Raw genomic sequence first — 282,481 nt, forward strand, 5'->3', positions numbered from 1 at the left:
CTGTCAAGCCTCCACAAAGAGTCTCTGTGTAGCAGTGCTAGAAAGTCTTGACAGATGTCACTCTCCCCTCAGCTGATTTTCCTCTTAGTCTCCTCCTCCACAGTAAGTATCCATTTCGCCTGTACTGTATGGTTTCCACTCCATTTCCTGTCCTGTTTGGACACTGTGTGTTACTGACCCACCATTTTGGACAGGGTTCAAAGGGACGGTGTGTTTGTGTGTGTCCATATGTGTATGTGCTAAGATGGTGCGGGGAGTCTGTGTGTGGGGGGGGGGGGGGGGTGCGATGGGGGCTTGATACGGGAGCACGCATGCAGATCAAAGTGGGTTGAAAACAGTCTGTCATCCCACTAGGAAGCATCAACTCTCATAAATATTCACCAGAGGACATGTGTGTGTGTGCGTGTGTGTGTGTGTGTGTTGCTTGAAAGAGGCCCAGTCATTTACTACTTCACTAATCACTTATCTAAATGAAGTGTACATCATTTCCTGCCAATCATGTAACTTCCATGATCCCACAAAGTCTGGCTGACTGACATATTTATGTGTGCATGTCAGAGGCTGTGAAGATGTGGATCTTTACAGCTTGTAGACATACTGTTTATGTGCTCAGATACACAGGCAACCTGTTCAAATATTCAAAGGAAGTACGATAGGCAGAGAGCATGTATGCTTCATCACATGATTTAACACGTCTGTTGCTATGCCTTACAATGTGCCTTCATTGTAAGTATGTCATTTTAAGAGCATTGGAAAAGCTTTGGAGCAGAAGTGCAGCTAAGGGTGCGGGCAGCTTACGTCCTTCGATTATTGTAGCTGTTAGTATAATTCAAACAGGGATGTTATCCAATCCCATTCATATTTTTTTTTTCTTTGGGGGGGGGGGTCCCATCTGAGAGCATCAGATATATTATATACTAACACTTCTGTTAAATTCAACATGCATTTTTTGGTTCTGTGATTTGACATTATGGTCAGTATAATTATTATTTAATATTTCAAGGAGAGATTTTAATTTAAAACAAAGGCTATTTTTTGCTCCCTCCTAGTTGTAGTTCCAAAAAAACAACACCAAAATCAATCCATAAACAATAAAAGTATTCTGATTCCTTGTTTAGTTGTTTTTGTTTTTCATTGAAATCCTTGTATTTCCTGGTTATTTGAGTATATTTGTAATTTTCTGCTGTGTTTTGCCCTGTTTTGATTGTTTCCTGGTTTCCTTGTGTACCTGTGTGTTTTGCTTCCTCCTGTGTTTCCTGCCTTGTTGATTACCTGCCCCGCCCTGATTGCTTCCACCTGCGTGTTGTTAACCCTGTTTGTATTTGAGTCACTTGTCTCTTCATCTGTTTCGCCACCTGTCTTGTTCCTGTCTCGTTAACATGTGCTTCCTGTGTCTTCCTGGTGTTCTCTGTCCCATCGGTTTCAGTTATATTTTGGACTCTTGTTGGACTCTTTAGCCTTCTGTGTCTACATTTGGGTCCACCTGACCTCCAAACCTTAACAAAAAGGGGCTTAGCTTGGCACAGACACAATAGAAGCCTATTAGGTAAGTGAGTTATAAGGTAAATACAGTAAAGCAGGATGTACTGTTGATGGTTTCTTTGGGCTAATAAGAATAACCATTAAAGTGAGAGAAAGAAGTTGAGAGTAAAATCCAAGCAGCGAAAGGTGAAGGAAAAATCAATCATAGTCACTCTGGGGATCAGCACTCTGTCTTGCAGCACATGGTTGCCCAAGTAGGAAATCCAGCTGGTTGTGCATACAAACAGGCGCTCCTTCTCATCCAGATTTTCTTTGTCAACTCCTATGTTTGTCTCTGTTTTTCTTCCTGAGTGTAGTCACAGGGCTAAGGAACTGGATTAGATGTTAAACAGACAATTTTGAAGAGCTCTCTCTTTCCCCCCCCCCGTGTTTTCCTTCACTGAGATTAGTTTTAAATCTCCTACAGTCTCCGGTATCACAAACTCTCTATGATATGTTGATGCACTTTCCTTTTCAAGTAAGATTTGTTTTCCTGTCTCTAAGCTCGGTTGCAGCCTATCCTGGGTACACCTGCCTTGTTGTGTTTGTGTCACACTGTAAATAGGTTACACAACACGACACGCTTTGATTACGGAGCAACTCAAACTGGTCAGCACCTGAATGCTCAAAGTCACGGTGTTTGTATGGAACATCCAATATCTACTTTATAAATCATTCATTCTCCATTTTGAATTCTTGACTGTAATTTTTTTTTACTTACTAGTGCGATACAAATTCAGCATGAGGCCCCACCAAAACCTGGAGTGTCCTCTAGAAACTGTACATTATGGAAGTGAGATGAAGAAGCACCAGCCATACAGTGTTTTTATTATTGATGAGAATGCCCTTTAAGCACAATAGTCATCACAGAAGGTCTCAGCTCTGCAGTGGTTGATCTGCTCTTTTATCTGAGCGGCAGAGTTTCAACCTATCAGGACGAGAATTGCTGATGTGCAGTCAGCTGATAACAGCGCATCAACTACTCTGCAAGTAAACATTAATCTGACGTAATCTATTGGTTTTAAAATGCAAATGAAGGCTGATTACTGTGTAAATCATAACCATAATTATAACTCATATTTCACATTCTAATGACTATCAAAACTACTATCAAACACTGCATCCAAGAAGAGGCTAAAATGGGCCATTTCCCCTATAGTGAGTCTTTAATATAAAAAAAAAAACACAAACAAAGAATGGTTACATATATGTATATAGAACATGTGAATGGGGTCTCTTCACTAAACTAATTCTCCTTTCAGAAGCTGACAAATATTGCAACATATAACATTTATATATACTGTATATCTCACCACATTCCAAAGCAAGTAAACAACTTAATGACTGGAATATTTCAGCTCTGTACTTCATGCTTTTGATGTTAGCTGTTGTGAGATTATTATTTTTAGTTTTCCATTCTGCTTGTTATGTGTTATTTGATTTGTTCCATGTTTCTGCTTTTATGCTGCCTTTAGGTTTAAACATGAAGTTGACACGGTTGCAGTGTTGTCACAATTGTCTTGTATTATTTTAAAAAAAGGAAGCCTCCACTTCAACCTTTTGAAAGGACTTACATTAGTCTAAACGCAGATTGAAGAGAAGGATGAACCGGTTCATTGAAAACAAAAGAAGCCAATAAGCAGGAAACGGTTCATGTGAAAACTAATGGCTGCCATAACTCAGTGGTACCTTAACACTTCCCTTAAGACTCTGTATGTGTTTATGTATGCGTGTGTGTGTCACATTGATTTATCTGTTCTTTGATGACTTAAGCAGTGTCTGTGTTAAATGAGTCCATTTAATGGCCTTCTTTGTTAACAAGTACTGTAGGATTCTTTAGAGAGACATAAAAAAACGTTATACAGATGCAACCAGAAAGAATAGGAACATTTTACATGAATACAAAAGAGTAAGTATACAGAGATAATTGCAAACCTATATATAAATAGTTTTTGTGTGGTAGGAGTTGTGATACAAGCTTGAGCCTTGTGGGTTTCTCCTCTGTGGCTGTCCAGTGGAATCGCTCCTCTCCCTGCAAAAATGTACCCTCAGGCCACAATAGACAGGCTGTGTGTGTGTGTTTGTGTGCGAGTGCACTCTGCATGTATGTGTTCATGTACATGTCTTTGTCTGTGTGCCTGCACAGATATTTATGTGCAGTGTGTGTGTGTCAAGGACAGCTGTTCCTTCTGTTTCTTAGTAGGGCCTCAGGCAAATCCCCATCCAGCCTGTCCAAATGCTCCTTTCTTTAGGGGACAGCCATAAATCGTCACCATTCTTTGCCCTTAATAAATCCTTCCCAACGGCAATCAACACAATCTAAAACCTCTACTGCTCAACATTTCTGTTTGTTTAATTTCAGCGCTGGCAGCTTTCAAAGTGATGAATTTAACATACTCTGTGTGAATGCCCTCTCAACAGTATATGGGGGAAGTGTATGTGTGTGTGTGTAGATCGGCTCTGTGATGCTGCAGAATCAGGACACGGAGAAGAGGCAGGAATGTGTTTGCCAAGTATCGCTAATTATCACCACAATGAATCATATCTGGGGAACTTTTTTCTTTAATGAAAACAATAAAAGACAAACTAGGTCATTGGTGGGGTGAAAGCTGGGTTAAATTATAATAACACTTATAAATGTAAAAGCAAAGGAGGAAGGGGTGCAGCAGTATGTTTATCTGCCAAAACAAGAATTTTGGAGGTTTACTGTGGTTCACAGTGGAAACTGAACCCGTATCTTTCACACTCCTGTTTGGTCCTGTCTGTAACTCTTTTGCAGCATCAGTCTTTTAATTTGGAAGATGGTGGTCAGCATGTGTTCTGTTAATATATGTGACATATTATCGCATGTAGCATAAACAGAACCATTGTTCATGAGAATACGTGGCCTGGGACATGTGGTAAACTCAGATTTAAGAAACATTGTACTAAACCCCTTTAACTCCAATCAGTCTTGTGGGTTTCAGTTGAAAATGAAAATCCTGCTCTCGAGATGTATGTTCTTTTCTGTTTTGATATTTTCAGTTGTCATGGCAGAATAGATGTTCAAACACTGAGCAAACTCTCTGAGCCTTTTGATGTCCAGCTGAAAAAACCAGCAGCTAATAAAACACTGTTACGACAAGGTCCATTAGCTGTAGCAACATTGTCATTCTGGCCAAAATAAAAAAGCCAACATCTACATTTCAAAGACAAATGGACAAACTCCATTTGATAATGTAATGATACAGTGTCCTCTGGTTTGTAAAAGGGTTAAATCTATTTTTGGAGAAGGCTTTGTCAGCTTTTCTGGTGCTTAAAAGGTTTGACATCACTTATTGGCTGTTGTTATTTTAAATGTTTATTTTTTTCCCCAGTACCTCTGGCTTTCCTTTACTGGCCTGAGTGCCTTAGTGAACACTCTCCACCAGTCAAAGTCCTGGCTAAGCATTTTGACAGCATTTAGGGAAACTTTTCTTTCAGCTTACAGCGCCTTTTCAGTTATGCATCACACCCTCTGAGGTTTACCTTCATACTGCTATGCACACACATAAAACAGCAGAAGCTCATAAAGGAATAACAGCAATGATTTTACATACACAGTCTCTCTAATTCTGGAAATTAAAAAACACATGCAGTTGGATCTGTCTATTTCTCTAGAGGGCTGTAGTAAAAGCAGGAACCACCGGAGCTTATATGACTGATTCTTCTAATAACTGCTAGTGCATGCAGCTCCAATACCCTTCAATCTCTCTACGGAAGTATAATCAATATTTGTTTTTTATAGCAAGCTGATATTTTATGATGCTCATTCAAATCAAAGTAATCCAGTGTGTCCAATCAGTCTGCACTGCACAGCTGTCTCTTGATCAACGTAAACTGTAGTTTTAATACTGTGTTTGAGGTGCTCCACTGAGCTCGGGGTTCATGGCACAGACCATGTATTCCAGCTAAGTTTTATATATATATATATATATATATATATATTTATAAGTTTTCAATATTTCCTGCTTGATGACTTTTTTTTTTACCAAAGGCAGACACAGAAGTTGATCGTTTTTTAAAAATGCGTGGTTTTCTGGGACACAGCTCACAGTGTTCTCTCAAACACAGTTCACATTTCAAATGTCAGGCTAAAATAAAAAGCCACTATTATTCTTACTGTCCATTAGATGCCATTTGTGGGCAGAAATCATTTTATTTAGCATTATCAGTGACCTTCAGTGGTAGACGGTTTGCATTTGCTATTCAAAAAGGAAGAATGTCAAACCATTTTTCTGCTACCGTTCCAGCCTCCCAATGCCCTGAAAACATCATTTCTATACAGAACCATATGTCCAAACATGAAGCTATGACTATACAAGAGAATCTTCAAACCACATTTCCTTTTTCTTCAGTGTATGCATTGTGCACTGTACATACAGTAAATGTGACTGTTCAATCCCTTTGTGATAGGATGCATGTGCAGGCATTTAAAGGAAGGAACCCCCCATTTATCCATTGTGACTTAACACTGCAGGAATGCTTATTGGAGTTGCCTATGCAGCGAACACACGTGACCCCTATTGATTGGCAACATACTAAATACTCAAAAGATGTTTGCATTGTGCCCTGAGAAGGGACCTCAGCAGGAATCACATAGAGAGCTTTGAAATGTTCCTTCAGAAAGCTGGTAATCGGCCCGGAAAACACAGTTATCAGGACAGTAGCTTAACGGCAACAACAACAACAGGAGAAACACAATAAATAAAAAAAAAGTCCTGTGACATTTAGGTCGATCAGTCAGTAAGCCATATAAAGTACCTAGCTCAGCCTGTGAATTGTATTGTATTAGCTTCCCCTATAAACACACAGCATATGCTTTACAGCCTGCAGGCTCCTTTTCAGACATCGCTGTTGTCTTTCCAGCAGAGATCAGTGATGATCACAGAAATTGTTCTACATTCAGCAACAAAAACACGATGTTTGTGTTCATCAGTGCTCCATGTTTATTTATTTTACCAGGCTTATTTTTCAAATGCACCGCGGCTGCTTTGTGTTTGAAGGGAACATTCGAGAAATGTGCCGTGTCATCATATTCTATTCTAGAGTGCTGTTTGTTTGTTAATTATGTTGTAAGAGGCTTAAACTGTGTGCTGTGTGTATTTTTACTGAAATTACATGCACTCCCTGTGATGTGCCAGCACTTACACATTGTATGCCTGGCTGTGTGTGTGGCTGTGTGGCTGTGTGTGTGGGTGCATGTGGGTGTGTGGGTGTGTGTGTGTGTGTTTGGGGATCTTACATGAAATGCAAATCTATAGATCCTAATCGATGACTCTGTTCTTTAATGTGCAGTGTCTTTGAAGAATTCTTTGTGTGTCTTGGATGATGCATACTTAGCAAGTTAGACTTTAGCAGTCATTGATTATTTCCTGTCTATTGATTTGTATTTTTACAATGTATACACACATTCTATACATCACACACACACGGGAATGACCAAGAATCTGTCCAACAGAGGTAGTGAGATAATGAATGTGGCCACCGGGTGACCACATTTTTCTTGGCTTGGATTGCAAAACACACAATGAACTGCTAGTAGTAATGAAAGTGTAATGGTAAAGATTATATAGCTCTTTGAATGTTTCCACTGTGTGTGTGAGTTTCAATGATCACCTGTCTTCAAGGACACTACATAAGGCTCTCCTTAGCATTAAGAGCTGATTGTTTGAGCTTGTTAGAGATGACATTCTGCACCTGATGTACTGAACTTATCTGTGTGACCACATTTGACCCAGACATGACTAATCTTCTCAGCAAACGTGTAATGTGGCATATTGGTCTTTGTAATCCTTTGTTTTCATTTACTCTTTGGACATCCTCAGCCAGAGACTGGACTCCATCTTATGGGAGATCATAAATCTTAAAAAGACACCTCTTCTTGTGAAACTTTATTCATCTCATCATTTATACATCAAATATGAGAAACTTGCATAACAAAAGTCTCTGCTGTAGGCTGCTGTGTTAAAAAAAACATAATAGAGAACGAGCATATATAAATATATAGACATTTATTCTTTTACTGCTGAGATGTGGTTGCACATCTGTGTAACAAGGCTGTTTCTGAGATTGCACTGTGGGTGAGGTTAAAGGTCACCTGTCAGCGGTAACGTCACATTAACTGTATGATGTGGAGAATATGTGTGGCTGAAGGTCACTGTGTTTGTTTATTACACTGTGTTTACCTAATGAGGCATACTTACAATTCGTCATCCAAGAAAACTTCAAATTTATTCTTCATCATATTAATGCAGTCATGAATATAATTGAATATAAACTCAGTGTTTTAATAGTCATCACCATCGCTACTCCTTTCTTAATATTCACTCCTCGTAAATCCTCAGGGACAGCATTAGTAGCAGCAGATGTCCTGTGATTGTAATATCCAAGAATGTTTCAGAGATATCAGTGATCTTTGCCTTGCTGCCATGGTGATGCAATCCCAGGTGGCAGCAATTTGCAAAATGGCAACCCGACCGAAGTCAGCCCTTTTTCCCAGAGTCATGCATGTACTTTTTAAATACCAGTCTCTCTGTCAAGATGTCATGACTAACTGAATGCATTTCCTCTGTGACTCAGAGTTTCACCATCCTAAGCAGAGATTGCTGACCTCCAAGATTCATCGCCAGCCTCCATCACTTAACGAGCGTAGCGTGACCTAAACAATAGCTGCAGATGGAGGTTAGAATTCACAGAGGAACAAGTGGGAGGTGATTATTGATGGGTCCCACACAAGCTCTTTTAGTGGACACCTCCAGTTCAAAGTTCTGAAGAGGGCTCATTTTTAAAAAATCTATCTGAAATACTGCACATAGAGGAAAAGTGCAACACATCCTGCCCACACCACCTTCAAAACTCTATCTGAGCAACCCTCCTGGTAAAAGGTGGGTTATTCAAATATCAAGCTTCCCCATGCCATAATTAGAGCTTCATTATCTTAACACCAAGAGACACCAAGATGAGTTAGTGCCTTCTTTCCTTCCTCCTTGGGTAAAAAGAAGCTGTTTTACATGGTGCAACAGGTCAGTCAGGAGTCCACCTACATGGTGGAGAACAGACACTTCTGTGCACGGTTAGGAGACGACTGCTTTGAAAAATGAAGGGGTTGAAAAAGCAGGTAAGAGAAGCCAACAGTGTTAAACTAAAACTAAAATCAATGACCCTATATATTACATCTGCATTCAGGATTTAGATGTCATTACTTGTTACCACACGTGTGCTGATTTCATTTTCAACATGCATTCGTTTCATTAGCTCCACTGAACAGGAACTGGTGTTCCTCTAAAAGCCATGCCTGAGCAGCTCCTCGGTTAGTTACTGCAACCTGGCCTCCAACAATTTCATTTTTCTATACTGACTTGGGCTTCCTTTGACACATTGATGCTCAAAAGCAGGGAATTTGCATATCTGTTCAAGAAGTAGCTCTCATATCTCTCTCTCTCTCTCTCTCTCTCTCTCTCTCTCTCTCTCTCTCTCGCTCACTCTCTCTCTCTCTCCACACGATAATTTTCAGAAATTCAAGGTTTTATTAGATTCCTCCCCTGCAATTCAGCCTCACATGTGGTAATGCACATGCTCCACTTCACAAACTGCTACGACGGCTGCTCTGAGGGTGGGCAGCAACTGCTGTGGCTAGTCTGTGGGCAAAGGAATGCCAAAATAGCATGCAATGATAGAGTATTATATTTGAATAAAACCTGTAGAAAGCCTAACATTCACCATAGCCATAATTATACATGTATACAGAAATAATTCCCTTCAAAACACGGTGGCTTTGTGTTGTTATTGTTGAGGTGAACTGATTCATCATGATGATAAATGTACAGGCTACAGCAGAAATTAAAGAGGTCATAAAATATAACAGGATAACACCAATATTACCATATGGAAGTAATGAATATATATAACCTGGTAAGAATAATCTTCCTACTCATTACTGGCTGCCGACCTGAGAGCATTTACAGTTCCCTTTGTTATCTAAATACTCCTCTGTGCATTACAGAGTGTGAGAGGGACACACAGAAAGAGCATGCATGTGCAGCCAGGACAGGAGTGCAACTGCTCATGCCATAAATGTCGAGGGCAGGATATATGGGCTAGTTTTCTGAGGGTAATGGGAGGAGGGGCTGCTGGGACTAGAGCTGCCCAGGATGTTGCATCTCATCTGGGATGAAAAACAGCTCTCGCTCTGGGACTTGTGAAACCACTGCATTGCTCACCTTCCCATCTTATGAACAAGTAGTGTGTGTGTGTGTGTGTGTGTGTGTGTGTGTGTGTGTGTGCTTGGGACTGCTCTGTGAATGTGTTTGTGCATTTCCTCACAGGCTACAGTTCAGCCCCCTCTACGCAGGCATGAGCGGTGTAATAATTAAGGGAGGCCTGGCCCTCCAGCCCTGGTCAGTGTGTCTATTATCGGTGGAAGCTGTGAGTTATATCTGTGCCAGTGGACTAAGAATAAGCACTGATTTAATCATCTGAGAGACAATTAATCATTTCTGTGATTCATTAATTTTCACAGATGTTTGCAAAATTAGGTTTAAGAAAGTCTTCAAGAGGCGACATGTTGATCATCAAAGCACAAAAACAAGACCTACTAACAACAAGAACACACTCAAAGGAGTGTCCTTTCTTTTTGAGGTGAACAGCTGAGTCCTTTCCTGTGGAGGTGGCTCTCCTGGTTTTTCCCCGGCTTCTTGCTCTGGCCATGATGAACACGCTTTTAGTCAACAGCTTTAAATCGAAGCATAGTTCAAATGACCACATTAACCTATTCAAAGTTTCTGATTACCAGCCTCGTGAGCTCTTTACATGTCTACCCCCTGAAGTAATGCTATCATTTATTCAATTATTGTGCATGCTATAAAGCATGATAAACATCCAACTGAGCATACATCAGAATGAAGTCAAACTTTTTACAATACTAGCCACTAAACTCTTGAATATAATTTAAGAAGTCCCAGCACTCCCACAGAGCTGTCTCACTTATCTGGCTGATTAGATCTCTGCTCAAAGTTGAGTGAAGCTTAAGTGAGATGAAAATGAGGTCACCAAACTTCATCTACCAGTAAGAATGATACAGGTGTAATTTGTTTCACCCTAAGGTGCAACAAAGCAGAGCGAGAGAGAGATATCTATCAAACCCCAGCTCAGTCTGAAATCATTCCTCATTTATTTTGCCACTATACACCCATGTATAATGACGCATTTGATTCTGCACCATCGCCATTAGGAGTAATGTCATACTGCTGTAATGATTTTAATTCCTGCCTTCCAAAGCACTACAGGTCCCCTGAAAAGTATTTACTTAAGTCCCTGCAGGAAACAGATCTGACATGGATTTATTCACACAACAACTGAGAGTAATTATCAGATGATGATGTAAATTTTGGGCTATGAAAATTAGCCTTTTTTTTCATCACTGTCCCTGTCAAACATAAATACAGGAAGACGCTACCCTTTATAATTCAACTACTAGTACTGCTCTTATATCCTCTCTCCACCAGTTCAAACTGGGTATGACTCTGAAGTAGTGTCAGTGCTGCTTCAGAGTTCAACTTGCTGTGTTGCTACTATTAAGAACCGCTTTGCTTTTCCAAGGGGCTGGAGTGCCACTATGGAGCGACATCATTATGCAACAACACCTGGTTACGGCATTGAAAAACAGAGAAAGGGTTTAGGTCTCTCATTCAAACACTGGGTTTCTTCTTGAAATTTGTACTAGTTAATTCTGAACTTCTGTGAAAATGTGAATTTTCAGGGAAACTTCTAAACACAAGATGAATCTTCAATGAGGCTAGTATTTCAATTCGTGTGAATTGCTTTAAAAAAGGATTAGCTTTAAAGCAAATAGTAGTTTCAAAGAAAAAAATGTATACTATATATCACATTACATGTTTCATTTTTATTAAGTAAATGCTGAACCTGAGCTGTGAATCCTTTTGCCCTGGTTGTGTGTGTGTTTGTGTGCCTCTGTGTGACACGCAAGTAAAACACAATCTCATCTCTAGACTTCATGTCAAGGCCACAATGTGTCAGGTGTCACTTTACAGCACATAGATAATAAATCGATGCATAGTAACTGTAAACGTGTAGGAGCACACACTTACACGCAAAGTATTTTAATACTCACCAGAACAGAAGACATAAATGTGAATCTTGTGTCCACAGTTGTCAAATAAGACAATGAGAATAACTTAGAAACCTCACATGACCGTGGATGTTATTTTCTCTCCTTTTCTTCATCTTTTATCGTTTCTTCTTTCCCTTCAAGGCTGAACTCAAGCTACCTCAGAATCCTCCTGCAACACAAGGCCATGTGAGATTAACTGTGTGTGTGTCTGTGTGTGTGTGTGCTTTCTATAAATTCTCCACTCCCAGCTCTCCTCTCGTTAACTGACAAAAAAATCTGTTTATCTGCCCAGTATTATTTAAATAACATTTGTTTGCAGTCTTACAGTATATGGTTAACCATTTAGCATAACACTATTGACCTGATAAAAAAAAAATAAAACAATGTGCTCACAGTCCAATTTATCGGCAACAGAAACCAAATTCAGTCAGGGACAGGTCAATGAAGCAATGAGGACAGGCAGGGAGGCAGGAACAAAAACTGTGACAGCGTGGCGGGCAGCAGGTGTATCTAACATATATAGGTTTAAATGCTGAGAAAACTAATGAGGGAAAAGGTGTGTGAGTGTGTGGGAAAGGTCAGATCATTAAGACTGGAAGGAGCGTCCAGAAGCAACATGTGGATGGAGGGAGAATGGCAGAAAAAGACCAAACAGACAGGTGATAACTGTTCCCCATGTTTGACTGCTGTAAACACCAAGCTGTGCCTATATTTAGGTTCATCATATACTGTGTGAAATATGCATCCCCTGAGTACACATCTGTTGTTCTAATTAAAACAAGACATTTTCTTCATAGCAACCCAGTCCCATTCTGTGCATAATTGTGAGTACAACTGCTTTGAATGACGGCTTCTCCTCCATCAGAAAACTATAGTTGATACCACACAGGGGCCCATCTATAGGTGTCATGCAAGTGAGGACTTCTAGATGTTATACAGTAGTTGACAAAATGTTGAACTATAGAACCACAGCCTTTGCCTTTAGCTTGCACAAAACATGTCAGAGCTGCTATGATTACAGACATGATTGGTGGTGATGGAAAATGTCTGAGTAAGAGAAAGATTACAAGCATAAATGCTCTATTTATGTATGACTAGACCAGAAACCCTCACCTCAACCTTACAATATAGTGTAAAGTGAATGACGAAGGAAGAAAAATCTGCTCGGTGTTGCAGTTGTGCAATCAGTGGGTGAAATGTGATAAATTAAATTCCAGAGGCGCTCACAATGGGATCATCATTCATCACGCTATACAGATATATATATATGTATATAAGCTGGCTGGGCAGTGAGACTGGAGGACACTTTGAGGCAGACTGATAGAAGTTCAAAGAGAAAAGTAAAATGTTGGCTCATACTAAATAAATGCTAAAAGAGAGGGATTGAGAGCAGAGACAGAGAAAAGGTTAGATGGAAGAGACAACGGAGGTGAGGGAAGGACACCAAACACAGACTGCAAGTGATGTTAAGAAAGGCATTAAAAAAAAACAAATGTATGAACTAGTCTGTGATCTGGTAATCTTACACAAATGCTTTTATTCATTTCTCAGTGCCTCACATCACCTCTGTGATTAAAAGCATTCTTGAATTTGATGCCATCAAATGGCCTCTTTCCGTCCTTTGACCATGAATCACTCATCACAAGTAGGTGTTTTCATCAGGACAGCTTCATTTGTTTTGCACACACATATTTATTCAAGCGGACATTTTGGGCACATCAGTGAACAGTAGGCAGTAGGTGACACAATACAAACACATTTTTGATGTAACAGGCCAATTTTTGACAAACACACACATACAAGGGCCGCATCTGAAGATGATGGCACTCTTATTATATATTATGTATTATTATCATATTCTGCAGTTATTTCTTAAAGATGGCGCTTGATGGAAAGTCAGGATCCTCATTTCAACAGTTCATCCTGAAGAAAATGTACATGTCTGTACAAAACAATGTGTCTTGAACCTATTTTTTTATAATGATCAATGCTTCTGATGCCCCTGTACTGCACTATATACTGTAGCTAAACTCTGCAATAACATCCTTATTAGCTGAAGCCACATATACACATATATTATATAAACATAAATAATGTATGGTGTTCTCATGCTAGTGTCACTCGTGCTTCATTCATGCACCGTCTGAAGATAACTGGGCTGCAACACAAGCCTACACAAAACAAATGTATGCGTCGCACATAGTTCGATGAGCATCACAACACAGGCTTCATTAAACCAGCATTCAGTGCACAACTTCTGTCTTCATCAAAGCATATTTTCTCTCTCTTTGACACACAAACATAACACAAACCAATTCACCTTCATTAGTTGGTTACCAGCAACCCCCACAAAGTCAAAGAGACCATGTTGAAATGGAAAGCAATACACTGACATTGATCCAATTAAAATGAGACTCTGAGTTAGAAATTGTCATGTAAACATCAGCTTTTAATTAGCTTAACCTGAATAAGGTCAGTGCAATTCGAGACATGGACGTGTGTCACACTGTGTGCCTGAAGCCAAGAGCTGCTGAACAGAATTTCGCTGTGTCTTGCATAATGACAGTAAAAGATTCTTGATTCTTGGAGGATTCTATCATATTATAAAAGGGCGCTTCAGACATGTGTATGACTTTATTAAACTATGACTCAGACTTTTCATGGCATTTTGCGTCACAAACAGCAATCCAGCTGCTTGATGATGCACAAGCTATTACTGTACATGGATCTACTCTAATATGCATCCATATAAAGAACAGATCGAGATGAAATTTGTACAATCATCAGCCACAGCATGGAAAGACTTCCACAGTCCATGTAAATATAGTTAGTGACTGAGTTTCCACTGTCTGGCCCATTAGAGATCCCAGATGGTGAGATTTGTCCAAGATGACGTGTTGTATTTTCAGAGCCAGACTTTATATAGTAAATGGATAAAGGAGGTTATCAAAGCCAGAATGAAGGGCACAACTGCAGGGAAAAAGCCAGCTGCATAATAAAAGGTAAAGCAGTGCCCAATTTTTTCCCAATTCCCAATTTTTATATGCGTTTTGTCATTTGTTACAGGTCTCAAAACTGGTTTTAAGCTAATAAGGAAGTATGATATGATATGAGTTTAATATCTTGGATGTGAAATTCTTTCACTGTTTATGAGAATCTACAAGCCTACACGTTGTTTCTGATTTATTACACAAATGATGTTAGACTCACCAGGAATACATTTTAGAGCTATATACTGATAAAATTAAATTAAATCAATTTGTCTGGTGAACAGGTGGTAGTGGAGGAAGTTCTCAATTTCAGAGAATTCATTGAATCCCTCATTGAATAATTCAAAGATGTTTTATGAAAAAATATTCAGTTTGTGTTTCTTTTAATTTCATCAGTTTGTCTCATATGTGGTGTTTGGATGAAAAATTGATTAATTCAACTCCATCCAGTGCTTTAAAGTGGCAACACAGATTTTTTTTTTTAATTTCTGTGAAAATATTTTTTAAACTACTCCATTTAAACAGAGATTTTGGCTGTAGAACCCAAAGCAGCATGTGTAGCAGTCATCATTTAAATAAACAAACCTGCAATTTGAAACCATGCTCAGTCTTTTGAAAACCACTGAACTGATTTATTAAAAAACGCCACTGTGTCCCTCCAGTGAGGAAGTATTTGAAGCTGAGATCTGTGGGGATGCTTTTGATGCTCTGGTATTATAAAATGTTTATTAGTCTGTGGATCCCACCTGTTGGATTTGACTGTGATATTACACTGCTCGCTGAGCAGGTAAGGATGGATCAGCTCACTGATTTGAGTTTCTATTCATTTTTTTTTCCACAGCAGATTACTGTTTCTTGGCAAAAGCTATTTGGGTCATTTTTAATGTGATGCCAGAAACACAATTTAAAGAGACTGCAATAGTGGTATAATACAGCACAGCTCATTAGGTCATTTAGCACATTCACTGACATGACTGGATTGGATTAATGAGTGATCCACTGTCTGTGTAAAAAGTAGGCTAATTAATAAACTTTTCAATATACATTTGCAAAGGATTTCATCATCTTAACATAGCTTCATTAAAAGACTCAAAAACTAATTCTCCACACTATAGGGACAAGCCTGAAAACCAACACTTAATGGTCAGCACTGCACCAAACACAGACATGAGTCTGAAGTGGAAGAAACACTTCAATCCCATCCTCAGTGAACAGAGACCATCACTGCATCAAATTACAAGATCCAGAAATGTGTTCTGTAGTCCGGTTGATCATATTTGGAAAATAACTAATGAACTAATATTTATTAATGCCACTCGACAGTCCACTGGAATTTACATTACATTGTGACAATATGTTCATATTTTGTTTACAACCTGATCCATTGTCCCCACTGTGCCAGAAAACTATTCATATTCATATTAATCAACCTCACCTGAAAACCTAAAGAGGACTGTATTGAGCGTAACATCTTATAGCATTCACACAGAGATGCATACCTTATCGGGACACACAATTACACCTTACACTGAGCTGCGAGGTAGATGGTGATAATCTCAGACTGTGATGGCACTCACTGCCAGAGTAATTTTATGACTCACTTCCAATTTCCCAGCCCTCTGACTCTGCAAAAAAAGGAGGCAGCTACCAGTTTAAATGCCTCTGTTATCCCTTTTGTAATGTTTGAAATGTCCAATACTGTTTCAGCTGAAATATACTGGCACACAACAGAGAGAGGGGGAAAGACAGGCAGATAGATGGATGGATGGATGGATGGATGTAGATAGATAGATAGATAGATAGATAGATAGATAGATAGATAGATAGATAGATAGATAGATAGATAGATAGATAGATAGATAGATAGATAGATAGATAGATAGATAGATAGATAGATAGATAGAAACAGTCACTTTCATCATTCAGCTGTGTGAAAGCTGTACATCCCAGAGAAAAAGCAAAAGCAAAAATCCAACACGAAAGTGAATGTTTGATTGTATTTTTTGTGGTTTGTATACAGAACTTCTACAACACTGAAACCATCTTACAGCTACCAAGGGTAGCCTCAGACACTGAGAGAACAACACAAAACAACATGCACATCCCAGGCCAACATATTGGTCAAATTACACACATCATGCTTTATATGCTGCTGGTCTGACATGTGCATTGTTTCATAACACAGATTCAGTGGCTTGTCACAAAACCAATCTGTGGATAAAATGCTATCCAGCCACATGATGATGAGCTGCTAAAGATAGTGTTATGGTTCTTAAATTGGCCTTGACATTGCAGCCACACTCTCCTGTGGCCATGTTATGTCACTTTCTATTTTACTTAAAACCAAGCTTGAATTCTCAATAACTACATTCATTTAACACCTCATTGTCCCTCATGTGAGTCTGTGTGAGAAGACTGAATATACACTGTTGCAAAGCAGATGTGTAATATATTAAGTTTGTCATTACAAATAAACCCTGAGAGCCTGAATTTGATTGTCCTGCTACCACGAGCTAGCTGTCCAAGTTCAAGGTGAGATCTGCAGTCTGGGCCCCAGGAACGGCCCAAGCCTTTATGGGGCCCTAAGCAAAATTTCATACCACCACCTCAGCATCAGATGCTTCATCATTCTATAGGCTGCACTGAGTGTATAACATACCCACTATCATTACCATACCATCTCGTTTGTATTAATCAATGTTATTTTTTAAAATATAAAACATATATTTTATCATGGATTTTTGGTGCTCTCGGGGGCCCTAAGCGACCGCATACACTGCATATGCCTTGGACCGGCCCTGGTGGGCCCATTTCTGCATGTAAACATGATGCCTACAGCGTACAACAAGAAATAAATGTGTGAACAAACTATGAACAACACAATAGAGGCGCAGAGACTGCTAATGATGCCACTACTAAACACACTTTGCAATGCATGAGTTACTGCCTGGTCTGTTGGTTTGTTACTCACAGGAAGAGCTGATGTACAGTATGTTTGCTTTAAGATCTCAGTCACATCCAACGCAAACAAATGGAAGCCATGTGCAGAATAAGCAGCAATCCTCTGATTAAGTGTGATAATTTTAGAGTCCAAAATTTAATAAATGATGCCATTTCTGTACTTTAGCAGTGCAGATGATTGTTTAAATTCTGAGGTTCACCTCCTTGTCTCTACAGCTGAGATGCACTCGAGCTCTTCCTTTCATCTGAGTCAAACCCCTCATCCTCCCACAAGTTCTTTTTTAAACAAAGACCCAGACCAGCGACAGGCAGCCAGCAAAGCTCCTCTCCCTAAATTGCCATCAATTTATTCTTTGTTCTTACTTATCTGCTACACTACCACAACTCTGAAAAAAAACTTTTATCCCTTTCACAGCTATGTCTCTGTTCCATTCCAGTCTCCACCCTACAATTATAGTCCGATAAACCACACTTATTCATCCCACTGTTGGCCTGAAAGCAAATCAGTTTCTATTCAGTGGAGGGCCAGTTAAAACAGAATGTCTGTGTGTGTGTGTGTGTGTGTGTGTGTGTGGTGTGTGTGTGTGCGTGAGTGTGTGCGTGCGTGTGTGTGTGTGAGAGAGAGAGAGAGAGAGAGATGAAAATGACATAGGACATGTCAACAGCAGGTTTTTGCTTGTGTGTTGCCACCTAATCTCACGCATGATTAGGAGAGCAATAATGTGACTGTCGAAGCAGGTTACAAAAATGTGAGCTCTCCTCTCAGTAGGTGTCTGACTGTGTACTCTTCTCTGTGTGTGACAGCTTAAAAAATGTTTATTGAACCACTAAAAGTCACATCATAACCAGACCCTTTCTTTCTTTTCCCACCTATTGCTACTTCTGTCTTTGTGTTTTATATCATTGGACTGGATTATAAATCTATAAAGCCTTGACCTTCAGTCAGCATCCTCAATTTTCCATCTTTACCTCTTTTATCCCCTGTGGTCTCACTTCAATTTGTGTGCTTTCAAAAGAGGTTGATTACAGAGATGTCCACTGGTTGGATCAGTAAACAATGGACATGCTTACATGACAGAGGCTAATGGTGTCCTCTCAGTGTGCTTTTTTCCTCAAATTGCTTTTCTCCTTCTGGCTTCAGCCTCCTCTGTGCGTCTCCCACATCTCAAACCTCTCACAGTGACTTATTTCATTCTTTCATTCACTTCCTGCCTGCCCAGTCTGTGACTTTCTCCAGTGTGCTCTTTTTGGCTGTAAAAGGTACGGTGTGCTTTGATGAAAAAGAAAAAAAAACGAGGCAGCAGAGCAGAGAGCTTCTACAGTGAGCTCAGCTCAAAGTGTGTGTGTGTGTGTGTGCCCGTTAGAGACTAACAGCATGATAACAACTCAACTTCTGGAGTGCAGCACCCCCATGTGGTTGTGATTTGTATCCTGATTTTTTAAAATGCTTTTCACCTTTAGTATAATCACACAATTAGATATAAATATAGTTGTGAATATCACCTCAAATTAGATTATTGCTGCCAGAGGAGATTATGGTGCTGAGGAACTGCTTCTAGCCTTATTTAAAACAGTCAATAATACACAAATGCTTTCCTGAATGAATGATGCAATTAGATTTCTTTTGTATGACCAGAATATGAAAGTGTGTCAGTTAGTTACTACACCTTAACCTGAAATTCACATAGTTATTTAATTGCCTCAATAAAGATATTTACTGAAACTAACATTGGCACATGTGTTTCAAGAGCTTGAGGCAACTGGACTAGTTGGAGTTCCTTGAGGACGTTTCACTGCTCCTCCTAGCAGCCTTATCACTTCTGTTTGAACGAAAAATTACCTGCAACTGACAGAATTTTCATCAAACATCTGGTTCTTACATGTACATATGACCACAATAAAAGCTGCAGTGGAAAAACGAATGGAAGACATTGTAACACCCCAGCCTGTGGTGTAAATGATGAATCTCACGGAGCACAGTGGCACTACATTCAGCACACACACTTTAAGTGTTTGATATTTGTTTATATGCACAAGCCTCTATCGCTGGGATATGTGATCCTCCAGCATGTTGCTTGAGTTGTCCACAGCTACTGTTTTATTGCATTTATCATTATTATTTAATGCATGTTTTTTTTCTAACACTTTGATTTCTGGCCACCACTCTGTAGCAGCATATGAGCACATTTGTAACATCTGGTGTATGTAGTGAGGAGTGAAATAAATATTTTATTATCATAAAAACCTGGACGCTGCACGTGACACTGCTTCATGTTGAGTCCAGCTTTGTTGAAAGTTATTTCTCTAAAACACTTACAGCAGTGCATCTGTTTTATTATTTCCTTATCATATGTATATCTTTACATTAAAGGTAGGGTAAGAGATTTCATTCTGATGCACTTTTTGTTTAATTAGTGTAACTTCTATTTACAATCCGATAGTTCTTTAAAAAGAAGAATATTAATCACCTGTGGAAGCTATAAAACGCTAAAAACATCAGCCAATCCTCTGGGTGGACCCTGTGTGGAGTATTGGCTGGTTGTCACTCTCTTCCTGCTCTGCGCGCACCAGAGAGGTACGTGCATGATGGCCGAAGTCATAGACCGCAGCTCGTCTTCAAGTAATGCGCGTCCATGTGATTGGGAGGCGTGGCTTCAGGGTGAGCTCCGAGAGAAAGGGGCGTGTGTTTACTTTCGAAATCTGGCTGACTCTCCCTACCTTTAACAGTGTTCACTTTATGTGCAAACTGAAATAACTGTGACTGATCCCATCAGTTTTTACTGGCAGATCTTACTGGTGACAGAGCACTGCTGTCATCTCAGATGTGATTCACAGTGCTTCCTCATTAACAGCAGAACAATCATAATCTGATTAGTTGCTTGTTAATGGGCTGCTGCTATTAACATTATGTGCAGTGTTTGTGTAGGCTTTGGCAGGCTCATATGCGGATTCTTAACATATGACTGAACTGATTGCAGTCTGAATCAGAGCTGAATATGGGCTGTGTGAATGATTACCCCTTTGAACAGTGATGTAACAGCTGAATTTAGAAAAAAAACAGTCAGCAACTATGGACCTCTGAACTGAATCTTTGATCAGAAGAAAATCCACAGTCTTTGTTCTGTCTAAAATGACTTCTTAAATTTACCCAAAGCTACAGAAGACAGTAGATGAAGTAGACGTCATCTGTGTGGTTTTGTAGCCTAAAAAAACATCACAATCAGACTGATTCATCAAAGTGAACAGACACGACATCATACAGACTGGCATTGTCAGCATGTCAGCAAGAATATATCAATAAAGCCTATACTGATTATAACACCTGTAGCTACTCACTGTGTCAGGACTACAGTATGGAATTTTATTTTGAAAATATTGTTGTTTCCTGTTTTATTTTGGGACTTCTAACTTCCCTCTCATTTCAGGTGTCTTCTTCTCCTCATGTGTTCCCGCCCTCTGCTGATTGCCTGCCCCACCCTAATGTGTTTCACCTTTGTCTAATTGTCTTCCCTTCCCTGGTGTAGTCTGTGTCGCCACTCACTCCTCATTTCTCCGATTTCTGTGTATGACCAAACTTGTTTTGTTTTTGGATACCTGCCTTCGCCTTGCCTTTTTGCCAGTTTTTGGACAGTTCTTGTGGTTTTGACCTGGTTTGGAAATCAACCGAACTCTGTCTTATGCCCGGTTTACACTGTGCGATTTTGGGCTGTCGCAGACGAAAGATGAGCATCGTAGGAGAATCGTGGAGATATCTTTGGTCGTGGCTCTAAATTGGTGGTCTTAGGTCCCACTGTGAGACAGGTTCCATGATGGCCGTTGTCAGCGTCTTGTGACCAAAGACAAGCTGAGATAAAATTCTAGCGGTGTCAGAAATTTAGGATGACTGTCTCATAGTGTGACAGCTGCTACGACCGGTCACTTCGCATCCACGTCTTCCTCCTCCTGGCATGTTGACTTACGATGTAACCTGTGATCGCCTGCGATTCAGTAAATGGTCATCGTACAATGTGCATTCATCAAACTTGGCGATCGTACTAAAGTTTATTAGATTCACATCGCATAGTGTGTCATGCAATGGTCTTATAAGATAGCTAAAAATCGCAGTGTAGAAAGGCCATTAGTCTTACTCCTTTTGTACTGTCCCGTTATTGGACTGAACTGCTGTGTACTGAACCTCTGGCTTTAAGTTCAATTTTTTGAACTCAGATCTGCTTGTGTCGTGCTTTTGGGTCTTTCCAGGAGCCAAACATAACACACTGACATTTATGTGTACAGAACTTTAATCTAAGTTAAAAACAAAACACACAAAAACACAAAAAAAAAAGTTGGCTGGGCATGTTTATTTCAGCAGCACGTCACAGACTTGACATTCTGACACCGCACATGGCAGGGGAAACACAACAACACTGACACCTGACACCTTAAAGGTCATTCAGAAGTATTAGGCAATAAATCGTGATTCAGCCGCTGATGTTCAACACATTTCACTCTCTCTTCGACTCATTAACTGTATCTAATCACATCTATTTATTAACCTGAGTCATCATTTATCACTTTATGTAAGCATTTGCCACCACGCTGGGCTCTGCAGTACATTAATTTTTCAGTCACTAATAACTTTGAGATTCATCCTTGTGTTTGTTTCTTTTTTTCCTTTCATATCTCTGATTTTCTAATGATCGTCTCCACTGCTTGCTGTCATCTCATAAATATAAAATAATGTTATCGTCGTGCTCACAAGCTATTGCTTTCTTGGAACAGTTGGACTTATAGAAAGGCCGTACAGATCTCGGTTTAAATGCTTTTACTTAAAAAAAAAACACACACATTTGCAATATTTTTTGAGTGAGTCAAAAAATGTCATTCCACAGCTTTACTCCACCAAAGAAAACATTGTACTGACAAGCTGAAGCGTGTCCCCACTCCCCTTGATAAAAGCAAGAAAAGGAAAAATCTCCACATGTCTGTACTTTTTGAAATGTCATCTTTGCATTTCAATAGCGAAAACACCTCGCCCTTGCTTTCACTGAGAGGAAGACATTTTCCCTTGACATATTCATCTCACAATACAAAATGTAGATAATAATTGCAGGAACTTTTTTTTGGCTCAGGGGCAGCCGCACTCTGGACTGTCTGGAGTCACCCCCCCCCCCCCCCCCCCCCGCACAACGCATCAGGAAAATGCATAGGATAAAACTCAGAGATCCACAAATCTGCCCTCATGCCAGGAAATGTTTGTGGAACTTAATGGGTATATAAATGTAGAGTGTATGTATAGTGGTTGAGTAATGTAACCACCTTAACCACCTGTTCATGTGTTGTATTCAGGTATCCTCTTGGCTCCTGCTCTCAGTGATCCTAGAGAATACAGTGCAAAAAAAGTGTATTATTTTGTCCACATAAATATCAAATGCACCATGAAGTACGGTGCATTTCAGAAAATTCTGAATTATATGAGTACAAAGAAAACAACAAGAAAGAAAGACAGAAATAATGCATTATGGTAACATGGTGAGCATGAATATTACAAGGGAAGAGCTTTTAGAGGTCTGGACATGCTCAAAAACTCACTGATCTTGGCAGGCATATTTGTTCACCTGAAAATTTTGGAATTTGCTGACTTTTGAAATGTACATGAAAAAATGGCTCTCCTCTGGCTGGTGTGATGTCACCCCAACATGCACAAAAAGGCACTTTGACTTGATTTCTGACCATCCTGTGAAACATTTCATGTCCGACATAATCCAATTGATCTAACATTCACCATCATAGGACACCATAGGGAATAGAACTATGGCTGCTGTTGTTGTTTTTGTGATATGGTATTGTAAGTTTTGTTTTGTTGTTAGTTTTGCACTAAGGTCTGCAGGATTTGGAACCATACTCAAAATAAAAGTGGAAAATCACATGACAGGCTGATCAAACTTGAGTGGAAATCCCTTAAGACAAGTCAAAATTAGGCTCAGCAGTGTGTGTGGCCTCCTAACCCTAACCATAGAGCTGGTCTGGATCAACACAAGACGAGGCAACCTGTGTGGCTATAATTGGGACCCACAGAACTGACCTGAAAAACAATGCAGCAGTCAAAAAACATTCTCCATGCAGGATGAACTGGAGGAGCTGTGAGAAACCTGCCCGGCAATCAGCTGGTGCCACAGTGTGTTCATGCAGAAACTTCCAGAGGACGGATGTCAGGACTCCTTCAAATCTTCTCTGAAGAAATGTGCACATTGTTGAGTCCCTGGTCCTTCAGATGGAGGTTGTCCATCACCTTTTTACATCACTGAAGTAAACAGACAGTGAGAGTAGTATTTAAAGTGACTTTAGCAGAGTTGTCTTGTAGACTTTTAAACAGTTTTTGTCAGAGGCTGCATTGTGTTTCATCAAAATATGGATAAAACAAAACACACATCTTAACTACTACTGCCATACAAACCTGACACCTGTACAGAATTCAAATGAAACCTTGGTGGGCTGTGTCACGCTCAGTCTTAGTTGATCCTCAATTCTTTTTCAAGATCAAGAATTATTTTTAGGTTTTCAGGTTTATACATGTACAGTGCTTATCATCTCTAAGGTATTAGAAATGCTACATATACAGTGCATGAACATGTACAAAGGCAGTTCAGTCTAAAATGTGTACCACAGAAGGACAGCTAGGATGCGGTGCATAGATGAGGCAAGACTTTACCAGGAAGGCATCAGCAACTCTAGAGTGGGTCCCCAGTACATGACCTTCTAAAATGACAGTGATTTTCACCGGGAGGTACTGACATGTACTCATTGTTGTATCCCCAAACTCTGGCTCATCCTGACAGAAAGAAGAAGAAAACATAAACTAATCACATCTACTGAAACACAATGCATACAAAGAATGTGGCAAGAAAACACTGGTTGAATAATGAATGGGTTTAATACCTAATAACACTCAATTACTGGGAATAACTATATGTGTTCTGAAAAATCCTAAAACTTTGTTATGTAGATAGACAGGAAGGGAATGGAGAACATTGTTCACCTTGCGCTGACATCATGTCATTTCTGAAAGGATAAAAGCAGTGTAAATTCTTAGAATAATGTGCGTAACAATAATCCCTAATGTCAAACAACCACCCAACCACTGCAATATCTGAATATGCATTTACAAATAACAAGTCAACTTGAATGAGTGCAGTCAAAGCAGCGAAAACACAGACTATGGAGTGGACAAATTGTGGAATTCAAAAGCTTAGTTATCATTAAAATTAAGTCAACATTAAACCAGTAAAATCACCTGTTCATTGTGGCCATTGAGGATGTCAGCCACTGCATCTGTAGTCTTTTCCATTAACGCCTTCTCCCTAAATAAGGTCAAATGAAGGACATGATGATCCGGCTCACTGTGGAAAGATCTGAACACATACATTTAAAATGTTTTAATCTTAAATAAAAAAAATACTAATACTGTGAGCGCCAAAGAACGAGTCTTATGTGTTGTTTTGAGGTTTCTGCGTCGAGCTCTCTCGCTGCAGTGGGATGTTCAAACTTGTCATGGTTAGTAGAAGAAGTGTATGGAGCCCCTCTGGTGACATTGGATCCAAAATAATGCATGGCCATAATTCACAGTTTTCACACCATAGGGAATAGAGGCATTACAAAACTCTTTTAAAAGTGAAAAAAAAACTGGGGCACCGCTGCAGTTGACCCTTCACCATTACATAGGAAGTTACTGTATTACAGTTTTTTCTGATTGCTTAAGCACATTTCTGTAACTATTGGCTATTTGTGCAAAACTCTACACACAAATGAAAAAACCTTACACTAAATCAGCAAAACATTGTAGATCTCTTGCAAAAGCCAATACATCTTGCTTAACTCTTCAAACCTTTGTAAAAATGTTTTTTTTGTACCAAACAGTTAACACAAACCATCATATTACTAAGCACACAATGTGCCAACTACACACTGATGGTATTACAGTTTTTTTTTTACAGATTGCTTAAACACTAACAATGATTCTTATAGCACAATTTCTAAAACTATTAATAGTTATAGCAAAATCACTCACTGAGTTTGCAAAACTAAAAGCAAAAAAACTGCTTTACACTCAGTTTGCACTTTTGTAACACACAATTTGCAAATGTATAAATATAATCCACTTCACAGCACTCTTTTTGCTGAACTGTAAACACAACTCACTGCTTTACACACAACTTCCAAATGATCAACACACTCCTAGTAAAACTACACACATGTATGGCTAGTATTTACACTATTTTGCCAACTGTCTGGCTACACTGTCACATGTGAGAACTGTTTTACATCATTAGTTCACTTTGCAATCAGCATGAGCACTGTAAATAAGCCACAGGTAAGCTTCAGTGTGGAGAACAATGGAGGGAGAAGAAGACTGAGAAGAGTGAGAATTAGAGGAGGATGAGGACATGAGGAAGCAGGAGGAAGAGGAGGAGGACGAAGACTAGGAGGTGAATTTATGTAGGTGAATTTGTGTGGTACAAAAATACCATTTTTACAAAGGTTTGAAGAGTTAAGCAAGATGTATTGGCTTTTGCAAGAGATTTACAATGTTTTGCTGATTTGGTGTAAGGTTTTTTTATTTGTGTGTAGAGTTTTGCACAAATAGCCAATAGTTACAGAAATGTGCTTAAGCAATCAGAAAAAACTGTAATACAATGCACAGCATTGGTCTGTTGTGACCATACCATTCACAAATTTCATGATTCTTGCACACAATATGCAGTCAGTAAACACATTTCTACAATGCTTACATTTTCTTAACAAACAAGCTATACCCACCACCACCATAGATCATTTTTATCTTTTTTACAAATGTTAGCACATAACACACCACAATAAAAACAACAATATTCCAAACCATAGGTACAGTATAAAACCTCTACTTATCAGCTCAAAAACAACACATCAGCTCAAAAATAAGCTGAGAATTAACAAACAGTTCAATAATTTACACACAGCGGATTTATGATGGATAAATCTGGCCATCCACAGCTGATTGTAGACTGGATTGCAGAGGCAGGTGCTGAGGATTCTTCAATCAAATTGACACATAAAGGAGGACCTTGGGGAGTGATGTTTCTGGGAGTTACACATGTAAAGACAAACAAAGTAATGTCTGGACATGGAAGAGTAAGATGCCCAAGGAGAGGAGCAGGCCCAGTGAGAGGAGCAGGCCCTGTGTAAAGAGCAGTTGCAGTGAGAGGAGCAGGCCCAGTGAGAGGACAAGGTAGTGGTATGAATGCGTGGTGGTGGCATTCTAAGGGTACTAGTCGGTGATGAAATACGTGCAACTATCATTGATCATGTAATCAACCACGGCCTTTCACTAAGAGAGGCTGGTGAAAGAGTGCAACCCAATGTGAGGCTGTCCACGGTTGCCTCCATTATACGTATGTTTAAAGAACAGAACCGGTAAGTATTGCATTTTACATTGATTGTTTCTATTCTCACTTGACATGTCAATATGGCTATACAGTAATGCACATGCACTGTATTTTTCTGTCCCTCTAAAGAATGCAATGTCTTCCTCCTCTGGGGGTGGAGGAAAGCTCCTCAGTAATGATCAGGAGCTTGCTATTGTAGCAATGGTTGTAGCCAATAATGCAATAAAATTGCATGAAATTCAGACTAGAATTGTGGAGGACCATGGGATGTTTCACAATATCAATAGCATCAGCCTCACAACTATTGCAACTATTGCAATCCAAACACAGAGTACGGATGAAGCAGCTCTACAAAGTTCCCTTTGAAAGGAACTCTGGACAATATGGACATATTGTCGTCGGAGTTCCTTTCAAAGGGAACTTTGTAGAGCTGCTTCATCCGTACTCTGTGTTTGGACAATGCCCGGGCAATAGTTGTGAGGCTGATGCTATTGATAATGTGATATATACATATATATATATATATATATAGTTATAGTTATAGTTATAGTTATATAGTTATAGTGTATTATTGTCTAGTTCTACAGTAAGCTAACTGTAAGCTATAAAAGTAACCTATTTGCATAAACTTTGTTTCAGAGAGTTATGGAGTTGGAGGCCAATCACGCCCCTCACATATTCATCAACATAGGTGAGGCAGGGTTCAATCTGGCCAAAATGCGTCGGTAAAGACGGAATGTGATAGGAAAAAGGGCCACAGTTGAGGTGCCAGGAAAGACAGGGGCAAACATCACACTGTGTGCAGCATCTATGATCCAACATAGATGTCAGATTGGACCCTACAATACCGAGCATCTTATTGCCTTTCTGAATGACCTTCACCAGCACCTGGTTCCAGAGCAGGATCAGGAGGGAGAGAACAGGAGGCTCTTTATCATCACCTGTGACAATGTGGCTTTCCATCACTCTCAAGCCATCACAACATGGTTTGAAGTCCACCCAAGACTGGTCCGTCTCTTCCTTTCCCCCTACTCACCTTTTCTCAATCCCATAGAGGAGTTTTTTTCTGGGTGGAGGTGGAAAGTTTTTGACCATCAGCCACATGACCAGATGTCACTCCTTGATGCCATGGATGCTGGCTGCAGGGACATTGCAGTTGAAGACTGCCAAGCATGGATCTGTCATACCAAGCGGTTTTATCCCAGGTGTATCGCCTTGGATGACTAGATGTGATGTTGATGAAAACATGTGGCCTAACCCTGAAGATCGCAGAGATAACATGTAGAAAATCTTGTGCTTTATTTTGAGCCTGTTTTTTGTGTGTGTATATTCAGAACGCTTTTTTATGTTTCATTAATGTTTTGTTCACTCTAAGCAATAAAAATGTTCTGTTCCATCATAAATATTTCTGCTGTGTGTCCTGTTGTATACAGTAAAAAAGGGGATTTGTTTTTTACTGGATTGCTTTAGAATGTGAACATTACATGTGGACATACAGTTCCCAACCAAGACATGTAGTGTAAAAATGGTGGATTGCATGTTTTGCATGCAAATACCTGTAAAACTGAAACATCAAAGTCTATGCCGTTTTTGTTTTTTAAATTTTTATTAAGTTTTAAGAAATATATACAAATGAGGTTAGGTTGTGTTTTTGGTGTAGACTATCTCTGACATGCCATATAACAAATTAGCCTCTAATTCCAGTGTTTTTATCAGTCTTTGCATATTTCCAAAAATGTTCCCAAGGACGCGTCCTGTCCTCCATGTTGTCCTTTAGTCTACAAAGCATAGACTCATAGGATGCTGTCTCCACCATTGCATCCATCCAGTCCTTCAAACTGGGAGAGACTGCTGTTTTCCAGAGTCTTAGAATTACTCTTGAAGCTGTAACTAGGCCCACCATAATAACAGAAAATATTCCTTTTGATACTGTTGATAGTTGAGATCTGTCCCCTAGCAGACACATAACAGGAGTAAGGGGGATTTTTAAGCCAGACCACCCACTCAGGAAGTCCACCACTTTTACCCAGAATTGAGCCACCAATGTACACTCCCATATACAATGTAAAAAGTTCCCATTTCTGTTTTGCACTTCCAACACTTATTATTACAGTTTTTTCTGATTGCTTAAACACTAACAATGATTCTTATAGCACAATTTCTAAAACTATTAATAGTTTTAGCAAAATCACTCACTGAGTTTGCAAAACTAAAAGCAAAAAACTGCTTTACACTCAGTTTGCACTTTTGTAACACACAATTTGCAATTGTATAAATTTACAGTTTTTTCTGATTGCTTAAGCACATTTCTGTAACTACTGGCTATTTGTGCAAAACTCTACACACAAAGAGAGAGAGGGAGAGAAAATCAGTCTTGTCGTCTCTCTGGGTCCGGCCACAGAATTTCATCAACGTCGCATGCAATGTCTTCTAGTCCAAGGCACCGGGGAACATGTCTCCTGGAGTGCCGTATCCAGGCCTGACATGATGCCTGGTCCATATCCTCGCATGCCTCCTTCCAGATGCTGGATGTCTAGTAATTCTGTGGAGTAACAGTTTCAGTTTTACATGTACAGTATTGTTGTTTTTCTCTCCCTCTCTCTCTTTCAGTGAAATTGTATGTTTTCTTGTGCTTGTTTTGATGTGTGTGAATAAACATTCATACTTGAAATTTGAATCCCTGTGTGTTTATAGAACTATTTATGACAAAAGTTTGACCTCACATGGACATACCTTGTGCACAGAGAAAGCAAAAGCCAGATGTGTTTTCAGTTATTACCATCAGTGTGTAGTTGGCACATTGTGTGCTTAGTAATATGATGGTTTGTGTTAACTGTGTGGTACAAAAATACCATTTTTACAAAGGTTTGAAGAGTTAAGCAAGATGTATTAGCTTTTGCAAGAGATCTACAATGTTTTGCTGATTTGGTGTAAGGTTTTTTTATTTGTGTGTAGAGTTTTGCACAAATAGCCAATAGTTACAGAAATGTGCTTAAGCAATCAGAAAAAACTGTAATAGTTTTAGCAAAATCTCACTGAGTTTGCAAAACTAGTAGTTTTACTAGGAGTGTGTTGATCATTTGGAAATTGTGTGTAAAGCAGTGAGTTGTGTTTACAGTTCAGCAAAAACAGTGCTGTGAAGTGGATTATATTTATACAATTGCAAATTGTGTGTTACAAAAGTGCAAGTTGAGTGTAAAGCAGTTTTTTTGCTTTTAGTTTTGCAAACTCAGTGAGTGATTTTGCTATAACTATTAATAGTTTTAGAAATTGTGCTATAAGAATCATTGTTAGTGTTTAAGCAATCAGAAAAAAGTATCTGAAGAATGGCTAAGCGCTTGTTAGCGATTGAAAAAAAAAGTCAGAATTCTGAGAAAAAAGTCAGAATTCTGAGATTATAGTCAGAATACGTTTTTTTCTGTCATGACAATGAAAATCTATGACTCTTGAGGAGAGATTTGTAATTAGGTGAACAGCTTTACTCTAATAATAATACTTTATTATTATTTAAAACTTAACTTTATTTTAAAATGTACATTCATTTCTGCTAGGAGAAATCACTTGAAAACATGTTAAGTAAAATCTAAGGTATTCGACCAAACTTTTTCTAGTTCGTAAATACCACTCCAGATTTTTTTTCTCAGTGCACTTAGAACCCACACCGAGCAATATGTGGGTTCTAAGGAATCAAAGGACCATTTTTCAGAAAATAGTTTTTTTTCTAAACTATGATTCTTTGGGTTTGCTGCGTGTTTCGGCTGCCTACTGATTGTCAGCATGCTCATCAGGGCGAATGGCTGGATGTAGAGGAAACAGGGCTGATGAGGGAGGCAACCAGTTACTGCTTCCTTGTCGGTAAAGCTGAAGCCGAATACCACGTGTTTTTCACCTTGGAGGAAGGGAAGTGGGTTGTCTTCTCCTCTGCTTTTAGCACGGAGAAGTTAAGCACTACTTTGTTCTGTGGTGCATCCTTCTTGTAGTAACACAAGTCCCGTTTCATCTGACCTAGTTGCTGTTTGCACTTGCGAAGCTCCAGTTTTTGCTCTGCTGCCTCCTTGCCTCTCAGATAAGAAGCGGCTAACCGTTTCTCCTCTGAAAGCTTTCGCTTATTCTGCAGCAAGCAGTGCTGCACTCTTTGCAGTTCATGCACTACATTTGCATGTGTTTTCTTGTTGTGCTCCAGTTCAGAACGTAAGCGTTTGTTGGCACTTTCTAAGAGTTTGAGCTTTTCTTTCAGTTTATTTTTAGCCACATTAGCGTTGTTTAGTTCTGACTGAAGAGTTTTGTTTTCTGACTGAAGTCTGTTCTTGTATGTGACCTGAGATCTCCTCAGTTTATAAAGCTCCAATGCAAGGTCGTTCAACTCCTTTTGCATAGACTTTATGTCTTCATCCTTCTTCCTAATAGAGTACTTCAGTTCTTTGACTCTAAGATCATGTTTCTCATGTCTTTTCAATGCACACTCTAACCTGTTATTCTTTTTTTGCAGGTCAGTGATCGTGAGCAAATGTCCGTCAAGAGTTTTTTTTGCATGGATACACTTCTCCTCTGCTTCTGACAGCTGCACCTGCAGTTCACGTTTACTGATTTCAGCATTTTCCATGAAAAATTGCATATCATCTGTTTTCTCTTTCAAGAGTTTATTTATAGCTCCTATCACGATAGTGTCTATTGTTTTTCGCAGGCTTTTTAGCTGCAGCACCTCTTCTTTTTCAATGCTGTATTGCTGCTTAACAACTGACAATTCTGCAGAGCAAGTTTTAAGCTCTTTCCTCAAGGTCTTTGCTTCGTGCTTTCTCCTGCTGTATTGCTGCCTAATAATTGACAGTTCTGCCAAGCAACCTTCAAGCTCTTCCCTCAAGGTCTCATTCTCTTGCTCCCACTTGCTGTCTGCCGAGCAATTTTCAAGATCTTCCTGCAAGGCCTTATTCTCCTGCTCCATCGTACATAATGCAGACTTGGCCTCCGTGAGGTCCTTCCTCAGCTTGTCAATAAGCTCACCCTTGTCTTTTTCCTTAGCGAGCTTTTCTTTTAGATCTTTTAGCTGTTTCTGTAATTCCTTTTTGTCTTCTTCATTTTGCACCGTGGGCCGTTTTTCATTCCCGCTTGACTTCTTTTTATTATGGCAAGACATTGTGGCACTGTCTGTACACAAGATGCATCCAACAAGAATTGAGAAACTAACGATCTATGACATCATAACGTCTTTCTGACATCATAATGACATCATAACAGCATAGTGAGGAGATCGAAGAAGTGTGATGTGTCACATGACGTGTCTTCGTGGGTATCATGTGACGTCACACTGTGGTCGCGCCGCCATCATTAGGACCAGATTCCAACATGCCGTGTATCTGCTGCGCTGTGGGCTGTGACAATAACAAATCACAAAGAAATGGTTTAACCTTTTATAATATCCCCAAAAACCCTGAGCCTCGCCAGAAATAGATTGCTGCCATCAGGAGGATCACTGGACTCCAACGGAACACTCCAGACTGTGCAGTGAGCACTTTATTTCAGGCAAGTTAACGCTAACGCTAGGTAACACTAACTTGACATTAGCACCATTTTCAGTGTTTATAAATTGAAACATCATCTACGTCGCTGGCTAACGTTATGAACGCTATGTCCAGCGTTAGCATAATTAATTACAAATTGCTAATTAGGGCCCAAGCACCGAGTGGCGCGAATGATGTACCAAATTCTCTGGCTTTACATACAGTGCTGCGTTTATGTTTGTGACGAGAAAAAAAATAATAAAATAATAAATAATAAAATGTTGTTTTCTCTATAAATTATCTGCTTAATAAAATGTATTTATTGAGTTTTTCTGTTTTTTTCAGGTGCAGGTGAAACAGGACACAGTGGAGTGCACAGCGGTGATTCGTGTAGCTGCAGCGGCGCCGGAAGTGTTTGTCAAGCGGTTAAAAGCCAATTGACGAAGGCTAGCGAGTGTTAGCTGTCAGCCGGGTTCAGTCATTGTGAAGGGATGGAGGTAACACGCAAAAGTAAGTAGCCAGACAACTTTTGCACACTGGATTTTTACCACGCTTTATGCACCACCGTATCGCACAACAGAGTAGAGACATGTATGTATTTTAAATGGACACCAGAAATGAACCTTCTTCGGTGTTTGTGCCGCTAGCTAGTTAGCTAGCTTGCTAGGTAGCAGCATTGTATAGGTGTTTCACTGCTAGCTCGCTTCCCTCATTGCGCTAACATGCTGATGGTAATGCACATTTTTTGTTTTTTTTCCAGATTATAAAGAATGTTTACACACAGTGTACAGTGCGATAGAGGAGGCTGACTTCCTGGCCATCGATGGAGAGTTTTCAGGTAGCAGAGTTTTAGCAGAGATAAAAAAAAAATAGCGAGCTATGTGTTCGCGAATTGACATGTGTTTTGTGTTTGAAGGGATAAGCGACGGTCCTAATGTCAGTGCACTAACTAACGGGCTGGACACACCGGAGGAGCGGTACACAAAGCTTAAAAAGGTAAATGTACAACAATGAGGATCTTGTATTAGTGTTGCACATTTTCTACACCAGTTGTTCCACAGACCTGCAACACTTTCATCACACCCTGTGTATCATTTAACTCTTTTTCTGTCCAACAGCATTCCATGGACTTTCTCTTGTTCCAGTTTGGATTATGTACCTTCAAGTACGACCAGACCAAGTCAAAGTGAGTGAGATCTGCTTTATTAGTACAGATATAAATTTACCTTTGGACATAGCATTCATCAATTGGATGTTATCACATCAAAATAACAAGTACTACTGGTACCATCTTTGGACTTGAACAAGGCTGGATTGTAATTAGGCCTACAATCGGTCTGTGTGCTTACCGCAACATCAAACTACATATTGTTTAACATCGGAGGGTTCAGCTTTAGGACCATCTTGCTGCTCTGGTTATTAAAAAATATAACTTTGAGCTGTCATTTAGTCAGGTGTGTTCTGTAATGATGTACGTTTCTGTAGGTAGTACACCACTACACATACATTCGTGTGGTTTTATTCAGGTTATTTTGATTTACTCCCAGGAACTTGAGCAGGGTTAGACCTTCTCTCTTTATGTTCTGCAGGTACATCATAAAGCCCTTCAACTTCTATATATTCCCAAAACCGTTCAACAGGACATCCCCTGACATAAAGTTCATCTGTCAGGTAAATGATTCGTCTGGTTTGTTAAATTGCTTCTTTGTATATATATAAGTGACTTTGAAACTGCATAGTGATTTAGAAGGTAAAATGCATAGCTGTGAAATTTCTGATACACCTTTGTCCTTTCAGAGTTCCAGTATTGACTTTCTGGCCAGTCAAGGGTTTGACTTCAACAAGGTGTTTTGTGATGGTGAGTATAGGCCTTTACACATGAAGAATAAAATGTTTTGATTATTGCTGCATATTTTTCTATATTTACTGTTAGAAGTGAATTGCTTCTGCCTTAAACTTCCTTTCAGCAACAGTTTATTGACATAATGTTATTGACTTCAAAGGGATTCCATACTTAAATCAGGAGGAGGAAGCTCAGCTGAGGGAGCAGACTGAGGAGAGGAGGAATCAACATGCTAATGGTGTTGGAACACCATCATACATCTCTCCATCGTCCTCCAAAGGCCCTTCACATGTACCTGAGGAACATAAAGACTTTATCAACAAAGTAGTGTAAGTGATGCACGTGGAAAACATTTCTGTTGTGTGCACAGTACTAAAGCATTGTGTGTGGTACGAATGTGTATGAAGAAAGACAGAAGTTAAAGATGGCTGCTCCACTGGTTAGTCTCAGCAAGATAATGATGATTTCTGTTCCCCCTACAGAGAGAAGGTTGAGTCTCTCTTCAGTAACGATGAGAAGACTTTGGACTTGGAGCCATGCACTGGGTAATTTAACTTGCCTCTCAGAAGACCACATCTACCCTTACTTTGTGTTTACCATGCCCATCTTTTGTTTTTATTTGTCTTTATCAGGTTTCAGAGGAAGCTGATTTACCAGACATTGAACTGGAAGTAAGTGTCACTTAATTTATGATGTTTTCACCATTGTTGATTAGTTAAACATTAACATTTATATTGTTCTCACAGGTTTCCCAAGGGTCTTCATGTGGAAACCATGGAAACAGAAAAGGTAAGACTGTGTTTCATTTGAACCTCCTTGGTTCAAACCACCCGTTTTGTTTTTGTAGAATTATGGATGTGACTTCTGTTTCTGAGCAGAAGGAGAGATACATCCAGGTCAGTAAAGTTGATGATGAGGAGAGGAAGAGGAGGGAACAGCAGAAACTGGAGAAGGAGCAGGTGAGACTGGGTTTAAGATTAAATTGCAATGCTTAAAATGGTAGAGTTTGGTAGATTCACTTTAACAAATATTTACCAGAATATGTAAGTTATTGTTCTGACATCTAATGCTTTAGTTTCTTTGCCCAACAGGAGGAGCTAAATGACGCTGTGGGCTTCTCCAGGGTCATCCATGCCATGTCTAAATCGGTGAGTCATTTTTTTTGTCACTTTGTCATGTCTCTTAAAGTACTGCTTCTCCTAAGTGACATTTTACTAAGATTTTTTTAGGGGAGTGTGTACCCATTTAATCTTTTCCATCTGGCACACAGGGTAAACTTGTTGTTGGCCACAACATGCTCTTGGATGTGATGCACACTATCCACCAGTTCTACTGCCCTCTGCCAGAGGTAAGATATGAATATTTTAAAAATGCAATACACTTTGACAGTTAAATTCAACCCTTTTTTGCCTACTTAAAACGTGAGTTTGACGCTAAATCATCTGATCCATGCATTATTTATGGAAATCTGCTTTTCTCCAGGATCTTCAAGACTTTAAAGAGGTGACGATGTGTGTCTTTCCAAGGTATTTTATTTTTCCTAATTGTGATTCCATGTCTTCACAGTAAATGAATTCATTTTTTGATGCTCTATATATTTACTTACTTGCAGGCTCCTAGATACAAAGTTGATGGCTTCCACTCAACCATTTAAGGTAAAATGTGTACTTGACTGTAATAGCTGGTGTTAAAAACCATGATTTCATGGTCAGACACATCAACCTTTATTTGGTTTATACGTCTTCATCATCCTGTATCCTTCACATTGAGAGCGACTTCTCAAATTTATCTTGCATCAACATCTTTGACCAGCCAAGCTGATTATAATCTTAAGCAGGTTTTATTAAGTCTTTTATGTAATAAGGTATGATGCTGGCATGACGGTGCAACTTGATGTTGTTTGTATTCCAGGAGATGATTACTAATACTTCTCTGGCAGAGCTGGAGAAACAGCTGAAGGAGAGTCCCTTTAAGTCACCACAAGTCGGTGAGTAAAGACACAAGTGTTTATCTGATATAGAAAATCACTACAAAATCCTGCTTAGACTTGTTCTTCTCCATCAGAAACTGCTGAAGGGTTCCCCAGTTATGACACAGCACAGGAGCAGCTCCATGAGGCAGGCTATGATGCCTACATCACTGGCTTGTGTTTCATTTCTATGGCCAACTACCTGGGTAACATGCAGTCATCGGTCTTATTTACAAATGAAGAAACGTGTCTATACATGACGCCTTATCTTGGTCTGATTGGCATTTCCTTTGCAGGTTCTTTCTTGACTCCACCCAAAGCTTACATCTCAGCCCGTTCAAAACTGATTGAGCCATTCTTCAACAAGTAAGCAATGCTCCTAATTTTCTCCTTTTTTGATCTATTGCTAATGGTCTGTAGAAGAAATGCCTACACCTTCTGTTCTCTAGGCTTTTCCTGATGAGGATTATAGACATACCCTACCTCAACATCACAGGACCAGACTGTGAGTAAACAAACCTGAACATAAGATGGCTGCCTCTAACATCCAGTTGGCGCAGGTTCTGCTTGTTAGATTCCCAGGTTTCATGGAGGTTTATCTTAAGTGCTGAGTTTTTGGCAAAAGCAGTCAGTTGTATAATAAAATCTGTGGAAAAAAAATGGTCTATACAAAAGCTGTTCGAAGCTTATACTAGTAATCTGATACATATTCTGGTCTGGCACTCAGGTTTGGGATGCACTCATACTTCTGACATCCTGTTGGATCATGTTGTCAATTCCTTATTTAAGTTTTGTTGTCTAAGTGCTAAAATCTTCCCATGTTGGCTGCAGCTGCTAAGATTAGCTGCAGCTGCTCTGGGGGATTTGGCTCTCAGAAAGCAAACACAATACACTCTTATACTGAGGTTAGATGTGTTACCCTGGTCAGTTTTATATTTTGCAGGACAAATACTGTAGTGAAATAGGCACACATTTGACTTACCAATGTGTTTTTTAATAACAGTATAATGTATTTGGTACCCAACCCTAGTTATTTCTCATTGAATTTTATGCTTTTAGTGATTCTACATATTCCAAGAAGTCCTTTTGATTTATTGGAGAGTTGAGCTAAATTTGCCATTGCCACTCCCACCTCCAATTATATTGCCTATTTTTTTTTCTGTTTACACAGTGCAGCCCAAAAGAGACCATGTCCTGTATGTCACCTTCCCCAAAGAATGGAAGACTAGTGACCTCTACCAGCTCTTCAGTGCCTTTGGTAAGTCATTGTTGTTTTTTTTCTGCCTTCAAATAGGCACTACTCCTTGTTTATCACCTGCACTCTCCTTTTGTGGTCTACTCAGGAAACATCCAGGTTTCGTGGATAGACGACACATCCGCGTTTGTATCCTTAAGTCAAACAGACCAGGTACAAATAGGTGAGTCTGACACCCTAGCCGAACGTGCACAATGCGGCTGCATGATAAAGGTTGAACATTGGGAAATATCTCTTCTGAATATGCAGCTATGAACACCAGCCGCTATGCAGAGAGCTACAGGATCCAGACATATGCAGAGTACATCCAGGGTAAGCAGCAGGAGAAGGAGAAGCTTAGCCAGACGGCCAAAACCTGGGGAGAAGATGGCTGGGTGAAGTCTCACTACACCTCCACCACGACTACTGCTGGGTTTGGATATCCCAGGTATACCACGCTTTTTTAACAAAACTTTCTTCGGTTTTCCTAAGAATATAAGTTTACACAGATGTATTTTTATTCTGGTGTAGGATGAGAAAACGCAGCATCAGTCCCGTACAAGGGGACCAGGGAACCAAAGGGGCAGACGGCTGGAATCAATACTCGTACCAAGATGGCACAGGCAACAAGAAGATGAAAACTGATGGTGTGTAAATTCATGTGTGCATACCTTGTTGCTGCAGTGGCAGCATGCAGCAGGTTCCCTCTAGGAAAGAGTTAAGAGTGCCTGAGGGAGAGGGCAGAAGGCATTGTTAATAATCATCACAATGACAAGGTAAAGCTAAGCCAACCTGGGTAATTTGTTTAACATCTGTTTTTTATATTTTATTAATGCCCACCTGTTCCAGAACAGGTGGGTTAGATTCATTCAAAGCTGACAGACATGGCACGGATAAATTATGCTGGACATTTCAGTTGGAGAAGCACAAGTGCATGTACTTTTTGTGGTTCAAGATGAAAGTCAGTTAACCATTGATTACCATCAAATATCAAACACAGTATTTAATTATATATGCTGAATTTTGAACTTTATTGCCTGCTCTCTGTGAATCATACAGCAGATCTAATCGGGGGTGTATGTTTCCTTGGTACAGGTGAGCAGACAAACGCTGTTGAGAGCAAGACATCAGAGGGATGGTTAAAGACAACGTAAGTAATACACCACGTTCAGTCAGGCTGCCACTGTTGTCTGTGTTTGCTGTGATTGAACATCTTCAATGGTTGCTGTGTTCTGCAGGGATGCCTCAGATTCAGCTGGGTCAAGTCCAGTCCCTGATGAGAGAAGTCCTGAGGGCTCAGTTCCAGGCAATGATGCTGAGGGGACAGTCACATGGCAACAAGCTCCGGCAGCCCATGGGAGGAAAGGTCAAAAGAACAAGAAAAAGAAGTCTGAAGGTGTGTTTTTTCAGTATGAGCGTTAACCCTTGCATGTGATAATGAAACACGATCATCATATTGACACTAAAAACTGAAATGGCTAATTATTTAAAAACTGTATATATATAAAGTATTTTAATTGTTAATGTTCAGCCTGTATTGTTGAACTGCATAAGTGTATATACTTTAAATACTGCATAGTGAGAGCCTGTGTAAATTTAGTCAAAAACAACAAGAGGCTATTCTGCATGCCTGTAGCTAATCGGTAAACAAGAACCTCGACAAACACCTGGCAAGAAATCTGTCCAAATTCTTCATTAGTCAGTGTTTTTGGATGGGGCTTGGCACACCTCAGGAATAACTATTGCTTTGCTACAGCACAGGCTGTAATCGGCAGGTGCATTGTCCAGGTAAACAAGATGAAATAGTACTGGATTGAGGTTATCGCCAGCTTTCCTGTAATTTAGTACAAAATGGTGATCAGGTGAAATATGCCAGGTATTTATACCTTCATAGCTTTACACTGTCACACTAGTTTCACTTTACTGCTTCTTCTGAATATGTCCCTACCTGCTTTTGTACAGCGGCCGAGTCTACAACATCGCTGTTTGAAGTCCCGGAAGTCTGGTAGCGAGAGGTGAGGACTGGAGAGGCCGCTGTCCTGTACTCTGGGCACCTGCTCAGGGTCTCTTCTTCAGCACTTGGGGCACTCTCTCTCTTCAAGGCGGTGAAGCAGGCCCCTTAATTCACTCGCTCACTCAACAGCTGTGGATACTATATCCAAAGCTACCAGCCAAGCTACTTGACTGGACTATTGAAGGAGAGAACACAAGCCATAACAGCTGCCATATTTTGATCTTACACGAGAAGAGCAGGCAACTCTTCTTGTTACACACACAATTACGCCACTAGATCTTTAAAACCTAAACTACATGTCATTTATTCACATGTATTCAGACTGGAATCTTCCACCTCAGCCATGCTGTCTACTTTGAAATCATTCACCTCTACCCAGTCTTATATTTTTTGCGAGTTGTATGGGAGTTGTGCATGTGAGGGAGATGTATATTTTCTTTAGTCCTTGTATCCCAGTGACTCAGTTTGGTAAAATGCCACTCAACAGGTCCTGTAGTTTACAAAGCCAGGGTTATTTAGTATTTTAATGCAGTCAATTTTTTCCCGTTTTAAAAAAAAAAAAAAAATGTATGTTGTCAACATCTCCAATTTTATCAGACATATGTAAGCTTATCAATGATAATGTGATATTTATTATTGGTGGCAGTTTGACCCTTCATCAGAGGTGCTTGTTTTTTTTTTGTACAGAATTGTTTTCTTTACCTTTTTGTGTTTAATGTTTTGTGTGTCAACCTGCAACCATGTCAGAGTATGTAATGCTAAAGGTGTAAACGGTAAGACGAATACGTTTTTGTATAAGATAAAGTTTAAAAATCCTTAAATATTTCCTTTGAAAAGGAGAAAAAATTAAAGAATGTTTCTTACTAATCCGTTTCTGTATCTTCTGTTCTTAGACTGTTCTACTATAATGTAGTCGGTGGTCTTTGCACAGCCTAGGTCTGTAACGCAGTGTTTCCCAACCTTTTTTTTAACTACGGTCTCTGGGTTTATTAGTCCTTTTGTCCAACTATAGGATCAAGCACATTGTAATCTGGTGTAATCATCAAAACTGAGCTCCATAAACCTACATGATACATTTTAATGCAATATTTGCAGAATCACACTAAAAATCAGCATTTAAAGGAAAAACTGATTTTTACTGAGTTTTACTGGCACACTTTTTAAATGTATCCATAAAAATGATTTTCAATAACGTAGTTTGAATTACAAAACTAAAATCCATTGTCTATCACTTTACATGCATGCAATGGAAATTACTTCTCGGCTTGTATTGTGCAACATTCTGTAAGATTCATCATGAAATACCATGTTTTTCATCATTGTACACGAACAGGTGAGGAATATTGGTAGGAAAGGCACATGTGAGTTTGTAGTTCTTTTCATCTCTTGCCTTTAGATAAAGCAAACGTAAAGCTACGTTCTTTCTTATGGTGGCCTCGGTAAACATTTCACTGGTCTAAAGCAGCAACACAATATGATGTTCGTTTAGTAATGAAATATAAATACACTACAGTGGTATGGATGTGGATAATAATTCATCCATCAGCCAGATTGAATCCTCGTTTCTTGCTCTGAGTAACTTCTGGCTCCAAAAACACAAGATGGTGGCACAATGTGCTGAACTTGGTGGCTTGATGACATCACAGTGGACATGTACCCTTCTTTATAAAAGTCTGTAGTCAAAGTCCTCTTATGCATCAGTCACTCGTTGTTGCAGTGTGGCAGCTGGGACAAAGCAGGTAGGGAGAATACCTGGTGTCCTAAATACTGAGTTGGCAACTTTGTTTAAGACATATGGCAAATGCAACAACATAAATCATAGTAAGTCTGTATATTTACCCATTATTTCATCAGCAGGAAGGATGGAGGGTTTGTTAAACAAACTGTGTGACAAATAAATTATGGATCTCATTTAGTACACATGGTGACAAAGATTTAGACATTGTGAAACTGGCAAACATTTGGCTGGTGCAGGTGTCTTCAAGAGCCTTGCTTAACCTCCATAAGGCACAAACCAGGTTGGTGAGCATTTGCACTGGAGAAAAAAAAAGATAAGGTGGAAATGTTCAGTAATATTCAAACAGAGAGCTGATTGTGGACTGTAAGAGTCGTCACCTGGTGTGTCCAAGCAGCACGACCACAGACAAGGTGCCATCTGGAAGACATCTGAAGAGTTTCCTCAACCTGCGATCCAGCTTCTTCATCATGACATCCAATTTTTGATCCTGCACATGTTACATGTCAGTGTCTTCATCACATAGAAATACTCAAAAGAATTAGGTGAGTGTTTGTCCTCTAGTCTGTCTTGGATTAATCACATACACAAACTAGACTATTCCAATCAAGACATTGATCACATTTGTCAAAGCAAACATTACTTCTCTGGAATGCAGTGGCTTTATTTGAAAAGCAAAACACAGAACAACCATGACAGATGAGTCTGACGAGCCACACAAAGTAAAACACTGGGAAACTTTTTGTCTGGAAAAGATGTAAGACGTGACGACAGAGGCTGGCAGCTGCCAGAACAGTCACAGCTGAGATACTGAAGTATCTGTTGTGGTCTTTTTTTTTCCATCTTGCTGTTGTTTTGATATTGTCATAACTGTGTTATATATAAACTTCACTTCAAAACTTTTAAAAACATTTAAAAAATAAAGTAGAAAGTATATATTAAAATATTTAATATACAAGTCATACAGAAAATGTAGGCAATTTAGGCCTAAACATGGTATGATTGTTGACCATGTCTTACCTGAAAACCGTGGTGCATGTGTGTCATCTTTTGGTCCTCTGGTGTTTCTAAGTCAGCACTGACTGGTGTTGTCATGGCAACCCATGAAGGCAGATGGGGTGGCGTCAGGGATGGACAGATGAGGAAGTTCTGTCTGAACAAATCCTCAGCTGCACTGAGAGCAGCACGTTTTCCCTCTGAGCTCTTAAACTCTGTCGAATAAACACCCTCAAGTTAGAAATGTACGCAAACACTGAATGCACAAAAAGAGATAAATAACCTTTTACTTACCTATGCATGCATGTCTTGCACGTTTTTTAGATTTTGCTGACAAGATGACTCTCTCCATTGCACCAAAGTTACTGAATGTCTCTCTGACTGCCTCCTCAGACAGTTTAGATTTGGCAAACGGCTCCAAGCCTTTACTGTCCATTTCAGCTGGTAACACCCCGTTTGCTTTTTTAACAGGAGTGACATGTAAACATTCGACGTCTAAAATATGTCCATTAACCTTTCCAGGAAGTACTATGCTTTCAGCCACACTGGGGCTCAGTTTCACAGCATAGAGGCGACTGGCGTTGAGAGGGTCCGCCCTTAAAGCATCAAGGGTCAGATCCAAGTCGAGCATCGACTCATACACAGGCCTCTGCACCTAGAACGTGGGAAATGTGGGCATAACTGCAATGTAAAAGGAATTGTGTAACACAAAGACACGAAGACAAAGGAAAAAAGGAGAGGAGAGCTACTGCACCTTGATGGCCTGCCCATGCACGATAAGTCCGTTCAGAGTTTTTAAAGCCAGTAGTGCTCCTTCCAGTAGCTCAAATTCAACCTCTGCATGGACCTGGAAATTAAAATAGGAATAATAACTATGAACAATTTCACAACCCTGGTCATATAGGAAATGAAGCAATAATAATCACCACATCTCAAAGATAGAACACCGTAAAATTAAACATTTACATTCCTCCTGTGGCTTCTAGCTCTGTCTACCCATCACGATTGTTATAATGTGGGTATAAGTAGTTCATTAAAAGTCAAATAAAGGATTATAATAGAGGTGAGACATACCCTGACACCTGTGTTCAACATTTTGACTTTTCGAACCTGCCCAGAGCAACAAAACAGCTGGCTCACTTCTCTTTCAGAGAAACCTGCAGGGAATGGCCCAGCAAACACCACACACATATCTCGCAGATGTGCACAAACCTGCAGGAAAAAAAAATGTTCCCAGTTAATAGAACATTCAAATGATGCTGCAAGGTGACATTCTTGTCGGTAAACGCCTCACACTCTGATAGTGCTGCTCTGGATGAGAAGAGCACGTTCTCAGATGATCAGAGAAGGATGACATCTGGAGGACAGAGAAGAAAGGACACTTGGTCTGTTTCCTGAAGGAGGTCAGCACCTGAAGAACAAAGGACACCGTCCAGAAAGAGAGAGATGAGGACGAAGCAAAGAAAAGGGGACAACAGAAAGCCATCACTTTAAATTCAACAGTAACAATCATAATAAGATAATCTATCATAAAAGAGGCACATTTAGACCTTAATATATAAGGGATTGCAAATGTGTTACCCTGTAAACCCGCAGGCTGATACTTTTAAGGATCAGGTGATCATTTAATCAGGTTAAGTACACCAAATCCCTGACTTTTCACCTCTTTGTCAGAGCTGTGCCACTTCTGATTGGACAGATCCAGGGTGATGTCAGAACGCTTTCCTAAATAAGCCACTGACCGGCCAAGTGTGTGCAGCACGTCTGCAAACCTGCACAAGAAGAATGGAGAGTCTGATTCATGTAGCTCCAGCAGAGCGTACAAAGAGTTAAGTTTCACGCCATACACAACTGAATCTTTCCATAAGCAATTTAATAGGATTTTAATGCTTTCATTAAGCTTCTCATTTCAGATTTCATATTTATTAAACATCATAAAAACCTTTTTAATGTAGTTGAAATGAATCTGCAAGGCAGCTTAATCATAGAACGATGAGTAAAACACTTCAGATGAAAACAAATTAGACTTTCTGCCTGCAGAGATTATATTATTGTTACCCAGGAAACAAATAGCCCAGAAGAAAGTTAAGTTTTTCCAGCTTAGTGTGAACATAGTCTGAGATATTAAGGATGAAAACAGGTACAGAAATGAACAGCTACCTGTGACTAGATGTGGTCGCAGGTGTGTCTGTGGGTATGTCAGCGGACTCCTCCAATGTGTAACCCCACAGTTCCTCCAGATGAAGCTTTACAATCTGACAGTGAGCAAACACAGAAGAAATTACATGATCCACGTGTGCGTATGTGTGTCTTAGCCTGTATGTGTGTGTTGAAAAGTCATGTGCTACCTGAACAGGTCCTGTTTTGATAAAGTACTGAGCCAGCTGCAGGGCTGCCAAAGCATCCTCAGTAGGATTATGACCCTTCTTCTCTTCAGTTTGTATTTGTCTCCTGGGAGGCAAAAGTGGCAAATGAAATTATTACCGGTGGTGGGAGAAAGACAAGTGAGAGACACAATAGAAAAAAAAGAGAAAGAAAACAAGAACTCACTTCAGCACTATATCAGCCAAAACCTTCAGCTTGAACTTTTGTCCAAAGTCTCTCCTGTACAGCAGTGCGGTGTCAATTACATATGGGTGGATGAGCTGCAGGGAGGACACAGACACAACACAGGTCAGAACCTTAACTTTTATAAGGAACTCCATGTTTGAATAATGTCTCTGAAGAATAAAATATCTATCAAGAATATATTGAAAATGTAATAAAACTAGAAGCATGAACAGTAAATCAGAGAGAACAATGTATTTCATATGAGGATTCACTTTTTATGTGATAAAGGCTACGAATGATGCATCCATGTTACACCAAACAGACCTATATTAGGGTGAGCAGTTTGTCAAAGTCACTTACTTTCAGAGCCATGAGGTCATTGTTGATGGAATGGCCCACCAGGACTGCGTTGCCTGGTAACAGCATCCTGAGCTTGGCTTGGACATCCCGCAGAGTGGTTTTGACTGGTTGTAGCATTGTCGCAGTAATTCCAGAGAACCTTTTCAGTAGGCATCAAGGAACATTGCAATCGGAAATAGCATAGTAAATATGTGTAAAAATCCACTGTGTACATGTCTGTGAGATATAACCAGTTACAGTAAGACCATTACTGTACAAGAGGTTTTCTGCATATGTGTACTTTGTGAGGTAGTTGAAGATGCGGTTCTGAGGTTTCACCAGCTCGTCCAGCACACAATTTCCATCACTGTCCACCACAGAGACACGAGTCAATTCATACCCCTTTTCTGTCAGACACTGAAACACAACAGTAAAGATGCAGGGAAAATGTAATACCTCTGAACATGACCCCCAGTTTTATATTGGCACATTGTCATGCTAAAATAAAAATGTTTGAACAGAACTGCCACACCGAAGTGCAGAAGTGAAAAATCCTCACCATTTCACAGTCAAGCCCGTATAAAGGGCTACTGTCAGTCACACAGTCACTTTCTGAACACACATATTCTTCATAGCCGGGGATACCTGGAAAACAAAAGGTGGCAGACAGTCAGATATTTTCACACCCCAAACTGAAGCTCTCAAAGAGAACCCCAGGCGAGCACTCACTGAGAAAAGGTTTAGGAAAACAATGGCATATGAATGAGAGACATTTGGGAGCAAAGTGGCAGTAAAAAGCCTTAAAATGCAAATGTTTTCACGTCAGACACACAAAGAGCTGCATTTTTTATTGAATCTCCCCAGTGAGGCTTCTTTTTAATGCATTTTTTTCTCCTGGATAAAAAGACCCTTCTACTTATTCACAGTAAATAAAGGGTCCGCTCACCTTTGACAGGGTAATGTTTCTTGATCATCTCTTCCTGGGTGAGAATATATGCCGTCAGTCCTTTCCTTTGTGTTCCAAACTTGGAGATAACTGGGTGACTTTTCAGTGCTGCAGCAGTAAACAACAATGCAAAAAATACAATTAAGTACAAGAGCAAAACAACCTCTGCTAAGAGATGTAATGTAACTAGTATAAAAATGTGGTGAGATTTCATTATACTAATAAACACGTAAAATTATGACACCCATTTCTGTTTTCTGCTTACTTTTATGCAGTTCATTGTCTGGTTTGTGTACAGATAAACAATCCAGGTTAGGAACTTCACTGCTGAAGAGTTTAGATGCTATGTTGTCAGCTGATGGAGTGAAGGTGACTCTCTGTAAAAGTGAGATAAAAGAATCCACAACGCTGATGCTTTGATAGAATGTGTCTCATTATATTTCTGTCAGTAGAGTACATTTGTAGAGAAGATTGAAGCAAGGCGTCTGGACTTGTAGAGTTTTCTAGAAGACGTTTCGCTGCTCATCCAAGCAGCTTCATCAGTTCTAACTGTTTGGTGGGGAAACATGGTTTATATGTGGTTACAGACCTATGTGGGTGGGTCTGGGTAAAACTTTAAAAAACTTACAAACAATAGCACTAAATGTTTCCATACTTACCTGTGATGTTCTGGCTGACTGGGCCAGGTGTGTCTAACAACTGGCTAACGACTATGAAACTGCCGGAGGGGGACTGGTTGACAGCCCTTTGTTCTTACTGTGAGTATGTGTAAACTTCCTGGGAATGGATGGAATCACTGCATTGTATGTGGTAGAAAGATGATGTCTGAGGCCACCACCTCTGTTAAGGGAAGGTTTTTCCAGCTTAACATAGATGGCTTCCTTGACTCCTCTTTCATACCACCTTTCCTCCCTGTCTAAAATGTGAACGTTGTTGTTCTCTGATACTCCTGACACATATGGAATGGAGATGTTCTTTCTCCGCCTGGTGTTGTCCTTCTTCTTGTTGTTGGGGGGTCTTGTTTTTGTGGCTTTGATGAGTGCCCACTTCGGGTAGCCACATGTTTGCAGGGCCTTCCTGATGTGGTGTTGCTCCTTCTTCTTCCCCTCTGAGCTGGTGGGTACAGTTTGTGCTCTGTGCTGCAGGGTCCTGATGACTCCCAGTTTGTGTTCCAGTGGGTGGTGTGAATCAAACAACAGGTACTGGTCCGTGTGTGTGGGTTTCCTGTACACTTCCACATTGAGGCTCCTGTCCTCCTCAATATGTACTGTGCAGTCCAAGAAGGCCAGATTGTTGTCCTTGGTGTCCTCGCGAGTGAACTTGATGTTGTTATCCACTGCGTTGATGTGTTCTGTGAACCGTTCCACTTCGTTGGTCTTGATTTTGACCCAGGTGTCATCCACATATCTAAACCAGTGGGTGGGGGTGGTTCCAGGATAGGAACTCAGGGCTCTTCTCTCCACTTCTTCCATGTAGAGGTTGGCCACAATAGGAGACACAGGTGATCCCATCGCACAGCCGTGCTTCTGTCTGTAAAAGTTCCCATTGTACTGGAAATAAGTGGTGGTCAGGCAGAGGTCCAGTAGGTCACAGATGTGGTCTGGCGTTAGGTTGGTTCTCTCCTTGAGTGTGCCGTCTTGTGTGAGGCAAGTCCTTACCATCTCTGTGGCTTCTGATGTAGGGATGCAGGCGGAGCAACACCACATCAGGAAGGCCCTGCAAACATGTGGCTACCCGAAGTGGGCACTCATCAAAGCCACAAAAACAAGACCCCCCAACAACAAGAAGAAGGACAACACCAGACGGAGAAAGAACATCTCCATTCCATATGTGTCAGGAGTATCAGAGAAACTCCGCAGGATCTTCAACAACCATGACATCCCGGTCCATTTCAAACCCATGACAACACTGAGACAGAGACTGGTTCACCCGAAGGATAAGATTCCCAGGGAGAAACACAGCAATGTGATATATGCAGTCCAGTGCAGTGAGGAATGCTCTGATCTGTACATTGGAGAAACTAAACAACCACTCCACAGAAGAATGGCTCAGCACAGGAGAGCCACCTCCTCAGGACAAGACTCAGCTGTTCACCTCCACCTCAAAGACAAAGGACACTCCTTTGAGGACAACAACGTTCACATTTTAGACAGGGAGGAAAGGTGGTATGAAAGAGGAGTCAAGGAAGCCATCTATGTTAAGCTGGAAAAACCTTCCCTTAACAGAGGTGGTGGCCTCAGACATCATCTTTCTACCACATACAATGCAGTGATTCCATCCATTCCCAGGAAGTTTACACATACTCACAGTAAGAACAAAGGGCTGTCAACCAGTCCCCCTCCGGCAGTTTCATAGTCGTTAGCCAGTCGTTAGACACACCTGGCCCAGTCAGCCAGAACATCACAGGTAAGTATGGAAACATTTAGTGCTATTGTTTGTAAGTTTTTTAAAGTTTTACCCAGACCCACCCACATAGGTCTGTAACCACATATAAACCATGTTTCCCCACCAAACAGTTAGAACTGATGAAGCTGCTTGGATGAGCAGCGAAACGTCTTCTAGAAAACTCTACAAGTCCAGACGCCTTGCTTCAATCTTCTCTACGTATGATGACCTGGATGACTGAGAATCTTCATCAACAAGTAGAGTACATTCTTTGTGGCTACATACAGTGGAGTAGCTGGTCCTCAGGTGCTGTAGGGCCAGGTAGTGTTTGTAAAAGTGACTCTGCGTCAGGCCCTCCACGATCACAACATTCACACCCTTAATCTTTTTCTGATGGTGAAGACGGCACCAACTAATAGAAAGACAGGAGGAGAAGAAAGACTTTAGCTAAGTCTTTTATCAACATTATAGAGTAGAGGTGCACAGTATGAGTGAGTTCAGTGATTAAACTTCATATGATAATGGTACATTATTATAGAAGTTATAACCTGGGTTGTTTTATGCTGCCTGCTTTCCCCAGAGCAGCATAATGCAGCAGCTCTGTCAGCTCATTCAGTGTAATTGCTTGTTGAAGGTGGTCGAGCAGCACAGAGATTCTCTTAGGATGTCCACACAGCAGCTCTTCATCGCCTTCCTCTTCAATTTTTAGTCTTTTGGTGACATTGTGTGATGTGTGGTTGATGCTTTTTCTTTTCTTTGTGTTGCCTGGTACTGCTGCTGCTGCTGCTGATGACGATGATGATGAAGATGATGATGATGATGATGATGATGACTCCATGTTCAAGCTCATGCAACTATCAGGAGGAAAACAAGAGTTGAAATAGCATGTTCATGTACACTGTTCTTATGTTTGCTTTACTCGATCGCCTTCTTTGGGGAAATGGAATTGAATATCAAACAACAATATCTAATTGATATGTCAGTAAATTGGTCAGAACACTGTTGAGACATAATGGCATCAGTGTTTATAATGACTGACACTGACAAATAAAATAAATTAAGAGTTTTTAGTATAGGTAAGGCAGTGTTTTGTTCAACATGTACACCCCAAACGTATTTTTAAATGATTAGCTGCTGCTTAGTTGTGTGTGTCATGTCAGGAGAGAAGTCAAACAGGAAACACTCCTCGCTAGCTAACACATGGACAAATACAACATTTTGTACTTCAACAGTCCAATAAACGCATGAGAATAGTTACGAAGATAAAAATGTGTAAATACCAGATGTTATAGTTCCAGCTGAATCCAACATAGTGTGTTTCCACCAGTGATAGAGGTTAATAACACATGGCTAAAGCACTACGAAAGTGTGGTTACCATTCAGAGTCCTACGGATACTTCCTGTTGCCACCTTTAAAAATAAAAGGTTTGTATCAAATGTGAGGAGTCGCAGGAAAAATGCATAATTGAAAATGAACCTTAGAACACCCCGACATCTTATTATTGTAACTCATTCTAAAATATAGATGTTCTATATATGTGCTGTTTGTTATGACTTCTTGCGTTTAGCACTGTGGCTTAACACTTCTGGCCTTTATTTTGATAGGAAAAGGTAAACCGGAACAGTAGCGCGTTTTTCTACAATCTACTAGTTGTGTCTGAATTGATGACCTGCCTTGAAGACCCAAGTAATCGAGCTTAGAATGATAGATTTTGTGCGTTCAAAAAACAGCGCGATTTTGCTACGTTTTCAAATTAGAGTTTGCGGCATGAATATTTTATAGCCGTACCACCTATCCGTGAGGATAGTAACAAAAATATTACTTAATATTTTAAGCAGCAACGATGTCTACAAAGAAACTGGCAAAGTAAGTAAGTTTAGCATGGTAGCTAGCTGGTTAAAGAGCTAACCCAAACAACAAACAGCAGTAGACAAAGCTTACAGTACACGTCGAACAACGCTTTGTTTTTGGTATTTGTTTAGTGTTAATTGTATTTGTTGTGTTAATTTCGTTGAGTTTGTTGAATTATGATGTTGTAAAAGTTTATATATAAAACCCAAATAGGTGTGTTGTTGTTGGAATCGCCATAAATCTGACAAAACAACAGCTAAAAGTGAGCTCTAAAGCCAAATATTTATTGGACTTATTTTACAGTGACATTTACTTTCGGCTTAGATTCTGTCTAGAGTTTCATGAGTTGATTTCAGTTATTGTTGCAGAAGGGCTTTGCTTTGTTTCACCCATCGTAATTAGTTTGATTGCCATGGCAATCAAACTCTTGTTCTTCTACGTCTTTATTAGTTTGATTGCCGTTGCTAGGCAATCAAACTCTTGTTCTTCTACGTCTTTATTATTATTATTATTATTATTATTCTTCCGTACGTTTTTTGGCTCAGCATATCTTCAGAATGCATGGGCCGATTCAAACCATTCAAACATCAAAAGATTCAGCTCATGCAGGACATTCCCGGAAACCTTCAATAATAATTACAAATATTATAATATTAAAAATATTAAACATTTTCCACCCTCAAATTAACATTGGAGTCAATGGGAGAGCCCTTCAAACCATGCATTTTGCAAAATGCTACTGCTCCTACAAATATTAAGTTAGAGAAACCATTCGAGGCTTAAAATACTTCCAACGTCTTGGTCTTCAAAAGTTGTATTCAGAATTTGGAAGTTCAGCTCCGTCTTCAAATGATAGGGGATTAAAGATGAAGTGGTTTTTGAGGTCTCTTCTGAGTTTAACATTAGTGTGTATTGCGTGGAATGTTGGGAGCTAGAGTGGGTGAGTCATCGCTCAGAGTGCGGGAGGGAAAAAAATTAAACCAGTTTCTGCGTTTCTATCCTGCTGTCACGTCTGCACCTTTTATCTGACAGGGATAATTTGGCCACCAGTTCGAAGGAAAAATGGTCTGGGTTCTGTTGGTGTCGGTCTTAAAACTCAACACCAAACAGTTTTGCCTGTAGATCGAGCTGTTCGGGGAGAGTGCCGGTCATTCCTCCATTAAGACATAATGTAAAACCAAAAACAGAGAAGCAGAGCTGCCATATTTTCTAACTCGCCGCCATCTCCACATCTTCGACATCCCAGACATAAAAATCGTACCAGTTGTAGAGCAACTTCTTGGGATTCTGACGGTGTTCTTATTTTTCGTCTAAAGTCTTCGGTTTGGAGAATATGAGACGTTGTTCGGAGGGTGGTTTTACATAGGAAATGCATTAGGAGGGGGAAAGAGAGCTGCAGTTAGGGGCAGCTGATAAACATTCCGGTTGCCATGGATGCAGGCAGGCAGGCAGGGCCGTTACCATGGTGACAGACTGACTCACTAGAAGCATACAAAGCAGCCATATTTGTAGTCTTTATCAGACTTTAAGCATTATATCTGTCATATTGATCATCCTTCAGCTGTATACTACTTTTCCACATTCAAATCACACAGCCTGAGCTTCTTATAGTCTTATGGTATTATTCCACCCTCAGACCTTTCATATGGTATATTCACAGGCTATTCTTTAAGGTCGTGACTTCATACTGTTCTTGTCTTCAGCTGTTTCTCTTTCATATCTTCATAATATCAAAACATTTTCTACTTTTCCAGATAAGAGCTTCATCTTTCTAAATTCTTAACTGTGTTTCAGCAAATTAAGTTCAGATTGCAGATTCTCCAGCAATTCAGAGCAATCGTTCACATCAGCATTCAAAGCAATGCTTCAGCTGCGGCAATCAAACTTGCATTTTCTTCAGGAAATGCTTTTCTAGTTATTATTATTATTCTTCCGTACGTTTTTTGGCTCAGCATATCTTCAGAATGCATGGGCCGATTCAAACCATTCAAACATCAAAAGATTCAGCTCATTCAGGACATTCCCGGAAACCTTCAATAATAATTACAAATATTATAATATTAAAAATATTTAACATTTTCCACCCTCAAATTAACATTGGAGTCAATGGGAGAGCCCTTCAAACCATGCATTTTGCAAAATGCTACTGCTCCTACAAATATTAAGTTAGAGAAACCATTCGAGGCTTAAAATACTTCCAACGTCTTGGTCTTCAAAAGTTGTATTCAGAATTTGGAAGTTCAGCTCCGTCTTCAAATGACAGGGGATTAAAGATGAAGTGGTTTTTGAGGTCTCTTCTGAGTTTAACATTAGTGTGTATTGCGTGGAATGTTGGGAGCTAGAGTGGGTGAGTCATCGCTCAGAGTGCGGGAGGGAAAAAATTAAACCAGTTTCTGCGTTTCTATCCTGCTGTCACGTCTGCACCTTTTGTCTGACAGGGATAATTTGGCCACCAGTTCGAAGGAAAAATGGTCTGGGTTCTGTTGGTGTCGGTCTTAAAACTCAACACCAAACAGTTTTGCCTGTAGATCGAGCTGTTCGGGGAGAGTGCCGGTCATTCCTCCATTAAGACATAATGTAAAACCAAAAACAGAGAAGCAGAGCTGCCATATTTTCTAACTCGCCGCCATCTCCACATCTTCGACATCCCAGACATAAAAATCGTACCAGTTGTAGAGCAACTTCTTGGGATTCTGACGGTGTTCTTATTTTTCGTCTAAAGTCTTCGGTTTGGAGAATATGAGACGTTGTTCGGAGGGTGGTTTTACATAGGAAATGCATTAGGAGGGGGAAAGAGAGCTGCAGTTAGGGGCAGCTGATAAACATTCCGGTTGCCATGGATGCAGGCAGGCAGGCAGGCAGGCAGGGCTGTTACCATGGTGACATGCTGACACACTAGAAGCATACAAAGCAGCCATATTTGTAGTCTTTATCAGACTTTAAGCATTATATCTGTCATATTGATCATCCTTCAGCTGTATACTACTTTTCCACATTCAAATCACACAGCCTGAGCTTCTTATAGTCTTATGGTATTATTCCACCCTCAGACCTTTCATATGGTATATTCACAGGCTATTCTTTAAGGTCGTGACTTCATACTGTTCTTGTCTTCAGCTGTTTCTCTTTCATATCTTCATAATATTAAAACATTTTCTACTTTTCCAGATAAGAGCTTCATCTTTCTAAATTCTTAACTGTGTTTCAGCAAATTAAGTTCAGATTGCAGATTCTCCAGCAATTCAGAGCAATCGTTCACATCAGCATTCAAAGCAATGCTTCAGCTGCGGCAATCAAACTTGCATTTTCTTCAGGAAATGCTTTTCTAGTCTTAATCTTAAACTTAATACAGACATTCTCCCCTTTCCCTCCACAGAGAACTGGGATTATTGAGGCAGCGGAGTCAGCACTCTGGGTCAAAGAAATCTGTGATATCAAGTGAGTGTGATTGATTACACTGTGTGACTTCATGTTTATACTGTCCTTTGTACTACTGCCCCTTTCTCTTTCAGACCAAATATTTTCATTCTTGATTGTGATCGACTTTGAATCCACTTGCTGGAGAGAAAAAAACAACTACGGCCAGGAAATCAGTAAGTAACAAAGATTTTCTTTATTCTTATTTACTTTTTTACATGTATTGCTGTTAACTCCTGTCTGTCTTTTCTTGCCACCATGTAGTTGAGTTTCCTGCTGTTCTCCTGAACACATCAACAGGGGAAGTTGAGTCTGAATTTCACACTTACGTTCAACCCCAGGAGCACCCCATTCTGTCCCAGTTCTGCACTGAGCTGACTGGAATTACACAGGTGTCTGTACCTTTAAATATTGTACAAGTATATAAAGCATGCCATATGTATTGTTACTGGCTTTTTACATTATGACTAACAGCTTTATTCCTTTGTCTCACAGATGCAAGTTGAGGCAGGAATTCCACTACAGATCTGTCTTTCACGATTTACTCGCTGGCTTCAAAACCTTCAGCTTGAGAGGGGGGTGGTCTTCCCCAACAAACAGCAGAAAAGTTCTGGACCTTTGCCTTCTCAAAAACTTTGTACTTTCCTCACATGGTCAGGTAAAAGTTTTTTTGTATCTGTTCTGTTTTCAAGCTGAGTTAAAGGCATCAACTAAAATGTTGGAACTATTAAACTAGGATTTTTTTTAATCTGCTAAAGCAATTGAACATGTTTCAATCTGTTTTACATATTAGATTGGGATCTGGGAGTTTGTCTGCAGTATGAGTGCAAACGCAAGCAGCTTCATAAACCTGATGTTCTCAATAGCTGGATTGACCTAAGAAGTACATACAGGGTAAGCTGGCTTTTTATTATTAGTAGTAACATAGACAACAGGTGCCTGAGAGGGATTTGTAAAAACAAAAAAACAAAATCAATATTCATCTTCTTACTCTCATCTCTGTGCATATTGTCCATCAAACTCCTTTATTGTATTTCCAGCTCTTTTATGACAAGAAACCCAAGGGCCTGAATGGGGCACTTCAAGACCTGGGGATACAGTTTGCTGGGAGAGAACATTCTGGTACAAATACACAGAAGATTCTTTGGTTACAATAATCTAGTCCTATAGTACATATACAGATTCAATTTACAATGTATTTAATGCCCTTAATCTAACCCATCCTCCTTTTTCTTTACTTTTCCAAGGTTTGGATGATGCCAGAAATACAGCTCATCTGGCAGCAAGAATGATGAGAGATGGCTGTGTAATGAAGATCACCAGGAGTCTGGAGAGGGTGAGTGGCCGGCCGACAACGTACCTAATGAACCGCAGCCCCTAAAATACCAGCCTCTCTCATCTCCCTGAAGGCAGAATTTTAAGCATGATTTTCATGGATGAAGCGTGTTGGCGTGTATTTTTTTAAACTGTGTTGTTATTGCACATTTTCAAGCTTATTTAAACGAATAAACATGAGATTGGATTGAAACAAAAGTTCAACTGAAACATCTCTTTAAAAAATTAAATATGGGTTGTATTTCTTAGAGTTCAACATATCATTTATATTTCTTTTCTTCTCACAGACACCAGTAAAGTACAGACCAGTTTTGGGAAATTCTTCTGGTTCTGCAGGCAACAAGAAAGAAAAACACAACACCAATGAAAAAGAAAATTCTCTCACAACTGGTAAATTATCCAAAATTCCTCCCAATGCTTGTCAAAAAGGGACAAGTTTAGAGGACATAACTCAAAAGTTAGACACTAAGAAAACCTTAAGTTCAATTCAAGAACCCATTCATAGCCTGATCTCACCAAAGACTCTGCTGAATAGCACAACTCTGCCACTATGTGGCCCAAACAGGAGATCAGTTACAGCGGAGATAAATTTCACCTCACCACATAACAACAGCAACCTTGTGCTCTGTTCAACAACTGTGAGCTGCTTTTCAAATGTACAGCAGCCAAACCAGGTTCCAACAACCGAAGCGACGTCGGGACTCATGGATGGAGAGAAGGATGCCATACTTTTAGTGGAAACAGAGGAGAGATGTGGTTCTTACGATGACGTGGTGTTAGAGGGTGATGAGACTGATGAAGGATGCAGTGCTGAGTACCTATCAGAGTTTGACAGTGGATGTTATGAGTGGAAAAATGCAGATAAGTCTCATTCACCAGAAGGTCAGTGTACTTTGAAGTGGTGTGGAAGAGAAAAGGTGACTGCTGAAAACAAATCTAAACAACAAAAAGCTACTGATGTATCAACAGCATATAAATCTCCATTTTTGGCAAAATCCCACATTAACGTCTCTAATCATGTAAATGAAATGACAACAGGCTCGGATAGTTACTTTGCTGTTCCTAAAACAGTTACTAGAAGCAAATCAATTCTATCCAAAGCAGGACTTAAAGCCTCTCTACAGGCTGGAGAAACCAGCCAAACAAACACACTCTCTACCTTCAGGGCCAAGCCCTTTGTCCCAGCAACGACCTCCACCCCTAACGTGTTCTCCACCAGGCCCAAACCAGTCGTCACACAGCACACAAAACAAACTTCCTTTACCATCTACACTGAGCCGGCACACCAGGCTGCAGCTTGCTCCCGTCTTTCCTCACATAGATCTTTGTGCACACCCAGGAACATCCTCTCCTCTTTGTCAAACAACACACTCTCCTCATGTGCCAACCGTTCCTCATTTTCTATGGCAATGAAAGGAGCACAGAAGATCACCTCCCCACTGTGCGCATGTGGCCGTCGTGCTAAACGACAGGTTGTATCAAACGGTGGTCCGAACCACGGGCGAGGGTTTTACTGCTGTCCAGTCAGACGCTCAGGCAGCAGAGGCAGGATGGAGAAAGGATGTGAGTTCTTTAAGTGGGAGTCAGCTCTGATGAAGAGCAGTTCAGTGGCCACTCCTGCTGTCAAGTCCTCTATTTCACTCTGTCACACTAACTCCACTGTCCTCCATCGCCCACCCCACAGGTCATCACTTAGAAAGAGTTATTAACATGGTGAGAATCAACCACACCTTAGTCACATTAAAGATCGTTCCTGCATAAAGTATCCATGAAGTATTTTATTTTATGTGTTTAATGCAATATATTTAACATTTGTCTTTTTATGAGGTAAGAAGCAGTATAATCAAAGTATTTATTTAGTGTAAATGTTGAAATAATTTATCCCAGTGTCGTTAGCTTTATGCACGTCACATCATTGTAAACCATATACTATGAATTTTAATACTTAGTCTGTAATCATGAATAATCATTTAATGTGCTTTGGACATCAAATGAGATGTTTTGTATTAATAAAGAAATTAGTATTTGCTTTGTGTTTAATGTTTAATTATTATTATTATTATTATTATTTTTAGCTTTTGCGCGCAGCCGGAGACTTATGTCCCTCCTGACGCGCCGTACAGGACGACCAACAAACGTGCTATGTTGTGAGTGAGCCGTCCTTCCTCAAACCAGCTTCAGTTAGTTCCCCGGTGAACACATGCCAGTGAGGCGGTCTGCATCAGTCTGTGATTCCCACCAGCTTTTTACTTTGCAGCCGCTGCAGCTATAAAAGCTGAGAAAGCGTGTGTTAGCTTCGACTGTTGAGCTAACAGCTAATAAAACCGAAAGAGCGTTATCAAAACAAAAAGGTAGCCGGCTGCTAGTGAGCTTAAACTCGCGGTTTCGACTGTCTGTCTCCTTGGAAGTCTACTGGAAACATGTCAGCCGGGCAAAACGATTCGAGGAAACGGAGCAAGAAGCGCTATGCGGCCGGGCACAACAAGCGGTGGAAGGGTTCCCGGGAGCTGGAGGTGGGCATGCAGGGTATCCTCATCACATGCAACATGAACGAGAGAAAGTGCACAGCGGAGGCCTTCAATCTGCTCAATGAATACGCAGACAAGCTGTATGGGCCCGAGAAGGTAAGTCTGGAAACACATTTACAGTACAGCGGTAAGAACTTTGGTGCGCGTAGTTTTAACAGTGGATAGTTTTAGTGCATCTCAGTTTAGTCTAAACATTGCACATGTTTTGTATTATATGGAGGTAGCCAGAGCAGGAGGCTATTTTTTAAAATATTTCACATAATCAACTGCTTTAATTAATTTAAAACAGCTTCTACAAATGTGCCAGAATCATTTAGATGGAAATGAAAAGTTCATTTTACTGTTTTTAGTTTGCAGCTTTATTGATCTATTGCAGATCTATCAGTCCACATGTTTCACACCTCATTATAGTACTTTCAGCTTCTAGTTTAGTGGCTCGATATTATTCTACATTACTCTTTATAGTCTGCAAAATAATGTCAGATTACATCGGCTATGTAATAAAAACATGTCACTATCTCAGCTGCAAGATAATACTGAAGGCAGCAGTGAGGAAGAGGAGGCTGAAGAAGAAGATGTTGATGATGCGCTGAAGAAAGAAGTGGCACAGCTGCAAGCATCTGGAGCTAAACAGCAGAGGCGCTTCCAGGCTCTCGACAGCGGAGCGAACAATGTGATCTTCATCAGAACTCAGAATCTGGGTAGGAATCTTTCACCGAGTTGTTAATGTGATTGTGTGTTTTTTCGCCTCTTTGTGTATGATCATAGTTTCTTTCTTCTCCGATCTAGAATCGGACAAACTGGTTCATCACATCCTGTCTGATCTCCACACTACCAAGAAGAAAAAGTCACGTGTGATCCTTCGAATGCTCCCAGTGAGAAATGAATTGATGCAGTCAATATAACCATGTTTAATTAGTTTGATTGCTGTTGCTAGGCAATCAAACTATTGTTATTCACCCTCTTTCTTCTTCTTCTTCTTTTATTCTTCTGTAAGTTTTTTGGTGCAGCGTAGCTTCAGGATAGATTGACTGATTTCAGCCATTCAACTATCAAAATGTTCATCTCACAGAGGACATTCTGGGTCAACTTCAAGTTTCTTTCAAAAAATTATAGTTTTTTAAATATTAAGCAATTTCGGCCATTTTAGTCTTAAAACGCTCATTAGATGCTGCTCTATCAAACTTGTATTCAGAATTTTCTAATTCTGAATCGTTTCCGCACGCCAGGCTCTCAAAGTTGGAGTGGTTTTTGAGGTCTCCTCTGCTGTTACCATGGTGACAGGCTGACACAGAGGCATACAAAGCTCTGAATTGCTCTGATTCTCCAGCAATTCAGAGCAATCCTTCACATCAGCATTCAAAGCAATGCTTCAGCTGCAGCAATCAAACTTCAGGAAATGCCCTTTTCTAGTAGTATAATAGTCGATCAATTCAGCCTAATATTCAGATGACTGGAATAAAAGTTTTTCATGCGATCATCTGCAGTGTCTGATCCTTGTTTTTATCTCTGCCAGGTAACTGGGACATGCAAGGCCTTCCAGGAAGACATGGTAAAATACCTGACCACATTCCTGGAGCCATGGTTCAAAACCCCAAACTGTGCTACATACCAGATCGCTTTCAAGGCCCGCAACAGCAGCCACAACAAGAGAGATGAGATCATCAAATCTATTGCAGGTAGACTTGGTCAGCTGTTATATCATGTGTTTAATCCTTGCTGCATCCCCTCTAAAGAAAACTAACTCACCTGTTTGCTTTGACCAACAGGTCTTGTTGGGAAGCTGAACCCTAAAAACAAAGTGGATTTGACCAACCCTGAACTGACAATCATTGTGGAGGTCATCAAGGCCGTGTGCTGCATCAGTGTGCTAAAAGACTATACACTGTATAGAAAGTACAATGTTCAGGAGGTAGTGAAGGAAGACGCACCCAAGCCTGATGGGGCCGCCATAAAAACGGATACAAACATGGCCGACCAGACGAAGACAAACAATGCAGGGGAGGACGACAAAGAAGGAAAGAAAGATGAAGGAGGCGAGGACAAAAATGTGGCAGAAGACAAGCAGGAGGTTGATAATGGTGACGGTGGAGGGGAATAAGTTGTCAGTTGATGAGAAATGAGCTTAAATTACTTTGTATTGTAGTGTTTTTGTTTTAAATGGACTTATAACAATTTTGACAAGAGTCAAACAGGATCCTAACATAATTTAATGTCCGTTTGTTTTTACATAAACATATCTGGCATACATGTCCCTTTCAGATAAGACTCATTTTGAATTTACTGTAGATATCCACATCAATGCAGTGGACAGTTTTTTTATGCTGAATTTGATTTTTAATTCCATGGTGTCATTTTGCTTTTGACATTTTTACTCAAAGAAAAAGGGGAGTTTTGCTCAGGTTAACAAGTGGTGTCACATCTAGTGAGTGTGCTTTTTGTGATTGTTATTTCCTGAATTAAAGATCAGTGTGTGTTTGACTGCTTTCACCTATGTTGTTTTTTTGTCTTGCTTGTTACCTAACACCTGAAGGGTGTTTAAAGCTGCAGTTCTTTCTGTCTTCCACAAGGTGGAGTCAATGTTGTGTGACAAGTGTCAGGGCTGTGGCTCATTGATTAATTGATCAGAAAATGTTTAATATTGTAGCTTATAGCTGTCCAAATCTAAATTTCTGGACGTCTCAGATGTACATAGAATGATCATATTGGTTTAATAAATATAAACCAATGTAGAGGTGTAATGAACTGTGTGATGATGTATTGAGGAGGCAGAGTTACATGTATGTGAAGGCAGAAAGGTCATTTAACTACAGCAAGATAACCCATGATGTCAGCAGACTGCCCTGTCTGAGTGAGGTGAGTAATAACATAATAAAAATATCCATGATTATTATTTAATGCTAATTATGCTAACCATAAAGCTAGCGTGTTTTGTGAGCACGTAGGCTATGACCTTTTCCATATCTTAGCTTGTTAGCATGCTAACATTGGCTAATGTGCACAAAAGAGAAGGAGCGCTACTTAGCTTTCCTGCATTTTGCCCAAGTTTGCTTCAGTTTCCTTCACAGCTTTATGCCACAACATGTGTTCATATTTCTGTTGGGTCTCTCATAGTCTTGAAAGGTTAAAGGTCATGAACAGTTCTTTGGTTTGTCTTGTGCAAATCTTACCAAGATACCTTTTTGTGTTTATAGATTTAGGAGTAGACACGAATTCCAAAATACAGAGAACCCAGAAAACATGTCACTAAAGCCTCACTGCAGTGTGACAAGGACCCTGGAAACAAGCAGTGATGGTGATTAATTGTAATAAAGGACTTCAAGTTCAGGTCCTCTCTCTGCCACACACACACACACACACATACATTAACTGATTTGTGAATTCTCTTTCGCTCATTACATTTGCGATGAACTGCTGCTGTGACCCACCAGTCGTTATCTCCGAGTTAAACTCACAAATTGCATTGCCGCCAGCTCTCAGGTGCCTCCGTCGGCGAGACCTGGCTGACAAGCTTGTGTGGCTCTGATGGGAGGGTGAAGAATGTTTCCATTCTGCCAGTGTGTTATTTGTACAATACCAATTAGTCTACATAATGGCTAATGTACACTGAAGACTAATAACGACATGTCTGCTGTCAGACAAAATTATTATACTGGTGTATAGCCACAACATAATTCACATTTATGCAAAACCACATATTTTTTAAGAAGGTGATTAAAATCGAACATACACTGCAATCAGAATTAACAACATAATAAAAAAAAATCAAGAAACTGTGTACAGTCGTAAACAATTAGACACTGTGTGTTTTAATTGCCCTCAAGGCCGTGCCTAATTAAACCTCTATGGGTGCTAAAGCCCGCTGGTTTTCCAGCCAAAGGTATACAAGCATGTACACACTGTTCTGCCACCCAGGATTGTACACTCATTCAGGTTTAAATGTCACAGGCCTGTGAAACAATTACATCCACAAGCGCATGTGCACACAGTCCCCGGGGTCAGGATTAGCATCCACTGGTGTGGCTCCATATCTGACCTTTATGAGTGGCTAAGTAGCACTCTCCAGGGTCTCATTTGTCTCACTTTAACCCAACAATTGCCTCAACCCCCTCACAACTGTAGCATACTCTCTCTCTCACTGCAGAATGAACACACAGAGGCTCAGACTGCTGAGCTACAGACACCAGGTTTACTCTACCTTACTAACATGTGGATAAAATTCCAAGTAAAGTCCTGAAAATCAATCATAAATTGAGATTAGAATTCAAACCACAGGCAGGATTGGGCAGGTCCACACACCCTTAAACCTTTTTAAGGGTGTGTGTGTAGATTCATGTAGATTCATTGCCACACTGATAATAGGGACAAATAAATAAAATAGAATAGCAAATGTTAGACGCGACAGTCCTCCAACATTTGCTCTGAGGAGCTTTCTGGTCCGTCAGTCACAGTGCAGATTTACAACTTTGAGTTGTAATGAAGGCATGTACACCAAACAGAGCACATTTGTCTGACTGCTGCAGCAAAAAAAAAAAAAAAAAGCAATTAGGAGCGTCACCAAACTGGTGACTGGAGACCTATTGTGTAGTGTATGTTGTTTTCTCCATGCCCTGTAGGTATGTGTGAGTGTATAGTGTTTCCTGATGCCTTCTCTTTTGTCACAATCATGCATAGTTAATAGATGGATTCATTTAATTCTTTATTTATATCCATTGTTGCAATGATGGCAGTATGTTTTGGTGGACATCTTTTCCTCTGACAGATTGTGTGTCTGTGTGTGTGTGTGTGTGTGTGGCAGCCAGCTGTGTGAATTGGTGTTCGATAATGAGAAATGCTTATCAACCCTCTACAGCCTGTCTGCTCGCTGCCATTAGCTCTTATACCCCAACAATCCTACAGGTAGGCCAAGAGTGCTCGTATTGATTCTAAACATTCCCATTTGTCCCCACAGAACGGGCCCAATCAGCAGACGGATTTGGTTGATTGGGATTATGGGAAGTCATTTGTGCAGGAAATAAGTGGGTATTTTTGAGGAGTCTATTAATATTGGTAAATTTGTTTTCTAAATACCTGGGATGAAGTTGCTGCGTTGAATGTAAATGACTGTTATGTGGTTTGTATGTGGATGAGAGAAATAGGGCTTAGTTTAGTGGAAAAGCTGAGAAATAGTTTGTTTAGTTGGAACAGAGGGAACTACAAGATGGGGAAAAAATGGCAGAACAACATGTTTAGGTGCTGTTATTCTCCTCATCATGCTGCAACATTGAATGGCTTTTGCTGCAGAGAGGCGCATTTAAATGTAATTCTAACAAGAACCTTGACAATTAGTTAGACAGGGGAGGCTGTGTGGGGGCAAAGAGGCAGCAGGGCAGCATGCAGGGTAAATATGTGAATGGAGCCCAGGAGAAAATAGAACGACAGCAGACTAAGGAGTGGAGGCGGAACTTTGACATCAGCTGATTGACTCTAGAAACTTTTCTTTCTTTTCTTCTCACATTAATCGGTGCTTAAGAGGAAGTGGATCAAGGCCCTGTTCACAAATGAAGCTTGTATGAGTGAGCTTCCTCACAGAAAGGGCTCTGTTTATAACCACGACGCTGTAGAGCATCAACAAACATTGTATTCACTTATTACTGGGCTCACACTGGTTCAGTTTGCCTGGTTGTTCTGTGTGCTGCGAGATTTGTAATCACAAGTAACACAACATTCCATTCATTCGTACTGCAGCTGTGGGCCGGTTTTAGTTGTGACAATGGTCTGTGCTGATGATCTGATTGGATCAAGCTTCTGGCACACACACACACAGTGACAGATACACGAGTTCATACAATAGCCTGCAAAGTGACTGGTGACTTCCCAGATGGTTCTGCGTAACAAACCATTTGGCACTGAAGGTCAGCGCTCGCTAACAAACAACATTATACAAAATACACATTCTAAAATCAACATTTATTGTGTAACAACAATGCATTTACAGAGATTTTGTTAATGATATGTTAGAGAGAAGACGCCATTGGTTGACTAAAACTTTTTGTAATCATAAAAACAATATTTGCTTTTAAGTGAGGTATGCTTTGGCTACTATGACGACAAAACCCAACAACTACATTGAGTAAAGTCTAGACTTTTTATAGGATTTTAACTGAAAATTCAAATTATGCCACAAATGTTTATGATGCAGATAAATTAAAAAGCAAAAGTAAGTATTAAGATAAACAGAAATCAGCAAAATAATAGAACATTAAATAATAGTCATCGCCTCATACCGCAGATAAATCTGAACGTTTTTTGTAATTGATATTATTATAATAATAAAACAAAAAATAAACTGTGAATGTTTGACTTATGTAGTAAATATAAATGAAAACAGCAGCTTTGCAGCTTTTCTGTTGGTTGGACAATTTTTTATTTTTTACCTGCTTCAGAGTTTCTATAGCTTTCACTGGTGTAAGGTGATTTTCATGTAAATACAGTGTATACTGTATGTCACACATTTGTGGATGGAAGTAAAAAAAAAAAAAGCCGATTGGCTTCGTTCAGGTTGATGGTAGATCAAATGCTCCTCATTCTGTTGCTAATTATGTGTGTTTTTTAGAGGACTCAGATTGGATAACAGCTGCCACAGAGGACCGAGAGTGTGACAGTGAAACATGTATATGTGATTTTCAAGCAGATGACAGACACACAGAAGGGGCTTCTTAAGAGGACATACAACTTTAACAGGATTGGAAATGGTACTGACCAGCTGTAAGAGGTAAGAGAGAAAGCGCTGGGGATGAGAGTCCAACTGAGAGGAAGGAGGGGCGGCAACTGGAGGACGAGTGTTACTAGATCTGTCCAAGAAGGAATTAGCTGTCAGATAGCCACAAAGTTGACTAAGAACACGTTTGTGTTTGCTCTTAACAGCTTGGAGAAATGGATAAGGAAGGACTGGAAGAAAAGGAGTGAGCTTTGGGAATGAATGAAGCTGTTAAACACATCATCAAACGCTGCAGGCACAGCAGGGGGCCTCGGATACACCCGTCTGAGGGATGGGTGGTGTGAGCGTGTGCATGTGTGTATATAGTTTTGTATCGGCCTAATAAAACCACCCATCTGCAGGGAGAGGGGAGCTGTGGATGTGAGGAGCGGAGGGGGTTACAGCACTCTTTATGCTCCATATTTACACCCCTTTCAAATGCACAGACCGACAGATACACAGTCCAAGCCCAGAGGTTCTTTGATGCTTGTCGATACTGCTGCGTGATGATGTCATACGGCAGAGAGCAAGGGAGGGAGGCATGATCAAAGAACAGAGGGAGGGATGAAGACGCAGGAGAGCATATCCAAGACAACAACGGGACAAAGATGGCGACGGCATCTGCAATGGGACGTCCACTGGCGTCCAGACCTCCGAATCACCAAGAGGAACCCAGGCCGTGCAGCAAGCGTATTCACCTTCCTTATTCTAAGAGGATGACCACCAGCATGACACACTGGAACCACCAAGCCAACCTCAGCCATCACCACCGCCAGGCTAGCACGGTAAGCTCTCCGTCTACCTTAGCCTCTCCTCCGCTACATCAAACCCTCAACGCCCCGACGCCTGGCTACCAACACTCCATCCCAAGTATTTATCATGAGTTGCCATTCTTTCTAATAACACATTTTCTACCCATTTTGCCTCTTTTCTCAGCCCTTTCATCATGGTCTTTTGGCTGTTAATATAGGCCTCTCTTTGCCATCAAAGGCAGCACATCAATTGCCTTGACTCCCAAGTGTATGTGTGAGGGTGAAAGAGAGAAAGGGAGAGAGGAGGAAAAAAAAAACCAAGAACACCATGTATCAAAGATCAAGGCACGCTTTCATGCCTGGTTTTGGCCTTAGTTTGGTCTTGCTTTCCATCATCTATCCATCCTCTTTTCTCTTGCCGTTGTAAGGCTGCAGATGGTCTTTCGTACCCATCGACATACTCTCCCAACGCCCGGTCCAAATTCCACATTCGCTGAAAGATGAAATCAGACAAGAAAACAGACATTTTTTTTCTCATTTTCTTTGAAAATATTCTGTAGCTTGCAGGCTACCGGGCCACAGCTCTGCCCCAATGATGACAATACGTGAAACAATATTTGAATAAGCAGCAGGAGGGCAGCCTGCTAATCCACTGTGGCTAATCCAGCATTGGTGCAGGCCATATTGGTAGCTGCAGTATTCAACCCTATCACAATACACATCAGCGGGACGCCATGGCAGATATAGTGACACTCTTACTACAGGCATGACTGGGAAAGGCCAGCAGATGGATGGATAGGTGGATGGCTAAATAAATGATAGAGAGATACATGCATGGAAACTCTCCATGTTAAGGATCCTAACATTTAAGTTCATTAAAAGTACTACAGAGGAACATCAGATGTGTGTCATCCCTCTGTAACAATGTTCATGCTATCCAGCCTGACATACTGGTAACACCTACTCGCTATATAAATCATAATTAGAGGCTGTACACAGTCCTCCTCATGCTATGTTTTGGGGCTTTTTATTATAACCAAACAAGATGCTTGTCTCAATTAATTTTCCTAAAGAGCAGAGGTCTGATTCTTTTTCAAGAGATATATAATGAAGATTTCACTCTCTGTGAGCATCTAAATGGGTCTTTGTGCTAGGAGGCCCCCAAGAGATAAGCCTGTTTCTGACAGGCCTCCGTACAGACGCCCAAATCTGCTGTGGCAGCTGGAACAATGGGGACCCCTGAGCTGGACCAGCGCGCTGACAAAAAAGCTCTGTCGCAGTTACTCTAAGGGGGATGCCTACATTTAAGAGCTAATAATTAACTCTTACAGCTTTTTCTTTGTGAAAATTGACGAGTGAGAGTTATCAATTAATCACAGAAGGCGTGTCATCAATCATTCCTGTATTAGTGACATTGTAATTAATCAGTAACAGTTGGTGCTTCAGAACATGTAATTCTCTGCACATTAACCAAAGCACACAGAATACTAAGAATGAGTTTTTAAAAAAAAATAAGGGTGACAATCATAGCACTTAAGCGCCATGTGTGATGTTTGATTTTATAATCTGTAAGGGGTTAATTGATTCAATAATCAAATCCATTAGTCATAAAGATGGCTTCTTCGTCGTTTACAGTTACTTTGAGCATCAATTCAAATTTAGATAGATAGATAGATAGATAGATAGATAGATAGATAGATAGATAGATAGATAGATAGATAGATAGATAGATAGATAGATAGATGTTCTGTGCCCCCTTGAGTGATGACCTTTCTTCAACTCGGAGCTCAGACCTCTGCAACACTCGCACACGTACACACATACATAATGGAGGTTCATTATAGATTCATAAGTACCAACATGCCCCCAACCCCTCCTCACCAAGACATCATAAAGGTCAAGTTCATCTTTGTCAGTATTCTGTCTTTGTCTCTTCCCCTCTCTCCTCATTGTCTCTCGGGGCACTGCAGCAGCCATAACAACACCAGCCTGTTGCCACAGGAACCTGTATGCAGGTGCAGAGTTTGTGTAAATATGTGTGTGTGTTTGTGCGCTGACTGTTGAGGATACCAGGGGCCAAACTAATGTGAATACATTTCCATAAAGAAATGTGTTTGCCTTGGCTGTAAATGCTGCCAATCAAACATGCTGTAATCACTCCTGCTAACCCCCCACTTTATATTGTTGTTATTAACTAAAAGAAAATATGTGAGAGAGGGCTAATGCACTGGTGTTTGTTGTGCTTAATCAGCTCATCAGTTAATGTTATATTAATAATATTTAGGGCCTGAGCACGAAACGTGCGAGAGCTCTATTGTAATGCATGGAGTTATTATTCCCTATTCTCCTTTCGCCCGCTGAATCGCGATTTTGACCCCCTGAACGTGCTCGAAAACTCACCAAGTTTGGCAGAAAATTGTCCCCCCGACGAAAATCGCGACTTGACACTGTCGCCATGGCTGGGCGTGGCTGTATGGCTCTGCAGCGCCCCCTAAAGTGTTAAAATATTCACCGCAACTGCTACAGACATGACACTCGGTACACAGATGTAGCGCCTCGCGCCGAGAACAACAACCTCTTGGATGAAAAATCCCTGACGTACAGGAAGTCCGGCATTTTAAAAATCCACGCCATCTTCTATTTCGCACTCCCCGCACTTTTGCGAACTCCTCCTTGGGGAATTGCTCGATAGGGCTGAAAATTGGTGCGCTTGCCCTTAAGGGGTTAGGGACCAAAAGGGGACTTAAAGACTCAATTAAATGCGTGAGACCACTCATTGGTTTCATGCACTTACTGCATAAACACGGTTGTCGTATGCAATGACTCCTAGTCCACTACGCCGGCTGCTCATGGGAGAGATCAGGGTCCACTGGTTGGTCTCTGGGTTATAGCACTCTGCTGTTTGCAGGCACTCATTCCCATGATATCCACCACATATGTAGATCTGAATACAAAAAGGGGGAGTGGGGGGGGGGGCAATAAGAAATTGTCATTTTTGTTGGCTCAAACTGGCAGCAGTGTTTTGTAAACAAATCTTTCTGTTCTCTGTTATGTTCCATTGTGTTCCACCCACCATGTCGTGCTGTGCAATCTGGCATGGCTCCTCTGCTCATGCATGGGTGCAATTTCAAGCCACTGGTTGGTTTCTGGCTGGTAGAACTCAGCACTGCTGAAACTTGTGTGCCCATCATAGCCTCCCATGGCGTAGATGCACCCGTTCAGCACAGTCACATAACCGCAGCGATAGCACATCGGTGCCACCTCTTGCCATGTCTGTGTGCTCAGGTCAAACCTGGGCACATTGTTGACTATATACACCCGGGCAAAGCCACCAACACAGTAGACATACCCACCGAGGTAGGCTGCACCATGATAGGCGCGAGGACGTTCAGAAAGGTTTATGTACATCCAGTGATTTGCATGGACATCAAATGCCTCGATTACATTACTTAGATCCATGCCGCTGCTCAAGCCTCCAGTGGCCAATAGGATAGCAGAAGGCAGACGAGGCCGACCGAGGATTCTGTCTTTGCATTCGATGACCTCAGAGACCATTCTGGCACATCAAGTTGTCTGTCACCAGCTTATTGGAGCACATGACTCTGTATGTACTTTGTAGACATCATGCTCAGCCTGACCTACAACAATACAGAGAATAAAGAGGATATATGTGTATATATATATGTCAGAATGAATAAAAATACATAACAAATCATGCTATTAGCAACTGGAACAAACGAGGTCTTCATTCTCTTTGTTCTACATCGTGGCAGTCAGTCAGGATCAGTGGTGGAAAGTAACTATTTGTACTTCGTTACTGTACTTACGTACATTTTTATGTATTTATCTTTACTTACGTAAAACTAATAGTGCATACTTTATACTCCATTACATTTTGCAGCTGTTATCTGTACTTTCTACTCTACTAATTCAACATGATTATGAACATAATTCAACTGATCATGCTTGAGGTGATTTCTGAGACAAACATTTATTATGACTGGAAATGGCCTTTAAACTTCAGACAGATGTTTCTGTTTGCAGTGGGATGCTTGCTCTATTTTTCGAGGAAAGCGGGGAGGTAAAAGTTAAAAAAAGAAACCGTCAACTTTTTCTTTGATTTTTTTTCTGTGGTCTCCTTATCTCTGGGTATCCTCTGAAAGAAAAGGTCTTCCTGTGCATAGACCACAAAGTCACACCTGTCCAGAAATCAAGATTTCTGATCTGCCAAAAGTAAGGATGAGATTTCTTTAGTGTTTCTGTGCCATCATGGATCTTAATGTATGGGCAATCTACATAACTTGTCACATTTGGGCATTTAACCCTCTACAAGGCCGAACGCTGGCTGCCCCCATGGATCAAACACAACAACACACTTCCCTCTTGTATTTTTCCAAATAGAGAGTCAACCAGAGGTACATCATTCCATATTGCCATAGTTGTTATTAATGGAGCTGTATCACTTGGAAAATCGTGGTAGACCTCATCTTTGCAGAGTGTGGAAAGCTCAGGTAGAGGTGAGCTGACTCCCCTGTACAGGTTGCTCCTACGAAAAACACTCAACAAGTTTGAATGAACCACAGATAAAAAAAGACAAAAGATTATGAATAGTACATAGTAGTAATAGTAGAGGCCTTATTCTGTGAATAAACATTTTTGATTGATTGGAAGATAAAATGCATACAATATAAGATGAAAAAACATTTAGCCTTTCATTTAGCAGGTTATTGTTTCATTATCTTACTGACGTTATTAACTTATTCTTAACAATACTACTATTCTATTTAACAATACTAACCTGATGCCCTCTCCCACTCTTCTTTCTTTTGGTCCTGGACCATGTCATTTACCAGACCAGGTTTAACACCCTGCAATATTTATTTTTTACTTTAACCAATCTATTCAAATATTCATCACTAAAATCAAAAGATAGTGGAAAAAACTCACCAAATTTGGCACAAAATTGTCCCCCGACGAAAATCGCGACTTCACACTGTCGCTATTGGAGGGGCGTGGCCGCATGGCTCTGCAGCGCCCCCTAAAGTGTGAAAATATTCACTGCAACTGCTACAGACTTGCGCTCGGTACACTGATGTATCGCCTTGTGACAAGAAAAAAAGCCTCTTGGATGAAAATTCCACGACGTACATTTTGAAAAAAACCACACCATGTTCCAATTTACACTCCACACACTTTCGCGAACTCCTCCTGGGGGAATTGCTTGATATGGTTGAAAATTGGTGCACGTGCCCTAATGGGGTTAGGGACCAAAAGTTATCAAAAACGCCTTGGGAAATACTCTGACGGACCTGAGATTTTGTCACATGGTACTGAAGACATGGCTGAGCAAAAGTTATCAAAAACGCAGAACGATGTTACACCGTGTGGGCGGGGCATCGCCACAAAGGTGACCTTTCGCCACCATAGAGAAAGCTGCTGCGTTCCTTGATTTATTATTCCTATCTGCCTCTTACTCTATCATGACATCAGCCCCTGTGCACCTTTTTATATCACATTATCGTCATATGTGGGCGTGGCCACATGGCTCAGCAACGCCCCCCAGAATGAGATCTGACTCCCTGTTTGACCTACACACATGAAATTCGGTACACATATGTATCACCTCTAGACAAGAAAAAAAGTCTCTTGGACATATCCTCTAAAACACACAGGAAGTCAGCCATTTTGCATTTTTCACTCCCCGCACTTTTATGAACTCCTCCTAGGGGATTTGTCCAATCCACCTGAAAATTGGTCTGGTTACTCTTAAGGCATTAGGGACCAAAATTTATCAAAAACGCAGCACTTCGTCATACGGTCTGGCTGTGGCGCCACCACGAAGTTAACCCTTCGCCAACGCACAGGAAATAGATATTTCTGTGGCCTCATACTTCATCCTATGTGGATGTAACTTTTATGCTGAACATCTGACTCTGCACGCATTGATATGCTGATATGCTACAGTCACTGCGCCACCTACTGGCCGGAGGACCTGTCTTTTGTATATGTGTGTTTCGGTGTACTCTTCTGCCCTGCAGACCACTGCCCGTGTTGGTACCGGGGGAAGAGAGGACGTGGGACAATAGGAGGGCGGTGGCTGCCAGTCCCATGGACCGCAAGGAGTGCTAGGGCCCGTCATCACTGCTTGCAGCTTTAATGTTACTGTTAGTTCTCCTCTTCAGGTTGTCATGGAGATGCAGTCCATCAAGGAGTGTGCAGAAATGAAAACATGTTTCTGGACCTCACCTGAGCCACCAGACCCCACTCTCCTCCACATGGGACCAGAAGAATGATAGGCTGGCCGCAGGATTGCAGGTAAACACATCATTTGTTTAAAGGGCAGTCTTATCTATCTATAAATATTTTTAAGTAGGCTATAGGTCAAATTTACTCTTAATTACAAAGATTAGATTTTTGATATCTGTATAACTAATTGTATAACTAATTATTACAGTCTCCAACTGCACTTATGTATATAGCCTAACCTTTTTTGTCATAATAATAGTCTCTCTCTCTCTCTCTCTCTCTCTCTCTCTCGCTGGCAGCTCGGTGCTCCTTAATGACTGACTGACAGCCCGGCAGAGAGGAGGAGTGACGCTCCTCAGGATGCTCAGGTGGCGGCAGCGGCGTGCTCCCTCCTCCATCCAGTCCTATCCGTGTCAGTCACCCTGCCGGTGGCGATGGACTCATTGAAGTGAACACCTGTTTGGAGGCAAAGAAGTCTGAGAGGTGAGTCTCCCTGTTGCGTTGAAACGTGGGTTTATTCAGATTTCATTCAGACAGACAGGCTGGTCGCCTGGAGCAAAGTGAGCTGGACCTGGTCAGGCTGTCTGTAAACGATGCGCGTGTTTGCCCCGCATGTCTTTAAGACAAAGGGTTTCTTTGTGTATGTGCGTGAAGCTTGGTGGTTCAGTCAGCTCGTTGTAAATCGGGTAATAACTTTGACTTAGAGTCTGTTTAAAGGTTAGCGTTTGTATTGTAATTGCATTCATTTGGCACATTTTGTAATAATCCGTTTTCACCAGTAGGGGCGCTGATGGACCTATTTCGCTACCCTGACATAGAACTGAAGTAGATAGAAAGGACATGCTCCATAAACGTAGTTTCATAGGTTTGTGTAATGCAACATCAGTGGTGGACTGTAATATTAGCAGTACTGTACTTAAGTATAAGATTAATTATAATGATATGAATTATGACATTATAATGAAGAATGTTATATTGGCTCCAACCAGAAGATGGATGGATAGAAATATGTTATTTTATACCACTTTACCCTATACTGCCTTATTTTTTATGCAGTAAATTCATTCTACATTTTTGTATTTGTGTATTTTCACTTAAATATTTATTGACTTTATTATATTATTATTGACCTCCCTACATGCATGTCGTCATACTGTATAATGGTCTATAGGCAATAATAAGAGATCGGTCCTTTTAATGGGTACTCTTCTTTGATACACTTACCTGCACTTGCTGATAATACTAATATACATTTATTTAAGTATAATTTCTATACTGTACTTTTCTTACTACTCAATATTTTTACATTTGTGGTATTGCTACAGTACAGCTAAGTACTACAAAGTTAATTAATGTTACCCCACAACACTACTTTTATTTGTAATTTTGTAAAATAAGGATTGAAAAAATCACAGTTATAATTTTAAGGTTTAACAAAGTAGGTCAAATCTAACATCAGATGTGTAATGCATGTATCAGTGATTATAGTTTAACTGGATAATTTTCAATAATGTTAAGCTGGCAAATGCCATTAGCCTACAAAGTAACTGGCTTTACATAAAGTATTATTATAATGTTTATAGTAGTACGGTGATTTATTAAAGCACCAGATTTGTGTGTGTTTGTAAGTTCTGGTAGTGCCATCATTATTTTAGGTAAAAGATGTACCGTATAATTTTTCGCTTTGTGTTTGTCGTTTCTATATGTTGCACTTCTATATACGTACTACACTCCGCACGGAGTCGGCGTGCACGCACGTATTCTCTCGCTCTGTATTATTGCTCTGAAACCAGCCACCATGGGGAGTTAAGGGCAAGACGACGGGTTATTTTCGTTAATATTTAATGTCTGAAAGCTATCCATATGCTGCGTTTTGGAGCATACAGTTTGCGCCAGTATCCCCAATGCAGCGGATTACGGGGAACGGGCTTTCAGAGACGGTAGGACATACACTTTTGAGGAAAACACGGGACGTTAACGCACCTAGCTCAGCTAGCAAGCTAACCAAAACTAGCTAACACACCAAGCTAGCTGGCGCTGCAGCCAGTAGAGTGGAAAACGTGCCCTCGTTTTCTTGTTTCGTTTGATCTCAGATCGGCCAATTTGTTGAAGTTAATGAGTAAGAAAGTTTTCGTCTCTTCTTTCCAAATTTGCTTTCTAGGAGTAAAGAGTTTATGGTTGTGTTGAACTGTTTTTGCATGCAGGCCCGTCCTGTGTGGTTGTAGAGTTTATTTCTCCCATCCCCCACATCTTTGCAGGCCAAGATGAATGAGATTCTCACTTCAAAGCACTGGCACTGGTGGTGGCATTGCTACAAGGCTAGCTAGCTCTCTCAGCTTGTTAACATTTGTTGGTTATTTGCAAAACGACGTTAACCTACGCGAAGTGGGACATTTGACAGCAGTTAGCCCTAGCTGTAAAACAGACGACAGAAACTTGTTGATGAACTTCAGCTTGGAAATTAGCGTACACAGTATTGAGTTGTTTTTGGTTTGTCTAGACGCATTTTATTTGCCAAGTAGCTGCCGTAACGGACGCAACTAATAATACCTTTATTCTAAAGCGTGTTTATGAGCAAGCTTATATGTCCAGTTAGCATGTTCGCTGTAGTTATTGCGATAAGATTATTTTCATTCCTCAACACATATGTCGACCTGAGGCTTTGTTCTGATTTATTTCTGCTCATCACTAGCTTTTGTTTTTTTGTGTACTATATTTGTTTACTACATTACTATGTGCACTACATGTGATTAATGGTGGTGTGACAGTCATCTGTATCATCTCAGCTTCATTGTTTCTTTCCCTTTTCGTCAACTCCCACTGTTGTGACAATCTGTTTTTCTTCTCTGCATCCTAGGGTGAATTGTTTGCCGGCAAAATCTTTGCTAAAGGGGAAGATCTGACCTCTGCCTTGTGCAATCAGAGACATGAGTGTTGTCAGAGAATTACATGGGATTGGGTTCAGGGGTGGTGTTGTGGCCTCTCTGAACGGCCCGACCCACTTCACAGAGGATGCTCCTCGACCCCCAGTTCCTGGTGAGGAGGGATCTGATGTGGACCCTCCGGTCCAATCAGTTAACACCCGTCCAGCAACCCTTTCCCAAACCCTAGGCATTCCCCCATCATCCTTATCATCTAAAATGGGGGATTCATCATGTTACACACCTTCCTCATCATCTGCGACCCCACGTCGCCCTGACCTGGACCTGGGGTATGAACCAGAGGGCTCAGCTTCTCCAACCCCACCTTACCTGAAGTGGGCTGAGTCACTTCACTCTCTCCTAGATGACCAGGAAGGCATCCAGCTGTTCAGAAACTTCCTATGCCAGGAAGGGTGTGCAGACCTTCTTGACTTTTGGTTTGCCTGCTCGGGCTTCAGGAAGACCAGCCAGGAGAAGAAAGCAAAGCTGGCAAAGGCGATCTACAGGAAGTACATTGTAGATGGGAGTGGGATTGTCTCCAGGCAGATCAAAGCAGCCACTAAGAGCTTCATCAGAGACTGTGTGGGAAAGCCGCATCCAGATCCTGCCATGTTTGAACAGGTAATGACAACACTGATTTCTTGTTTGTGATGTTTTTTAGTATGAATGTTGGTATACACATGCCAGTGGGAAATGATATAGTTGTCTCACTTGTGGTTTGTCCCTTAACTTTGGCAGGCTCAGCCAAAGTAAAAGATCAAAGTTTTATTCGGTTAAGGTAAAGTTTATTTAAAGTAGGGTTGTGACTGCAGAGGATACAACACCGAAACTTAATCGTGTAGTTTGGCAAGATAATAAATGACACCTAAAAAGGCAGACATGAGACACGTTCTAGTGCTGAACTGTCTTCACAGTTTGAAGTGTTATACACACATTTTTTATATAAAGCCTTAATAGCTTAGTGAATTAGAGATTTGAGGAACTTGAAAGCCACATCTGCCTTATCACTTCTGCTGTGACGGGCCTTTTAGCAGTGCAGAGTGTCTTTGTTTAAGACCATGACAACCTGCATGGATACTTCATGAAGTATGTTGGTCAATGTAGAGATTTCATTGGTAAGTCTTTGATTTTTCTGAAGAAGTATAACCTCATTAATTGAAGGAGAATCACACTTGATCTCAGTTTGTGTGCTGCAGTTCTTGCAGTTTTGCATGTGATATTTGTCAGGAGCATTCAGTGTTGCTTCACTGACTGCAAAGATTTTTTTACTAAGGAGACACTTGTCTAGGTGGATCTAGGTTTCTGTGGTACAATGCAGTTATACTTCCTGAGTACCTTAAAGCCTGCGGTTGTAAAGTGCAGTTTAGATATCATAAAAATCAAGTTGAATTTTATGACGAAGGAAATGTGCAACACACGTCACTTGTGTCAAAGCTCAGATGTGTTTTATGTGTTTCTGCTTTGGTGATACACATCAGAGAACCAAATCAGGTTACGTTTTTGGTTTTTCATATTTGTTCCTGATGCTTTAAAAATACACAGGAGACTGCTATCAAAGGTTTACTGTGCTATTCACATCACCACTATAGAATACTGTTACACAGAGTGAGAGTGCTTAAATACCATAATTAACCACATGAAGCTTGTTTTAGTTTTCTTTGTGACCAAAGAAACCACCTTTCCACGCACTTGCTCTTGATTTATTTTCCTGCTGCTGAGTATTTATCTGAGTTGTCAGATCACCATTTTTTTTACAAAAAAAAAAAGAACACGGTGAAGGGAAATACTATAACACAAACCCTGTAAGACAGAAGTTTTTGTGATACCATGTTAAATGATGTACATTGACCCTAAGGGTGATTGTCAGTGTGGGTTTGACACACCTCTGGATTAAGTATAAAACATTTGTGTGTTTGTTTTGCTTCAGCAATGAATCCCTAATGTCTGGTGTGATATATTCAACAGTTAAGCAGATTCGAAGTTGTGTTCAGCCAGAGACAAGAAAACAGTTGAGATCCAAGGGCCGGGTCAAATCCTAGTAACCTTTTCAGCTTCGCTTTACGTTTAAAATAGTATATTGTTGATGAGTGAGTCAACTTGAAGGTTACTGTTGTACCACATATTTGACCCCTTGTGTGTGTTCCAGGCTCAGACAGAGATCCAGGCCATGATGGAGGAGAACACCTACCCTTTGTTCCTAAAGTCGGACCTGTACTTGGAGTATACAAGGACAGGAGGAGAGAGCCCTAAGCCTAATCCCAGTGATCAGAGCCCTTCATCAGGGCATGCAAAGTCTGTGCCCGGGTACTTACCTACTCTTGCTGAAGATGAGGAGTGGAGGTGAGATCATGCACAGTCCTTATATATCAGAATAAGCAGGGTGTCATAATTAAGGCCCTTGAAAGGTAGTGAAAGGTAGTGAAAGGTAACAAATTCACTTTGGCTTGGTAGTAAAATTTTTCATCACCACCTCCGTTTCCCATTTGTGCTAAATATTTGCGTTTATGTGTTTTAACTTCAGCTAATTAAAAAATATATAATATGAGTGAGTTGGAGTTGATAGCTTGTCAGTAACGCTGGCGACATACCTCAGCTGATCCGACATATTAGCAGAGCCTGTCCTATCTATTTTCGAGAGTGTGAGAAATGGGGAAATGTAAGTTTTTGCAAACTTGACTTGATGACCTGTCATTATAAGACTGGCTTAAGCGGGGGAATGAGCAGGAAGCATTTTGCAGTGTGTGCAAGAAAACTGTAAATCTAACCTGGATTGGCATTACCACCATCAAATCACACAGACAATTCACCAGAGGAGCAGCTTCCTGTTGTGTTGTTCTGTAATGTTACACGAAAATTTACGGCAAATTCAAACTTAAGGCCAGCTACATGCACAAGTATTGCACCACCTCAGCAGCACATCAGTGCCACTAGCACCACGACGGCTGCAGTTGACAGACAGAAGACCTTAAGCTTGTTACATACTCCACGAGAACAGGGAAATCTGTTTGTGTCCCTGAGATGGCAAAAACAAAGTTAGTTTCGACCCAATACACCTTATTTGTCTTATAAAAGATGTTTCTCTTCTTCTCCGTCTCTATCCTTATGAGTCGGGTCCTGCTCAAGGTTTCTTCCTGTTAAAAGGGAGTTTTTCCTTTCTACTGTTGCTCTTAAGGGGGTTTAGGCTCTGGGTCTCTGTAAACTGCCTTGATACAATTCTGATTGTAAAATGTGCTATCTAACTATATAAATACAATTGAACTGAACAAGGGTGGAAATGTGAACATGTTTGAAGCGGAGGAGGAAGATTTGTTGCTACTATTTGGGATTTGACGGTTTTGCTTGTTTGCCCAAATATCTGTTTGCCTGAAAGTAGGATTATAAGGAGCCGATAATGTTCAGGGACATGGGCATGTCCCTCATACAACCTACACACAAGGATTCAGGATTTAAAGCATTTATTGTCATTTGCACAGTAAGGAAACAGGCAGTGGTAGGAGAGGTGCCGAAGCTTGGTACTTAAGTTAAATACACTTACTCAGAAAAATATATACTTAAGTAAATGTAGAAGTGCTAGATCAACAATCCTACATAAATAAAAGTCTGAAGTACTAAAGGTACTCAAATTATTAAAAGTAAGTACTCACGCAGTTGAGCTGTCTAGGCGTTGCCATTTTGATAAAGAATGCAGATATAGCTCCTGGTAATACTTATGCCTCCACAGATGTCACTACTAGTAAATCCCTGCCAGCAACTTGCTCTTATATGTCCATGATATATATATTATTGAGTTCCATGGCAAAAGATTCTAGGCACTAGATTCACACAATGTAATGAGTAACTACAAACATTGTAGAAAATACAATAGCTGCAAAATGTAATTTAATAAAAGTATTAAGTATAGTAACTATTAGTTTTACTATTAAAATTTACTTAAGTACAGTTACGAAGAACAAATACTTAGTTACTTTCCACCATGGGAAACAGGTGTCCATGTACAGTAAAATTCTGACTTTGCTGTCCACACTGAATGCCATGAAAGATCAAAAGTATATTGATTTAACAAAATACGCAGTTATGAGGCCTCCCCAGGTTAGGTTGACCCCTGTGTGAGGGACCCCAGTGATGGTAGAGCACTGGTGTGTGGGGCACCCAGGAGCTGCTGAACAAATGTCATTGTTTTCTAAGGACGATGGCATGTATTTAAAAACGGATATAATTCTGATCTTAGGTGTGGAGGAGGAGGGGTGAGGGAGGAAGAGGAAGAGAAAGATGAGGAGTGTGGAGACACACCAGCTGGTAGGCTGACTCACAGCCTGCTGATGCAGACGGCACCACAGAGAGCGTCAACCAACAGGAGAAGGCAAGACAACAGGGAGTACAGGTGTGTGTGTTGTCTTGAATACATAAAGTGGGTCACTTTGTCTTTGTCATGTTGTAGATTTTGATATTTTTAAGTAAATTCTATGACTATGACTTAACACCTAATGATTCTCAGTTTATTACTACCCCAAGTAAAAGTACTCTTTAGCAACATAAATTGTGTTTATAAAGGTAATTTTTGCATGAACAAGTAAATCACAAGGTGTCAATTCTTCCTCAGACCCTGGAGAGAGCCCATTAACCCGTACTACGCAAACATGGGCTATGCTCGGGCTCCAGCAACCAGTGCCAATGACAGTGAGCAGCAGAGCATGTCGAGTGACGCAGACACACTGTCACTGACCGACAGCAGTGTGTAAGTACACGCAGTTGTTCACAGAATTATTTCAATTACTTCATTCATTTAATCTCACTCATTTAAAATGTTTTTTAAATTTTTACCTAGTAGACACCTTTTGAATTATGTAATGTATGATCTGTAATTGATTACCGTATGTCTTTGTGTGCTGCAGAGATGGTATTCCTCCATACAGATATCGGAAACAGCATCGTAAAGAGATGCATGAAAGTGCCAAAGCTAATGGACGTGTGCCCCTACCTCACATACCTGTAAGTGCAGACACCATTCTGTTAGTGTAAAATTAGCTTCTACAGCTGGATTCAAGTGCTGTATGTGCTCTTCTTTTATTTTTTGTTTCAAATTCTGGAAATTGTTCCATGTCATTCTTACATTTTTCATCTGAAATGTGTTATTTGAATATTCATTTAGAAATCAATTTTGACAGCATATGAGTGTAGGGATTTGCAGATGTGTAATGTTTGTGACTGTTTTCATACAGCGCACGTATCGCATGCCAAAGGACATCCACGTAGAGCCTGAGAGGTTTGCAGCAGAGCTCATCAGCAGGCTGGAGACAGTTCTCAGAGAGAGAGAGGCTCAGGAAAGACTTGAAGAGAGGCTGAAGAGAGTACGACTGGTGAGTGTACAATACTACTGTACATTTTCCCCATTATGTGATGTGCATCTGGTCCCATGTTCAGTCAAGAAAAAAAGTTGTCATGTTCAGAAATAAAATATTTTTTCTCATTTCTGTTTGATAGGAAGAAGAAGGGGACGATGCTGACATCTCCGTGACAACCTCCATGTCTTCTCATAACATACCACTCTCCCTCCCCTCATCGTTTCCACCTCTGTACGGTGCCCGATACTCAGAGACCACTGCTAACACGGCAACCGTTGCCACGTATGGCGGCCTGGTTGCTATTGAGGATTCCCATGACGACGACCCAGAGTCTATTTTGGATGAGCATGTACAGCGGGTGATGAAGACCCCAGGCTGTCAGTCACCAGGGGCAACCAACAGCACCTTAGGTGGAGGGGGTCGACACACTCCTCCCAAATCATCACGTTCACCTGATGGGGGCATTGGGCCACCTCACTATCCCCCACACCGAGGTGGAGGTCACAGTCTGGCTGCTGCTGGAGTCAAAGGTAAGAGGCTGTGGAGGGAATGGGATGAGTTTGTGTGATGGAGGGGAGATGGGCCAGCCAGATCCCAAACACACCAATAGTTTACAGTGTGCACTAAAACACACACTTATGACGTTTCTGAATTCTCTGCCTGGTTTCTGTCTCAGGTATGCATCATCACAAGCAACTGTACCACCACAGAGGAAGAGAAGGGCAGGAGGAAGCGGGCTGTCGATCTCAGCCTAACTTCATGTGGAACGGGGACCCAGCTAGCCAGTACACGGGGAGAAGTCGAAACTACGCTGATGGAGCAGGAGCCAGCACAATTGAGGGGATGGGTTACAGGTAAGCATTCATGTTGCTACTAGCTGCTTAAGCTGGTCTTATGGGGACCTCAACTGGACTGTGTATGTGTTTAATTTACAGTAGTAAAGGGAGCACGCTATCACGGCGAGGCGGTAAGAAGACATCAGAGACATCAGGCAAAAGTGAAGAGGGTGGGCGTGGCGAGACCCAGGTACCAATAGAGGAGCTGGAGAGGAATCAGAAGATCCTGCAGTGGATGATGGAAGGAGACAGACAAAGGAAGAGCTCTCATGGGTGAGTGGTGTTATGCATTATTATACATTTTTTAGTTTTTTTATGACAAAACTATTACTTATTATAGTCCACCCTCCAATCCTTGTGTTATTTTTTTCAGTGGCAGCACCAGTAGCTCCAGGAGGACGGGAACCAGCAGTGAATCACCGCGTCCAACTTCAGTGGAGCGACCTGGAGCTGTGCACCCTTGGGTGTCTGCCCAGCTGCGCAACAACCCCTCTTCAGTGTCCACCGCTATCCCTGGTTCATCGTCCACACAGGTCCAGCCGTCACACCCTTTCATCCAGGACCCAGCTATGCCCCCCAACCCAGCTCCCAACCCACTCACCCAGCTGGAGGAGGCTAGGAGGAGACTGGAGGAGGAGAGGAGGAGGAATGCTATACAGCAGGCCAAGCAGAGGTACGCGTTAGGTCACAGTCATTGTATTTAAATCACAGTGACCCCAGCTTTTACTTGCATTCATCCTTATTTGAGTGTTTTATCATATATTCTTTTTCTCTTTAAGGCATAAATCTGGAAAGCGGCAAGTGTGTGAGAACATGACTGTTGCTTACTACTTTTGTGGAGAGCCAATCCCATACCGAACATCAGTCAAAGGCCGCGTTGTGACTTTGGGCCAGTTCAAGGAGCTGCTTACCAAAAAGGGCCACTACAGGTAAGGATACGTGGTGACAATGTTTTAACAATGATGTAGACACATAGAGCACATAAATGACATTTGGCATCTTTATGTGCAGGTTCTACTTTAAGAAAGTCAGCGACGAGTTCGACTGCGGTGTGGTGTTTGAGGAGGTTCGTGATGATGACGCCATCTTGCCCATCTTCGAGGAGAAGATTGTCGGGAAGGTGGAGAAGGTTGACTGAGATCTGGGAACAGAGAAGATAAAAAGAGGAGATGGGAAGAAAACACTCAGGTTGGATACAAATTCACCTGCAAGAAAATGATCAGGAAGTAGAAAGATGGATAGAGGCAATGTGTGACAGAAGGGAGATTGTGCTGCATAGTTTAAGCTGGAGTATTAAAGGAGGAGGAGTAATTTTATGGGATGATAATCTGTCAATGCCTGGATCATACCCACATAAAGCAAAGAAGCTTGGCCAGATGCTACAAGAGTGGAGGAAAAGGACAAAATGATTTCACCCATTCTTTTCCTACTGTGTAAATTCATGGAGAGCTGATAAAAGACGATGTCTGACCAGTCTTCCACTTCTACTGCGATGGATGAAAAAGGGTGAGGGGACTGCTGGAAGGAGAGAGGATATAAGTAGTCTTCCACTTCTGTGCTGGGGGATGTCTGTCCTCCACAGACCATTACAATGCTGCTACATTACCACGGAAACTCTTCAATCGGTGCTCGGGACAGTCCAGAAAGCAGTTTTGTTCCTTTTCACAAGTCTAGCTGCCTTTTGCTGTCTCTGTTCCTCATCAGCTGGTGACAGGAGAGGACAGAAGATTCAGGGGAGTGGAACTTTTAGCCTGTTTCTCCTCTCGTTGACTTCGTAGCCTCAAAACAACTTGCTCACCCTCAAATCCTAGATGTCATGTAGTGATCACATTAACATGTTCAGACAACAGTTCTCTGCATAACTTGTTTACCAAAGCTACATATTTTTGATAAGACAAGTATCCTAGCTACTTGTTTTCATTTTATTTGATTTGTGTATGTACAAGGCAGGTACTATTACTTATTATTGCAGCCTAATTTCGTCATATCTCAACTTAATGTTGTATTATCGTGTATGTTTTGAAGCTAGTTCATTAGTCATTTCAGGGCAGCCATTTTGTTTGTTTTCTTTCCACTATACCACATTACTGCACCTCAGTTCTGTACTGTTTACCTGTGAGGGTGCAGTTCTGTTCTCCTGCAAGAGGGATTATAATTATACAATTATCTCACCATCAAATTCTTTATCAGATAGACCACAGTATGTTATTTTTAACAGGCCACACTGTCCCTTCGTGTTTATCAGAACGTTTTTCTGCCACATGAAAAGCCTGTGTACGTCACTCCGAGCTCAGTCGAGGTGCCTGCCCAGCCAGTGCCATTACGATCTAGGACGCTTATTCGAACAGTCCTAACTGTTGTAGAGGGTGTAAGCCTGCATCTGTCGTGTATGCCTGAACTCAGCCAAAGAAGAGCATATCGTGTGTCTCATGCCCGTGTGTGTGTGTGTGTCTGTGCAGTCCATGTGTTAGATGTATTTTTTCATCATCATCTGAAGGGAATCTTGAGTTTTTCCTACAGGTTCCCAGATATCGCAGTGTATCTTAAATACATAGTTTGACTAGTTCTTTAGTTATATCCACATAGTACATTTAAAGCTAAAGCCAGCAGCATGTTACTTTACTGTAAGGAGTGTAAACAGTTGGCCTGGGGTTGGTCTGAATTGAGACAAAGTAATCAAAGTAGGAGTCTGCTTAAATTATTTTAATATAATTATAGATTTCTTGTTTATTGGTTAAGAAGATATTATTTGATTAATCTTAGAATGTTGTGCCATTGCGCCTCTCTAAAGCCTAAGCTGGTTTTTAAAATTGTTCAAAACGTAAAGATGTCTGGTTTGGGAAAAAAAATCTATTATCTAGTATATCTGAAAAGCTTGACTCGGTATTTCTATTTGAGGAAATGGTTGTAAGACCATCATAGTTCTACCTATCAGTAAGGAAATATAAGGTCTGCTGGTTGACAGATTTATTTTTAGACTGTTTATATATTTTTATTGTTACTAAGCTAACCAGCTGCTGCTTTTAGCATTATATTTACTGTAATGAGCCGAGCCGATGGTTTTACATCATGTCACCTAAGCAAGTCAAACTAGTCATGTTTATATTCCCGTACTGCAGTGTAACCTTGCGGCCAGAATATCATACAGAGTGCAGTGCAGACAGCACTGATGACACACCAGCTATGTAAGCTGAATGTATTTTGCATTTTTTTTAATTCATTTCGCAACTCTTGCCATCTAAAAGAATGACTTCATTGACCATATTGTCTTCAGTGTCGGTCTCAAATCGTTGGCCCGATTGTGTTATCTATGCTGGTAGTTAATTGAATGTGTCGATAACAAAGAGGACTTGCAGGAATGTCGAACAGTCTGTCCTGGGTTCATCCAGGCGAGGGAAACGTAGGATCATTAAAAATATTTGTCCTTACTCCAACCCATTATGCCTTCAATATGAAATTTAAAGTTTAGATATGTATTTGTTTATAAAAAAATAATGTAATTTTAATATTCACCAAGCATGTTCTTTATAAGGAATGTTTTCCAGATGAGTTGAATTTATCTATTTTGTGTTAATGTTTATGTGCAAACTGCTACGGCCCTCTGATATATAGTGTCTGTTTTGTTTAGGAAGAACACCCAGGGACAGTTGAATGACAACATTTGTCAAGAGTTGTTTCTTGTGATTATGAATTGACAAAACAAACAACTGCATCTGTTGCGTTGTTGATTTGTGTGAAACACAGTGCCTTTATCGTGTTATCTTTCAAAATATGTTTATTGAACCAATCCATGTTTTTATTCTCCGTCAGTCAGTCCCATTGTATTTTTAGCTGCAGTCATGTTTTTTTTTCCTAACTTCTGTTCTGCTCAACCCCTCTGCTGTAAATATGTACATTATCATTTCATACTTGTCTTCAGACCTGCACCACATGTCCATGGTGTTTCCGTTTTTTTCAGAGGTAAACACCAAGATGTCACTGTGCTGGTTCCACTTGTACATTTCTTTTAAAAAGGTACTTCATAATAAAGATGTTGAATAAATCCTTCTTCTCCTTGGTTCAGACTAATCAGTCATGAATTAAAACAGCAGATGTTTGGACAGGTTTTACTAATAACCCAAATTAATGTGCACCAAGCTCTTCTGCAGCAAGTGAACTTCTACTTTGATTGACTGCATCACTGCATTTTTTTTCTTTCACAGTTGTAGCTAATGGTTAAAAATCTCATTCAACCATACAGTTTATAAATACATGCAGTGGTATATTAAATAGCTCAGGGAGGGCATGCAAGTGCTGCTGGTATGCTGCGGCAGCATTAATAATCCAATACACAGCAGTTTGATTTGTTGTGGTAAGGGGAGTACTGGTGTGTAATGGCTGTATGTCACAGTTTGGTTTAATCATAATTTTATGATTAAGAAAAAAATAAAATTTTAATATGATTAATAATTGAATTAAAATGTATGTACAGTGATGAATATTATTCATGAGCTGTGCTTGAAGTCCACCTTCTGGACAATGATGACAAATGACATCAAAACACCAGTTGAATAAACTGCTAATTCTTGAAGTTCACATACTTTTGCCACATGCATACTTAGCAGCAGATGACATGATAGTGTTGGCTGTAAGTGGCCAGCTGTTCAGATATCACCACAGCACTAACTGAGATGTGACTACATGAGTGTGTGAGCAGGTTTTTATCACATGTTTGTCTCTCTAGGCTGTGCTGAGTGTACCGCCATGTACATGTGGACATAAAAACATATGGATGCAATTTCCCCATTGTGGGACTAATAAAGGTTTCTTAATGTTAATCCTAATGCCTCGCATTAGGCTGTAAGCAACAGAAGGACGGTCTTCAGCTGCTGAAAGACATTGAGGTGATGAAACAGACTGAACATTTTAGTTTTGATTTCATAGTATTATTACAGACTAGCCTGCTCAGCCATTCTGGGATTTGGGATTTGCAGAGGGCACTAGAATGAACCACTCGTTGATTGGATACACATATAAACAAAGCATGTGATAGACAACCGGACTAGTATCAACAAAAACATCTGAAGGGCAATGTCGATGGTGCTATAAAGACTTGAAAATCCCAGGTGTTAATAGCAACTCTTCAGATATTTTTGAACAAGGCAAGAAGCAGATCATCACATAAAACCCACAATAGTTTAGATACACAGCTGTGGCTGCTGCAGTAGAGTTTCTATAGAGTGAAACTTGGCTGTGAAGGGATTCCAGAAAATGAACAAGTATGACTGGCCAAGCTAATAAAAGTCTCAGCTGCTTTAATCCTTAATTTCTGCGAAATATAGAAAACACCCAACATCTACATATATCCTATAATAAAAATACACATTTTGATTAGTGTAGGTCAGTCAAGTACCCTAGATGAGATAGATGAGCATATGTGCTGTATTTTAGAGGCCTTTCATTTATTTTTATTATAAAAGGTGAGAAAAAAGTGACATAATTTAATAATAATATAATATTGTGTCTAACACTTGGATTAGCATTCTGCTTGCATTAAGCTTTGTCAGCTTGCCTTTCACACAGAAGCAGTGCCTTTCTAATGTCCAAGCAACTCAATTAGCCACAGGTGAACTCTAATCAAAGTGCAGCAACATGTGAGCAAAGATCAAGACAAATGGGAATTTGTGTTCTTGTAAAGGGTCTGATCACTTACCGTATGTCAATGTGAGATTTCACTTCAAACTAATCTAAAATCTGATATTTCACTTTGTCATTATGGGGTACTAACTGTAGATTAATGTGGAAAACAGAATTTAAATGATTGTAGCATCAGGATGCAACATAACAAAAGGACACTTTCTGAATGCACTGTACACATGGAAACATCACTACACACTGCTCATTCATTGCTATAAATGAACATTTTCACAATATTCCAAGCTTTGAAACAGCAGCTACAGCTACAGCACAAAGAGCTGTGGTTTGTCTTAGAGAAGAAAAGCATGTTTGTGTAGAAAATCCTAAAGGTAAGCATAAGAACACGGAAGTTAGTAAAAATTAACTAGAAAAAGTCAAATATTTTATGTTTTATGCTTGTCACTACATTTGCAGCCTCGAGAGTCCAGGCCACTACAGGACGTGGGGAGAGGCGGACGGAGGGGGGCGCTAGAGCACCTTATATTTGGTTGTCGCCTGCAGCCAGAATAAGAAGAAGAAGAAAATGACAATAAGAAGGAGGGTGAGAGGTCAAACTATGACGCAAGTACACAGACAGTAGGAAGGCAGAATAAGTAACATGTTGTAAACAAGTTATTTTTTTCTCGTGTCTAGCACGAATATCTAAACCAAAACCACGTCGGCGCCAGCAAATACCTCCTTTACCATTCGTTGAATGTTCGAGCCTTCAACGGCCACACACCGCTAACTGCTAGCTAGCATGTTAGTTAGCTGACAGCGTTAGCTCCGGTGCTGTCGGAGGCGCGCTATGGATCCGCTAAGTATAGTAGTGGATGAAGTGGCTTTGGAGGGGCTGGACGGGATAACCATTCCCACACTGTGGATACGTCTTGAAAATAGACAGCCCGAGTTTCCCCTGAAGCTCGACGACTACACCAAGGAGTTTATCTGGAAGTCATTGGTCCACAACACCGACCTGAACTTTTACGAGCTGCCAAAGGAGAGAGAGGACCTGAGGCTGTTCGACAGGTGACTTTATCATAAAGAGCTTAAACCATGTTCTGGTTACTCCAATTTATAAAATCTGCTTCAACACTATGTGCGACGTTTAAATACAACAAATTATATGAATATAATAAGAAGTCTACCCTCATCTGACAGCATAGTGTTTTGGTTTCATGATTTTATCCTCATTACATGTTTCTGTTATCAAAAGGATCAGTAAATCTCACTCCATGGGATAATATGTGCGTCCCTTGGATTGCCTGCTGTAACATATTTTGTTCTTGTGCGCTTTCAGGTTTAAAGACATTGACCCAGACACCGGCATTGAAATAACACAGATTTCTTCAGACAAACAAAAAGACATCTACCCCATTCATACTATTCTAGAAAACAAGAATGGGATACAGGGTTCCTGTGCCCTCTTTAAAGAGAGGAAAGATGTCACAAAGCAAATTCGGTCCAAGTCTCTCACCCCGCTGGTCAATCTGGAGGTAGCCTTTGGAAGGTTTGTAGAGAACCCTTTTCAGTACATTAACAGAATCTCCATTTAGTGCATCTCTATGTTGCACCATGCTTCACCCCTTTCTGTCTGTTTTTGTGTCTACTACACAGATATGAACGGAAACTTGTCGTTGTGGCGTCCCAGCCGCTGCGATTTCACAGTTTGATTGGTAATGAGAGTGATCCTGATTTAAGACTCAGTGATGACTCTTACTGCGTGCTGGAAAGAGTTGGCCGAGCACGGTGGCAAGGAGAGCTACAAAGGGATCTGCACGGATCCGCTTTCAAGTAGGAGACATAAGCAAATTCACACGTTGACTCAGCTGCTGTTTACATGTTCACATCTACACTGTTGTGTTTGAACAGGGTAGATGCTCGAAAGTTCCACTATTTGAGGAAAGCACTTGTCCGACATCAACTGGTCACCATGCAGTCCCATGTGACACGACTGGCATCCGGACAGCAGCAACATTCCATCCTCCTCCTGCTCAAACGCTTCCATGTAAACAGGTCTGTGGATACATTTTAAACACTGCAAACGTTGTCACTGTTGACAATGTACAGTGCGCATCATGACAAAATAAGAAGGATTCTATAACCAAGTGTGTGAACTGTCTGTGGCGCTGGCCAAAATGTGTCTGTAGGGCTAAGTACAACAAGACTGAAGTCTTAATAGTAATGAAAACACTGCATTCACATGCAACATACTTTAGCAAATATGTATGTACAATGGCTGCCAATCAGAAGGCTGAATGGCTACTTATCATACTGAATTTAGAATGCAGGCAATTGAGGTGGAGAGTAGAAAGTTGTCATGACCTTAATAGCCATGTTAAATACTTTAGGTTTAAATACATTTACTGTTCACCAGAAGGAGTGCTGCAATCTGAACGGTCAGCCATGTTAACTGAGTTTGTCCTTTGCTGAGCTGAAGGTGATTTTGAAAGCATAATTTTGAAGGAGAAATCCAGCAATCGTTTACAAATCAGTAAGTTAATGACCCTTTGAGTTCCACTTTGTATGTTTTTATTTCATTTCCACCATTTGTGCTCTTTCAGGAGGAGTAAGTATGACATACTGATGGAGTACGTGTCCAACTTTCTCCAGCAGTTACCTGGTCAGTTTACCACTGTAGCCCTGCTCAAAGAACATCTTGTGAGTATCTATTTCTAGTTGGTTTTTGTGTGGGCATCTAGACGTTTGTTGCTATACACTTTGTTTTCCCTGCAGAATGTGACTGAAGGTACTTTTAAGCGAGTATTTAAATACATGCGAACGGCCAAGTTGGTTGAGTTTTGCCAATACCCTTTGGAGGACTTGGATCCCAGTGCAGGACCCTGTACCAACAAAAATGGTAATGTGCCACTGAAATAGCTATAAATGTGAGCATTATACAGTAACATGTGTGAGCCAAATAAGTACATCACAGCATGTATCATCAAAGCTGATGTTTTGTAAGCAGCGTGTTATTTGACTGCCCTTATTTAAAGTAATTAGTCTTGTTTCAGTTATTACATCCATCACTGTTTTCTAGGCCGTAAAGTGCAAGTGCGCTGTTTAAAACTGGTAAAGCCTTATTCAAAGAAGGGCATCAATGAGGAGGAGGAGGATGATGACGATGAAGATGAAGAAGATGACGCAGGAGTAAGTAGAAGAGCTTTTGCATCAGAGGGGCGAATCCTGGAGAAGGATGTCATCACACAGGCCTATCACATGGGTATGTTGGATCTCTGGGTCTTAAGAAAATCCAAACAGACTGTTGCATTAATGGTCGCCTTTGTTTTGTACAGTATTATCCTCTGGTACAAAGGGAATCCCGCAGAGAGCTATCTCATGTAGAATGAACGTCGGTAAACTAGAATCACGTATGCTCTGTCGAAGGATGGAGAAGGATGGTGTAATTAAGGTAAGGAAGTCTTCATGGCTGCACCCCCCCACGGGTAATTTATCTCCCTATCAATCTGTAAGTGCTGCTTGAAAATGCACTGCAGTGTTAGAATCCATTATGTGTGAGAGACCGGAGGCCTACTCACTGGTGTCTGTTTCTGTATCTATTTATTTGGGCCTCCCACCCACATATGACCTCTTATCACAGGCCAATCAGCACAAAGAAGATACTTCCTGTTTTGAAAACTGTGCTACATGCCAGATCTGATAAAACCTTGAAAGTTTGGTCCCACAGGAGGCTTGTGAATTTCTTTACATGGAAATGCTGCAACGTGTTTCTTTGATGAGCCACAAGCTACTGGCATTCAACAATTTAAAGAAAAGAGTTTTAATGAACACTACCTTCTGTTTTTAGCCCCCTCTAGTGTAGACATGCAATAATAATGTCTTGTATTCTTTTTGTCCTGCAGGGATTCATGGAGGATGAGGGTCGGCAGAGGACGACAAAGTTTATAAGCAACAGGTTTGTGTCTATAGGTGAAAAAAAGATTTTTTAAAGCACCACATTACATGAAATCCTGCTGTAATAAATCCTGTTTTGCCCTCTTGACAAGGTGTGTGGGTGAAAGTGATCGACTCCAACTTTTTGCTAAAGAGCAGGAACGGAAGAAGCTACTCTACTCTTCTGCACCACAGGCATCAAATGCTGAATCGACCTCGCCCAAAACACCAGCAACCTCCAAGTCAAAAAAACCCGCCACAACTCCTGCAAGCAAAAAGAAAAAGAAAGCAAATGGCACAGAAAACAAAGATGCAGAGGAAGCAGAGCAGGTCTGTGATAATAGAAAGGATGTAGGGAATGAAGAGTTAGACACAACAGGAGGTACTGAAAGTGGAAAGGCTGGAACAAGAACAACAGCAGAGACACAACCTGGAGATCCCATCACACGACATACACCCACTGAATGTAAGTCTTCATTAGAAAGTTGCCATGTCACAATAGACAAATTATGTATTCTACAATTACACATATAATTAAACAATAATTATTTTCTTTAAATATTGTAAATTATCATAATTTTTTATATAAACAGGCAGCACCTATTTATCACATAGTACTACTCAATCATTACTATTTCCAACTGTCTACTGGCAAATCACAGTGTCCCACGGCTTATAGCTTAAAAATGCTGCTAAGTTGTATTTTGCCTGTTATGGCTCCTTAATTAATAGTGTTCATGATACAGTACTCTTCACTTCACTTGTGATTTTTCTCCTCTTGTCAGCTCTGGTTGAGGGTGAGGAACAAGCCAGTCCTCAGAGTGAGGCTGTGAATGCAGCTGATAACACAGCAGACATCAACACTCTTAAAGATGTTTTACAGCTGCAGGTGGGTCACATCACATGATTTTAGTAGTTGAGTTTTCCTCTGTCTTGATTAGATTGCAGACAAACTAAGAGTAACATCTTTTTCCACCCTTTTCAGACATGCAAGGGGACCATGCAAAGGTCGCATGAGACATACCGCCTGCTGAGAAGGAAGAACATGATTGTGGAGGCCGTCCGGAACTTAAAAATCGTGGAGGGTCTTTTCCCGTCAGTTTGTTTTAAGTGTTATTAGTTAATATCAAGGAATTTATTTGAAATTTATTCTAAACATGCTGTGCCTCTATAGGCTGCAGAAGATGATCAATGACGAAGAGAAACAGGATGGCATCAGTTCAAAATGCTGCAAGAAGTCCATCTTGCGTCTCGTCAACGGCTTGTCTAGAGAAGGCTTGCTTAAGTTCTACACGACCACTGTCATACAGGATGGGATCACTAAAAAGGTACATGCACATTTCACACGTTGAGTCTGCCCTGCACCTGATGATGTACAGGCAACACATAATTAGATCCTCACTCACTGCCCAGCAATAGAGGACTTTGTAGAAGACTTATGTACCTAATAAATTCTGTCTAATTCTATCTCCCTCACATCGTTGCACTTGTAGGTGGAGTTGGTTGTTCATCCATCTGTTAAGCCCAACGATGACCTAGTCAGACAAGTCCTTGAGCAGATCCGCTTCAGAATCTCCAGCTCATACACAGTTATACGGTAAGCACACATTGAAAAATTGATCAACCGTTCAAGCAGTGTGTTGTTCGGTTCACAAAATGTATAATTCAGGTTGTTAATCTCTTTATCATAGTATAAGTTTACTAATATCACAACCTTTTCTCTGTGGTTAAGATATAAAGTGATCTGACTGACAGAAGGAGAAGTGCATTAGCCAGTTCTTTGTGCAGAACACTTGTGATATGTCCTCTGTCCAGCTGTCTCACAGTATTCTGTCCTTCAGTCGGCAGCATGCTGAAGAGAAAGCCAGACTAGAAAAACAGGCTGAGGAGCTGAACAAAGCTGAGGCTGACTTCAAGCCCACGACAGGTACAGTTTTGATTGTTTGAACTATCAGAAAACAGTGGGCTAGATGAATTAGATTATTTTTTAGATTTACAATCAATTAAGTATATGGCTCAGAAGAGGGAGGATGTATTCATTCATATTGAGTAAGGTCATCAATTTCATCATTTAAAATCATCTAAGACAAAAGCAATTTTGAGAAGCCAGTTTAAACTGTGTTTTGTCCTTGTCCTGTGTTTTTGTAGTGCGAGGATTGAGTAAGACTTTGGGCTTTCAACCTAAGATGCACCGACTGCGTGTTGTTCATACCTTCCTCTGGTACCTGATCTATGGTCACCCGCTCAGTCAGAACTCCACCGGCTCTGATTCAGCCTGTCAAACACCGCCTGACCTTATCAGCTCTGATCCTGATGCCAAACACTCAGAAATACAGGATCTGAAAGAAACCAAAAACTCAGTCAAGAAACAGTCATCTGACACCGCTGGCACCTGCTCTGCGGACAGGCAGACTGTAGACTCCACTGAATATAATTTGGATGAGGCATTCGGTGATGAAGGGGAGGAGGTGAAGGAAAAATCGGCACCTGACAAGTCTCACCCTGACCTGAAAGGTAGGAGAGGCCAAGGCAAATAACTGAAAGAAATATGCTGCTTTATTTTAATGGCAGTTTCCATAGATTCATAGGGGAAAGTATGGGCTAATTACCTAAAAACTGTGATTCTTTTTTTTTCTTGTCTCTAATAGCGTATTCTGATGAAGAATCATGGAAGAAGTTCATCCCTCCAGTCCGTGTACATAAGGATTACTACAGTGGCTGGGCGATGGTGGGTGACCTGCTCCTCTGCCTGCCTCTCTCCATCTATGTGCAGATCATACAGGTCAATTACAAGGTGAGTGCAAAGCTTTATTTAAAAAAAAAAGATTAGTGTCTGATTTTAGATTGTAATTTGAGCGTTTGGTCAACAATGTGCGTTCATAGGTGGATGGACTGGAGGAATATCTCAATGACCCTGTGAAGCAGCACCACCTTATTAGAACGCTGCCTGCAAGCATGAGGCGACAGCTGCTCTACAAAAGGTGACTTTCTGTCTCTCTTGATCGTAATGAAACTCATCATGACTGGAACTTTTATCATTTTTTTTGTTTTCTCAGGAAATACATCTTTAGTTTTCATGAGAACCTGCAGAAGTTGTTGTACATGGGTTTGCTGCAGTTTGGCCCAGCAGAAAAATTCAAGGAGAAAGACCAGGTACCGAGTAACCTTCATCAAATCAAGTCTGTCAATTCAGTTGTCATTATTTACTTCATTATTAAAAGCAGTATTCTGTCAATTTTGCACGTTCCTTGTTTTTCAGAAGTCCAGAACAGAATTTCACTAATTCTTTTTACAAATGTCTTTATGTTCTTTCTCCACCCACTGATCCAGCTCTTTGTATATCTGCGGCGTAAGTCCACGATTGTTGATACCACCAGCGCTGAGCCTCACTACTGGCTGGTCACAGAGTCTCCTGACAAACCATTTGACAGGCGCCAGTACACATTTAACAGTTCTGAGGATGTGGACAACTACTGGTTCGACCTGATGTGTGTCTGCCTCAACACGCCGCTGGGTACATACATGCACACTCTCACATCCACAGTCAAACAGCACTGGAGATCATAAGAAAAACTAAAAAAGGTCATTTGCTTCTTTTTTTAGGGGTGATTCGCAGTAAGAGGAATGTCACAGAGGAGGAATCTGCTCCATCATTTGTTCATGAACGTTACGTGTTTGTAGGAATGGCACACCTGCTGAAGTAAGTGTGTGACTAGGAGGACAATATCAGTGAGAAAATGTAATGTATATGTATATCTCTGTACACATACAAATGCTTACGTGCACAGGGGCAGTAGGGAAGTGCGTGATGATGGGTCGATACCAGGAGATGGTAAAGGAGCTGGAGGTCTGGACTCTGAATTCTTCGCTCATCTCAAACGTAACTGGTTGTGGACCAGTCACCTGCTTTCTGTTAAACGGGTACGTATGTGCAAACTGAGACAAAGATGAGATTAAATGTGCTCTGATGTATGTGCTTTCAGCATGTTATACTTGTGAATCTGTTTTTTTTTTATTAAGTGCCCAACTGGCTCAGAGTCACCAAAGACCAAACTCAGACTGAACAGCCTCCTGAGTAAAAATGCACTCAGGATTGCACTTAAAGGTTGGTGAGCCTTAAACACATCATGGTAAAATGTTTTTCTGGAGCTTTATTAAAACTTGACATTCTGTCGTAATATACAGGAGCTACAACTTCACCTCGTTATGTGACTGCCAAGCAAATGACAGCAGAAACTGTTGAGGTATGATTTTCAGCTTTGATTTTTTTACACACACTCGGCTGTCTCATTATTTACACATAGGACAGTCTAATAGCTAGAGGCTGTAAGTGTCTGCAAGCCTCCGGACAGTGACAGTAATTAGGCAGTTTTATGTTCTTGTGTTTGCACCAGGTGGGGATAGAACCTGCTTCCAGAAACCAGCAGGTAGTTGGAGGAAAGAAACAGAAGAGGAAGAAAAGCAAAAAGGATGTAGTCAAGGTCCCAAGGAAGAAGAGGAAAGGTACAATATGTGCATTTAAAAAAGTGCATGTGTCAGAAGGACAAAGATTGAAAGCTGAAAGCAGTTTGTATGCATTTGTTGATTTCTTTAGAGCCTAAGAAACGCACCCCTGCTCACGATGAGGCGGACCACAGGGCTTTGAAAATGATGACCAGACAGAGAGTGTACTGGTCTGTTCAGGAAGACTCACTGATGATGCTCTGCTGTGTGGCCTCACACCTGCTCAACAGCAAGGTACACAAGTACAAGAAGATTCTTTTTTAAGATGCTTTATGTCATTAAGCCAATAAAAAGCTTTACAATCACCAAGTGCAGTGTGTGATAGTTGTAAGATTCTAGACGACCTTCCAAGATTCACACTCAGCAAAATCCTATGTTTGTTGTGCGTGCGTGTGTGCTTGCAGTTGAAAAGGCCATTCATACCTTACTGTGTGGTGAGAGACATGCTCCATGCAGAGTTTGAGATATCGGTGGATAAAACCTCTGTTGCTGTTGGACGTCGCTCACGATACATCCTCAAAAATCCTCAGACTCTTCTGAACTACAGGTAGGTTTTAAAATAACACGAGCGTTCAAACACAGCTGCTCATGAGGGATTTACTTATTTGTTGCAGGATCTGTCTGGCCGAGGTGTACCAGGACAAAGCTCTGATGACACTGTTGGAGGAGAATAAACCGATTGATCCCGATAAACCAGCGGTGTGTTTGTGTTGTTGGTGGTGTTGTTTTTGTTGTCTAAAAACTGACTCTGATTTTGGAGAAAAATGTGTCTGTGATGTTTTAGGATTGTTCCAAAGCATTCTCAGAGTATACCCGGCTCCTCAGGCAGAAGTTTAGCTCAGTCATCAGCTGTCACGACCTGGTCATTCCTGACTCCAAACAGGAGCTCTTCTCACGGTAAGAACAGGAGCAGGTTTAATGTTTTGTCTTCAGACGAGCAGCTGAGCATAATGTAATGCTGTTTGTTTTTACAGGTTTAAGGTTTCTGCAATAGACAATGGAAGTTGGGTGTTAAACAAAGACACACTCACCTGGTAAGAATTTGGTTACACTCTAAAATGTTCTTCTGTTGAATGTTTTTATTTTTAATGTTTATTTATTTGTGTGTCCTCCACAGTACCGATGATATTCATACCATAGTGTTACACAACCTGTTCCAGAGCACTCTGGCCATGAACAACAGCCAGATGAAGTCCTCCAGATCATTTCAGGTACAGTCATTCCTATCTTTATTCTTCTCTCACAAAATCTTTGCTTTCAGTTCATTTAGTAAAGAATCTTTCAAGAGCAAAATCTAGTAGTTCACAGTAAAAAAAAACTGCCTCAAGGAGAGATTATTATAGGAAATAAATGAAGGCATTCCCTAAACAGGTAGATCTTGCACTGGTTCCCATTTTTCAGTAGAGGATCAGAAGTGCCAACAGACAAAAATTAATATAACACAGAAATAATAAACTGAATACCCAAATACATTTACTATCAATACACAGTATATGATGAATCAGCAAATTAGTAGTGGCACTATCATTATATTATTATATTATTCTATCATTATTTTAGTTTGACTTTATATTGTCTATTGTCATCTTCTACACACTTCTTGTGCAGTAGAGTTGTAGAGGAAAATATTCACTGAATATTCATTTTTCTTTTAGACGTTCCACATCTACAGCACCTATAACCAGGAGCTGCTCTGCCAAGTCTTCTTACAGTGCAGGAAGAGGCGTCTGATCAACCGCCGTCGTGTCCATCAGACAGTTGGGCCAAAGAAGAGCCGAGCACTGCCCATCCTGCCCATGTCGTACCAGCTATCCCAGTCCTACTACAGGTACATGCCCACCTGAGGAATGAGCGTAACTGTACTGATGGCAAATACTTTGACCACGCCTCTCCTCTGTTTGCTTTCTGACAGGTGTTTCTCGTGGCGTTTTCCTCACTCGCTGTGCACTGATTCATTCTGCTTCCTAAGAAGTCTCCTCAACAATGGAACAGGAGACGACAAGCCTCTCACTGCTTTTTACCATGAAACTGAAAACAGGACAGTGAATGGAGAATTAAGGCTGGAGAAAAAAACAGGATCCGACAGAAGAGAAACGCAATGTCAAAGAGAAGAAGATGGCCGAGCAGCGAGTGAAACAGAGGTACGACCAGATGAGGCAAACAGTGACTCCACAAAGGAAATAGACACCAGCCAAAATAAAATGAAACAAGAGGATAAGAAGGTGGAACCTGTCATGAGCAGTGAAATAACCGAGATGGATAGCAACTCGGATAACCAGAAAAAGCCGAAGGATTCCCTAATGTCTGCCTCTAATGAAGCAGCATCATGCGGGGAGCAGACCGCTGATCATCCACCACCAGAGGTGTCTGCCACATCTGACGCAGCACTGCAACAGAGCGCCCCAGAGTGTCCTCCAGATGTGTCAGACATGCTACAGTTCCCTCTAGATTCCCCAGGGGGTGCCTGTGTGCTGTCTCTCAGCCTGATGTCTCTGGGTCTGCTCAGTGTGCACATGTCCATACCTAAACAAATGGTGGTGGTGGACAGCAACCTGGTGGACAATGATGCGGTTAAGAGGTGAGGTTTCATTTGTGTACATGTGTAGTATGTCTTGGCACTGCTGTCCACAAATTATTCAGAGGTTATGATTAAATTGGGCAAAGAAACATTTTATACACTCTATTAAAACTATTATTTCGCAGTAAGGCTGCATACAGACACTAAAGGAATAATCTAAAAACAAATATGGCCGGTCCTTCACAGTATGGCAGCGCTGGAAGAAGAAGATGATGATGATGAAGTAGAGGAGTGTGAGGGGAAAAAAAAGCTACAAGTGAAAGCTCATCAAGCATCACACACCAACTACCTAATGATGCGAGGATACGTCTCTCCTGGCATAGGTAAGGGTGAAAATTGTTTTTTCTTTATTGAAACTAATAGTTGCAATGCAATTTCTAAATTCTTTGTTTGTTTTTCTAGTCAAAGTGCGCAACCTGAACACTAATGATAACATTGTGATGGAGTCGTGCATTACAAGATTGCAGCTGCGCACCACACCTGTTCACAGTGTGTTCACCATGCAGGGTAAGTGTGCATGTAAATTCAAGACTACATACAAACTCAGTCCAATCTCCTAAAAACAATTCTCATGTTCATTCTTCCTTTTTAGAGTCTCCACTGCTGGACCTGACCAAGTGTGGTCCATCCCTGCTGCCACCCATCCTCACCTCCTCCATCTGTACACCCTCAGCTGTGGAAGAGTGTAACAGCCGTTGTATTGAGCAGAGGGGATACACCCTTCAGGACATTGATGCTTGTGCTCGTCTCAGGCGAAGCTTAGATGAAGTTGGTGAGAATGGCGTTGATATACGTGACCTCCACAAGGTTCATGTAGACCTACAGGAGCCACAATCCGGACGCACCAGGACCCTGCAGCAGTATATGAAGGTAAAACCTAGATTCTCTAGAGCACACGTGTCAAACTCAAGGCCCGCGGGCCAAATCCGACCCGCACTACAATGTCCAAAACACATGTGATCCGGCCCAAATCTTTTTTGTAAATGTAAGATTTAAATTTTTCATATAACTTTAAACTACCCACAACGTTACGCTGAATAACACCACAGTAATATTAACAAAAATGATTTATTTTGTGCAGCAAAAATAACGGCAAAGATCAAAGGCAGGCGCTCCTACTCAGGCCTAGTAGGTGCGAGAGTGCAGCTCAGAGCTTTAATTGTTGTACGACTCTGAGCAATAAAGGTGTTTGGTGAACAGTTTCAAAGATAGACACAGCAGGATATTTTGGGGAGTTCTGTGGAAACGAACCTGCCTGGAGTGCAAAGAAAAAGGCATCCTAAAGGGAAATAATTTCAAGCGTGACTTCTCAACTAAACACAGAGAACAGAAGGATCAGAGAGGGAGAAACACAGCTGCAGAGGAGGCTAACATCATAGCAACAGATTTCTTCATACAGTCAGTTTCTTGGTGAGTACTAATAGTAGTCAGTGATAAGTGCAACTTCATAAGATAAGATAAGATAAGATAAAACTTTATTAATCCTGAAGGAAATTCTTGTGCCAGAGGTATCAAGTTACATTAAATGCAGTTAAGTACAGAGTATCAGAGTATAAGTGTCACTATAATCCAAAATAAGAGTACAGTACGCAGTATGAGCACAATATATGATACATGGATACAAATATGGAGATGTAAGGTGCTAAGTAAACATAAATATAGACCAGTGGAGGGAATGACAGTGATGCCTGACATGATTATCTAGCTCTTCTCCCTACAGAAAGGGGAGGAGTTATACAGTCTGATGGCCACTGGCAGGAAGGACCTCCTGTGGCGTTCTGTGCTGCTCCTCGGTAGTTCATCGGTTTATTTAAAGAAAGAGAGGGAAAGAGAGTCATGTGCATTTACTCGTCTGTGTGTGTCTGTGTGTGTCTGCATGTATTGGGGCGAACTTCACTCTGTGCGATAGAGGAAAAAGTCTTCCTGATCATCAAGTGTGCTCAAGTAACATTAAAAAGATCTTTACAGATCACAAGTTATTATCTGTGTTTTTTCGAGTGTCTTACTCTAATCTTTCCTCTTTTGGCTACAGGACTTACAAGAGGAAGGCCAGGTGGTACGAGTTGGTGGGTTGAGTGTCCGCTGGGTGCTCCTGAAACATGCCGATCCATGGCTCCTGACCCTAAACTCCAAGCAATGGCTGCAGGCACGCATTACACCTCAGAATGACCACAACCCCCTCTTCAAACGTCGGAGGTCCGGCAGAGGTATTCAAAAGGAGATAGAAGAACCACCGGCGAAAAAACTGGCTGTGGACAGAGAGCAGGCTGTTGAGGAAGGACTGTCAAGTAACATGATGGAGGAACATCAACAGCAGAAAGAAAATGCAGATGAAGAAGGGGGAGATAAGTCACTGAGCCTGGAAGAGGCGGGTGGAATGCAACCTGAGGGTGGAGGAGAGGAGGATGCAGGACAGGAAGAGATGGAAAGTGAGACAAAGTGGGATAACGATAGGAAACGGCAGGCCAAAGTGGACAGCGCAGATGATGAGAAAGATGAGGACTCTTGTCCTGCACCTGCAGGATCACCTCAGGATGAGTACGTGTCTCCTGTGATAGGCTGCTGCCCATCATTTGTTGCATCTGATTAACTATTTGTTTTCATCACCTGTCTCTAAACTCCACAGGGAAACCATACGTTTTATCAGCAGGCCATGGCGCTTTGTTGATGGCAAGCTGAACCGGCAGGTGTGTAAGGGCATGCTGGAGGCCATTCTTTACCACATCATGTCCCGGCCTGGACTCACGCAGCAGGCACTTGTGGAACATTACAAAGATCTGCTGCAGCCAATGGTAGTGATGGACCTCGCACAGGTGAATGGAGATACTCCCACATTTCAGTAGACTTTTGCTGCTGTGCTTAATAACTAATGATGACAATTTTAACCAAAATATGTCTTAAAAGATTATTCACAAATAGGTTTGCATTAATTCTGAATCATGATTCTGACCAGCTGATGAATTTAAGTCCTAAATGTCAGCTGCCTTAGCTCTGCGCTCTGTGTTTCAAGCTAGTTGCTTACTTGCTTTTCCTCATCCCCCTATCTCACTGTAATGATTCAATTATTGGACACTAAGGCTTATCTTGTTATAGCTGATAATATTTTGCCTCGTCTGTTCTACAGGCTCTTGTTGAAATGGGCTGTGTGACTGAGAAAACTCTAGTCAAAAGTCCCAAACCCTCGCTGTTCGCCCGCTCCACTCGCCAGATGAGAAGCGAGAGCAAAGTGAACGTTGAGGATCCAGACACGGTGTTTTACGAGCCCACCATCAGCTGCTGTGTGCGGCTCAGTCAGGTGCTACCCAATGAACGACACTGGAACTACTGCACACCGTGAAAGTGTTTATTGACCTCACATGGTGTCTACTGTTCTCACAGTAACATCTTACAGTTAATTTTTTTTGTGTTTCCTTTTTGTGTATGCTGTTATAAGTTATAAATAAAGTTTATAAAAAAGGAGGGGGAGTCAGGCAGCAGAGTCGTTGTAGTTTCTGTTAATGGGTCAGATGGTTTTATAATTACTTATGTTCAGTACCCTTTAATTTCCTCAAAGGTCAGAAACAGGAAGTGTGGAGGTGTGTCTCTTCAAGTTGCCTCTCTGTTCTTTTACACCTGTAAAAATATGTTGTGCTGCCTTCATCAGCTTTTAAACTTAAGATAGGGATACATGGAAGAGACTGAAAACAGTGCAGTACCCAGTAAGGACTAATGAATAAGAGTGATTTGTAGAGTGGTATGTGAGTCTCAGTGTATGCCTGGAAAACATGGGAACACTGAGGAAATCGTGATTACAATCCAGAGGAAGTTACGGAATGTGCAGCTCTTAGGTCCATTTCCACACAATTAAAAAGCTCATTCCTCCATCCTGGAGCACCCAACCCCTCACTCTTGTTACCAGTGTTAACCCCCTCTGCAGAATTTACAAGTGTAAGTGAAGCCACCCACATGACAACTAAAATAGTGATTATTGTCATAATCCTGTTTTATTCTTTAAAAAGTGAATGTGTTGGTTTGAACTGGGACCGCCCTGAGAGACAAAGCAACATCCTGAAAGTTCCATACTTTCAGTTTCACAACTGGAAAACTTTAAAGACAATGAAAACGGAGAGAGGATGTGTGGTGTGGAAACTGGCTGCACTGCCAACATTGTTCTGCTGCTATAGAACAGCAGAAGCAGGAACACCCATGTGCATTCACTCTGACCCCCTCTGGATTTCATGTTTAACCGGTCATCACCAGATTGTTGAGGAATTACCTGGAAATAATGTTTTTCCTTGTCCTGTTGTCAATTGTGTGCATCCACCACGTGTCCAGCACTGGTAAGTGTTCTCATCTCTAGTCTTACCATTGTGATAGTGTCTGTTAGACTGATTGGCAACTTTACATGTTAGAGTACATGTTTACTGCTCTTTGTTTACTCTGATTGTCATTAAGACCTTTACTTGTTGTCTTTTAAGTGTCAGTGACGCATGAAAATATCTTTTGATAGGTTGCATGTGATGCTTTAAATAAACATGCATGATGCTTCTTTTCTGTTTCTTTCAGAAACCTGTGTACACCTACCTGCATTCACTACATCCAGAGTGGTAGTAAAACATGGTGACCCAACCAATGCAACATGCATTGTGTGTCAGTATAACTGCCGCAATGTGTCTTACTCAGGTCTGGAAGTACCCATAGGAAATTATAGTCAAGAAGAAAACGAAGCCGTGTTGAGATGGAAAGCTGACACAGTGACTGAATGGGACTTATCATTCAAATGTTATTATGTGGATAACTATAATGTCCAGTGTAGTAACACCCTGCAGGTCACGGTCTATCGTAAGTTGAACATAAATAGCCTTGCTTGTGTTGAGTGTCATCGTTCTCTACATCTTTCTCCTCTTCCATCCCACAGAGCCTCCTACAAGTGTGTCCATCAGCTTTATAAATCAAACCGAGTCAGCGCCGGGATGTGAGCAGTACTCTCTGCAGTGCACTGTACAGGGCGTAGCTCCTGTTGAAAACCTAACTGTCACCTTCTACAGAGGACACACAGAACTGGGTCAACAAAAGTCTGACAGGAAACAGAAGAAACCAGCGACAGAGGTCTTCGATCTGACCATCAACACCACTAAAGAAGATGCTGGGGCTGATTACTGGTGTGAAGCCAGGCTAGAACTGGGACCCGAAGGACCACAGCCCCCTCCTGTCATGGCGTCAGGAAAACTCTCTGCCACATTCTACTGTGAGTTTGACATTCATTAAACACACCTCAGATTTGCATTGAGCCAAAGTTGATGCTCACTGATATTGAAATCTGTATGAACATCCCTTTCCAAGATCAAAATTCCACACTGTAAATATGAAGATTTTACCTGATTGTCACGCATTAACTCTTCGTAGGCTTGGAGAGTGACCCAACCACACTCCCACCCAATAACCCAACAACCCCACCCACTGCAACAACCACAGTGTCCACCACAACAAGGCCAGCAATGACGACAACGACGACTCCAACAACACCTCCAAAGATAACCACTGATCCAAACAGCAGCACCGGCAACACATCAGTTCACAGGTGCATCATGTGCTTCATGCTTTTGTTGTTTGCTCTGGTTTAATTTCAGGTAAACTATATATTTACCCTATGTGGCTCACACCTGTGGTCAGTACAACCAGTTAGCTCTGACAGGCTGTCACAATCATCACTTTATGTCATACTTATGTTTAACCATAAGACACAAGCAGTGTTTAAATAATGGCTGCTTTTCTGCATTACACAGAACATCAGTAAATGATGTCATTTAATGAAAGGAAGGTCATAAACCATTGCTTACTGTTGTATCAAATGCTTTGATAAAGTGGCACCAGAGAAAGTTAGTGCCAGTTTGTGTGCACCAGAAATCAAAGGTCTTAATATAAATAAATTCAAATAAAATCATGTACTTTAAATAAAAGGTGTTGAACTGCTTACTAATAAAACAAGAACAACAATTTCTAATAGTTAAAGATAACAAATAATCTTTAATCTTCATGCAGCTTCTTATAAAGCACTTTTGTTGAAAATAAAAGAGCTGTCTTTAGTCTGTCTTCTGCCGTCAGCATGTTTCAGTACCTTCTGCTGACATGCATTGGGTTTTTTTTCTTTCTTTCGTTTTCTTTGCATACACTCGGTTTTGCAGAACTGAGAATATATGAAGAAGAGGTGAGGAGCTGTTAATAGAACAGTAACAGAGGCGCTGGTGTGTTGGATTTCCTGTGCGACACCAGCCTGTTAAAAAACACCTTTTCTGTTTCGTTGTGTTGGTTCTGTTCATTCTTCATGTGTCTGTCTGTGGTAAGTAAAGATATTTTCTATTCATATTTTGTTAGGCTGATGTTTGATCAGTAACAAGAACATGTCTTACACAGGGAACACATTATACACATGCTTAAAGCTGTGACAAACCTATTTTGTTTTTAAATGCCCACAGTTATCAATGCAATTTTATTATTTAGTGTATTTTACAATCAGAATTCGAGGAGCTTTACAGCACTGGAAGGCAGAGCGTGTCAGGAAAAACTGTCTTTTAACAGGAAGAAACCTTGAGCAGGATCCGGCTCACAGGGAGAACCTTCCTGCTGATGGTAAAGGAATAGAAGAGAGAGGGGAGAAACAAACACAGTATGCATCATGTGTTACAGAGGACAAACATGGCAGCTTGTCAATGTTGGCAAGCAACAAAACTATTATGCTGGTATTACAGCTGATTGATTAATTGTGCTGATAGAACAAAGAAGAGGCTGGTGCAGGCAGAAAGCATTGGTTTAGTCAGGGGCCGGACTGGAGGTCTGAATGCAGGTCGAGAGAGAGGGAAGACAGGAAACACAGTTAATGACATGACTCCAGCGTGTCCCTCAGCAGCTTAGGCCTATAGCAGCTGAGCTAAGATAAAGACTAATAGCTAAGTGTTTGTCAGCCCTTTTCTCCCTGTGGCTATATCAACAAGTGTCTATAACTATATCAACAAGTGGCCCTACACTCTACAGTTTAGACTTGATATAAACAGGAAGGTCTGAAGTCTGAAGGAGGTGGTTTCTGCTTCCCAAGTGCATGAGGTTGGTTCCACAGCAGGGCTGCCTGAAAGGCTCGTCCTCCTTTCTACTTGTATGAAATCTGGGAACTACAAGTAAACCTGCACCTGCACTGTACCTGTTCTATTGGGAATATGTGGGACTACCAGGTCCTGCAGGAATAATGGACTTTGGGGGCTGAGGGCCTTGTATGTAAGGAGGAGAACTTGAAAGTTTATTCATGATTTTTCTGGAAGCCGATGGAGAGAAGCTAAAACAGGACAGCTGTGACTGTGTAAGCAGTCATAGAAATCTGGGAATTATCTTAGAAATTATATTAGTAAAAGGAAACATATTGATTAGAGACTGGAACAATGACCTGTGTGGTCTTATGATTGTGTTATTAGCCATCTTTAGTACTTGTTGATCTGACTTTGTCTAGTGCTATCCACATGATCAATGTAATCTCTCTGTTTGTTCAAATACACAGCTTCTCTCCCAGCTATTGTTGGCTGTCTGTAGTTCCCCTCTTCCTGTCTCCACAGAGCCTCTGGAAAATGTGTTCCTCAGCTTTGTAAATCATAAATGTGTGATGTTAGAATGTCAGAAGTACAGTGTGCAGTGCACCGTACGCTCCTGTTGCAATCCTGGCTGTCACCTTCTACAGAGGACAGGCAGCACTGGGTCAACAACAGTCTGACTGAAAACAAATAAACCAGAGACAGAGGTCTTTGATCTGGCCTGTAGATGCTGGAGCTGATCACTGGTGTGAAGCCAGGCTAGAACTGGGACCTGAAGGACCAGAGGCCGCTCCGGTCATGGCATCAGGAAAACTCTCTGCCACATTCTACTGTGAGTTTTTCCAGTAAACACACCTCAGATTTGAAAGTGCTGGCTCAAGTTTGGATCAATAAGATTTTCACCTTGTAAAGTGGTGTTCACAGGTTGTAGTTGTGAAATCACAATTTTATAGATCATACTTAACTCATTATTCTATTCTATTCTATTCTATTCTATTCTATTCTATTCTATTCTATTCTCACACCTTAACTGTGGAGTTTGCGCCAACCACACAGCTGCCAACAACCACCCATATACTAATAATGTAATGATAATGTTTTACCACTAGATGGTGCTAGACTCCGGTCATTTGTGGTTTTCTCTGGGAATTGCAGGACCCTGGAGGTACCGTAGTACTTTAGGGTAATTGTTGTAGTATAGTTGTTGTATTTAAATCTAATTACTTTTTTGTTGAACTGACACCAGTAAAAATGAGAATTGAACATTTGGATGAATCAACTTTTTAGCCCACAGATAATAATCAAGGCATTATTAGTGTGTAACTATTATTCTCCAAGCCCATTTCCTCTCATTAGAAGAGCTGAACAGTTTCCAGGTCCGACTGCAAATACGTTGCATCAAATAGTGGAAAAAAACATTTCCTCATCGAAGAACTGCTGAAACCTGAAATATTAAATATGAAAGCCTAGACAGCGTTAGTATGTTGGAATATAATATCAAACATGGGCAGGTTGGAACTAGCAAAAAAATGCAATCACAGCAGTAGACATGATAGAGACACTGGAAACTGTATTTGAAACAATCTAATAAAATCCATAAAGATCTAAGTGTTACTGGTGTTAGTGGGTTAGTAGAGACATCAGTGTTGCTCACACAGAAACATGGTGGTAAGCAGCCTTATGAGAGTCTAATAAACATACACATATTCTCTCCACATTAAAAAGAGAGCTCCATACGATTGATAGTTCTTTGATATAACCTCAGTGAAAACACATTAGAAAACCTGACATTACTTGCGGCGCTCGTGCTTGTTAAGTGTGGTAATAGTTTCCTGGAAATCCCCCTGAAGTTTCCACCTCAGCTCAGAGGCTGTGTCACTTTCACTTCTGTTCAGGTTACAGTTTACATGAAATGTGTTTGAGGGCATGGATATTGTTGTCATTGCAAATGCATGTCTAAGTTTAGACTCTCAACATTTTACTTTCATTTTTAATAATCCACCAAATGAAAGGTGATTTAAAGCCCATTTGGTTCTAACTAAGAGAGATACAAACTAATAAAATAACAGGTAGATTAGAGTCCTGACAGGTAACACTCGTTTGTTTCTGATGACTAAGTGTGAACCACAATGGTGGTATACACCCTTCTCTTCCTCCGAAGAACCAGTAGAGTTACTCAGGAAGTCTTGTTCCTAACCTCACAGGGTTCACTGCATTATTTGACTACAGTCAAATGACAAAGCAGCCTCTTTTCAAGAAGAAATCCATTCCCACCATCACTGTGGATGTTTCTGGTTTGAGAAATACATGACCCCTCTGGTCCAGACTGTAGAACATGGTTTTCTGTGCTTGGTCTTCTTGGTGTAACAGGCGGCTGCTCCTCTGTTCCACAGACTGACAGACCATTGAAATATCTTTTGCTTCTGATATGGGAGTCTGCTTACTCTGGCTACAGGCCCATGAATGAAGGCACAGACAAAAACATACCAAACAAAAACAGTCAGAGATCATTCTTTTTCTGGACCAGACTGTGAAGAAATGAAAGGAAAGTCTTTGCACTTGGAGCCACGCTGTAAAGCAGAGGAAGGGCCGCACAGGAAGGAGATACACAGGGCCATAAGAACTGGACTTGAACACGCTGTGTGTGTGTGTGTGTGTGTGTGTGTGTGTGTGTGTGTGTTATTCCTAAACAAATAATTAAGATTTTACACATGAGGTATAGCCTGCCACAATTTACAATTTTAAGTAGATTGCAAATCAAGGCTACTTTTTTTTCCATAGTGTGTGTGTGTGTGTGTGTGTGTGTGTGTGTGTGTGTGTGTGTGTGTGTGTGTGTGTGTGTCAGCAACAGGCGGGGCTGCAGTGCAGGGTATTTAAGGTGACTCGGGGTAGCCTATGTGTGTTCACACGTCCTCTGCTGGAAATTTCCCAAAATTATATATAGCCTAATTTATTGTGACATTTTTAGTAACAGGGGTCGCAGCAGTGCGCGGCGCAGCGCCACTGAAGGCAGCTTAGAAAATGGCAAAGGGCGGGTCCTCCGCTGGATATTTATTCTTCTTCTTCGTTTTACTTTCGGATTCAGACAGACCTCTCTCCACCAGCCTGGGAGCAGCGGGTTTTCTTGTTTCATCAGCGAACATTCATTCATAATCCGCCTGGAAGAGGAAATATGTCTTCTCTTTACATCTGTCTGGTTGTGTGTCTGTGGAGTTCTCTGCGCGGCTTCCATGTGTCCGCCAACTGCAGTGAGTGCTCCGTTATACCCGCCTCTCCTTGTTGAAACCGTTTCATCTCATACTAATCATTCGTTTGTGCCAGACTAATGTATAATGTGGCCTGTGATCGGATAAGTTATTGATTGATTGCTCTTCACAGTGTCGTGTAGACGGCTGCACACACTCTTCTCCTGAGTTCTGATTTGTTGTGAGCCTTTTACTTCAGCATGTTGGACCTGTGTACTTTTTTAGGGCTTTTTTTTTTAGAGTGGTGCATCTGTGGCACTTCAAGTGTGGCCCTGTGTGTGCTCACACAGTATCAGCAAGACACAATGAAAGGTCCACTAAAAATGAAAATAAAAGACCTGCTCCTGTGCCTGGGTGTGTTAGTGCTCTGTAGCACGGGGGCAGCAGGTCTATGGGGGTCTGAAACAGAGGTTTTTCTGTTGATTTTTTAGAAGGGTGCGGGCAGAAGACAAAGAATCTTCAAAGCAGTCTAGACCCAGATAGCAAGGGAATGTGGCCCACTTCTGGCATTGATACAGCACTGGTGGCCTTCCTCTGGCCCTGATGAAGTGGATGTGAAACTTTTGTGGCCCTCGTGTAAAATAAACGTGGCTCAAAATTCCCAAATTTAATGTGGGCCTCTTTTGGCTGAGATGTGTTTTCCTTTAAATTGTATTCTGTATGTGGCCCTAAAGTGGTATAAGTATTTGGCTCATTTTGGTGGGATGTGGCTATGGTCTGGCTCAGATGTGGCAAACGGATGTGGATCACCTTCACATTCCACACCATAAGTGGGCCTGATAAGAGCTCTGGAGTGAGCCAGATTTGGGCCCCACTAATTTTGCTATCTGGGGACTGTCCATTGAATTTTTATGATTCAATTCATTGAGTAAAAATAAAGGGCATGTTGAACATGTGATGACCTTTTTTTTTACAGTTGGGTCTCTCATTAGTTCGAAGAGCCCACCAAAGAGACTTAATCAAGTCAACCATTGTGGGCTTTCTTCAGCCAGATAGTTGTGAAAATTGGGCTCAGTTCTTTAGATTTGGTCCAGATTTGTTTCAACTATGAGTTTCTATTTCAGTCCACAATGTATTTATTATAGATCAATGCAGCAAGTGGGAAGTTATAATAACAGCTGTATGAGCAGAACGCATTAGGAATAAATATGTCTCTCTAACTTATTTTTAACATCAGTGCTGTTTTCTGTGCCCTGAAAAAGACGTCTCTTTATCTGTTGCTCTTTCACATTGTTTAAATATATATTTTTTTGTTTCTTACAGATGAAACCTGCACAGATAAACCTGTATTCACTCCACCTAGACTGGCGGTGATGTATGGAGATCCATTTTCTATGACATGCCAAGTGTGTAAGCAAGACTGCGACGAAGACTCTCCTTTAGGTGTGGAAACACCCATAGGAGTTAAAAAACAAAACGGAACCGAGGTACTATGGACGGTTGATAAAACCACTGAATGGGATATGAGGCCCAAGTGCTATTATGAGAATAACGATGGTGTCCAGTGTTGTACCACCGCATCTGTAATTGTCTACCGTAAGTAAGCTCAGGCTTTTGTTGCCATTGTAACAACTAAATTTAAAATTTGCATATACACCTTAATTTATGCTCTGCCAGCTGTTGGCGACTGCCTCTAACTTGCTCTGTCTGTATCTCTACATCTTCTTCCTGTCTCCACAGAGCCTCCAGTAAATGTCTCCATCAGATTTGTAAATCACAGCGGGCCGTTGTTGGCAGGACACCAGTACACTGTGCAGTGCACTGTACAGGACGTAGCTCCTGTAGGAAACCTGATTGTGACTTTCTACAGAGGAGAGACAGAACTGGGTCAACAACGCTCTGACATGAAACAGAAGAAACCTGTGACAGAGGTCTTAACGTGGACGATCTACGCCAGGGAAGAAGATGGGGAAGCCAGTTACTGGTGTAAAGCTAAGTTGGCTCTGGAATCTAAAGAACCGTTCGTGGATTCAGAGAATCTCATTACCACAGTCCACTGTGAGTCTCACCCACTGAATCATACATCTACGTGTTATGTTGCTGGATCCTTTCATCTGTTCCCTCTTCCATTCAGTATTTTTATATTGGCTGCCTCAGTGTGTTGCAGTTCCTCTCTGCTCTACAGACAATGATAGCCTATTTATTTATCATAGATTCAGACTCACAGGCTTAGTCTTTAGTTCTCTCGTATTAATGCTTTGTCCATGTCAAAATCTAAGATCTCTCTGTGCACTGTCTGGTCACCACCATTAGGAACTCAAGTTCTGAATATGGTGACACTGACTACTGTGAATTTTCCAAGTTGTGTAAAGGCATAGTCAGCTTTGTGTTTGCAAACTTCTGACGCACAGGAATTGTGATATGTAGTGGATCATAGATCATAGTGGCTAAACATGAGGTCAGTCTAAGTATTATAAGCTTAGTTACCCATATAATTATAGTTGTAATCATGATCATTGATACATTTGGATGCAGGTTCCATTTCAGTGTTGTATCTATTATAGGTAATGGCTGACACGTACCCAGATAGCCTAAGTGTAATTTCCTCTCACCTCTAGACATGTTTAGGTTGTCTGTTTGAAACAATTCAAACAGTTTTACGGTTTTACAAAACGTCCAATTTGTCACACGGATGCCCTCTTGAGTGCTTTGATAAACACTGTGACCTCACATTTGTCTCTTGTGAAAGTATCCCAAGAACACTTGTGAAGTGTCTTCAACTCATTCCACTTACATACATACGTTATAATTGAATGTTCTACACACTCTCTGATCAAAATATAGTAAACCTAAAAGTAAAAGTACAGCTGACTGTTTCAGGAAAGTAGGTGCTTTCCAATTTTCCAAATTGTTTCTCTTTTGCTGAAATGTTTATGTTTCACAGATGGACCGCAGGTGCCAACCAACACAAGAGTGATCAAAATCACAGAGGGAAGCCCCCTGTACCTGGACTGCTCAGCTAAGGGAAACCCCAGCCCTACATATGCCTGGATGGTCCCCCCCAAAGTCCACCCAGAGTCCTCCCATGACGGCGCTGATCTCACTATCCAAACTGTCAGTTTTGACCATGCAGGGGATTATAGCTGTAATGTCAGAAACACTGTGGGGAATGTCACTAGGACCTTCAGAGTGGAAGTGCAAGGTGAGTTTGTGTCATATCCAGTGCTCAGGCTTATGACATGATGACGTCAGTGGAAAGTTAGTCACTGACGAGCAGCAATAAGATGACGATACAAAGCCGAGGAGGAAGTTCACTGTGACTGTTTCCTTATTTTTAGTTTGTTCATATTTTCTGTTCCTCTTTTTTTTCCTGCAGTCAATCTCACCCCATACATCATCTCTGCCGTGGTTATAGCTGCTGTTCTGCTATTCGGTGGCCTGTTCATTGGACTGCTCATTTTCTACAGGCGCTACAAAATGGGACAATACAACCTGAAGGATGTATTTCGTTTACAGACACGGCATGTAGCCGTCCCGGTTGATGGGTAAATCTACTGAGAGGCGTGAAATGTGAATGAACAGTCTGGAGCTGCTGCTTTGACAATAGCTGCAGAGTTAAAGCCACAACGGAGCCAAGAATTGACCTGTACTTTCCTCTGAAACGCTGAATCGCTGGAACTGTGACTGTATGCCTGTCTCTGCTGACAATAAGGAACAAGATAAAGTGCCAAAAAACAAACAGAATTTTAGAAAGTAGGTCAAGTGACAGTTGGGTAACATAAGCAGAACAGAAGAAGTTACTTCCTTTAAAACAGAGAACTTAGAACTTACGTATCAACAGTACATAAGGTGCAGGTTTAACAGTGTGAAGGAGAGACGCAGCTTGGATTATTAACTGATTTCAAAATGTATTTATATTCACTTTGTGGACCGCATATGCACACCAATGTCTTTTTTCAGTTTTTTTCTACGTAGTCAAGGAAGTTCAGTCAATCAAAGTAAAGAACTGTCGCCTCACAGCACGAAGGTTCCCCTTTGTGTGTGGGGTTTGCACGCTCTACCTGTGTACTCCGGCTTCCTCCCACATTCTAAAGATGTGCTTGTTAGGTTGATTGGTCACTCTGAATTTGCCCTGCGATGGACTGGTGACCTGTCCAGAGTGTACCCCGATGGATCATGAAAGGCAGAGCCATCTACTGCTACATCTGCATTCAGAGCGTTGCTGAACCAGCTTGATTGGAACCGGACTAAACTTACGGCTGTACAGAGGAGGCTTAAACAGCTGATTTGGACACTGTAGGTTTTGTTAGGGAGTATTTTCAGCTGTTGGCAGCCGGCCCTCTGCACATGAGACTCACGCTTCACTAAAATGAACACTGTAGCCTCAGTTGGATATGCTGTGAATGATAGTTTTGAAAATGAACATCAGGTTCTCTGCAGGGTTCTTTGGGGCCCTGATGAGTGGCTTCTGGTTGTGTGTCATTATTGATTTCATGCTATTGTTATGTTACATCTTAGTATTTGAATACAATTGAAATGAATGAGCACATTCACAGAAAGGTTTATCTCTGTAGACAAAACACACATTTGTGAATATAAATCAACAATTGCTGTTGTTGCAGATGACAGGTTACATTATCCAGAGGACAACATTTTAAGCACTTGTGTTTGACATTAATATTTCCACTATTGCTTCTGCTGCTTCTTACATTTTCATTTTTGTCTGTATTTACTGGTGTACTATTTATATGAAGCCAAACACCCTGATGTGCTGATTCTCACACTAAAGGCCTTAGTGAACCACAGAAAGGTCGAGAAAGGCATCACCATAACCCACAGCTGGTAAATAAGCAACTGTGTCGTGTACGCGTTTGTAGTCGGTTACATTACGGTTTGTTAGCAGACTGAAAAAGGAGGAACTACAAGCAAGACCATTACATTATAAGCTCCACACTGGAACGTGTGTGTTTATTTTTAAAAAAGTGAATAAACAATGATTTGTATGTGAATGATTTGTATGTGTTTTTGAAGTGCCATTCTATAATATAGATTAGATCAGACTTACTGAGATTTAAAGCAGATTAAGACCACAGAAACGCTGCTAAACTCAGTATATATATATAGATATGTAATTATACCGTTGTTGTTTATGAGGTTCTTCTTCTCTAGTTTATTCAGGCTTCACCAGGCTCCACTGCAGAAGTGGTGTGCAGGGTGGAGTAAGTAAATACCTACTTTGATTTGTTTTTACTGCTCCTCTATTCATTCCCTTCACAGGAAGAAAGGCAGTGACTGGAATGAGCCAAAGAGGACAAGCAGGACGGTTTATCTTATTCTTGAATGCTGAAAATAAATAGATGAACACATTCCTCTCATAGCTGATGAAATCCAAACTGCACTGATATCCAAATATGCCCTCATTTCTTAGCTGCATGCTTTAGATCCTGCTGCTCCTTCACTCTTGTCTTTATAGGCAAGTAGTTAATTTAATGGTCTGTAAATGTAAATATTCCAGATGATTTTACTGTGCTGATGTTTAGTAGTTTTTATCCTTTTATAAAGGTTTATTTTTCAAACAAAAAGTTCACTAACCCCCTGGAGTCATGTGTATAATGGTCCGTTTTAGACAACTTTTGAATTTTATCTTTATATTTCAGCTTAAAAATGGTTCACCTTCTTTGTTTGTTGTTTGTTGTTGTTTGTTTGGTGTCATTCTTTTCAGTACAACCTCACAAGTGTGACTATGGTGTTATTTTTTCTTTTTAGCATACTGTGTTAACACACTGGGCCTAAAATCACACAAAAAATATAAAATCCGAGTGGGAAAAAGTTCGATTTTTTTGCTGTGCAAACCACAAACAGGTTTAAGAAGACTATAAGACCGGCAAAAAAGGATTAAAATGCAGTCTTTAAAGCCAGGGACTGACACGCCAGCAGAGATAAACTGCGGACCTCATTTCTTGTGAGACCCCCCAAAGTCATAACTGACTTTTCCTGTGGTGGTAGAATTACTGTGCGGCTGCTTCTGTGCGTGTTTAGTGTTATCATAGCCCCATCACTGATAACACTTCCCCAGGAAGCCCTTATTGGCCTGGTGCCTGGAACTCAGAGCCTCCTGGGTTCCTTATTGTGTAAAACAGTTCACACTTGCGATTATACAAGTGTGTGGGGCATGTTAACCCTTCATATAGGCGCCCATCAGTAAAGCGGGCTAAAGTCATAGTTGATTAAAATCCTACGCCAACAGTCCATCAATAAGATGTATGAGTTTTGTATTGACGGTGTTTTAATATTCATTAGAGTCGTAATTATTTTATGAGCTGGCTGTATATATGTAAGACACGTGCGCAGCCACAAAAACGTAAACATATGAACGCTCGCGCTCCATGATGACGTGCGTGATGGGCTTCACGGCGCGCGGTGCTGCAGACGTAAAGAGGATTTCTGTAAACTGCTTTCTGCTTCTAAGAGGATTAAAAAACAACACTTTGACTTGTTTCCTCTCTCCTCCGATGTTTTACCGGTTGCGCAGCGTCTCGACCGAACAACCCCAGCGTTTCTTTCTGTCGTAACCGTAACTGAAGTCGGTGAAGATGAGCAGCGGCGTCGACTACAGCTCCTGGGACCACATCTATGTGTCAGACGACGAAGATGTCACCAGTCCGTTTGTGGACACCGCCAGTTTATTCAGAATGAGACACCGGGTCAGCAGTGAGACTTGTGCTAGACGTGAAGTCTGGAGTCTTGTACCTGGTTAGTTTTACCTGTAGACGTGTTTTTTCCCCTCGTAGACAAACTAAAGGGGTCTACACAGAGTTTGTCCAGCAGCTGTTAGACCTAGCTTAGATGCTATAGACCAGAAACACACTGGCTCACATCTGACATAAAGAGGGAAACAACAAAAAATCAACCTACTGATCACATACTAAATACTAAAATCACAAAAATGAACACCAAAAATACCTCAAATATATTTTGTTGACTTTTTTGTGTCAAAGGGACTAGAGACATAAAGTATTTTATTTTTATTTTTTCTTCTTTTTTTTTCAAAACGGACACTAATTAATCTATAATGTATCACATGCATACTGTAGACCTTGGAGATGATAAATTACTTTTACCTCAAGGTCTGGCTCATTCCAGAGAAGTCTTCTGCTGTACTGACAGCTGCCAGCACTTATCTGACTCCATTCCCTTCAAAGACCATGATATGCATTTGAAACATTTGCTTTATTTTTATCTGTAATCTTGGGGACAGCCCTCATAAATGCATATATTGGCTGATCATTGTGTTTTTATTTCCACTCTTAAACGCAGAGGAGTGGAAATAAGATGAGTTCCCTGGACAAGCTCTGTTTGTTGACTCATGTAGCTGTAACATGTCTTGCAAAGTTCTAAAGTGAGTCATTGTCTGTCTGACATTCATCATTTTATTTCTCTTGCTCATTTCTGTTTTTCCCAGATTTTTATATTCTGACTCAAACTTGAAAAAGAATGTGTGGCTCAAATAGTTTGTATGTTAGGGACTGGCACAGCCAGGAACAAAAGGGTCAGGTTCACAGATTATTTTGCGAAGTTTGTCAATGTACAATTATGGGCACTTACATGTTAAAAAATTTGCAGTGTCCAGATACAATCATTAATTACACTTTTCTGGCTCTGCCACCAAAATGTATTCAGATCCTGTCATACTCACAGTACAGGGTACTTGTTTCATCTGATGTCATTATCAAGCATCTCCTTACTACCTGATCCTCTTGGCTCTCATATTCTTCTCACTCTTTTATTTGTGGTCAGTTCATTTTTTCCACCTGCTGCCATCTCTGTCTCATGTTTCTTTTTTATTCATCTTTTTGCCTCCATGCTGTCTGGGTCACCACAACAGACCCGGCTAGCGAGAACGACTGAGTTTGAGCAGCGAGGTGAAGATCTGGAAAATAACTTTGCAGAGTGCAAGAGGTTATTAGATGAAGCCCTGCAACGCCTTAAAGACCTAGAAAATGGACAGATGGAGGAGGAGGAAGATGAGAAGAGAGAAGCTGAGCTGAAGAAAGTCCAGGCTGAAGTGAAAAAACTGAAGAAAGATGAGGAGTCATTTAAGAAAATGATAGAAAAATACAGGAAAGAACAAAAGAAACAACCCTGGAATGTAGACACTATCAGCACAGAAGGGTTCAGCAAGGTAACATGGTGGTAACATCAGAGGATTTATCTGATGTATCAGTATTCTGATTCAGTTCTCCCCTTTGTTTTGGTTTCTAGAGTGTACTCAACATCAAGCCTGTGACAGAGGAAGAGACTGCAGAGGAAAAGGTGGAGAAGCACAAAACCTTTGTGGAGAAGTATGGAAATGAAATCAAACACTTTGGTAAGTTTTTGTTTCAATGGAACTTTCCACTGCTCCCAGTCCTTCTCCAGAGGTGCTGCTTTGTCATGGTGTTTACACTTTACACTTTTGTGTGATTGTAAACAGAAATGTCGAAGAGTTTCTGTTAACAATGAAACATCATAATACATTTATCAGGGATGCTGCGGCGGTGGGATGACAGTCAGAAGTATCTGTCAGACAACCCACATCTGGTGTGTGAAGAGACGGCCAATTGCCTTGTTGTCATCTGTATTGACTTTGAGATAGAGGAGGTGAGTGCTGTGTGAAGGGTTTGTATGTGTGTTCAGAAGCCATATAGAGCTAGTATTGAACTCATTATGTGCTTGTAGAAACACGCACTTATGGAGCAGGTAGCCCACCAAGCCATCGTCATGCAGTTCATCCTGGACCTGGCTCGGTCACTGAAGGTTGATCCAAGAGGCTGCTTCAGACAATTCTTCTCAAACATCAAGGTCTGTATAATGTAAAATGGCTTTTATGGTTTAGTGGGTTTTATGCAAATTAGAGACAAGCAAGGACAGGACATGGTAATCACTATAGTTACACCCGAAGCTTGAACTCTCACTGGAATTCCCCACATCCTCCTATGATAAGCATGATGTAATCATGAAACTGCTCACAGCGAAGTCATTCATGAGAAATATATCAGAAGTAAAAACAGCATGTTGCTGTGGATACAAACTTAATGTTCCTGTAACTGGTTCATGCTAAGGACAACGAGGCACTATATATTACTTGTATAACAGTTCAAATGCAGTTGGATGGGATGTTAGATGCTACATATTCACTATGACTGAACTATGACAGTAAAACCTATGCTTGGCTTACACACATGTGACTTGCACTTGAAGTTTATCTTAATGTAAATGTCATCCATCCACAGATGATTAATATTCTTTGTTTTAAAGTGAAACTGCCGAACTAATCGGTTGCTATCGGATTGTAAAGAGAAGTTACACTAATTAACAAAAAGTGCATCAGAATGAAATCTCCTACCCTACCTTTAAGGGTAGTGTTTTGATTCTGATGTTTTCATGTCAATGTCAGACTGCAGAGAAGCCATACCTAGATGCTTTCGACAAAGAGCTGGACTTGCTGAAGGAACGGGTCCGCAGTTGTGCGAAGATGCGCATGGAAAACGCAATGAAGGAGCTGGAAGAGGAAGAAAGGCAAAAGAGACTGGGCCCAGGAGGTTTAGACCCTGTAGAGGTCTATGAATCACTCCCAAAGGTATGACAGATGACTTACTTTTGGGTGAAGTCATTTTATTTTTTTTCAGTGGGGAGTCAAAATACTAACACGATGAAACATTGGACCAAATAATGATGACAAAAAGCACAATGAGTGGTTCATACAGAGTATTTCCCAAAAAATATGGTGTTTTTAGCCACCAAATATTTAAAGAGAAAAACCACTTCCTTTAACCCTGATGTTCCTTAAAATAATCTTGAGGCTTTTTTTAAGTTTCTAGGAATATTGTAGCAAATACTGTATTATTTGTTTTCTTAACACAGAAACTGAAACTATTTGTATTTTTTGGAATTTTCTTGAACTTCTAATTTCTATTTCACATGAGGTAATTTCCCAGCACAAAAGGGGAATCTATGGTTACAGTGGAGGGTTGAACACATGAATGCTGTGATCTTGCTACACAGCTGCTGGCTGGCTGTACACTTCAGCATAGCCTCTTCAATGTGCATTTCTCAGGTAGATAATTAACAAGTGTTTGTTGTCCTGCCCCCTGTCCTCTGGGGCTTTGAGAGAACACGGTCTTCATTACATCTAGTTTACACAGCACACCAAATTACACACTTTGTTTTGTTGTACAGGCTAAAGCTACAAGCTTCAAATGTCAATACTGATCAATACATACATGCTTGCATTAAGACACTTGCATTAGCCAGTGTCTTGATTAGAAAGATTAGAATCAGTAGTGTAAACAAAGCCTAAATTATTTATATATATATTTTCTTCACACTCTTCTACACAAATATTTTAAAGACACATTCATCATCAAAGCCAGGATATCGCAAGCATAAACTGGTGAAGAGAGAAAATTGTCCTGTCTGTAATAAGCCACAATATATGGTACTGTGTCTTCTTTTCTGTACTCGAACGTGTGAGGGCAGTATTTGGTGCAAAGAAATGCACTGTTTTCAGTGCAAATGTCAGATCCTTGTAAGGTTTAACGGTAATGTTTGCGGATACTTGATGTCAACGGTGTTGCTACAGTATTTGGATGATCAGGGAAGTCAGTATAAGTCAGCAGAAATGACTCTTGGCAGACATGAGCTCTCTGTGCAAGGTAAATAACATTATCTTCTGAGATTACACATACACAACTACTCTTTTAGTTACATTTTAAGTTGATGTTATTTGTATAATTAAATTAGGTTTAATAATTTGGATCATGTGAATCCATAAAATTGAAGAAGTTCAGTCATCACAATTAAAGCTTTAGTGACTCTCAGATTCTGCAAGTTGCAGTCAGCTTAGTAAGTTTATTGCACCATATCAGTGACTTGATTGTGTCTCCTAGGAAATACAGAGGAGTTTTGATGAGAAGAATATTCAGATGCTACAGGAAGCTATGAATAAGCTAGACGTTGAGGTGAGTGTGTCTCACTTTAAAATGAAAAAAATCCATAAATGTTAATTTAAAACAATGAGCTCAAAATGGCTTCAGTGTTTTTTTTATATTCACTCTGCCTTTAAATTGTTTTTCTCTACAGGAAGGAAAATACCACCTTAAAAGGTGCATTGATTCTGGGCTGTGGGTCCCTGAATCAGGGGAGGGTGAGGATGAAGATGATGAGAGTGAGGATAGTGATGAAGATTGAAAATAATTAATGAAATATAAAATCTTCCTAAAACATCCTTTTTGTTTTTTTAAGTAGGTTGTAGCAGCTCTGTTTGTAAAAGTCTAGTGGCATGAGTTTGCAGGTGTTTTGGAAACTACCTATAATGGCAAACAACACCTTTGGAAAAAATCTGTCATACTATGAAATCTATTGGCACAGAATCAAATCTGTCTGTATTATTGAATAACGTGGCAATATAGGCAATGTCAAAATGTAATTTAAACATTGCCTATATAAATATTTGAAAACATCTCAATTTGATGCAACCAAGACAACAACTTCAGAGGGTTAGATATGCTTTAGTTTGGTCCTTTTACACCAGCATCACTCATGAACCTTATGACAGATTACACAGCTACAAACATCATGAGATGTCAGAAGCATTGCCTCACACTGCTAAGTAATGAAAATCAGATGTATGTACAAATGTCACATTCTCAGAGGTCAGTTTTTCTGCCCAGCTGACTCTGCCCTCTGTGGTCAACAGCGCCACCTCATGTCTGGTTGTGGTAATGATTTAATCAAGATTGAAAATAATCAAGTCTACAGATATATTTGTCAAACTGCTGACATCTGTGAGTAAGTCAGACAGTTGTTTTTCAGTATTAATACAAAGTGTGACCTTGATAATTTCAGTAGAGTGGGGTATATGCATTAATCTTTTCTTGATCAATTGATTCTTTTATGAAGTTAAAAAGAAGTGTAAATCTTGTAGAGAATGATATAAACAATTTGTTACTTATAGATAGTTTACTTATTGATAAAAGATCAATCAGGATCATTTCAGCTCCTACATGATTGTAAAGATTTTGTTTGTTCACCTGAATGTTGGTCCATGTTCACCTTTGCCACTTGAAACATAAGCCATGTCAGAACATCTTACAGTTTTTGGAAATACTTTTCAATTAGTTTTACAGGTACGTTTTATTTTGTATTTGTCTTTGTGACTGTTTTATGTTGTGATTTAGTATTTCCTCAATAAACCTAGCATATTTTGTCTTATACAAACAGTTTTCCACTCTTTTCTCTGATTACTGGCTCCTTTCAGTGCCACACTTGTCTCTCCATCTCTCACTCTTTCACTTGCATAATTAATTGCTATGTTGCTCTCTCCCGGTCTCCCCTTCATAATTAATTTGTGGGTTTGATTTAGTGGTCTGTGCAGGATTTTTTTGTCAGGCAAAGCTTCTTTGTGCAGTCACTTTGTAAATAGGAAACGATCAGCGCAGGTCTGGGGCATAAATCAAATCCAGATAATGCCTATAAAAGCTGATGGGAGAGTAACACAATGTCGTCATAACTTCATGCACGACTGCCTCAGATTTGTTGGTCAGTTTAAAGTGTGTGGTATTGTATAAGTCCAAAATAGATTTAGAGGGTATTCTGCGGTTATTTTAAATCTGTCTCAAGAAGTTAAGACTGGCAAATTATGTCCTTAATCAATTAAATAATCAATCGTCTCCTCCTCCTTCTTTTCAAGCAGATTCGTTAATATCTCCTGCTTCCATTTCCAACAAAAAGGGTTTTCTTGTTCTTGTTTTTCTTTCAGATTTTTGCACCAAACAATGAATTACTGAATTAATAATTTTATCAGCTGATTAATCTAATAATTGAAATCTGCTTTCCAACTGTCAGAATCCATGCTTTAGGATTTCAAACGGATAAATATAACACATGTCCTTGATTGGTTGTAAAGGGAGGTAGCAAAGAGGAGAATGAAAGCGAGAAACAGGAGACATAAATGCGCATTGTGATTTTTATTTTTTTATTTTTTATGAGGTGTGTGTCTCAGTATAGAATCTGCTCTGTGTTTGACTGTGTATGATGAGAGAAATGATGCCTGACTATTAAAGCAGATGGTTGGTGTGTGGCTGCTAATAAGAGAAGAAAAAAGGCATTGCCAGGAAGAAAAAAAAAAGGCAGGGGTGCCGATGGAGAGAGGAGGAGCGGAGACTGTTGTATGGGATTAATGGACACACTGTGTGTCTGTGAGGGAGGGAGGGGAGATGGGCTTCTCCATGGAGGCTGTGGTGGTGGGAGGGGGTGGCTGGGGGAGACCACTGTGGCAGGGGAGAGGGAAAGGAAAGACGGGGAGGGAGGGAAGCTGGTAAAGCCGCGGATATTCATGAAAACGCCAAGTGTTTTTCTTCCCTCTCACTGTGGTGATACACCACTATGTCTGCAGAAAGACAGAGACAGCGGGGAAGAGAGAAGGGGAGGGAGACAAGTGAACCGAAGATTAAACCAGGCCCATCTTGCCATTGATCTTCAGACGATCAAGGTGAGTGTGTTTTTATTCTTACATCCTGCAGCCAGGCTTGAGTGTGTGTGCATGTGTTTCTGTCTGACACATACCGCTTGCACTGTGTGTATAGACAGGCATGATAGCAGGGCAGTCCTCATGTATGCATGGTTAAATGTGTGTGTGTGGTTTTTATATATTTATATTTGGGTGTTTTGTAACAGAACAGCAGGCTGGTATTTGAGCTGCATATTGATGCATTGCTGCTTGGTTTTTATAAGCTTCTTTATATGTAGTGAAGGTGGTACTGGTTGCAGCTGTGGTGTTTGTATGTGCTGAAATGTGCATATATATGTCACTGTGTCACTATGCATTTGTTGATTTCTTCAGACAGACCTGTTTGTTCCCTGCTGACTGTAGTGTGGAAGTCCTTTCGTTGAAAGGGTGTGTTCTTGGTGACCCTGGTAAAAGTCAGCTCCTCCACTATCTGTCTGTGCACCAGCTCAATCACAAAACACTCCGATATGCTGAATCTGTCCTATCCAATGGAATTAGGTCAGCTTGGACTGCTCGGAGTAATTATATAACATCAGAGAGCTTTGGTGTTGCAGTATCTGCTCAGAATTAGCCACTCTGTAGGTACAGCTCCTACATAGCCTCAACAGCCAAAATATTTCCTGACTAATCATTTCCTAGAAATTTAGCCTAAAAATTACAGTATTAATTAGTCATTTATTAGTTAAAATGTACTGTATCTACAAGGTGAGTACTGAGTATGTTGACAAAATGATCACTTCACTCAATGACTCATCAGGTGAATCTTTGTATGAAAACAGGACTGTGAGTTCTGAAACGAGGAAGGAATGATGACTCAAAGAGAAAATTAGCTGAAGGCATTCAGTTCTTGTTCATACTAACTCTTCATCTCTGTTTTCTTCACAGGGGAGACAAATTTGAAGATGGATCTGTCCAAATCTAAAAAGGATCTATGCACATTTTAGAGCTCTCAGATGAGGCAGATGAGGTCCCACTCAGCATCTCTTCAGCAGAATTTGGACCCATCGGGATCTGGAAAACTGACCTGAGACAGGAGAGACCTGATGAAGATTTCTCTACTCTCCTTTTGGATTTTGGATCTTTGAGTGATGGAAATGTACATTCATGTGGGATCTGGCTTATAACAGAAACGTCATGTAAATTCTCAAAAGTGGATAAGTATTTAGAAAACTTTTTGGTATCAGTGACATCATGCACTCTGACGCGGCTCGTTTGGCATAACAAAGACGACATGGAGTGACAAGTTGTTTCTATTTTTTTTTCTTTTTTCCACTTTTGGCTTTTAAAATTTACAGATTAAGGCAAAGGTCGTGTGCCTCCATTTCAACCTGGAGCCCTTGAGGGGCACATAAATGCTCCTTTACTAAATTGCAGCAGGACACTGATTTTGGCCACTTAAAGACGAAGGTGCTTGCTAGAGAGTGAGCAAGGTGGTTGGCTGGCAGAGTCAGCTCCAATGGGGGCCGGTTGTGACCCGGTCTGACCCTGGTTTAACATTGCAGTGACCTTTGACCTCTCCGGTCCTGGCTCTCCACCTGCTCTGCTGCCTGGGTTCCGGAACGCTCCGCCCTGGGGCCCAGAACGAGCCAATCAGGATGAAGAAGAGTCGCAGTGTGCTGTCGGTGACTGGGGAAGAGGTAAGAAGGACAAACGATCAGATAATCAAACTTGGTCTCTGTCAAAATGTAAACTGATACAAAGCAGAGACTAGATTGTGTGTGCGTGTTACTTGAATGCCCAACATGACACACAGACCCGGTGACTTTCACACATCCAGGCTCTTTTTGTTCTGGCCATCTCGGTCTGTGCACACAGTCATAAGTCTGGGTGGACAGTTTGTATCCTCCAGCCTACACTCACTTGCGAACCACTCAGTCCCAGTCCTCTATGCAAATGATCCCCAGCTAAATGAGTGCACTATGTAAATGAGCTATTTTCTTTTAAAGGTGATGTTTGGGCTGAAGGACATAACACCATGCATTATTCAGGCTCTCTGTTATTGATTATGCTAAGCATTGGGCCCATACATTTCTTTATGTGTGTGAGTGTGGATAGGAGCATCTTTCCACATCTGGGTCTGGACGACATCAAACGCAGCATGGAAGCAACACGGTACTGTTGCCTAGCAACTGCTACCATTCCCCCAGTGTTTTGTTGCTACGGTACTGCAGTGCAGATCAGCCTCTAAGAGCTCAGTCTGTAGAGGCCCTATCCCAGCCACACACAATCAGAGCCTACAACATGGACAGTCACACACACATGCTCACACATAAACGATTATATATTGTGTCTTTATTGTCTATGTTTCTGTGGGAATCAACACTGGTTGTTATATATTACTAGTGATTTATGTTTATAAAGGCAACAACATGGAAAAGAAGAAAAAAAGGATGCCTTTCTTGGTGCTCGTCCCTGTTTACCTCACCTGCCCCCTCTTGTCTCACAGGGAAATGACACAGACATAACAGGTGCTGGGGAGAAGGCGGAGTCATCTCGCTACAGTCGATCCTATACGTCCGGGGCCACGCTAGGGGCTGAGCTACGCCGAGGCAGGAGCAGGAGACTCTCACCTAGTCTCCAGGTATCGAAAGACAGCCTTGACACACTAATCTGCTTGGGGGTTGTGAATAGCCCCCACAGACACCCACCTTCCCTGTCTGTTAATCACATGCAAATTGTTACCTCAGATTTATAAGTAAAATGAAATAGGAGAATACTAAAGTTTTGCATGTTTTAGACGATTGACTGTAAATCATCTATACATTATATGACAGCTTAATTGTTTAAAATTGGTCTAACCATGTATCATACATGTAACTGTGATACATTAAGCATTAATTATTATATCTATGTTAGCTTTATATTATGCAACTACCCAAAGGCAAAAAGTGCTCTTTAGTCAGAAAAACAAAACTCATGAATTAACACATTGTCTTCAATGACGCATGCTAATGTTTTGTTCAGAACAGCACATAGATAGCCAATTGTTTACTAATTTGAATACCATAGCAGCCTCATAAGCCTCAGTGGTTGCAATCTTGGCTATATAGTGGAAGGGGAAGGTGAAAGAGTGAAAAAGATGGCAGAGGACGCTGTAACTGTGGACACTGTATGTGTATGTATGTGTCAATAAAGTGTCTCTAATGTACTAAAAGTTAGCACATTAGTACAGTAGATAGAAGCTGATTATACGTTTACATTAATAAAGTTGTTATCTATAATAATTCAGAACCTCAGAATGCATCAGCTACTGTTTGTTCAACAAATCAGCTCAAATATTGTCAATTTATTTATTTTAATAAACCACATTGCAGTAAAACTGGACACTTGTGGTTGTTGTCAGCTTGACTCTGCAGAACTATTTAAGGTGTGTTCTGCACTTGCAAATCAACTAGTGTCCACTGTCCTGTCTCTCTACAATCCTTACTAGGTACCCTGCTGGCTCCGCCCCCGAGATCGCACCCGTTCACCAGAGGTCATGAGCAATACGTCTCGTCCAACAACTCTTCCCCTCCGTATCCCACCACGCATCTCCATCACACAAGCAGACGCTGACAGGTTGACGCACAAACTTTCCTTTCTAATGGTTTCACCTTGCAGCATGCCTTATGGGATGTCTTTTCTAATCAACATCATTATGTTCCAGTTATGAAGCAGAAAATGGCGTGTCACCGGGTCACACGCCCCTGGGCTCCCAGAGTCCAAGCCTCACCTTGCACACCTCCTTCCCCCAGGGTCAGAGAAGAGAGTCGTTCCTCTACCGGTCCGATTCGGACTACGACATGTCGCCAAAGACAGTTTCTCGTAACTCCTCCATTGCCAGTGAAGGGTGAGACGCAGAGACATTTGTGGTTGTTTACATTCTTTGTTGGAAACTTGATTTTCTTATTCTGTTCTATTCTATTCTCTTTTATTCTATTCTATTAGGCACACAGCAGAAGACTTTATCGTCACGCCTTTTGCTCAAGTGAGTATGGATGATCATAAAAAAAGTTTCAAACTGTTCTTGTTCTGTCCAGTTCTTTATGCCATATGAATATTACATAACTGTGATAATGTGATGATTAGGTTCTGGCCAGTCTGCGGTCAGTACGGAGCAACTTCACCATCCTTGCCAATGTCTCTACACCAACAGTCAAGTTAGTAAAACCAAATGTTCTCTAATGTCTCATTAAAGCACATAAAACCAGACTTGGTTAAACAACAATCTGCACTTAAATATGAGCAAATATAAATATTGACAATGTGTGAAAATCTGCAGATTGACCCTTTATATAACATGTCTTCAGGAGGTCCCCTCTGGGTGGAGTGTGTGTCAGTCCCAGGGCAAATTTATCAGACCAGCAGTATCAACAGCTCGCCTTGGACACACTGGAGGAGCTGGACTGGTGTCTGGACCAGCTGGAGACCATTCAGACGCATCGCTCTGTCAGTGAAATGGCATCCAACAAGGTATGAAAACATCACTCCTTTCAACCACATCAGGAGGCTGATATTGGCTTATCTTATACGCCACTGTTGGTGTGGAGTCCACTATTTGAAATAAAAATTAAAGAACATTATTTAAAAGCAATAACTCTAAATGATTTTAAATTTAAATGATACATTCCTTAATTTAAGCATGCTTTTGTTTTAAGGTTGTCCCTTAGTTTCAGACAGATCCTGAGAGAAGAAATATCAGCTCAACTCAGACTGCCTGACTGTTTTGTTTTCATTCTGCCACAGTTTAAGAGAATGCTGAACAGAGAGCTGTCTCACCTGTCAGAGATGAGTCGCTCTGGGAACCAGGTGTCTGAATATATCTCCAGCACCTTCCTGGGTGAGTGGGGCCAGACTTGGATATCTGTCTGCATCACATTTACGACCTTTACCAAATAAAAACAATAAAATCCTTGTGTGTGTGTTTGCTTGTCAATCTGTAGACAAGCAGAACGAGGTGGAAATCCCGTCTCCGACCCTGAAAGACAAACCTATGAGTCATATCAGTGGAGTGAGGAAACTGTCTCACAGCTCCAGCCTCTCCAGCGCTTCCATGCCTCGCTTCGGTGTCAACACAGATCATGAGGATGAGCTTGCAAAGGTGTTGTTTTATTTCTTACATGTGATGTTACACAAATCAGTCCTTATTCAGACTTCAGTTGTACTGCGTCAATGTGTTTACTGCCTAGTGTAAGTAAACCCTGTTTCAGAAAGAGACTTGTTGCATTATAGCAGATATTTATGTGAGAGGAACAGCTAATGGGGTTGTTCCCTTTTGTCTGGTGTTTGTACTACACATACAGCCTGCCACTATGACCTGACTGAACAATCAAGGTTATTTTTAAGTGACATCAAAGGGGTCTGCTGTGTAATTGTTGTTTAAAAGGAACCAGGGACAAAAACTTCAACCATGTGCAGTACATAAACAGGGAGCCTGTTAGTGACATGACTTCAAACTATGAGTGGTTGTTTTTTGGCACCTTGAGGCAGTGCTAAAAATGTCAAATCAAGCATAAACATAGCATCATTTGCTGCCATGTCTCTGCCCTCCAGTCCCACTCTTCATTCTCCCTTTAGCTGTACTTGGATCTCCAGAAAATCCCGAGAGACTATCAGACTTTTCAACATGCTCATTTGTGTACAGTGTCCACTACGTCCATCATGTGCTGCAGGACAGTCAACATGCATTTATGTTAAAGGATATGTTGGTGATGAGACTGAACATAAACATATAGAGCTGCAGAGTTTGATCTCAGGGTTCACTCAGGCAGGTGACGTACAGGTATTATTACATGATTATTACATGATTTATAATGTTTATAATTCAATACATTTAATTAATTATCCAGCCCTACGTTAAATGCTTCTGGAGAACCTCTAAAATGTATCTGGAATGATTAACAATGGCAAAGTAATGGAAAAGTATTTAAGAGAGTATATAAGGGCTGTTAGGATTTATAAAATATTGATTCTTTTCTGACTTAATATTTCATATTATATTTTTGTGTGTGGCGATGAACCAGGAGCTGGAGGATCTAGACAAGTGGAGTTTTAACATATTCAGAGTAGCAGAATTCTCCAACAACAGACCCCTCAGCTGCATCATGTATACCATCTTCCAGGTAAGAACAGACTGTGCGTGGAATCATTGTCACCTGACATGTCAGCCTGTGTACATGGTGTTCTCCCTTTTGTGAAGCTGTGTCCCCTCTCTTCCTCACTGCTCAGGAGCGAGAGCTGTTGAAGACATTTCGTATCCCAGTCGACACCTTTGTCACTTACGTGATGACCCTGGAGGACCATTACCATGGAAACGTAGCGTACCACAACAGCCTCCATGCTGCAGATGTCACTCAGTCAACACATGTCCTCCTCTCCACACCTGCTCTTGATGTAAGTCACACACCTGTTGATTGATTGAAGGTTATTTATTTCTCAACATAAAAAATATGTAACTGTGTCTGCTTTCTCATACTGGCAGCAATGATTTAATATATGAATAAACTGCATAAAACTAGTCAAACAAGTACATTTCTCATAGTAAACAGACAAAGTCCTGTTTTGTTTTTGGATAAATAATATTGACGCTCTCCTAATTGTTTTTTTTTTCTCCTTTCAGGCTGTCTTTACTGACCTAGAGATCCTTGCTGCTCTGTTTGCTGCAGCTATCCATGATGTTGACCATCCTGGAGTTTCCAACCAGTTCCTCATTAACACCAGTGAGTCCACACACAAACATCTACACATAACTGTAACACACGTATTTTTCTTCATGCACCCTACTCTCTGCTCAGACTCCGAGTTGGCCCTCATGTATAATGATGAGTCAGTCCTGGAGAACCACCACCTTGCTGTTGGCTTCAAACTTCTGCACCAGGAAAACTGTGATATTTTTCAGAACCTCAACAAGCGACAGCGCCAAAGTCTTCGCAAGCTCGTCATTGACATGGTCAGGAACTTACCTACACAAAAACTATATACCTGTGATCAGATTTACTGGGGAATTAGTTTAGATGTTTCAGTTTATTTGTCTTCATATGGTGTGCATTTCAGAATAAGAGCTTTTACATTCTTACATTTAAGATTGCTCACTGAACAAGTTTTGTCAATTAAAACTTCAAAACCAAATCTAAGATATTATAGGTATGCAGCTTTTTAGAAGCAACATGGCAGCTAAAACTTCCACTTCTGTCTCTACAGTACATACACTTGGTTTCCTCTGAATTTACCTCAGTCCATTTGGATTTCCTCCAAACTCTAACTCAATTTACTGCCTTTTTTATTGTTCATTTCAGGGCAATGGTACAAGTGCTTTGGTTCTTAACAGAGATTGGGTCTTGGGGACTGTATAGTTAACAGTGTATAAGAGGGGAAGGAATTAAAATAGGTGTTGGACAGAGTTTTTTGGATCAGACCTTTCTAATCTGTCTCTGTCTGTCAGGTGTTGGCCACTGACATGTCCAAACACATGACTCTGCTGGCTGATTTGAAGACAATGGTGGAGACCAAAAAAGTGACAAGTTCTGGTGTGCTGCTCCTGGACCATTACACAGAACGAATACAGGTTAACTTCATTATCTGTGTCGCATCATTTCCTGTGTTTGGACATACAGAGAAAATGACAATCTTGTGTATATATGCATAGGTTCTGAGGAACATGGTGCACTGTGCAGACCTGAGCAACCCCACCAAGCCGTTACCGCTATACAGACAATGGACGGAGAGGATCATGGAGGAGTTCTTTCGACAGGGAGACAAAGAGAGAGAAAGAGGAATGGAGATTAGCGCCATGTGCGACAAACACACCGCATCCGTAGAGAAGAGTCAGGTAATTCTCTGGACCACTATGTCATTTTAAAGCAGTGCAGATGTTACCAAATTATCAAATAACAAAACAGATAATGAGCCCTGTTTGAGAAAGATCAAAAGCCTCTGCTAAAGGAAAAGTAGAACAAAATATTCCGTTAGCCTTAACGGCAGCTTTGCAATATTTCTGCTGATCTTCTAATACAGCTTCAGGTACAATTAAATGATTATCTATGTGGATCTTGTGTTTTTTAGGTGGGTTTCATTGACTACATTGTCCACCCACTGTGGGAGACATGGGCTGACTTGGTGCACCCAGATGCCCAGGAGCTTCTGGACACACTGGAGGAGAACCGGGAGTGGTACTTAAACACTATGCCCCAGTCTCCCTCGCCCCCTCCAGACAGACACCTCCAGCACGACCGCTTCCAGTTTGAACTCACCCTGGAGGACATGGAGCACAACAACCACAACCACATACACCTGAGGAACAGCAGCAGGAGCGGCAGGAAAGACATCTGTGATGAGAGCAACACAGACATAACACAGGACAGCCAGGCAGAGTGGAATGGAGAGGAGCAGAACCATGTAGGAAGTGAGAAAGATGACGAGGAAAACCACAACAGCGAACAGAATGGAATTCAGGATGAGGAAGAGGGGGAGCCTGGAGAAGGGGAGGGGGACGAAGCAGAGGAGGTGCAGGAACAAGAGCAGCAACAACAAGATGAGCAAGAAGAAAAAGAAGAAGAAGAAACTGAAAAAGTAGAGGAAACACATGATGTAACTGAAGATGAGGAAACAAGAGGAGAGGATGATGAGGTGCAGCATGAAGGAGAAGAAGAGCAGGAGGAGTGTGAAAAGGATGAGGAAGAAGGTGAGGGACATGAAGAAAATGAGGATGAAGATGGTCAGGAAAATGAGGAAGAGGCAGAAGGTGAAGAAAATGGAGAAAAAGAAGGAGAGATGGAGGATGAGGGAGAAACAGAGGAGACTGAGGCTGATAAAGAGGAAGAGGGCAACACAGAGGAAAAAGTGGAAGAAGAGGAGGCAGAGGAGGCAGAGGAGGAGGAGGGGGAGGAGGGAGAAGAGGAGGAAGGAAAGGGAGAAACAGAGGAGACTGTGGAGGAGGCAGAAGAGCAAGAAGAGTTGCCAAGGGAGGATGAGGATGAAGAGGAAGAGGAGAAAGAGGAAGAGGAGAGTTAGTATTGTGTAAGTTCAACAGGGTCAGAGAGGAAAAGGTTAGGAGAAAGGGCTCCAGCAGGCAGAAGTGTGACTGTGGAGGAAGATAAAAATCAGAAGATACCCCTCTTTCCAGATAATGTGCTCTTACCACTTTATCATGTGACCCTCTCAACACCAGTTTATGCTCAACTGCAGATGTCTTAATAAGCCAACAGAGGAATATTTACAGTACAGACACAAAAACAAAACCTCTGGATCTTCCCAAACTGCCAGGTTGTTGCAGTGAGCTGATAAGCCGGTAGTGACAGACAGTCTGCTTCATCTGGTGTCGGTACATCCATCACTGCCGTAGGGGATAGACTGGGGCATAACAGTAATAATAATAAAATGGTGGGAAGATGTTTTATCAACCTTTTGTAGCTCCTGAAAACTGAAATACATACATGCAAATAAGTGCGTGCCTGTGCTCCCGCTCTTATAGACTTCCCTCCATTGTCTCTCGGTCACCGTCTCTGTCTTGTTGGTGCAGAAGATAACGTCACACAGTGACCATTAACTCGAGCAACTTTTAAAAGAATGTCAACTTTCTCTGTTTGTCAGAAAAGAGAAAAAAAAATCATGCAAAAAAGTCTGGAAGGTGTAGTCTGTCGTCTTATATTTACTACAAACACTTTCCACCTGGATGCTGTGTAGACCTTTGGGCTCTGGTCTAGGAACAGTTTAACCTCCTCACATACTAACCTTAAAGCAACAATGCTGGATTTCTGAAACCATTTCTGAATAACATCTGGACTGTTTTCTCCAAGTGGGAACATTTGCAGTACAGCTCAGAAGGCTGATCTATTGTACGTGTCGATGTCGCTTCATGTTTAAAAAAACAAACAAAAAAAACAACCAAAACAAACAAACACCCAGTATTCAACCCATCTTGACAGGTTCACCTGAATCGTGCCAAACTGTCCCACGACCAGCACTGAGCAATCCGGCCTCCTAACAGGGTGGCTACTTGTCACAAAGCAATGAAACTGTGGGACCAGGCCAACGGGTGTGATGGTCTTCCACCAATCCCATTTTTTTGTTTGGTTTGGTTTTGTAAAAACTTATATTTGGCACTTTATCTAACACCCCTGTTACATATATGTACATAATAAACATGTATTTTAATCTGCTGATGTCATATAATAAATACAATTAATGAAGCTGATGTTTGTCATTTTTAATTTCAGGTGTAATTTTGCCTCTTAAATGTTCAGTCACATTTTGTCTAATATTGTTTAACCTGCCCATTTTAAATCGTGTTAGTTTTTTTCAGGTTTGGCTCAACAGAAGAAGGATGGTGGGGTCTGAGGTGCTCTTGTAAGTTTTCTGACATTTTATTCACTAAACAATGGATCTATAGAGGAATATATTCATTTATTAGTTGCTGTGGTAACAGAAAGAACTCATTTTTAGGCCTATTTATGCTCCTCACTTCAGGCTGCATCAGCTGAGCACTGAACTAAACACTATGCTCAATCTGTGTTAAAGCACTGGCTGGAAAACAAAGGAAATTCCTGTTTTTTCAATTATCACATTCTTCACACTAGTCTACATTTGAAGGAACAACAGCATATTAACTGAAATTACAGTAACTCAAATGCTGTGGTCTTGCAGCACTTTAATGAATGAATAAACACTTCAGTGATCTGTGCCCAATCCATAAAATAATATTTATTTAATCTGAATCTGCAAAATAACTGGTCGCTCAGCTAAACTGTAGTACATGTATCTCTTTTTCTTACAGCTGATCACTGGGAGGATATGACTGAACACATGTGGATCACTAAAACCACAAGTGAGTGTACTCATCTTTTTTTGTCCCTTTGGAACATACAGTCAACCTGGGCATCAAGGAAATGTGATTGATATACAGTATATCTGTTAACCAACTGATGGATCCATTTAGTGCAGTTGTAGCCATAAGAGGTCCTCATCATAATGCACAATGAATCTCTTCTGCCTGGTGTTCAATCGCAGGAAACGATACAGAAATTGTGACTTTGTTGATCGGTGTGAGACAGCTGTGTTTCTGAGACATTTGTGTGTGTATCTGGGATAAAATCTGTCTGAAAAAGTTACTCACATCCAAAATTTAAATATGATCTCAGTCTCTGAAAAGCTCAACAGCTCTTAGAAATACATTCACAATGGAAGTAAAGAATTTACTTAAGAGGTTACTATGGGTTGCACCGTTACGCTGCCCCCTGATGAAGAACCAGTTTGGGTTTAAAACCATTTTCCACTGTAATGAAATTAGAAAAGGTTTCTGTTAAAAGCAGTGTAATAAGAATCATTTCACAACCATGAGGCTTTGAGAGACAGACCACAGGCACATCTCGATCATTTATGAAACACAATGTACTTTTTAATTTAATATTGACACAGGACAGGCCACAGATGTGTCCCAGTTCAAACTTCAATGAAAGTTTTACTTTGCTGAAGTTCTGAATTCCTGAGTCTCGACTCATAAAGGCAACACAAAGCTTCACAGTTTCTAAGCCTGCTGATCAGGTAACATTGACGCGGTCATGTAAGAGTTAACTACAATCTCAAAAATTTGGCCACAAAGAGCTGTGATGCAGCACAACTTAGGAAAACAAGCATTTGATAAAAAGCACAGCCAAAACAGAGAAGATGCAATTAAAAAGAAAAAAAGACACGTTTAACTTAACAAAACAAATAATGCTTCTACTAACGTGTTGTTTATATTGTTGTGATTCATTTGCTGCTTTTACTCCTTCTACTTGAACATCTGTCCTTCATTTGATTTAAGCTGCAGTAGTCAATTCGTTTCTGGTCTTTATACAAATGAGCACTGTAATAATACAGTAGTACAATTATAAAACAGTATATTTGAAAAATAAACACATCACATCTCAAGGCACTTTGGATCATAAAGCAAATAAATAAAGATTTTCATAGACAGACATGTATCCATCAACATGAATCCAGTAAACATACAAGACTATCACTGTGAGCTAGGGAATATCACAAAAAGACAACAAGACATATCCAGCTCAATTGAACTGCCGACATTTGTATTATCATCATTCCTCCGTCCTGCTGCTGAGGAGGAGACAGGAATATTTATATAGCTAATCAGATCAACAGTTATCTGTGAGAGTTAAGTTTTAGGTCAATCATATCAGTTTATTTCTTTAAAATATGAACTGCTGTGTGTAAATAGAAAATCTGCTGCAGGTATTCACTGTTAAGTCTTCATAACTTTTAGTTGCTTTTTTTCTCTCTCCCTGAATTCATTTTACTCTCTCTGCCTTTAACGTCTCATTTTCAGGTTCACTGCAAGGGTTAAAATGAGAGAATCACATGTTTTTAGTGGCTAATCAAAGAGGTCCAGTCGGGGAAAGTGTCGATCTCTCCGGTCTCATTCAGCAGTTGGTCTCCATGTGTCAGTGTCAGCTTGTAGCGCAGACGGATGTTACGCTGAAGGAAACAGAGGTACATCACAAAGAGTCAAAATTTACTTCAGACAAATAAGAAGTACATTAAAAAATATGTTACATTAGGCCATGAAATGGAATGATTCTGTTTTACAAGTATGTCCATGTATGGACTGACCTTCTGAGGATTAGCCAACAAGAGGACCTGTGAAACAGCAGATGGAGGCAATAAAGGATTGTAAGGAGGTAGGTGAGTCCCTGAGGCAGGCTGAAGCTTCACGGACATGGCCTGCAAAACAGTTTTAAAAATCAGGATGAGCAGTGTGTTAAAATAAGAAGTCGACCCATACAGGAAGTAGTGGTAAAATGAGGGCTGTAGTGCAGCAGTGTAACCAGTCTGATGACCTGACTCCAGCAGGGGGCACCACTAACATTCAGATTCGGTTCTATGCCTAATTTCAAATAAATTTTCAACATGGCAATCCTACTCTTTTTACTCAACAATACCACAAATTGTGAGATAAAAAATACAAAAAGTCTTGCAGATTTTTAGCATCTGAAAACAGGTGCTGCTGAATAAGAGGAGATTATAGTCAATACACAATACCTGTGCAAGTTTTCAAATTCTTTCAACCGGTAGTTTTAAATCCATACATATTTATCTTAGTAAGGTACAAACGTGCTATGAATTTCCTGAATTTAAAGTTTAGAACAAAAAAGGATGTTGTTGCCACAAATGAGGCAGCAGTGAAGGAACCTTTGTTTCTCCTGAGAATCCTGGAGATGTGGGTTTCTACATTGTGAAGAAACTCACTGTCTTCATCACTGTCTTGTACAGGAGACACATCTTTCTGTATTGAAAACCAGGGACTCTGGTTAAGTTTTGTTTTTACCTTTGGAACAGCAGCTTGAAACACAAAGTCTTTGACAGTGAGGGCAGATGTGTTGACTGCAGACATGACAACCACAGCCACACCAGGATGACCGGGCAGACCGTCTCTGGCAAAATGGAGGGACACGTGGATACCGGCCCCATCATATAGTGTGATTGGCTCCAGCTGACCTGCCAGATGCAGTCAGACAAGATGTCCGTGAGCGAAAGTGAAAGATATGATATGAGAGATATGGTGTATAAAATGAAGCTGTGATGAGACATACTAAATTTGATGGTTTCCATTGGGACAAAGATGTTTTTCAGTAGTTGTGAGCTCTCTTCTAGTTTAACCGGAGACACTTCAGTGGTTTTTCTCTGTGACTTAGATGGTGATGCTGTGAACTGCTCATTCTGAGGGAGTGACCTGACAGGAGAACAAAGTCAGTTCAGTAATAATATCGACTAAAAAAAAAAAAGCACCATTATATTATTTACTGTTCTTACCACACATTTGTCCCATTGCAGGTTGCACTGCCTCCCCCACATCCCCGGGATCTCAGCACAATGCCTCGCCGTCCATTCTGCTCAGAATTGGTCGTCTGAACGTCCCCATTAAGCTAAAGGTAAACATACATTTTGTTAGACCTTTTGATAATACATCTTCAGGTCTTTATTTTCAGCCTTAGTTCAAGCCTTACCTGCATCAGTTCCTCATAATAGGACTTTGGCCTATCCTGAGTCTGCTTTGTGAGTACATCATCCAACTCTGTGACGACATAAAACACGTTACACTATGTAACATATTCATCAGTGTTGGACACAATAAACCAGAAATAGGTATGCATGCAGACCCACCTAATTCATTTAAGACCTGCTCAGCTTCGGAGAACTCTAGCCGAGAGGAGAAGAAGGGTGAGGAGGATTTGAATGCAGGCAGTGATTCAGCTTTTCTGTGAGTCTGTGGAGAGTCCAGTGCTGACAGGTCGATGAGGTGGTAGCTCTTAATCTCCCTGGGACTTGTAGGAGCTGAACAAAGGAGAGAAAACAGTGTGAAACAGAAAGAAGGGCAGACGAAGAGTCCACAAGGACTAAAAGGTGAACAACATGAACTGCACCTGTATTTTTCCTCGTCTCTTCGTCACTTGTGCTTTTTGCTCTTCCTCTGCCACACTGTCCTGCCCCCGTCTGTTCTTTGTAAGCATTCACCACGAGTGTTAGCCCATCGTTAGCCGCTAAAATCTGGGCCAGAGCAGCATCGTCGTCCATTGTGTCACTAGCTAGCCGGAACAGGCTAGGCCTCAGTCGGTCACAGCGCTCATACAGTGCCTACGAAGGAGCGAGAGATGATTAGATGTCGGATAGTTACTGTGAGGAGACACAAATCTGATATGGATGTTGCTCACAGAACTATCTGTAAATGAATGGTGCCCAGATAGTGTCCTGAACATCACTGTTGTGCTGTTACAAAGCAGCAGTAACAATCACAGGACGGACTTCCACTGCCTTCAAATACATTTATCTGACCGTCTGTTCAAAATACCTTGACGTCGTCACTGGGTTGTAAGGAAGTTCCACTGATCGTGTGTTGGTCCAGCAGGTCTTTGAGCTGCTTGGTGCAGCTCTCCACCTCCTTCAGAGTGGAATCACGCTTTAACACTTTCTCAGCCTTTTTTTGTTCCTTAAAAAAAACACACACATAAATGTATAATTTATGGCGAGCACACAGATATGACTGTAAGCAGCGTGATGCTCTGCTCACCTCTTGGATGGTGCTTTTAATGAGCCGGTTTGCAGTTTCCAGGTCTTCGGGACGGCCACTTTTCAATAACCTTTCCAACAGCTGATGACACAGAAACACATGCTGACAAGATGTAACTTAGCAGACATCCTGTTACACACACACACACAGACACACAGACTTACCTTAGCTTTGTCCTCCTCGTCAAAAACAGACTTTGTGGTTCTTTGTTGCGGGGGGGCCATTATGACTGTGTCTGGCAGTTTGGGATCTTTTTTCACAATACCTAAAAAAATAGAAAGAAACAGAAGATGATTTTAGAACGAAGACACAAGTGAATGCTGGTCCTTACTACATGTGTGTCTGTGCCCCCCCTCACCTTGTTTTTTCAGCATGTTGTAAGCTTCCTGAATCTTGGGTTCTTCTTTGAGCCACAGTGTCCAGCCGTAGAGGACTTCTGTCACTCTGTCCTTAACCCTTTGCGGAGTCCACGCCCCGAAGTACTGCTCACAGAGATCAACCAGAAAGGTGAACGCACATGACAGATGACTTTAATTTGCTTGAATTGGATTAGTGCACAAAGCAAAGACACAGCACAAAGGCTGGCTAACTCTGGCTTAGACAGATGTGCTGTAGCACCATGACATTTGCAGTGTAAAGTAAAGAGGAATTACTACCATGGACATGTTGTACGTGTGTGCTGTTTCTATGGTCTTAAACATACATTTAAAAATTTAGAAATTGCATTTATACATGTATGTTTAGAGTATTTTCACATCTCAGACACATGCCGACTCAATCTACTGGTGACACGGTGTCTCTGATGAGCGCTACCTTTGGTGTTAGGAGTTTGATGAGCTCATTGAGAAAGCGAAACTTGGCGGCCTCACTGTGAAACCTTTTGCCGCAGTTGTTCATACATGCCTCAAGGACCTGGAAAACACCAAAAGAAATTGTTACAAGCAGGAACTCTGAAAAATGTTTCTTTTTCAGTGTGACACAGATAGGAGAGAGAGAAAGAGAGATACTGTCACTCTGTGTCTGTGGTGAACCACCAGAACATGTCACATGACGCGAGGCACGTGGTCTTCCAGAAGCTTCGCCGAGTTACAGTGTAATAGATAAACAATGTCACAGTAGTTTCTATGCTGATTATATATCCCCATGTCGCTGTGTCTATGTGGTTATAGTTAGTTGCGGATGTTATTCACATGACCACACTCCCCCAGAGTTAAAACAGAGACATTGTTTCCAGTGAATGGGCTAAAGCTTTGATGATACTGTGAAATACAGAGCAGGAACGTTCAGTACAGGAGCACCTCCTAATGCGATACCAACGATAAAAGAGAAACCCCTTTCCAATTCAAACTGAGGGGGGACGAGCTTCCTGGTGTGGCCTGTAAAATATAACAGAACACACTGCATGCCATGCATCATCTGTGTCTTACTCACAGTGAGAGCCTGCAGAGCCTCTTTCTCCTTTGGCGACTGGATTTTATGAGCAAGAAGTCGAATGGCTACCTGTGGCCTGAAAGCAGATAATTGAGCTCTAAATCACATGAAAATACCTGAGTAGGCTGTGAACACACAGGCTGTGAACAACAGTGTTGGATATTGAGAAGAGGAAAGTGTCAAAGGGCAAAAGGTACTGCAGAGTTCTTACTACCTCTTGCATGATGCTGTAACTGACAAACTGTGATCGCAACATGGATGTGGAGCAAGTCTTTCTCAAACACCACAGTTGCACAGTTAAGAAGCCATTGGCCAATCATGTAGAGGAGACACATGCAGGCTGTGTGTGGATGTAGGTAAGAATGTTCTTACCCGTCTGTCTCTTGGTTGACAAGCTGGAAGAAGCCCTGAATGCAGTCCCATCTGTCCTCCTGATTATCTGGGTGTGTAGCCTGGTCTGAACGAACAAACCCAGAGAATAAACACCGATGTCAAAAAATAATATTTCATGAGGAAGAGAAAATACAAAAACATGGGAATTGCTGTCCATGATGTACCAGAGCAGGGAGACACTGTAATGCTGCATTCATATTGGGCATTGTGATATTTGTAAACCAGTTTGTTGTGGTTGTTTAATCTAGTTTCACAAATTCCTTCTAACTAGATGGTCTGTTTAGGCAGGATTTCTTGCATATTTTCTAAATGAAAGGCTCCACTCTTCCTCTGCTGTCGCTTTAGCGCCTGTTATTTAGAAATGGCACTCTCATCATGTTTAACCCTGCAGCTTCACTAAGTATTCATGGGAACTATCATCAATACTTGTTTGTATATAACAAAAAACATAATTTACAAACGAGAAGCAATTCGCCCCTGGAATAAGGAAGTATTTCTGACTCTGATCTCTAGAGAGGGGTAACTATGGAAACATTTCACAATACGCAGTAGAAGTGTGTGTTTCTTTAGATGTTTCTGAACAGAGCTGCTGAATAAATACTTCAGACATAAAATAAATGTTTTACTGACGTGCACGCGCACAGCAGGGACCCAATAATACGCAACTGTCCTCCAGGCGCGCGCACGGGCTGCACAACTTCCTGTTCTGAGACTTTCTGCAGAACGTCCAGACATGTTTGAAGTTAAACTGAATTTAAACCGCGACTCGCGTTTATTATCGTCTTACTGCAGTAACGACACGAGCGGACGGTCTGTATGTGACGTTATTGAACAGAGTATGACGCGGAGCTCGCGTCGCATATACGAGCACGCAGCTGAACGCAAACTTTATCTGCGCTGCGTGTTTACTTACTGAGCCACGACTCAAAAGTTGCCTCGCTGACACCGTTCGCCATCCCCGTCCGTAGCCTCCTGCCGCTCCAGAGGGAGTCCGTCCGTGTTGTGAGGTGTCAAACTGCCGCCTGTCTGCGGTGACATGTGACACTCACGCTCTGTCAGTCACACTGCTGACACACACACCACGTCACGCCCTCCCCCCTCTCTGCATCACTCTGGGGTCACCAGGTCAGGTCTGCAGCTTCTCTGATCATTTCACAGGAGTTTTCTAATCATCAATTAGCGTTTTTAACAGGATCAGCTACACAATGTATCATTAGAACACAGGAGTGATGGCTGCTGGAAAAGGACCTACACCCAGAGGTGTAGGAAGCATTGGGGGGGGGGGGGGGGGCACCTTCTGTGGGTGGGTGGTGAAAAAAGTACATTAGTATATTATAAAGTATAATATAATAATATGAAGTAGTTGCGATTTCCTGCTGATTTTAACAGGTTGTTAAACTATTTTACCTACAGAAGTAAACAATGACTATTTCAGATTCAACAAACACTCATTGATTTTAAAACACGCTGACATACAAAAACTAATTCCAAGTGAAACAACAGTTTTGTCAACCACACTGGTGGCACTACACTAACAGATGATACAAAGCCTCCATATCTGCCGCCTTCTCTCATTTACAGAGACAAAAAAACTGGCAAATCTCCCTCATGTCCACCTGATAGAGTTTTCCCGTCATCACTCACCTCAGCAATAGAACTTCCTCCACTGGCCCTACACGATGGCCCTGCCTCTGACTCACTCTCAGTACCAACCTCAAATATGGAGCAGAGAGCTGGAGATAGATTGTGCTTTACTTTTCAATTAACAACCAATATAAGTGAGCTTTAAAATATCATCAATGAAATAACATCAGCATGTTGATTTAACACAGTGGTCTTCTCATCATCTGAGTTTCAAAAAGTTGTTGGACCATGAACCAAACTCTGCTTAATGCAGATAATACTGAAACACTAAAAATACTAACTTTTTACTTCTGGCTTTTCTAACCAGAATAGTCATTTACCACATTAACAATGTCTAGACTGTAGTCTGATTACTTTAATGTTATCTGCATTGAAAAAAAATATTATTAATTAAAGCTGCAAGCAGCATAGCGGGCCCTTGCACACCTTGCGATCCGCGGGGCCATCGTTGTCTCCTCTCATTTCCAGAGACGTACAACAAACACATGTTTACAAGAGAAAGTCCTGAGTGGACACAGTGATTTTCAGCTCAATTGGATGAAGTATGTGAGGCGTGAAAACTTTTGTAGGAGAGTCAGAAATCACCAAAAATTACCACAAAATTAAAAATGGCGGTCTTCCTGTTGGGCTTGGAGGGTTTTTTTTACTATATTTGGACCAGGTCAGATCCCAGATGTGACATGTCACTTTTGGCTCAGTGAGGATTTCAAATGATCTTCAGGATGGATCCATAAAATCAATGGCTTAACTAAACTAATCTGATCTCCTGTTTTTCCCCAGTATTTATCTGCTTTTCACAGTCTAGTACACCATAAACTCCAAACTTTTTTTCCCATTTTAACTGCACAACATCTGTAAAGTTCGTTAAAACCGCTGAGTTTTTCTTGAGTAAAGCTCAAGTTAATTTGCATAAAAATTCTAAGGTACTTCCCATCCGCGGTGTGCACAGTGTCAGGTGGTCCTGCAAAGTGTTCCAGCACTGAACATCACACACACACGATTTGCATATAATTCAACTGTTTTATAAAATGTTTGTAATAATTCAAGTATGATTTTCTATCTCAGCAGCAACCATCAGTACATTTTAGGAGTCCCCTGTTGCTTCACAGGCAGCTGCTGTCCTCAAGCCCCCAGTGTGATGAATGTGAGGGGATGTGGCGATCAGTCCTTAACTCTTGTCCGAGAGGAGCAGAAGCTTCTGGAATCGAAGGCTGATCTCTTCAGGCCCCAGAGACACCATCATCTCCGCAACGCTGGGTCCTTGCTGCCCATCGGAGGAACAGAGGATCAGAAGGTCAGAGAAGTGACACAATCAAACCAGACGGTATTCTCTGTGAATCAGAACCCACTTCTTCTTTTATATATTCATGCACAGTTACATTAATGACTGAGGGACCTAGGAATCTGTAGTCATTACTATACTATATACTAGCCAGCTTAGCTTAGCTTAGTCACGCCATGGGTGGAAGTGAAAAGGAGAGCACATGCAGCCGTTTATGTGGTAACTGCAGCCACAAAGTGATTTGAACTGCTCAAGTGCAGGATGGAAAATGCAATTTAACAAACTAAATTGTAGAAATGAAAGTAAACTTTAAAATACAAGAAAAAGGTTTATAAGAGAATCTACATTATCTTGAAGTACTGCTTGGTGTTCCATGTTAATCTTTAACACACGCAGTCAGACGAAGAGAGAAGAGCCTGGATTTATTCTAACATTATACTTACTAGATTATTAATGAGGTAATTCAATCAAAACTAGGACCATTTTCTCACTGAATTTAGTGCATTCTGACTTTGAGACAGCCTCTGCAGGCCATGAGAGAGAATGCAGATTAATATTTAACACATAAAGGTGATTGTGTGCAAAACTACATTTCAAGACAAAAACCAGAACATATGCGTTTGTACGTTCAACCGAAAGACATCCTGCTGCTCACTGGAGTCATATATTGATGATGTATTTCCCCACATATTATTCTCCATGACCTAAGGCTAACTATCAGCAGACTTCTGAGGTTTGTTGTTGTTAGAAAATATTGACAGCAGCTGTTAGTCACACAAAGCTGATGATGTGCAAAGAGCTGCAGCTCAGACTTTTTTTTGATGGTTAGAAGATAAGCCACAGAACTGCTAAACCAACTTTACAAAGGGAAACTCAGTAGAACTAATATTACATTCAGATATGAAAAAACAACAGTGTATGACCCCTTTAGGTACCTGCAGGCCGCTGAGAGCCAGACGTAGCAGCTTCATTACTTCTCTGTATTTGGTGGCTTCAGCCTGCTTAGCCAGGGCCTTCAGGTCTTTGTTGAGTCGATCCACTGACAGCTCTTCACTTCGCTTGGCTAATAATCTAAACACACACAACACACAGGTTAATGATCGTGCTGCTGTTTTACTACAGTAAACATTATTAATGCTTCTTACTTTAGCACTAATGAAGCAATGTGCTGGGCCTCTGTGGTGAGTTCTGCCACCTGCTGGCTGGAGAAAGAAGGACGCACCCACAAGTAAGAGTAAACTGGGTTTACAAGCTCCTTCAGGAAGGAGATGTGACCCTGTTGAAAACATAGAGGAGATCATCAACAACTTTTACTCGAAGCTGTACTAGGCTGTGTGTACTGTGAACACACAGTTAAATGGATGTGCTTGTAAGTGTCCTGTTCTGGTTACCTTCCGTAGCTGTAGCACCCTCCTAATGTAATCCTCATGAAGAACTTCTTCGTCTTGGATCTCTGCAGCGTAGGCCTGCTGGATGTGACCCCGCAGATCGTTAATCAACAAACGGCACTGCTCCTCATCTTCAATTTGTTGTTGCAGGTGGATTCTGTCACATAATGGCACATGAGCGTCAGTATGTTATAATGATAAGTAGACAGAAGCTTTCTTTATGACTGCTAGTGCTGAGGATTCCCCACTGAATATTTTGGTTTGAGTGTAGCGATAGAAAACTAAAATAAACTGTGCTGTGTTCTCTCTCTTGTTGGGCTACTGTGTGGGCAAGCCCTTTACAACATTTGAAGCCAATTAGATCATTGTACAATCATCACCATGAATGAATGACAATGAATACAACGAGGTAGATAATGGTAGAATTTTGTCCTACCTGTTAAACTCTGGTAGCTTTTCTAAGTCCAACAAAGCAGAATGAGTTGTGATCCTTGAGGGATTAAACTCAGAAATCAGTTCATCTTTCCTCCTCCCCAGTCGATTGGCTACATAGAAAGAACAGCACATAATTATTTTTGTAATCCTCTTCAAACCCTTTCTCTCGTTTTACTTTGTAATGTTTCCTCCATCACTCACTGTTGAATCCAGACCCACAGTTGGTTGTGATGTCCAGCAGAGCCTCTGGCAGGACTCCGTCTCTCTGGAAGTTTTGGATGAATATGTCTCCCTGCCTCTTAGACAGCTTACTGCCATCTTTGTTCATCAGGAGGGGCAGATGTCCGAAGGTGGGCGGTTTCCATCCAAGAGCTTGGTACATGAGGAGGTGTTTTGAGGTGGAGATGAGCCACTCGGAGCCCCGCAGCACATGGCTGATCTTCATGTAATGATCATCTACAATGTTAGCAAGGTGATAAGTTGGAAAACCATCTGCTTTTATCACCACCGGGTCTCCCTCCACCTGAGGGATGAAGATGATGGGGATGAAAGGGCAGATGACACAATACATTCTACATGAGTCAAAGTCAACTTTTCGCTGCTAACATCAGGCCTCCGTGTAAACTACTCTGTAAGTGACCTCACTTTTGTTTCAAACAACATGTCTTCCTGAGAACAAAAACTGAATAATCCTCCCATCTACAATGGTTTGTCACTACTGTTTGTAGCATGAACCCAACTGAAAGACAGTAGAGTGACCACAAATCCGACCTGTGCCACCTCGTGTCGATTCCACCCAAAGATCAGATCCTGAAAAGGCTTGACGCCTTCCTCCAGACGAAACCTTATGACACGTGATGTCCCCTGAGCCAGCTTCTCCTGGACCTGGTCGGGCTGCAGGTGACGACACCTGTTGTCATACCTGGATAGACAAGGTCACACAATAAGTTTTCTTCCTACTCTAAATGATTATTTGGGGAAAAAACGTGTTCATGGATGTTTTTAGTTACCTTGGAATTTCCCCGGACCTTAAGGCCTCTTTTCTGAGCAACTCCAGTCTCTGAGAGCTGCAGAAACAGTAATAGGCGTGACCACTCTCTACTAGCTGCTGTGCTGTCTCATGGTAGAGGTCTAGTCTCTGAGACTGCAGGTATGGACCATGAGGGCCACCTCGTCGAGGGCTCTCATCAGGAGGTATACCTGGAGATAGTGATGTGTGACAATGTCAGCAGTCAAAAGCCAGAAGTCAGCTCTGACTTTTTCACTGAAGGTTAGCTGGTAGCTTTGTCACAACTTCTTCTTCGTCTTCTGCATCTATGGTCTGAGCGAACATATATTTAATAAATAATTAATTAAATTTGTATCATTGTCATTGTAGATTGCTTCTATGGCCAGTAGGTGGTGATATTACAAAAGCCTTTGCATTCAAAAAAATGTGTGTTTTTGTGCATTAGAATTATAAACGCAGCAGAAATAAGGGAAAAGAAAATCTAGATGTGATTACTCAGAGTTAACAGGCACAGCAGATGTTCATGCCAATGAAACAGTCAGTGTCTCTTACCTGCCCACTCCAGCATGTCCTCTATAGACTCTGCAGCTCCAGGTACCAGCCTGCTTTGATCAGTGTCTTCCAATCGCAGAATGAACACACCTCCATACTTCTTTGCAAAGATATAGTTATATAGGGCAGTGCGGAGACCTCCGAGGTGTAAGAAGCCTGCAGAGAGAATCAATAAACATGCTTAAATTAAACTCAAGCATACATGAAATGAATGGTTTTGAAAATGTATGTCTTTTTCACTTGACCATGTCATATCAGGGAAACAGCACAGATGCTATTGTTAACATAAACAGTACCCCAGTTCATTTAAAGTGTCAAAAAATCTGTGAGTGAGGCTGCAGACAGACCACCAGACACTAAAACTCAAGCAGATAAATGTCATTCAGATACTCCATTCTCTTTCTTGTTGTGCAATGTGAAAAGGCCTTCCATGAATGTTTGTGGTCAAAGAAACATTAATAAAAATTTTAATATGTTTCTGGTTCTGTCTGATCACAATTCTTATAACAAATCACCCTAACCCTAACTAAAACTTAGCGAGCTGCACATATCAATACAGATCTAAATGTTTTCATTACAAATAACTGTTATTAAAAGCCATATCTGGACACTGATATTTGCTTCCTCTCCGTCTGGTCGCTCTTACAGGATGTGTGTGTTGGTGAGGACCTTACCTGTCGGACTGGGGGCAAACCTGACCCTCACGTCACCCTGAACCGAGGAGCAGCATCTACTGACAGCGCCTTGCAGCGGAACCCTTCTTAACACGGAACCTCTCAGTGTCAGCAGCCTATACGAGTTTAACCACAGCGACATGACTGCAAAACGCGGCGCAACGTTAAATGAAGCGGAGACACACGTTTTACGGTGTCAAACCGGCGAAACGAACAACATCGTGGAGTTTAGCACTCGGCTAGCTGGGTGGCTAACCGGGAAGCGACAGGCTCGAAAAGACTGCGCGACAGGAGTACTAAAGCTGCATTTTGACAGCAAGACGTCAACACAAACTGCAACGACTACACAAATACACTTTCACATGTCTGAGTGCTCAGAGGCGTTTGTTTGGGTCAAATGTTGAGTAAACTTCTTCGTTGATACAAAACCGGAAACCGATTCGGGCGACACAAATGAGAGACTGCCACCCAGCGGAGGAGTGTGGTACTTCTGGACAACTATGGAAGGAAAAGCAGCTTTGGCAGGTAAGAAAATGAGGAAACCCACAAGATAGCTTAGCCCCATAAACAAAAACATGGTGTCACATGTCCTGCCTTAGTTTTACTGTCTATAGGTTCTACTTTGACAAGTATAAAAATGTAGCTAACTTTTCTTTATTTCATTTAACCTGTTGTAAACATCCAGAACATTAACTTTTGTGTGAAGTGTTTATATTTAGAGCCCCTGTAAAGCTAATACAAAACTGCATTTTAAGCTTAATGTTTTAGTAGAGGATGTTACAATACAGGACGATGAAGAGAAGGTACATTTAGTCTTTTATGTGCTAATGAAATGAAACTGAGAAGTGTCAAATGACCCCACATGGGACACAAAAAATGCAAAAAAAATCCAGACCTCAGAAAAACCTAGGTGACATGTTTAGCTTGAAGAGGCCTTTCACTGAAGTTCTAAGGCGAGGCGGTCGTGTCGTGACCACAGCAGGATTTTCTCTCCTCAACATCACTATGACTAGTGTTCCCATATAAGATTTATATTCACTGTTGCAGTCACCTGCTGTTTGCTCTGAATCAATTGCCCTCTGTAATACTGAATACTGATTGTTTTCAGCCTGAGATTAGCAAACCAGTTTGACTTGAAGGGCATGTGCATGTTTATGGTATGTGTGTGCGTCTGCAGGTGAATAACAAGTGTTTCCTGTTCCTAGAATAGCTTCTGTTCACAAATGTAACATTTACTGTATGCTGATTTTACAGCAGCTTCCTTCATCAGTATTTCTAATTAAATGACTGCTTATAAGAGAATTATCTTCTACTTTTGGCCAGTGGTCATAAGGTACATATGTGCCAGACCAGTTTGCCCTTATTTTGGTGCATTTAATGACGGTCCTGAGAGTGGTACGAACACAGAAACAGAAAAACAATGATCTCTGAGTTTAGCACCACAGACTGTCTGTCTCAGCTGTGGGGCTTATATATCCAAAAATGAATGAGATGTAACTTTATGCTTTGTGTCCTTTTCCTCTCCTCTAATGCTCTCTTTCACAAGCATTCATATACAACACAAAAGGTGAGGTTACACACACTACATTTACATAAAAGCACCAATTGCAGTCTATGCAACACACACCTGAGAAGAGGCAGAGCTTAGTTCTGCCCCCTTGTGTTGCCCAGAGGAGTCAGCCATCATTAGTGTCATAAGGCAACACACCCTTTACTGGTACATCTGTGTCTCAGGTGTCAGGACAGAGCGAGACGGTGTTTAACACCGGCACCTCAAGGACTCTAGCTACAAACAAGATTAGGTAAGAGCTTTGATTTCTTGCTCTTTCTGTCTTTGTTCTATATCTAAGCCAGTCACAGCAACTCAAAGAGAATACTATGAATTTTAACCCTTTTCTCCACATGTACGTGCTGTATATGGCTCGTTCTAGTGATTGATCTTGATCTAACTTCAGAGAAAATACACATGGACTGTGTTGTAAATTCAGTGGTTAGAGGAGAGAGATAAGGTTAAAATTTGAATTTGAATTAATGAGTTAAGGTAGAATATTCTCCTTTTTACTGTGTGAGAGTGTGTCTGTGGAAACAACACGCTGTTTGGGGATTTCAGCTGTGGGAATAATACGTTCTACCTCATTAAACTGAGGTAGCACACGCTCAGGTCCAAGAAGCAAAACACCCAGAAACTTCTGACAGAAATACCTGTAACATCTGTCTATCTGTTTAGGTTCTTTGCTCAAGTACAGCATTTACATTCTAAAACTCAGATTTGTTACCTAAAAAATATAGAAAGAATATTCAGAATTCACTAATGCTCTCAATAGGTTATGTTTGCATGGTATGCCTCACTGTGGAGCTAATTTTTGCATATTGTCTTTTATTATATCTTATATTAAGATGTGTATGTAAAAGTAAATGCACAGTAACAATTGACATTGACACATACATATAAAGGAGAAAAGCAAAATCTTTCTGTTGCATGTGTATTTGGTGATGTTTGGTTGATTATTAACTAACCCTGTAGGACAAATATCCTTCTCTTCTCCTCAATTCCCAGCTTTGAAATGGTAGATTAGTCACAAAGAATCAGAAGTGTTTGTCTTTAACCTGTCCGAGTCACGAATGTTTATAGGAGGAATAATGTTCAGCAAATACTAATAATGATACCAACTATTTATAATAACGCAATAGTGTATGTTACAATATGTGATGAGGAATCAATGGGCTGAACGTGGGAAAAATAGTGTGAGTGTGGTTGTTTAGTTATCATGGAAAACAGAAACAGACACTGCAGAAAGAACTCATCTAAATGACCACTGGCCATAAGGTAAATGTGTGTCGAGGGGATAATTACTGTACAAAATGTGATCTCAATCAGATGAAGTCTCATATTGACTCGATCGTGTCGTTCATCTCTCCAAGGCCAATATGTAGAGCTACAGAGAAAACAACCAGCCAGCAGCACTGACAGTGTAGCATGTGGGCTTGACTAGATTTGGAGTTAGGCCCTGTGCAGACCTGGTTTGCACTTTTGAGAGTTTCAAGAGACAGCTGTTAGAATGAATGAGTCCTGAGGGATCAGCTGCAAAGAATAAAAACATAAATAAATAAAAATAAATGAAATAAATAAAAATAATAAATGTCCAAAATAAAAAAAAACATGGCATGAGGACAATAAGGAAAATAATTATTGCATTATTGTTTTTCATTATTTAGACACTTCTCTTTAAGGTGAATGTAACTTTCGATTAGTCATAGTCAGTGACTTATTGGAAATAATTCTATATGACACATGGTCACTGTGATGGCCAAAAATATACGTGAAAACCAGTAAATGTGTAGCTTTTCACTTCTTCAAAGGCATCCATTTTTTATTTGATTATTAAGCGCCTGCTATAAGTACAAAGGCCGCTGTATATTCTTTGTTTGGGTAACATTTTGAAGTGTATGTTCAAGCCTAAGCGTCTTCTCTGTATGTTCATTGTTTGGAGATGAATGGTGTCAGGTTTCAGCATTCTTTCCACTGTTGCATCTATTGTCTCATCTCTTCATGCTGCTGTGTTAAAGGTCACTTATAGCAGTGACTGTATAATATCTGATGGTCACTCCCTAATTCCTTTCTGCCACCAAACACACAATGCATGAGAATGATACTGCAACAAAGGCCAGACTAAACATAATGAATAGACTAAAAAAACCTGCTTATGTAATAAATCAGGCTTTAGAAGCCCATGATTTGGTTTAAGTGGCCCACCTCAGCACATGTAATATTACAATGATGTCTTTTATTAGCCATCTAAAACACTGTTTGTTGGTGTTGAGTTCTGACTGTGCTGCCTGTTCTCTCATTCCCTCTCCAGTGATTTTCAGCACACAGGCATCGCTCCATGAGACCTGTCACATTATGAGACCATGCTGCCTTTTTCTCCTCATTTACCTACTGGGGAGCATCTTTGGTAAGATTGTGTCACAGTCAACAGGTCATTAAAATAAAAATCTAATAAACCAACAAAGAATGTATATGTAAATTCATTTAAAACAATCATTGATTATCTAGGACAGACCACCAGGTTATTAGCAAATGTGTAAATAGTGTTTGGTAATGGCAGTGGAAGACAGAATTTGTAAGACTGACTCAAAATGCATAGAAAGTAACACTACAGTGAGACAATGTATAGCTACTACAAGGACTAACTACAGGGCAGATAATATTTATACACTGTATGCATGAACAGATGAAACACAGACACTGTGTTGTGTTGCTTTGGCCAATAAAAACCTTCATTTCTAACAGTAAACTTGTCTTTTTAAACAGGTGGCTCCAGTGCACAAAGGTGAGATTTAAAAACTTAAGACAGAGCTAAAAAAAGAAAGCACACAATGTATTTGCAGTACACTGACTGATGACAATGTCTTTTGTCTCCAAATGCTCATCTGGTTACCTCACTAATGGAAATCTACAGCAATACAACATGTCCCTCACAAGAGACCTGCAATCCGGTGAGTGACGTCACACCGATCCCAAGAAGATGCGTTAGCATTTTCTGATAATGTTGATGTTCATTTTGTTCTGTTCTTTCATGGAATCTTTTCGGTGTACTAACATTACATTGATAAGCCGATCCTGAACTTTGAAGTCACAGAGTATTGTTGTAAAACTGCCCATATTACATACCAAGGACTCCACCTCCACTTGTCAGTTACCAGCTCCATTTCTCAACAGCGTTCTGTCAAAACATTAGGCAGTCCACGAGTGTGGACAGACACACTTAACAATAGATTTATCCAAGTGTATGATGAAAGATTGTGAAAGGTTTTTTCACACATTTTCCCAGTTTAGAGCAGGTCATTTAGCGCAAATTTTTTTTACCTACTTTACAGTGTGCTGCTATGTATGATATAATTTATGTTGTTCAGATGTCTGCAGTCTAGAAAACACAATTTTTCAGGATAGAGTATAATCTTTATTTTCATACATAGTACATGATATTGGGTGTCGTCCTTGGGTGTAAACATATTAAACGCATAAATAAATGAATAAAAACTATGTTTCCATATTGCTATTTTTTTTTGTCTTGTCACAAATTTCAAGGAGCCCCCAGCAGCCTCACAGTTCCTGAACTGTGTGGGATTACCTTCCACAGACACAGGGGCAGATCACCTGCGGAGGCTGAAAGGAATGCTTGAAGCGATGATGGATCTGTACACCTTCATGGTATGTATACAGACACGCAATGGAAGGAATTCCACTCATTCCTGCCTGACCAGTTTTTGTTGCCATGTCATGGCAGACATTTTATACACTGTACCTGCAGTGGAAAAACTGCAGATTTATAGAGTTGCTGTAAACCTTTACATCCCTCCTCTTACAGAAATCCAGCATGACAGGTGTACCCCTGCTGAGTCTGCAGGGAGAGCTGGATTTAAATCTGGATGCAGATCCTTTGCAAAATGAAGCCCTGGTCCAGATGTGGCTGGAGGTCAAGATCAACCCACTGCTGGACTCCATCTCCAAGCACTTCCTGTCCTGCCTCAGCACTAAGAACTTCAGCTGTTCCACCTACCAGACTGTGTACGGTTGCTTCTGTCTTACCTGTCTGTTCCTGTTGTGGTTGCAACTTTGCTTCAGTAACTTCTTCATGTGCCATCTCTACTTTCAGGGTGAGGGAGCTCAGTCAGCATTTTTCTGAGATGAATCCAGTCAGACAAAAGTGGATCTACACTTTCTTTATGTACCCCTTCCTGTCTGGAGACAGAGTCACCGGTAATTATGTTACGTTAATAACACCCAATGAACTAGAAATCACAGAAAATGACAATGATAGATTAGAAAAGAAATAAGGTTACTGTCCAAAAGAACTTCTGAGTCACTCTTCTTTCTTTCACTGTATTATTTATGACAAAGTGGAGTCACACAGCCACTAAAACACATCCTGGAGTTTTTAGCTAGCTTACAATTTACATAATTCACCTGTATGTACATCATATGTGTTCCTTCACTCAGCATGTGTGACTTGTGTTCAGGCTGTGTGAACCCTGAGGAGAGCAGTGAGGAGTGGTTGATGAAGAACTTTGGTGCCTTCAGAGCCATGGCCCGACTAAAGGACTTTTCAACACTGAACATGGTCTTCAGTGGAGTAAGTATTAAACCGTCTGCTCTTCAGATTGAGAACTTTTGTGAATGTTTTTGTTGTTGTTTACACTCACAGCTCTCTCCTTCACTGACACCTCTTCTTCTTTCCCTGCTTGTTTTTCTGTTGCAGTTGGAGGTTCTTCACTTGCTGTCTCCAACACAAATGGCAGAACTTCTGATGAGGCCTGAGGTCCAAAGTTTAGACAACGGCACCTTATCATTGATCTTCCACAGTCTGATGACAGGAAGCTCCATCTCTCCACCCACTGCTAGCCCTGGTTTGGACTACAACTGGACGAGCCCAGGATACCCACCTGTCACATATAATCCATACCCACCGTCTTCACAGGTAAATCTCAGAGAGGTAGTGGAGCATCCTGGTCCTTACAGTTTTTAGATACATAAATAGTGCATGTCAGGTGATCTCATCTCTTTTATCACACAGATTGCAGATGGGTTCATGACGGCTTTCAAACCCATTGGGAGCTTCGTCCATAACTTTGTGTCCTTCACGCATGAGGTACAGGCACCCACATGTTCTCACACTACATAAATAGACACGCAGATAGTAAATAAAAGGACTCCTGACCCTGACCTTTTTTCTAGAGAAATGTGTCACAAATAAGAAGCACCACTCTGACTCAGTTCCTGCTCAACTGGACTCTGGCTGAGCTGGCAGACATGTACCGGCCACAAAACACCTCAGGAGTCACCGAGAAACAGTTTGATGTGACGAACGTGGAGGACTGGTATCAGCAGGTTGTGCTGCCAGTGTTACGGAGGTTCTTGCCTGATGCTGCCCTGACGGAACGAAACATCACACTTGCTTTTTACCAGTTATTGTAAGTCAGGCTAACAATAGGCAATCTTACCAGCATTTCTTGATATCTATTTGTTTTTTGCAGATTCATTTGTGTTGAGGGATTTTGAGTGAACACCTGGGAGCTAAGTTAGGTTGGAACTAATGGGACGATCTTATACAGTTGCTTTAACTTCCCCAGCTCTTTGTAGATGTACAGGCAGTGTTCTAGTTCACATTTCCAGGTGGCTGAAGATCTTATTAGACTTGTTTTAGGAGCCATCTTTAAGGGGGCATTTGAGAAACTGCAGTTTTTTTATTATTTACATATTGGCTGAAAGTGATACTTTGCCACTGAAAATACAGACTTGTCATAGATTAGTTATCGGATATTTTTACTTGACCAGTGAGAAATTTGAATAACTGTCAACTGAGCCTGTTTTTTGGTTTATTTTTGCACAGCAATTTGGAAAATGGCATTAACAATGGCACCTCTGAAATCCAAGATGTCTGTAGCATTACCCTTGACAAGACTCCTTGTGGGGTGAGACTTACTGTTAACAAACATCTGCAGCAAATAATAACCATCTTTAGACACTTCTCTCCAGCTCCAGCACTCATCATTGTTTTTGTGTTTATCTTACCAGCTGACTAATATGGTGGAAAATGTGGCGTATGTCTTACGCTGCGCTGCCCATACCAACCTGACATTGGACGAGCAGACAGTCATGACACTTATCCTAGAGCTGACAAGACGTCTGAACTCACTGGTCAAAGAGTTGTCCACAGCAGTGAGTGAACTGCACTGAACTGTCAAACACTTTGTGTTGTGAACTTACATCACTGCGTTTTAATGACACACATTGTAGCATCAAAACCTAAACTAGTGCGTCTCTACTGCTCTAGAATTTCCAGGATCTGGCATCCGAAATTCAGCAAATCTTCAGTGAAACAGAGCCCCCATCTCTAACCCAGCAGCACCTGCAGGACCCGAACTTCATCAGTTTGTGGTTCCAGATCAAGCTGCTCCCCCTCCTGCCTGCTGTACAGCCGGACCTCCTCTCCTGCCTCAGCACCAAAAACTTCTCCTGCCCTGTTTACCAAACCATGTGAGTGACACACATCCACACACACACACACACACAGTTTGTTGGACTTATTCTCATGTTGTTTTTTCTGTGTGCAGTGTGTCGGCGCTCAGCAAGAGCATGATGTTTATGGGTGCTGATGTGATGTACAGTCACAACATCTATAAGCACTTCATCTTTCCCTTCCTGCTGCATCATAACACCTCTGGTAAGCAACAGAACATCAATACTACTACGATGTTTACACAGACAAGACAATAAGTAAATAAAGTCCTACAAATGTAAATTATGTGCATTTCTGTACAAATTTCAGACCCCCAGTGTGTCTCTTCAGCCAGTGACAGTGCAGATTGGCTGCAAAAAAACTTTGGTTTCTTCTCACAGTTCGCCTCCATCACTGACTTCTACCAGCTAAACCCAAATTTCTCTGGAGTAAGTCTGAAAAACAGCAACATGCTGAATTTCTTCATTTTAACACACAGAACAGAACTCGTTCTAAATCTATATCTATTTATAACATTTAAATAAAATATTATGAATGTTCTCTCTTTTGTTTCCTGTACAGCTGGAGGCTCTTCACCTCCTGTCTGTAAAACAGATAGCAGAGATGTTGCTGCTGCCTCTTCGTGTTCCACCAACAAAAGATGTTGTTATCAACCAAGTGTTTGATTTCCTGACGGAGTCACCAGCAGACAGGAAGTTCCTAGAAGTTCTTCAATATCTGGTCCAGCTTGCTAAAGAGGTAAAAGTTACTGTTACAGGTAATACAGGTGCTAAACAAACTTTAGCTATTCTGGATGATTAATAGTAAAATATTTCATTTTCAGGTCAATCCTCCCTGTAATGTCCTCAGACAAATGTGAGTATTTTGAGGTGGTTTTAGAGCACACTGCACCAGCAGGACCACACTGCACTGGTCTAATATAATCATGACCACATTAAACTTAATGTTTACTTAAATGTGTTTTCTTATTATCTGGGGGTTGGTTTGATTTCTTGTGTATTAAAAACCATACAGTCAGTGAATTATGCATTTATGTAAACTAATTCTCTGTTCTCTCTGTTTTGTGCGTCAGTTTTGAGCGAATGTACAGAGCCATACCGTCTCTGTCTCCAAACATGGAACCACTTGTCTGGGCACAAATAGATGCCCTGATAACCATTGCACCAGAAGGTCAGTCTCTGCTTCACACTTGAACACAGCGATAACACACTTGCAATAATTAGCTTAGAGTCTCAAGATAATAGCCTGTTTTTAAAGTTGTTGTTATAAATGTGTTATTGAGTGCACGCTGTTTTGGAGTAATGTTCTTTTATTTATGTTATGTTTGGGCAGAGTGTGTGCCAGAGAACATCACGGTGAGTTGTCTTTATACTTAGTTTACTCATGTTTCATTCAGCTATTCACCCATAATATGATTGCATCATTTAATATTATGGATAATATCTGTAAACCTCTGTCATTCACAGTGCCCAGTAACCCAGTTCAATGGTAAGAATGTTGTCATGGTCTCATTTCATTACTCAGTGTGTTACTATTGGAGGTAAACCCTTATGTTTTCTCGGCTTTTCGACAGGTTCTAACATCTGCATGGGCGTTGACAGGTATTCATTTAATAATTAAAACTAAAAAATTTGAACTATTGTGATCATTTTTGTACTTTTTTTGACCTATGCTATGATATTGAGGGATGTTTATACTTGACATTTGCTTCTTTACATGTGTTCACAGCTCTGACCTACAGTTACACCTGAACACACTTACGCATGTCCCCTGCAATTTTCCCTTGGAGAAATATGCATGTGCACAGGTATCTACTGTAAACTGGTCCCACTGGACACACTCCACATTAGGGTTTAACACTGATGATGACTAAACAACCTCTCACACATACAGCTGGGCAACGTCACAGCCAATCAGCTGGCATCCCTCCTCATGTGTGACCTGCCCAGAAACAGCAGCTACTCCAAAGTGCTGTGGAAGATGCTGCTCACAAAGCTCTCCTCTGTTTTAGACCCAGCTCTGGACATCCTGGGCGACATGGTCAGTGGCTGCAGTAATTAACACATCCAGTCTATGACAGTTATCTGTCATATCTACATTATTAAAGAGAATCACTTAGTATTTGATGTAATGTGACTGATCTCTTCTACAGCCCATGGCTGAGGTTGGACCGGCAGCGATGGAGGTCCTGGATGTGATTAATGAGATCAGACTGTCGTTCCTGACCGATCAGGAGCTGATGAACAGCAGTGTGATTGGGTTGTGGTTCTCCCACCGTCTGAGCAGCTTCCTGCCATCGACATCAGGAAGGTTTCTGCACTGTCTGACCAACAGGAACCTCAGCTGTCAGTCATACCAGCAGATGTGAGTGTTTGTAGACTGGCTAAATATCCCCTACAACCCAGCACAATGACTCACAGTTCACTGCTATATCTATCTGGCTTTTGCTGTTGTCCACAAAACTATTTTTTTTACTTTGATGCTTTCACTTTGTAATTGTTTACTTTATTACATATACTATATTTACTATTTCACATAAGCCTAAGTTTTTACATGCAGTTTGAAATGTTTTAAAATGGTGTTGTTTGATCTGTACCACAGTGTGTTTCAAAGATTAATGTCACCATAATATTTGATCATGTCTTTCTCTGCAGACTGCAGGTGTTCATCAACAAATATAACAACATGACCTTAGAGCAGCAGTACGTGGTCTTGAACAATTTCATCCTGCGTTTCCTGCAGCAGCCACAGTCAGGTGCTCACACTCTTCATATACCTGGGGTGGGTGTGGAAAGAGTGGAGAAGTGTGTTAGTATTTACCGACCTATCTGGTCCATCTGCCTTTGTCCAGGTGCAGGCTGTGCCTCCAACACCAGTGCAGAGTGGCTAAGGAGGAATTTGGGTCCATTTTCAATGCGTCTGCCCCTCAGAGAGCTGCTGCTTCTCAAACCAGACTTCAACCCTGTGAGATTTGATTGTAGCTGTTGAGGAATTTTAAAAAGGGCAGATGTTGCTAATTATAATGAATAACTTCTTTTTTTAAATTAGCTGGAGGCCCTAGAACTCCTGGCTCCACAGCAGATTGCAGAGATTCTGGAGCTGAAGCTTCCCACTCTCCCAGACAAAGACGTCATCATCAATGTGCTCTTTGATTTCCTGACTCAGTCCTCTCAGGAGAAGACATTTTCTGGGTTCCTGCCCTACCTAGTCGTGTCCCTCCCACAGGTGAATAGCATAAAGCACTTCCTCTTCATTTAGGATCTTCACTGTTCTCAGTTTGTAAGTAATAACTTTTACTTTCCTTCCTCTTTAAGGCAAACCTTTCCTGTTCTTCATACAAAATACTGTAAGTTCACATCTAAACTATACAATGTGTTTTGAAGGTTACATACAGGTTACATACTTGGGGTAAGGTGATGTAATTCCACATATTTTGGTGTTCTAGGTTCAACAGACTGGACCTGGCGATGGCCACAGCCTCTCTTGGCGTAGCTTCATCTATCACTTACACTAAAGTGACCATATCCAAGTACATACCACTCGGTGAGAGCTGCAGTCTACAGCATAACAACAAGACATTTCTGCATTCTTTTCAATAACCCTAACCTATCTTTCATTTTTTGTGATTGTCACAGGCTGCGTCATATACAGTGAAGAGGTAATTATATGTTATTTTTAATTTTTTTTTAAATTAATATCTTCATTTAAATGAAAACTCATACCTACCTTCATGTCTTTCTCCTACAAAGTGCACTGTTACCATGACAAATGGTAAGTTGCCTCACTCCCATTAAGAAATAAATTAGTAAACTAAAAAAAAAATTATTGCTCATAAACATTTCATTTGTTGCTTTTTCCACAGAGACAGATCTCTGTATTGGAGTGAACAGGTGGGAGTTATAACTTTAACTATTTATTCGCTTTGTGCAACATGATGACAAAACTGTTTGAGCTTCTGTGTCATTCTGAACCCACAGCACAGCGCTGCAGCTTCAGCTCGACGCTGGAAAGATGAGCGGACGTTTCTGCGACTTTGCCCTTGAGGAATTTGCCTGTGCCTCTGTAAGACTGCACACATCTCAGATTAGCAGCTTCCTTTAACTCCATCTGTGAGCAGAGGTTCTAAGGTCGGTCTCCTGTTTTGTCCCACTTGTTCTGATTCATTCCACAGCTGTCAGCACTAACAGCAAAGGACCTGGCAGTGATGCTGACATGTAATCGCCCCTCCAACACAAGCGGCTCCAGACCAGTCTGGAAGCTAATTCTCTCCAAAGCTTCTCATGTGTTGGATGAAGCTCTAGATCTTCTGGCCAGCATGGTAATTAAAAGCTTTTTTCCATGTTCTTATTTTGCTACCAGCATCAATAAAGAGAGAGAATCTTTCACATTTACCAACTTTGCATTTTAGACACTGGACTCCAATAACAATGCATTGTCCGTGGTTCTGGACTCCATTCGGGAAATTCGCCTGGACACCATCAGCATGGCTAGCATCAATGACCCTGCAGTTATCATGCTGTGGTTTAATCGCCTGCAGCCATTCCTGCCAGCTGTGTCTCTTGAGTTTTTGTCATGTCTTACCACAAAAGGTCTGAACTGCAGCACCTACCAGCACATGTAAGCAGCATTTGCCATTTCTAATTATTATCACAATCAACCAGGCTGCTCTGGTTTTAAATATGATGGTTCATGTGTACGCTAATCATACAACCCTCATTGTTGTTGTTTGATCTGTACCACAGTGTGGTTCAAAGATTAATGTCACCATAATATTTGATCATGTCTTTCTCTGCAGACTGCAGGTGTTCATCAACAAATATAACAACATGACCTTAGAGCAGCAGTACGTGGTCTTGAACAATTTCATCCTGCGTTTCCTGCAGCAGCCACAGTCAGGTGCTCACACTCTTCATATACCTGGGGTGGGTGTGGAAAGAGTGGAGAAGTGTGTTAGTATTTACCGACCTATCTGGTCCATCTGCCTTTGTCCAGGTGCAGGCTGTGCCTCCAACACCAGTGCAGAGTGGCTAAGGAGGAATTTGGGTCCATTTTCAATGCGTCTGCCCCTCAGAGAGCTGCTGCTTCTCAAACCAGACTTCAACCCTGTGAGATTTGATTGTAGCTGTTGAGGAATTTTAAAAAGGGCAGATGTTGCTAATTATAATGAATAACTTCTTTTTTTAAATTAGCTGGAGGCCCTAGAACTCCTGGCTCCACAGCAGATTGCAGAGATTCTGGAGCTGAAGCTTCCCACTCTCCCAGACAAAGACGTCATCATCAATGTGCTCTTTGATTTCCTGACTCAGTCCTCTCAGGAGAAGACATTTTCTGGGTTCCTGCCCTACCTAGTCGTGTCCCTCCCACAGGTGAATAGCATAAAGCACTTCCTCTTCATTCAGGATCTTCACTGTTCTCAGTTTGTAAGTAATAACTTTTACTTTCCTTCCTCTTTAAGGCAAACCTTTCCTGTTCTTCATACAAAATACTGTAAGTTCACATCTAAACTGTACAATGTGTTTTGAAGGTTACATACAGGTTACATACTTGGGGTAAGGTGATGTAATTCCACATATTTTGGTGTTCTAGGTTCAACAGACTGGACCTGGCGATGGCCACAGCTTCTCTTGGCGTAGCTTCATCTATCACTTACACTAAATTGACCTTATCCAAGTACATACCACTCGGTGAGAGCTGCAGTCTACAGCACACAAAGAGTTTAAAGTGACCACTGTCTCCTGTCCTGTACCATCAATTCCCTTCTCCACTAATCTAAATATTCACATGCTCGACTTGATGTCACTTATGGCTGATTTGATGCACGTCATTGGAGAATGAAGTTGTTTTAATATTCACATGATTTTAAACAAGGTTCTTTGGTTGTGCATCAGTTTTAGCTGCACATGTTTGTAGAGACTGACCACAGGCGGGTGAGGATTAACAGGTTAAAAACAGCGTACACACGGCTTACAGGTGATATCATCAGTACAAGCACTTTCCCTGTCATTGGAATGAGGTGACACAAACTGTTCTTAAGCTGTGTCCTGGCAAAATTAGACATAAATATTAATTATTAGTAATTTATTTCTACATTTGATAGGCTGTGTACAGCACTTTGGCTGACCTTGTTGTTTTTAAAAGTGCTCTATAAATAAAGATGGATTGGATTGCATTGGGACAAATATAATCAAAGTTAGGAGTTAGGAACAAACCAGTTCTGCTTCTATGTAGCTACTGCCTCAGTGACTCTGTATATGATTACATACAGATGATATTTCTGCATTCTTTTCAATAACCCTAACCTAATTTTCATTTTTGTGATTGTCACAGGCTGCGTCATATACCGTGGAGAGGTAATTATATGTTTTTTTAAATTAATATCTTCACTTAAATGAAAACTCATACCTACCTTCATGTCTTTCTCCTACAAAGTGCACTGTTACCATGACAAATGGTAAGTTGCCTCACTCCCATTTAGAAATAAATTAGTAAACAAAAAAAAAATGTTGCTCATAAGAATTTCATTTGTTGCTTTTTCCACAGAGACAGATCTCTGTATTGGAGTGAACAGGTGGGATTTATAACTTTGAATATTTACTCGCTTTGTGCAACATGATGACAAAACTGTTTGAGCTTCTGTGTCATTCTGAACCCACAGCACAGCGCTGCAGCTTCAGCTCGACGCTGGAAAGATGAGCGGACGTTTCTGCGACTTTGCCCTTGAGGAATTTGCCTGTGCCTCTGTAAGACTGCACACATCTCAGATTAGCAGCTTCCTTTAACTCCATCTGTGAGCAGAGGTTCTAAGGTCGGTCTCCTGTTTTGTCCCACTTGTTCTGATTCATTCCACAGCTGTCAGCACTAACAGCAAAGGACCTGGCAGTGATGCTGACATGTAATCGCCCCTCCAACACAAGCGGCTCCAGACCAGTCTGGAAGCTAATTCTCTCCAAAGCTTCTCATGTGTTGAATGAAGCTCTAGATCTTCTGGCCAGCATGGTAATTAAAAGCTTTTTTCCATGTTCTTATTTTGCTACCAGCATCAATAAAGAGAGAGAATCTTTTTACATTTACCAACTTTGCATTTTAGACACTGGACTCCAATAACAATGCATTGTCCGTGGTTCTGGACTCCATTCGGGAAATTCGCCTGGACACCATCAGCATGGCTAGCATCAATGACCCTGCAGTTATCATGCTGTGGTTTAATCGCCTGCAGCCATTCCTGCCAGCTGTGTCTCCGGACTTCCTGTCATGTCTTACCACAAAAGGTCTGAACTGCAGCACCTACCAGCACATGTAAGCAGCATTTGCCATTTCTAATTATTATCACAATTAACCAGGCTGCTCTGGTTTTAAATGTGATGGTTCATGTGTACGCTAATCATACAACCCTCATTGTTAAATTCAGTGTACAGATTTTGAGTCGTCTCCAGCCAAACATGACACTTGCAACACAGATGTCTGTCTACACACACTTCATCAAGGTGTACCTGACCAGGAACAACACTGCAGGTAGCCTCAAGTATTACCAACACAGCTGCTGCATTTGATGTTTTCAGTCATAGTAAGTAAGTAAAGTGTAATTCGTTCTGTGTTTCAGATCCTGCATGCAGCTTGCACAGTAACAACAGTGGACAATGGCTGCAGGCAAACCTGGGAGGTTTCTCAGTCCTTGTGTCCTTAAATGAAATTCACATGCTCTACTCCAACTTCTCAGCTGTATGTTATGTTGTATTATTTTATGTTTTTGTCTTTGTGTTGATGATCGATGTTGCTTAAATGTGTTTTTTTGTTGTTTTTTTGCATGCAGATGGAAGCCTTACCACAGCTGACAGTCAGACAGCTGGCAGAGTTGTCCTCCACACCTGGGCAACTCACAACCCCAGACCAGGTCACCATGGTGATGAATTATGTCCCCAACGAACAACTGGCTTACTTCTATGATAATTTCTCACCTGCCATCATAGTGAGCAAACATCACACTTCACAAACACTTGTTTACCTTCCTTTAAACAAGGCTGAAAAAATCTGATGTTTCTCTTTTTCCTTCAGGGTCATGAAAGTACGTTCCCCCCTCTGGTGAGGTCAGCCATGTTACAAGTTGTGTTTAATCGCGCAAACCTCGCTGATCCCTCAGTAAGTGACACAGTTGTGCTGCAGTGGCTGGGCGACAGGTTGCGCCCCCTGCTGGTCAACCTGTCACCTCTCCATGTTGCACCTTTCTTCAGAATACTATCAGGAAGGAATTGCAGTACAGAGCAGCAGGGGTGAGTGCAAAAGCCACATGTACCAAATGAATTATTGATTTTAATGTAATCCATCTTTAATGAATGGATTATGGGAAATGTTTGTATTTTTGTTTTTTCAGTGTAGAGAATCTGAATCTGGTCATTTCAACACTCTCTGGAGACACACAGACAGGAATCTACAATCACATCCTTCAGACTCTCAAAGGTAAAAAATAAAACATACACTCACTAATGCATACACTGTGAGTGTAACTACTCTGTCTGGACACCTAATGATGTCACAAGGGGGACAAGGCCCCACTGCTAGGTGTATTTGTTGATTTGATGAACTGTATTTGTTCTCCTTCTTTGTATTTTGCCTGGTTATCACTGTCAAATACAGATAAATGCTTAAAGGGCTGTATACATCAGCAGCTTATTTGCATTTAAAGCTACAGACACTCTGTTTGAGTATGCAGGTATGTAAGTATGCAGGTGTGGAACAATTATGGTTTATTGACAGCTGACTTCTTACACTCATCTTAGGCCCAACACCTCTTCGATGCTACGGCAACAACTACAACCACAGTTTCTACAACTTCCTTGAGAGCTCGTTTATGGGATTCCAGTTCCCCAACCTGACCACCTTCCTGTCGCTCATGCCCCATGACAGCATGTACCAGGTGTGTTGATTTGAAGGTTATTGTGGTAAAGGCAAACTGAGAGAAGAAGAATTACTTATGTTATTTTTCTTCTAGCTGGTGAACTCCATACCTCCATCACACCTCAGAGATTTTCTCAGTCGTCCTGATGTTGTCGATAACGATGCACAGCTTTGTGTGCTGTACAACAACTATGCCCAAACACCAGTGTTCCTGGAGACTGTATGTACACAAACACACACACAGGACAGCAAACACACAGCGAAGATACAAACACACATACCTGTTTATTCTTTACAGGAGTCTGTCCCGGCCGATGTGAGGCGGCTTACTCTGCCTTGTGTCTGGCCAATGGCTCTGAGCAGCCCCACGAGGTCAGAGGTCAACGCTTGGTTTGACCAACGCCTCCACAACTATTTGGCCTTCCTCACAAAGAGTCTGATCAGCCCCAGTGCCACATACAATTCCACCTGCATGGCCTTCCAAAAGCTGTATGTTTTCTTACAACACCATGTGCTCCTTTTTGAAATTAATGTATATTTTTTTATGCTGTGTTCTGATTTAAATTTGCTTTGTTCCAGTGTCTTAGTTCTTGATCAATATAATTACGCTGCTGCGGACTTTGGGAGGCAAGACGTGTATAACAGCATCAGGAACTACCTCGCCTTAGGAACAGGAGGTAATTCACAAAATATCATTTACAATTGTAGTGAATTATATTTTTTTGTCCCACCTATTTATTTGTGTTTATATTGTATTTTTTTTTGTAGCAACCAGACCAAGGTGTTACAACCCCAGTGACCCAGAGCTAAACTCTACAGCTTGGTTTGCTGAGTACATTGGAGCTTTCATGCCCTTCCTCACTCTGGAAGACCTTCTTACATTTGGATCTAAAGAGGTACTGAACCGCTTTTTAAAACTCCAGCCCTGGTGTTATTTACTTGGATGGAAAGTTGACAGATTCATGATGTACAGATGTGTTTGTCCCACCTCCTTGCAGGGGATCCAGGTGTTCACAGTGAACCCTGATAACATCGCGCTCCTCAGCCACTCTGCTTTACCTGTAAACCTCACCAGCTACTACACTCAGCTCATATATACACAGAACAGCAACTTTAACCCCTTACTGTGAGTTTAAGCACACACACGCATGCATGCACACACACACCACACACACAGTGTGTATCTACGATCGTGTAAATTGTCTCCACTCTCTTTGCAGTCTGCCCCTGTTTTGTCTGTGTTTTGCTCCTGGTCCAGCATTCACCCAGCTCACAGCACAACAAAGTGTTACCATTCTGCACAACCTCACCACTCTCTGTACAGACCTAGACCCACAGGTGAGAATAACATTGATGCATTGGTAGCTGTTTTCCACTGAAAAGTATCATTTTGCAACTTTTTACATTTTTAACTTGTCCATCTTTTTAATGTTTTTTTTCATTTTCACTTTTACACACAAATATAACTGACTGACAACATTTCTGCATCTGTAGATCTCTGCTGCTTTGGCAGGAAACTTAGGCACCAACATTGATGCTTCAGCCCTTTCTGCCCTTGGCAACACAAGTACAGGCTTGTCCACAGGCCAGATCAGTACAATAAAGCCCCAGGCTCTGTTTGAGTCCCTCGGCACTCTCAGCAGTGTGAGCGGCTGGAATCAAGGACAGGCCAACGCCATCATCATGTCTCTGTTTTCTTCAGGACTGATAAAGGTAGCTGCTGTCAATTACACATTTGATGTTAAACGCAGAGCTTGCATCTGTCAGAAAACCATTAAGAACAAAGTCATCATGCTTTCTTATTTGTTTGCATCATTTTTCTTCCCACCAGCTCAACAGCTCATCATCACTGATCATGCTGGGCTCCCTTATTGTGGGTATCCCTGCCAGTATGTTCACCAGCATCGGAGGCTCCGAGCTGCTAATGGCATCCAAAAATCCTGCACTACTGTCACACTTGTTGTCTGCTCCACAGATCATCCAACAGATCTTTGTTACTCAAGTATGGCATAGACATTTCTGTGACATTAAAAATTATAATGCATCAATTAAAGGGCTCCTCACTCTACTAACTTTATGTGTTAATTACTTGATAAAATTACAACAGCTGTTTGGGAGAAACACTACAACATACTGCTCTCTCCTTTTTTCTCAGATAATATCAGTGGACAGTAACAGCCAGTCCATCATACAGAACATTCCAGATGAACTGGCTACTGAGATCCCCCGAAATTTTCTGCTGAGCTTCCCTAATAGCAGCAGTGTTATCACCACACTCAACAGGAAGAAATGGAAGCAGCAACAGGTAGCTGGATGAAACAGTGAAACACACCTGTTCTGTTTACATGCCTGGCCTCACACACCCTTTTTCTTTTCATTGTTTTGTTAGGTTGAGTTGTTCTTTGATGTCATGGCAGAGGAAAGTGCGACTGCACAGCTTGGAAGTGTGAACAAGTGAGTTTCAAAAAAGATTTGTCTGTGACAAAGAGACCAGGAAGTGTTCAGCAAGTTTATTGTGTGTGTGTGTGTGTGTGTAGTTTGTCACCCTCTGTGCTACAAGGGTTCACATGCACTGGAGTGAGGACGATTCAGGTGGTGCAGATCAAGAAGCTGATCAAAGCCTGTCGTAGAGGCAAGAACAAGGTCACACTGGTGGAGACACAGGTGAGTGTGTGTGTTGGGATACACATCTGTTTATGCAGTTACACTGCAAACCTAATGGGAGGCGTTCGAAAGCACTGTAAATATTTTAAGTTAGGTTAAGTTAGGAGTAAAATATTCAGAAAATAAATGTTAAAGTTATCCTTCCATGTATATCAGTGTGTAATAATTTGTCATGATGTCTGGATTACACTGTACAGAACACACTGTACGGATGATATACTGCACAATTTGATAAGAATTTGTCTTTTTCTCACCAACAGCTGACCTGCATGTACAACTACATTAAAGACGACTCTAACGCCACCTCCTTTGACCTCTTTCCTTATGATCTGCTGCTCTACTATGAGTAAGAATCTAAAATTAATTTGTTGAAATGGCAAGAAAAAAAACAAGCAAACAAAAAAAAATGTTCGTTACAATGATGTGTAATAATTTCCCTTTTTTTAGTTACATCCTGGTGCCGAAGGCCAGCTGCAGGTTGTATTTTGAACAACTAGCAGAAGCAGACTTCTCAGTCTTCTCCTCGGCCCTCAGCTACAAGCTGACCGCCCTGTTCAATAACGCCAAGAGCTGCCTGGTGAGTACCTGAACAATGAATGATACACAACATCTCCACTGGCATCAGGAAAAATCCTTATAAATAAACAAATCCTAAAAAATAAACACACTGGAATCTACAGTATATCATGTAGTAAGAGGATCATCAGGGGATCACCCTTTGAGTGTGAAAGTAAATATACAGTATTAAATTCCATTTAAAAAGGTTCTTATAAATGGCCTTGTATAATCTCCTAAAACAATTATCATCAAAGTTTATATGGTTCTACTCTTCTGATTCAAACAAAATGCTGGTTTGTTGGGCTCCAGTCTGGTGCACAGGGAGCTGAAAAGAATCTTAAATTAACTTCAGACAGTAAAACTCAATCATCAGAACCTTGGCTGTCATCAGTCAATGAAAAGTGAGAAGCTCGCCTTTCAGTATTCTGATTTTTTTTTTTTTTCAGGGTATAACCAACACCAGCTTGACTGCAGATACTATATCTGTGTTGGGAAACATGTGCTGCACTCTGGATGGGTCCTACATTGTGAACTCTCATCCGTCCATCTTGGACAAACTCAACAACTGCCCAGATCTCACCGCTTCTCAAGCAGCTGCTGTTGAAACTCTGCTGTCTAGTGGCAAAACAAAATACGGGTATGTCAACAGCAGCAACACAACAAACTAAATAAATAAAAATAAATAAATAAAAGTTGTTTGTAATGTATCCTCATCAGCAGTGTTTTGTTTTTTTTGTTCTCACTAATCAGAGCTCCTGCAAAGTGGAATGAACAAACTCTGAGAGACCTTGGGATGTTACCTCTCTATTTGTCTTCAGCCTTCTATGACAACTTTAACAAAGTGAGTCCCACTTAAAAACACACATTCAGCAGAGGCAGGTGATGTTAGGTTCTTCATGTGTGTGTGTGTGTGTGTATGTGTTCATCAGACTACCAGGGGTTTATTCTTGAGATACTTCCTGAAGGACAAAGTAGTGAGCAAACAGAAGGAAGAGAACCTGAAAAATGAAATAAGAAAGTCAAATGAGAAGAGGTCAAAGCGAGCTCTCGGTAAGTGTTGTGAACTCTTGAAATATTTTTATTGAAGAATATTGTTGTAACATTTATTTTGGTTTCAGCCACTGGATGCACAGTAGGAACAATCACCCAGGTGACCATCAGCGATCAAATCTTCCCGTTCGACTATGATGTAAACCAGTTCAACTCCTGCCTCAGTGCCTCAGTGGTGAAAGATAACTTGAATGCCATCACAGAGAAGGTGGTTCAGAAGGATTACCTAAAGATTGTTCTCAGCAAACTGGGAGAGGTGGGTGACAGAGGCCACTAATAACAACACCTGTATTTATTGCTGTCTTCAGTTTGCAGGCCTAAATAAATGTGTATTTCTTAATAATTGTCCAATATATACAGGCTTATTCTGCCAACTCCACCATCCCAGAAACTCAGGTTCGGGTCTTAGGTACAGCGTCCCGTGTAGCCACCACAGAGGACATCAACAGGTGGAACATCACTCAGATAGACACACTTGCTGCTTTGATGGACTCCTCAAATGGAGACTGGGACCCGAGCCTGGTGAGCAAACAGAGTTATACATGCATGCAAACTGTTTAGGTTTATGTGAACTTATTGATTCATGTATCTCCTCATTTAGGCTAGAGCCATCATCACTAAGTATCTGAGCACAGACGGGAACAAACTTGGCAGCGCAGAGCTGAATGCCATTGGAGGTCCAAACCTGTGCTCGCTGGATGTCAATGTTCTGAAGAACATTTCACAGCAAGGTCTTAGGTAAGAAGTCAGATCTGTGTGTGTGTGTGTTTGGAGGATTATTACAGTACATTACACTGGTTTGACATCTCAGGCAGTTTATAACTAGAAGCTAGAAGAATACAATAACTCTGATCCTGTTGGACTGAGGGCAGACCAGGTGCTACAATAGGTTAGCATAGTAACTTCAGTTGACATGTAGGGCATGGTAATGTGCAAAAAAAAGAGTTACAAAATACATAAATTGTTGACATTTGACTTGTTGTGTGATTGGCTTCTGTGATGTTTTATTTTGTGTGTGTCTCCTGCAGAGAGGCTAAAGCTCTGGTCGTGTCCAACTGCACCACAGAGAAAAAGCAGGAGCTCTTCACCATCGCCAAACAAGCATTCAGCGGAAACACCCGCTCAACTGTCTCTGCTTCCAGCTACCAGCTCACCAAATCTTATCTTGGCAAGCAAACAGACACATACATACATGAAGCCTTCATGTGAACACAAACAGCTGACACATTTCTTTCCTGTCCTGCAGCTGGTGCAGATTTAAGTTATGTTCGAAGTTTGGCGGCTTCCAATCTCAGCATGGACCTGGCGACCTTCACCAGTCTGAATGAGAATGTTGTACTGGTCAGTGCTGTGTATTTGTTACTTTATTCACGGAGTGCGCTACCTTACCATCAGCACCGTCTTTGTCATGTTTGTAATTTTGTGGTGAGTTTTGTTTTTATCTGCTCTGCTCTCCCTAGAACCTGACTGTTAGTGAACTTAAAGGTCTTCTCGGCACCAACCTACCAGATCTGAAGTTGTATGAAAACCAAACACTGGTTCAGAACTGGATCAGCAGGCAGTACCAGTCAGACCTCAACACGTTGTCACTGGGGCTTCAGGGAGGCAGGGCCGACACCACAACTGCCCCCCCCAGCTCTGTGGCCACCTCTGGCACCTCTGCTGCTGCTACTACTACTACTACTACTACTACAACATCCTCATCATCAGCAACAACATCTGGATCCGTATTGGGAACAGGATCCAGCACCTCTTCTCCAAGTTCATCTACCACCACAGGTAAATATTAGAACAACAGCTCATATGAGGCCAGACAGCTTTCAGGGCAGTTTTGCCAATATTAATGTCTGTGCAACTGCACTAAAGGATTAAATGTTTTAAATCATGATACAGCATCACTGAACCGAGTTTGTGTTTCTGTTTTAGGTACCGGATCCCGCATCCGAGCTGACGCTGGCTTCACCTGCCTTGTTCTCCTCATGCTGTTTTTCCTTTCTCAGCATGCTGTAATGTAAAGAAACTGGAATCACATGGCTACTTATGGCCAACTCTCAATTCAAAGGATCATTTATTAGAAGTAGAAGGACATATTATCAAACAGAAGGGCATTGGCACTACTTAATCTTTTTTGCTCTAAAGCTATATTGCACATCATTGTTGAGCTTATATATTTTCGTATATTTTTTGGTGGTTCAGTTGTTTAAAATGAAATAAATGTTTCAGGTGTATTTTTGTTTCACTTTCTTTACTTTAAAAATGATGTATGAACAATAAATTAATATTATACTGTATCATCATCATCACACAAACCAAAGTCATTTTTTTATTTGGTCTTAGTTTACTAATATTAAAGGCTTGGATGGAAGACATTACATCTGCACAGGAACACAACACAGGACAGGTTACAGTGTGTTCAGTCCGTGTGGACAAGGCAAGAGTTTACTTCTGTTTGGTGAACGTGAGTTTGCAGCATAAAACCACAAAAAGACCCACAAAAAATTACAAAAGGTTTTTTCTTTCCTTTTCATTAAAAAAGGCTAACATGTTCAGTCATTTATCAATAATCCATTAAAGGCTTGATCACCTAATGGTTCCATCTCTGTTATTATTTATAAGCGTTTATACACCCCGAGTACAGTCTTGCAGGTGGGACAGGTGTGCTTGGCGTCTTTCAGGCGGTCCACACAGAACGGGATGAGGCAGCAACCTAAAACAAAGCTGGAGATGACGGAACACCATGTAAAGACCGTGGATGGTAAACACAATTATACAAATACACTAATTAAAAAAAGTTGATGACAATTTGATGTTCCTATACAACTGGGATCTGATTTAAGATGTTTTGTGTTTTCTAGCAGAAAAATAAAAGGACCGGCCTGCTCTGATTGGTCAACTTCAGGTTTGTGCATCTACCTAAACCACTTAGTTTGATATGAGTCATCCACATTTCAGATTAAACTCTGGACTAGAAATAAAAAAATGACAGCTGGGCCAGATTAATTCTGTGATTTTGATGTGTAATACTAATAAAGCACTTAAATACTTGACTGAATAGGACACAACCTGAGCCTCGAGGTGGTCTGCCTGTTGTTTCATTCTGTTTCAGTTTATAGTCTTTGTTATGCTAAGTTTATGCCTTGATTACTATAGCGTTTTACTTTTCTCATTGGGTCCCTACATGTGGATCTGTTTTTGACTAAATGAAGGAAATAAAGTTCTTCTTACCCACAGAAGAAGAGTCCTCCACAGAAAAGGTAGGTGAGCAAACCAGAGGAGTAGTCCACCTTGGAGAGGACAGTCTGGTGGCATTTAGGACAGGCAATCTGTACTGGGCCGTCTCCTAATGGGCCAACAGCCACTGCGTGGAAGTGAGTAAACAAAATATTTATTAAGTATACAATCGCAATAAAAGTGTCACTAAAACAGACGTGATAGACTCACCGACAGGAGCCTGTGCAGTTTCCATTGTTCCTGTAAACAGTTAATAGCAAAGATGAAACACAGACTGCAGAAAAACATACATAGAAATCTGTTTCATCACAAAATCATGAAAACTAAATAGAAAAACACAAGTTATAATTAAAATGGAAACATTTGTAAGTCCCCACTGTGTCCTTTTTACCGTTTGTTTGTCGATCTATAGACGGAATATTTCAATTCTTAGGAATGCAAACAATTATATAAGGACAACTCACAAACACTCGCCACGTTCAGAGGATATTAAAATGTGTACTTACAGTCTGTGTAGGAGAATGCGTGTCTGCAGACGGGACGGTGCAGGGCTGAATCCAGGGCTACACCTTCACTGCCAGCCTTGTTTACTTCTACAAGTCATGAGATTGAGTGAATCCACACTGACCCACCCCAAAGCAAAAAAAAAACTATTTTCTCTTCTTTATATTCTACAGTCACTTGCTGTGTAACCGACCCCTATGAGACACACCATAATAAAAGAAGCTTTATTTATTTATTTAATAACTGACTACATTAATTTGAGACTTCCTAATTCTTAACAAAAGCATCTCAACATCCAAACATCCAGCTGCACTGTGGGTCAGGGTCGTTTTTGTGTAACTGTGTGCATTATATTCATTATAATTCCCTCCATATGGGAGAAAATATATATAAAAAAACATCTCTGTGCCTTAGAGACTCTTGGGGCATCCCACATAGCAAAATTTGTCCGGCCCACATCTGGGCCACACCCTTGTATCAGTTCTGGCCCAATTTTGGCTGGGCCCTCGGCCCAATAATGGCCCACTTACTGAAAAATGACACTACTAATTTGGTCTGGCCCACGTCTGGCCCACACTGAGTAAAATGACACTATTTGTTTGTATTGGCCCACATGTGGACCACAAACTATAATGTGACCCTCATTGTTTATATTGGCCCAGTACTGGCCCACAATCTGGGTGAGTGTTGGTTGAGAATCGGCTGGGCCTCTGGGCCATGTCTGGCCCTTAACCTGTACATTTGGGTTGGCTAAGTGTTGGCAGAATGTCTCTGGGCCAGTATTGGCCAACACACTGTAAAACTGACTGAATATTGCTTAATTTGTTTTTGACCCACATGAGGCAGTACCTATGTCCAATAAAAAAATAAACAAATTCATTTTTTTTCATGAAAATATTTGTATTAACAATCAACAATTAATTCATTTACAACCATAAAAAGCAACCATCAAAAACACAAAGAGCTAGGCCATGCGCTCTTTTTCCAGGAGCCTTCTCTTTCTCCCTCCCTCCCGATCTGTTGCCAGCTGGAGCCATCTTTTTGTTATCTGCTCCACCTCTGCCTCAGCCACCACCCCAACAATAGGGTTTCTACGGACTGCAGCTAAAAGGATATGGGAAATAGATATGTGAATACCATGTAGTGTTTATTTAACAGTAATTAATTATGTCATATTGGAAGAACTATGTTTGTGTTCAAGACATACTTACCAATTATGACCTCTCTGAGGTTGAGGCCTGCCACAGATGTCTTTCCATTTACTCCCCTCCAATTTAGGCTCTTGGCCAGAGTATTACTAATTAATTTTTTGAGCACCCGCCAAGTTGTGTCCTTTACGTCTGCTCCGCCAATTGCTCCCAGATAGTTGATCTATAACAGAAGAAAAAAATGTGACTACTTTTGTTTTTACTTTGAGCCACTGCATTTTTTCAAGGGGTAAATAGGAGAGAGAGGATTAGGTAAACGGAGAGAGGGGGGACAACCATGCAGCAAACATCATCATACATCACAGAGAACAAACATGATTGTTGTAGCTGTAATGCTAAAAATTTAATTTTGTTTATCAGTATGTTAGCTGATTTGTTGTTTAAGTTAATTATATTTGCACTACATATATGAACACAGGTAGGAGTTGACAGTAACACTGGGTTTGTCAGAGGGCCGGGTGGATGTCAGCATAAAGACCTGGCATGGGAGGAAGCCACGTGGAAGACACACAGTTAGTGACACAAAATAATGGATCATGAATGGGTCGGCCTGATGAGAAGTCAGGAATAGAGGAGGAACAGGGGAGAAGAGGTGGGGGAATAGAGATGGTGGTGGTGTTAAGGAGGTAGCATCCACACAGAGACAGCTCAATACCCTAACCTTTTAAATACATAAAATCACAAAAAGTTCTTACCATTTTCTCTTTATAATCTGGACTCTGGAGACTCTGTTCCAGATTCTGAAGAGCCACAAGGTTTTGTAGTGGCAGACCCTCTATCTGCTCCACTCCTGGTCCTGGTGCCACCTGATGCTGAAGCAGCCGGAGAATTGTGCTCTGCTGGTCCAGCACCATTTCGAGCTTGGTTAAAACCTCTTTTAGCAGTGCTAGAGAAAGGAGTAACACAGTGTTAGAATAACACACACCTCTGAGCTGCAGGACAGGATGCTGCTAAACTGCTAACCATCATAGACAATCCTTCCCACCCTCTCCACAACACTGAGAACAAACTGAGAAGCAGCTCCTGCAGCCCTGGAACGTTACAAGTCATTCCTGCCATCTGCCATTAGACTCTAAAATTCACCAGTCCAAGTCAGAACTGTGTGTGTGTGTGTGTGTGTGTGTGTGTGTGTGTGTGTGTGTGTGTGTGTGTGTGTGTGTGTGTGTGTTTCAGTGTGTTCCTGATTAACATAAATAAATTGATAACTTAACTAAGTTAATCTTAATGCTATATTACATCCATGTCCGTGTAGTCTGTTTTACTATGGAGTAAATCACTGGTGATTAAGAAAGCAGAAAAACAGAAAATACCAATATTAGTGCAGTGTATATAGCTATATCATGTCAAAATTTCAAAGTAGAAATCACTTGTCCTTACCAGGTTCTGACTGCTGAGGGGCCCACCTGTATGTGTGGTGACTAGGCAATGCTAGAGGAGAATTCACAGTGTTAAAGAGAATTAAGGAACATGTGAGATTAAATGTGTATATACCATCTGTGTTATTAGCAAAATACTCACATGGCATTTCATTTACTGGCTCCCAACTTTGTAACATCTCTGAGTAATGTACAGGTGGAGGAGGCCCAGAATTGGTGGAGAGGTCGGTGTACATTGGCTGGGGGATTGGAAGTGGGGTGACAGGCATAGAAGGAGGCTGTATGATGGGAGCTGGGGCAGGGAGATTTTTGGTAGGTGGAGATGGTCTGTCCTCCTCTGACTCAACCCTCTCCAGACCTCCCGGGGGGCCAAGTTGGACACGCTTTCTATTTTCAGACATACAAATACAGATTCAAAATGTTCAATCAACATTAAATGGAAATGGTATAAGTGCTGATTCATTTAAATAATGTTTAATCCAAGATATTTGTTAGTCGGGACTTGAAAGGGAGAGAAAATAGTACTGAGGGCTGAGCAAACTAACATACTTTTTACGTCTAGGCCTTTGGCCACAAGCCTCAGCCTCAGAGAGAAGGTCTGAGGTCATCTCCGCCTCCCTGGCTTTTCTCCGTCCTTCTTCGTAGCTCTCTATAGAATAAAGATTCACTACACATTATATGTTTTATACAACACATTATAATTATATTAGTTCCCACTGACAGATGGAGAACAGTAAAGTGAGTAATCTGATGTTCATATCTCAACAATCACATCACAATCAGGAAGAAAATCAGATCCAAATGAAGAGTTACCAGACCTAGACGAAACATACTGTATAGCATGTTTAGCAAGAATAGCAGAAGAAGAAAAACTTTAAACCTACCTGTTGTAAACAAAGTCCGGACCTCCCACTGGTCCCAGCTGTCCTCAGGTTCGGTTCTATTTTTTATGGCCAGGTGCAGGGCCATACCCCTGAGTGAACCAGGCCAGTAGCAGTGGCCATCACTTATCCACTGCGCTGGCACAAGTTCCACCTCCTGAGTTTGGAGAAACTCAACAACTGAATACATTACTGAAAAGAAAAAGGACAGGCCATAATAACCAATGTACACAGGTGAGTGAGAAAGTGAGACTTATGTAGTTTAAAGCTTACTCATCACGGCAAGGTGCAAGCTCATAAGTGAGGTGTTTTTTTGTCTGTTTTTTATACTTGCTCAAAAAAAGTAAAAACAGGGCTAGTGTCACAACCTACAGTGCCAAACAACAAACTCAGCAACTACAATACCTAAATATCACTGGACAAGACAAGGTAAACAAACTAACTAACTAAAAATGTATATTCTTGTTAGGCCAAAGAAGACATACAGACTTAACATGACCTTACACAAGAAAGCAAATAAGATTAATTAACTTTAAAACCAATTCACACTAACAACAACGAGGCTGGTTCAGTGGAATCCAAGCCCATCCTTCATTCAAAAAAGTTTACTCCTACAGTTCTAGATGCCTGGCTTCAACTTTTGAATGACAATGACGTAGATGTCTAAGAATCTTCATTGACAAGCCCATCCTTCACAGTACAACTGCTGAACATATACAAGTTGACTTCCTGGCCATGAAGTGAATACAATGACTAAATACAATATCTAAATGCTGGCCTGGCCAAGAAAAGGTTAATTAAACAAACTTTTTACATTTTTCATATTTTTGTTAGGTGTAACAGACACGGTATAATGTATATATTTTATAGTGGCCGTGGAACAATCATATATATGCTATATGTTAAAAAAAAACAACACAAGAAAAATATGTGTCTATCCTAGAGGGAGGCAGAGCAGACAGACCTCTACCACAATAACCACAGATAAAAAAAACAGAAAGGTAAAAATCACTTGCTCCAGAAAATGGAACCAAGTTGCATCATTGTTTTGTGTGCAGAAGTGGTACTGCAACAAAACTGTCATTGTGTGGTAGCCTCACATATTTCATTATGTGCCCATGCACCTCCATGACTTTTAGCTGTGAAGAGATTTTGCCAACCACATATACACCCAAAATCTGAGAATTCAGAGGATACTCATAAAAAGGCTCCATCTGTTCATATTCTCTAAAGACAATGTAAATCTTGCCCAGAGACTTTAAAATGTTTTCTATCAAAGCAATATGGTCACCAATCTTTACACATCTGTCCCCCTCAACTGATATTTTGATTGTTGTACCGTTTAAAAGAAGTTCCTCAAACTGAACTACTTTTAAATCCATTAGGGAGGATGGAACTGGTCCATGGTTGTGCTCCTTTTGCAACTTGAGCTTTCCCTGTGAATCCTCATTCTCTGTAAATTTATCCATCTCAGAAATTCGACGAACAACCTGAGCAAGTGGATGGTGTGAAGTTCTAACCATCTTCTTCATCTTACCCAAATAATCCTCAAATGGAAATGAAGATATTAAGTCCAGATGTCCATGAAGTTTAACATCGTCTGGAAGGTGAATGAGACCATGAACATTGTATGTAACAAATTCAGGACCATACAACTCACTGAAGTGTGTTACAAAGGAGACCAGCAATTTCGATGCAAAATCATTAAGAGATGCAGACAATGAAGGGCTGGCAAGAATGAAAACGGCAACTGATAATAACATGAAGTTGTTATAGACAGGAGCAGACACCTCATTAAAGAGAAACACAGGCCCTGTGTACAACAAAAACTGGCGCAACTCTGTTGCTTTCCATCTCAGCCTCTCTAAGAGCCCCCTGGGTTTACGAGCAAACTCCACTGGAATGAAAGGCTTTGAGCCTAGAAGTTTCCTAGATATTTGTTGCATTTGCCGAATGGACAAGCGGCAAGACATTGGCCCTGCTGTAAACCATAAATCTAGAAGTTTACGTACAACACCAAGGCAGACAAGGTGCATGTAGTCAAGAGGAAAACCTGACACCATACCAATTCCTACATCTTTTAACGGAGAGTTTATGACATGATGTTCTTTGTCAGACATTTGTTCAAAAGAAAGATCAGAGCGGCATGGGCTGTTTACCTCAGGAAAAGTCATCCTATGTTTAAGATAAAGACCCTTTTGAATACACTTATCACAACCAGAGTAACCAGTGTGAGTTTTAGTCCCTTTAATGAAAGCTCTGGCAGGAGTATCACAGACCACAGATGTCAACTTTATGAAGCACTGTTTTCCATGGAGAACAAATCCTTTGCTCAGCTCTTCCAATTCATGGACCAAATCTCTAAGATAGTCAGTGAGACAATTTGGCTTTGAGTTGCCACAAAACAGAGCAATGACAACAGGCTTTTTCTTAACACCCTGTAGCAAACCGAGGATTGGCCAAAACTGTAATGAAGAACTCCTAAACAAAGGTAAGCCATCTACATTCAGCTGCAATCTGAACACATGCTTGTTTGGAATACAAGACCAGATGTGTGCCAAGCTTTTCTCAAAGGCCTTCCAAATGCCAAAATAGTAGTAAGTACCACCTGCAAGGTCATGGATGGTGTACGAGGTTGTGGTTTTTAGGAGAGTCCTAGCATCCTTTGGTAATGAGGGGTGATGGACTCTCAAGATAGAAAGAAGGGCAGTCAAAGCCACCAAAGGCACCCTGAAATGAACAGCCCAATCAGATAAAGACTCATCCAAAGACATGCCATTTCCCATGTCATCATCCTGGGATTCATCATCACTGTCCGACAGTGATTGATCCCTGATCCCATGTCCCTGATCCTGGTTTTCTAAACCACAGTTCACTACAGCACTCTCAGAGCCACATGCAGCAAAGTCATCCTCCTCATTGTGAAAAGAGGCAATTAAAGAATTTACCTTTTTTACTGCTCTCTTTCTAAGAGTGTGTCTATCCATGTGTGCTCATCAGTCTCGTACCTTAAATGCCGTTTGCTTGGGGACAGAGAGAAATTAAAAATCAAATAAGTAACAAATAACAACACTTGCATCATTACATTATATGGTGTGATGTTTATATGCTAGAAAATATCTAAATTCTACAAAACATTTTTGAATTTGATATGCCATCAAAGTGTGACTATCATGTGTAGCCTCTTGAAATGTGGCTTTGATTGTATTAGGAGATAAATCACTTTAAAGCATTATCTTCACATTTCATACACAATTTGACTTCTCTAACGTTAGCCTGCATCTGTGGGGGCCGCCATTTTTGTTTACATAGCTGTAGGTACGTCAGAGCTGCAGCGAGCGGGAAATCTCGCGGAATGGGCGGAATTAACGTTGCCTCGGACAATCAATTATATAACAACACACAAATCAATACAACTATTTTATCCGGGAACTGAATCATAATCAATATACTACAATATTCATTAGAGTATAGCCTATAACCTGTTGCTAATTTCAATAGAGTTAAAAATAAAATAGCATAATAATAATAATCTATTCAGTTCGAGGGTGCAATGTTTATGAATTTGACTGCTGTTCCAGTGCACTTTCATGGGTATTAAATTTGAAACGCAAACAGTTGCCTGGAACGCAGCACTAGAGACTCTTTAGTCTTCTCTAGGTTAAGACTTTACTCTTGCTAAGGCTAGCTAGCTACCTGAGACCACGAGCCTATAAAGTTAAACCCAACTGTTCAGGACAGGTTACGATCTTTTTATCATGAATTAAATTAAACTAAAGCTTACTAGGGTTTGCGCAAAACTTTTATTCTGACAGTCTGTAGCTGCTTAAGCTACCGATAATGTCTACTCATGAACTTCAAGATGAAATGGATTAGCCATCAATCAAAATAACCTCATAGTTTGTGCTATGCAACATTCTGGGATAATCTTGTTGATTGTCGTTAAATTTTCTGCCACCATTTAAGCTACATTATGACTAAAAACAATGAAAAATCGTTTTTAGTCAGTCGTCGAGTATTTGTGAAAGTCTACTTACCAGCGCCAGGGAGCGAATGAGAGAGAATTCCCGCTGTACGTGATCCTAGAGTGTCCATCTGTCGGTCAAGATACAGTCAGCCGACATCCGCCAATGATTGTTCATTTTTTAGCGCGATGCCTGTCTGGTTCTCTACGTTACACGGGTAGTGAGCCGACAGACGTTGATGCTGCGAACATGAGCAGTAAATCAAAATTGTTTGAATTTTACATAAGGTGCGCCGTATTATAAGGTGCATGCTAAAACAAACGTCTACCAAAAAAAAGGTAACGGAAGCAAAACAGTGAGTTAAGATGAACCTTATTCTACAATTTACAATATACTCACATTATTTTTAATCATTCCTCTCCTAAAAACCCATCAAAGTCGTCGATCATCTTCTGTGTCAGAATTGAACAGCTGTGTTGCCATCAAACATGTCGGGTTCCCTCTCATCATTGTCAGAGTCCATTTCGTTGCCGGGTGGCTGTTCAGCAATGGCTTTCGCGAAAGCTCGAACAGTCAATGCAGATACATTAGTCCAGGTATCACCGATCCATTCACATATGGTGGCGTAACTCGCCCGGCGCAGCTGTTCTATTCCCATTCACAACCGCATAACTGATAGTCTGTAGGTTGAAATGTGCCTGGGAACCTTGTCTCTTCACTGGTGCCATTTTCGGTGGTCCAAATGTAAACAAATGATTTTGTACTTGCCGGAGGCGTGTCGGAGTAAGCGTACCTGTACGTATTACGTTGTTTCAGTTGATTGGTTTGCCGCTGCCAGCGTACGTACTGTACGTAAAACGTACGCTCTGCTGATTGGTTTATCGCTTCCCGTCAACGTACTGTACGCATTACGTAGTGTTCAGCTGATTGGTTTATATCGCTGCCAGCGTACATAGTACAATCATTGTTTATTGTTGCCATGGATATGCAGATCAACTGTTGGTCGCTAACAAAATGGCTTATGCTCGCTGTCTTTCATTCTGTTTTTGTTTTGCTTTATATTTGCTAAATTTGTATGTCAAAGGACTGTTTATTTTTCTTGTTCATGGAATGCAGCCTCAGATAAGCCGCAAGTTCCAGCACTCCATTACCTTCTCTGCTGTTTGTTGGAATTATCCTGACCAGTAAAGTTAGCAACAAGCACCAGCTCAAACGACGTCCGAGTGAAAATTCAGTTAAGCAACAGCCAGCATCGCGTACTGCGTTTGTATAATAATAAGAATAATAATATAAGCCCAACAATAGTATGACGGGCTGTTTAAAGAATTCTTAGTGCCAACACTCAGCCAGAATCAGGCCAACAGCGTTCAGTATAGTACTGGCAAATATCCGCCCCCTTACTGTCGGGCCAGTCACCGTATTACATATGCCCACCGCATCTATGTCCAACGTCGGCGATATGGTAGCAAACAACAATCGGGCCAAACAAGAAACAAAGTGTCAGCTTAATACTGCATGTCTGTTTTGGCCCATTCAAGAAAACGCGTGCTTCAGCCGACCCGATCCTCAGCCAACACTGCCAACATTCAGCCAGAAGCGGGCCGATTGTGCTTGCTATGTGGGATGTCACTAACTGAGGACAGATAACTCTTCATTCAGAGTGAAATCAGCTGCACATGTTCCTGCTGCTCCGAATTAGAGCTGGCATTTATAACTCTTCCCCTCAGCACAATGGTACTGGACTCATAGCCACACACTGTCTGCACTCATGTCATGTTACGTCCTACGACTAGTGCAGCAGTATCATTTCACATCTGCTTTACAAACACTCTATAATAGCTTCAGAAAGTGTGGAAGAAAATGTGTCCTACAATAAGATGAAAGCTTTTAATCGGTAAAAACAGGTGCAATATTTCACATGTAAACAATTGCAGCATCTCATTCTTAATACCTGAATAGTTACATAGAAATATTTTAGTGACTCAAGAACTGTAAAAATAGATCGCTTTAACAAACACAACTATCCCCTTCAAAAAAAAAATAAAAAAAAAAAAATCTTGCTGATCATTTCAAGTGCTCAAGCTCACCTTCAGATTTAGTGAGCAGATGTCACATCTTCAGTGTTAAGCAGCTACTCGGCTTCATTAGTGGCACTCTCTCCCTGCAGCCAAACTCCACATCACTGGTACTTCGAATCACTTTAACAGGCAGCTGGGAATTAGGTTAGCCTGCATAACTGTACATAAAGCATTCTGCACATTTTAAGGTCAAATGTAAGTGACAGTGACTCATTATATAAGTAAAGATGTGCATAAATACACAATATCTGACGGACATTTGTATTAAGCACAACTGCAAAGTATGAGAAACTTTTGTCATTAAGGATTACAGTGATTTAAGTGAAGTGTCATTTGGCTGCAGAGTCTGTGAAGTTACACTGACTCAGGTAATTTCTTCATCCTTTTTAACTGACATGACATCTTTGTAAGCGCAGCATCAGTGATGAGCAGTCCGTCCACCCTGTCTCTCGTCTGTTTCCTTACTTAGAGTTTTGACTGAACAGTGATTCTTTACGACACAATGACATCGTTGCAACAGTCATTTCAACCTCATATGAGGAAAGATATCTGGTCACTGCCCTTTGAGTTTCCTTTGGTCTTCTATTCTGTTCTCCAATTCTGTTCTTGTTCAGACGTTCCTTTATTTTTGTGGCCCACTTTCCTCTCATTCCCAGGATTCCCTGTAGATTTGTGCTCAGGAGGCCATATGGCTTCCTTTCTGATCTGCCTCCTTTCTCTCCTCCTCGGCCTGCTCCCCAGCCTCTGTCCTGTCCTTCAGCGCCCTCAGCAGGACTCTGAGCATTGTGTTCTCATTCAGCAGGTTTTCAGAGGTGTCTGCCAGCTCCTGCAGCCGTCTCACGGCCTCCCCGAGCTGCCGGCTTTTCTCCCTGTGCTGTTCCTCTAAGCTTTTCCTCTCTCGCTGTAGCTGCACATTCTCAGCTTCTAAGGTGCGGGTGTCAAACTTAAGTCGTCGGTTGTCACGCCACAGTTGCGTCAGCTGCTGGGAGAGACGCTCGCAGGCTTGATGCAGTGCTTCAACTTCTTGCTGGAGTGCCAGAAACTCTGCGTGTAGGATGGCACTGGATCCTGGACCCTCTGCCTCTGCAGATGGTTTGTCTGCATACAGCCCAGAGCTGGAGTGCTGCAGGATGAAGCGAAGGAGGTTGGGTAACGTGATGGGAAGGTCGTCAGGGAACTTCACACTCAGATGTTTTCTTAATGAGAAAAAACAGGGTGGACATGATTCATGTTCATTTACCGCACTTTGTACTAGGTACTAGGTAAACGTCTCCAATTAAATATGCATTTAATGACCTTAATGTATTATTCTCACCTGTTTCTAGGAAAGAGAAGTATTGAGGGCACATGATCCACCATGAACTCCCAGGGCAGGTCATTACGTGCAACGTTAACCCTATATAAAAAAACAACGTGGTGACTTTATAAGACTATTTAACACACTGAATGGTTTTGTACATAAACTATGATAAAATTAAAACATCATATTTAAACACCTTCACAAACATACATGTACATGCAGACATAGACAGACTGTACCTGGCCACAGTGAAGGTGCTGTTTCCCTGCAGTAATCTGGCCAGCTGGATGATGATGTGGTTGAGAACCGAGCAGAATCCACACCACTGAGTGTAGTAGAACAGCAGCACATCCTAGAACAAACAAATAGAACTTTATATGATGTCTCCTCATTCCTGTTTTACAGTGCTGCTGTGAGAATGGATACGCTGAGACCAAAGCACCTTTTTGGGGTCCATGATGGAGGGCAGGAAGGAGGAGGTGGTCAGTTCGGTGATGAGGAGGCGTGGAGGGGAGTTCTGGTATTCATCTGCATGTTTGGCTTTCCTGTTCTCCTCTCCAACCAAATGCCTCTGCAAGTGGCTGTACGGTGCACTGAAGTTTCTGATGAAGGCCTCTTTAAGGGAACACGACGACAGAATTATTATCAGGGTCACAATCAAAAACAATCAAATGTTAAAAATGGACATTCTGACCTCTAACAAGGTTCCAACAACATCGGTCTCATTCAAATTTCTCAGTATTAACTATTCCTTGAAAGCATTTGCACATGATGCAAACAACCTTGACTGAGATCCCAGATCAGTTAATCTACTCATATGCATAATATGCAAAACTGCTGTTTGCTTAGGGCTTCTTTCACTGAAGCTGGAAATATTACATGGAAACTCTGTTAGTTCCTTAACTAGTATAAACATGACACATCAATCCTGACAAAAACTATAGAACAAAGTTGTATTTCATTAAACGGAAGCAACAGAAATCCAGATTATACTCCAAATAATAGCTGCCTCAACATAACACTAAAAAGCTATATAACCTACATTTGAGCAGCTGCAGACATGTGTGTATGTATCTATGAAGGGGAGTGAAACTCCCCATATATTATTATTATTATTATATTATTGCATTTGCAGCTGCAGTGATTTGTGCCCCTTTGAATGAGTCGAACATGTCTGCCGACAAGCTTGACAGCCTCGACCTCGTCTTACCCAGAGACTCTGTCAGCGTGGCTGCTGGGCTGCGGTGGAGAACGTAATGAACCTCATCCTTCAGGTTCACAATAGCTGCGAAGGCCCCGTCACTACTCCCATCACCATGTGTGCCTGCTTCTTGGTGAAAAGCAGAGTGGTTGTTGCCTGATGCTCCAAGCCTCACTGCCAGAGGCCAGTTCAGAGCAATATCAAGCACATAGAACCTGAGCGTCCTGTTGGTCTGACACCGGAGCCCTGTGATGCCACCCCCCTGCTGCTGAGGGACAGAGGGTGGAGGGTTGGAGAAGGAAGGAGGTGTAATGAGGTCTCTTTGCATGTCTGGCTCCTCTTTGGCGTGTGACTCGTTGAGTTGAGGTTGTACTTTTCTGCAGCAGGCACTGTATTGACTAAAAGGGCTGTAGCTGTTCAGAAAGTTGCTACAGGCCACTGAGGTCACAGCTTTAACGGACACGGGCGAAGTTAGTTGTTCAAGGCAGCAGTGTCTTAGATAAGTCTGAAACACGTCTCCTCCTGGAGTCGTGGAGGGGAACGAGCAGTGAGCGGAGGAGGAGGTGGCGAGGCTCGGCCGTGACAGGCTGTGGCACACCTCGCACACGCTTGTACTCATCTCTGGGAGAACGACTGACTGGCAGCACAGTGAGTGGGAGGAGAAACGTTTGTCCCAGCTGGAGTGGGTACTATCATCACAGGAATGGTAACGCACAGCAACGTCTGCAACCTAAGAGACAGAAAGTGATAACAATAATTACAAGCACAATAACTCATGGCAGGTCAAAAAGAAAGAAATACCACCTCTACAAATACCTTCAGTGGAGCTTCAGATGTTATATTGGAGTGGAAGAGGATTTAGATTTTACATGTTGACATGCGTTCTTACATACATCTAATACATGCAGCTAAACAGCTAAAATAGCAAATTGCAAATACTCCTCACCTGCTGTAGCACAGAGCTGGGCTCGGACCGTAGTGGATTGTGTGGCAGGAACAGCAGCAGTGCAGGGCCTTTAGTCAGCTCCTGTTCCAGCAGGCGGGACTTTATTCCTGGAGGCTGCAGCCAATGTAGGACGGTCTCATGGTGTTCAAACACCCAACTGCAGATGGCCTGTGATGTAAAGTTACGCTCCCTTCTAGGGAAGATCTGAAAGAAATCAGTATGATGTCAGTGCCATGGCTTCGATCGTTTTAATAATGAATGCATTCTCTTTTCTGCGGCTTGGTGATGATGCGTACCAGAGAGGAGTTAAATCTTCTGTGGAGGTAAACCGTTTCATCTTCTCTCAGTGAAATGACCTCTGCCACCTGTTTGTTGGTCACGACCCCAAAACGTACAACACCACGGAAATCTGCACCATGGAAACAGACAACCATAGAACTGAAAGCTGAATTTTTTTTAATTTATAATTTTATAGGCCAAATGCAGTTCCATTTTCTGCCACAACAAACTTTCCGATGAATTCCATTTCTATATATTTCACTGTTGCCTTCCTACCTCTTTTTAGGGCCTGCAGGGCAGAGAGCAGATACGTGATGTACCCTGGTGGCTGAGGAGAAGAGTTAAACTGGAAGAAACCCACCACTCGAGGCTGGAAAGAAGCAGAGTTAAGACATTAAAACTTAAGATACTGAAAAAGTATCACTGGTTAGCCAAGAAATTAAGAAAGATGGCTTATTTCTTTAAAAAAACGAATGATAACAAACACAGAAGTGCATAATCAACCGGCACACAGAGTAACAAATGAACTAAAGCTAACCGATACCTCGTGACAGGAGAGGAACTCCTCGAGCTGAGCTCTTGATGGGAGGTAAGTCAGTGGTGTGATGACTCTGAGGATAAAACTTTCCACATATGGAGCCACAAACGGACCTTCATACTCTATTGGCCCAAACCTGCACAAACACAAACATAAAGATAACAACGAACCGGTTAGGAGACGCCCTCAGCTCTCCTCTACTGGAAGACACCATTTAGACTTATTTGGCAACATGTAAAAAGGAAATGACAGATTTTCTTCACCCTTCACTGCTCACATGAGGCCGTGATGAGAACAGATTTTTAATTTATTACAGTAGACATAAACATCCATTGACACAACTGTGGCGTTAGCAGCATTACAAACCCTGTGTGCACAGGCCAACCTTGTGGTCTTACCTTCGGTAAAACAGATGGATGATGGGGTACTGATAGAGGCGGTTGTGCTTCCTGCATTTCCCCTGAATCCACCAGCAGTTAACAGCCACAAACTGCACCTGTGTGTGTTACAGACACAGAATACAACAGAGCTGAACAAACACAACTTTTTCTGAACCGCAGGCAGGGTATGTGCTGTTAGCTTTCTCAGTCATGTGTGACTTGACTGTCTGATTTGCATGAAGCATCCTCATTTGTGTCCGTGAGTTGACATCAAAGCAGTCAGGCACGCTCTAGTCAATCTTTACTCTAAATTCTCTAGTCGATTTTATGAGTCTTTGCTGCTGTTTAATTCTAAATTATTGCTATGAACTCACTACAAATGCTTTACAAAGCAGATCAAGGCAAATATTAAAACTTTAAATGAGCAGAGCTACAGTATATTTACTCCTTTTCATAACTCTCACTGTCTCATTTTACATACGAAGGCTTGGTTTTCCAACATCTCTTTGGTGGTTTTCTGTGAGTATTTATGTTGTTATGGTTTTTTTGTTTTACCTGTTTGGCGAGCTTCTTAGCTACCAGCTGTACCTCCTGCCGTGCAGCCATAGAGTGAGCACACCACGGAGCGTAGAAGAAAATAAGAGACACCTCTGCCACACTCCTCAGGCGCTCCACCTAGAGACACGATATTAATGTTATTAGTGTTACAAACCAAACCCTGCCCTGGCCATGCTGGGCCAATCACAACCACTGTTTTCTGATATGACGTGGTTTTAAATGAGCAGAGCTGAGGTTCCAGGCTAATTTGCATTGACATGCCTGTGTCCATATATGGGTCTCACCTGGTCTAGCTGACCCAAGTAGAGGTCCACCACTGGGGCCTCAGTGGAGAAGAAGCGCACTGGAGGCCGAGCTGGTGCCACCACATTTTTAGCACGGCTACAGAAAAAAAGAATAATGGTATTAAATGAGGTTAATGAGACCTTATACAGATGATCTGGCTGAATTAGCTGAAACAGACTGGGACAGACAGTCTCAACTCATTTAAAGAAAATGTCAGAAAACAGTACAAAATGCCCCATGATTAATTATCAATAACTATATGATCAATAATCATTCATCTGCAAAAACAGGTAAACAAAATCCTCTCAAATGACAAAGTAAAAGTTTGAATTTTGCAATCAACAACTTGGCAATCAAAATAGCTGCAGATTATTTTGCTGTCAACAGGATTGCTGACGCACTGATTGTTCGCTCGTTGTTTTCGCAGGACTCATAACAACAGAAACAGGCTCGGGTGGTCTGTGTGGTTTGGAGCGTTGGTTAATCCTCTTGTCCTGCAGTACACGTCAGTTTTAGATCAGCTGTGCAGTGTAAGTGTAAAGCTGCAATACTGCTAATAATAAACAGAAGCTAATTTGAGACTTCATAATGCTATAATCTGCGATGCTCAGTGGGACTCACGCTAGCCTTAAATAAAAACAGGCTCCACCACACACAGCACATGAACAGAGACTCGACCCGTTTACCTGCATTTGAACTTCACAGCCAGTAGAAGCAGGACTCCGAGCACGATAGCCCCGCAGAGTAGATCCGGTCTCCGGGCCATCAGAAACAGCACCTGCCGGAGAGACTGCCGCACCCGGCGCAGCATTACAGCCTGTCGTCGGCTCTCCGTCCCATTTATACGTTCCGGCTGTCATTCAACGCATCCATTTACCTAACGTGGGAGGAGAAAAACTGGTTCAACGGGGGACTGAGCTAACCTGGATTGGACATTCGTGCTGCTGGTGAGTAAGGTGTTCAAACAGGGTCAGACCAACCTTTCTTCCCCACGTAGACTTTTCACTTCCGCAACAATGAGCTCAGGGAGCGGCTGCAAGGTGCTGTCACTCTTAAAGGCGTGCGGCACTACTTGGTTAAACTACGTTTCAAATACCTCTAATAGTTTTCTGTGCTAACTTTAAAGCGCACTAAATCAAGTCCATCAATCTTCGTGTTTTAATTTGCTCTCATTAAGCACGTTTGTTTCTTTTTTCGTAAGTAGTCCTATGTGCTCTTTTGAGACGGTCCCTGCGTTGTTATGGAGACGGCTTTCGCGGTCATAGCAACTATTAGGCACTAGAGGGCGGTCGTTTTAAAATCCATCAATAAAACTTTATTTATAAATAATGTTCCTACAAAATAGCACTGCTACAAATGCCTAGTTTCATTCATTATTTTATATTATATTATATTAAAAATTACATTACACAAAAGCCCAAAACTAAAGGCACAACAGTGTCCTTAATTAAACAACCCCCCCACCCCCAATAAATTAATTAAAAAATTAAAATAACATTTGGGCAGAAATTTCAATCGCTGATAGTGTTTGATTTTTCATGAGAAAAGCAAACCCACCTACAGGATAACAGTATTTATTTAAAAAAACTTTATTTTTTCTTAGAGAACACAGAAGAACAAAATCACAGTGTATAATTTTCAAGTTAGTTTTTAAGCAGATGTAATCACTGATTAGTCCACCCAGGAAATGGAAAGTGTATGGCAAACAGAACATTTCTTAGAAATAAAAATGTGCAACATTTGTTAACAGTACAAGCAAATAAAAATCTGTATCCCCTTAAAAAAAGTCATAAAAAATGAAACATTATTTATCATATTTTAACACATTTTAAGAACACAAGTTTTATTTTGTATCTATAGTAAGTGTCAAATTTGGAACAAACTTCTGTGTTGAACATTAGTTTAACAAGGCAGATTCTGTTTTCTCTTCAGTGGGTATTAAAGTATTAAACCCCAACATTTGACACTTTAAATCAGTCACACTAAAGATGCAAAGTGCGCATCTAGATTTATGCAGAATAATGTTTCGTAGACTATTAAAAGAGCTTCAATTAAACCTCTCAAGTAGCAGTTTTTCCATTTGTCCTACTTACATGCCAACAAGACGCTTGACAACAGAAGTCAAACTAAAACAAATAGATCCTTATTTCTCATTTGATTGACCTTCAGAGTTGATTGGACTACAGCCTCATCGGTGCTACAAAGCTATATGAGGATGCTCTTTTCCCTCACCAGTGTTTAAACAGGACCTTTTATTTTTGCACCACTGTCCCCCACCCATTCCATTTAGGCATTGTGGTTTATGAATGCACAGCAGAGACACAGAGAGATCACTACAGTAATCACTCCAGTCAATAACATCACAGGTACTTCACTGCCTCTCACCTCACATGTTCAGTTTCTCTGACAGCAGCTCAGGTGCCCCTCTCTGCTTCCACGTGGCGACCATCCAGTAGAATGAGAGGACCGGAAGTGAGTAAACCTCCGTTTTATCAGCAAACAAAGCCAGTTTCACATGTTTACTGCTGAAGTTTATTTCAGCACTTGGAATTCTGACTGTATTATTTGCCAAGAGCTGTAGTTGGGCACTGATAACATGCAGTCTATTACAGTGCCTCTGTGTCAGGGTGCATTAACTGCCTCACCACCAGGTCTATATTAATGATGGGGCTGAAGTAAAGAGCCCAGTAGAAGAGGCAGTTGCACACAAACTGTGGGACAAAAGGCCACAGGATGGCAAAGGCAAATCCCTGAGATAGCATCTTCCACAAGTGGTTCCACATCTTGTGCGGCAGAGTCCTGCAAAAACACACAGGTTAGTGCACTGGTGTGGTGACTTCATTAAAGCATAAATAGTCATGTTAAAACTTGATGTGTATTCAGGTATGTGCAGTAATAACCCTCCTACTGTGTACCTGATTCTAGCTGTGGTCCAGAGCCTCCACAGGGCACAACCTTCTAACACAGAGAGCAACATGGCATTAACAATGATGAAGCGGGATGTCCAGTAGTGGACAGATAGCCAGTCCCAAGCAAACTCTGCAATCAGCTGGTATGGAAGCAGGCAGTATTTCACAAGGAACTCTACCCACTGTCGCCAGCTGGGTTCCATCTAACGAAAACAGAAACAGTTAAGAAAATGTGAGTGTCACAAGCAGCTAAGATCTTTATTAGCAGGACATTTTTAAACCATAACACTGGATGTAATAATCTGATACCTGTGTGTCGAGGAAGGTCCTCTCCACTGACTGGTCAATGTGTGTTACGGCTGGACAGCAGGTGTGCAGGAAGGGCAGGAAGGTCTCAGAGTAGTCGAATAAGTACAGATAAAAGATTGTGAGGCGAGGGGAGCGCTTCAGTGCATACAGCAGGAACAGAGACTTCCCAGCATTAGCCGCCTAGTAAAGAAAACAGGAACAGTGAGAGGTAAATCACCAACTACTTGCATTAGTAAGAAATATAACACTTTCTGGGAGTGAAAGAAATGTTCTACCACTCTAAATGCAAAACAAAATATACAATTTAAGCTCATAGGAAGATGCAAAGAAGTATGTGAAGTAATCCACTCTGAGATGCACTTTGCGAGTGCTTACTTTGTATTCCCAGAGGTTCTGTGGAGGTTTGACCCCCAGGGCTTTAAGTCTGTCCAGCTCTGCCACAACAGCCCGTCTGTGTGCCTGATTTTCTATGCTGTAAGGAGGTTTCAGCAGCTCTTCATCCCCCAGCATCAACAGGAGCCTGAAGCACAGAAATGAACCTCACATCATATAAGCAATATGAGCAACAGCATGTCCTGTTGTTTAGACACTGCTTTTCTAACAACACGGCTTGATCTTGACTTTGCAGGGTGAAACGTGTGGAATCTAACTTCAGGGTAGAAAGCGTACCTTCCATTGACGTTCTCCTGCTGGAAGGGTTCTCTGTACAGCTGGGCCCATGGTCCCAAGTTTTCTAGCCATGACACAACCTCCTCTGTTGTCCAGCGAGACACGGGTTTACTGATCAATTGGTCATGTTGCTCCACAACACTACTGCTACAGTGATACACCAGCACCATCACCTGGAAGCAGGCAAGTGTTTACAAATGTTTTATAATGACCCCTGGCTTCCCTATAACACAAACAAACAGCTTATTTCATAAAGCTGGGAGAAGGAGCTTGACAGGTATAACCAGACTGGTTTTAATATGGCAGCGTAAGGCTGAGGATTGAACTAACATTGTTACAGTTACTTTCATTAACCACACACATAATGCATGTGTGTGCGAAGTGCAAAATACGTCAGCCAAAGAAAGTCAAAAGTCTCCAAAACAAAAAGATGATTTGCACGCAGGCCAAAAGTTGACTTCTTCTAAAATCACCTGACTCAATGATGCTATCCATCCACGAACTGGGGTCGAACACAGCCCCATGCAGCTCTATTGGCATGCTCCCTGCAGCATGCACATGAACTGATATAAATTTTCTGCCACGGGGCAAGACACACAGTAACGTTTGCTCCCCAGTGCCACATGGACAAAATAAACACGATCTGCTTACATCATATGAACGACTGACCTGTTTGGCTACTTCTGTGGTAACCTTTTACTTAGAAGCTGTCAACCAGTTTCTTTAGTCAACAATAACCTATCACATGTATAACAGGTACAGCTTACTGTAAATAACAAGGTGAAGTCATTTTGATGCAGAGGACAGTTTACACGTTCCTTTTCCATTACTGTTGTGTACTTACAGCTACACATGACAGCGCAGTTAGGACTCCAGAAAAGAAGAAGCCTGCTTCTTTGTGCTGGTTTGTCCTGGATCTACCCAAATTGTCTCCATATCTAAGATGAGGAAGAGGAGATGTTCTAAGTCTGTTTTTGTTTTCCACTACTAAGCTGGCATGATCTTTTTAAAGTTTTGTAGATCAAAATACCTCTGGAAGGCCAGCAAGCTCCGAGAGATTTTGGGGTTTGCCTGGATTTCTTCTCTCCTCCGTTGAACCACCTCACTGAAAAGCTTATCAGTTGCATCCCTAAGAAGAGGATTATAGGAATGGATAAAAGCATTAGTGGAAAAAACATATACAACAACACCACACATTTAGGGGTGGTGAGTATCAATCAACAACAACTAACACACTAAGACACTATTTTGCACTAAATGTTGCACTGCATTCAGATGATACCCAACTCTGAGGTTGTCAATAGGTCTCAGTTCTCTGCTGTACCTGCCAGAGAAATCAAACATTGAACCACTGATGTGACATGGCCGTGAGAAGCATACCTCAGCAGTATGTTGATTTTAGGAAAGCCTTCCCACTTCTCCCGGCACCCCGGGCACTCATTTTTGTGTGAGGACTCCCACCACAGAGCCAGACAGTGGCGGCAAAAGTTATGACCGCAGGTTAAAGTGGTGGGGTTGACTAAGATGTCATAGCAACAGTGACAGGAGAATTCATGCTCCGAGATGCTGCTGGTGGCCGCTGGCTTTTGCTGAGAGCATTCAGATAGGTAAGACGGATCCTCCATGAAGTCATCTGCTGTATTACACTCCATCTGCTGCAACGTATCCAAGGCTGGAGAGAGGAAATACAGTTACTGAGGGTGGACTAAATGCCATAACACAGTGATATCATGTCAGTCCAAAGGCCAGTTTACAATGATGTAAAGCAGATAAAAGCATATGTGAAATTACACATATGTCCACAAATCAATCATTACATATAAGCAAGTTGTGTAGCTAATACAGCTAAAGCACAACTGAAATGCTGACACAGTATGAAGGCATTTATCACCTAAGACGCTGACACCTTATATAGCTACTTTGACAACAGGTAACTTATCTGGACGTTAGCTGTAACTGGCTAGCTAGTAGTTAGCTAGAACCTAGACAGAAACAGCAGCATTAAGTACAGTAAAGCAGCAGGAACAGCTTACTAATGTTAGAGATAGAAAAAATGTGCCATCATTACCAATAAACTGATGCTAGTCGGTCTGCTAATGATAACTTCGCTTTGGCTAACAGGAGGCACTGAGTTAGAATTGCTAACTTGGTGAAGCTAATCAACGTAGTGTAGTAAACAAACCCGGTAGTTCCTCGTCTCAGCACTGGCCGCTGCTAGTCGATGATGACATGACTATCCGGCTAATAACCAGGTGGATCCGCTCAACCTGAAACCAAAACGTCCGGATGTTGAGTGGCTGCGGCTGTGCGGGTCCTCCTGTGGAAAGCCCCCCTACGCACACACACACACGCGCGTCATGTGAGTACCTGATCGGCAGTCACGTTCTCGCCTACCGGCGGAGTTCCTCCGGTGTTTTCCGCAGTGGTGCCGAGCAGCTCTGTCACAGCTGAATTCCGCCGTGTGGCTTTTAAAAGCTGCCTCAGTTCAAAGTTCAGATCAGAGCGAGTCACTGAAGCTTCTGGCCTGGTTCACGATTCCTCACCACGATGATAACAAAACAGTAACCTATTAACTTACACGTTGGCTCAGGGGCACATATGATTCTCCTGCATCACTTCAGAGGTCAGTTAAGGTAATTGTAGCCGGTGTGTCCGGTAAGTACGTTTATCCGGTCCAGTTTAGGTCACTTTCAGACCCCTACTCCACCATTCAGACTGATAATGTGACAAAAATCAGCTTCATTTAATACTCATGATATGTTATTAAAGTTCTACAAGGTGCTGCTTAATTTTAGAGCACCTTTAATTAGTTTATTGTGCATCAAACACTGTAAGATTAGAACCAGAGGAAGGCAGCAATGGTTTCACCGGCGTAAAACCTCGAAGAAGAAGAAGAAGAAGAGGAGGGAGAGGAAGAATAACCCACAGTAGTAGTAGAAGAAGAACCGCTGTAAGAAAAAAAACAGAAGAAGAAGTGGTGGCGCAACACAGTTAAGCTAGTAGTGTTAGTTCATGACAGCTGCTCTCACCCGGGATCACGCTTCAGCCTAGCTTCCTATGCTACCCACCCTGGCGTTCTTATGACATCCTTCAGAGCAGGAGACACCCATCATCTCGCACTATGTTCGAGGTAACGCAGACCAGCGTAGCCGCTATGAGGTCGGCTGGCTGTGGTTTGATTGGAGCTCAGCTGGTAACTAGCCGTGCAAAATGCAAAATGCAGTCCGCTAACCTGGTGTGCAGACAAGTAAGAAATACCTGCTTAGGTGTGAGTGACAGTGGGTTTTAAGGTTTACTCATACTCGCATTCAGCTGGGCTGTGTTGTGAGAATAGCTTGAAAGCTAGCTAGTTAGCTAGTAGCGATTGTTGATAAACTACTCAGCGTTGCATTCATTTACATACATGTGCAAAACTAAATGACATAATCACTGCTGCTGAGTAACGGGGAAGTAGCGGGACAGGCATTGTGACCTAATGTGTTAGTTAAAAATGTAAGACAGCCTGTGGGGCAGTCATAACGCTAGCTAATAAAACAGGTGAGTTCATTGAAACATGCTTTCATACATGAATTTTGTCACAGGCTGTAGTCCATTAAAAGAATGTACAGCAATTCCAAACAGTTTACAGAAATTAGTAACTTGATTAAACACATTAGTTGAATGTAAACATACCTATGAGAAGCAGATTCATACAGTTCCATCCTAAATGTTTTGTTTGTTTACTATGCATTTGAACGTAGAACAGACACTGAAGCAGAAAACACTGGGAATAGTGATGATTACAAGGCTTAAGTCTACACATATGGGTTCTTTATATTTTAAAACTATTTTCTGAGGTCTGACATGTTCAAACTGGACATTTGTGCAGCCAAATGCTGGGAGTGGATGTCATATATTTGTAATAGCAACGGCACTCTGTCTTGTGTGTGATGTTATCTGAAGCCGTCGATACCAGTGTATTTAGTTACAGGGGGTTCCATAAATATTGTTTGCATAGCAGGTTTTCTGAAGTTTTTGCAATGCAAGATTCTCTCTGATGCTCTGAACTAAATCATGTCTTTCCTCACAGGATCCCGAATTGCAAGATCCTTTGTCCCTGAGTCTAAATGAGAGCTATGAGGACAGAACTTCTCCACACCAGGAGTCACAAAAAGCCCCAGGAAGCCCCGACTACAGCTGCGAAACACCAGAGATCCAAGTAATTATTAAAGAGGAGGAGGAAGGCTGGACTGTGAGTGAAAATCGTGAGTGGAAAATCTTAAACATGTGCCTCACTTTTATTAGATGATATTCACAGCAACTCCTGTTGTGATTATTAACATGGTGTATTTTTTTGCCTTGTAATGTTAACCACAGATGAAAGCTTCAGCCCAGAGAGCGAAAAACAGGACATCCCCGCACACACATGTCTTCCCCATCTCAGAGCATGCGGGAAGGAGAGCACTGTTTCATATGAAGTGAATAGACATCAAACAGAGACATGTTCCAAGGAATCTGCCGGTCCCACTCTCTATGGGCACAGCTCGACTGCGAGCGAGGGGCGGAGGCAGAGACACGTGCTTATGGACTCTGATGACAAACCCAAGGTTACTTGTATATGTGACAAGGCGTCAGGAAATGCGACTGTGCATCAGTGCAATAACACAGGAGAGAAACCCTGCTCCCGCACAGTACGTGACGCAACTTCAAGTCAAAAACAGAACATGCAATCCCATGGAGAGGAGTGTTCCATCCAGGAGCAGAGCACATCTTTACACACAGAGGCAGAAGCACGTCAGGCCAGAAAATCAGCACCTTGTCAAACTGTATGTTGACCTGTTTTGTAGAAATGATAGAAATATCTCTCTTGTTTTATCTTGTATGATGCCTGTTGACCATTAACTTCTTCTACAGACCTGTTAATTGTAGTTTCACAGTTTATACAGTGTAGTTGACGACTGATTTCACTTGAAGATGAATGTCTGTTAGCACTGTGTTTTGTATTCAGGATTCTCCTGAACAGAAGCACCCGATGTCACATGGAGTCAAGATGGCATCAGCAAATCTGAGCGACCAAACACTTCATCTGACTGTCAGACTGCATGCAGGGGGGGAGGAGGAGGAGGAGGAGGAGGAAGATGAGGAACAAGATGAAGAAATTGGAGGTTTAATCAACTCTGATGGAGAAGTGGTTGAATGGGAAGCAGGTAAGTTATTCAGTATGGTACTTTGTTAGCAAGCTTATTCTTCTTTATGATCATTTGTAGAGCTTATATGATAATAAACATTGAAGTTTTCAACTATGATCTTTTTTTGTTTTTTTTTTACAGGAGACAGTCCAGAGCGAGGCTCTGATTGCACAGAAGGTCCTCAGCCAAGCAGGGTATTTTGTTTTGAGATATCACTTATACATTTATATAAAAAATAATAATGAATAAATATTTTGGTACAAAAAAAGAAATAATGTCAGATCCTAGTCATGATGTTTATCAGTCAAAATACCTGCAGATGGCACCTCAGCACCATGCTGTCCTGTGCTGCCCCTGCTCAACACAGATGAACATGTAGCATTACATGCTCTCTGGACATAACCATTTTTCTGCTCTGTCTTGAATACTGTCGCTCAGAGAACATTAGTGGGGCTGTTCCTGATGCAGTTTAATGAACATGATCACAGGCTGTCGTCCTGTCTGATTCTCAGCTGCAAGGCCAAAGCCACAGAGACAGCAGCAGTCCGACACTCATCATGGAAGTCGTGTCTGTGGGGGAAGATGAAGACAGGGAGGAAGGGGAGGAGAAAGGGAATGTAGTCAAGACGGCAGCCGTCTCGCCCTTATATTGTGGTAAACACAAGTGAAGGGAAACATGAGTTACATATTTTGAACGATTCCACTCTGAACTTGTGTTTTTTTTTTTTTTTCAGGAAAGAGACTGAGAAGGAAGGTTCCAGTGGTCTATTTGGACAGCTCAGACACAGACAAGGATGTTCCTGCAATTACTGGTCAGTATTTGAGAAGATGCGCATGGAACTTTATCATTTTATTTTATTTTTTAACCATGTGTCAGTGTAATTATTTCTTTCTTTGTCCAAAAGCAAAGAGAAGAGGCAGGAGAAAGGTTTCAGAGACTCCACCGCCATCAGACACAGACGCAGATCCAGGAAGTGTGTTTCTTTTGTTTTATGTGGGAGTTTGATGCTTGTTCATGCATTGGAAATGAGAATTTTGTATGTTATTGTATTGTTATACATCTTCTTTTCATCTTCAAGTATCAAGGCGTACTCGAAGAAAGAGAAACATCCGTACCATAGTGGAACCAGAGGAACTGAACTCAAAAACTGTCCGCCGAGGCGCTGGTGAGATGAGGAAATATGGGGTTGGGTATTGTTTTGATATATTTGGGGACTGGGTCATTATGTCTGATTCACTGTGAATTACGTGGGCTGACAAAGAGATATGTATGCGAACAAATCATCAACAAATGCAGCGCACACACACACACCATGCAGTTCATAGACCTGACAGATAATCATTATTCTGTTTTAGACTAAAAATGCACTTTTTTTTAACAGCAAAGAGATCTTATAGAAGAAGAAAAGACACCAAACCATCTGCTGAAGGAGAAATAACAGCTGGTAAGCATAAATAAAGTCTGACCCTTTTACCTCATGGTAGCCCATTTTCCTCGTACGTTAGGTGATGATGACCCCTCATAATGTTTTTTAAAATTGTATCTTCACCTTCTTTTTACCGATACACAGGCAAGAAGCGTCCTGGCAGGCGTATGGTTCATGTACCAATAGAAATTCCGCCCGAGCTCCTGAAGAAGCCCAAAGAGAAGATAGAGTATCACTGTTCGGTGTGTGGCAAGGAATTCCCTCATGCCTATAAACTGGAGAGGCATGCGCTGATCCACACCGGAGAGAAACCATACTGCTGCTCCATCTGTGGGCGGGGGTTTAACCAGAAAGGAAATCTCAAAACGCACTATAAAGTCCATTTAGGTAAGAGCTGTTCAGACTACAACTAGATGTGACATTTAAATGTGTGGCTTGTTAACAATGTCTAACATGCCAATGCTTTTAAAAAAAATATTAGCTATAAGATAAAAGTGTGTAAAACATGGGCTTCCTCTGTTTCTGTTCAGGTCGTAAAGGTAGTGTGGAATTTGACGATGAGGCAAATCCCATAACATCAGAACTCTCTGAATACTTGAAGTCTCTGCCGGGAGAGTCCAGGATTCGATCGTCCCTCCGTTGCCTGGAGTGTGGAAAAGAGTGTGAGAGTCAATCTGCTCTACAAGCGCACCACATTACCACACACACCGAGGGGGCTGCCGACTCAAAAGCCGACGAGCACAACGCATCTCAGCTTCTCTTTTGCCGCCGGTGTGGCATCCAGTTCAGCGAAAAGGAGAAGCTGGAGGAACACATGAAAACCCATGTTAAAGACAAGCCTTACTCATGTCCCGACTGTGGCAAGAAGTTCATCAATGAGAGCTACATACAAATCCACCAGCGAATCCACACCGGAGAGAAACCGTTCCTCTGCTCCCAGTGTGGCAGAGGTTTCCACACGGCCTCCTCTCTCAAGCTGCATGAGATGCAGCACTCCGGGGAGAGGCCATTTGCATGTTCTATTTGCAGCAAGACATTTCGAATAAACTCCTACCTAACTGCACATTACCAGACCCACATTAAAGACAGGCCTTTCATTTGTAGCGTTTGTGGGAAGGGCTACTCCAGAGCTGAGGAACTGAAGGTGCACCACAGGCTTCACACCGGCGAGAGGCCGTACGAGTGCGGACAATGTGGGAAGAGCTTCATTTATCGCCAGGGACTGCGGCAGCATCAGCGCACACATGCTGGAAAGCGCATCGGGCCGACCAGACAGCTCGGTAGACCCAAACAGCAAACCAGGCTGGACATCTAACGGTTAATTCAACAATGCATTTCTGTTGTGACTGTGTTTGAAAATACTGCAGTAACTTGCCCTTTCCTTCTTCTTCCTTCCATTCCTTCAACCCTGCAGAGACACTACAGACTCAGTGTAGGTTACCCTGAGTAATTTGGAAGTTTACCGTGCTGTCCTACTTGTAATCATGTTTGTACCACATTTTTATGTTTACTCTTCTCCAGTAGCTCATCTGTACAATTTGAGTGCCTTTGTTATACCCTGCATGCCAAAAACTAAAACTTAATGTCAAAGAAAATATGCACTATATCCTTGTTATTTTAATCCATGTCGATGGAATACAAATGTTTTTCAGAAACATGTCTGTGATTTTTTTATTTAAGCTACTGAGATAATGTGTGTCTGTAGTGAAATGTATAGAAGTGCTTCCAGTCAGCCTATGACTGATCATCAGTCTTTTTCAGGAGCTCAAAGCTATGATGTCACTGCTTGCTGTTTGAGCTGGTTCTGTGTGGGTAGTCTAACCCACAACCAGCAGCTTGGTTCTTGTGCTTTATCAAAAATATGTCATGTCAAAATTATTTCCAACAGGTGGAAATGAGAGGCAGTTATCAAGACAGCCCCTATAAAGGAGAGGTTCTGCAGGTGCTGACCACAGACCATTGTCCACAGACCAAAATGACCTCCAGCAGGCCACTAATATGCATGTTTCTGCTCATACTGTCAGAAACAGACTTTATGAGGGTGGTAGGAGGGCCTGATGTCCACAAGTGGGGCTTGTGCTCTTCACAGATGAGAGCAGGTTCACACTGAGCACAAGTGACAGACGTGACAGAGTCTGGAGACGCCGTGGAGAACGTTCTGCTGCCTGTAACATCCTCTAGCATGACTGGTTTGGTGGTGGTCAGTAATGTGGGGAGGCATTTCTTTGGAGGCACAGCCCTCCATGTGCTAGCCAGAGGTACCCTGACTGCCATTAGGTACCAGGATGAAATCCTCAGACCCATTGTGAGACCATATGCTGATGCAGTGAGCCCTGGTTTCCTTCTGATTCATGACAATGGCCTCATGTGGCTGAAGTATGTCAGCAGGTCCTGCATGATAAAGGCATTGATGCTATGGACTGGCTTGCCTGTTCCCCAGACCTGAATCCAATCCAGCACATCTGGGACATCATGTCTCATTCCATCCACCACAGACTGTCCAGGAGCTGACTGATGCTTTAATCCAGATCTGGGAGGAGAAACCTCAGGACAACATCCGCCGCCTCATCAGGAGCATGCCCAGGAGGTCATACAGGCATGTGGAGGCCACACACACTGCTGAGCCTCATTCTGACTTGTCTTGAGGAATTTCCACTCAAGTTGGATCAGCCTGTAATGTGATTTTCCACTTTTATTTTGAGTATGGTTCCAAATCCAGACCTCCATAGGTTAATAATTTTGATTTACATTGATCATCTTTTTGTTATTTTGTTCTCAACGTATTCCACTATGTAATGAATGAAGATTTTCAACTGGAATATTTCATTCATTGAGATCTAGGAGGTGTTATTTCCCTTTATTTTTTGAGCAGTGTATTTTGGACTTGGAACTTAATGTCTATAATCATTATGTTTTGTTTGTTGTCATTTAGTTGACAGTTACAAAAAAAGAGCAGCATCTACATATTTAAAACACATTACCTCTGTATTAAAATATCAGTAGGTCTCTGTTCTGCCTGTCAGTTAACCCTTTAGAGAAACATACATAAGATATGCATAAAAATATCGCTTTTGATTCAGGGATTTTTAAGTTGCTTTAACTCACAGTATTTCAACGACTCGTTCTAATAAACTCCAGCTTAATATATCCACTTAATAACCACACTATGAACTGTGCGTATCAATACATGCGCATTGCTTTCTGTGAATTGGAAGTTGCCTGAAACGACAACGTACAGTCGGTACGTTCAGTCAGCGGGGCTCTTATTTTGATTCTGACCGGAAGTTCTGGCACTACTGAAAGCTACTAGCTAAAAGCTAAAAAGATTGTCACTAGGTCCAAACGCTTATTAAAATTAACTCAGTAGTTAGTTGATATTCATTTGACACATGGTTTCAACATACTCAGCACGAACATGAGAGAGAAGTAGTGATATTGGCAAGTCGTTTCAATAAACTTCTGTCGAGCGACTGCTATTTACCTGAGGGGAAACCTATGCTGAGGTTGGTCAAAATGTCTATTGTCTGCTGTGAAGCGTTAGCTAGTCGAGTTAGCGACTGTAATCCGAGCTGAGGTGACTTTTGAAGCAAACGTGACATTTTCATGATGGCCTCAATGATAGATGTGTTTCGACTGCTATTTGTTGTTGGATATTAGCATGAGCTTAGGAAGCTAGCTGCTAGCTAGCTAATGGCTAAATCAACATAGCTAGTAAACGCCATGTCGGTGGCTAGCTGGCTAATAACAGTCTTCTCAAAGGTAGAGGTGGTCGTTGACCGAGGCGCTGGTCACCGCTGAGAGTCTAGACAGAGCCATCTCATTCAGAGGTCAAATACCGTCCCCACTGCAGGGAGGTGTTGTCTCCTGATGCGATGGAGTTTTTAATATGACACCCTACACACCAACAGGTTAGTTAATTAGGTTGCGATCTAACTTAAATCGCAATTAATGTGAGACTTGGAATGGATTGGGGAGAATGAGTCCCTCCCAGCTAATGCTATTGAGCTAGCAGTGCAGTGCATGGCAAGAGATTTTCCCGACTTTTAGACCACTTGAACAGACAAACGAGGAACTTTGACTACAGGCAGACTTTAACGTATGTCCACTAGTTCATTGCAGTTATGAATTTAAGAGAGATACTGTCCGTAGGCGTTTATTAAGGCTCCACCAGCTCCTTCATAGTATAGCATCCGCCCTGCTGAAGTGTCCTTGGGCAGGAGGATGAATGTCTTCCAGGGTGGAGGATTTGATTGTATCGAATTATCTAGATCCAGAGATGGAGGCTGAATCTAAAGCTGAACTAGAATGTGACTGTAAGGTTAGTTTGGTACAACCCTTTAACATTTACCACTATCAGAATGACATAAGCTTTATTACCTATTTTAAGATTCTGACAGGGTATGCTGTGTTGAAATAAAATATGAATATAACTCTTTATACCTCTTTAAATTTGTCACTATGAAATCATATATATATATATATATATATATATATATATATATATATATATATATATATATATATATATGGTTGTTGTTAGAACTATTATGCACTAAAAGTTTACTCAGCTGTGAAGTTTTGTCCATATATATAGTGAGTCACCTTTACTTATCACTTAATTTATTACCTCTACAAGGTTATATGATTGAGAGATGAGCTCGGAAAACCCAGAGGACTTTGGACCAGCAGTTAATCTTGCTGAAGATGATCAGCAGGAAATAGGAGGCCTGATCAACTCCGATGGTGAAGAAGTGGACTTCTCAGACCTCAGTGAGTAAACAAAATGTAGCTGCAAAGAATGCATGCAATCCGATATGACAATATTGTGTAATATATGCTGACTTTGTGAAACCTAATACCTTGAAGTTGTCAAGAGTTGACACATTTTTATAGCTGTTTGGGGTTTCATTGTGTAAATTACACCTTTCTCATATGACACATAACAAAGTACAGGCAAAAGCATCTCTAAATCTTAGTTGTTATGCATTATATTGCCATAACCATCCATATCTTGCTCAATACTTTTCCAGCTTATTGTGTATATGCATGGAGGTCTGACATCCACAGTCATTCCATTTTTTTCTGATCACCCACTGATAGGCACGTAGAGTACACTTTATCTTCTGTCCTTCTGTATAAAATCTGTATAATTTTAAATAATTGATAAATGAATAAATGTTTTGTGATGGAATTCAGTTGTACTCTAAGATTATTTGTTTCAAGAATATCCCTTATTTTATTTCACGAAATGTCAAGCTTCCTTTGTCTTTGTATTTCCACAGGAGTAAGAGCTATCCATGCAGAGGCTCACGCAAAGACGTTCGACCAAAGCGAGAATGAGAAGCCGACAACTCTTCACAGTTGCTCAGTGTGTGGAAAAGACTTTCCTTATGCTTCTAAACTTCAGCGTCACCTGCGTACTCACTCAGGAGAGAGGCCGTTTCCCTGTTCCATGTGTGAAAAGAGATTCCCAGAGAAGGGGCTTCTCATGATCCATGAACGGGTCCACACTGGGGAAAAACCATTCCCATGCACTTTCTGTGAGAAAAGATTTGCTAGTCAGGGGGAACTCCGGCTACACCGGCGGACACACACAGGCGAGAGGCCTTATCACTGCTCCATCTGTCTGAAGAGCTTTTCTCGACACTGGCACCTAAAAACCCACTTAGAGGCGATGCACTCGGAGGTTGTTGAAGGTTTTACGAGAAAGAAGTTTCCTTGTTCAGAGTGTGAAAAAAGCTGTAATTCAGCGGCTGAGCTGAGAGATCATCAGAGGACGCACACAGGAGAGAGGCCCTTCCAGTGCTCATTCTGTGACAAACGATTTGCCTTGTCAGGTACACTTGTTAGACACGAGCGGCTCCACACCGGCATCACGCCATACCACTGCTCTGACTGTGGGAAGACATTTGCACAGCAGTGGACTCTGACTACGCACATGAGGACTCACACGGGAGAAAAACCTTACAGCTGCACACAGTGTGATAAGTCTTTTGTTGCTCCAGGAGAGCTTCGGAGGCACACGAGGATTCACACTGGAGAAAAGCCGTACACCTGTAGCGACTGTGGAAGGCACTTTTCCCTGGCTGGAACCCTGAGAAACCACAAACGCTCATGCACACAGAGCAAGAACGAATCAGTTACTGGTGTTGAATCAGGCCCAGTTCAAGCTTCAGCTGGTGAATCATCCCAGGGAGACCTGGCTAGCAACATCAGCTCTGAGGTAGTGACAGCACACAGCAGCGTTAGTAGTGATGTTTTGTTGTGTTTTTTCCTTCCTTTTTTCTTATTGTATTATATTTATAGGTTTCTGAGAGCCAGAGATTGCCGAGTGAAGCTGAGTACCTTTCCTCTAAGGGTGTTAACTGTGACAAAACAGCTGAGTGTGAAAATTACCCCAAAGCCGACCAGCCAGAGGATTCCGCTGCCAGTCCACATATGAATGTAATAGTGAAAGAGGAAGAAGAGGAGGAACCTTTGTGTGGTACATCAAATTTAGGATTTAATAGGCGTTATGTATTATGTAAATTTGTATGTTTTATTTATTATTTGGTTTGTAATGGATTGTTGTGTTGTCACATTTAGAAGAAACTCCAAGTCAGGTGTCTGCTAGCGAGGATTGTACCATCCCAGAGGAAACTGAAGAGCAGCATCAGGAAAACGACACAGAAATTAGGATTTCGGTAAAGGAGGAAGAAGATGAACCGATCAACAGTAAGAATAACTCATACTAGTGGAAACTCGAGTTAATTTTGTCATTTAAGAAATTGTATTGTCTCTCTTCACTTCTCGTTTATTAACTAGATCAGGTTACAAATAAGATTGACAATAAATATAAATTATAGATATTAAATGTGTGACATCTTGGCCCTTTAGCATAGCAAATGGCTCAACATAGTGAGAACAAGACATTAATTTGCTTGTGGATATAGACAGTGTGAGGGTGCTTGCTGCATATCTTTGTGGTTTTGTCAGAAATGGGGTGCAAAAACAGCTGTTTTCATATAATTTAAATTATTGTTAGTAGCATCAATCCTTGCGGTGTTTATACTGACTGAGGACTTGGTGCTTGTGGGAATTTTTTTATTTTTCAGGCTTATATGTATATGTGTATGTTGTTGTTTAAAGATTTATGGGATTATTTTGACTATTTAGGGCCCTCCTAGGCTTCATATAGTGTTAATTACCATATATACATCAAACAGCATTAGCATATGTTCTTTAGTGTGGTCAAAGATTTGTTACAGCATTTATTTTACTACCTAAATAGATGCCTTTACTTAATGGGTTAATATATAAGTAGAGGTTGATCATATCTTCTGTGTCACTGAATGTGTCCCCCTTTTCTGCAGTGACAGAAGGAGATGCTGGTCACCTTGCAGACAGTGAAAAAGATAGCAGTCCAGACTCACCAGTGCAGGAACAGTTGAACAACAAACTAACCAAGAGCTCCTACTGCTGTGGGCTGTGTGGAAGAGACTGTCACAAGATGTCTGCTCTTCAGATACACATGCGGATTCACTCAGGAGAGAAACCATACCAATGCACGCTGTGTGGGAAACAGTTTACCCAGAAAGGTCAACTTAAAGGTCACTATAAAGTTCACACAGGAGAGAAACCTTTCTCCTGCCCAGACTGCGGAAAAAGCTTTGCACACTCAGGGGCCATGAACAGACATCGGCTCACGCACACAGGAGAGCGGCCCTACCACTGCTCTGTGTGCGACAGGAGCTTCAACCAGTCTGGACGCTTGAGGGAACATGAGAAAATCCACTTTGGGGAAAAATTTGACTGTCCTGAGTGTGACAAAAGTTTCACGAGAGCTTCAAGCCTAAAAAACCATTTCAGGCTTCACACAGGAGAGAGGCCCTATGGCTGTGACATCTGTGGAAGAGGCTTCAGCCGTTCACAAAGTTTGAGGCTCCACAAACGGAAGCATGATCAGATTCAGACTGAAGAAGGGTCTGCGTTCAGTGTGAAAAACGAAGACTTCTCACAGAGTGACGATAACTCTCCTATTAACATGTGCATAACAGACAAAAATGGCTGATATTTATATGATAAACAGATATATATTAGGTAGTATTATTTCAATGTTTTGGGCAGTAAAACTCTAAATGAGAAGGAAGAAAAGGACTACCTCTGCAAATAGATCAGAAATAAACTATTATGTGACTCATGCAGAAGAATTAAAGTAATAAACTCCCATAGCAGTGTGCACAAATGAGTAATTGGAGCCACACCAGGTGATGACCAGCACTAACAGACAAAACAACCAAACAAATATCACTACCAACACAACTTTTGTAAAGTTTTTGAAACTGTTTAGATGGTAAATTTTAGAGGTCATATTTACTCTGATGTATCACTCTTTACCTGTGTTAGATCCATTGGATTATTACACACTCACGTTTATAGTATTACGGTAGTACAAATGACTCATTTATGGTCTGTAAATTTCACTATGTTCATGCAGTATTTCTCATCAAACTAATTGTATATGTGCAAATTAAATTGGAGAATAATCATGTTTTTGTTCGACATGTTACAGTGGCTATTGTGCAGTTTAAGAATCAGGTGTAAACTCAGTCTTTGGAAATGTATGGTTTTCAGGTGGTTGCCAAAACTAATGAGCCTTCGTGAGGAATAATTTTTACTTAAGAATCGAATCATGAATCGGGTTCAACTGATTTTGCCAGACTTACATCAAGAATCAAGTGTGAATTAAGGAATCATCCACCAAGACTGTGATGGAAGAGGTAATACTTTGAAGCCTTGTCAATAGTTAAGATTTCCCACTGCTGCCTCAGTCTAATTGTATGGGACATGTACTGATAAATAAAAATACTAAGAGCATTTGTCTTGCTGGTATTTGGGAGTTACATGTATTTTATGTATGAGAATCATGTATTTAAAAATATATATTATAATATTACAGGGTGTTTTAGTATGTTAAACCAATAATTAACTTTTACTTCAAGTGAGACGTCTGTCAGGGGACTATAACAATATCATTTATATGAATGTTAAACTAATGGGGGGGACCATATTATTTTTATGATTCTGTTATGTGTGATAAAGAACTGTTATGTCAGCTGATTTCTTTTCCACACTTGCAAGCGATCTCCACGTTGACAAAATTCTGGTGCTCTTGAACGCAACATAGATGACAAAAACAAAGAGAACACATTGTCGACGTGAAAAATCGGACTTAACCCTCATGCATTGTTCGCAAACACTACCCTAATGTGTTGTTCGGGGACAAAAACGTCCCCTAACTTTAACGGTTTTAAAAATATATTAGATAAATATTTTTTTGAAATTTTTTTGCATAGACCTTTTAATTAACTTCAGTTCTAATCAACAGTAGTGAAAAAATCATTTTCCCCCAGGATTTTAACCCTTTAATCACCAATTTTATAAGGGGTGGTGCTGAAAATTGAAAAAAAAAAACACACAAAATGGCTCATTTTTAATAGAAAAGGTGAATGTGGACTGGATTCTTTTGAACCTTTATTACAGTCTTGGTCATGTCAAACATCAGTAAAAAAATTGACTTGATTGCATTATTAGTTTTTGCACAGCACTGGATTTTCTTTTTTTCTCCCTAATGTGTTGTTCGGGGACAAAAACGTCCCCTAACTTTAACGGTTTTAAAAATATATTAGATAAATATTTTTTTGAAATTTTTTTGCATAGACCTTTTAATTAACTTCAGTTCTAATCAACAGTAGTGAAAAAATCATTTTCCCCCAGGATTTTAACCCTTTAATCACCAATTTTATAAGGGGTGGTGCTGAAAATTGAAAAAAAAACACACAAAATGGCTCATTTTTAATAGTAAAGGTGAATGTGGACTGGATTCTTTTGAACCTTTATTATAGTCTTGGTCATGTCAAACATCAGTAAAAAAATTGACTTTATTGCATTATTAGTTTTTGCACAGCACTGGATTTTCTTTTTTTCTCCCATTTTGTCCCATAGACTTACATTATAAACACACTTTTTTTGACTGCACAGCCATGGCACTACATAATCATGCATTCTTGATTGTTGGTGGTTTACCCTGTTGGTAGGAGGTAAAATTTGTGATTTTTACAGTTAACAACTTAATTACCATATTAACCCTTTACCTGCAGGCCTGTGCTCATGTAGTGTAGTTTCTGGCTTGTATATGGAGTTATAGGGAGTATTTTAGCACATAATTGTGTGTCTACACACTGTGTGTGTATGTTAGAGAGGAAGAGAGCCATTTGCACACTGATCTTGTTGTCTGTGAGTACACACAACCACAGAGTCTTCATAGTAAACAAAAACAAAGAAAGTGTTGCTATGCACGTGTGGCCCTTTGATGTCTACAGGTGCAGACTAAACAAAACAAAAAGGCAAGTGGTCTTACATGTGACCTTGTGGTCATTTGATGGTGAGAAGAGCAGAAAGCAACATGAAGAGAGGATTCACTTGTGCACAATCTCTGGAAATGATTGTGCAGCCTGGCTCTATGAAGGGCCAGGCTGTGAAGCTGTGAAGGCTGCACAAGTAGATCCGTCACTTGTTCACAAGCGAATCCTTCATTCGTTCACAAGTGAATCCTTCACTCATGCACAGGTGAATCCTCTCTTCATGCTGCTTGCTGCTCTTGTCACCATCAAATGACCAGGAGGATGCATGCAAGTCCACTAGTGTTTTTGTTTTGTTTAGTCTGAACCTCTCAGCATCAAAGGGCCCGTCACTTACTTTTAGGGCTGCAACAAATTTACTTTACTTTACTTTACTAAACTACTTTTAATACTAATTTTAGTAGGGGACTAAACTGTAGATTAGATTTGGTTAGTCAATGATTATTTATTATGTTATCAAGTTATCTATCTATGGTGTCTATTTAGTAACATGCACATGTACGTATGGTCGTGTGGAGCGCAACACACCATGGAAAAGGGGCACTTAGACCTCACTTAGACTAATTCAGTGATCTCAACTGAGACACTAACCTAAAAGTAAAGTCACTCTACTGGAGGACGTGTTTTCCGAAAGCTAAAAAAAAAAAAAAAACAGCTATTTTACCCATCCACAACTTCAGACGCCAGAACTCCTGGATGTTTTCATTTTACATGCTTATGCATTGCCGTTGTACGTCTGAATTAGGTACACTTCACTTACTTAGTAACTTTATTTTCCTGACTTTCCTTCCCTGACAGTGTGCAAATGGCTCTCTTCCTCTCTAACATACACACACAGTGTGTAGACACACAATTATGTGCTAAAATACTCCCTATAACTCCATATACTTAAGCCAGAAACTACAGTACATGAGCACAGGCCTGCAGGTAAAGGGTTAATATGGTAATTAAGTTGTTAACTGTAAAAATCACAAATGTTACCTCCTACCAACAGGGTAAACCACCAACAATCAAGAATGCATGATTATTTAGTGCCATGGCTGTGCAGTCAAAAAAAGTGTGTTTATAAAGTAAGTCTATGGGACAAAATGGGAGAAAAAAAGAAAATCCAGTGCTGTGCAAAAACTAATAATGCAATAAAGTCAATTTTTTTACTGATGTTTGACATGACCAAGACTGTGATAAAGGTTCAAAAGAATCCAGTCCACATTCACCTTTTCTATTAAAAATGAGCCATTTTGTGTGTTTTTTTTTCAATTTTCAGCACCACCCCTTATAAAATTGGTGATTAAAGGGTTAAAATCCTGGGGGAAAATGATTTTTTCACTACTGTTGATTAGAACTGAAGTTAATTAAAAGGTCTATGCAAAAAAATTTCAAAAAAATATTTATCTAATATATTTTTAAAACCGTTAAAGTTAGGGGACGTTTTTGTCCCCGAACAACACATTAGGGGGTAAAATTTGCCCACAGTGTACCGTTGACCTATGAAAAATTTTAAAATCATATTAACAAAATTTATGTAAAATTAAGCTTATTGAGGAAAAATGATTCAATTTGTCCACATATTGACAAAGTTATGGCCAAAATAAACAGAAAAATTTCTCTCAGAGGACAAAAATGTCCCGAACAACGCATGAGGGTTAAAGAACAATGGCCGATCACAAATCGTCAGTAAGTGTATACTTATGACAATTATTATGATATTTAGTAGCATAACGTTGAGTATCCTATGATGAGTTAAACGGAAGTTGTCAAAATTACGAGGTTCCTTGAACAGGGCGTAGAGATAAACAGGCGTACATCATGCAGAAGGTGGAGGTTATCTGCGTTACGAAAGCCTGCGCTGGCGTAACATTTATTTAGCAAAAGTTTTGTGTTCGATGTAATTCGTCTGTAAACTTAAGGGATACATAGGTAAGCAACTGCATCATTAGCGCTTCTCTTTGCTCAGGTTGAAGTTACACTAATGCTACAGTTAGCTAACCTTCTCCGTGTTTGCACCATTCAAACACTACTCTTCCAGCCTGGGGAGTTTCTGTTAATGTTTTGACAGTCACGCTTTAAAACTGGAAATAATCCTGGCTACGTCCCCTTGTTGAACTTTGACATTCATTCAGGTTTCCAGACATGGGCTAGCTAAAGTTAGCTACAGTATTGCTTTGGACACTGCGGACATTTACAAGCATTGTTTGGACATTGCCAAACTGTGATGATAATATTGAAGTATAACACACAATGAGTTTGTTTTATTCAGTCCAGTATACCCGTAGTAACAAGATATAGTAGCAATGTAGGGCTAAGGGACATGTTGACAGTTATTATCTGTATCAGCCTGTTGTTGGTTTATTGTGTCCCTAAATGTTATGTTTGTGTTAACTCACAAACTTACGAAACGTTGCATGTGACTTGTGGCAAGATGCACTTATTCAGCAAAGAAAATGGAGAAACTGAGTTCACTGTTGCTCATGCACACAAAAGGGAACGGCATAAAGTGTGTCACTGTACTGAACTTTGACCTTTGTTTGTCTCCCACAGTGGCAGACATACTCCATCACAATGGTGTCATACAAGCGGCTAAATCCTGAAGATGTTCACTTTTCCAGTGCTGTTTTGTCGGGAGAGCCTCGTCCTATACTAGAAGAAGTTTCAGTGAGTTCAGATTTTTAACTATAGAAGTTGGTCTTTTTGTAATTATTGCTGAAGAACCTGTATGCTCTCCCTCCTGGTTGGAGATGTTTTTCTGCAAAATTATACGTTTGATTACATAAAAAATAGACACTTCATCAGCGTTGATGTTTTAGGAATATACATTGAAAAAAAATGCAAATTCCTTCACCTAAACTCTTGTGTTCACTCATTGTTTTTTTAAGGTTTAATGTTACAAAGCGTCTAATGTTGAACTAACACTGTTTCTTGATAATGTTTACCTCTGACTGACACTATTAACCTAACTATAGCTTTATTTTTAATATAACTTTGCTTTAAGGTGCCGGACCCAGAGGAGGCGTCCTTGCTTCTACGTAGGCCATCATGCTCCGTCACCACATGTCTTGTGGTAATCGGGTGCCTGCTGCTGCTCCTCTGTGGAGGCTGGCTTTTGGGCACCATGTTTTGGCTTCACAGACCCTCTAATCAACAGCCACATAGACCACCGCCACCGGCCTCAGGACAAATACCAGAATCTAAAGCACAACCAAAAGTGAATGATACTGCAGCTTCGTTCCGCACTGAAGCCTGCAGCCGAATCCCAGAAGCCTGGAGGTTTGATTGTTACCCTGAAAGAGGGGTTGTTGTAACTCGAGAGTTGTGTGAAGCAAGGAACTGCTGCTTTATTCCTGCATCCGCTCCTTCCTCTCCAGCCACCAGCCCATCACAGAAAAACGGTATTCCTTGGTGTTTCTATCCTCCAGATTTTCCTTCCTACATGCTTGTGTCGCTAAATGACACATTGCTGGGACAGAAAGGTGTGCTGGAGAAGAAGGTGAAAACCTACTACCCTGGAGACATCCTCACCCTTGAGGTCGACATACGTTATGAGACAAACACACGACTGCGTGTCAGGGTGAGTACTGTACTGGGCAAGCATTCTCTGGTTTTGCACAAGAACTCAACTTTTTATATCTATGCAGAAACTTGAACCAACAAAAATAATGTTGCATGTGTTTAAACATGTCATATTCCTCCAGTGTGACTGTAATTCTGTGGAGACTCGAATTCATTTCAGACATTTGTTTTCTATATTTACATATAGTCTTGGTCTATTATTATAATTGGCTTGTGAAAAAGTTTAAGTGATCTGTGTAAGTGTATCACATGGTGGACTTTTCTTATAATCTAGATAACAGACCCCTCAAGTTCCCGGTTTGAGGTTCCAATCTCTGTCCCCACCGTCACCAAGAAGGCAGAAAGTCCTGACTACAGTGTAGAGCTTTCGAAGCAGCCATTCGGTCTCATCGTAAGGAGGATCTCCACAAGTGCAGTTCTGTAAGTCTGACTTTGATAACAACATAAGCTCAGACATCAATCAATAAATCAAATGAATTAGCTTCTTTACATGACACTGCAGGCTGCCAGTTTGCTACCACTAGCATAACATACTGTACTTCTGAATACTAGGTAGCCATTAAGGTCATTCATTACCTAGATCTTTAAGCATTGATTAAGTTATTTTCAGTTATGACATTAAATAGTTTATTTATTAAAAAAACTGTAAGCACTGACCTGAATATCACATCAGATTTTGTGGTAATAACTTTAAACATGCAAGAAAAGATTAGGAAGTTCCGATCTTAAGATTGGGAGAAAACGTGCCTCTGGTTGCTCCAACTCAGGAAGTGTCTGTGTGCTATGATGAAACACAAAAGATATGCTCTGATAAGTGATCATTTATTGTGTACAAAAAAAGTCTCTAACAACAGCCTCCATTGTTGTTCATACTTATCTTCCTGTTCTCTGTTAGTCTGAACACCACCGTGGCTCCTCTCTTTTATGCGGACCAGTTCCTCCAGCTCTCCACGTCCCTACCCAGTCAGTTTATTTACGGCCTGGGTGAGCACCGCTCCACCTTTCTGCATGACGTCCACTGGAACACACTCACCATGTGGGCCAGGGATGTGCCCCCTACGGTAATTACCCATTGATTAGGTCACAGTTATAAAATTGGAGCCACACACAGACACTTATTATTCCGAGCTCTTCTGAACTGAACTGCTTGTGTTCTGTTATTTATTCATTTTAGGAACAGACAAACCTGTATGGGGCCCATCCATTTTACCTGTCAATGGAAGATGGGGGGAATGCACACGGCTTCTTCCTGCTGAACAGCAATGCAATGGGTTGGTCGACTAGTCTCCCTAAGACTTTTGCTGTGTTCAGTAATACATCAGAAGCACAATAAATAGCTACAGTTCATATATTTAAGATTTCACAACTGTTCATATGACAGAAGCTGACAAAATTAAGCCATTACATAAAATCAGGGATGGGCTATGTGGTCGCAGTGATTAAGATGTGAAGCGTGACTGTTTTTATCTATGAGAAATGTTGTTCATAATTTATTATACAAAGTGCTTACTGCCATTTGTTTTTTGTTTGTCTGTTCCTAGATGTGGTCCTCCAGCCGGCTCCAGCCCTTACCTGGCGCAGTATTGGTGGAATTCTGGATTTTTACGTCTTCCTTGGTCCTGATCCTGGTTCAGTGATTCAGCAGTATGTGGAAGTTGTAGGTGAGAAATGTGGGCGTGTTGCAAACTGCTGTTGCAAGCTTTTAACTTTAAAAGAAAAGAAAGAAAGATGTATTTATACAACTACTGAGTCTGTGGACAGCCTGCCACTATACATGTGTTTGATTTGCAAAAATGATAGTTTCTCCACAGACCACCAGAGACCACCATTTCTCTTTTGCAGATTCCTCCTGCTTTTACTTACTTCACTCTTCATTCCTCTAACTTGTACAGGATACCCAGCAATGCCCATCTACTGGGCTTTAGGATACCATCTGTGTCGATGGGGATACGGCACTAGTAATTCTACATGGGAGGTTGTTAAGAAAATGAGGAATTATAGGATACCTCAGGTAATAAATCTAAATGACAAATCCATACATAAAACCATCACCTTTTTGAACATGTTGGCTGCAGTTTAAAACACCTGTTTAAGAAAACAAAACCTTTGGGTACACAGTTCATATTAGCTGACCCATTGGGAGACCACTGCAGACTAATGATTGTGTGTATCTGTGCGATTGCAGGATGTCCAGTGGAATGATATTGATTACATGGACCGATTTATGGACTTCACGTTTGATCCAACAAACTTTGGCACACTGCCTGACCTGGTCAGGGACCTGCATGCTCATGATCAGCGCTACGTGATGATCCTGGTACCCAGACAGCTTGTATTTGCTGTCACATTTTTTTGTGTCTAAATTGGTAATTGTGTGTAACCATTGTTTCTAACCTCTAGGACCCAGGTATCAGCAGCACTCAGCCCGAGGGCTCATACTGGCCATTTGATGAAGGGCTGAAGAGAGGAGTATTCATTAAAGATGCTGAAGGCAAAACACTTATTGGGAAGGTGAGATACCAGTATGTCACAATACACCATTTTCTGGTCATGTTTGTCAAAAAAAAAAAAAATCCAGTTTTGATTGATTATCATTATCTTTCCTTGCAGGTGTGGCCTGGTCTGACAGCTTATCCTGATTTCTCTGATGAGGTGACACAGGAATGGTGGTATGACAACCTACGAAGGTTCCATGAGAAGGTGCCATTTGATGGATTGTGGATCGTGAGTATGACAACGGGAGACTTTAGGTGGGGGGAAAAAATGACTTTTCATGATGATGCTCCCTTTCATTTGCTTTTAGGATATGAATGAGCCATCAAACTTCCTGGATGGATCGACCAATGGCTGCCCAGCAAACAGTCTGGAAAATCCTCCTTACACTCCAGGTAGGGAGGAGACATGTATCTTAAGCACAAGTGACACACATGATATGAACATGAATAAAATGAAAACAATATTCTTAAAATTACATTTACCTCTCATGTTTTAGGCATACTGGGAGGTTTGCTTAGAGCCAAAACGGTGTGTGCCAGTGCACAGCAGAAGCAGTCCATACATTATAATCTGCATAGTCTCTATGGACTCATGGAAGCTAAAGCTTCTGCAAGGTACAGATTTATAACACACACACTTCCTTAAATTGTCTCCCTGATGCTTCTTACCCTCTCTCTGTCTCTCTGTCTTTTTGTCCAGTGCTCTGAAGCAGATTGTAGCAAAGAGACCCTTTGTGATCTCTCGCTCCACCTTCCCTAGTCAGGGGTTGTACTCTGGTCATTGGCTGGGAGACAACAGGAGCCAGTGGAAAGACCTTTACACCTCTATAGCAGGTTGGAAGAAGTTCAACTGCCTTGCAGTAATCATAGCCAGGACTGATGTATCAATAAGGAATTGAGAAATATGTGTGTATGAAATGTCCATATCATAGTGTCTCCTTGGTCATATTTTCCACCTCTGTTCTCTTTTAGGTATTTTGACCTTTAACCTTCTTGGCATCCCATTAGTGGGAGCAGATATCTGCGGCTTCAGTGAGGAGCCACAGGAGGAACTGTGTGTCCGCTGGACACAGCTTGGAGCTTTCTATCCCTTTACCCGAAACCACAACGCCATTGACGTGAAGGTAAGAGTGTCCAGCTCAAGGTAAATAGCATTTCTCTGTGCTATCAGTACCTGCTTGATATGCAGTAAATTAACGGAATACTGGAGACCTTATTTTGATACTGCCGTTTAACCACATTTGTTTTTCTGTCATATGCCAAATTTTGACATGAGTCACAACCTAAAACTTGAATCATGCATACTTGGCTGTCTAAACAGCTAACAAACTGCTGAGCTACTGTATTTAGCATCTTTAGCATTTCCCTGCAGATACATCAGTTTGCCAGGTTTGTAGCTGGTCTTCTCTTTTAACAGACTGTTAAACGAGTTACATTTCATTTATTTCAGCCACAGTAACCTGTATTTCTTGTTGCAATGTTTTTCCAGCCTCAGGACCCGACAGTTTTCAGCCCACTGGCTCGTACTGCCATGAAACAGGCTCTGTTGCTGCGCTATTCTCTCTTCCCCGTCCTCTACACTCTCTTTCATCATGCCCATGTACATGGACACACTGTTGCAAGACCCATAATGTTTGAGTAAGCAGAGCTTTACAAACGCATTATATTTAATAAGTGTAAGCAATCATTTACATGACCCACCTGTGTGTGTCTTCTCATAAGGTTCCCAAATGATGTAAAAACATATGGGATTGACAAACAGTTCCTGTGGGGGAAGAGTTTAATAGTGACACCAGTGTTGGATCCTGGTGTCAATTATGTGGAGGGGTACTTCCCAGAGGGTGTGTGGTATGACTACTACACGGTAAGGCATGAATGTTAGTGTTGGATGAAATGAAAACTGAATAGCTCACTGTGAACACAGCACTCTTTATGTGTTCCTGGACTTCCCAGGGAAACTCTGTGCGCAGCGCGGGTGAAGAACTTCGATTGGATGCACCTCTAGATAAGATCAACCTGCACTTGCGTGAAGGCTCTGTTATACCTACACAGGTCAGGGAAGTGTTTTTTTCTTTGGTTGTTACGGATCCTGTTGTAAGACAAGTTCATTGACATTTAACACCATTTAAAACCAGTGTAAACCTTCCTCATGATTTCATGATGTCTGAACAGGCGCCCAACCTGACCTTGTGGGTAAGCACTGGTCAGCCGCTCCATCTGGTCTCAGCCCTGTCTGATGATGGCTCAGCCAGCGGAGATTTGTTCTGGGATGATGGCGAGAGCATTGACACCTATGAGAACAATCAGTATGCCTACATCGTCTTCAGCGTCGCTCAGGTGCTCACACTAGATTTAAATTGTCTGTCTGTCCCCAAATAGACAACCCGATTCCTTAGAATGGCTGTTGACAACCTGTCAAAACTGTGCCTGGAGAGTATCCACACTTAAATACATCATTTCAAAGAAAAATGTTTTTATTGGACATTTACTCTGAAGATAATACTACATTTAAAGATAAACAAATCTCCAGACACACAGTCACAATACTATAGTGCACATTGCCTCTTGATCATGATATTTAAAATAGTACTTACACATGCATGCTGATTGATGAACTTACTCATTTCACTGTCCTATTTTGTAGAACGTGATGACGTCCCAGGTGCTCCATAATAATGTAGAGGCGACATACATCACAGTGGAGTCAGCCACCTTCTATGGTGTAAAGGTGAAGCCAAGCAGAGTGCTGGTGAACTCCCAAGATGCAACATTCACCTACAGAGACAACCAGGTGAGGTTTGGAGTAATGGGAAAATGTGCGATAATAGATTTAGAGGAGTGTGAAAAAAAGCATCTAAGTACATTCTTGCTAGTATTGTTATTGTGTGTGTGTGTATATATATATATATATATATATATATATATATATATATATATATATATATATATATATATATATATATATATGCCGGATATATACTGTATCGTAGTGTATCAGCCTTGCTTGGACTTGTCCATGCTGTAATGGTGTATGTTTCCATGTTTTCTCTGTGCAGGTGTTAACCGTCACAGATCTCGGTCTCAACCTCAGTCAGAACTTCACCATCAGCTGGATGTAATGAGTTGAATTTATTTGTATTAAGTATTAGGACAGCAGTGTTTTTAATTGTTTTGGCTCCTTACTACCAGAGTATTGCACACTTCAGTCTGGCTGAATGTGCCCCTGGAGGACACCTTGTTCATCCAGGAGTTTGCTGCAGGTAGAATCATACACATTTCCAGTCTTGGGAACTTTGCATTAAACAGCCTACAGCTGGTGATGTGGATGCAAAGATCAGACTTTGAGCTCACACTCATGTTTTATTTGACATTGTGGAGTACAGAGCCAACACAAACTGAAGGAATCATGTGTGTGAGTGAGGTCATGTGTGTAAATATATACATAATCCTACACAGGCTTTATCCACTCCGAACAGACAAAAACATCTGTCTGTGTGTGCAGTACATACTTTCCCATGTTTGTGGATGTGCCATCAGTAAACTACAGTCCTTAACACACTGTGGTAATGTGTACACATTCAGTAATGATCACAGCTGGCTCCAAATGATTCAGACTGCTTCAAACAAAATGCTTGGCTTGGTGTATGTACTTTAGTTTTAATCGGACTGTATTTTTATAATTCTCTTTAGCAGAAAGATGATGTGCAATAAATGAGCGGGAGGACAATCTACTCCCCTTAAAATGTGACAAGAATATAGTTTATGATATGATTTCTGTGCTTTAAAGTTGTTTACGTTCTATTTTGCACTAACTAGACCTGCAGTATGTTGGCGGTAGATGGAGGTGCCTTATGATTCTCTGTATGTGTTTTAAAGCATCTCTGGGTTTTTCCAGAGGCTTCTTAGTTTAGCTTTATATCATAAGTCAGCACTGAAGACCATTGTACTGTTGTGCACGAGGATCACTTTGACTGTAGAAGTTCTGCAGTTACTTTATTTTAAATGTTGGCAGCAAGGCTTGTGTCAACCATTCTGCATAAATTACACTTCAATGCTGTAAAAATATGATTTGGCTTTTTCATAAAATGTGAACTTTTGAAGATTAGTTATAGAAATCTAAGCTGCAGAGCAATTAAACAAAACCCGGCATTACATTCACTTTGTTTTTAAACTTGTTTGTGTTGTGTGATTGAATTTGTGACTCCAACTGAATTCTATTTTGCAGTATTTTATTGTGATTGTGGGTTTTTGTTTTGATTTTTTTTGTGCCTGAATTGAATTACATGAACATGAAAACTATGACAACGCTTTGCTTTTTCATCACTTATTGCAGTGAGTGGAACAAGAGGCAAAAAAGACATCTTCTCTTTTTATAATTGACTTTGTGGGGAAAAATAAACAACAAATACTCAACCCTCAAGCATGGCAACTCCAAGGAGGAGTTATTATAGTCCAGACTTACTTGTTCATCAACTCTTGTATTTTTGTTAGTCTTTCTCTTTAAAAAAAAATCTCCACAGAGTCTCCCTGTGTGTTTTGTTAAACCCAGTATTTACATGACTCTCTGGATGTATGTCATTTAGAAATGCGGGTCATCTGAGGACACTGATTAGTTTGTTTCTCAAAAAAATCTTAACTACAGTTCCCAAGTATGTGCTGTGAAATGTGAAAGAAGCAGTGATACTAATCCCGACATTTGACTGGATCTCCTGAGTCATGGCACCAGACTAGTATTTCACTGTCTCCAACCATGAGCTACAGAAAACTTAATATCTCCCTAGCATGGTTAAATCATATCGCTCTACTGATAAAGCGGCCTTGTGATAGACGTGTTTTTATTGGCTGTGCGCAAACATTCACAGGCTAACTGTTTCCAGATGGGAGTTTGAGGAGGGCACATATATCATTCAGCAGAGCAGGAGGAGGGAGCAGACAAAGAAAGAGAGCAGCAGGGGTCTGTCAAAAGCATTCTGCTCTACTGACGAGGGCATTTCCTGTCTGGATTTGTGGAGGATTAAGTATTTGTGTGTGTGTGTGGGGTGTTTGTATGGTTGGCATGTGGAGAGAGGAACAAAGTACAAGACATTTTGGAGGGGGTGTTACTGTTCGGGTTTGAGTTTTTTTTTTTTAAACTTTCATACTGATGTTTCATATTTCATACCAAAAGTTCTTAAAATAAACCAGCAGTTAAACATTTTGACAGATAGTTGTTGTGTGAGAGTCGTGGGAAAGACTAAAAGCAGCTTCATTGTTTTGTTCATGCTTACTTTTTCTGGCCCGAGGTGTGTTTTGGCAGCCTGGGGTAGTCAATACAAAGACTTTTTGTGTGTCAGTCAGTCTGTTTGGGGGCGGCAATGTGTTTACTCACTCACTCTATGGGACAAGAAGCAAATCTGGACACAGTTGCACTTCAGTAACTGTAAATGTTAACATGGAAACCTCTCATTGTCAGTGGTGGCTACATAGAAGAGGTGAAGTGAAGTGCAGCTTTCAGCCTTGGAACAAAAATAGTGGTGGAAGAAGCTGCAGCTCTTTGTTTAAAGAGCCTCAGCTCAACCTGCAGAGTGCCTATAATGGCTGTTAGCATTTAGCTGACAGATTTCATGTCAGTCCATGTGTGTGTTCTGCTGGTTGTTCACTGACTTTCAGCGTACTGTTCGTGGTTTACACAGCCAGAGTCATTCGAATAACCATCTTGAACAAAGTGAAGGTGAAAGAGCTGCTGCTCCATGACATTATGCATCATCAGCCTTTTCTTACTTTTCCTTTCATTGCCCCAGCATCTCTGCCCTTTCCTTCCATGCCCACACAGTGTTTGCATTGATTATTAAACACAAACGTTGTACTCACTCCAAGTTTAAATGGAAAGTCCAATAAAATTACCCCCGAAATTCCCTTGAAGTCCTGAAGCTTGAAGAATTCTGACAAAAAGTTTCCTTCCGGCAGGCAACATCAGACTGGGAATGAATGCCGATTAAGTTTGACCTCTCATACAGTACAGATGACACGATATGATGATTCAACACATGTAGTCACGTCTGACTAAAATATCCCAGCAACTTTTTAATTTCTGGCTAATCATGTTCTAATAGCTTTTCCAGAAAGAACTGCTGAGCAGAGAAATGTTTAGTTCCCTAAAACAACTGCACCATTTACCCTCATTTTATTACTGCTAGAATGACAATCAAACACTATTTGGTTAAAATATACAGTTAAAAGAAAGGAGGGGTTGTGAATTGAGCACACAAGCAAGAGTAAAACAAATGTTGTGAAAGAAATTTGCATGTTAGAATGAACAAAACTAGTCCGGCTCCTCTCTTTTGTCATGCTGCTGCATTTATAAGGTGTGCAGGTGTGCAGGTGTCAGCTGTCTTCAGTGCAACACGCCCAGCAGACAGGACAGGGCAGGCTCACTTACATAAGCACAACCACACCTGGTTAACAGTTTACATGTTATCTTATTATTGAAATAGCTGCACATTAGCCACAGAGAGTAAATACTATTCCTGATGATGTAGCTGTGGTTAGACCTGTGCTCAGGTGTTTATTAGGGAGGTGGCCGCCCAACACAACACATTCTCAGTATTGTTTGTGAGTTTTTACCACACATGATTACAGTGAGGTGAGGTTTTGTTTTCTTAAAGGTTTTTTATGTTGCATATATAGGGCAGTGTGACACACACACACACACACACACACAGGGAGGGAGAGAGAGAGAGAGAGAGAGAGAGAGAGAGAGAGAGAGAGAGTGAGTTAAAATAAAGACAGCAGCCGGCTGGACTCCACCCACGCCGCGTCACGTATTGACCTTTCACAGGTGTCACATCCACTTTCTCTGCACTTTCTCAGACGACAGGAGGTGATTTCCACTGACACGACCCACCCCTCTCGAGCTGCTGTGGGGGAAAAAAACTGCGCTGAAGTTTCGTTGTTGTTGGGAGAAGAGAGGCAGAGATCAGTGGGCGCAGCAGCGGCACTCACACGCACGGATCAGTCCCGGTCCGAGCTCCGGGATGGCTGCCGTCAAGGCTCTCCAGCAGTGGTGCCGGGTCCGGTGTGAGGGCTACCGGGATGTGTCCATCACCAACATGACCACGTCGTTCAGGGACGGCCTGGCTTTCTGCGCCCTCATTCATAAACACAGACCCGATATCATGTAAGTAGAGCAGACGCTACAACACAATGGGAACCGAGGGTGGTCCGACTCTCTAACGCGCTGCTGCACTGTCTGTGTGTTGCCTGTTGGAGGAAGTTCACTGTTTGTCTGCTCAGCTTTAAGTTTCAGCACTTTTTACTTTTTTACACGCTTTGAGAGTCTACAGAAAAAACAGGAGGAGTTGAGCTGTGGACTCAGTGGAGCTCAGGGACCGAAGGGGCCCGTGTGCGGCCACATAAACCCCCGAAGTGATCAGTGCAGGGGGGGCAGTTACTCTGTGGGGCTTACATCTGGACTGGATTTTATTCTCCTGGGCTGTGAAACAAGACCTGAGACTCAATGAAAGGGTTAAAAACAACTAAATATGTTAGGGGCAAAGTGTATGGATACAGAGCCATTAATGTTTGACATATGGATTCATTTGGATTTATATTGAACTCTGTTTAATTGGTAAATCTGCTCTTCCCTCTTACTTATATTTAAACACATGCTCTTACTGTGTGAGGGTGCAGCATGGACATGTAGGATGGATGGGACGTGGGCAGCCTCTGTCCTTCCTTCAATCCACAGCGACGTGTTAGGTCTCATGTCTGACTTACTTTTTATTTTTGGAAACCTTTGCCTACTGCTCTCTCTCCAAGCCTCTCAGCTGATTGTTTGTAGATCACACAACCACTGGGTTGACTGCAAAGTTGTGCTTTAGCAACCAGCAAATTTTAATGAGCTCAGAGTCCAAATGAACAAGCTGCAGCAAACTCAAGGAGCGAACCTTATTTAGAAATGATATTCAAACCAAACAGAAAACTCAGACACGTAATGCGTCTGCAGCCCTGGCAGCCTTAAGTATTTATCATCTCTTTTTTCTCAGAGCTGCTCTGATAATAGGAAAATCAATTGGCTGAATAAGCTCTGTCCATGCCAGGTCTTGGACCGATTATTCAGATATTCCAAAGAATCTATTCAGCATTTCTGAACTGAACTTTGGCCAGTTTCACACACACCGATCCCGGTTTTGTTCCAAAGACTGTTTCACACAGACTTTCATTTCCACAAGTAGCACAGCTGCTACACATCTCTCCATACCAGTTCTTACTCCCAGCCAGCACATTTCATGTTTACATGGACTGAAGCACTAAACATGGCCGCCAGTTTGTTGAATACAGACGCTGTGATTGTGCTGGTTTTGGTTTAGTGTCAGTGTCAGAGCGTGGAATCAGTGACACAGCTGCCATGCAAGCCGGTGCATCACACCATTACTCATGTAATGTATGACGAAGGGGAAGCATGCTTTGGATGACTAAGCCCTACATGCTCAGCACACTGTTTGGAAACAAATGGAGGGAAGTTTTGTTACTCATGTCATGTTCATCTTCCTTTTCTGCAGCAATTTTGATGCCCTGAAGAAGGAGGATGTTTATGAAAATAACAAGCTGGTGAGCAATGTTTACAGTTTGTTATTTCAACATTTCTGTCAAACTCATGTCTTCAGTAACTACCCCCCCATCCCCCCAATTTTTCCATTTTTGGCTCCAGTGTTTCTAACGGCCTGAGGTATTTCAAGGTAAACTGGACAGCTGCCATTACATTTTTTTACAGACATTGAAGTTCTACAGAAGATTAATCTTACAGACTTAACCCATCCCTTAACTTTTCCTTTTGCACCACCATTACAGAGCATCTGAGTGTTTGAAATTCCACTTATGCAGGAATCACTGCAAACATGTGCACAGGGCTTCACATAGCTTCAGGCTCATAGATAGATAGATCGATCGATCAATAGACACTGATCCCCAGGAGGAAATTCAAGTATCTTGCAGCAGCATTAAAACACAGCAAGCGTAGATACGTAAACAAAAAAGTAGGTGTTAATTCTGAGAGACAGCATCAAATGTGCAAATATACAGAAGTATTTAAAATGTGAAAATATGTGCTTTACGTTATTACTGCTACAGCAACCACTGATGTCTTGGATTATTCTATGGCTGGTGTTACCAAATAAAGCAATAAGGGCGGCTATTAAACTGATCTGAAATCTCTTACAGCTGTATGAAAGCATTTTTGTCAGGGTTTTAGTTGACCTTCAATTCTTACCATGACTAAAATAACACTGAAATTACTGACTTAAAATATTTAGTCGAAGAGTTTAGGTGCCTGTATGACTTACCTGTTTCTGCTTCACAGCAGTAACTAGCAGACTGCCTCGGGAAAAGTTTCAGAAAGAGTGAAATCTAAAGTTTTACACTACTTACACAGTTATACATGAATAAACCTTTAAAAAGATTTGTCTGGTGATAACAGAGGTTACACCTTGCAGCCATGAATTGCGTGTGTGTTTGTTTGATGCCTCTGTCTGGATGTTGCTTCATCACAAGTGCATGTTGGGTAACTGGGGATTTTTTTATAAGTTAAAGTGTGAGCGTTCAGCATGGCTGAAGTTATTTCTAAACATGGTGTTTCAATAAGGGAGCTTCCAGTTTGGCTGCTTTTTTGCATTCTTTGCTTTCTTTTCGTCTGGAGCTTCATTACTCTGCTCTGAGCTCTGGGACACAAGCTCAACGCTGAAATAGAATACGTCCTGTAATTTGCAACAAATTCCACGACTATGCTCTGCATTTAGACCTAAATGAAGCTGAAACACAGCGCTGGCTGATCAAAGGACAATAAACTGTGAGTGAGTGAGGTGCCATAGGTCACAGCAGAAAAACAGCATTGCTATGGCTCCCTTGATCGTCTGATTAAGTTATGCCTGTGTTGCTTCGTGGCCTGCCTCTGCCTGTTGTGGTTGTTTTTTTTCTTGTTGTTGTTGTTTCTTTTTTAGAGTTGATGTGTTTTGATTTGGAAATTCCTAACATGCTACTCACCTCAGATTCTCTCTCACTGTATGTAGACTTTGTAGATGTAATTAGAGAATGTGGATTTTTCATTCATTTGAAAAACACTTTGTATACTTTACCTGCAGCTCTGTAGCTTTTATTATATTGTTGAATGTGATTTTTTTTTTCTATTACTCCTACTTCAAATCTTTCGTGTGCTTTTAAATTTGCTGGGATTTTAAAAATGGCTTCTACTCTCCCCCTGTTCTCATTTCGTTTGCAGGCTTTCAAAGTTGCAGAGGAGCAATTAGGAATTCCAGCGCTGCTGGATGCAGAAGACATGGTGGCCCTCAAGGTTCCTGACCGCCTCAGCATCCTAACATATGTCTCACAATACTACAACTACTTCCACGGACGCTCCCCGAGTGAGTAATCATAATGTGGTTTGCACAAGTCCTCTGGCTTTGCCTCCCTTCACCTAATCTGTGTATCTGTGCCTTTACACACAGTCGGTGGTATGGGAGGAATAAAGCGTCCGGCCGACCTCCCCGTCGATGAGCCGTCTGGGAAGAAGAACCAGCCTGTTGTGTCAAAGTTATTCCCTTCTTCCAATCCTGCTAGAGAGAAGAGCCCTCCCCCCTCCTCCAACATCACCCGCCCCCCTCCTTCGCCAAAACAACCCAGAATATCTACCCAGGTAAACTTCACAGTCTGAATACCTCACCCTGCTGTTTTAAAAACACAGACAGTCTAACAATACGTAACTGACAAAGAATAAGGAAGTTCATCACAGTAAACATGTCATAGGTGACTGAAGGTGAACTAAGGGCTGTTGCATAATAACCAAACCCCACATTGCATCTCATCTGTTACTCACCCTGAATGAAGTCTCTGTCTCTTCTCCCCTCTAGGATGCTGTGGTTGAGAAATCTCATCAGACAGGCACTCTGAGTAACAAATGTGTGTCCTGTAACAAACACGTTCATCTGGTGCAGCGACATCTAGTGGATGGGAAGCTCTATCACAGGAACTGCGCAAAGTAAGAAGTACATTACAAGTACATTAAATGTGTGGCTGCTCAGTTTGGTTCGTTATCGGTTGTTGTTTTTCTCATGAAATAAGAAACAACTTAGCTTTTCCACAAATTATGTAATTATGTCTGGAAACATCGTTTGTCTTCTCTGTCTTTCAGGTTACTGACACCTACAAATACAAGCTCAGCTCTGAGGAATTTATCCACAAACACCCCAGTTTCCAAATTCACTCCTTTATCAGACTCAAGTAAAACCATCACCACTCCCACTGATACACCCTCCAGACAGGGACCAACATGGCAGACAGAAAAACTGAGCACCCCTCCCAGTGTTTCCAGCAGTTCCCCTTTCCGGCCTCCTTCAGGTGTCTCTTCTTCTGCTAAAGAAAGTCCAGCAGCTTCACGTGGCACTGCCTTCCCTACCACCACCTGTGTCAGCACCATGTCCACTGCCACTACTCAGACCTCAGCTACTGTGGCTAAGACACGAGAGTCCAAGCTCAAGTTCCTCCAGTCAGATAATACATCTACCAATGAAGAGAAAAAGACCACAAGCATCACTGTGGACATAAATAAAGGACAGACTGTAAGTGGAAGGACGCAGGGGGCCACAGCAGACCAGCCTGTTCCTGTGGTTGTAAATGTTGGCGGCATGAGAAGAAAAGAAGTAAATGGGCGCTTGGATAAAGGTGGGGATGGAGCTAAAACATCAGGAGCAGGTGGGAAAGTGAGTTCCAAACAGGAAGCTGATGAGATCAACAAGAAGAAAGCGTCAGCAGCAGACTTCCTCTCCAAAAAACTGGCAGAGGAGAACAATAACAACCGTAAGCCACAGTGGACCACTGTAGCTCTGAAGAAAACAGACAGGTGAGCAATGTGATCTCAGGATTAATCATCATATCCTGCTTCAGCCTGACCTCTAGTGGAAATAAGTGGTAATATGCTGCTCCTCATTACTGTGCAGACCTCAGCCTCAAGTGGAGACGCCTAAGAAGGAGACAGAAAGAGTGAGGGTGAAGCTGAGAGCAGATCGTTCAATCCTCGATGACCTGAAGACTCCGGACCCCCCGACCCCTGCTCCGACCCCAGCGGTCAGGAGTGGACTGTCAGCCAAGACTCCAGACAGAGGAGGCCCAAAGCCTGGCAGTGCATCACCCAACACCTCAGGTTAAACTCACACACTAAAAAAAGCACTTCAGTGTATTAAAAAACACACAGTTCATTTCTGCAGGAAAGGTTCAATGGTTACATAAACTAATTAATTCCAACACATGTGCCCCACTTAGCAGCACAGAAGCTGTCATTTTTTTTTTACTTTGCACTGACGTTTGAAATGACAGAATATGTGCTGAAAAAAGGTTTTTGTGAACAATCAGTGGGAGTCCAATGTAAAGCAGTGTGGACACTTGTTTGGACTGGATTTACCTCTGCTTTGTTTACTTTTTCCCGAGTTGTGTTGGATTTTGTTGTGAAAGGCATCATGCGTTCTGAACTAGCATGTGTTTACAGGTAACATTGATATAGTCTTTTAAATAAGATTGATAAATTAATCATGTTGAACAGCACACTGTTACAAATAAAGAAAAAATGCTAACACATTTTTTTCCCTGCAGTGTCAGAAAACGAGTCACCTGCAGACTGGAGGTCAAGACTTAAGCCTGTGTGCAAAGAAACCAAGTAAGACTTGTTTGATTGTTATGTTTTTTTGTCCCATTGTTTCCTGATTCCTATCTTTCTTTGACTCGTGTACAGGCTCTCAGCAGATCAGCATGAACTATGAGCTTATGCTTCCTCCTCGTGTCCTGTCCATCCATCCGTCCTGTGTCTCTTTCATCCATCTCTCCAAACCTTCCTCCCACAGGAAGCCTGTACCTGCTGCTCCTCCAAATGGCTCAGCCGTCACTTGTATTCTCAGCTTTCAGTCTCTCTTCTTCCGCCACATGCTTGTGAGCCCCAAATGGTGTCAGGACTGAGTAGAGTCCTATGTGGTGCAACATATGCTCAGTGCTCAGAGTTCCTCTCCCCAGATGACCTTTTCCTCTCGCTCTCATGAATCATGTTTAAGTACTGCTGCAAGGCAGAGAAGGGGCTACTGGTAGGAGAGGATACATTGTCATTAATTAAAGTCTCTGTCTCTCTTAATTCATCCTCAGACCTGCTGCTCCTTCTCAGTCTTCCCCTAAAACGTGGACCAACAGTGCTGAGAACACATCAGAGCCTTCAGTAGGGCCTTCCTCATCCTCCTCTAATTCTGTCACTTCATTGGCATCAAAGGGTAAGAACAGGGTCATTTGTCTCTGTTTAAATATGAAAACATTACACAGCAGAACACCTCCACACTGCTCTGTTCTCCTGTTATTCACACCGACATCAGCATCCACACAGTTTACTATAATTCATACCACCTTTTTATTGGTGTTCTTCGCTTCTCTATGAACACATTTACTTAATGTTACCTCTTTGTTTTGCAGGATTTCAGAATGGCCAGAAGGAGCAGACTGCGAATGGCAACAACTCAGAGTCAAAGACCAAGGTATTTAATCTTTTGTTCATTTGCGGGCTTGCATCAAGATGTCATTTAACAACACTCAGCACTTCTGTTGTTATTTCTTGCATTTCATGTGTGTGTGTGTGTGTTACTGTAGACAAAGCCAGACTACATTCCCAAAGAGGACATCATGAAGGAGCTTCAGGAAATTGAAGACAATTTGAATGAGCTGGAGCAGAGAGGTGTGGAGCTGGAGATGAAGCTGCGCAAGAGTGAAGAAGGTGAGACACGCACACAATGTATGAGCCTCCTCTTTAGTCAGGACATGGTGTGAAAAAGGACAGATTCAGAGGAAAGGATTAATTATGTGTGTGTGTGTGTGTGTGTGTGTCAGAGGGTGACGATGACACTCTGATGGATGAGCTCATGGTTGAGTGGTTCAACTTGATCAGGAACAAGCAGGTGGCCATGCGCCGGGAATCTGAGCTGGTCTACATGTGAGTACACACGCACACATGCACGCACACACAGATGCACTCATAAAAGGGGCATGCCACTATTTAGTGATTAGTGAGACAGACTTGTGGGCAGAAGGTTGACAGTTTGAATTCCCAGTGTCCTCCCTCCTCCGTCCCGCAGCAGGCCGCCCTGGAACAGGGCAGCTCACCTCCGACTGGCTTCAGTGACCAAACATAAGTGTGAAGCAGGATGCTGCTTAATAGAGCGCACACTGTATTTTGTACATTTGAAAAATATCAAATGAATACAGAGATTTCTGACACTTAGTGTTTTGGCAGTGGTAAGCTGAAAGCTGAGTGTGTGTGCATTGTTGTACGCACTGTTATCACCTTTTATATATGTGTATATTTATTAATATGTTTAGTGGAAGAACCCAGGACCTGGAGGAACAGCAGCCCAGTGTTGAGCAAGAACTCCGGAGACTCCTGGACAAACCAGGTGAGGTCTTCGGGGAGGAAACAGATTCAACAAAAAGAAACGGTGAACTGAGACTAAAATGTGTTTGTGCCGGCAGACCATTTGAAAACACCCTGGGACAAAAAGAAGCAGGAGCAGCTGATGGAAAAGCTGCTGGAGATCATCAATGACAGGAATGCCATTGTGGAGGGTCTGGACGAGGATAGACTCAGGTGTGTTTGAAGACAGAGTGCATGGGTCTGTAAGAGTCCAACAGGCACATGCCTGTAGAACTCCCCAAAACTTACCCGGGTAACCTTGGAGCCTGAATTCGACAAAGTTATGCTCAAACATTAAGATATAAAAAATGATTGATATATAAGAGCCTAATGGTTTAGCCCAAAATGGATTTCCATGTGATTTGACTGAGCATGACCATTGTAGTACTTTTATTTTGCACCTGTTTAAATACAGTATCTGCTCACAGAGGCTTTTTGTGTGTTCTTACTTTTTTTTTTCCTCAGGGAGGAAGAGGAGGACGAGCAGCTAAACAAGATGATGATGAATTTCAGTGAGTGTCTCCACCACCTCCACCCTCTCCCTCCCTTCACTCTCTTCATTAGTTACCACAACCTCAGTGTCACTATAACTTAGTAGCCCTATAAATTATCTAATTGAGGAGTCCCATCATGGACACCTCTAATTGAGGCATGTAGAATTCTCTTTGTGGTTGCTGTGTGTAAACCTGTGGTGCCACTGGGCAATGTTTTCATCCCATTTGATCTAATGACTGCTAATGGAAAAAAGCATCAAACAAAACGCTCCCCCTCTTTTTTTTTTTTTTTTTGTCAGCAGCTTTCCTGTTAGACAAATGGATAATGTAGCCGGTTAATTTGACCCTCCTGATAAAACAGAGTTAAAGCCGACTTCATTTGCAATTCATGACCGGGAAAGCAGGGCTGAAATTGAGGAGATTTATTGAACTCCAGTGAAAGGTCATTATGTTACAGTGAGTGAATGCAGACCGTGGGCTAAAGACTAGCCATTTCATATTAATTTATTCATAAAGTTAATAACAAAGTTTCACAGTCATGTGTTAGTTTACACACATGCTGCAGAACATATAGTGCAGATATTGCAGTGTGTGTGTGTATATATGAAGAACCTTTCAGGACTGACAAGTGTGAGGACTTCTGTATATAGTAACAACTACTGTAGCGTCACAGTGCACCTCACTGATTGAGATTTAAAGTAATAGCAATCATGACCATTTCTAAAATTACATAATTCCGGTCGTTAAACTCACCTTCTGTACAGCTGTCATGCAAGCAGGAATAATCTACAGGAAGTGTTTTTGTTTCAGGCTGTAACATGCTCCTGCTGTATTTTAATTATAGCGCTAGCCTCAAGTGGACAGTAGAGGAACTGCAGGTTACAGCACTGGCGTCATTTATCATATATTTAATAATAATCCAGCCCTGTGATGGACTGGTGATCTGTCCTAGAGTGTAACCCTCCTCTCACCTATTGATAGCTGGGCTAGGCCTTCCCTGTAAGTGGGTTCACAACCTGGATGGATTTGATGAAAACCACTGCAACTAGCTAACACTATGTCAAAAAATAAAAGTGCTTTGTTTGGACAATCAAATACAGTTGTAAAAATATTGCTCTCTCTCTCTCTCTCAGACATTAAGAAGGACAAACAACCAAAGAGAAAGTCTCTGTTCTCCAAACTCTTCAGCAAGTAGGAAGCACGATGCTCTGGGAAACGCACCGCTGTGTCTGTCTTTGATGTTGTGGCTGCTTAACGTCAGTGGACTCAGCCTGTGATTCATGGGATAACACGCTTTCTGTGAGTGTGTACAGTGTGTTCAAGCATGTGGGATCAATCATCATCCAGCTCTTCTTGAGAAACACTCTCCCCTCCGCTGGCTGCGTCATTGGAGATGTGACATTACACAAACACACGCACAGAGATGATGTTGAAGGGTTAATGACTCACCAGTCATGATGTGATTGGGTTCAGTTGTTAGTTTTAATCCCCTTCTAGTCTTAATCTGTCTACTTAATGCGCACACACACATGCACACACACACACACACAGTGCACACACACACGGTGCACACATGCTTGTATACATTCACAGTGATGCTATTAGGAGTTAAGGAACAAGTCTCATTACAGAGGTCAGACTGTCTGCTCCTCTCTGCTCAGCTTGCACTGTATCAGTGACTTCAGGGTCACTGCCTGACCTTTGTGTTGTTGTTGATGTTGTTGTACAAATCTCTTTCAGCCATTTTCTGTGTATGTCTCTGTGCAGGCCAAATAGAGCACCCTCGGACAATAGCTGCTTCAGAGCTTTGCCCTTTGATAAACTCGTGTAATGGCATTTTGTAGACTTGTGGTTAAACACAAAAACACACATGGTGATTTACACTTCTGTTAAGAAGGAGGTTAAGGTGTCATGACCTACATAACTTAACCTTTAAATGATTCATTTAATTGGGTTGAAGAAGACTCATGCTCTGGTCTTTTGTCTCCTGTGATGGTGTTATATCTAAAATGCAAATAGGAAATGGATGGATGCGGTTTGTATCAAATAACTCAGGTTACATAAGTCTTCACTTGACTGTTTAAACCTTGAAAATGTAAGAAGTGGTCCACATTGGACCTAGATTTTAAATGTTTGGCTAACCGACTGTGAAGGGAGGTCACTCAAGAGACTTTTATTTTTTATGTTGTGACTAAACTGCTCTTTTAACAGAACATAATGACAGTATATGCTCAAATTTCACCTTTTGGTACTTACAGCAGTTTAATATTAAGTGGAGAACTCTTCTTGATTTTAATAAATGACTGTAGTAAATGCATTTAGATCTGAATAAAAAGACATTAACATAACACTAGGGCAATTATACTTTACATGTCTACAGTGTAAAACTCAAGGCTAATATAGATGTAATTAAATTTGCATTGGCAGGTGTGGTTGTATTTGAATTTTTGCCTTTTTGACATTAAAATATTATTTATTTTATCCTATCAATCCTATCCTATCAATCAATGATTTATGTGCTGATTTTTACTTGAATTGTGCAGATTTATTGTATTTATCCAGCTGCAGTGTCCTGGTATAACCACCAGGAGGCACCATGGGCCTGTCCTTGTCAACAGTACACTCACAACAGTGTGTGTGTGTGTGTGTGTGTGTGTGTGTGTGTGTGTGTGTGTGTGTGTGTGTGTGTGTGTGTGTGTGTGTGTGTGTGTGTGTGTGTGTGTGTGTTTGTATAACTGCTAGACTGAAGGTACATCCCAAACACAAACAGTTACACATGTGGATTATTTGTTTCCCAATAATGTGTATTGTCTATTATCTTGTGTTCTTCTGCTGGCTCCTGCAGGGCTCCACCGCATTCTTTCTTCATTTACTTTGGTATATTTAGGTATTAGTTTGATTTTTTTTTCCCTTTTACTTTTTCTGTCTGACAAATACATTACTAAACCTTAAACAGTTATGTGTACCTCCTTTAGCACTTTGACAGCTGATTTATACAAAACTGGAGGCTTTAAAATCATAAAGCATAGAAATACTTATCTGACAGGATTTGATGTGAAGCCTTGAAAGCTTCAGTGAATGGAAAAAGAACTTCAGCAGGGACGATCTGTCTTCTTAATTGGGTAATGTTCCCATCCCATTTGTATTGTATGTTTTTTTTTAGAAGCTCTGGGCCTCTGTTTTATATATAAATATTCTCACTGACCACCCTTCAGCCATGAAAAACTACAATCACTCCAAGCTTCACCCTTACTAATGAAGGCAGTGTAAATGGGACGTAAAGAAAGAAAAAATATACGCAGAGAAAATGTAATATTGTTTTTAAAATCTTCCACGTTTACATAGAAGTTTACATTTTAAACAAAATCAGAGCATATAGCTACAGGTGAAGGACTAAAGATGCAGAACGGAGAAGAATGCAGCTGCTGTGTTTACAGGAACAAAGCTTTCAACACAGAAACAATTCTCTGCTACAGTTAAATATCCATTTACACAGGGAGGGGAAGGAAAGAGAAAAATAATACAATAAAAAGAAGAAAAGAGCAGGGAAATTGACTTTTAGCTTCTGGTTGTTGTTTTTATGTTTTTTCTTTTTTAGTGTGAAAATACAAAACGGTGTAATCTTTCTCTCTCTAAAAGCAACATCTGTTCCTGTTGTTATGTGTGGAAATGTTTGTTGATTCCTCCCTCAAACCGTGATAAAATGTTCCATCACTGTGCCGCCGTGCGTCTGAATCAATCACGTCTGTGCTTAACTTTGGAACATGTTTATCTTTGGGAGTGAAAATGTGCCTTTAAGTCGACTCGGTGAGGCTCAGTCATAATGTGGGAGTCTGGGGGGGGGGTTTCAGGTCTGACTGTAAATATACCTTTGAGGTGGTTCATTTACATAACACAGTGGGCCCTCACATATTATTCACACAGACTTTTAAACAGTTTGTAGTGTATTTTGTTTCCGTTTATTCCGTGTTAAGTCGTTTAAACTACACTGTGTGTGTTGGGATGTTACTCATCTTCATATTCCTTTGCACACTTCTTTAGGGTTAGAAGGAAGCCATGTTTATAATTTCACACACGCAAAATGGCATTCAAATCTTCCCATTTTTATTGATGGTCACTTCATTAATCCTGCATGATATACATGGTTTTAAATCTAAATCTATCTATCTATCTATATATATATCTATCTATATATAGATAGATATATATATTTATCTCTCTCTCTATATATAGATATAGATATATAAATATATCTATATCTATATATAGGTATATTGCATGGTCTTTTTATGCTAAACCATTAACCTTTCCTACAAATAGCCAAGTAGTTCTTTGTAAATGCATCATACAAATAAAAAATTCAAATGATATTCACAATGGGCTATGAAGCACTTACTGTACATATTAAAACAAAATCTATGGTAGCACACTGGTCTTCTGGGAAACAGTCTGGAGCGTCATTATAGCCACTCCTGCCAGATTACGTCAATAAAATGTGACCCTATGTTGTTTTTTTGGAGTCAACAGACAACTGACGCATTTTGTGTGCGTTTGTCAGTTTAAAAGATCATTTGTCAGTGCAGAAAATTACAGTTTCGTGTAAAAATAGTGCAGAAAAAACAGCAGCTTTGTTTGAGTTAGCTGAGTCAGGCATGATGCAAAACGTTTAATAACAAACAGGATCTTCTTCAACAAAATTAGTGAAATCATTAATAAAATTTAAACAGGAACAAAATTTTAGTTAGTGACCTCCATATTATATGTTTTCACAGGGAGTGGGACTGAAAAATAAGAAAAATAAGGGATGAATTTTACCCTACATTTCAGAATCTCTAGTTATGGATCTCTTTCTTTCAGTTGGAGTCAGACTACCTGCCCTGTTGATCTCATATCTTCAGCAGTGTGACTTCCTCTGTGTATTTCCATTGATTTCACAGGGTTGTTATAACCAGTGGGAGGTCATGAAGTGGACCACATGAGGAAGTTTAGATGCTGTAAACTCTTCGTCTGAGCTGCTTTATTGAAAAACAAAAATCAATCTATACATATTTATGCAGCGCTTGGATCACAGGCCTACTGGTTGTATTCACACACAGCAGCACAATGAGTTCTGCTTCTACCAGACTGTGAGAATAATGTGTAAAAGTGATGACAGACTTCAGAGTGAAGACAGATTTGTGCATGAAGGAGGAGAAGGGGAGGTGGAGGTGTGTATGAGATCCATAGCAAAGTGATTTTTGGTGTTGGATATAAACATAAAGCAGAACAAAACATTTCTGACTGAACTGCTGCCTTCTGACGTGTTTGTGTTATTTTGTGTGTCTGATCTTTTGCTGTGTTTTGACAGAGTGCTGTTATATGGTATAAGTGTGTCTTTGTGACGATGGCGCTGGAAAAGCCATCACATCTCAGGAAAACCCCTCAAGAACCTCTGGACGTCGCCCGTGGAAACCCTTTGCATGTGGTCTCTCCTAGCACCGACACACACATACAGTAAGAACACACACACACACACACACACACACACACACACACACACACTGGTGGTGGTGGTGACAGGCGGGAAAATCATTTCAGGATTTTGGTTCAGGTCTCCCTCTTTGTGTTTCTCCAAGTGTCTGTGACAAGCCAGCAGGGTAATGATCACTGTGTGTGTGTGTGTGTGAATATTTTGCACACATAAGCTCCTGTATGGATGGGTACCTGTGAAATACAGAGGGGATCTGTGCTAAATGAATCACAAACACCATCGATCATTGCAAATGTTTCCAGCTTTAAAAAAATCTCAAATGCCGGACTAAATACAAACTGATTATAATATTTCTGACCTTGACGCAGGAGTAAAGTCCCCCTGACACCGCAAGCTGTTTTGTTTTTGACCACTGCTAAGTTTTGTTTTCACTTGTTTCACTTGTTAGACATCAAACCTACAGGATAAGGGGTTAGGTAAAGATTATGGTTTGTCTCAAAATCTACACCTAAAATCACATTAAATGGTCATTTTTATAGTCTCGTACCTCCTGTACATATGAAGGCCAGTGACGTACACTGACACTGAGAGGAAGCATGTGCCTGCGAGCTCATATTTATTGTTAATTGAGCTGAGTTGAGATCAGCAGCTTAAAGCAGAAAATGAGGGAAGCACTCAAGTGGCTATCAGTATCATAAAGGAACAAAAGTGAAGGAGGAGAGGGGGGGCAGGATGAAAGGAGATGATTTGCAGCATTAATCCAAATTGAATTACACTGGTAACATCTCTTTTTGTGGCTTTATTTTCTATATTTTTTTTCCATTTGATTTCAAACAATCCACTTTACACAGCGTTGTTACTTGTTTTTATGAGTTTCTGAAGACACAATATGAGACACAGTTTGTCTTTGTTAGAAAGGTAACAGCTGGCCGGTTGCTCAATACCAAAATTCTTGAAAAAACACAAAGCTACTAATGAACAAACAGCAATCAGTAGGTATTTATTAGACTCTTCCCTCTCATTTTCTCTCTGTTAATAGTGTAAATTAGCATATAAATGAGAGATAACACGTGATCCAATCCACCCTGCTCCAATCGGTCCGCTGGGACTTATGATTATCTCTTTCTCCACAATTTTTTTCTTGGCTCCTTATTACTCTTTTCTTCCTCTTTGTCCGCCTTTCTGTCTCTATTCACAGTTGTTCATTTTAATTCCTGTCTTTCTATTTCCATCTGAGGACTTCTTCAGCTTTTATTAACCACAGAGAGTCATTCATACCGTTTGTGATTATTTGTTTACCTGGCTGTGTGTTAGGCCTGTTTCTATGTGCGGTTAGTTTAAACGCACTTAATTGCTCCTGACTAATTAGCAGATGAGTCGAGACATTTGGGAGATAGAGCGCGCACACACACACACACACACTTATAGCACCTCTTCCTTCGTGTCCTAAGTGTTCGTCTCTTGTTCCTTCCCTCTCTTGGCTTTGCGTCCCCAGACAGTTGAAGCCCGGTGATTCGCAGCAGGAGGTGTTAATGATGTGAGGGCTCTGTGTTCTCTGCTGGGAGCGATCTGTTGTGTGTTAGCTGCTGTCTGTCACCACACGAACGGAAAAACATCTTCATAGTTCATTTGGGTGTGTGTGTGTGTGTGTGTGTGTCTGCTTTCCCACTTTTCAACTGTTCTGCATATTAAAAATCATGAATCTCTAGCCCACACTCCCTGCCAAACAACACTCAAACAACTGCTGTGTGTGTTGTGAGGTCTTTGCTGTGACTTGCCATTACAGTTTTTTAAAAAATTTGTTGTCTGTATTTACAGTATGCCGAATGTGTAACATTTATTTACTCAGAAAACTGTATTTTGAGGTACATTTGTGGACTTTATTGCTCCACTTATGATAGAATGCAATCAAAGTTTGCATTTAAATTGAGACATCATCTGCCACTTGTGACTAATGCCTTTATTAATGCTTAACTGTCTAATGCTTTGCAGAACTCAGACAGAACATTGGGTCCGGGGTGAAAAATCTGCTTGACTGCACTTGTTAAGTGTTGATTGTTGGATAACCAACATCAGCATTACTTGAGCGGAAAAGATGTTTGTGCAATGTGACAAGCCAAAACTAAATTCTTATCTCAAGAAGTTATATATATATAACTTCTAACATATATTCTAACATATTCTTTTTCATTTTTTTTTAGCTCTAGCTTTAGGTGTAAGCACCAAACAGAAAGATCGGGGTTAGTGTTTAAAACACATGCAACACGACAAACTTCATCCTTCTACATATATTTATTGACTTTTACACAGTTTCTAAACATTAATATTACTACTGTAACATTAGCTGCTACTAGCTGAGAAGGTCTTTTAGGTGAATGCTGTATTTTTGCTCCATGTCTGGCTCTGTCAACGTCCTGAAGACAGCAGGAGTCACACTCGTGCTTGACGTGTCCATCATCAGGACAATTAGTCTATACTAATGTTTGGTATTTTTGTGCTGACTCACCGTTTTCCCTGGATAAATACTCACGGATGGAGATGGCTGATACTCGCACTCACACAAATAGAGAGTTGAAGTCAGAGTAAACATTTGAATAGGCTTAATTATTGCCTTGTGACGCCATTTTTCCAATGACTGAAAAGTGAAGCTGCTCCAAATGAAACACACTCTTTATTACGCTTTAGAGAGCAGGATGATTTATCATGCTGAGGAACACTGGTACGTCTGTTCCACAGAACGTCATTTTTTTTTTTAGTAGCCTGGCGACGGTTAGCCTTCACACATGAGGATGGATGATACTGTGAGTGAGTGAATCAAAGTAAAACACAGCGTGTTCGACTGTTGTCTGTTGGCTTCTCTTCAGGAAGAAAATTTCAAGACACACACACACACCAAACCCTTAAGATCTGACACCCTTTCAGATATCCGCATTAGACCCTATAATCTAATTCCTAGCTATCGTCTTACAAATCTAATCATGACACACCACTCATATTCAATATCACCAAACCTCCAGCCTTTTAGTTTGGCCTCTCAAACCACCGTGTAAAAGCTTCATCATGGGCCGCGCTGATGAAATTAGCCTCTATTATCCCCCTCTCTCTTTCTCTTTTTCTCCCCAACTCTCACTCTCTCCATTCTGCCTTACTTGAAGGAGTGTGCAGATTTAATTTACAGCAGGACTCATGAGCCACTTAGTGCAATCTCTCTCCGTGTGCAGGGATTGATTGATTAGGCCTTATCTTGTTATCTGGGTCTGTGGTCGTTTGATAGGCCTGTTTGTTCTCTCACTAGTCTCTCAGCCTTTCTATCTGTATCTCTTTCCTTTATGTAATTTCATGCCTCTGTCTTCTCTTCTGTGTGTGTGTGTGTGAGAGAGAGAAATGGCCTCCAGCTTCTCCGTCTACTTTTCTTCCAATGTGGGAATCAGACACTGATAAGGACGGATTGTCTTGCAGGATCAGAATTAGGAAATTACACGTTTTCCCCGTTACAGTCTCACACCCCTCCCTCTCTGTTGGCGGACTGCAAGACGATATTGTTTCTCAGAATTTGCTCAAATTTCTCAGCTATAATGGCTGGCTAAGTAAATACTCCACTGATGCTGTTTCAGCCAAGAGGCATCAGCATGTTCACTGTGAGAATCCCATTTGGTCATTGAAGTTTTTTTTTCTCAGTTTCATTCATAAACTGTGCAGCACCTAGCCTGTACAAGCAGGTTTGTTTTTTCCTACACTGTGATAGCAGGTCGTCCTTATTGACCCACTTTACGTATAAACCATGAGGCACTGAAATGGTCAGTTAATGGCCATGGTCAAATAATTTTGACTATAGAATAGGAATTATAAGCAAACTTTTTGAGATGTGAGACAGTTTTGTCTTGCTTTCCTGGACCTTTTAAGCTCTCACACCTCAAACCTCATGCCTTCCCTCATCACCTCATGGTGTCTAAACTGTACCCTTCCTCAGCTCTGGCCACCTGCATTGCTCCACTTCATGCTGAACTCAAGCCACCTCTAGTCTCGTGTAGCACCCTGCACCTTTCCCACCGTCTGCCCCGATCTGACTCATAAACACAAACACGCACACACATACACTCACCCAGCAATGCACACACTGAGCGGAGCGGCAGGTTCTCTCTAATGACGTCCTCAGAGTATAATTAGTCTGGCCAATTAACAGCAGTAACGATGCTTGCATTCATTATGTCAAATTACACTGTGCTGACAAAGTGTCAACTCAGCTACGCTCACCTGCTGCGGGTATCCGTGTGTGTGTGTGCGTGCGTTTTGCTAGTTTATTAAATCCTACTTCATCATTCCAGAGATGAAAAATGTCCAACTCATTTCTTCATTGCACGTACACACACACACATGCATTCAATTAGCACATTAACAGCAGATCTATTATTCTGGTGCCTGTTGTCGTGGCGATGCTCTGGTGGCCAGGAATAAGGCCTGTGAAAGCAGTTGGATCAGTACCCTGCATTATTAAATCATGGATATTGATTTTCTGTGTATGTGTGTTTGTACACCGTGTTATTAAATGCTATATATTACCATGAGTCAGGAGGGACAGTGGTGGCTGTGATCTGTGCAGCCTGAGATTTTCTATTTACTCATTTGCATAATGCTTCTGACTGTGGGAGAAGGGCGGGGACAGGACAGGCTGGAGGTGGATTCATCTTAATTAGCATCTCAGGCCTCTAGAGGTAAAGTACTCAGCTGGGAAGAACACACAAGCAAAAGTAGCCTTAATACACTGTAAAAATACTTCATTACAAGTAAATGTTCTGCAGTCAAAACTATCAGTCAAGTCACATGCATAGGTAGCCTATTATAATTTCTTACTGTATAATAATATGCCAGTCAGTAAAACTATTTTGAACTAGGCAAGGGTTTAACTATTTATCATATATGTTGTCTTCTCAGTTTCACAACATGTGTGACAAATAATGTTAAGAACAAAACAAACAAACAAACAACAATAACAACAACAGTGAACAGCACTGATTGGATCGATGCCCAGAATGCTGCACTGTGGAGTGTAGCATACTTACGACCAACATGGTGCTGACTGCAGTTCCCCTAATGTCCACAGGTGTCACTCTTAATGAGACTTTTCACACCTAGAGCCTTCAAACTGGGATGTGTCAAATAATTTGCTGAACCAGCAATCCCGAACAATATTTTTTTTTTTTTTTTTTTACAGGCCGAGTCATCACAAAACAGGCTTGCTGGCTACACAGGTCCACATTTTGGAAGTTTGAGAGTGTGTCCTCACAGATCAGTGAGTCTTATGAATATACTTCAGTGACTCACTGATGCTGTATACAAACAATAGTAATAACACTAAATTATATCATTTGGGAATCTAATCTTCTAATAGATGTACTTAATTACTACACAATCAAATCTATACGCACACTCTTACACAAGCCAGGACATGCACTTAAACACAGACCTGATCTATGCAAAGGACAGGGACCTGAGCAGTCCTCTGATAGGCAATTAGCTCATGAAGTGACATAGTCCTGTACACAGAGGCCCTGATAAACACACAAATATGAGCACACGCACACGCACATGTACACAAGAGGCAGAGCTGGCTTGCTCTCTTGATAGGCAATTAACTTACTTCAGACAACTCATCAGCAAGTGAACCAAAAATCCCTTCTAACTGGACATACACACAGACACACACACAGACACACACACACAGACACACACACAGTCACACACACACCCGTCCTCACAGCTTTGCATATGCAGCGTTCATTGCAGCATTGACATGCAGCGTGAGAGGGAGAATCTGTTCCCATTGCTAGCGTCTTAGCATTGCTAAATTCAAAATGCACACACACACACACACAGGCATGTACTCTCTTCGGAGGGATCAGGGGGCAGATGATTCGTCAGGAGTCCTGCTGAGTTAAGTAATCACACTCGGGTGTTTAATCACTAACGAGAACCTGATGATGCTCTTTAATTAACACAACACAAATTGAAGAGGGCTGGCAAATCACAGCTCTCCATCCTGTCTGTTATTTGAATAATTAGAAAGCAAAGGATTGTGGGTGAGGAATCTACAGCTGTAGGTTGGTCAAGGGTAGGTATTTGGTACTGTGGAATTTAGCAGCTGAAAAACAGCAGCACTATAGAGGTGTTTCATTATGGAAGGTTGGTGCTTGCTTATTGTTCCTGTTAGGACGTTCCTACAGGTCGATTTATGATTTTACACATAGATTAATATTATGGCTTTCACTGAGTCAGAAAGGTGTAGCAGAATATCATCATTGAGTGCAGGCTTTTTCACCAGATTAGATTTTCATTTGTTTACCCTAAAGATCATGCCCAAATAATATCAATATCATAATTATCATCCTCATACTGATCATTACAGTGAAAAACTGAACTTCCTCTTCTTTCTCAGCCGCTCAGCGCCAAGTGACAAGCAGGGATCCTTCTGAATCCTTTGTTCGACACAGGTTTTCATGTTTCATAGACTGGATGTGGGAACACAACAGCCATAATTCATAATGTACCATGAAAGTTTAAACATTTGCAGAGCAGTTTGTGCGAAACGCTGATAGGATTCTAACATGTGTGAGCTTGTTGTAAAGAAAAAGGAAAACACGGGGAAGATGTGTCCAATCCTTCCTGTGTCAGCACCAGCACACCATGTGATTCCACCGGGCTGATTAGAAGGTCTCTGCTAAAGTGGGACGAGAAGTTTGGTGAAGTTTCATGTGGTGGGAAAGGTGGGGTGGGGGGGTGGGGGGTAGGAGTGAATATGGCAACAAAAAAAAAGGGGGGGGGATTAGTGTTTTGTTAATGAGGATTACCATACAAACCGGTGAAAGGCAACTAAGCTGAGCAGCACCGTCATCAAACCGATTTAGTTCCTGGCTTCTATTTAGAAGGATTACGAGACAATGTTATTGTAATTACAATTGTTCTGGCAATGAGACTGTTAAAGCTACGCTTGTCTGTTGTTATTTTACACTGCACGCTAATATTGCTGCTGTCTGTGTGTTTGCTCTGTCATCACGTTTAAACGTGAGACCAATTTTTGTTAAAAGTGTGACAGCTAATATTGTCACAGGTAAAAGTTAAAAGCACATAAAAACTGCTTTTTTTTTTACGAAGAGGACGATCAACCTGAGTGACGTCCTCTTCCTCTGTCTTCCTCCTCCTCCTCTGGCTCTCTGCTGAAAGCTGCAGCTGCCTGTTTATAGGTTCCACATGGGAAAAGGACAAAGGTTTAAACAGAGCGGGGATTTCAAGAGATAATTAAGGAGGAACGAACAGGCAAAAACTATTGAAGGAGGCATGGAGGAAGGATTGGGAGCAGAGAGGATAACAGAGGAGCGGAAGCTACCTTTGTTGTGTCTCAAACAAGTGGATCAACTCAACTGCCTCTCAAATGCAATGAATATATATTATATCAGGTTATTCATCCAGCGCTATTGTTTCTGTTCAAATGATGTCCCAGCAGAAGAACACTGAGGGAAGACAAAAGGGAAAATTGGTGCAAATAAAAATGTAACAAAAACAAAAAGAGACAGAGCTGTTCTTTTTATGTCAGCGCAGGTTCTTCTGTGGCATTAGAGGAATCTTCAGAGATGACTGGCTTTTATCCCTCAGAATAATACCACCTTTTGAAGGAACAACTCTAATTAACATGCATTTGAATAATCTGATTATTCCACATTCGTACAGTGCACAGAAATATATAGCACAAGTGTCTTTTGTCACAATTCAGTAATACACCAAAGGTAATATGAGAAATACTTAACTTAAACCCTTATTTCAACAGAAGGATGGAGCAAGCTAATTAAGGGGTTTTATTGCTGGATGGGTTTCACTGCTCTCCCATAAGCATTCTCATTTCATTGAGACATATATTTATTATTTTCACTGCAGTGTGCATTGTAGAGCTCACTGCGTATCACTAATATTAACACTTGAAAACACAAATTAAGATGTTGGACATACTCACAGTAGAAGTGCTAAGTTGTCCTTCTGAGCATGCTTTCTTAGCTTAAAACACTGCTGTTTATTAATCTCTTAACCTAAACAGTCATAAACAATAATGTCATGTTTTTTCCAGTGGACTATATGGAAAGAATTTACACTGGCAACTATTAATGTGCAAAAATACCTTACCAAAAATCATTAACACCATTACAGCAGGGATATCATAACTTAATATGACACAGAAAAACATCAGCAGTTTCTTCCTGCTCTGCTCTCATTTATGCGTTATTTGCTCTTGACAATTTGTCAGCGAAGCCTCTGACTGATCCCTTATCCTTATCCTTATGCTAAAGGAAATAAGATTTTTAAACTATAAGGATGCAACAGTGTGATATTTTCAGCCTATCCTCAGGTGACCAGGGGTTATGTATCTATAAGCTGTTGTATTCACATGTATAGTATAATGACCAAAAACTTGTCACCATAGTAGCCATGAAAATTGCAGAAACACTTGCTGCAAAAGGGAGATTTGATCTGTTTTCAGTCAAAACGTGATCTTTTCCTGACCTCAGAATACTCTGGGCCAAACCAAACATGCTGTTTGAAGTAGCAGTAAATCATTCATTTGTCACTGCACAATAATTGAGTCTACATATTGACTTAGTATGTAATTACAAAATATGTATAAATATGTTTTATTGATGCTTTCATGTGTACTCGCACATGCATGTGTGTATGATGATAACTTAATGTAGACATTTTAAATAAGGACACACAACTGAGAGGTGTCCTTTATCTGAAGGGACTGCCAATCCCAAGTGACAAAATGAACACACACACACACACACACACACACACACACACACACACACACACACACACAAGCACAAACACAATAATACAGGTAGTGTTAACCTGGGGGGGACACAGGAACAAGGGGCTAATTAGTGATGATGAGAAGTTAATTTAGTCAGACACCTCAGGTAATAGTCTCCCCCCTCCTGTCTTCATCTCCTTCTCACCCTCTCCCTCACTTGTTCCCCACTCTGCATATTGCTTTTTACTCCCACCAATTTTCATGTTCACACAAGGTGTCAAATGTTCTGTTTTGTGCTTTTGTGTCCCTTCAGTCTGTTTCTATCCCTCTGCCTTTGCCTCCATCAAACACACACACACACACACATATATTCTTCAGAGATCAGACAGGCTGCAAAGCAGGTGAGATTGTCAAGTGGACTAAGTGGGAAATTACATTATTCTCTGCTTTGACATTACTGAATTGTATTACGTGTGTGTGTGTGTTTGTGTGTGTGAGAGAGTGAGAGAGAAACGAGCAGGCGAGATGGTTCCTGAGCTAAATGTTTGCTAGCAGGTGAGCCTGTTGTTGACAGATGGTGTTTGTGAGAGAAGCTCGCTCCCTGCAGAGTCTCACCCCAGGAAAATGCTCATGCTAACGCAGACAGGCCCACTGTACAAACACAAACACACATACTGTACCGAATGTACATACATCGAGCGGTAACACACCGTCACGAGGTCTCTGAGTGGATTATAACCTGTTCAATTTGTGTTGTTCACAGCCAGTTCACAGCACAACCAGGTGAGAGCGACCACAAAGGAAAGAAGAGAGAAGGAGATAACTGAGTGGTGGATTTACCGACACCTTCCAGTCCACAAGTCATGCAACAGAAAAACTACTGTCACTGCTCGTTTGTGGGAGGAAATATGTCACAACTGCTGACTTTATTTACCTTTAAACACTCTTAGGTTTAAATCAGTAAGGGTTTGTATTCATGGTCCTGGAAGATGAATCCCACTAAATGCCATAAACCTGAGACCTTATTCTTTGTTTTAGTAACTAGTCTTTGAACCTATTCAGGCCTTCCTGTCATACATTTTAATAACTGTGTTGACTTCTGCCAGTATAGGAATCCATCAGAGATCTGATGTTACTGGCCAGTGTTCAGCTGGCAACACATGCAGGTCTGGATGAATAAAGTCTGACTAGGAACCTAAGACTCAAAAACTCATGTTGACCTCTACAACCAGAGAGAGGCTGCACTCATGGTGACATGGTGTGATGCTCAGAAGTGATTTATCATGAATGCTCTGAATGGAACCGTTACCGTAACAGTTGGAACCGTTTCTGATGGGTTGATTTGTTTGAATGGAACAATCAATAATACCAAGAGCTGAAACATATGACACCATCTTCCTCCTTGGCTGACCAACAACTCTCACGCAGCAGCCATTTTGTGCCTCAGAGATCAGATTAGTAGTCTGGTGGTAGTGCTTCCCATCAGCAGGCCCACTGGAGCGTGGAAACTGTGGAGGAGTCACTATTAGAGCTAATGGCAGACTAAACAGCCTTTAAGTCAGGCCTGTTGTGTGTAATGAGACTTTAAGTGTGATGACAAGAGGAGCCAGAGGAAGGAAGAACACAGCTACACTGACAGCTAGACATTAAGCAACCACTTATGAGCTTCTTTAGAGCTATATGTAGGGAAACCAAAACAAACATGGCGGAAGTAGCCAAACTGTAAAGAAACAACATAAACTCCAGTCTCTGAAGGGTCAAATCAACGGAGCGAGACAGCAGGCAGAGAGAGGCAGACAGTCAGAAAGAGAGGAGAGGGGGGGAGCGAGCGAGAGCTCCTGTAATTAGTCAGTTAATTACATCTGGATGGTGATCTGCTCGGGGGGATGGATGTTGTTTGAGCTGTGTGAGTGTGTGTCAGTGTGTAGAAGTGTGTGTGACTATCCTTGGCGGCTGTGTACACTCCAGAAAGCGTTTACTGAAATGGGAGCTAATTCTCGCTGTCTGAGGCCATTACGGTATTAATTTAATTTGGGTTAGCTGTCGCTAGCTCATTAACACATCTAATTAATTCATTGACATCAGAATTAAGTTGTTTCACTGAAACTGACACCTCTCTCTCTTATAAGAGAGAGAGAGTGGGAGGAGAGGGAACGACAGATTGAACGAGAAACAGAGATAGGAGTAGGAGATGGAGAGGGAGGGGAGTGATGATGGATTGAATCATATCTACAAGAAAAATGCTATTAATACATTTTGTCGGCTGTGGTGAGTAGTGTCAATCTGTTATGTAGGAAATAATGAAGAGGAATGACGAGTAAGACAAACACAGAGGTGCAGATAATGGCTGTTAAAGGAAAGGGAAACAAGATTGAATGCTGATTCTTGGCTGTTTTAGTGTAGTCACTGGAGAGGTGAGGAATATTTGAGGAGGAAAGAGGACTTTTGTGACTCATCTATGGGAGAAAGAAGGAAAGGGTTATAAAGCATGTGACATTTTTAGGAAAAGTGGAAATATTTTAACACCCTGGAAAAATAAAAAAGTCATTTGTTTTTTAATTTTTTCTCCTTGACATGGTGCACATCATCGTTACAAAGTCAGTTGTTTTCTTCACTGCCACTTCTGTGAGGAAGGTTTGGTGATGTTTGCACACAGCACCTATACACAGTGATGGAAAAATCCCTGGTAAACTGTCACACACACAAAAAATAGGTTAGACATTTGAATAAATGTTGCCTTTTCTACTAAATCAATACTGACAAACAAGCTTACGAGGAGAACAGTGGGTAATAAATACGTGTGTGTAGGTTTGTGGGCATACTGTTTACGCTCCCTACAGGGTCTCTGTTAGCCACTAGCTGCTATAGCTCAATATCAATGTCCAGGCCACTTGTTTTGTTTTTATCTCCACCTGTTCTAACAAAATCCAACACTTAATAATTCTAGCTTATCCACTGACATTTGACTGGCTACATCTGAGACGACTACGACTAAGTTCCCATGAAACAGCTTGTTCTGTATTCAGGAAAAGACTTGTGTGTTTTGATTGATCAGCCCCATTGATCTTCCCTCTGTTCATCAGCTCTGCCAAAATGTTTGTGGACAGAGAGCTAAGTAGGATGAAGACTTCCTGTCTGTGAACTTTAGTGATTTTAGTGAAATTAAGGACAAAAAACTAAGGGAGATTATTTCTGCATCTTGTTTAGCAAGATTAGGCATGCAGGTGACATATAGTACCACACATACACAATTTAGATACTTTCTGACCTGAATTATGGTGCTATGTAAACAAATGCTGTCCATAGGTGGACAGTACCAGTCCCCCCATGTCAGAATATCAGCCAGTTAATTAGAGTTTAGAGAGCGGATTATTTCGGTGCAACCTGGCATGGCTGTGTAGTTAGAGGTGGGACACCTTTGGAAGTGGCACACAGTGTGAACCTGGCTAGAGGTAGGGATTATTTGGATGTAACACACAGTGGGTTTCTTGTTAGAGGGGGGCGTCGTCACAGTCTGTCTCTGTGGTAAATTTGATTAAGGCTGGCGGGAGGAGGTGGTCCAACCGTGAACAGGTGCCCCTCACAGCTGAGACGGGTTCAACCCTTGGTCTCTCTCCCTCTCTCTGACATTGTACTTCCTGCTCCTTCCTGCTCTTTGTTCTCGCTCCATATATCCATGTAATCTCTCTCTATTTTCACCGCCGTCTCTCCTCGCCACCGCTGCCTGTCTGCTTCATCTGTCTCTGTTTATCTGGTAATCAGTTGTGGGAATGGAGGCCTCGCGTAGCATTCAGGACCTCCACCTTAAACTGCCTCTCCATCCTTCTCTCGCCTTCTCTGCAAGCGTGACTTTCACTGACCTTCACAAACCTCACGAGCCATCTCCCCCCCTCCTCCTGTTTGCTGTGTCTCTGCTTCCTATCTTTTGAACACTCCCCCCCTCTGGATCATCCACCTGTTTGGATCAGTCCAGCCAAACTCAGACCACTGGATTAAAATCTCACAAACATGATTTTACTCTACTCACTGTGCTGTTATACTAATCTGGAGATACACCCTGAGCCATGTGTAGACATATTGGCAGATTATGAGCTGCATTTTTGTTGTAGTTAAACTGAAACTGGCCAGCCTGTGAACAGATTGCTGAATCATGGCCCTGATGTCTAATTTCGTTTCATTGCAGACCCCGTCAGAGCCAGCAAGGCGAAAAACATGCAGAAATAAGTGCAGTTGCCTCAGTGTGCCATACAGACTTTGATGGTTCTGCTTTAACGATGTAATCAAGCTCTAATTACTACTAATTACTCATCAGCAAATGTAATCTGATGCATTTGTTATCTATTTGACACAGTGTGACTTTACTTTAGCTGTGAACAAGACAAGTGCTTACTTCTACTTACATGTAGTACACAATGTATATGTAGTATATAAAGTAACATTTATATGGTGTGCATTCAGTCGGGGATAGCAACCTGCTGACCTGGGAGCTAGTTTTATGACCTCAGATTAGCCTGTTAGTGTTGTAGCTCGCTTCCTGACCGCCCCATGAAACACTGTTTATTATTATTAATTCAAAAGTTACTTACTCTGTGTAATCTAATGCAATAATGCCAATATTATTCAATAGCATGTATTCTGTAATCTGTTGTGACATTTTAAATGTAACCCTCCCCTCCACACACTCACACCAACACCAGTGTTTCTTCAGCTGGCACTGTGGGAGAGTCTGTCACAGAGGAACATGCTGTGAACAACTCAAAACAGATGTCGTATGTCTTTTATAATCTGCACTAGAGGCACGGCTCTCAGTCTAACGACAACATTGGTTACACTTTTTTACTCACTGCTCTACAACACAAATAAGGTAGTGACAGGATGATTATGTGGCAGCACTTCAGTCTTAACAAATGAACCTGGTGAGTTGAGTGTCACTGTGAAATGAGGATTAGTGTCAGTCAGTGTGTTCCTGTTGGAAAAATAAGGTTCAAGTTGTAATGCACCACAATGAGCTTTGTTTTTAAAAAGGCTCCTTAACAACATATCAGACTGTTACTCCCAGAGGAGAGACATGGAGAGAAAGAGAAAAGTGATCGACAGAGAGAGAAATCTCACCTCTTTAGGACTGAAGAGCTACATCACCAGCTGCAGCAATTAACCCCTTGTTCCTCGGGGGAACCATTAGAAGGTAGAATAGCCTTTAAAACTGCATATGGCTGCAATTAGGCCAGAGAAAGTGATGAAATGATTTGGCTTTGATTTTTCTGTATAGATTTTTTTTTTAGGAAATGGCCCTTTTTATAGCCCATAAATTGGAATTAAAAGAGTAAAGTGCTTTGCTCACTGGTCCTGTCTCCTTTCCTCATTTCCTCTCCTCCATTCTTCTGTGTCATCCATGCCATCCTCTCTTCCCCTCTCATCTGTACCTCTTTTACTCTCTCCTCTCCTCTCCTCTCCTCACAATAACAGAAGGAGATGGCTTAAGCATCTGTGTCATCAGCACAGATTAATGTTCTAATAATATTAACAGATGTCATTTCAGAATTCTCCGTTTGTTTGCTTTTGCTCTGCGTCTCCCCCTCAGCTCGTCTGCTCCTTGTCGTTTTCGTCTCCTTTTCTATCTCCTGTCAATAAATCACAGGGCTAATCACAGGCTCATCGCAGACTTCAAAGCAGCCACTTAAGACCGCCTGTCTCATTTGAGTGTGTGAACCACACACACTTACACACGGCTCTGTAGCAGCAGTGTTTTTGAATCATTCTTAATCAGGATAATTACACTTGAGAGGAGCTAAATGAGCGAAGGTTTGAGTACAAAGGGGGCAGGACGGAGAGAGCTGATAGAGGAAGAACAGCGAAGGGCTTCCTGACACATTTATTCATCTGCTTATTATTTTGCTGCTGTAGTTGTTTGTTTACTCATTAAGGATAATCCAATTAAAGCACTTAAGAGCAGCTTAAGAGGAGGCGTGCACACAAACACATCTCAGAGTGGGTCCAGTCTTGGAGAGAGGACAGGTTGTGGTGGGGTCTGTAAAACCTGCAGCTTCCACCCCTCCCCGCCTCTACAAACAGGGCTTCAGGACAGCGTGCCAGGGGCTCGGGGCGCTGAGACCATAACATGCCTCCATGGCGGTTCCATATTGGCTCCAGAGCTGGTCAGTCGCCTGCCTGCCTGCGTCCCCCGCGGTGCTTTCCTGTCGTGTGTTGGCTGACTGGTCCCCCAGTGCACATATGCCCACTTACACTGTGTTCTTCTCTAATTAGCTGCTCTTGTCTACACAGACGCTCAGGCTTTGTTAAAACATTGCTATGCCTTTCCTGGCATGTTCTTGTCTTGTAAAAATGGATCCTGCTCACATCATCAGACGAGGCAGCGGGGGCATTAATCCTGGCCTCGTGTGCTGAAAGCTGGACTAATAAAGAGGATGCTCATGGCTCGTCTTACACCAAACAAGCAATAATAATCTGGAAGGCAGGGAGCACAGGTTACCTTGGTAACCCGAGGGTGTGGAAATGCCTCTTAACCTTATTTCAGTTGGTTTTTGATGAGTCATTTATTTAATCTATAAGGTCCCTTGTTAGTTTGAAACCAGCACTTCTTTTAGTCAGATTTCATTACTCTCTAACCAAATCAACTGTTTTCCTCTTTGTTAATTCTTCTTCTTGACAGAGGGAAAGGGTGTGAGTGACTCTACTTTACTTTGATCATTAATTATTAGTCTCTGGTTCCTCTGAGGAGAGAAGCTGATGACAGCTAATTAAGGATGAAGTGATGTATATGCTCTCTCTCTCCCCCCTCTCTCTCTCTCTGCCCCCCCCTTCTTCCTCTCTCACTGCCCACCTGCCAAATCATATGCTGCCGCTGCTATAAGACAGTGAATGTGGCACAACTACATCAGCCTTTGTGTTTACCACATGCTTCACTGATTCCTCAGCAGAGTGGTGCTCATCCTCAGTGTGGAGGCTTTTTTAGTTCAGACAGAAAACTGGACACTAAACGTTTGGGTAACAGGAGAACTCACAGAAAGAACCCGCCAGCCAGGACCAGCACATCCCTGCTCTGCTGTAGCCGTACATGTCAGAACAATGAAACGGAAATACAGGAGAAAAGAAATATAATATGAATCATAACTTAATGTCACATTAAACAAGAAAACAAATAAATAAAAGCATATATAAGAGGAAGCAAAAACAAATAAATGAAAATCTACATTTCTTTTTCATTTACAGATATATTGGTGTAATTATAAGTAATTTGCTTTTTGCATTTTTTTATGGACACCACTGTCTCACAATGTGGGACGTGACGGGCTTCAGTGCTGTCAAAAATAACAGTGCTGGAGCTACTTGAAGATAAAATAAATATATATCCTTAAGATATCTTATGTTTTTTTTAAAGTCCCTGGATGTAAACATAAATGACTTAGAGGTGAGCTCCCTGCTTAACTCCACAGTTTGTCTGTTGTGTCGTTTCAGCTGCACACAGACTCACAGAGAAGTGACTGGCAGATAGATCATCATGTCACCCTTGCTTCTCCTCCTCTGCCCTCAAACAGTGATGATGATGTCTTTATGACACGTCCCTGTGCAGGAAGGGGGAACCAGGAGGGGGGCCAAGGAACAGCAGTGGAAAGACAGAGAGGTGGAGCGAGGAGATATTTTTGAAGGTCTGTGGATGGAAAATTGTGGCACAAGACCTGCGGTTTTAGGCTGCACCTACGGCAAGCCCAGCTGGACAAACAGCCTGGAAATGACTTTCTAAATGGCAGCAGAAGTTAAAGTATACATATCTAAATATAACTGGAATCATTGCGGAGAAAAGAGATTACTGTGGATTTAAATGATGAAGAATCATTAATCAGTTTTTGTTCTTCCTCTCTTGGTTTTCCTTTTTCAAACTCGCCCCTCCCGTCCCATCCCGCCATGCCCGCCTCTCTGAAACCTTTCTCTCTTGCTTTTGTGGTGACTCTAGCAATAGTAACACCAGTGGAGGAAATCATTTGTGCCTCCAGGCGAGTCATTACAGAAGCAGAGTGTGAGATTGCAGTGACAAAACTCTGTCTCTGGCCTCACGACCAGCCAGAGACCAGCACGCTTCTCCACACTCATTACTCCATATACCTCCTCTCCTCCTTTTTTCATCCCTTTTTCCTTCTCCTGCATATTTCTCTCCTTTATACATTTCTTCTTCTCTTTTAAAATGTGTTATTTTCCCCCATCATGGCCTATTTTTTAGTTCCTGCTTTTTAGCAGTGCTCAAATAGAATGATTGTGGTGGTCTCAAGTGTTTCAAATCACTCTATTTTAGTTAAAAATATATATAAAAACGTCATTTTTTTAATAGATAACAGGTGAAATCTAGAAAAACGACTACTCCAAAAATGAAGGTCAAACTATGCAAATACTTTAGCTATGATATGATGAGAAGTCCGTCTTTAATACACTTTTATGAATGTTGTTTAATCTGAAATATTTCTGGTCAAATCTTCATGTGATTGTTTTGTTTTGTTTTGTTTTAGCATCATACACCATCATAGAGGTGTCAAACTTTCTTCTGTGACAACAAAACCAAAGAGTCCAGCAACAGATGGCGCGGTCCCTGCAGAGTCCTGATCGGAACATCATGGAGTCAGTGTGGGATTACACAAAAACACAGAAGACACTGAGGCAGCTGTGGCAGATGCCTACCTGCTTTGAAAACCTGTGCACGGCCAGGAGAACAGGCACTGCTTTAGAGGTAAAAGTTACTTATGTGTCTCTTATTTTCAAGTTTTAAAGTTAACTGTTAAAGAGCATCTATAGTGAAACCTTTCCACTGTATTTCAATAACTAACAGTAAGAAGGAACATTTTTTATGATTGTTTATTTCCTGAAAACATCGTCACAGATTTTCATATTAAAGTATGAAAAAAATGGGTATTTGTATTTGCAGGCTGTTTTTGCCCTTGCTGACCAGAAGGTGTCAGCTCTGTGTTGGGTTGCGGTTCACAATACACACACACACATGCATGTGCACACACATACACATACAAGACTGGCCGCTACGGCTCACTGATGTCCAGCTGCTCCTGTCAACACGGTGCTACAGCGTGTAATTCACTCTCACACACAACGGCAGCTGAGACCTGACGCCCCACCCTGCACCCCAACACACACACACACACACACACCGATGTATGGACATACAGTAGTCCAAAGGGATGAGAGGCAATAAAGAGGTGAAAAAGAAAGAAGCTGTAAAAAAATGAAAGTGCTCTGAGAGGAAGTCAGAGAGCTGGATGTGAAGAGGGAGAGTCGAGGGTGACAGACGCAGAGAGAGCCAGACAGACAAAGAGAGGGGGGACACTGTGTTTAAGTGGCCTAATCAAGGGACCTCCCCTTCAAAGGGAGAGCTGCTGTGTGTGAGACAGTGTGTGTGTGTGTTTGGGCAGGGAGGCTGGGCGGGTGGAGGTGGTGGGGTGCGGTGGGGAGGGTTGCACATTGACAGACTGAGTCCAAGTTCCCCTGCAATTATCAACTTACCCACCCCCCTCCCCCCAATCTCCCCCTTCATCCCCTGAGAGACCCAAGCTGCTGTACCCATCAACAACTCATTCAGGCCTTAACAAAGCAGCACCACGCCTACTCACACACACACACACATTTTATAAATGTGCACCCCGGCTTGGTACGTTAATTTCTTCAGGGACATGATTTCCAAAATTAGCAGGACATTTTGAGAAACTCTCCTATTTGGCATTTATTTTCACCATTCAGACAAATTTACATCAAATACTTGACTTGTACTGTTGCGGTTGCATTTTTAGATGCATCCACAATTTTAATTTGACACAAAATAGCTTAAAAATATAATTAAAATCACGTTACACCAAGTGATTCTCAAGCCTGGGTAAGGTCTTACTACAATGTAATTTGTAATGCCAGGACCACATGACAGTAATTTTTTGGTTGTAAAGGTCGTGTCAGAGCTCTGTTACAAGAGTGAGCAGCTTTAATAGAGTCTGACCACCTGGAACTGAAGCTTTTCATGTTGTAACCCACACAGTGTCCTGAGAAGCTATAAGTGAAAGTCACTTTGTGTGTGTATGTAGCTGGCGTGCGCTGCTCCACGCGCTCAACATGCCCTGAGGCGAACATCTCACCTCCTGGCATTCTTAATGTGCAGCACTGGCTTTGTGTGTGTGTGTGTGTGTGTGTGTGTGTGTGTGAACAACATATGCATGTATGCCTGCCTCTGTGCGTGTGTGCGTATTTATTTTCTAAGCCTTCGGTAATAAGGTTGGCCATGGTGCATCGAAGATAAGGCATTAGGCTGTTGACCTCTGACCTCTGCCTCTGTTTAATACGGAAACCCATTCACTAACACCCAGGAGAGGCCATGTTAAGAGGCACAAACTGCTTAATGAAATTGGCGTGTGTGTCTGTGTGTGTGTGTGTGTGTGTGGTAATTGAGCCAGCATTATAAAGCAGCTGTATTTAAAGTGCGGCCTTTCCATCTGAATTAGCTCTATAATAAGTGCAATGTGTGGAAGTGATTAAATTACGCTTTTTAACAATAGAAAAAAAAAGTCAGCTGTCACAGTGTGATATTTGTTGTTGCTTCAGATTAGAGGCTTTATTATAAAATGATAACATTGCAGGTTGATTTATGTTTTGTTTGGATTTAAGTCTTTCACAGTTCAAAAGATTCAGGTTTCATGGTTTTTAAATACAAAACAAAGAGATGATCCCTCTGATGGATGCAGTTTACACTGTACCCTTCACACCATGATAACTTCAATAAGCAATGTGTTTTACTTTCAAATCATGTATTTAATGAAGAACGATGCAGTAGGATGATGTAGTGGCATAAAGTCTTTTTATTGCATTGGCTTTTTTTGTTCATAGCATGTATTTATGGATGGATCTTTGGTGTGTTGTTGTGATTGAAAATGAGAAACAACATGTATTCTACAGAAAATACACTACTGTTCAAAAGTTTGGTCACATGTCAAATGTCTTTATTTTTTATATTTTTCTTAAGTAATCAGACTACAGTCTAGACATTGTTAATGTGGTAAATGACTATTCTAGTTAGAAAAGGCTGATTTTTAATAGAATATATACAAAGTATACAGAGGCCCTTTTCCAGCAGCCATCACTCCTGTGGTCTAATGATACATTGTGTTAGCTACTGGTGTTAAAAAAGCTAATTGATGATTAGAAAACTCATGTGAAATGATGTTAGCACAGCACATGTTTTAGTTGTGTTATGAGTTGTGATTTATTTCTGCATGCTTATCATGAAACATCTGTACACCTGTGTGAGAAGGACATAGGTGAGAGGTACTCACTGTGTTGTTCTAAAAGTTATGGCACCACATTTCTAATTTATTTATTTATTTAGTTTGGCCCATCGAACAACATCTTGAACATTTCGTCTTATCTGTTGCCACAGCTTGGTGGGACCAGTCATGATTGTATCTGGGGAGAATTTGTCTCGTACATTCAATATCAAACACATGACACAAGTCATAAAAACAAAACAAAACTGACATAGTCTGTTGTGGCTTTTAAGCAACATATCTATCTTATTTTATCATCTTATTTACTTTATTTTCAACCAAAGTTTTATCTTGCTAGTGAGAATTTCACATTTGCAGCGTTTCCATATTGTGTGTGTCTTGGGGGGTTGTGTGTATGTGTGTGTCAGGTAGTTTACCGGGTTTGTCTGGGACACTGAAGACATTCTCCAGCCTCTCCTCCACTCCATTAGGCTGTAAGTGGAGGCGGAAGTGTATCAGATGTGTGTGTGTGTGTGTATTGTGTCGATATATGTGTGTGTGTTTCTGGTGCGTGGGGTGTCACTTCAGCTGTATTGGGGTCAGGTTGGGAAATATAGAAGCTTCCAGGCACTCAGCAAGTAATTGAAAATCTATTTCGCTCAAAGTGAGGAGAGGGAACGAAAGAGTGGAGAACAAATGAAAGAAGGAAGAAAGACAGAGGAGGGGGAGGAGGGGGAGGCAGGAGACCAAAAGATAATAGTTGGGGAGGGAGGGGAGTGGGCATATGGAGGGAGGCTGGAAACAGAAAAAAAGAAGATATTATTTTTAAAAGGTGGAGTGTGAGACAGTGGAGGAGGTGAGGAATGGACAAAACCACCGCTTCATTGCTTCATTGCCATTCTAAGTGGATAAAAAGTGAAGGAGACGGCTGAGAAGAGTTCATTTCTGTGTCCTGCTGAAGACTTCCTTATCCAGTCCACACTGATCTGTCACTGTGTGTGATCTCTATATGTAACACCGACTCCCATTTTCAAAGCCTTAGTCCTATTTAAAATGACCCCCCGTCACATAGTATGCACAGTTATATGCAGCTGCAGAGAGAATCCAACATCTGAAAAACCTGCTTATTAATGCTGTAAAAGGTAAATAAAACATGTTATTATTGTCTCCCACTGATTTATATTTGCACTTAATAAATTTACAGACAATCGAATATATCACTAAATAACAATGACTTGGCTTTACATCCATGATAACATCCTCTAATGTGGATATAACACACATAAACATACTGACAGAAGGTTGACAGTGTGGAAACAAATGTAAAACCAGAATTAAAAAATATACTTTTAGAAGAAAAGTGCACAGTAATTAATTACATAAGGACGTGAAAGTGAAAGTACATCAATATATGCACTGAAGCTTTGCTTAATTATTTAATTTTTATTGAGCACTTTTAATTAGTGCCGCAGAAACAACAACGAGCCAAGCACAGAAACACAACCTTGAAGCACGGGCAGTACAGTGCAACACTTCACCTCATTAAACCCACACATGTTGAATCTGTGAGAGGACAGCATCCAGAGAGGCACAGCAGTGATTAGGGGAACAGAGAGAGAGCAGATAACACTGTTCTGCACTACGAGTGTCTGCATTGATTGGCAAAAGAAGCAACAGAGGCAATAAAGAAAGTCGTTTTGTGCTTATAAATGGCTTGGAGCTATAAGTGCATCTGATTTACCGTAATGAAGAGCGTCCAGTATGACAGAGGTAGAAAAATAAACAAATATAGTCAGTGGAAATGCTTTGAATAAATATAAGAACAGGCTGTGGACAGTGGTGTAGACACCTCACACTGTAAGTGTCACTCATATGACAATGATTCATTGTTTACACCCATAAGAGGCTGGAGGTGGAGGGGTTAAAGTTGGACTCAGAAACACAGGTTCAGAGCTCATCTGGTCGCAGTAACACTTTGCACCAAAAGTTGTTGTCACTTGCTGTTTACTTTCACTTTGCCCTGCTGTCTGGCTCCTTGTTTGAGATCAACTGCACTCTCTGATGTGTCAGGTTTAGGTGTAAAACACTTTAAGACAGGTCTAGAAAAACCCATCATGGTCGCAACATTAACAGTCTCATGTCATCTATTCCTGTTGGTAACGTAATCTTCTTGAACTTTATTTAATGAAAACTTACAACAACATACTCAGTACCTTCTGCTACATATCTGACACTTTTAGACCCTGACTATGCATCTTAACTTGACACAAACCTATGCCACCTATGTAACACTGCATGTATTTGCTGTGTGGCAGAAAGCAGACGTCCAGGCCCTGCACAAGAATCCTCAGTCATCGCTCACACTGCTGTTTTCAGTGCTTTAATTCACTCAGCTTGTTTTGTGCTTCCATATGAACATTTCTGTGCTGTAGATAGAAAATACCACCCAGGTCTTTGTTCATCTGTTCACATGCCCACATGCGTGTGAGCGGTAGTGAGGTGAGTGTGAATGAGTGTGTGTGTGTGTGTGTGTGTGTGCCTGAGGCCTCTTCATCTCATCAGTAGAAATCTATTCTGCTCAGGCTCATCCAATAAGGTGGGTAATGATACTCCACTCTAATATTGGGACCGTCCAAATTGAACACATTTAAACTTTAATGCAAGTCAAGTCCTGGGGAGAATGTAATCTGCCCCACTTACTGCATGTGTGTGTGTGTGTGTGTGTGTAATGTAAAGCACATAGAGTTTTTCCTCTATTGCTCCACTAATGAATTTAAATATGTTGAATTGCTTTAAAGCAGGAGGTGAGAGGTGAGATGAGACTGTGTGTGGAGAGTAGCAGAGAGGTTGTTTAGAAGCTCCAGCTGTGAGGAGCGCTGCGATGAGAAAAACACATCGCTCACCTCTGACGGGAAGTTCACACTCCTATTCATTTTAACATGTAAGACAAACTAAATTAAAACAAAACAATAATTTGATAATTGAGCCTGTGTTGGTTAGAATAACTGTCAATCATTCACTCATGACTAGGGATCAGAGCGGGTTAGTCATGGTTAACCTGTGGAAACAATGTAGGTGTTTACAGACGTAATTTTTAGGAGACAGAGTTGTGTGTGTGTGTGTGAGAGACAAAGAGACAGAGTCATAATTCTTGTGTGTGTGTGTTTCAGTGAAAGTGTTGTGATTGATTATTTAGCCATGTTGAGAACCTCACCAAGTGTGTGTGAGTGTGCGGTGTTTAACCACTAATCCATGAAGAATCCTCTTCCTCCTCCATTTCCTCTTCCTCCCAGGATGTCAGGGTCACATCAAAGAAGAAGCCGTGACTTCTGACCGCGTGACCCCAGTTTAGCAGCTTTACGAGCGAGCAGGGCGAGAATCCATTAGCTACAGCGACATCAACACAAACAATGAGGGAGGAGACGGAGCCAAAACATCAGGGGAGGATTTTTAACATCAACATAATGCTGACACTTTATATTTTTGGACAGTAGGTGGAAATAGTTGTATATTCAGTATGTTACAGTGACTGGCAGTGATTACAGGCCTCTCTATTTTTTGTCATTATTAATATTTCAATGACACAATTATTTTATGCCTCAAAAACTTGATAAGATTAGATTCAGATCCTTGTTTTCATAGCTAATAAAAATGATAGGGCAAACTGAATGGGGCTTAAAGTGCTGAGTGCCATGCCTGTGTGTGTGTGACTGCATTTGTGCTTGTAAATGGGGGTAACCTGCATTTAAAGCAGCCCTCGGCATTGCTCCCTGTTTTTGTCTTGTTCACAATGAGTAACTTATCTAAACCATCCCCTCTTCAGCACTCAACTTCAACTGCCTATTTATCCATTTTGGGTTGCTTGCAGCCGGTCATTAGTATTCTGGTACACACCTCAACAAAGCCATTATCATAAAAAACACACACATTCACATGCAGATGGATTGCTCTTAGCCTCTTAGCTCTGCAGCTAATGGTGCTAGCCACTTAATTAAGGTCACTTATGGACAAACTCTGTTAGCATGGGCACTAATAAGTACTGCCCAGACAATGGGACTGTGAGTGTGAGTGTGTGCGTGTGTGTATGGTAATGATATTGCCGTAAAGCCTGACCTGCAGTCTCCATTACCTCCAGCTTATTGAGTGGTTTGTTTTGCAGAGTGGCTGTGAGAGGTGGGTATCATTGAAATTTCACTAGATGCACAACTGGACACTTTAGAAAATGCATCACAATACATTTTGGGTTGAAGTGTGTGTGTGTGTGTGTGTGTGTGTGGCCCATTTGAGGGGCGCCCAGAGACAGAAAAAAAGCTAAAGTTTTCTCATCAAAACCCATGTGGAAACCGAATATCCGGCACATCGTTAATTTATAGCCCTGTGCTTCCCTCTTCTTCTCCCGCAGTTCTTTACTCCTGTCCTCCCTTCCGGAGTCTCTCCTCAAGTTGCCTCATCTAAAAACAATTAGTTCCCCCAAGCAGACTGACCAGCCTTTCAGGTCCGACACTGTGTGTGTGTGTGTGTGTGTGTGCGTGTTTGTCCCGCTGGATAGCATACCACTGGCCCCTAACATCACCACACAGGATGCTTCCGAAGACTTGGTGACCTTCGACCTTTAGTAGGGAGGATGAGAGACAAGGGGGGAACAGAGAAAGGGGGCGGGGGCCCTGACCTGGCAGCCCTGAGCACTTTGACAGTGGATCCAGTGCAGGTAGTGCTGCTGACTGTAGAAGGATCTAAACTATTTTCACTAAATGTCATCAAAGTAATGTAGTATACAGTCACACACTATTGTTTTGTGCACTCTTTCACAAACCATCCAGTTTTTTTCAAAGTGCACACACACACACACACACACACACACACACACACACACACACACACACACACACACACACACACACACACACACACACGACACATATTTAACCCTAAGGTTGATAGTCCATGTCAGGACGAAGGAGGGCCAGAGTATGACTCTAACCACACAGTTTACACCCATCTTCTGGGGTACTGGTGCTTTTAGTTTCACCATCACAAAAGCGACTTCCATCTCATTTTCCCACGTGCCGTTGGGGTTAGGCATTAAACGCATTTGGTAACGTGTGGGTAAAGATTATGGTTTAAACTACACCAGCTGTTGTGACAATGATTCATGTTAGACAGCATGAAACAACACATTACAGAAAGATGAAGAAAAAACAAATGTGCTGCAGGTTCAAATTGGAATGTCTTTGTTAGAAATGCATGTCATGAAAAAAAGGACTCATGTCAACTCTGTATTCAAATTGACTTGAATTATTTGTCATATTTTTGGATAGGACTGGGTTGGCTGTAAAAGTGCAGATTTGAAATGCATAAATTTGAAGTGCAGAAATGGAAACAGCTTGCTGAATTTTTAACTTTTCAGTGAATATTTTTAGTAGATGTTTAATGTATGATGACATTTGGATGCTGTGAGGTGAAGCTTTCAGGTAGAGGTGGAAACACTGTCATTGCGATGTTACTTGTTTTTGCCTTGTATCAGTTCAACATGTGTTTATTATGTCCACACGAGTAGAAAGCAATTTACAGGTGACCAAAGAAAAAGAAGCAGTTTGATTATGTGCAGTTCACATGGGCATCATCACATCAGCACACCCACTCACTGTGAATTCTCCAGACAAATGCCTTCTGTCAATGCACAGTAGAAGGATAATAACACATTCTTATCAACTATTCAGATTCAAGTGTTTAAACCAAACTAATGTAACATATTCTTTTTGTTATTGCGTCTTTCTTTCAGTAACATCACATGAGTCTTATGGCAGCTGTCCCTAAAAACCAAAAATTCAATAACTTTTCTAAAAGTAGCATGCAGTCTATATTAAGATGGAGGTAACCATAGCAACCCATACCACGTCTGTGTGATGCCTCAGATAAAAAGTACAAATAATAACCTAAATCTGTGAAACAGACCAAACCGTTGCCTTCAAACGAGCTTTGAACAATGAATGAAAGTGTGAACACAGCCTACCTCGTTTCCCTGAGCATGAAACACAGGAGTGATAACAGACTCCAAGGTGCCCCTCATACAGACAGAACGTCTTAGACTGTCCTCATATAATGCGCCTCGTCTGTGCTTCATGGAACTATGTTCAGTGTAAAATCCTGTTGCAGCTGTCTTGTTACCACTTTGTACTATATCATATATAATATATATATAATGTCTCATCATATCGAATTGTTTTTGAGAAAAAACAGTTTTACTCATGTGTTCAGCAGACATTTACTGAGAGACACTGACTTATTGCTCCCCAGGTGAAAACAATTGATTATGTCCTCACAGGGACTCTAAAGAACAGCTGTTTCTTTCTCTTCCTTCACTCACGTCCACCACCACCCAACCCGTCTTTCACCCTCACCACCTCTCTCTCTCTGTTCTTTCTTTCTTTCTTTCTTTCTTTCTTTCTTTCTTTCTTTCTTTCTTTCTTTCTTTCTTCTCTTCTTAAGCCAGTTAAATGTGTGCACTGTATGCCTGGCTTAGTTCTCACCATTCTTTTTCTTCTTCCCTTCATTTTCATCTGTGTCTGGATTTTGTGTTGGTGCATCTGCTGCTGGAGCGGCTTGCATGGTCTCACAATCAGGAACCCTAAAGTTCAGAGGTCAGATAAATAGTTGTCAGGGGGGCCTCATCCCATGAGAGAGAGAGAGAGAGAGAGAGAGAGAGAGAGCGAGTGAGCGAGAGAGGCTTGAAAACAGTAAAATTAGCACCAGAGCACAAGCCTCCCTCTCTCACTATCTTCCACTCTTGGAAAAGGACCCTTCAAACGTAATGGTGCTTATATATGAGACTGGCTGAAAATGCAGCTTCAGCATTGGTTTACTTCAAACCATAGTGGCTGATTATAAAGACATAGGTTAAACAAATATTATCAAAAATGTTGCCTGCATGCAAATATGACCAAGAAATCACACACTCTACTGATTGTCCTGCACCACTAAAGGTTTTGTGAAGTGAGGCAACATTTCCATTTTAAAAAGCTAAGTGAAATAGATATGTCAACATATATCGAGATCGAGAGAGAGAGAGAGAGAGAGAGAGAGAGAGATGGGGGTTGGAGGAGATCCTGAGACGGGAATTGAAGGAAAAGGAGGAGATGGGTGGAAGGATAAAAGATGGATTAAGGTTGTGTTTCAGATTGGCAGCAGTGTGTTTAATGTGCACATATTTAGTGTGAACAGTAAGCTGAAAGATGTGCGACTTTATTTGTTACAGTGTTTTTCCTGCAGCCTGCCAGTCTGCATGTCTCGAGAAGAAAAAGCCTGCTTACCCAGCATACTTATCTGTGTGTGTGTGTGCAGAGTGTGTACAAACCTCTTTACATGTGATAATGACAGCTGTAATGCCTGTCTGATATATACGCAGCTCTGGGACTTCAGATGCATGTTTGTATCTGTGTGTGTTTGTGTACCTGAAACATGCACATAGGACAGACACACTTACAAGCTCTTTGTGTGAACACAGGAACATATCAGAGAGGGATAATCTTGAACGTGTTGGTGTGTGTGTGTGTATGGGGGAGCACTGTGTGATGAATGGTCTATGACAGGTGTTGGGGATGAGATCTCCAATTATCACACTTTAATACCTTTTTTCCTGTTCACACATAAACACACACCTCAGTGTGGAGTGGCAGGGCGATTCAGGAAAAAGTGAAAATATAGTGAGAGAGAAAAGAGTCCAAAAAAAGACCAGCAAGCTTTTTTTGTTTTCACACAGTCCGCTGTGATTATTCTGTGGTTTCCTTTCACTTTTTAAAGAAAACACTGTTGCGAGGTTAACAAAACATTCATAGAAAATAATGTTTCAAAACAGCCACAAAATAAGACATATGGCATTAATCCCACCCTCTTCCTCCTGGTCTTCCTCGCTGTCATGAATCAGTGGAGCTTCCATTCGCCTCCTCACTCCTCTCCCTTTGATCACTCTGTATCTGCTACATCAGCAAGGTGCCAGGCGACACAATGACATCATCAAATGGAGACAGTATGGTATGACACTATCCTCTGCCTGTCAGTCATCATCGCCGGCCTCTGAAGCTGTTTATCTGCAGCCACGACTGACTGATGGACAGGTGTGTGTGCACCTTTCAAGGCATGGACACACACACACAGTTTGAAGCTTTGAATATGTTTAAACGATACAAAGGATTGTGTCCAACAGACAAATATGGAGTAAACATGTGTTGTGCAAGTTTGTTTCAGTTTCTATTTCCAGTTTTTATATCTGACTATTCTGTTGTGAACACAAAAGTTTATGAACTCTACAGCAGAACTCTTTCTCTTGTTACAGTGGTGTATTTGGACGTGCTGACTAAATACCTTCAGAATGTGTCGAGGGACTTTCTTCCAGCACAGACTTGTACCTGGACTCAAGGACAAACTGATTAAAGTTCAGGTGTTAAAGGTCACTGTGATCAAAAACACAGATTCATCACAGTTCTCAGCTCTCATGGCCTTATTTTCCATTTTTGCTCCAGCTTTGATTTGGCTGCAGGATTACGGTCTGTTCTGTTGACACTGGATGCTTTATCGTGTTTTTTTTTTCTGCATTTCTTAAATTTCTTACCATGCAGTAGTCCTGTTTTTTCTTTTTTTGAAGTAAATCACTGCCTCTAAAGTCATCAGCAGCAGATTGATTTACATCTAAAGTGTCCCTGGTATTATTTCTGCACAGTATCTTACCATCAGAATATCACATTGTTTGCATATATTTTGATAAATGATTCACACTATGCACTGATAACCACTGGTGACTGTGACTGAATGGAGTCTTTGAAACCGTAAGATGGAATTTTCTTGTGTGTGCTTGCAGTGTTTGTACAGTTCTGTATGTTTTTACTGAAAGTGTGTGTGTGTCGCGTGTGGCCTGTGTGGCCTGTGTGGCCTGTGTGTGTGTTACGGTTGGACGACCGTCACAGGCTCATGAACAGCTCGTGATCCGTGCTGGTGTGTACAGTATGTTTACATATCGAACACAGTGTGTGTGAATGTTAATGTGTATGAGTGTAAACGTGTGTGTACATTCACCGTGACCCATACTGTGTGTTTTTTCTTTCTCTCTCTCTAGCAGCAGAGGTGAAGGGAGACTTGTGCCCTAGTTTGGAGCTCCACTGGCGGGGTGGCCAGGAGTCCCTCAGGGCCTGTGGCTCCCGGGTCTGACCTGGAGAACGTTCCAGATCTGTAAAGATGCACCATCCGTAGAGGATAGGTTTGTGTACCTGTGTGTGTTTCTGTGTGTGTGTTTCTCACTGATTTGCCTGACAATCTGCTTATTGATGCACTGGTTAATGATGTTCCCAGAACAACACAGACAGACAGATGAGGGAGAAGAGGCGGAGGGTAGAAGGAGGTTTGTGAGTAATAATCTACTACACAAGAGGAGAACAGTAAAAGGATTTTTATTATATATGTGTTTTTTAAGCAGTGATGGTGTTTTTAACTGAGTCTTAAGATGGTGAGTTAAGCTTAGGGGATGGGCAGCTATGGGCACATCTAAGCACATGCACAGTTAATTCATCTGTTATATGAGAGAAATTTGCATGTATGTGTATAAAATGAAATATTATAAACAATGCTTAATACAAATAATATGATCAACTAAAAAAATCATTCAATATTTATCAACATATCTGTGCTGTCTGTCTCAGTGTGTAAAATCTCTGCATGAGGCCTCAGCTCTTATTATTTTATGCCTAAATTTAGGCTTTGTGTGATAAAAAGTTATTAAATGACCAACATTATGACTTCTCACAACACAAGTCTAGCTGTAATCAGTGTTAATACAAGCCGCCTTCTATTTACCAGTTCCATGTATAAGTCCTGGTGTTGTGCATATTAGCTCACTTCAGCTTATTAGAACAGCTAAACGGAACTAAGCTGCCATTAGTTTCATTAGTTCTGCCTGTGCGTCCTGCTATGATTATCACTCTCAAGTGGTCATCTGAGGAACTGCAGTTATTAGCAATAAACACAATTCTACATTAAATGTCTCCTAATTATATTATTAAATGTATCACACATTTTTAAAAGACCACTTCTGGGTTGCTTTGGGGCCCGCTGCTCAGATGCAGTGTGCAAACTCTGAGTTTTCTTCATCAAAACACTGGCAGCTAATCAACAGCTGAAACAGAGTAAATGATTGTGGAGGCTTTTATAAAGGGACATTCCTGCTGCATGTGTTTACAGCACAGTTTGTCTTTGGTTGCATGTTACCTTATTGTTTAAACCCTCATGGGTGCTATAATCCACATTTTTTTGTGTTTATATGTTTGTCTATACTGGTGTGTATCAGGGGGTACATGAACGCAACCATGTGTTAGTTTGCATGTGTGTGTGTTGGTGTATAGTCCCTCGGTGGCTGTTCCCCTGCTGTATAGATGCCTGTTCTGGCGATAGCATTGTCTCCATGTCCAAAGACCTGCCGGCTGCCCTATTTCACCACGTCTTTATCATGCTAATACAGAGAAAGGAGGAAGGAGGGAGGAGGGAGAGGGAACGATAGCTCCACAAACACAGAGAAGGGGTAATCTTTCCCCCTCTCTCTCCATCCTCGTCTCTTCCTTCTCATCACCTCCTCCGTTCTCTCTATCCCCCTCTACTTCCCTTTCTTCTCTTCCCCGCACCCTCTTCATCTGCCGCTTTCTTATCTTCCTCCTTACTTCTTTGATAATCCCTCCGAACATTGTCTTCATAATTACACACAACAATGATTCCCATCCTTGCAAGAGAAATGTGCGCTGCGCATGGAGAATATTTCATAGATGAAGACCAGTGTGTGAATTAATAACTTGGGTTTCTCATATAGGGTTGTTACATTGCCTTTGTGTGTGTGTGTGTGTGTTGGAAGGGGGAGTGCACAGAGCACCAGTGTTGTTTTAACACGACTGTTACATTATGCATGCTGACAGCCCTGCCTGTCCCCATTAAAGGCCCATTTTGTTTCCCCATTATATCTGGTTTCTCTGTTAATAGAGCTCTTTGTGTGGCACTTCCCTTTATACTGGGGGTGTTACAACAGAAAGGTCAGCACCGGTACAACCTGCCACACTGCTGAGCCGCACAAGACCCGCAACAACTGCACAGTTGTCCCATTACAGCTGGTTACCTTCACTTGTAGACCAGCTTGTCCTATGTACTTCTGTCTTTTATTTCAAAATTCTTTTGATCAAAGTGAAAAATGATAAAATACAAGGGATAGATTTTGCTAAACGAAACTTCTGAAATCTAAAAAATCTATGACCATTAAAATAAAATCCCCCTAGGTCTGCACAGATGACATTGGGCTGTAAAAATTAGAGCAATATTTAACGTTTTATGATGGATTAATTTATTTTTCCGTAGCATAGCCACATCTAAACTACTGTTAGTTCACTGTTAACACTTCATAATGTTTATATTACCATTTCCCCTTACCTACTGTTAACGCACAATATACTGATTCTGTTTATTTTTTCAAATATACACATCCAACTGTATTGCACAGAACTTTATTTCACTGCCAGTCAGCTTAATAACTTGTACTTTATTTTTGACTTGTTATATATATTTTTTGTATACTACTCCATCCATCCATCCATTTAACTCATCATATTAATTAGTGAAGCTTGTTGACATTGGGTTGTAATATGTCATCCAAATTTCTCATAAAAAATGCTGCTTAAAAGTGAAATAAAATCAATTGTGGGACACTGCTGGAGCAAAAAGGTGCCAAAACAAGATGGCTGTCAAACAACAAACATTTATTGTCCTCATTATGCAGCAAATGAATGCATGTTTTTGAAACCTCCATTTACCAAAACAGTCAAAGAGGCCTGGATGCAAATGTCAAAATATATATTCAGCATGCAGGTTTCTCAGAGGCTGCTGATGAGGAGGTGATATGTGAAATACTTGCTGTCTACTCTGATCAGTCAGAAAAGCTGCAAAGCAAATAATAAATAATAAACCAAATCTTTATCATTAGTTTATGCATACAAGAAAAAACAATCCACAGCGAGCTTGCAGATTTAGTATGAATGTGTCCATGATTAAATGGAATATTGTAGAAGAACCCTTTATTAATCATTCACTAACATCACTCACTACCAGTCAATTGGCTCATTATAAAGTACAAATGTATTTATGACTGCTGTTATAGATGCTTCCTCCATCTGTTGGCATCATCAGTCAGATAAAATATGAAACGTTACATTTGACATCATGAAGAACCCCTGAATAATATAAAGCCACATCCATTCAGCTCCCCTTATTTTAGTACCCATAATTCTGTGGCTTTGAGGCACGTTTGGACACGTTTCCACCCAAATTCTGTCACAACAACAAAAATGCAGGGAGCGTGTGTGTGTGTGTGTGATTATATTTGCAACGAATCCATCAAGCGGTTTAACGCAGCTACTACTTAGAAATCCTCCATCACTGTGGAATGACTTCATTATAATAACTGCATGGAATTATATCCTGCTCCTGCTGCCCCCCCCCCCCCCCCCCCCCCCCCCATTCCATACTTCTAGCTCTCCCCCTCTCCACCTCCTCCACCCCAGTACCTTTTTGACCTCCCTCCAGCTCCTCGCTCCTTCCCTCTCCCTCTCATCTGAGTCCACTGTGTGTAGGCCTCTGCCAGTGATCCATGGATGGTAATGGCCATTCCTGCTGCTCCCACAGCACAGTCCATTACTACTGGAACACCCAGATGGAGAAGGAGAGAGGAGCAAGAAAGAGAGGAAAAGACAGAGAGAACATTTTGTTTTGTGAAATGAAACTAGAAGCATAACACCATGTGATCTTTGTGTGTGTGTGTGTGTGTGTGTAGATAATTTCATGGTAAGGATTACTGAGGACCAGGTAAGGTATCTTGTTTCCTGTGACCTGCTCATCTCAAGGTTTCCCACACTCATCACTTCACTCTATCACAACCCTCTTGCTGAGATATAAAATATATAGACACAGTCACTTCCAACCCCCAACACACAGACACATAGACACAGCTACATCACACACAGCACACACAGCTGTAAATTCAAATGATCTGCAAATGCCCCATTCACTCTCACTTTCAGCCTCTCTCTCTGTGTGTGTGTGTGTGTGTGTGTGTGTGCGTAATGCTATATTGCCGCCATACTGAAAACTTGAAGGATGTGTGTGTTTCCTGTAACTCACTGTGGGTTATGATAACAACCGTTTCTCCTGTCAACAGCCCATAATGTCAGATTTACAGGGTTGCCCCCGGTAACCAGCCGGGCTGGCGTGGCTGAGTGATTCTACAGCATCTGTCAGAGTGAGAGAGGACCATCTATCACACACACAGTCACACACATAGACACACATCTAATGTGTCTCACACAGATTTTCACCGTAGCGAGAATTTGATGTCAGCATAAATGACTCGACACCCTATCCTCTGCTCCTCTGTCTTTGTCTCACATGGAGCTGCTCTCTCAAGAGTCACAGTTTGTTCCAATAACTTAGGATCACATGTTTATGTTTAATGAAGGAAATACACTCCTGATCAAAATCTCAAGACAAATCAACAATTATTTATTATTATTCAAATTTTGCTCAAAAGTCAGAATCTATGGAAAAATCCTGCTTCCATGCCTTTATCCTTCAGACATTCACACTGTTATGGCAAATGCAAAAAGGCTTTCTGTTTTTGAATTTGGCAGGATTCACAAGCAAGGCTTTTCCCATTAAGGGTGGTGCTGAGGTTGGATGCAGTAAGACATTTTAAATATCTTAAGAGTTCCTGAGGGTTATGGAAGAAAATTTCACCTGCACTGAGGTGGGATCCGTCTGTGAAAACACAGACCGGTCTTCTACCCAAAATGCGAGAGAGAAGTGTCTCAGGAGTGTAGTTGCTATAGCCCTAAAATATTTGATATTCAATATGTAGTGCAAATTGATACTATATCTACAATATGTCAGAGCAGGTTGGTAAAACAGATGGGTCAATCAGAATTGGCAGGGTTAAGATCATAGGTGATGTCAAGTGACAATAAATTCCTAAGTACACAAGTGTATATTGGAGAATTTGTGTATTGAAATTTTTATTTACAATATGCAAATTGGATTTTTCTGTTTGTCACTCTAAAAGCAGTAAGAAAGAGAGAGAACACCAACAAATGGCATGAAATAACTCACAATGTCAAACGCACAGGGCTTTACTGCTGATACTTATTTCCCCCAGGGCAATCAAATAAAGTCTTGACCTATGTTGGGTCTCAACCAATAATGATATAGATACTACTTTTATTGACTGTGTTTAGTCATAATTAAGCTGTCAGAAACCTCATTTGAAACGTGCATGTGGGCCATTTTAGGACCAACGCATTGAAGATGAAGCTCAGGCATTGATCTTAAACACTCTAAGATTTTAGGCTGTGCAGAAAGGTAGTTTGGGAGCTAAATAATAAAAGTTACGGCTTTCTTTTCAAGTAATGTGATCAAAGTGGTGTTTTAACTGTTTTAAACGAGGCTTGCTGGCAGGCTTTTTTGCGCTGATGTGAAACCTGGGGGACGTATCAAAAGATGCAATTCACATTCTGACTGTTTAGTTCTTATCACATCGCACGATTCCGAGAGATCTGATGCTGATAGACTATTTTAATTCTTATCATAATAGACTATTTCATGCACTGATGCCTTTTTACTCCCATGCAGCTGTGATGAGGTATAATTGGTTTGTTATGCATATTCTCAGCCTGCCTGGCAATGCAGCGCACAGAATTTTATTGTGTTTTCTCTTGGTGCCTTTTCTTTTCTTTTGTACTTTCACTTTTGTTGAAACAGCAGTGTTGGCCCACTTCTTTGCGTTGTATCTTCATACACACCTGTACGTGCAGACACACTCACACACAGGCAAAGGTTAATAGTTGTTGCACTTGTGATGATCGCTGATGATTGTCCAGTGAAGCGCGACTGCTGTCTCTTCTCATCTTGAACACAAAATCAGCACATGCACACGTGCTTTGAGGTGATGTCTTTGGGTTTCTGTTGATGAATCTGTCAGCAGGTAATTGCACACTCAGTTAGGAGAGGCTGGATAGAAGTGTTAAAAGTAAAGTATTAAACAAAAAGTAAGAAATGTAAAGATGGTTGTCAGGCTCACACTGTACAGCACACTCTTCATAACAAAGGCGTAAGACCTTTCCGTTTGACACTGCATTTTATTCTGGAACTACTTGTGCTGCATTTTAATGCACTGCATTTTAATCTGTGTTCTGATGTAATTTAAATGTAATTTTAACTTTTGTCTTTTTTAAAAAAAACTTATATACCCCACAGGTAAATAAATGTATAGGTCCAAACCAACACTAGGGGATTTCTTGGTATACAGTGTACATCTATATATACAAAGACAGATGCCCCCCCCCTGTTTTCCTCCTACATGGTATAACCAGGAAGTATACAAAGCTCAGGTGAGGCCCTTTGAGGACTGTTTTGCCTGGAGTAGAGGATATAGGTGAGTAGCTGAAATCCAACAGTGCACAAATATTTCAAAGCACAGACTGACTAAAGCACTTTTTTCTGTTTACTGCTTAGTGTGGCTCGACTGTTGTGAAACTTACACACATGCAATCCCAGTCTGTAGAGAGGGACTGCTAGTAAGATAAACATTATTCTAAGAGCTAATGTTTTTTCGTGTGTTCGGTTTATTTTGTACAAATGTGGATTTACCATATTTGGATGGAATAACAGCTGTTGCGGGAAAATGTGCCTACATATGACGTACCAGTGCATTTTTGTGTGTAGGATGTATTGATGCAGTTAGCTTTGCAAGGCGGTGTGGGCTGGGAAAATGGCCGTTAGCTTTGGCCTCTTTCTCCTCTACAGCATAAACTAGTGCTGGAGCTGGCTTACCTGGACATGCAGAGATCTGAGTGTTAATTTATCTGCTTAAAGTCTGCTTAACATTATGCCAGTGTAGCTGCCATAAATTCACCTGTAACTGAGTTGCACTGACTCACAGTGTCAGAGTTTAACCTCACATTAATGCCTCTGATCAGCTGTTTGTAGTAGCAAGTTGAGCTAAGAGTTCATGGGCCCATTGCATCCTGGGTGATGGAGTTTTTCCTCATTCTGTCATGAGGGAAAACCTTAAGTCCGCCACCAGTTTAACATCATATTTTAGACACATATCATCATTCTGTGGACACATCCTGATCTGTTAATCAAATGCACCCCTGTATGAAAGTAAGGTTAAAGGCCATAACTAACCTGAAACAATGTAGTATGTGACTGTACTCACCACCTGGGTGTGTGTGATATGTCATAATGTGTTATGTTAGTCACTGCCCCTCTGACAGCTCATGTCAATAGGTGGGTGATACAGCTGTCATCATATTGTGGTGTGAATGAGCTTGGCTCGGCTGTGTGAGTCTGTATATTTGCACTGTGTGTGTGTCTGCAGTCCCAGACGGAAGCCCAGAGGACAGATGGTGGGTTCAGACGCAGACTGACACACCGTAACCAAGCGATTACACACTCAATGACTCCCCCTGAAGAGAGGGAGGGAGGAAGAGAGAGGTAGAGAGAGAGGGGTGAGAAGATGGAGAGAGAAGAAGGAGTGATAGATGGGGAAGAAACGGTGATGGGAGAAGATCAATGCATGGAGGGTGTGGGACATCAGAGGGGAAAAGAGGAAAAGTGGAGGGTGTCAAGTTTTTCATTTACAGAAGCAAGAAGGTAAAGAGTAATAGTTAGAGAGGAAGAGGAAGACGTGGAGGAGGATTTGAAGAAATGAGATGAAGGCACTGCACCAATAGGGAGGCAGAAGAAAAGACGTTGAGTGAGAGAGAGGGAGTAATGGATGACTAGAAAGACAGAGAGGTCTTTAGGGACAGCGGATTACATGATAGCCAATTAGAGCGGAGGATGTTGGAAACTCCCCTGATGAAACTGATATGTGATTGGTTCAGGGTTTATTATGCTCACTGAGCTGTCGTTGCTTCTTAAACACACTCAGATACACACACGCGTACACAGTCACAGATTAGATTTGGTGCTCTTAGACTGTTAATGTTTTTGTGTTTGGATTATGATGCTGCGCCGCTTGGCATCATCATAAACAGCATTCATCTCAGTAACGTGGCACGCTCAATATAATGTGTGCAGATGTGGGGAAAGACATATTCTGCCAGCAAAAAAAAAAAAACACTGTTTACACCAGTGAGGCAAGACCAACACCACCCCCAGCACACACATGCACACACTACCACCACCCAAGTCTAGCCTGGCCCAGGTCAGGTCAAGCGGGATCATGGGAAACCATTCCTGTGGCCCTTCTCACCTTTTTCATTTCAGAGCGTCTCAAAAACATCCCAGACATCGTGATCTCTGCTCTCCTTCTCTTCCTCCATGTCCACACACACACACGCGCTTAGCACTCAAACTTTTCTGTCTTCTGACAAGAGCAGTCCCAAAGGAAGGTGGTACGGTGATGAATGGGATTTCTAGGATTACAGTGGCAATTTAATCTCAATTTGTTATAGATAAAAAATGAAACATGATCAGATTTGAAAGAGTTTTTATGAAGGACTGAAACAGAATTAAGAATAATAGACTTTCTTTGACAAAGGTTTTCTTTGACTCAAGTATTCAGATTTGATAATTCAGTGTGCAATTCATTAAAGAGTACGTGCACCATGAAAATACAACCGTTGTAATGCATTTGGCTGATACCAACATAAATCCACGCCTACCTTCTGGGTCATATGATGCCCTTGTTCATTATTTCCACAGCATTTTGTACAGTTGGGGTGTAACGGTGATGAGAGGGGCGTCTCCCTTCCTTCGTGTTGCTCCATTTTCTTTGTAAAACTTTAAATCCAGGCCTGTGCGGACTTTTGGTGCTGCTGGAGCAGATATTTACAGATTGAGGGATTAGGAAGATAGCGCTTATTAAAAATGAGTCCTCCTCATTTGACTGTCATTCTGTTTAATCATCACTAAATGGGCTCATTAAATTCCTCCTCTAAAGTGTTTCCCTTCAAACTATATGGCTTTGATGGGTTGCACAGACGCACTGTATTGACCCACTCTATTGAAAAGACTTTTATCAAATGTAATTTATCAACTTTCTAATGCGACCAGGACTTGATGCAGTTAATTCTCCAAGAAGGATTAGTGTGTATGTGTGTGTGTGTCTGTGTGTCAGAAAGGATATAAATTGTAGTGCTGCAGTGAATTCCTTGTGTGCTCATACTTGAAATATTTTTATTCTAAGTTTAAAGTTAAATAATACATAGAGCACCAAAATATGTATTTTATTGTATATATATTGTAGTCTTTAAATCGTGGTCCCCAGAGGATAAATCCTTATGATGTGGTAACCTTTCAAATCAATTCAAAGTTAACATAAAAATCATTTCACGTCTTATGTTGGATGGTGGAGTTCTTGAGTTTTGTTAGTTTTAGTGCTTCTTGTATATTGTGAGTAGCTAGCATTAGTGCTAAAATGCTAGTCTGCTAGCATGTGCCAGTATTTGTGGATGAAAAATTGCAAGGAATTAGCACATAGCTGCTTTAAAGACACAGGCCAACACCATGAGCCTCACTGTACACAGATGCATTTCTGTGATTTAACTCCTGTATCACCTTCCACATAGTCTGCCATATTTGTAGTCCAATGTATTGTCCAGGAGCAGATCTTAGAGAGCCAGATGTAGTTCTCCAGGGTTTGTTTTGTAGCTTATTTTTTGGATCCTGCCTACTATCACCACCAAGTAATACTGAGGACTGAGGCCTGGTCCCCATTATGTAGTTTATCCAGAAAATCATCATACAGGTTGTTTATTGGATTATTTCTCTACATGACATACATGTCAAGCTTTTGCTCAGACTCCACCTCTTCCTCTATAAGAGTGATAGGCAGGTTTTTCATATTCATACAAATTGGACCTTTAATGGCAGTTGTAAACCATCTTTTTCTAGTTCCACTGGGAGGTTGGCATGTTAATGAAATAGCAATTTTCACTGTAGTTTATCTGTACCTAATATAGTTTCATAGAGTTGCTGTGAGGTCATTGATTATAGTGCATTGCAAGTGGCTGCGTAGTATTTGAGGCTGCTGTACATGTTCAAACTCTGAATTTAAATAATCCTCATGTCCTTACTCAGCTCTCTTCAAATACTTTTACTTTATCCAAACCTCTCTTCTTTGCTCTCCTTGTCCTCACCCGTTGTCTTCCCTTTCTATTGCAGTCGAAATGGGTTGTTGATGGTTAATAGATTTAGCCACTATACTGTTGGAGAGACAATGAGAGAACCATCAATTTATCCATCGTTTAACTGTCCCAATCTAACCTCTGTAAACTCACTCGGTGAAACTCATTTCTGTGTTTCCTCGCCAATCTGAAAAGCTATCATCTCGCTAATCTTGGTCTTTCAATTCGCCGGGGGGACAAGGAGAGTCAGACCAATCCTGGATCTCGGAGATGATCTGTTAGCCCGGCGTAAATGTTTATAACACGGGGCAATCTCCAGGGTTTATACGTTGATGCACATGCACACACACACACACACCTTTTCCCCCCATCTTGTCTCTCTCTCTCTCTCCCTCTCTCTCTCTCTTGCTCTCTCCGGGGCATTTATAGGGATGTGAAAGCTGTTATTGGGCAGGTCAGTGGAGTGGAACTGTCAGATAATAGGCTAGTTACCGTGGCAGCACATGAATGAGGGATGGAACGGAGGAGGGAGACAGAGGGAATAGAAACGCTCAACTCACTCCTTAATCAGAAGGTAAACTGGAAATCTGGGGAGTTTAGACTCCCCGCTGAAACAGATCGAGAAGAGAAAGAGGAGGAGGGAGAGAGAGGAAGGGAAGAGGTGAAAGAAATGTAAGTGAGAGAGTGAGATAGAGGATGACAAAGGGAGGAGGACAGTGGAAATGTGAATGGGCATAGAGGGGAGATAAAGATACAGAGAGAGAGAGAGAGAGAGAGAGAGCTTATTACCATTCCCAGGGAGCCAGGTGTTTATTTCTCAATTTGTAAACGCCGGCTTCATTACCCAGAGTTCAACAGGAGCAGGCTGAGCTACGGCTGCATCAAGGTCAGACTAATCAGACAGCGAATAGGAAGAAAGACAGAGGAGGGAACACAAATTATGTAATGTATCCTCTCTGCTGCACCGGCCCCTCCATCCTTGCCATTTTCTCGCTGTCTCTGGTCTTCCACACCCCACCTCCCCTGCTGTCCCCCTCTTTACTCCGTCTCCCTCTCTTTAACAGTCCACAGGGACCAAAACTCTTCAGACAGTCTCCCACTCTGTGATGGAGACTGACACAGTCTGTTTTGTAGGATGGCACTGCTCTGTGTACATACATCCTCAATCTGTCTGAAGCATTAGTCAGTGTTCTCCAAAGCTTATTTTGTTGCACACATACACTTGTTTTATTTGATCAGAGCCGTGAGGAAAGGGTTTGTGTTCACTCCAGAGACGTCAAAGACTTGAACGCGTTTGTCAAATGGGTATAATGGTAGATTCGTGTAAATACCAAAAGTCATTTGCAGAAGCCATCAAAACATTTATGCAGCGGTGTGGGCCGTGTGGGCCTCTCTTACATAAACATGCAGACTACTATATAATACCAGAATTTTCATTCAAGAGAAGGTTGTGACTTTGTGTTGGCACTTGTTCTTCAGTTAGAGCCACAGTGACCTTTGACCTCGCGGGACACGCCTCTGTTGGCTGGGATTTCACCACAGATGATTCATTGGATTTCTGTCACAATACAGATGTTTAAATTGCAGCTACTGTAGTTTTTTGGCTGCCTAAAGACACAAGAAGTACTAAATTTGGACATAATCATATAATAAATATAATAAAACATAATCGTGGCAGTGTCTGTGCACAAAACTCCCAGTTCTTTCGAATACAGGTAAAGAGGACAAGCTTGAATGGAGCTGAGTTGGACAGGCAGTGATAGAAGCAGGGGATTGTGTCTGTCACTCAAAGCACAATGCTCATCATTATGCAGAAAGTGTTAATATAATCAAAATAATTACTTAGATAAATATTCAGGCCCCTTCATCCATTTTTTGAACCTATCCCAGCTATCTAGGGGCGAGAGGCGGGGTACACCCTGGTCAGGTCACCTGTCTATCGCAGGGATAACATAGACAGACCGCTCATGCTCGCACTTCTTAACAAGCACATCTTTAAAATGTGGGAAGAAGCTGGAGAAAACCCAGGCAGACAAAAGAAACTCCTTGCAGCCCCCTACGTTGTCACAAACTGTACCTTATCAATAGAAAACCAGGCTGTAAGCATCTGTTGTAAAGTCGGACATTTCAACATGGAGGATTGACTCGCTTTACGTCCCCCCACAGCCCCCAGAGGCTGCGGGGGGAACTGCAGTTTTGATGTTTCATCATGAGCCTTTCAGCCTCAAAGGTTGGCGCATGTTCAAGAAAGTGAATCATTGATGGTGCTGAAAGTGTTTATACGGGATTGAGGGGTAAAGTGTGGGGAAATGGGTGCTATTTTATTTAGTTCACATTAGTGGGACCTCTGTGTTCCCTATTCCTGACCCTGGATGCAGCCCATGTTGTTTTCACCTGCCCCAAACACTCCAACTACAACAAGCTTGGTGCTGCTGCACACTCAGGAGTAAATTATAGTTTGGTATGTGAGGGTATTTGTATGCATGTGGGTGTGTATTATGATAAGAAAATCTTTTTTTAGATGCACACATGACTCCATGTGGTATTGTTATAATCACAGATTCTTTTGATGTCCTGGACTTGAAAAAGGCTCTCAACAAGGCTGTTCTTCAAACTGCTAATCTCTCAAAGGTGGTGAAGAGGAGGAAGGAGGAAGAAAAAAATAAGCAGAGAAAGGAAATGGAGAGAGAGGAGGAGGAGGAGGAGGAGGAGGAGAAGGATGGAGAGTGGAGGTAGTGGACGAGGAGATCAGTGAGAACAGGCCAGACTCGTGGAGAGATGGAGGGAGAAATGGGAAAATGAATGAGAGCAAAAGCGATAAGAACTCTTGCTTTTGAACTTGAAGAGCTTAATTTGAAATGTCAGGGCTACCCCCCCCCCCCCAATCCTCCCATCCACCCCCTCAACACCCCCCCCCCCAATTTTCTTGCCGCACTCCCTCTCCTCAGGAGTCCCTGTTGTGCAGTAGTGTGGATTAAAATAATTAAACAGGCTCTGTTTTAATTAAGACAATAAAGCTGAGAGTCTCTAGGTAAGACCTGGGAGAGATTGAGAGAGAAAGTGTGGGAGGGAGATGATAAAGAAGTCTAACGAGAGAGGCGGGATGATAGGAGGTACAGAGGGAGATACATTATCTTCATTATTTATCTATCTTGTCTATTTCAAGTCTGAGATTACATTATCGGGGCCTACATTAGTATGTTTGTGCTGGTCATACATGTACTGTGTGCTACACACTATGGGTGTGAAGAGAAGAATGCTGCTTGTGTAATGACTGAGGCCTGTGTGTGAGCATGAATGTGGAAATACGGTTATATTGTTTTTTTTCCCCTCCCTGCCTTCACAGTGTGTGTGATTGTGTTGTCGCGCACACGTGTGCATGCCCATTTTTTTTTTATTTCGTCCCTCTCTCAGCCTGCTAATGAAATATTTATTTATTTCTCGGAGCGAGGGTGAAAACTCAAATGAAATGTCATATCTCATTGTGTCTCATCGTGAGGAGGGGGGACAGAGGGATAGAGGAAGAGAATTGCTGCCGAATTATAGACGGAGGATTCAGAGGGGAGTGATTACAGGACAGAGAAGGAGGAGACAGACGGAGGAGGAGGAGGTGGTGAGGAAGGAAGAAACAGGGTATTCGTTGTCTGTCACTTATTGTTGGGTGTGTGTCATGTTGCTTCTGTTACACCCTCAGCCTGCGGTGCCGCGCTTCAAGATGCTGAACTCTGACTGTTGTGCCCACTGTTTGCTGGAGTACACACACACACATAGACACACACACACTCACACTCTGATGTGCTGTAACATGGCCCATCATAGCAGAGGGACCAGCTACTGCTTATCTAGCAGGGGCTGTTATCATAGCACTGAACACACACACACACACACACACAGACACACACACAGTGTGAATTGCCACCACCAACCTGGAGGAGATTAGAACTTCTTAATCTTCTCTGTAACCCCTGTGTGTTGCACAAACATGCACAAACATACTGTGCTGTTTATTAATGGGAGACCCTTGAGGGTCCAGCACAACAACATAAGGACGGATTACTTTGCAGTTGTCTCATTTGAGAAGAGTTGCATGAGACAGCCTGCAGTGTTTCCTAGTTCTTTGAGACATGACAGTGATTCAGTGGAAGTCAAACATTCCTTATATTGGCCGGTCATCAATGAATCAGTGAATGATTTTAGTGAATTATGGAAATGACCAAGTGAAACATAATGTGCGAGTCACTTGGACCAGACATGAAACAGATTTCATCCTGCATGTGTGAATAGATCAGGTGATTGTCTGGAGAATCTGCAGCGAGTGAGTGGGAGCACTGATGATGTTAGTGTAGGCGGTTTGTCCTTCTGCTTGAGTATAAATGGGTTTCCACTCTACACAGAGTACTGATACAGTATCAATGCAGAAACCACCATACTGGTGAAACATCTTCCTGCAAACCTACAGAAGCCCCAGCAGTCATCTAAGCCAAAGGAAATATTTCCTGTAGGTGAAAACATGTGGACATGTGGCATGAACAATCTCATGACACATGTGTGAAAGGGCAACTCCAGACAATGTCTGGATCTGATTATGCAGAGTGGGGAAACTGCTTATGATCAGTGTAAACCTTATTACAATTATAAAGTAGTGCCAGTAAGTACAACCTCACAAAGTCAATCCATCAGAGATCTGTATACCATTTTTTATGCAGATAAAAAAAAACTATTTAAAATGTAATAAATAATTTAAAAAAATACAACACTATATATATAATTTTATTGTCAGTTAAATATTTTTATATAATATATTTAGATACAAATTGTCAAAAATATATATAAAAAAAGTAGATTCGTTAGAAGTAAGATAATAAATAATAATAAAAGTAAATAAAGCAAAGATAGTAGGATTAAGCTACAATCAAAAGTCTAAAACCCGTCCTCATGCAAAAACCAGACTGAAGAGATAAGGTTTTGAATTTACTTTGATTTAAAAATGTTAAATAAAAACTTCAAAGCAATATAACATGAAATATTTAGGGACTTGGCTGTGTAACTCATGGCTTAGTACAAAACACGAATTGTGCTATTAAACACATTAAACAATATAAACATACTGCTGAGCCATCAAGACATGAGTATTAGCATATTAGCTCTACACTATAGTGCTGTCCCCGATGTGTCTCCTGTTTCTTTACGACGGCCGTATATACTCTCCTGACACCCGGAGTCTTTCTCACGACCCTGCATGTCTGCGCTGCAGGTGCAAACACAGAGCAATAAACAAACAAACAAACTGTGAAAACAAACGCAGACTAATGACGGGACAGCTGCACCGCACTCAGCAGGGTTTTCTCCATTAAGAGTTAAATGCTTCTTTATGGCTTTCGCTGAAGGAGTTAATGTGTCAGAGGGTGAAAGTGGAGGTGTCTTTAACACCTTACGCAGCACAAGTCCTTCTCAGTTCTCCATCTGTTTTCAAGAAGACTATAGATTTACACACTTAGCCCGGCCCTGAAAGGAGGAAAACACACTATGGTGCACAGTTGTCACACACTGGACAGAAAGTGTGTTTTTATGTCCTTATTTTTCTTTTCATTGTGTTTTTTTCCCATGTTGTGTTCTGCCTACTTTTGGGGTTGATTTTAAATATTAATAATAAAAGGTATATAATTTAGTTTTCTAGCTAAAAGGCTAGTTCCTGCACAGCTCAGCAGCCAGCGACCAGCAGACTGTAGATATTCCAGTGTTGACTATGACCAGAGAAACCATTTTACAGCAACACACTGGGCCCACAGCTGTGTTCAGAAATGTAACGCAGCCCTGATATGTATATAAATATGCTGGTAAAACAGACCTGATGCACTGGACTCAATCTTTCTGTATTAATGGTTGAAAAACACTGCATTTTATAGGACGTTAATAATTCAGTCTGGGATCGCCAATAAAATACTGGGGCTATATTTGGGCCTAAAACGTCAGTCTGAAATGAATTTTGTGGGTGAGAATATTGCAGTGCAGTACTCAGGCCAGGGGCAAGAAATGAGACTGTCACACGTACAATATTCAATAACGAAATCCCATCATCCTCAACCACAGGCCAGCCCTAAAACTATCCCAGTCAGCCACTGACAGTTCCTGAAGTTGAAGAAATTGTTTGCAGAGAGGTGAAATCTTTCAATTCCTGTGTGCTGGGGTCAGGCTGTGTCCTGTTTATATTTTACATTTTCTGTTGTTTATCTTGTCAAAATGATGCTGAATATTAATGTTTATCTTATCAAAGAAAAAACTGTGACCAGAGACGACACAGGTTATATTCACAAGGCTTCCATTGATATCATGGTGATGTCTGTCTGAAGAGACAAAGTGATAAATCCGATGTTTTGACTGACAACAGAGCCTATGGAGGCAAAGCACACATAAAAAAATCAATGAATTCCACCAAATAATAGTACATAGCATGCATATTGGCACAAGCCTGACAGCGAGGTTGTCCAATTAATTTCTGACTTTTTGACACTTAACAGAAATTCAAAGTAGGCTCAAACTTCAGATTGAAAAGTTCTGAAAAAACAGTCAAGGTTTAGTTGGAACTTTTAACCCAAGAGCTCAACCTTCAGTGCCGACAACATAAAATGATTACAAATATAACCATTGTTCATACATTATTTGATGTGATATGCGTGCAATATGTATTTGAGTGGAAGCAGCATCCTGAGCTCCTTCCACGCCTCTGTATGGAGGTCTGTCATTGTGTTCCAAGAGACTCTCTCTCATTAAAGCCTCTGTCCATGTCAGCCATGTCTGTGCAGGTCCTTGAAAGTCGTCTGATCCTTGGTTGGACTTTCTTGGAAGTAGTCTTGTGTGTGTTGATGCAACGCTGTGCAGGCCACACTTGCACCATGTTGAAAATGATACATAAAAGTGTCCCATACAGAAAGATGGCTGTTGTAACTTCTAAGGAAAAGTGACTAAGTGCTCATGGAGACATGATGCTAACACGTTCCGATGCTTCCTGAGGGAACGGTGTAGCAGCACAGATTGGTCCTGTTTTTAGACGAGGTAACTTCTCTGCACATTGAGGTGATTTTCAGATTATAGTTTGTGTTCAATACGGTGGCTGTGAAGGGCCATGTAAACACAAAACCAACACAAAGGCAAGACTCCACCAGTTTCATCAACATCAGTTGTGACTAACCTTCATTGTCAGGCCTTTGCATTCATATTGGGACTTCTTGCATTTGTGTTGTAGGTTTTTCCATCTGCTCAGCCCTTCTCGAAACACTGTAGCTTTAACAACACTAAAATAGCAAAATTGTCCCATATCTCTTTACCATTTTCAGCTGCTGTGGAGGTGAGTGACACCCGAACAACATTTGGCCTGCATTTTAAAGATATGACCCCATGTGGAGAACATTTCAATAGCCTGGAGATATGTGTCTTTTATGCTGTCCTGGTTAGGACAGGCTGCATGTTTTGTTTATTTGTTTATTTATTTGAATGAAAATGGCTTGTTGAATTAATTGTATTAGAAACAGCATTGCACGAGTACTGCAGTATATTAGACTTATTTGAAGCACAGAGGAAATCAGACTGTTAGGTCTTCACTGTTCATCCTTTGGACATTGGAAAGACACTTTTTTTATTGTTTGTCACGCTGTCTGCTCTGAACTTCTTTGAGTTATTCCCATAAAGCACAAAGCACCATGGTGCTTTAAATTCGGACTTGTGATGAGTCAGGGGCCATTGTATAGTGTGCAAAGCTTCTCCACAGCATCGGCTCAGATATATGTGTCTGCAGTTGTTAGAGGAACTTTTTTCATCTTTTCTATGAAATTGCACTGTTGAGTTGAATTCTCCATCTGCAGCGAGTGACTATTTTGCATTAGAAGGAGCACAACAATGTTTATTCAAAACTACTTGTGCTTGGAAGGACGTGAGATTGAAATGTGCGGTCCTGCTGTTTGGTAAAACACAGTGCGGCGTGTTGTGTTCTGTTTGTTGACATATGCTGCTGTCTGCTGTCTTTATCTGACGAATGAAGCCAGGCTGGAATAAAGCTACGCAGCTACGGCTGGCCTTGGTGTATGGAAGAGGCTGTAATAGCAGCAGGCATGTGGGAGTGTTTAATGGAGAGTGGAGTAATTTGCGCTTTTTAATGATGATTAGAGGAGGAAATTGGCTCAGATTTACAGTGTCACTCACCACTGAGACTGAGGAGGGAGAAAATAGAATAAAGGCCTCTGAATTGTCTGTGTGCGTGCACGTACGTGTGTCTGCGCACAGGTGTGAGACAGAGAGAGGGACCCGTAACGTACGACTGACCCCCCTCACACACCCATCCACCCACACACCTCCACACCTCCACTTCCAGAGGAAATGTATCACTTAAACCAACTGCAGCTCAGCTCACAGAACCTAATGAATCTGGACTCAATTTTACGCCTAGCTGCCCTTCACACTGACACACACACACACTCTCGCCCTCTGTCTCTCTCTCACACACACACACACACACACTTAAATACTGAGGCAGTCTTACCTATAGCAGGGTGATAGTCTTTGTATCGTAAAGGGGAAATAGGAAAAGTGTGATTATGGCACTGATTGGCAGAGAAGTCTTTTCTCAGTCTTTTCAGTTCTCCTCATCAACACTTTATTCTCTTTTTGACTTCTTCATTATCCAGCCCAAAGCTCTGGCTCTTCACGGCCCTTTATCTCACTCCTGCTCTTAGTCCCACATTTTCTGCATTGATTTAGCTATTTTCCAAATTAATAGAATGAAGTACAGCTGGGTAATAAAAGGGGGATTATCTCAAGTTGCTGAAGGTAAATAAATGTAGAGAGGATCCTGTCTGTGTAAATGTTCTGCCTGCACAGAATTCAGCTGGTCACCCTTTGTGTTTTCGGTCAGCCATTGTAAAACTATTCAGCCAAGTTTTATCCTTAATTGCCTGTTTGCGAGGACGGTATTTGTTTTCATGCCAAGATTTGAAGTGGTTGCAGAGGTCGCTAATTACTAATCAGAAAGCTAGCATAGATAACTCGTAGTTTTCATAACTAACTAGAACTATCAAACGTTTGTGTTGATATTTGTCTACTTCTGGTTGAGGAAATTTCATCTTTCATTCACAATCCTGCCTTTAAGACTCATTGCTTTTTAAATCAGCTGTCACCGAACACTAAGACCAGACACATTAGAATTGCTGCTGACCTGTATTGTAGAGGTTTGTAAATCTGCATCAGATTTCTCAGACTTTATAGCAGCAAAAGTTTTAATGAGAATATAAAATTTGTAATGTGGGGGAGTCGATTGAACCACAGGTACCTCTAATTCTCATAAAAGGCATTCTCATTTTTTTTTATATGCCACCTATTGAAATACTAATTGGTAAAATTTCAGCACAAAACTCTTCAGTTTGGTGAAAACAAGCCAGATTGGCGTTGAACTCCCACCTTCACTGTGAGTTTTGTGTGAAAAGCTCTTCAAAATCACTAGAAAAAAAAATGACATTTAGTATGAAATCACTCTGTGTTGATCATGGATAACAATTCAACAGGAGAACAACCCTTCAAACACAGGTCTGTATTGTCCTCCCTGCAGCCTAAAGTCCTCCCATTTACACACACATACGTTCTGTAATTCTGATGATGAGCTGTCCAGTTTTTTTTTTTTTTGTGGAGAGCCACAGCATGCATTTCTCTATTAAGATATGTAAATTCATAATCTCTCAAAAGCTCATTTTTACATTCATTTCTGCCTGTCCTTCAAACAGTCTTCATTCTCTCCCTCTTTTCCTGCCTCTCTGCCGTCTGTATGTCTCTCTTTCTGCTCCATCATTCTCTCCCCTCTGCCTCCATCCAAACAGCAAATGCCACTGAAAGAGACTTGTCTCGTCCCTAAAGGCCAATTGTCAGGCATAATTACCATCAGAGAATTAGAGGTTCAAAAAACAGATTAGTTTAGAGTGTGTGTGTCGCCCCGTTCCTCTGCCCTCTTTATATTTCTTTGTTATCAAAGGTTTAGAAGAGAAGCACAAACACAAAGCAAAGCAGCAAATGAAGGGAAATTTAGAAATATCTGCAATAACTGTTTTACTGATATATTTATATTTACCTGACATAGGATAGCAGAGAACATCTTCAGCCATCGTGTTTTGTCCCACTAAGAGGAGGATGTTTTGCCTCTTAGAGCAATGAGTCTTTTACTAAATGGGTCAATAACAGGATGATGATAGGTCTATCAAATAATCAAGCAATTTTCCAAGCATTAATTATAATTAAAGCTAAATACAGTGCAACATCTGCTTATAAGTGCAAGCACCTATTGATCGACTGGGCAAGCCTTCAATAAAACTCCCCCCTTCTTCATTTACCCACCTCCAACAAACACACAGGCACGTATCCTGCCACCCCCCCCCCCCCACACACACACGCACACCTTCTCCAGAGCTCCTACACAACCACAAACAAGCGCTGTACAACTGCGTTTGATAGAGTGAGGAGTAAAGCTCGATTTGGTCCTTTGGCACCCTGCAGTTTGGATCCCTTCCTCGCTCTTTGGCTATCCTCTGTCATTTCTGCCTCGCCAGCTCTGGGGTTCTCTTTCTTACACGTGCACACACACACATACACACACACACAGAGCATGCCAACTGTTACACTATCCAAGCCAAAATGACCATGTGTTGTTGCATCCTTCTAATGTCTCCATCATGACAGCAGTGCTTCTAATAGCACTTGATCACTTCAATGACACACACAGTTTCCTTCCTTTGCTAATGTCCTCCCTGCTCTCCTCAGGTATTCAGATCAATAGTGGCTGACATCATTAAAATACAGCAGGTCGATCTTCACACACACACATGCACACATGCACACACACACACACACGCACGCCCGCACCTCCAAGAATCAACACAATAATTGAAATATTTTCAACCTGATTAGGTCTGGCCTGCTGGCTGGGTCGGTTGCTAAGGCTGTGCTCCCTGGTTGCTAGGGGGAGTAAATCATCTGGCATTATTTGATTTCTGTTCGAGATATGAAACCGTTACCGTGGCGATTAAATGTCTCACAGCTTAGACACCTTGAGGGGGGAAAAAAAGACTGAGGAAGAGAAAAGGGAGAGAGACTGAGAGAGATTAAGTTGAGGGGCGAGGGAGGGAGG

At 41.2% G+C, this 282,481-nt stretch overlaps 20 protein-coding genes across 33 annotated transcripts; 13 read left to right on the forward strand and 7 right to left on the reverse strand.

Annotated features, from left to right (window-relative positions):
* The first annotated feature begins 32,910 nt into the window (after positions 1–32,910).
* On the forward strand, positions 32,911–40,332 carry parn (poly(A)-specific ribonuclease (deadenylation nuclease)). The gene is made up of 26 exons (XM_028414888.1): positions 32,911–33,031; positions 33,282–33,359; positions 33,438–33,517; positions 33,640–33,707; positions 34,111–34,192; positions 34,319–34,379; positions 34,525–34,693; positions 34,847–34,909; positions 34,997–35,035; positions 35,111–35,153; positions 35,243–35,323; positions 35,456–35,512; positions 35,635–35,712; positions 35,847–35,890; positions 35,977–36,019; positions 36,276–36,351; positions 36,429–36,539; positions 36,630–36,699; positions 36,783–36,838; positions 37,505–37,591; positions 37,677–37,751; positions 37,838–38,015; positions 38,099–38,214; positions 38,663–38,717; positions 38,806–38,963; positions 39,530–40,332. Exons 1-26 carry the CDS (start codon positions 33,013–33,015, stop codon positions 39,574–39,576), a joined length of 2,034 nt encoding a protein of 677 aa, XP_028270689.1. The 5' UTR covers positions 32,911–33,012; the 3' UTR covers positions 39,577–40,332.
* A 514-nt stretch (positions 40,333–40,846) lies between these two features.
* On the reverse strand, positions 40,847–49,925 carry rexo5 (RNA exonuclease 5). The gene is made up of 19 exons (XM_028407383.1): positions 49,813–49,925; positions 49,081–49,386; positions 48,818–48,944; positions 46,413–46,524; positions 46,148–46,255; positions 45,761–45,846; positions 45,503–45,618; positions 45,223–45,361; positions 44,863–44,957; positions 44,661–44,763; positions 44,473–44,567; positions 43,976–44,084; positions 43,607–43,723; positions 43,387–43,524; positions 43,067–43,159; positions 42,607–42,967; positions 42,337–42,527; positions 41,697–41,806; positions 40,847–41,616 (listed from the first exon to the last, which is right to left on the reverse strand). Exons 2-19 carry the CDS (start codon positions 49,380–49,382, stop codon positions 41,562–41,564), a joined length of 2,457 nt encoding a protein of 818 aa, XP_028263184.1. The 5' UTR covers positions 49,383–49,386; positions 49,813–49,925; the 3' UTR covers positions 40,847–41,561.
* A 329-nt stretch (positions 49,926–50,254) lies between these two features.
* On the forward strand, positions 50,255–56,928 carry eri2 (ERI1 exoribonuclease family member 2). The gene is made up of 9 exons (XM_028409033.1): positions 50,255–50,399; positions 53,761–53,822; positions 53,897–53,977; positions 54,066–54,193; positions 54,297–54,459; positions 54,595–54,695; positions 54,842–54,923; positions 55,049–55,137; positions 55,424–56,928. Exons 1-9 carry the CDS (start codon positions 50,377–50,379, stop codon positions 56,843–56,845), a joined length of 2,151 nt encoding a protein of 716 aa, XP_028264834.1. The 5' UTR covers positions 50,255–50,376; the 3' UTR covers positions 56,846–56,928.
* A 343-nt stretch (positions 56,929–57,271) lies between these two features.
* On the forward strand, positions 57,272–60,099 carry thumpd1 (THUMP domain containing 1). The gene is made up of 5 exons (XM_028407803.1): positions 57,272–57,760; positions 58,188–58,365; positions 58,454–58,539; positions 59,181–59,343; positions 59,434–60,099. The coding sequence occupies exons 1-5, from the start codon at positions 57,557–57,559 to the stop codon at positions 59,763–59,765; spliced, it is 963 nt and encodes a 320-aa protein (XP_028263604.1). The 5' UTR covers positions 57,272–57,556; the 3' UTR covers positions 59,766–60,099.
* Positions 60,100–73,179: 13,080 nt separating this feature from the next.
* Positions 73,180–82,708, forward strand: LOC114436347 (axin-1-like). The gene is made up of 13 exons (XM_028406564.1): positions 73,180–73,341; positions 74,259–74,943; positions 76,469–76,662; positions 78,551–78,703; positions 78,923–79,057; positions 79,215–79,311; positions 79,542–79,679; positions 79,804–80,194; positions 80,341–80,518; positions 80,600–80,773; positions 80,874–81,173; positions 81,280–81,429; positions 81,512–82,708. Exons 2-13 carry the CDS (start codon positions 74,329–74,331, stop codon positions 81,636–81,638), a joined length of 2,652 nt encoding a protein of 883 aa, XP_028262365.1. The 5' UTR covers positions 73,180–73,341; positions 74,259–74,328; the 3' UTR covers positions 81,639–82,708.
* A 4,001-nt stretch (positions 82,709–86,709) lies between these two features.
* gtf3c1 (general transcription factor IIIC subunit 1) lies at positions 86,710–100,599 on the forward strand. Its single transcript, XM_028412871.1, has 39 exons — positions 86,710–87,184; positions 87,456–87,665; positions 87,773–87,949; positions 88,028–88,171; positions 88,720–88,816; positions 88,892–89,015; positions 89,196–89,378; positions 89,452–89,567; positions 90,019–90,071; positions 90,163–90,515; positions 90,835–90,938; positions 91,035–91,144; positions 91,224–91,377; positions 91,543–91,646; positions 91,891–91,976; positions 92,198–92,563; positions 92,698–92,843; positions 92,933–93,030; positions 93,106–93,202; positions 93,380–93,563; positions 93,653–93,749; positions 93,838–93,970; positions 94,070–94,154; positions 94,235–94,293; positions 94,444–94,552; positions 94,644–94,786; positions 94,957–95,099; positions 95,167–95,251; positions 95,337–95,449; positions 95,527–95,586; positions 95,670–95,763; positions 96,208–96,380; positions 96,465–97,130; positions 97,317–97,453; positions 97,533–97,637; positions 97,723–98,000; positions 99,163–99,668; positions 99,757–99,943; positions 100,255–100,599. Exons 1-39 carry the CDS (start codon positions 86,964–86,966, stop codon positions 100,465–100,467), a joined length of 6,513 nt encoding a protein of 2,170 aa, XP_028268672.1. The 5' UTR covers positions 86,710–86,963; the 3' UTR covers positions 100,468–100,599.
* Positions 100,600–100,906: 307 nt separating this feature from the next.
* Positions 100,907–112,379, forward strand: LOC114452991 (uncharacterized). Its single transcript, XM_028432624.1, has 9 exons — positions 100,907–101,449; positions 101,676–101,951; positions 102,028–102,357; positions 102,516–102,727; positions 107,199–107,433; positions 108,694–108,966; positions 109,111–109,428; positions 110,315–110,572; positions 110,747–112,379. Exons 1-9 carry the CDS (start codon positions 101,395–101,397, stop codon positions 110,917–110,919), a joined length of 2,130 nt encoding a protein of 709 aa, XP_028288425.1. The 5' UTR covers positions 100,907–101,394; the 3' UTR covers positions 110,920–112,379.
* A 1,400-nt stretch (positions 112,380–113,779) lies between these two features.
* Positions 113,780–119,280, forward strand: LOC114435438 (hsp90 co-chaperone Cdc37-like). Of its 3 annotated transcripts, XR_003670597.1 has the most exons (9): positions 113,780–114,074; positions 115,256–115,552; positions 115,633–115,738; positions 115,895–116,010; positions 116,089–116,211; positions 116,807–116,989; positions 117,348–117,466; positions 118,299–118,370; positions 118,492–118,551. XR_003670597.1 is itself a non-coding variant. In XM_028405113.1 (8 exons), exons 1-8 carry the CDS (start codon positions 113,964–113,966, stop codon positions 118,597–118,599), a joined length of 1,116 nt encoding a protein of 371 aa, XP_028260914.1. In that variant the 5' UTR covers positions 113,780–113,963; the 3' UTR covers positions 118,600–119,280. The 3 variants fall into 3 exon arrangements, 1 of the variants encoding a protein (XP_028260914.1); XR_003670596.1 differs by having other exon boundaries at positions 117,348–118,370; positions 118,492–118,568; XM_028405113.1 differs by lacking the exon at positions 117,348–117,466 and having other exon boundaries at positions 118,492–119,280.
* A 3,234-nt stretch (positions 119,281–122,514) lies between these two features.
* On the forward strand, positions 122,515–130,803 carry LOC114441891 (cAMP-specific 3',5'-cyclic phosphodiesterase 4C-like). The gene is made up of 16 exons (XM_028415030.1): positions 122,515–122,556; positions 123,366–123,500; positions 124,350–124,477; positions 124,566–124,748; positions 124,847–124,886; positions 124,988–125,058; positions 125,209–125,371; positions 125,645–125,738; positions 125,842–125,999; positions 126,922–127,020; positions 127,127–127,291; positions 127,518–127,617; positions 127,693–127,847; positions 128,340–128,462; positions 128,544–128,726; positions 128,960–130,803. The coding sequence occupies exons 1-16, from the start codon at positions 122,515–122,517 to the stop codon at positions 129,905–129,907; spliced, it is 2,787 nt and encodes a 928-aa protein (XP_028270831.1). The 3' UTR covers positions 129,908–130,803.
* A 1,465-nt stretch (positions 130,804–132,268) lies between these two features.
* Positions 132,269–138,842, reverse strand: LOC114441960 (ADP-ribosylation factor-binding protein GGA1-like). 2 transcript variants are annotated; one of them, XM_028415171.1, is made up of 16 exons: positions 138,697–138,842; positions 137,763–137,847; positions 137,391–137,466; positions 136,773–136,871; positions 136,318–136,441; positions 136,124–136,224; positions 135,960–136,040; positions 135,741–135,878; positions 135,316–135,526; positions 135,056–135,226; positions 134,899–134,966; positions 134,705–134,817; positions 134,485–134,624; positions 134,220–134,389; positions 133,505–133,615; positions 132,269–133,369 (listed from the first exon to the last, which is right to left on the reverse strand). In XM_028415171.1, the coding sequence occupies exons 1-16, from the start codon at positions 138,737–138,739 to the stop codon at positions 133,259–133,261; spliced, it is 1,842 nt and encodes a 613-aa protein (XP_028270972.1). In that variant the 5' UTR covers positions 138,740–138,842; the 3' UTR covers positions 132,269–133,258. The 2 variants fall into 2 exon arrangements, with proteins under 2 accessions (XP_028270972.1, XP_028270980.1); XM_028415179.1 differs by lacking the exon at positions 137,391–137,466 and having other exon boundaries at positions 138,697–138,835.
* Positions 138,843–139,941: 1,099 nt separating this feature from the next.
* ears2 (glutamyl-tRNA synthetase 2, mitochondrial) lies at positions 139,942–145,190 on the reverse strand. The gene is made up of 10 exons (XM_028415225.1): positions 144,768–145,190; positions 144,094–144,249; positions 143,543–143,732; positions 143,304–143,454; positions 142,734–143,055; positions 142,534–142,642; positions 142,101–142,254; positions 141,855–141,985; positions 141,645–141,780; positions 139,942–140,691 (listed from the first exon to the last, which is right to left on the reverse strand). The coding sequence occupies exons 1-10, from the start codon at positions 144,907–144,909 to the stop codon at positions 140,596–140,598; spliced, it is 1,587 nt and encodes a 528-aa protein (XP_028271026.1). The 5' UTR covers positions 144,910–145,190; the 3' UTR covers positions 139,942–140,595.
* A 1,125-nt stretch (positions 145,191–146,315) lies between these two features.
* On the forward strand, positions 146,316–168,264 carry mslnb (mesothelin b). 3 transcript variants are annotated; one of them, XM_028414947.1, is made up of 77 exons: positions 146,316–146,334; positions 146,502–146,569; positions 148,628–148,723; positions 149,083–149,101; positions 149,231–149,267; positions 149,860–149,982; positions 150,140–150,339; positions 150,428–150,531; positions 150,792–150,904; positions 151,031–151,249; positions 151,346–151,420; positions 151,507–151,742; positions 152,162–152,243; positions 152,347–152,490; positions 152,606–152,808; positions 152,886–152,995; positions 153,101–153,219; positions 153,353–153,529; positions 153,615–153,646; positions 153,864–153,961; positions 154,124–154,146; positions 154,258–154,279; positions 154,365–154,392; positions 154,520–154,598; positions 154,685–154,831; positions 154,944–155,155; positions 155,446–155,546; positions 155,643–155,755; positions 155,840–156,016; positions 156,106–156,137; positions 156,237–156,334; positions 156,427–156,449; positions 156,541–156,562; positions 156,654–156,681; positions 156,769–156,853; positions 156,963–157,109; positions 157,200–157,408; positions 157,587–157,687; positions 157,784–157,896; positions 157,981–158,157; positions 158,247–158,278; positions 158,378–158,475; positions 159,119–159,141; positions 159,221–159,242; positions 159,332–159,359; positions 159,447–159,531; positions 159,641–159,787; positions 159,879–160,087; positions 160,200–160,303; positions 160,392–160,510; positions 160,602–160,757; positions 160,844–161,058; positions 161,160–161,245; positions 161,566–161,702; positions 161,778–161,903; positions 161,982–162,172; positions 162,263–162,360; positions 162,452–162,579; positions 162,682–162,809; positions 162,904–163,021; positions 163,178–163,396; positions 163,515–163,685; positions 163,839–163,988; positions 164,073–164,137; positions 164,221–164,347; positions 164,608–164,693; positions 164,795–164,924; positions 165,352–165,542; positions 165,656–165,746; positions 165,835–165,955; positions 166,024–166,211; positions 166,316–166,477; positions 166,557–166,693; positions 166,984–167,123; positions 167,202–167,296; positions 167,416–167,734; positions 167,882–168,264. In XM_028414947.1, the coding sequence occupies exons 3-77, from the start codon at positions 148,672–148,674 to the stop codon at positions 167,968–167,970; spliced, it is 8,811 nt and encodes a 2,936-aa protein (XP_028270748.1). In that variant the 5' UTR covers positions 146,316–146,334; positions 146,502–146,569; positions 148,628–148,671; the 3' UTR covers positions 167,971–168,264. The 3 variants fall into 3 exon arrangements, with proteins under 3 accessions (XP_028270748.1, XP_028270741.1, XP_028270757.1); XM_028414940.1 differs by lacking the exon at positions 146,316–146,334 and having other exon boundaries at positions 146,443–146,569; XM_028414956.1 differs by lacking the exons at positions 146,316–146,334; positions 157,587–157,687; positions 157,784–157,896; ... (7 more) ...; positions 159,641–159,787; positions 159,879–160,087 and having other exon boundaries at positions 146,443–146,569.
* A 77-nt stretch (positions 168,265–168,341) lies between these two features.
* On the reverse strand, positions 168,342–169,712 carry LOC114442119 (lipopolysaccharide-induced tumor necrosis factor-alpha factor homolog). The gene is made up of 3 exons (XM_028415396.1): positions 169,397–169,712; positions 169,181–169,313; positions 168,342–168,673 (listed from the first exon to the last, which is right to left on the reverse strand). The coding sequence occupies exons 1-3, from the start codon at positions 169,419–169,421 to the stop codon at positions 168,565–168,567; spliced, it is 267 nt and encodes an 88-aa protein (XP_028271197.1). The 5' UTR covers positions 169,422–169,712; the 3' UTR covers positions 168,342–168,564.
* A 942-nt stretch (positions 169,713–170,654) lies between these two features.
* On the reverse strand, positions 170,655–177,872 carry LOC114453062 (uncharacterized). The gene is made up of 9 exons (XM_028432749.1): positions 177,520–177,872; positions 177,193–177,361; positions 173,159–176,178; positions 172,824–172,923; positions 172,417–172,661; positions 172,276–172,326; positions 171,594–171,784; positions 170,902–171,061; positions 170,655–170,794 (listed from the first exon to the last, which is right to left on the reverse strand). Exons 3-9 carry the CDS (start codon positions 173,343–173,345, stop codon positions 170,655–170,657), a joined length of 1,074 nt encoding a protein of 357 aa, XP_028288550.1. The 5' UTR covers positions 173,346–176,178; positions 177,193–177,361; positions 177,520–177,872.
* Positions 177,873–178,746: 874 nt separating this feature from the next.
* On the reverse strand, positions 178,747–185,676 carry txndc11 (thioredoxin domain containing 11). The gene is made up of 13 exons (XM_028415043.1): positions 185,372–185,676; positions 184,685–184,781; positions 184,398–184,517; positions 183,861–183,958; positions 183,469–183,598; positions 183,201–183,294; positions 182,942–183,054; positions 182,646–182,849; positions 181,709–182,429; positions 180,941–181,113; positions 180,738–180,850; positions 180,514–180,594; positions 178,747–180,394 (listed from the first exon to the last, which is right to left on the reverse strand). The coding sequence occupies exons 1-13, from the start codon at positions 185,494–185,496 to the stop codon at positions 179,875–179,877; spliced, it is 2,589 nt and encodes an 862-aa protein (XP_028270844.1). The 5' UTR covers positions 185,497–185,676; the 3' UTR covers positions 178,747–179,874.
* Positions 185,677–186,258: 582 nt separating this feature from the next.
* On the reverse strand, positions 186,259–190,993 carry LOC114442024 (bifunctional apoptosis regulator-like). Of its 2 annotated transcripts, XM_028415272.1 has the most exons (10): positions 190,940–190,993; positions 190,755–190,839; positions 189,953–190,244; positions 189,603–189,701; positions 189,417–189,510; positions 188,573–188,745; positions 188,279–188,423; positions 187,904–188,083; positions 187,601–187,797; positions 186,259–187,484 (listed from the first exon to the last, which is right to left on the reverse strand). In XM_028415272.1, exons 3-10 carry the CDS (start codon positions 190,222–190,224, stop codon positions 187,292–187,294), a joined length of 1,353 nt encoding a protein of 450 aa, XP_028271073.1. In that variant the 5' UTR covers positions 190,225–190,244; positions 190,755–190,839; positions 190,940–190,993; the 3' UTR covers positions 186,259–187,291. The 2 variants fall into 2 exon arrangements, with proteins under 2 accessions (XP_028271073.1, XP_028271082.1); XM_028415281.1 differs by lacking the exon at positions 190,940–190,993 and having other exon boundaries at positions 190,641–190,774.
* On the forward strand, positions 190,822–196,822 carry LOC114441905 (zinc finger protein 497-like). Of its 4 annotated transcripts, none has more exons than XM_028415073.1 (12): positions 190,822–190,931; positions 192,642–192,803; positions 192,929–193,377; positions 193,560–193,758; positions 193,882–193,934; positions 194,253–194,394; positions 194,475–194,552; positions 194,646–194,714; positions 194,820–194,906; positions 195,123–195,185; positions 195,312–195,554; positions 195,698–196,822. In XM_028415073.1, exons 3-12 carry the CDS (start codon positions 193,135–193,137, stop codon positions 196,480–196,482), a joined length of 1,962 nt encoding a protein of 653 aa, XP_028270874.1. In that variant the 5' UTR covers positions 190,822–190,931; positions 192,642–192,803; positions 192,929–193,134; the 3' UTR covers positions 196,483–196,822. The 4 variants fall into 4 exon arrangements, with proteins under 4 accessions (XP_028270874.1, XP_028270866.1, XP_028270883.1 ...); XM_028415065.1 differs by lacking the exon at positions 190,822–190,931 and adding an exon at positions 191,080–191,205; XM_028415082.1 differs by lacking the exon at positions 190,822–190,931 and adding an exon at positions 191,082–191,195.
* Positions 196,823–198,456: 1,634 nt separating this feature from the next.
* Positions 198,457–204,023, forward strand: LOC114441936 (oocyte zinc finger protein XlCOF28-like). 3 transcript variants are annotated; one of them, XM_028415127.1, is made up of 6 exons: positions 198,457–198,670; positions 199,804–199,937; positions 200,450–201,390; positions 201,474–201,651; positions 201,753–201,881; positions 202,520–204,023. In XM_028415127.1, the coding sequence occupies exons 2-6, from the start codon at positions 199,820–199,822 to the stop codon at positions 203,215–203,217; spliced, it is 2,064 nt and encodes a 687-aa protein (XP_028270928.1). In that variant the 5' UTR covers positions 198,457–198,670; positions 199,804–199,819; the 3' UTR covers positions 203,218–204,023. The 3 variants fall into 3 exon arrangements, with proteins under 3 accessions (XP_028270928.1, XP_028270938.1, XP_028270947.1); XM_028415137.1 differs by lacking the exon at positions 198,457–198,670 and adding an exon at positions 198,731–199,075; XM_028415146.1 differs by lacking the exon at positions 198,457–198,670 and adding an exon at positions 199,084–199,485.
* Positions 204,024–207,343: 3,320 nt separating this feature from the next.
* On the forward strand, positions 207,344–215,783 carry gaa2 (alpha glucosidase 2). Of its 2 annotated transcripts, none has more exons than XM_028415009.1 (21): positions 207,344–207,484; positions 208,106–208,219; positions 208,557–209,132; positions 209,409–209,554; positions 210,030–210,195; positions 210,309–210,405; positions 210,676–210,795; positions 211,027–211,145; positions 211,320–211,451; positions 211,535–211,645; positions 211,745–211,858; positions 211,938–212,022; positions 212,127–212,244; positions 212,330–212,463; positions 212,602–212,753; positions 213,119–213,267; positions 213,352–213,493; positions 213,583–213,681; positions 213,802–213,966; positions 214,274–214,420; positions 214,686–215,783. In XM_028415009.1, exons 2-21 carry the CDS (start codon positions 208,127–208,129, stop codon positions 214,746–214,748), a joined length of 2,928 nt encoding a protein of 975 aa, XP_028270810.1. In that variant the 5' UTR covers positions 207,344–207,484; positions 208,106–208,126; the 3' UTR covers positions 214,749–215,783. The 2 variants fall into 2 exon arrangements, with proteins under 2 accessions (XP_028270810.1, XP_028270818.1); XM_028415017.1 differs by having other exon boundaries at positions 207,356–207,490; positions 208,096–208,219.
* A 2,586-nt stretch (positions 215,784–218,369) lies between these two features.
* micall2b (mical-like 2b) lies at positions 218,370–229,077 on the forward strand. 2 transcript variants are annotated; one of them, XM_028415094.1, is made up of 16 exons: positions 218,370–218,785; positions 220,170–220,218; positions 221,882–222,023; positions 222,108–222,295; positions 222,510–222,637; positions 222,791–223,498; positions 223,596–223,798; positions 224,245–224,308; positions 224,785–224,906; positions 225,103–225,164; positions 225,277–225,400; positions 225,514–225,616; positions 226,003–226,076; positions 226,153–226,267; positions 226,559–226,605; positions 227,721–229,077. In XM_028415094.1, exons 1-16 carry the CDS (start codon positions 218,643–218,645, stop codon positions 227,780–227,782), a joined length of 2,334 nt encoding a protein of 777 aa, XP_028270895.1. In that variant the 5' UTR covers positions 218,370–218,642; the 3' UTR covers positions 227,783–229,077. The 2 variants fall into 2 exon arrangements, with proteins under 2 accessions (XP_028270895.1, XP_028270905.1); XM_028415104.1 differs by lacking the exons at positions 218,370–218,785; positions 220,170–220,218 and adding an exon at positions 221,302–221,452.
* Positions 229,078–282,481: the final 53,404 nt, after the last annotated feature.

Source organism: Parambassis ranga, chromosome 1 (assembly GCF_900634625.1).
Source record: "Parambassis ranga chromosome 1, fParRan2.1, whole genome shotgun sequence".
Classification (NCBI taxonomy): domain Eukaryota; kingdom Metazoa; phylum Chordata; class Actinopteri; family Ambassidae; genus Parambassis; species Parambassis ranga.

Coding starts and splice junctions, on each gene's coding strand:
- parn (XM_028414888.1), top strand. Junction 34,694..34,846: donor GACTTTATCAACAAAGTAGT/GTAAGTGATGCA, acceptor TTCCCCCTACAG/AGAGAAGGTTGAGTCTCTCT. Junction 37,592..37,676: donor CCAGCTCTTCAGTGCCTTTG/GTAAGTCATTGT, acceptor TGGTCTACTCAG/GAAACATCCAGGTTTCGTGG.
- rexo5 (XM_028407383.1), bottom strand. CDS start 49,382: ATGAGCTTGAACATGGAGTCATCATCATCATCATCATCATCATCTTCA. Junction 44,958..45,222: donor ATGACCTCATGGCTCTGAAA/GTAAGTGACTTT, acceptor TCCTCCCTGCAG/CTCATCCACCCATATGTAAT. Junction 44,764..44,862: donor TTGGCTGATATAGTGCTGAA/GTGAGTTCTTGT, acceptor TTTGCCTCCCAG/GAGACAAATACAAACTGAAG.
- eri2 (XM_028409033.1), top strand. CDS start 50,377: ATGTCTACAAAGAAACTGGCAAA. Junction 53,978..54,065: donor CAACTACGGCCAGGAAATCA/GTAAGTAACAAA, acceptor GCCACCATGTAG/TTGAGTTTCCTGCTGTTCTC. Junction 54,696..54,841: donor ACCTAAGAAGTACATACAGG/GTAAGCTGGCTT, acceptor TTGTATTTCCAG/CTCTTTTATGACAAGAAACC.
- thumpd1 (XM_028407803.1), top strand. CDS start 57,557: ATGTCAGCCGGGCAAAACGATTCGAGGAAACGGAGCAAGAAGCGCTAT. Junction 58,366..58,453: donor CATCAGAACTCAGAATCTGG/GTAGGAATCTTT, acceptor TCTCCGATCTAG/AATCGGACAAACTGGTTCAT. Junction 59,344..59,433: donor GATCATCAAATCTATTGCAG/GTAGACTTGGTC, acceptor TTTGACCAACAG/GTCTTGTTGGGAAGCTGAAC.
- LOC114436347 (XM_028406564.1), top strand. CDS start 74,329: ATGAGTGTTGTCAGAGAATTACATGGGATTGGGTTCAGGGGTGGTGTT. Junction 80,195..80,340: donor GGCTGCTGCTGGAGTCAAAG/GTAAGAGGCTGT, acceptor TTTCTGTCTCAG/GTATGCATCATCACAAGCAA. Junction 81,430..81,511: donor ACCAAAAAGGGCCACTACAG/GTAAGGATACGT, acceptor CTTTATGTGCAG/GTTCTACTTTAAGAAAGTCA.
- gtf3c1 (XM_028412871.1), top strand. CDS start 86,964: ATGGATCCGCTAAGTATAGTAGTGGATGAAGTGGCTTTGGAGGGGCTG. Junction 87,185..87,455: donor GACCTGAGGCTGTTCGACAG/GTGACTTTATCA, acceptor GTGCGCTTTCAG/GTTTAAAGACATTGACCCAG. Junction 91,647..91,890: donor AGCTCATACACAGTTATACG/GTAAGCACACAT, acceptor TCTGTCCTTCAG/TCGGCAGCATGCTGAAGAGA.
- LOC114452991 (XM_028432624.1), top strand. CDS start 101,395: ATGTTTTTCCTTGTCCTGTTGTCAATTGTGTGCATCCACCACGTGTCC. Junction 101,952..102,027: donor CCTGCAGGTCACGGTCTATC/GTAAGTTGAACA, acceptor TCCATCCCACAG/AGCCTCCTACAAGTGTGTCC. Junction 102,358..102,515: donor ACTCTCTGCCACATTCTACT/GTGAGTTTGACA, acceptor AACTCTTCGTAG/GCTTGGAGAGTGACCCAACC.
- LOC114435438 (XM_028405113.1), top strand. CDS start 113,964: ATGAGCAGCGGCGTCGACTACAGCTCCTGGGACCACATCTATGTGTCA. Junction 115,553..115,632: donor GCACAGAAGGGTTCAGCAAG/GTAACATGGTGG, acceptor TTTGGTTTCTAG/AGTGTACTCAACATCAAGCC. Junction 118,371..118,491: donor TGAATAAGCTAGACGTTGAG/GTGAGTGTGTCT, acceptor TTTTCTCTACAG/GAAGGAAAATACCACCTTAA.
- LOC114441891 (XM_028415030.1), top strand. CDS start 122,515: ATGAAGAAGAGTCGCAGTGTGCTGTCGGTGACTGGGGAAGAG. Junction 124,749..124,846: donor TCCTCCATTGCCAGTGAAGG/GTGAGACGCAGA, acceptor CTATTCTATTAG/GCACACAGCAGAAGACTTTA. Junction 127,292..127,517: donor TCTCCACACCTGCTCTTGAT/GTAAGTCACACA, acceptor TTCTCCTTTCAG/GCTGTCTTTACTGACCTAGA.
- LOC114441960 (XM_028415171.1), bottom strand. CDS start 138,739: ATGGCGAACGGTGTCAGCGAGGCAACTTTTGAGTCGTGGCTCA. Junction 137,467..137,762: donor GTCAACCAAGAGACAGACGG/GTAAGAACATTC, acceptor ATCTGCTTTCAG/GCCACAGGTAGCCATTCGAC. Junction 134,390..134,484: donor AATGGAAACCATCAAATTTA/GTATGTCTCATC, acceptor TGCATCTGGCAG/GTCAGCTGGAGCCAATCACA.
- ears2 (XM_028415225.1), bottom strand. CDS start 144,909: ATGTCGCTGTGGTTAAACTCGTATAGGCTGCTGACACTGAGAGGTTCC. Junction 143,733..144,093: donor GGACATGCTGGAGTGGGCAG/GTAAGAGACACT, acceptor CACTATCTCCAG/GTATACCTCCTGATGAGAGC. Junction 141,781..141,854: donor ATTGCTTCATTAGTGCTAAA/GTAAGAAGCATT, acceptor GTGTGTGTTTAG/ATTATTAGCCAAGCGAAGTG.
- mslnb (XM_028414947.1), top strand. CDS start 148,672: ATGAGACCATGCTGCCTTTTTCTCCTCATTTACCTACTGGGGAGCATC. Junction 162,580..162,681: donor TTACATTTGGATCTAAAGAG/GTACTGAACCGC, acceptor ACCTCCTTGCAG/GGGATCCAGGTGTTCACAGT. Junction 164,694..164,794: donor GATCTGCTGCTCTACTATGA/GTAAGAATCTAA, acceptor CCCTTTTTTTAG/TTACATCCTGGTGCCGAAGG.
- LOC114442119 (XM_028415396.1), bottom strand. CDS start 169,421: ATGGAAACTGCACAGGCTCCTGTCG. Junction 169,314..169,396: donor AACTGCACAGGCTCCTGTCG/GTGAGTCTATCA, acceptor ACTTCCACGCAG/TGGCTGTTGGCCCATTAGGA. Junction 168,674..169,180: donor GGAGGACTCTTCTTCTGTGG/GTAAGAAGAACT, acceptor CGTCATCTCCAG/CTTTGTTTTAGGTTGCTGCC.
- LOC114453062 (XM_028432749.1), bottom strand. CDS start 173,345: ATGTATTCAGTTGTTGAGTTTCTCCAAACTCAGGAGGTGGAACTTGTG. Junction 172,924..173,158: donor CCGGACTTTGTTTACAACAG/GTAGGTTTAAAG, acceptor TTTATTCTATAG/AGAGCTACGAAGAAGGACGG. Junction 172,327..172,416: donor GCCAGTAAATGAAATGCCAT/GTGAGTATTTTG, acceptor ATTCTCCTCTAG/CATTGCCTAGTCACCACACA.
- txndc11 (XM_028415043.1), bottom strand. CDS start 185,496: ATGCTGCGCCGGGTGCGGCAGTCTCTCCGGCAGGTGCTGTTTCTGATG. Junction 184,518..184,684: donor ACTTGGGTCAGCTAGACCAG/GTGAGACCCATA, acceptor TCGTGTCTCTAG/GTGGAGCGCCTGAGGAGTGT. Junction 180,851..180,940: donor CCATCATGGACCCCAAAAAG/GTGCTTTGGTCT, acceptor TGTTTGTTCTAG/GATGTGCTGCTGTTCTACTA.
- LOC114442024 (XM_028415272.1), bottom strand. CDS start 190,224: ATGGAGTGTAATACAGCAGATGACTTCATGGAGGATCCGTCTTACCTA. Junction 188,746..189,416: donor CTGCGCTGTCATGTGTAGCT/GTAAGTACACAA, acceptor GCCTGCTTCCAG/GTGATGGTGCTGGTGTATCA. Junction 188,424..188,572: donor CAGGAGAACGTCAATGGAAG/GTACGCTTTCTA, acceptor TCTGTGCTTCAG/GCTCCTGTTGATGCTGGGGG.
- LOC114441905 (XM_028415055.1), top strand. Junction 193,759..193,881: donor AGTGGTTGAATGGGAAGCAG/GTAAGTTATTCA, acceptor TTTTTTTTACAG/GAGACAGTCCAGAGCGAGGC. Junction 194,395..194,474: donor CGTCTCGCCCTTATATTGTG/GTAAACACAAGT, acceptor TTTTTTTTTCAG/GAAAGAGACTGAGAAGGAAG.
- LOC114441936 (XM_028415127.1), top strand. CDS start 199,820: ATGAGCTCGGAAAACCCAGAGGACTTTGGACCAGCAGTTAATCTTGCT. Junction 199,938..200,449: donor AGTGGACTTCTCAGACCTCA/GTGAGTAAACAA, acceptor GTATTTCCACAG/GAGTAAGAGCTATCCATGCA. Junction 201,391..201,473: donor CTAGCAACATCAGCTCTGAG/GTAGTGACAGCA, acceptor TTATATTTATAG/GTTTCTGAGAGCCAGAGATT.
- gaa2 (XM_028415009.1), top strand. CDS start 208,127: ATGGTGTCATACAAGCGGCTAAATCCTGAAGATGTTCACTTTTCCAGT. Junction 213,494..213,582: donor TGTGGTATGACTACTACACG/GTAAGGCATGAA, acceptor TGGACTTCCCAG/GGAAACTCTGTGCGCAGCGC. Junction 213,682..213,801: donor GCTCTGTTATACCTACACAG/GTCAGGGAAGTG, acceptor ATGTCTGAACAG/GCGCCCAACCTGACCTTGTG.
- micall2b (XM_028415094.1), top strand. CDS start 218,643: ATGGCTGCCGTCAAGGCTCTCCAGCAGTGGTGCCGGGTCCGGTGTGAG. Junction 225,401..225,513: donor GCTGCGCAAGAGTGAAGAAG/GTGAGACACGCA, acceptor TGTGTGTGTCAG/AGGGTGACGATGACACTCTG. Junction 226,606..227,720: donor CAAGATGATGATGAATTTCA/GTGAGTGTCTCC, acceptor TCTCTCTCTCAG/ACATTAAGAAGGACAAACAA.